Raw genomic sequence first — 288,358 nt, 5'->3', positions numbered from 1 at the left:
GACTGTGAATGGCTATCCAACTACAGAAACAGTTTCTCCTCCCTTGGTGTTCACACCTCAACTGCTAGCAGAGCACCTCACCCTCCCTGATTGAACTAACCTCGTTATCTCCACACTGATATATACCTGCCTCTAGAGATTTCCATTACTTGCATCTGAAGAAGTGAGGTTCTTACCCACGAAAGCTTATGCTCCCAATACTTCTGTTAGTCTCAAAGGTGCCACAGGACCCTCTGTTGCTTTTTACAGATTCAGACTAACACGGCTACCCCTCTGATACTTAAAAAAGAGCGGAGAGTCTCTTGGGATCAGATGTTTGGGTCAGATTTTTCAGCCCTATTTCCAAACGCAGGGCTAGCACCTGTTGCTTCATTAGGTAAAATTCCCATTGATGTAGGTGGAAATTTTGCCTGAGTGAGGACTGCAGAATCACAACCCAAAGTATTTCAGACAGATACATATCCCAGCTAATCCTCCAAATCTCTTGAGCTTCAGTTGTCACTACTGGGGAAAATGCCATAGGGCAGTGGTTCTCAACCAGAGGTACGTGTACCCCTGGGGGTACGCAGAGGTCTACCGGGGATACATCAACTCATCTAGATATTTGCCTAGTTTTACAACAGGCTACATAAAAAGCCCTAGCGAAGTCGGTACAAACTAAAATTTCATAAAGACAATGACTTGTTTATACTGCTCGCTATATAATATAATAATAATAATAATAATAATGGAGATATCCCATCTCCTAGAACTGGAAGGGACCTTGAAAGGTCATCGAGTCCAGCCCCCTGCCTTCACTAGCAGGACCAAGTACTGATTTTGCCCCAGATCCCTAAGTGGCCCCCTCAAGGATTGAGCTCACAACCCTGGGTTTAGCAGGCCAATGCTCAAACCACTGAGCTATCCCTCCCCCCTATACTGTACACTGAAATGTAAGGACAAGATTTATATTCCAATTGATTTATTTTATAATGATATGGTAAAAATGAGAAAGTCAGCAATTTTTCAGTACTAGTGTGCTGTGACACGTGTGTATTTTTATGTCTGATTGTGTAAGCAAGTAGCTTTTGAGTGAGGTGAAACTTGGGGGTACGCAAGACAAATCAGACTCCTGAAAGGGGTACAGTAGCCTAGAAAGGTTAAGAGCCACTGCCACAGGGGACAGAGAATGCACCATATTGTGCTATCTTCTCATGGAAGGCATGATATGGCCCACTGAGCCCTCATAAATACAGTTTTAGGCAAATACGTATGCCAGGGCTTAACTTTATTCCCTTTAGGCGTCCCACTGAAATCAATGGGATTACTCCTAGGAATACAGTTAGCACATGTCTGTACTAATGTTTGCAGGACTAGGTTCACAGATCTACAAATGCTTCGTAACATCTTTTTGTGCAGATGGGCTAAGACGATCTTTAGGAGATAAAAGAGAGAAAATAAGGAGGTATATTTAGATCTACATTACAAAAACATGTACGCTATTTTTTCCCCCTGTGGTTCAGTGAGCGAGGAAGTTCATTAACAAAGGCTGGTTCTTTTGTGGTGAAACGGTTAGACAACAAGTGATTACAGACAACAAGAAAATAAAATGTTTTGCTCTCTGACAAACAAAAAAAGAGTGGCAAAAGTAGTGAGTTGACACTGACCACAGGCAGATGCAAATAACCCAGCAACCAGCTCTGAGCTTTTGCAAATGATGCTCACAAACACAGATACCCCGTTCCCTTCAAAAAGACCAACTAAACAAACAAGCAAAGCGAAAAGCCCAGCTAAGTGAAAAAACAAAAACAAAGAACCAGACAAAGAACCCCCCCATCCGCCTCCTGCAAGCCATCAAAACATCACCCTGCAACAAATTAGCCTAACTAAGTAAACAAACCAAAAATAATAAAATATAAAACATTAAAAACAAAATCCCAACCCTAAATTCAGTTTTAGAGCCAGAGACTTCTTAAAGCCCACTAGAGACTTTACTATTGCTATTACTTTTATATGACAGGTACTCAGATACACTAGCTGTGGGTGACATGATAAAACCAGGAGATGGACGACTGATCTATGTTAAAAATACTCAAAGTTCTACACTACAGGGACATGCACTTCAAAGAGAGTCCCAAGTGCAGAAGGGTCGATGGACATGAATAGCCTCATAAATACATTTTTCAAATGTAAAAGAAAAAAGCTGTCGAATGAGCCCTTCTCTTTCCTGGAAGATGGTCTTTGGGAGTGAAAGTATATTTATTAGCTGCGGCAAATACTCTGGGTAACTGAAAACACAACAATGCTTTCTGTTTGGCTGAGATAATCTGAATCATCTTCTAACAAAGGGGTTTTGCATAGTAAATTCCTGTGTATCAACTTGAAGAATGTACTCCTAAAAGTTCAGATATTCCAGACTGTCTTTCTAAAATTGGTTAGAACCGCTTAGACCCTGGCTTAGCGGCTTTTTGTCATAGAAATAAAAATCTAATGCCTACAGTAGCTTTAAACTTTGTCTTAACATTTAACATCTACTGGACTTTATTAATGAAGAACAATTTTATAATGAATGTATATAAAAGAAATGCAACTGGATGAAATACTTTGCATTTCCTTTAATTGAATTAATAGCAGATAACCAGTAGCCATAGAGCACTCTATGGTTTTGTTACAGCTTTTTAAAAGTTGAGGATTTTTATTTTAAATACAAATAAGTAAATTTAGTAGCAGTGAAGGGAAAAAATGAGGAACAGTTAAAGCATAATCAACGGCATTGCAATCTTCTCCCTTACAGCTCTACCAAGATGCCTGAATTGCTTCTCTGTTACAATTATAGCACAGATTATTGGCTTGATTGACAGGAATTTCATATGGGCATGTCAGCATCACATCATTAACATACCTGTATTATAAATACTTATAGTACTATAGAAGTAACAAATAAAATAATAATAGTATAAACGTCATTAGGATAAAGTGTGTCTCAGCATGGTCTAACTTTTGGTGTTTAGGGCATAGTATCTCTGCTGGTTCATATCCCATTGGGATGGAATTCAATGTACAGGTGGTTGGCTAGATGAGAAAAGTTTTGAAATTATTTTTACCAAACATTCAGATTGCTTTAGCCTATTTTTGATGAGGAGATTGGCCAATATGTTAAATTCTCATGATGTTGTGTGTTTTTTTAAGCCATCCACAAACTATCAAATAGCTGTATTAAAAAAAAAAAATTGAAGCCAAGTGATGTATTCCCAATTAGACTGATCACATTTATAAAATGTAAAATGCACCAGGTGTTTTTAAAATTTAAACTTGCCTATTAACCATCCACAGCTACTTCCTATAACATTTTACATTTCTAAGCACCGTGACAAATGCAACAGACAAGCTTCAAGTAGTAGCGGTCTTCTCCTATATTTCATGGGTGTTGAAACAGCCGGAGTCTCATATATGGGACATGGGCTAGTGAGGTCCGAGTAGCTGTTTGTGCCATAGTGTATTAAACTTCCCATGAGATAGACATCAATGAGACACGATTTCCAAATGGTTTTTTAGAATATTCAAATATGTAAGATGACCGTGTTTCCGAATACACATTTACAAGAAAGGAATTGGAATATCTTCGTGGGTATTTCAGTTCTTTTTTCTCTCTAACTCGTTTTGAATATTATTGCAAGGAACATGCATTAGGCACATACCTGTGTGACCCACAATTAGGTTATGTCTCAAAGATCTCAACTGGAATAACCGTATACTTCCATTTTCTAGACCCAGCCATTCCTTTCCCACTGGGTCTCTTCCCAAAACGTTTATTTCATCTGCAATAATAACTAAACAAACAAGCTAATGTATTTTTGTACATTTCCCACACTTCCATAGTGCACGACCAGGCTCTTCAATGATTTCCTCTATCCTTTGATAAAGTATCAGGGTGACTCTTCAGAGCCACGCACCTTATTCTCTTTCTATCGGGGCTAACATCCCCCAAATACGTCTGAATGTCTGAAACCCTGAAGCACAGAAAATAATCCACATAAATTTCAGTCCAAAGAAGGGCTTGTCCCATCCATCCAATTATGAGATGAAAAATTCCTTTTAAAATACACACTCTGCTGTCACACAGTCAGACCCGGAATTTGTTGTGTAATGAATTTTAGAGGCAACTGAATATTATTCCCTAGATTTGCCCTGCTGGCTGTCAGAGTAAGATTTTGAATGGGGTTAGTAATATCTCCTGGCCCTCTCCTTTGTCACACATGTTGCCCCCACAGAACTTTAAGAGGAAATATCACATCTTCCTCTCCACGTGATAAAGTCTTTCATCAAGAGATCCATTAACTAACAGGCATCTACCATTCTCAGAGCATCAACTTTGCATGACTGAAGAAAGCCAGAAAATGTCCTACCAGATCATTTGGATGATTCTATTCTATCTGCAGAGTAAGTATTTTAGCCTGATATTTCATGCTTGTTTTGTACCTTGCTACAAAAAATTACTTTCATGTGCAAAAATCTTCTGAAATACGGGTAACACCAAGAGGAGCTGATGGGGAGAGTTAACAGTCATATGTTTTAGTTCACCAACTGAAATCCTAAGAGAGGTAATGAAATAATATGTTGTGCTCTCCACAACACCTTGAATATAGTTTAACATTTTGGATACTGTAATGGATTGTTGTTCAAAATCCAGTTCTCTTTTATGCTCATGTATTTTATATAGGCTTCCAGGGGCATTAGTCTTTTTTTATAGGTAATCAAAAAGATGATTTTAAGCCTGAATGTCTAAGATAATAAAGCATTCCCTTTCATGTACAATTTTGGTCAAATAACATTAATTTTGTTGTTTTTAACTCTGATTCAAGCTTAATATGAATGGGAGAGTGCAGTCTAGTGGACAGAGCAGAGGACCCAGGAGTCAGAACACTTGGGTTTTATTCAAAATCATGTCATTGATGTGTGGGACCCTCGCCAAATCTCTCCACTTCCCTGTGATAATTTCTCCAGCTGTACAGGGCTAATATTTCATCATCTCACAGGAAAATTGTGAGGCTGAACTCATTAATAGCTGCAAAGCAGTTTGATTATCATGTGACAGGCTCTACGTCCCGAATATTATTAGTCAAGTATCAGCGGGGGAAGCCGTGTTAATCTGGGTCTGTAAAAAGCAACAGAGAGTCCTGTGGCACCTTTAAGACTAACAGATGTATTGGAGCATAAGCTTTCGTGGGTGAATGCCCACTTTGTCAGATGTATTCAACAGGACTCTCTGTTGGATATTATTAGGGTGACCAGATAGCAAGTGTGAAAAATCGGGACACTTTTGGGGGGGGTATAGTTGTGTATATAAGACAAAGCCCCTAATATTGGAACAGTCCCAATAATATCGGGATGTCAGGTCACCCTAAGTATTATTTATTAGTATGATTGTGAGGTTTAATTCATTGTGATAAGTGCTTCAGTGTCTTTGGATGAGAGGTGATGTAGATGTGCAAAGGGATTGATTAGCATCCATGCATGCAGTGATTATTGTTTATGTTACAGCTATGCTACACTTGACAATATGGCAAAAAATACTATACTAGAAAAAAAAATTCAGCAACGTATGTTTAGTTTAAAATACATCAATTTTCCTATAGTGTATATGAATCCTAAGAAAATGCATAAGTACAAAAATAAAGTTAACCCACCCCCAATTTTTAAAACAATGGGCATTTTGCTTGGAGCAGATGCCAGGTTATATTGCATATATTGCAAAGGGTGAGTCTCTTACAAGTGATTCATGTGTTCATGTTTTTATGTTTCTTTTTATAGTGACTGCTTCACAGGAAGGGATATTGATCCAACAGAGCCCGGCACAGATCTTTCTGGCCTCTGGAAAAACTGCAGAGATACACTGTAAGCTTTCAACAAGAACACAGTATATGTACTGGTACAAAGAGCTTCAGAATGGAAGTTTGCACGGGATTTACCAGAGTTATGAGTATGCTGCACTTCCACACGAAAAATACTCGAGTAAAGTGAACATTCCGGAAAACACGTATACGCTGATTATAAGCAACGTACAAAGAAATGACTCCGGGGTGTATTTCTGTGGCCTTGCTGTATATGTACATCCGAACTTCGGGACTGGGACCAGGCTGATTGTCACAGGTGAGTTTCCAGTGGGTTGGGACAATGACATTCCAGCGGTTTGAGGGGTTCTGAGCAGAGCTGTGACTAGGCATTTGAGCACCTGGGGCAAGCCCTACTGGTTTTTGTCTTGCCCTGGTGGCTGGGGGCTGGCTGGGGTTGCTGCAGGGATGGCCCAGCCATTGGCTCCAGAGCCAATCCCTGAGAGCTGCCGCAGCCCTTTGCATGGTAAGCCACAGCAGAGCAGGGTCAGGGCAAGTGGAGGCCAACTGCGTCATGTTTCTCCCGGCCCTTCTACCTCCTACTGGCCCTGAGAATTTCCCAGCCAGGCTCCTGCAGGGATAAAAATGATGGGGGGGTGCTGCGGTGAGCTTCTGAGCCCAGACCCCCGAGCACCAGCCTCTGCCGTGAGCCCAGACCATGAGCCGCGCGTATAAGCCCCCTGCTGCTGCTAGCGGCCTGCACCGCCCAGTGCCAGGCTTCGGGGCTCGCTGTGCTGGGGATCCCCCAGCTTCCAGATCGGGCGGGTGGGGGGCGCTGCACCCGCTGCAGGGGCCGGGGGCGGCTGACTGCATTCCCTGCTTGGGTAGCTCCAGCAGTGGGGCCACCAGGGGTTCTGAGAGCTGGGGGACAGGAGCCTACAGGGGAAAGAGAGGAACAAGGAGAAGGGTGGCTTGGGGCAGGTGCAGGGGAGCTGGTGGGGGCAGTGACTGCGGGAGTTGGGGAGGGGGACATGGGAAGCCAAGAGCTGTGGTTGAAGGGAAGCCTGGGAGGCAGGTATGGAGAGACCTCGAGGGCCCCAGAAGAGCTTGGCAGAACCTTTGGGGCCCTCAGGGGGAGGGAGCTGAAGGGAAAGGAGGGATCCAATCTTTCCTTTCCGCCCCATTTTTCCACCTCTGTAGCTTTGCGCCCTGGGCGGCTGCCCCGCTTGCCCCATCCTGGTTATGGCCCTGGTTCTGAGACAGAATCTTGCAATTGTGATTATCTGACCCCCACCCCCACCCCATTTCGGTTTTAAGTCATCAGCGGTTTATGCCGAGAGGTAGAACAATCCAGGTAGTGGATACTGTATGAGACTGTGAATTAGGAAACCTGGATTGTAATCCTGAACCATTGGCCACCCATCACTCTGCAACTAAAATGGGGTAATGACTCTTACTCGCCTCCATAGAGTGCTTTGATCTCTAACTACTGATGAGAAATGCACCAGTGCTAGCTGTTAGTACTATCCTACCTTCTCATAGGCACGCTCACGGACTGGACCTAGTGAAAGCCACCTGAGCCTGGGATGTGATGCATCTTCCTGCTGGTCTTCTAAAACTTTATTAATCCGGCTCTTCACTAGGCATTCACTAATGTGGTTTGCATGGGGGAGCTTTTTACTCGAGAAACTCAGCAGGAGTTGAACATAAGATTACAGTGTAGTAAAGAGGTGTCTAATTTTTGAATCTCCACCCTCTGCAGATATGCAGAATATTAAGACCATCAAGGAGCCAGGGGAACCGTTTGGGGTGGGACGAAGGAGTGTAATGGGATGAAATTAGCAAGAGAAATCCCCTTTGTGCAAGGGAAGTCCCTCCATTTAAGACACGGAAGACTAGACTAGACAATGCACTAGATACTTAAAATATTCTCCACTGGCAGGGGTAGGAACTGGGTAGGGACTAGCTGAGCTACAGGTAACAGGTCTTTCCGGTCTCTATTTTGGGTGACTCCACTCTCTTTTAGATGCCTCTGAGCCAAGACTTTCCATCCTGGTTCCCTCCACCCCAGAAGATGCTGAGCGTCCCCCCATCATTCCTCTGCTCTGCCTGCTGTCTGATTTCACTCCTCCCTGGAGTGAAGTTTTCTGGGACACTGGTGAGGAGGCATCTGAGGGTCAGATGGATGCTGGAGCCATAGACGGGAACGGGGTCTTTAGTGTTTGGAGCCTAATGACAATCCCTTCTGAGACGTGGAAGCAGAAGATGATCTGCACTTGTACAGCCAAGGAGAGCAGCACGGGGAGAAGCATCAATGCTACAGTCTCCAAGGAAACAGGTCCAGTATCATATCCTATCTAACCTGTTCTGTCTCCCAAGACATTTATATCTGGTGTCTGGTGAAAACTTCACCTCACGTCAGGACAAATACACAGCTCTAAAGGGTTACTGCTGAGCTAAATAACTAAAATGAGGGGGACTAGGTATAAAAACTACCTAGAGGCCTTGAATTGTGGGAGAGACAAGGTGGGTGAGGTAATATCTTTTATTGGACCAACTCTGTTGGTGAAAGAGACAAGTCTGAGCTACTCGGAGCTCTTCTTCGGGCCTGTGTAGCTCGACAGCTTGTTTCTTTCACCCAACGGAAGCGGGTTCAGTAAAGGATATGACCCCACCCCCCTTGCCTCTCTAATATCCTGGGACCAACACAGCCATGGCATCAAATTATGAGAGAACGTTCTGGTAGCTCCCCTGTCACCCGCCTTTCCTCGCTCTCTCTTAAAACCATTTTTCAATGAGCAGTGGTAAGAAGTGGGATCTGTGGCAAAACTGCTCCTAGCTCTTTCTCCTTATGGGCCTGCTTGAAAGCCCATTGAAGTCAGTGGAAAGATTCACATAGACTTCAGTCAGTCTTGGGTCAGACGCTATCTGAGCACTGCTGCTACAAGGGTTTGAGGAGTGTTAATGGCAAAGAGACAGGAGAATGGCTTGGGGCTCTGAGATGGAATAACTAGGACAATGGGAGTGAACTGAGCGAAGGAAAAAGTAGGATGAATACCCAGGATTCCCGATGAGATCTATTGGGTTGTGGGTTTGTCTCTCAAGTGACAAGGATGAAGCCTTATTTAAAGTTGGACTGGATAAAGCACTAGTGAGTCTACTGTAGGGACTAGTCAGGGAGGTGAACTACATGAGACCTACAATCACAGGCCTTTGCTATCTCTAACATTTATGATTCTACGATGCTCCCTAAAAGGGTTTTCATTCTAATTCAGTTTAACTCACTCTAGTCATCAGTGGAACAGTGATTCCCAGACTGGATCAGTGATTCTTAGGCTGAAATAAATCACTTCTTGATAAAATAATGCCCAGTGCAGGCAAGCAGAGTTAATAAATAACAAAACTTAGCTTACCTCGGGCTACCAATGGCCTGAATCCAGCACCAAGTGGTCAACCGGCCCCAATGGCGCCACCTCCAGGTGGGGAGTGTGACAATGACCTGAGACGGTGGATTTTGGAGGGAAGGTCTCACTTCTGTGCCTGGCGTTCCAGGAGACGTGGATGACACAGACCCACTCTTTTTAATGGGATTTTTCCCCTAACAAATCTTTGCTCAGTGCCGAACGTTGTTCTCTTCTCTCTGCAGATGGGGCCAGGAAAGAAAACTGCAGTTATGTGTTATACGCTGGGCTGTCTTGTATTTTCATCCTTGTCGTCATCCAGCTGCTGATCGTGCTCTTCAGAAAGCGTCCCACCAGAGGTAACTGTTTATAATTCTATCTGCTAGGAAGCAGACATTCATCACCTATCCCTGTAACTGTCCTTTTGTTCTTCTCCAGCAGGGAAAGCTGTGCAAACAGGGAATCAAATACCTATGAGGCACCTTCCACAGGTAAAGTGATTTTTTAGCCACTGGCGCGTCAGAAAGATACAGTATATTCATAGGGTGTTAAACTAGCGTCCTGGCCAAATTCCGACACTGGTGGCTACATTCCGACTACTTGATTTCCTCTGACGTTCACGTGAAGAAGCTATTCTTTCATTTCCCTCCTAATGTAGACATCAACTGCTTTGTAGGGTTGCCAGTGCAGAATTGCTATTGTATTACCACATTCCTGCCTGCCCGAGTGGTGGATGAAGTAATGCTTTTTATGCTTCTTTATGAGTTTTACATGGACCAAAAAAGAAAAAAAGTCTGAACAGCTGGTTACATTCATCCAAACGTTGCTCCAAGTTACATGGTCATACATCGAGTTACCCCCTCATTGGCATTAGTGGAATTACTCAAAGCAACATTGGTCTGGCAGAATTTGGCCTAAATATTTTTCACTCTCCCATAATTCAAAAGCAGGCCAACTAATGGCCTGCAAACTTTAAAAAAAAAAAATCACTTCAGGGCCCAGACTAGATGTTAAAACATTTAATCCTTCTAGGAATTTTGAGAAGGCAAGAAGACTGAAAATAGGAATTTAGAATGGAACAGTTCTAACAACAGGGGCGGGGGGTCTAATTCTTGTAGCAGATACACTGATGCAACTCCAATCCCAGCAGTAACGGAGATGAGAATTTAGCTTGTGGTTACTACTGGATCTTTTGGGTCACATTTCTCTGTCATTTGCAACAGCCCATTTATGTGCATTTATGCCAGTGTAGATGAGATCCGAATCTAACCTCTTTTTTGTAAAACGCTTCTACACAATATTCTGCTCTCACTTACATTGACATAAAATTGAATTCCGTTGACTTCAGAGGAGTTACTCTAGTTTTACATCGGTGTGAGTGAGAGTAGAATTTGGTTTCTTGTCTTGTTACCTAATAAGTAGTACTAGTTAAATGTATGAGATTATAGATTTGCATTAAGAATATTAATATCTGGTCTTTCCTTTTTCTGTTCCAGACCGAGTATGCAGCTGTGAGGTACAATAAATGAAAAGTGCCTTTTTAACTGACATGGTCTGACAAAATTATTTATAGGGTTTAAAAAAACTATGCATGAGGGGAAAATGAAAGTGAAAGAATTTCTGAGTCTAATGTCTGCACTTTACTAATTACTAAAATGTGAGGTGGCTGGGCTTAAAATACAACTTGTTATAGACTCATAGACTTTAAGGTCAGAAGGGACCATTATGGTCATCTAGTCTGAGCTCCTGCACAACGCAGGCCACAGAATCTCACCCACCCACTCCTGTAATAAACCCCTGACCTATGTCTGAGCTATTGAAGTCCTCAACTTGTGGTTTAAAGACTTCAAGGTGCAGAGAATCCTGCAGCAAGTGACCCGTGCCCCACGCTGCAGAGGAAGGCGAAACCCCACCAGGGAAATGTTATAATGTACCAGTCTCCAAACCATTTTTGACACCACATATTTAAATAAATTGTTTTCTTTTTGGTTATTGTGGAGAATTACTTGCTCTGTATCCCCACATCATTGTCAGTGGGAGAATTGCCATTGACTTCTATGAGCATAGGATCAAGCCTTTAAACAGGATTGTTTTACATATTTACACAAGGGATTTGATCCTATATTCCTTGTGCCCCCCCAAAGTCCCACTGAGGTAAATGGGAGCTTGGGGTACACCGGAAAGCAGAATGGGGCTTTAAGACTTATGAGATGTTTCATTATCTTTCCCTAATCTCCAATTATTATCATTTTTAAAAAAATAAGATGTTACATATTTTACATTTGTATTTTTTTAAATTACTCTTAAATCATAGTTCCGTTGCTATGATGGTGACATGGCTGGTATTGTTCGGTGATGTGACTGTACAGCAGCCCACTCAAACTTGTGAAACATTTGATCACTTTTGTCAGTGTTTTAGCAAATGAAAATACAGAGAGAGAGAGAGAGAGAGGAGAGAAGTTGGTTCTTTGTTTGGACAGTTACTGAATGTGCAGAACCAGGGTACAGATTGTTTATAGTGGGGGAGAGAGTTAGCTCTGTCTCCCCCCCATCTCTACCCCGTACACATTACAAATACATTTTGGAACATTCCTACCCCCCAATGTATGGCCAAAATCTGGCCAATTTCCATTTTCCATGTAGCACAAGATTTTTAGATCTAATTTTTGCTAAGTGGCTGCCCTCAACGTACAGTAGGACTGAAGCCCTGCATGTCCATCCTTTCTAGCTGACTGTATGTGGTTTGGCTGGATGAAGGTACGCATCATGGCAAATCATAGGCCAAGTGAAAGAATAACTAGATACTAGCACACAAATTTAGTTTCAAAAGCCATGGGGATGTGTGTTGCTGCACTGCCACCTAGTGGTGAAGAGGCAGATGGTCTTTTCCCCAGTTATACTGAGACCATTTTATACTGCAAAAAGAACAGGAATACTTGTGGCACTTTAGAGACTAACAAATTTATTAGAGCATAAGCTTTCGTGGACTACAGCCCACTTCTTCGGATGCATATGCTGTAGTCCACGAAAGCTTATGCTCCTGTTCTTTTTCCGGATACAGACTAACACGGCTGCTACTCTGAAACCTGTCATTTTATACTGCTCTCCATAAGGCCCTTTCACATTGAAACAGGGCTGTACAGGGCCCTTGATGTGCATGAGAATCAGGACCAGAGTTTTCTCTTTAGAACTGGCCTCAGTTTGAAAAAAAGGAAAAGCCCATAATGCGTCCTTCTAGGATTTTAGCGCCCTGCTGGTTTGACAGCTCTGGAGCCTGAAGCATTGTATTTATCAAAGAGGTATGTTGTAATGAAAAGCAGGGAGGGGTTTCATGGGCGCAATGGGGAATGGAACAAACAATTAATTGTGGTCCACACTTTTGTGACAAAATATCGCTGGTGACTCCCATTATAATAAACAGTATTTGTGTTGGTTAACACAGAGAACACAATTAAAGCATTTGAAGCTCAAATAGTTAAGTAAAAACCTATTTTAACCATTTTTCTTACTCCTTTTCCTGTTATACAGAGTGTTTCCTAGGAGAAAATATCTTGTTTAGTAGGTTTTTTATAGTATTAAATGTGGTAGCAACTGTTCTTGAGAAAAAGTCAATAGGGGTTCTCACACCAAATTTTTTGGTAGCCTCAGAGTGCAGCCACCAACTCTTGCTGGTGACACTTTTTCCTAAAATACTTAATTAACTTTAGGAAAAACAAATAAATATGCACATATACAAATCCAAATCATTGTAATTTATTTATGTAAGGTGACTTTTTTGCGGACTCAGTAATGCTGTGAACAGTGATATTTGTATGTTTGTTAATATCACTTTTCACAGCACACTTAATAGGCGCCTCCTCCTGGCTGCCTAGGGGATTAGCTCCTTCCAGGTCCAATGCCCTTTTCCTCACAGCATGGTCCTCTCTCTCTCTCTCTCTAGAACTTCAGGTACTCCTTCATGACTCAGCCCTCCAGCCAGGTCACTATTGTCCTCCCCTTCTGGGGTATCAAAGTCCCACTGGATGATCTGTCTCAAGCAGTCTTCTGGTCCACTGCCCAGACTGTGCCACTTCCCCAGTGGCTGGTAGGGGAGCCCAGGCCCACCTCCCCATTACTCCAGGTTCAAATCCAGGGACCCTATAACTGCTTGCACCCTGACTCCTTTGCTGTTTCCCTTGGACTCCACCCTACTTCTTTGTTCTTATCTTCTGGCCTCTCCATCTCTCTGAGTTTACCAGCCCAAACTCCCTTCTTCCAGGGAGTTACTGCAGACTACCTCCATTGCCGCCTTTTTCTTTTTCTCTTTTTTATGGCGAAGCAGACTTGACTAATAATCAAGCCACCTCCAGCTATAATTCCTCCATACTTAGTGGTTTATATCCTCTCGCTCTGCCCTGTGTCTTTCAGGTAACGTATCAGCACCTTTTTAGTAATACTCCATTTCCTGATATTTTTACTAAAAAACATAATGTTTTTTTTTTTTATCTTAAGACTTTTGAATTCCTCAACAAGCTTTTCCCCTTCTGTATGAAAGCCCTGACACACCCATAAAAGGTGATCAATTGATTCTTCCACTGTACAGAGTGAAGTTAGTTCATCTTTGTGTCATTTATTTGAGTAAGATTTTTGTTTAAGGGACAATGGCCAGTTAATACTCAAAACGAAAGCACTTCAGGCCCTGAAGTATGTCATAATCCTTAACTCTAGGTCACAAGTAAAAAAAAAAAAAAAAAAATCCATCTTCCTTTTTCATTAATCCAATTTTTTTGCCATTCCTCTTTTAAATTTGTCTGTATTCAGCTTTTGAATTCCTGTTTACTCAAGAATATTGCTACTATGTCAATCCTTCCATTTCTTACAGCATTTTTCACTGCTTTGACCGCCATTTTGTTCCCCTTTATCCCAATATGCACTATGATCCAAACTAATGCTACATGTATCCCCATCTGCACTAATTCTGTTATTAGAAATATAATTTCATTGATTAAATCACTTCTACCTTCCAAGACACCCTTTTTTTATCACCGTTAAGACCAGAGATTGAATTTTTTTAAATGACCGCAGCTGCTGGGCGTACATCTCAGATTCAGTTTAACACTAACATTGTTGCTACTAGTTTGGCTGTCATGACAGCTACATAATGAGGTACTAATTCCCAATTTTGGTGTACAATATGCCGTCCTTACTCTTCCTCCCTTTTTTTTCCCAACCCATCTGTATACATTTGACAAAACCAACGCCACTTTTCATTTATATATTGGTACACTTCATTTTTAATACCTACTCTCTTTTTTATACCCTTAAGTTTATAAAGTACATCTAAATCCATGTTTGGTCATGCAACCTGCCATCCGTAACTAATTTTCCCATGTCTAAAAGTTATGACTTTGTTCAGTTTTTCCTGGTCTTTCAACTCCTGCATCCACATTTACTCGAACGGCATGTGGAGTTCTCACATCACGTGCTATAGTTTGCCTATCAAATTCTCAACAGTCCTCGTATATTTGTTTGGTGTTTTCATCACTGTGGTTCCTAGTAACTTTAGCTCAGAAAGTAAGTCCCAGTAGTTTTATTCATAGTGTAACTGGCATTTTACTAGAAACGATCTGTAGTGAGCATATAGGTGTTGTAATAAATGCACTGCGTGCAATTTGTAGTGCCTGGGCTTACATTAAATCTAATTACTTAAGTTCTGATTTTTTATGCTGACCCGAAGGCTTAGCAGCCATGGTCAATAATTGGTCTGATTATGGCTCCGTATACCATCAGCTCTGCTTTCTTATCTGCCTCCCAATTAGTCCCAACAAGACTTTTAAGCAGGTTAATCCTTCCTGTACATTTATCTTTAACATTGTTTATATGGTCTTTCCGACGTAACTTAGTATCAAATATTACCCCTAAGAATTTGATTGATTATCTGTTTGTTCTCCATTCACACACAGTTTACGTTCCTTTGTAACTTTCCTCTTCGTAAAGATCAGTCCTCTGGTTTTAGCAAAGGAGAACTTGAAACCCCATGCATTTCCTCAGTCTCTCGTGATGCTTCGCTGATTCTCTTTTCTGCCACCTCAAAATTTCTGCTCCTCACACACAGAGCACAATCATCTGGAAACAAAGTGACACCTACCTCGCATTTCTTTATTTTTGGGAGATCATTTATCATAATATTGGTCTGACGACACTTCCCTGTGGTACACCATTTTTAAAATTGTACGTTTTCAACATAACTTTCCCAACTCTGACCTGCACACTCCTTTTACTCAAAAATTCTCTAATCCACCCCTACCTTATTTCTGTCATCCCGACTGCACCTACTTTGTACAATAAGCTTTCCCTCCATAGCAGGTCATAGGCCTTTTCAGTATGTAGAAAGGCAGCTATCGCCTCAGACTTTTTTCCATTTCAGTTTATAATTTAGCAGTGTAATCAATGGTGCACACCAAGGAGGGAATAACAGTAGGGAATTCAGGTTCACATCCCAGGTGTTCAGGAATTAGTCAAAGCAAATGGAGGTGGTGATTGTAACAGGGTGGTATCATCTGGTTCCCTCTCTCTGACTCGGTCTGATCAGGACAACTTTTGGGATCAGCATAATGAAGGCCCAAGGGTGTGATCATGGATTCCAGGGCCTCGGCAGATGGTAGGGGCAGTGGAAAACAAAACAGGGAGCTATCCAGCTGGCTATGACCCCCAGATAAGCATCAACCAGAGGAATCTGTCAACCTCATCCCATCAAAATTAGTCAATGAAAACACATTTCTGGCGAGTTTGAGTATAAATATTTCCTCCCATTTCTGCTCACTGTTATGTCAACATGTAACCTTACCAGTAATCTTGCTGTCTCCCCTTCAAGTTTGCTTCTCATCTACGCTAAGGTCCCTTTGCTCCCTGCTGGCAGCATAAAGAGGCCTTAAAGGGGATGTAAATGCATTTTATGCCTGAATAGTATAAAGGAGACTGGGTGGAAATGAGACTCAGGCCCATCCTTTTTACACCAGTCTCTCTGTCTCCAGCTTTAATCTTACTTTTAATCAACAACTTTATATTACAGGCCAAGCTGGTCTTCTGTTATCCTTTATCCGCTTTGGCCAAGTGACAATGGTCACTTACCCGCAGCCTGGCAGAGTTCCCACCGGCTGGACGCTCGCCAGGCTGTTGTGTTTGGGACCCATCTCAATGGGCCACACATGCTCTTTAAGTCTCCTGAGTCTGAACGAAGTCCAGGCACACACCGGGAGCACAGACAGTGTCTAGCACCCCCTTCTGATGGCTGAGACCTGGCGGTCTAACTGTCTACCCCTGGGACCAATGCACACCTCTTCCCAGAATTCCACCTTGTGGGTACTCTGGACTTATTTCTGGGGCATGCAACAGTGAAAGCAAACAGACACACAGACTTTGCACAGGATTCTAAACACAATTGCTCTTTACTTAGCAAAAGAGAGACACAGATCTAGACAAAATAATAAACACACATATATGCATTTCCCTGCCTGTTTCCTCACCACTCTGGAGAGTTCTTTGGGCTTGGGCAGAATCCTCTGGGGTGTCCAGGATCCTTCTCGTGCAGCTCATGGCTTCTCTTCAGAAACTTGGACCCTCTTCCCCTTTCTAGGTCCACAAGCTTTCTCTAACCTTGGCTAGTCCTGCATTTAACAGACACCCCTGCTATAAAACCATGCTCCTGTCCAAAGCATCTTTATTCCGCTGGTCGGAGCTTTCCATTCCTTCACCCTGCAGAGATGTTGGAGGAACTAGCTTCTCCCAACTTCAGCCAACCCATTGTCCAAAGATATCCTGAACAGGTGACCATTAAGGGTTAACAATCATCTATTGTCCCTGGTCTGGCAGATACGTGCTACATCCCGTCAGTAAATGGTGAATTCCTCATACAGACAGTCCCTGATAAACAATTCCACAATAACTTCATAACACCAATCAGAATCCATAAGCTATACCCATCATCACAAGTATCAGGGGGTAGCCGTGTTAGTCTGTATCTACAAAAACAACAAGGAGTCTGGTGGCACCTTAAAGACTAACAGATTTATTTGGGCATAAGCTTTCATGGGTAAAAACCTCACTTCTTCAGATGCATAGAGTGAAAGTTACAGATGCAGGCATTATATACTGACACATGGAGAGAAGGGAGTTACTTCGCAAGTGGAGAACCAGTGTTGACAGGGCCAATTCAATCAGGGTGGATGTAGTCCACTCCCAATAATAGATGAGGAGGTGTCAATTCCAGGAGAGGAAAAGCTGCTTCTGTAATGAGCCAGCCACTCCCAGTCCCTATTCAAGCCCAGATTAATGGTGTTAAATTTGCAAATTAATTATAGTTCTGCTGTTTCTCTTTGAAGTTTGTTTCTGAAGGTTTTTTTGTTCAATAATAGTGACTTTTAAATCTGTAATAGAATGACCAGGGAGATTGAAGTGTTCACTTACTGGCTTTTGTATGTTACCATTCCTGATGTCCGATTTTTGTCCATTTATTCTTTTGCGGAGGGACTGTCCGGTTTGGCCAATGTACATGGCAGAGGGGCATTGCTGGTACATGATGGCATATATAACATTAGTAGATGTGCAGGTGAATGAGTGTGGCTGATGTGGTTGGGTGTGGCTGATGTGGTTGGGTCCTCTGATGGTGTCGCCAGAGTAGATATGGGGACAGAGTAGGCAACGAGGTTTGCTACAGGGATTGTTTCCTGGGTTGGTGTTTCTGTGGTGTGGTGTGTAGTTGCTGGTGAATATTTGCTTCAGGCTGGGGGGTTGTCTATAAGCGAGGACTGGCCTGCCTCCCAAGGTCTGTGAGAGTGAGGGATCATTTTCCAGGATAGGTTGTAGATCGTGGATAATGCGCTGGAGAGGTTTTAGCTGGGGGCTGTATGTGATGGCCAGTGGTGTTCTGTTATTGTCCTTGTTGGGCCTGCCCTGTAGTAGGTGATTTCTGGGTACCCATCTTGCTCTGTCAATCTGTTTCCTCACTTCCCCAGGTGGGTATTGTAGTTTTAAGAATGCTTGATAGAGATCTTGTAGGTGTTTGTCTCTGTCTGAGGGGTTGGAGCAAATTCGGTTGTATCTTAGGGCTTGGCTGTAGACAATGGATCGCGTGATGTGTCTTGAATGGAAGCTGGAGGCATGTAGGTACGTATAGCGGTCAGTAGGTTTATGATATAGGGTGGTGTTTATGTGACCATCACTTATTTGCACTGTAGTGTCCAGGAAGTGGATCTCTTGTGTGGACTGGTCCAGGCTGAGGTTGATGGTGGGGTGGAAATTGTTGAAGTCCAGGTGGAATTCTTCAAGGGCCTCCTTTCCATGGGTCCATATGATGAAGATGTCATCAATGTAGCGCAAGTAGAGGAGGGGCACTAGGGAACAAGAGCTGAGGAAGCGTTGTTCTAAGTCAGCCATAAAAATGTTGGCATACTGTGGGGCCATGCGGGTACCCATAGCACCAGGATACTCACCTCCACGCAACAGGCAGTTGAATAGAGCTGGTGGACTAACGAAAGGTCTCTGTACTTGCACAGTAGATGCGACACTGTTCCTGCAGTAAATTGTGGGGAGTGAAAGAAAATTTCTGGCATCCATTTATGCTGGAATTTCTGTGTGTTCCCTAGAACTGTTGATGTGGGGCAAAGTTTGTTTTGTGGAACCCCAGGGTCTAGTCCTATAGAACAGCTAGCGATTCTCTTTTGCCCTGGTAACATTTCCTTCTTTGGTAAACAGCAATTTATTTGGCTCAGCTTCTCTAGGGAAAACCCAGAATGCGCCTTTAACCTAGTGCCTGAAAGCTAAGGTCACCAATTTTTGCTGAAAGAGGACAAAAATAGAGAACACTAGCAAAATAATCAACTACGTGGGGTAGCTGGTTCCAGTAAACTCTGAAACTCATCGGTCAGCCCAATATCCACCTCCACCCCGCTGCCACTGGGGAGAAAATCTGTAATTTGTTTACGTGCCCTGTTACGAAGGAGGATCCAAACCCACACAAGAGAGTGGGAATGCTGGATAACTGAATGGGACAAAGTGGGGGGGGAGGAGAAGGAGTGAGAGAAGAGGTCTGAAGATACAGTTTTTAAATACTCTCCTGGACATGGATGTGACAAATAGCAGTGTCAAACCTGTCTTGGTGATTTGGCCATGAATCCTCTCATTTTGGCTGTATCGGAACATTGTGGTAGTTGCCTCCTAAGTGAGAGTGGCTCAGCATTACAGACAGAAGAAAAAATCACTGCCATGGGGAAGAGAAGCACACCCCTCCTATGGCCGGAGAGCAATCTATCCTCCAACTGTTCCAAACGGGTCTGGAAATGACACTAGTCCGGCCACTTGGTCAGGCCCATATGAAGGAGAGGTTGAGTTACGTGCGCAGTAAGGAAGTTGCAGTATCCATTCGCTAGTGGGCTCCAAAATGGCATTGGGACAGGAAGCTGCCAGCAGCGACGCACAGGGAGAGCTGGTGGAAAAATGCAGAAAAAATTGGAAAAGCCGAACAAAGCTCTTGAAATTGTGGGCCCAAGGTAAACAGCATGTTGTAGTCCTAGTTTGAAAATGACAATGGCAGCCATACATATATAGGTGAGAGAATAGAAAATGACATTCCTGACTTGGAAAGTTATTTTTATAATTAGTAAAAAATAGCACCTTGCCTCCCAAAGAATCTAATCATTTCTTGCAGATTTGCACACATAGCACCACTGAAATACAGCCTCATCTGGGGTGGAGGACACAGCATCCAAGCAAGTACTTGTTACAAAAGAGTTAAGGAAAGCAAAACTTTAATCAGACACTGTGGTAAACCCCTATTCTTATGGAAAGTACCACGATTTCCCTCAGAATGATGGAAAGCATACAGGATCTTGGTTTTTAAAGACGCCTCTGGAAAGATCATCAAACTGCATTTCAATGATCTGCCTCACCCTTAGGAAACGATAAACACAACAGTTTTGAGAGACGCAAACTAAGGAGAAGCGGAAGTCTAGTTTCAGAAACAGAGAAAGATAGTTCAGATGGGGGGGAAATTCTTCAGGCTTCCTTCCTACACATAACGTTATACTGTGGTAACTAACAAAGCCCACCTCTTGTCCCCTGTTATCTAAACCACCAAACAATGTCTTTCCTCAGCTACTTCCTCAGGAATGTTGTAATGTAATCCACTTGGGCTTGATTCATTGTTAATTTAGAATAGTTTCATTTACTCATCCATCCAATCTTTAATTTCCCTTTAAGTTTTGTTTTCCTCTGTTAAAGCTGGGATATGACGTTCAGCTTCCTAAAGCAAAGGGTGCTCGACAACATCATCTACACAGCCATCTCCTCACATTAGATGTCTTGCATCTGAAGAAGTGAGGTTCTTACCCACGAAAGCTTATGCTCCCAATACTTCTGTTAGTCTCAGGCCTAGTCTTCACTTACCGGCTGGTCCGGCGGCATGCCATCGATGTTCTGGGATCGATTTATCGCGTCTGGTTAAGACGCGATAAATCGATCCCGGAAGTGCTCACAGTCGGCGCCGGTACTCCAGCTCGCCGAGAGGAGTACGCGGCGTCGACGGGGGGAGACTTCCGGCCGCGTCTGGACCGCGGTAAGTTCGGACTAAGGTACTTTGAATTCAGCTACGTTATTAACGTAGCTGAATTTGCGTACCTTAGTCCGAAGTCCGGACTAAGTGGGGACCAGCCCTCAAAGGTGCCACAGGACCCTCTGTTGCTCCTCACATTAGGGTGACCAGATGTCCCGATTTTATAGGGACAGTCCTGATTTTTGGGTCTTTTTCTTATATAGGCTCCTATTACCCCCCCACCCCCATCCCGATTTTTCACACTTGCTGTCTGGTTCACCCTACCTCACATCCTCAGCCTAAAATTAAACCTACCACCACTGGCAAATCAAGCACTCACTAATCATGGTTCTTTAGCTACTCTGCCTACCTCCTTTGTTCTCAAGAGCAGTGATAGCTTCTTATCTAATAAGCCAAAGGGTCCTCAACATATCTTTGATGCCCATACCATGGTCTCTCCATTGAAACTTTGTGTAGGAAGAACAACATGTGGTTGAGTGCATCAGACGTCACATAAAATTTCCATATACTTTAAAAATGGCATTTGGGTCTCATGAACAAAATCTTTGCGGTTTCATCGGGTTGTGCTTTATAATTAAGGCAAGACAGGTCCTAGAGAGGTTCACAAAATGAAGCCCTGCTTGTTCTTGGCATCGGTGTAACTTGTAAAACCATGAAATACTAACAGGACATGCTGTAGTAAGAGTAGTGGGTGTGACCCGAGGTGCCTGGGGCAGCCCTCACTGGAAATGCCAAGGTCAGGGCAAGCTGCAAAAGGGAGAATAGATACTCCCAAGACTGGTGGGTAACACTGAAGTTAAACTCCCCAACCAGTCAAACTGTGCCTCTGATCCCCCACACTGGTTATCAAACAAAAAAAGAAATCAGCCAGCCCCCTTTATTGCATTCCAGTCTCTGGCTCCCAATCAGCATCTACGTCCTGTACAGTGAGAAGTTATTTTAAACCCTGATCACATACACAAAATGTTCTTCTGACCCCAAAGGGTCAGCCACATCACCAGATCAGCATAGGTTTGGATTTTACCCAAAATACCACGTTGCCAGACAATCCTTTAATGTCTAAAAAAGACGGTTACTCACCGTTGTAACTGTTGTTCTTCGAGATGTGTTGCTCATATCCATTCCATTAGGTGTGTGCGCGCCGCGTGCACGATCGTCGGAAGATTTTCTACCCTAGCAACACCGGCGGGTCGGCTGTGGAGCCCCCTAGAGTGGCGCCTTCATGGCGCTGAATATATACCCCAGCCGACCCGGCGCCCCCTCAGTTCCTTCTTGCCGGCTACTCCGACAGTGGGGACGGGGGGCGGGTTTGGAATGGATATGAGCAACACATCTCGAAGAACAACAGTTACAACGGTGAGTAACCGTCTTTTCTTCTTCGAGTGCTTGCTCATATCCATTCCATTAGGTGACTCCCAAGCCCAACTTAGGTGGTGGGGTCGGAGTGAGACATTGCCGTGTGCAAAACCGCTGATCCGAAGGCAGCATCGTCCCTGGACTGCTGCACTAGTGCATAGTGAGCTGTAAACGTGTGGACTGATGACCAAACCGCCGCTCTACAAATGTCCTGTATCGGAACATGTGCCAGGAAAGCAGTCGAGGAGGCTTGGGCCCTCGTGGAGTGAGCGGTGAGGTGCGGTGCTGAGACACCTGCCAGGTCATAGCAAGTCCGGATGCAAGACGTAATCCAGGAGGATAGGCGCTGTGAGGAGACCGGTGAGCCTTTCATTCGGTCGGCCACTGCAACGAAGAGCTGCGTCGTCTTTCTAAAGTGCTTTGTGCGGTCAATATAGAAGGCCAGGGCCCTTCGTACGTCCAGGGAATGCAAACGTTGATCCTGGCGAGTGGCATGTGGTTTGGGATGAAAGACCGGGAGAAAGATGTCCTGGTTGATGTGAAAAGGAGAAACCACCTTAGGGAGAAAGGCAGGATGTGGACGAAGCTGCACTTTATCCTTATGGAAAACTGTATAAGGGGGCTCGGATGTCAGCGCCCTGAGTTCAGAAACGCGCCTTGCTGAGGTGATGGCTACGAGGAAGGCTGTCTTCCAGGATAGGTACAGAAGTGAACAGGTGGCCAGTGGCTCGAATGGAGGACCTGTGAGCTTGGAGAGAACCAGGTTGAGGTCCCACGTCGGGACGGGCTGACGTTGTTGTGGGTACATCCGGTCTAAGCCCTTGAGGAATCTAACGACCATCGGGTTAGAGAATACCGAGGACGCGAGTTCCCCTGGGTGAAAGGCCGATATAGCGGCCAGGTGAACCCTAATTGAAGATATCGCCAACCCCTGATGTTTTAGGGAGAGGAGATACTCCAAAATGAGAGGAATGGGTGCCTGCAACGGGGACGTGGCTCGTTGTTCGCACCAACAGGAGAACCGCTTCCACTTGGCCAGGTACGTGGTGCGTGTTGAGGGCTTCCTACTGCTCAGCAGAATCTGTTGGACAGAGTGCGAGCATTGCTGCTCTGCCTGGGTGAACCATGGAGCAGCCACGCCGTGAGGTGGAGTGATTGCAGGTCGGGGTGACGCAGCCGGCCGTGGTCCTGCGTGATGAGATCCGGATACAACGGAAGCGGGATCGGTGTCTGAACCGAGAGTTCCAACAGTGTGGTGTACCAATGTTGTCTCGGCCACGCTGGAGCGACCAGAATTACCTGTGCCTGGTCTCTGCGCAATTTGAGCAGTACCTTGTGGACCAGAGGAAACGGAGGGAAGGCGTAAAACAGGTGGTCTTTCCAGGGAAGGAGAAACGCATCCGAGAGGGAGCCCGGAGCTCGACCTTGTAGGGAGCAGAACACGTGGCACTTCCTGTTGTCTCGGGATGCAAACAGGTCTATCTGGGGAAACCCCCACCTCTGGAAGATGGAATGTATGATGTCCGGACGGATAGACCACTCGTGCGTCTGGAAGGACCTGCTGAGTCGGTCCGCTAGAGTGTTCTGGACTCCAGGGAGGAACGATGCCGTGAGGTGGATTGAGTGGGCGATGCAGAAGTCCCACAGGCGAATGGCCTCTTGGCATAGGATTGAGAAACGTGCTCCTCCTTGCTTGTTGATGTAAAACATGGCCGTGGTGTTGTCGATGAGAACTAACACACATCGGCCACGTAGGAGGTTGAGAAATGCCTGGCACGCCAGGCGCACCGCCATCAGTTCCCGAACATTGATGTGCAGGGCTAGCTGGGATGCAGTCCACAGGCCCTGGGTATGGTGTTCGTTGAGATGGGCGCCCCAACCCAGAGATGAAGCGTCTGTGACCAGGTGCAGAGAGGGTTGTGGGGCGTGAAATGGCATCCCCTCGCAGACCACATTGTGATCTAGCCACCAGGTGAGGGAGGTCAGGACCGAGATCGGGACCGTGACCACCATGTTCAGGCTGTCCCGATGTGGACGGTATATTGATGACACCCAGGTTTGAAGTGGGCGAAGCCGAAGTCTGGCATGCCTGGTTACGTACGTGCAGGAAGCCATGTGGCCCAGCAGGGTAAGGCACGACCTCACCGTGGTAGTTGGGAACGCCTGGAGCCCTTGAATGAGGCTCATGATGGTGCCAAATCGGTTGTCTGGCAGGATGGCTTGTGCACGTCTGGAGTCTAGAACTGCGCCTATGAATTCTATTCTCTGGGTAGGTTCTAGAGTGGATTTGTCCTTGTTGAGTAGGATGCCCAACTCGTTGAATGTGTGCACTATTATGTGGACGTGAGCTTGAACTTGCTCCTTGGTGCGACTGCGTACCAGCCAGTCGTCTAGGTACGGGAACACCTGTATCCCTTGCCGACGAAGGTATGCTGCCACGACAGCCATACATTTCGTGAACACTCTTGGGGCCGAGGATAGGCCGAAGGGAAGGACTGCAAATTGGTAGTGCACCGCGTTCACCACGAATCGCAGGAAGCGTCTGTGAGGTGGGTAAATTGAGATGTGAAAGTATGCGTCTTTCATGTCGAGGGCGGCGAACCAGTCTCCAGGATCGAGGGAAGGGATAATGGCCCCCAAAGAGACCATGCGGAACTTCAACTTTACTACGAATTTGTTGAGTCCGCGCAAGTCCAAGATGGGCCGCAGACCTCCCTTGGACTTGGGGATCAGGAAATAACGGGAATAAAATCCCCTGCCCCTTAACTCTATCGGAACCTCCTCTATGGCCCCCATGGCCAGGAGCGTAGAAACCTCCTGAATAAGAAGTTGCTCGTGAGAAGGGTCCCTGAAGAGGGACGGGGAAGGGGGGTGGGAGGGGGGGATAGAAGAAAATTGGATAGCGTATCCCCTCTCCACCGTGCGGAGGACCCAACGGTCCGAAGTTATAAGGGACCAAGCACGGTGGAAGTGGGAGAGGCGATCCCGAAAGGAGGGGGTTGGATCCTGGGGGATGACTGGGGCGCCGTCCTCGACCGCACCTTCAAAAGTTCTGCCTGGGGCCTGAAGGTGGTCTAGGTGGCCCCTGGTTCTGGCCGGGTTGAGGGCCGGTCCACCTTCTTCTACCACCTCGCCCTCGCCTCCTGGCCGAGTCCTGTCTCTGACGAGGTGGGGGGGGGTAGAAGCGCTGAGGCTGCGGCCTAAATGGCCTGCGCTGAGGGCCCACAACATGCATCCCCAGGGAGCGCATGATTGTTCTCGAGTCCTTTAGGCTCTGCAGGCGAGAGTCCGTTTTGTCTGAGAACAATCCGTGTCCCTCAAAGGGGAGATCCTGTAGGGTTTGCTGCAGCTCCGGAGGCAAACCCGAGACCTGAAGCCAGGAGATCCTACGCATAGCGATACCCGAAGCCAGGGTCCTCGCAGCTGAGTCTGCTATGTCCAAGGAGGCCTGCAAGGAGGTCCGAGCCACCTTCTTGCCCTCCTCTACCATGGCTCCAAACTCTTCCCTGGACTCTTGGGGAATCAGCTCCTTAAACTTCCCCATAGAGTTCCAGGAGTTGAAACTGTAGCGGCTCAGCAGCGCCTGTTGGTTCGCTGCTCTAAGTTGTAGCCCTCCGGCTGAGTAAACCTTACGGCCAAACAAATCGAGCCGCTTAGCCTCTTTTGATTTAGGCGCTGCAGCCTGCTGGCCGTGGCGCTCTCGTGCGTTCACTGATTCCACCACCAGTGAACACGGTTGGGGGTGGGTATACAAGTACCCATAGTCCTTAGACGGGACAAAGTATTTCCTTTCCACCCCTCTCGCTGTGGGTGGGATAGAGGCAGGAGTCTGCCATATCGTATCCGCATTCATTTGAATCGTGCGGATCAGGGGTAACGCTACCCTCGATGGGGCATCCGCTCCAAGGATATTCACGATCGGGTCGTGAACCTCCACTATCTCCTCCGCCTGCAGGTCCATATTACGGGCCATCCTGCGCAGAAGATCCTGGTGAGCCCGAAGATCTATTGGAGGCGGGCCTGTGCACGATGTGCCCGCCACTGCCTCATCGGGAGAAGAAGAGGAAGATGCCTCCGGTGGAACAGGATCCAAGGGCTGGTCCTGGTCTCCCTGTTCCTGGGCTGGAGCATCACCTGTGCCTGGGTCCAGGGTGTCAGGTGGTGCGGACCCAGAGGCCTCCATGCCCCCTGGCGGAGGCCGAGAGATGGTGGACTCCGGGGCCCCTCTGACGGAGTGACCGGAGCGAGAGGTCGACGCAATTGGAGCCCCTTGCGCCTGATGGTACGCCCACGGGGTCCAGAACGACCAGTGAGATGGGCCATGAGCAGGGTCCTCTGCTACCTCCTGCCAATGGCCTATGTCCTGCTCCTCGGCTTGACCCTGAGGGGGGTATGCCGATCTCGATACTTCCTCAGAGGAGCGGGACACCGATCTCGATGGCCATGGCGGTGCCGAGTGCGTCGAGACGAATCCCGTGGGATGCGGTGCCGCACGGTGCCGGTCCGGGGATGTTCTATCTCCACGCGGTGCCGGCGATCGGTGCCGGGACCGCGACCGGTGCCGATGACCTCGTCGGTGCCGGGAGTCGGATCTGGACCTCGACGAGGACCTGGAGTATGCCCGGTGCCGGGAGCGGCCTCTCGACGTCGAGCGTCGACCGTAGCGGTGCCGAGAGCTACGTCTCGACGTTGATCGGTGCCGACGATCATATCGGTGCCGAGACGTAGAGCGGTGCCGCGAAGAAGATCTTGGCCGCGAGTACGACCGGTGCCGAGATGATATTCGGTGCCGGGACTGCGAGCGGCGTGGGGACCTGCTTCGGGACCTGGAGCGGTGCCGAGGTTCCAGTCCTTGTGGAGGGCGCATCAAGGCAGGTTTCCCCCTCGACTGGACCGGGCGAGTCAGCGGTGCAGTCGGTGCCGGTGGTTGAGGCGGTGCCGGCTCCGTGAGAGCTATTAAGTCTCTCGCCGCCGCGAAGGTCTCTGGAGTCGACGGTAGGCACTGTATCACCGCCGGCCTCGGTGGAGACGCTATCTGCACCGGACTCAACGGCTTCGGTGCCGGAGTCGACGGTGCTGGAGGCACCTGTTTCCTTTGCTCCACCGGCGGACGCGGCTCTACCCCCGGCACTGGGGGAGCTGGCGTCTTCGGCACGGACGTCCCCGTTTTATGGGCTTTTTTATGCCCCGGGGATAATGATCGGCGCCGAGGCACTGCTTGCGGTGCCGACGAGGTCCGGTGCCGGGGAGGCTTGTCTGACGCCACTCGCGTGGTCGTCAAAGCCGGTGCTGCCGGTGCACTGCGCACCGAGGTGCTAGGCGCCGGGGTCTGGCCCGTAGAGGGAGTGTCCGGGCTAAGTGCCGCCTCCATCAGGAGTTGCCTGAGCCGAAAGTCCCGCTCCTTCTTGGTCCTTGGTCTGAAGGCCTTACAGATCTTGCACTTATCTGTTTGGTGGGACTCTCCCAGGCACTTCAGACAGGAGTCGTGCGGGTCGCTCGTGGGCATAGGCTTCGCGCAGGAGGCGCACTGCTTGAAGCCGGGAGCGTTGGGCATGAGCCCGGCCCCGCGGCCGGGGAAGAAAGGGGGAGACGACCCCCTTAATCCCCTGAGCTACTTAGAACAACTATAACAACTTTTTTAAAACTATTTAACTATTTAACTATAAACACTATAACTATAACTGCTAATAACCAACAAAGCTAGGGAGAGTGGAGAACAGCTAAGCAGCGCTCCACAGTTCCAACGACCGTCAGGGGCGGTAAGAAGGAACTGAGGGGGCGCCGGGTCGGCTGGGGTATATATTCAGCGCCATGAAGGCGCCACTCTAGGGGGCTCCACAGCCGACCCGCCGGTGTTGCTAGGGTAGAAAATCTTCCGACGATCGTGCACGCAGCGCGCACACACCTAATGGAATGGATATGAGCAAGCACTCGAAGAAGAACTAAAGGTTTATTATAAAGAAAAAAGAAACAACAAGAAGAGAGATGCTAAATGGTAAAACAGTCATATACATACAAAGACTTCAAAGTCCATATATCAGGTTCCTAGCAGTATTGGTGAGGTTGCTGGCTTGAAATAGGGTTACCATATTTAAACATTTAAAAAAAAAAAAAAAAAAAAAAAAAAAGAGGACACTCCATGGGGCCCTGTCCCCGCCCCCAGCCACGCCCAACTCCACCCTTCCTCAACTCCGCCCCCTCCCTGAGCACCCTGCCCCAACTCCGCCCCCTTCCCTGAGCACCCCACAGTCCCCCCCTCCCTCCCAGCCACATGAAACAGCTGCCCGAGCGCTACCGGCTTCACGGTTTGCCGGGCAGCCCCCAGACCTCCAGACCCTGCGCCCCCGGCCGGGCGCTTCCCCAGCGCAGCCGGAGCCCAGGAGGGGAAGCGCCTGGCCGGGGGCGCAGGGTCTGGAGGTCTGGGGGCTGCCCGGCAAACCGTGAAGCCGGTAGCGCTCGGGCAGCTCAGCTCTTCAGCTACACAAAGCTGAGGTGTCTGGGGGGAGCAGCAGCAGCCGCCGCCTCCGCGGGGGAATCCGCCTGCAGCTCACAGCCTGCCAGAGCCGCTCTAAGGTAAGCAGGGGACTGGGGCAGGGATGCTGGCAAAACAAAGCTGGGAGTATTTTCCCGGACATGTTCGGCTTTTTGGCAATTCCCCCCGGACGGGGATTTGAGGACCAAAAAGCCGGACATGTCCGGGAAAATCCGGACATATGGTAACCCTACTTGAAAATCCCTCTGGAATACATCCACAGCTTGGATGGGTCATTCAGTCCTTTCAGAGCTTCAGTTTGTAGCAAAGTTCCTCCAGAGGTAAGAAGCAGGAACAAAGACAAAATGGTGAAGATGCAGCTGCCTTTTATAGTTTTTTGCCTTGCGGCTTGTGCTTCCTTTGTTTCAAACACAAGCTGCCCACCACATGGCTTGGAAGCCCTTTCTGTCCATAAGCATGCTTATGCATGCCTTGCTGAGTCATGAGGTGTATACCTTGCCTTCTCTCAATGGGTCAATTGTATAGCTGATGGTCCTTAATGGGACATCAAGCAGGCTAGGCAGTGCTGATACCAAACTGTCTGGGGGTGTCACCCAGAAGCATAGCACAAGTTTTGTAATACAGACATACCTAATACAAAGGTGATATGAACATATAAACAGGATTATCATATTTGGCAAATTATAACATTTTCACAGATATCTTACACAACGTATCTGGCATAACTCATTGCAGTTTTACAATATTCATAATATCCTAAAGTGTTCCCCAGATTCCATACAGTGTCACAGTGGGTATGAAGCATAAACACACCAGGTAAATTGATAATTATGAATAAAATATTAGAAGGATACGTTTGAACATCTTTTCCCATGTGTCTCACCCATCTGGATGAATTGGCGCTTCTAGCACCTTTGAATTGGAAATCTTAAAGGTCTTTTGAGGTTTTATCTTTCATATCAATAAAGACCCTGTGAATTGAGGTATTAGTATCTCCATCTCACTAACAGGTAAAATTAGGCAATGAGAGTTGGTGATTTTCCTAAGGTCCTACAGTCAGTCAAGGCAACAGGGATGAGGATATAAGCTAAGATTCCTGATGCATGTTCTAAGTACTGGACCACTGGCTCACATGAAGATATGCCAGGGATATCTGGAAGGTGGAGAGTGAAAACATTTTGGTTGGTCCATTTGCGTAAGAGATTCATTTTACCTGCCGTTCTGAGTCATTTTCTCCAGCTTGAACTGTGAAACAACATTAAAGACTGAGTAAAGAAAAAAAAACAACAACAAACCTTCAAGAACACTATGATTTTATGGAAAATTACAAAATGCAAAGAGTGGACCTGATTTTCAATTACTCTGTTTCTGCATTTGGAGTAGGCACGGTGGGGAAGCAAAAGTGGCCCCTGTACTCTGGGGCTGTGCAAGCAACTGTCCAACCCCTTGTATGAGTTAGAGCAGTCCTGTGGCTGCTCCAACTTCCCATGGTCTCCTATGGGCCCTGGGTAGGAGAGAATACCTATCATGCAGTATGCTCTAGACACACCCCTGATCTGGCTCCCTATGCCAGGGTCTGGGAGCTGTATCAGTGCAGAACTATTACAACAGCTCAACACCAGCCAGGGAAGCCACCAGTGGAGTAGGAATTGCCAGCCTGTGTTGTCTCCACCAACTTTAAGGCCGAAGTGATATAAAGAGCCTTGTAGACACTCACTACAGTGATAGGAAGGGTTCTCCCCTCACTGTAGTTAATCCATCGCCATGAGAGGCGGTAGTTAGGTCGACGGAAAAGCTCTTCCGTCTACTTAGCACTGTACAAACCAAGGGTCTGCTCGGCTTAACTACATTGCTCAGCAGTGTGTATTTTTTACACCTCTGAGCGACATAGTTGGGTCAACCTAACTTTTTAGCATAGACCTGGCCTTAGAGTAACTTAGCATCAGGCCTAATGAATTTGTCTGACTGGGATGAAAATGGTATAAACTTAATTCTTGGATTGAGTGAATTTTTTGGCTTGCTTCTATTCCTGGAAAAGACTATTTCCCCATTCAGCAGGTGTTTTCTGCTCTAGCTAAAATACTGAGACAAAACATGCAACTTCCTCATTACACAATGAAGCCTAGTACAGTCAGTTCCCAACAGAAGGTCTCTTTACTGTTTCTCTCTCTGGCACGTAGCTCAAGAAACACTCACAAAATAAAATCTACAGTGAAAACCATTGATGGAGAAAATCCAGGGCAGATTCTGAAAAGGAATTGCAGGGATCAGAGATGGAGAAGACCTTGGTCCTTTAGTCTATCATCCTGCTTGTTCCCTATAGTATGTTTTCTAGTTCTTTGTGCATTGTGATTGTAAAGGGGAATAAAACCTAAAACTAAGGTGTGATCTACACTTAAAATTTTGATCAACCTAGCTACATCACATCTGACCCCTGGTGTAGATGCAGCTAAGCTGACAGAAGAATCTGTCAACCTAGTTACCGCTGCTTGAGGAAGCACACTATCTACAGCAACGGAAACCCCCCTTCTGTTGCTGTAGAAAGTTTCTACACTACAGCTTGTGACGCTCTGTACCTCAGGGGAACACCAAGCACCCCCATGTTCATCCTTGTAAAATGATTGTGTGGTATCCAATGCAAAGTTTGTCATGTCAGGTGTCTTCGGGAGGCTCATGATGCACTGAGCATTGTTGTTATAGTAATCCTTGTTACAATAATGTTATAGTAATGTTATAGGCTGTAATTTCATGTATATAGTTATGAGGCTGAAAATGTGTCCTCATAGCTTAAAGCAAGCCCAGGGAAAAAAAAAAAAAAACTCTCCAAGAACAGAGAGGCAGTTCACACCTCATGAGGGCACGAATGGGACAGACCCAGCCCAGCCTCACAGGAACAGAGGACACTGGCCTAGACAGCAACAAAGGATCTGTTGGAGTCTTGAGTGAGTCACCCCCTGTTCTTTGGTCAGTTTGGAACTGTGATGAGGTAATGCTCACCTGACTCTGAAGGGGTGTGTGTGTGCAAAGCCAAGAGGGAAGAAAGAACATGATAAAAGGGAGAGACGTTTGCCATGCTCTTCCTCTCTTCCACCTCCATCTACAGACATCACCACCAAGTGACGGAGGCGCTGATCAAAGATGAGAGCCTGGCTGAAGGGCAACCAGGCCAGCCTGTGGTGAGAAGCATCTAAGTTTGTAAGGTTTCAGAGTAGCAGCCGTGTTAGTCTGTATCCGCAAAAAGAACAAAGAACAGGAGTACTTGTGGCACCTTAGAGACTAACAAATTTATTAGAGCATAAGCTTTCGTGGATATGCATCCGAAGAAGTGGATTGTAGCCCACGAAAGCTTATGCTCTAATAAATTTGTTAGTCTCTAAGGTGCCACAAGTACTCCTGTTCTTTGTTAAGTTTGTAAGGGCACTGAAAGTGTTAAGATCAGCTTAGAATGCGTTTTGCTTTTATTTCATTTGACCGAATCTGACTTTTTGCCTATTAATTATAATCACTTAAAATCTCTCTTTGTAGTTAATAAATCTGTTTGTTTATTCTACCTGAAGCAGTGTGTTTGCTTTGAAGCATATCCAACTCCCCTTGGCATAACAAGGCTGTACATATCAATTTCTTTGTTAAATTGACAAACTCATATAAGCTTGCAGCGTCCAGCGGGCATAACCGGACACTGCAAGATGGAGATTCCTAGGGTTGCGTCTGGGACGGGAGATATTGGCTAGTGACATTCGGTTACACGATCCGAGGAGCAGCTTACATGCCAGAGGCTGTGCGTGAACAGCCCAGGAGTGGGGGTTCTCACAGCAGAGCAGGGTAAGGCTGGCTCCCAGAGTCAAGGATTGGAGTGACCTAGCAGATCACCAGTCCGGATAACACCAGGGGAACGTCACACAGCTCTAGAGTGGTATAGCTACACCGCTGTGGAGCTGGGCTATTATAGCACCCATAGTTTTAGACAAGCCCTACAAAGCCAAGAAACTAAACCCAAGGAAACAGAAGCGGGTTTGAATTCCAGACGTCTTTTAAAAATGAAACCAGACGTAACATATTAAATCTGCAGCCACATGCTGTAATTGTCTCAGAGGTCACAAGCAAAGCAGGGTACCTGAATGGAGGACCTCCAAGGAGAAAACAGGTTGATGGAAGAAGTGACACTCTTCCCTGATTCAGTACTTAATTAACGCCCCAGCACCGTGTAAGGAGGCACTGTCTTTTAGACATGTAAAACTAAGGTCCCGAAACCTTTGTGGTCCTTAATGATACCATAGAATTCTTTGCAAAACATGGTGTGTTAACCACAAGGAAACATTGAGTTCTGCCTACCTAGATCATCCCTCCCTTTACAGTTCAACCGCATTTAGCAGTATTCCATTCTATCTATCTATATCAGGTTTTTAAACTGCCACTGATCACTGTACCACCTAAGCATCTGCCATATAAAAATCAATAGCAATAGCAAATTCCCAAGTGGACCTCCCAGAGTTTCTGGTACTTCTCCCTTTACAGGGTCAAAACCCTGCTAGGGGGAAGGTTCTTTTGTTTCTGATTTTTTTTTTTTAATTTATTTATGGTTCAGTGAGTATTCACGTCCCCTCCTTAAACAGAGGTTTCATGTTGTGGCAGACTGTTAATCCACCATTAGGGTAGAACGACAGCAGTTTAAGTTATCCCTGTGTGAACTGGGTCTGAGCTGAAGTTTGTAGAATGCTTTGGGAGCCATTTGAATTGCGCAAGGTTCTATGCATATGGTAATTATGAGTTTAAAAGGCTAGCTTTTCTAGCCCCAGTGTTTACCTGGTGGCAAGAGCAAAAGGAGAAAGAAAAAAAAAACAAAACGAAACACATCATGCAGCACCCTTCTGACATTTCTGACCTCATTTCTCTTTGCATTCCTCATTCTACACCCACACACCCACTTAAGTTCCCTCTAAGCTGCGTGGCCGCATAGCTGCCTATTAAACCACGTGCAGGGGCTCAGGGCTGTGGCGGGGAGAGATGCCTCTCCCCCAGCACGGACCTGCCATGGCACACATCACCTCCATATTGGTGCACATAACAAAATTAGAGGAAATACTGACACCTGCCCTCTTACTCCACCAGCCTCAATACCCATTTTGGCCTCTCTTATGCACATCTCAGAGCCTTCTTCCCTGCAGCTCCTTGTGGATAGAATGACCTCTGCACAGCTGTTTCTCATATCTCCTTCACCTTGTTCAGACCACTGTTCAGAATTCATTTCCATTTTTCAGCTATGAGAAATGAGGGGACAGGGAATGTGAGAAACCAAAAACAAAACCCAGAAGTTGGAACACAGCCGTGGAGACAGGTCCACACATGATCGACTTCGTCAATCTCATGAACTCATCCTCAACTCCCTGATCCTCTCTCTCCTTCCACCCCGCTTTTTTGTCTGTTCATGCCTCTGACTTGTTACATGGCATTACATTTATACTCTTTGTGGCAGGGACTGCATTCATAATTGTTTCTACAGGGTGTACTTAAAAATGTATTTGATGGAAAAAGTCAAGGTCACTAGTGAGGATCAAAAAATGTAAACATTGGAGAATCTGTTGTAGGACTGCTTACTAAACGGTAAGTTACCTAGTGACACTGACTTTGTCTTATTAGGAATAAGTGGTTCCCAGAGTTGTAGAAGGGATATTTTCTCCAGTTTCTTTCCTCTGTGGTTGCCTTCTCTCAATGTTCTGAAAGTAAAACGTTTCCTAAAGAAGACTTTTCACACCTTCTTTCTTGTTTAAAATTGTTCTTTTCATAACTTCTGGGCTGTCCCTAGCTATTTTGGTGCCTGACGCAGCCCCCCCATGAGGGGGCTGTGTGGGGCCCCAGGCCTCCGTGGGGGAAGCAGGGGGGGGCTGACCACTTCCTGTGGGAAATGGAGTTACTTGGCCCCAGCCAGCTTTGCTCCCCGGCTTGGGGGGAGGCCCCGGCAGCGCGGGTTGGAGGCAGGAGACCAGAGCGGGCTGGGGCCGGGTCGCTCTACTTACCGGTGAGTGCAGGCCCGACCGCTTCTAGAGTCCTCAGGGGAGTGGGGACGGGGCAGGAAGAGGTGGGGGTCCTGGGGAAGAGCTGGAGCAGGGGCTGGAGCAGCTCGCAGCTGCGCAGGGCACCAGGAAATTTGGTGCCCCAAGTTTCCTGGTGCCCTACGCAGCTGGGTACGGGTAAAGATGGCCCTGCAGAACTTTTTCACTTTTGCTAGCTGACTTCCTGACCTCTAACAATTTGTCTCTTGGCAAACAAAGCTGGCACTGTTGTTAAAGGCCATGAAGCTGGCAGTCAATGCCTGTCTTCATTTGGAAACCTTCTTCCTAAAGTTAAAAGCTTCCAGCAGTGCCCTTCCTGGCACTGTTCACTGGATTTTCCCTCTGTTTCCACTTGTAGTTAACGCATTTTAACAGGAAGAGCTGCAGCTCAGTTTGCAGAACAGTGTATGGCTGTAGGCAATCTTCTGGGGGGGCGGAAAAACTTGGGCAAAACTGTCCTGCCTTTTCTCATAATACACTATTCCAACCCTTAGAGCATGTCATTTCCTGTTACACACCAAGCAACTGCATTGGTTCCTTAAAAGGATAAGGATAAGAAGCAGACAGTGGACTGAACCAGCTGGGACAGAATGGCCTTTTTACTAACAGCAGCCATGGTTTTCCAGACTTTACTGGGTAAATATTTTACTTTTACTCTTCTGTGGATTGCAGTTAATTAAGTGATGCCGTTAACTGTACTGATCAAGAAATCGTACCTACCAGGTGCTTCTAAAAGAATGTTGCTTCTTCAGCATCAGAGGGGTCACCGTGTTAGTCTGAATCTGTAAAAAGCAACAGAGGGTCCTGTGGCACCTTTGAGACTAACAGAAGTACTGGGAGCATAAGCTTTCGTGGGTAAGAACCTCACTTCTTCAGATGCAAGTAATGGAAATCTCCAGAGGCAGGTATAAATCCGTATGGAGATAACGAGGTTAGTTCAATCAGGGAGGGTGAGGCGCTCTGCTAGCAGTTGAGGTGTGAACACCAAGGGAGGAGAAACTGCTTCTGTAGTTGGATAGCCATTCACAGTCTTTGTTTAATCGTGATCTGATGGTGTCAAATTTGCAAATGAACTGGAGCTCAGCAGTCTCTCTTTGGAGTCTGGAATAAATAAGTGAAAGACAGGGATCAAAAACCACCTGAGTAAAGTGCACTGGATGTAAGCTTACAGGGTACAGTTTTACATTATACTATCCTTTCCATGTAAAATTGTATCCTAAAATACTTTACAGAATAGCTGCATATAATATAGTTAAATAATAGTGGAGACAGAGACATGAAGAGGCACAGGAAAGGCAGATGAGAGGTTTTCAGTGGGTATCTGAAGCAAGCTGTAGGGTGGTTGAGGAAGAGATGCAGAAAGCCTTATGATCCAGAGAAGGCAGCTCTTGTACCACCGTGAGGAAAGGTAATAAGGAGACCATTGTTAGATGAGCAAGGAGGACAACGGGGAGCAACGAGGTATATAAGAGAGACTGGAATGATTTGTATAGAGTATTTTAAAAGCAAGGGGGGCAATTTGGATCTTAAAACCAGAGTAGGGTTAGTACAGGCGTGATGCATGTAGTCTTACTAGGTGCCCCAAAAGACACATGCAGTGTCTTCAGAAGGGTGCTCTGAAACACAGGAGGAGGGGAAGACTGACCAGCCAATGGTTTGCTTCTGAAGGATGAAGCACAATAGATGCTGCTTGGGAAGCACTACTCTCCTCTATTACCTGAATGTGAAATGGAACAAAACCTTTCAAAACTAAAAGGAAATTTAGAAAGTGGAAAAATCTACCCCAGCAGTCAAACTGCCACGTGCTAGGATCCCTTAGATTGCTCATTTTAAGCAGGGTCAGGCTGGCTGGTGCAATTGTTGATGGGAGTCCTTCAAGCTAAAGTGTCAGAAGCAGTTTCAGAAAGTAAGTAGGCATCAGGTCCTCTTGTAGATCAGCACAGCACCAAAGCCCTATGTTGGCGATAGATGGCATTGTGCTGCAGGGCCTGCCACCTTTCAAATGAGATGCAAAGCCAATGTCCTGTAAACTTGATTCACTAAAGATCTTGTGAAACCTTTTTGTAAGAGTGGGATTGTTGTTAACCCAGGGGTTCTGGCCAAACTCCACCTTAGATAATTACATTCTGTCTTCCTAAATTCCTCTAGCAGTTTCTAATAGGAAAAGCATTCTTTTCTTCCTAGTCTGTTTGATGGCAGTGCTGTTAAACACCTGCCACATTTCAACCCAGAGGTTTTTGCTTTTCAGTGATGGGCACAACTATTAATAGATTTGAATAAAAGTCTGTTGGTGAACTCCATTAGGCATTTTATGATCCTTTGTTATAGAAACACCTTTATCATTTTCAGTATTTTTTTCCCTACAACACAAAATATTAAACTAACTTTGCTTCACCTATACAATTCAGTCACTTTTGGTATGTTTTTAATTGTATTTGATACACACACACACACACACACAAAAGAAAAAGGTCTTAAATGTAATTTTCATTTTTCTTTTAGCTTTACAATTGTTTTAATTGCATACTTTCAACTTCCTGTTTTTAAATTTATTTACTTTTGACTCTGCTGAAAAAAAAATGCCAAATAAACTGTTATAAGCACTGATGTCAGATCCTCACTTGCTGGGGATTTCCAGATGCAAATTACAAGTTCTTTTCTCATTTCCTTACCCTTCGTCAGTCAATTAATAAATAACAAATACACTTATTTGTGCCACAATTACAAGGCGATATCCATAGTTCCAATATAATATTTTTAAAGGGATTGGATTGGAACAATGCTTTTGAAGAGAGGCTGCTAAAGCAAGGTTAAGACATGGAAGAATTTGTAACTAGGGGCAGAGGTTAAAGTTTATACTATAAAAGCAAAAAAGGACAGCACATTTTTAAAGACTGAACAATTATTTAGGGCTTTATTTACATTTGAATTGGAGATGGGTGCAAGCTACACAATTCAGATGCAGGTTCAGTTCTGGGGATTCCAAGTTTCCTCCCAAGTTCTGGGATGCTTTGGAAACACAGGGTTACAAGTTGGCTCACAGAGAAATCTAGATCTGAGTTTGGGTCCAATTTTCAAGCATCTTTACAGACTAGGTTTATTTAGATTTGGGCTTCTAGGTCAGCTGCTATATAGACTCTGATTGAAAAAATTCAAGCACGGATTTCAAACCCCTCTAAAGTGAGAGGGTGTCAAAATGTGGGATGCCAGTCCACCTCTCATCAGAATCACATAATAAATATGTAAGCAATTAATAATCTTATCCCAAATAGTGTAATAAAGGTAAAGTCAATATGGGCATCAAACTCAAGGTGATGTTCTTCTATTTCCTGTCTTGATAGCATGTGCATTTGCCTAATGAGTAACAGAACACTAGACCTAAACCCCAATGAAATGAAATAGCAGGACTATCATGACAGATACAAGAGGCATGGCTAAACACCAATAACTCTCATGCCAAAGGTCTTTACAAACATGCAGAAATCAATGTATCTGGTAGGTAAATTGATAGCTCCCTCACAGAACAATGAACAACCATTGGGGGGACGAAGAGAAAAAATACTGACCCAAGACACTGAACCACACCCCAACCCTGATCATTAAAAGGCCGGGTTGGGATCTACACATGGGAGCATGCCTATGCATGGCAGTAACTGTTTGCACAAATGGGCCTTTCCCCAAAATCCAACCGCCTTGCAATATTACCACCTGAAAAAGAGTTTAACTAACTTTTCAAAAGTCTGAGTTTGACTGATATTTAGCCATTTCCCTTTTCTTGAGTCTTTAAAACTGTACAATTTCAGTAAGGCTAGGCATTTAGAAAGCTTATTCCAATCAGAAGCGTAATCTCATTTTAAGAAGCTTGAGATAAAGGAAGTGGAGAGAGCTTGATCTTTAAGAGAAAGCAGTAATATTATTCAAAATCCAGTTTATGGTGTCTAGATACTAAGGTAATGGGAGAATTTTTTTAAACTCATAGACGGATCAGAGAAATTGATATCCATGTTAAACATACTGACTGTAGCGACGTGGGACTCACCCCTGCAGCGCCTCCTGCTGGTGTCTTGGGAATTAGCTCATTTCCAGCGTTGGAGCACCCTCTGCAGGGCGGTGTCCCACTGCCGCTAGGCCCCACGTCCCTGGACTCCGATGCTCTGTTATCTGGGGTGCTGCCCCCGGCAGTAACCCCTCACTCTCAGGGTCTCCACTCCCCAGGGAACCCCCACTCCCCTATACCCACCTTGCCTCAATCAGGTTACTGCCAGTCACCAACTAGCCCCCGTTCCCTGGGGCATACGGCAATATAAGCCACTCATCACAAGCAAGGTTGGGTTTTTCTGCCTCCACCTAGCCTTGGGCGGTCCCCTGCAACCTCAGTACCTGTTTGGCCTTCTACTAGGCCACAGCCTGGGGGGGTTTCCAGGCTTGAGCTCCCCAGCTCCCTTGGCCTTCCCCCAGCCCTGCTCCACTCCAGGTACCTTCTCTAGCTCCCTGCAGCCAGGCCTATCTCCCTCTACAGCTAGAGAAGACTGTATGTCTGGCCCTGGCTTCCCTATCTTTTATGGGGCCAGCTGAGTCTGTTTGGGGCATGGCCACAGCTGAGGTTGCCTCCCAATCAGCCCAGCCTAAGGCTCCCAGCCCCAGCCCTCTCCAAGGCCAGGAGCGGGTGACCACCCCGCTACACTGACCCATAGAAGAGTACAAAAAACTTTAGCATTGGATATGTGATCATTGCCCAGCATGGTTCAATAGCTCCAAATACACACCTTTAGAGGAAAATAGCAGTTCTCACACACAATTCTAAATCGTTTTGTAATATGATGCCTTTCATCCAAGGTTCTCAAAGCTAATTATGGGCCATTCTGTGACCTCCTTACTCCCACTAGGGAGCAATTTCCGGCACAAGAAATCCCAATAAATCAATGTCAATATTCATGAGAGTAGCTGTTCACCAGTGGGAGTGAGGCGTTCACAATCTGACCCTATGAGAATCTCAGTTCTCAGGATGTATGAAGACAGGTTTGTATTGCTTTTTGCACTAATGTACTGTTTCCCCCTCTCCTCCCCCCTGCCTGGAAACGTATTGCACTTGTATTTGTATTGCACTAATGTATTGCTTTCCCCATGTCCCGCCAGGAAATGCTGCTGGAGAAGGATGGGAATCATATAACAATTTTTCCATTTGGAACTACACATTTTATTTATACGGTGAGAGAATATATGGCACATTGATCAAGTTGTATAAAATATGTAAACAGATCATAAACGTTTCAAGACGATCTACCCTGAATTTAAGCTTTTTCTTGCATCTCTTTTAGGAATATATTTGTTTTTCGGTGTTTTCAAATTTCTTTTGACATGTATTGTTCACAGCTTCAAACAACAGGCACAGATTTTACTGTATGACTGAAAGGGAGTGTAAGTGGCTATGTTCATAGACGCCGACTTCTGCATCGATGGGTGCTCAACCTCCCCTCTGCCCCTAGCCCTGCCCCTCCCACCCCGCCCCCATTCCAACCCCTTCCCCAAATCCCCACCCCAGCCCCACCTCCTCCCCTGAGCGCGCCACGTTCCCACTCCTCCCCCTCCCAGAGCTTGTTACGCCCCGAAACAGCTGTTTTGCGGTGGCAAGCGCTGGGAGGTAGGCGGAGACATGCTCAGGGGAAGAGGCGGAGGTGAGGTGGGGAGGGGAGTTTGGCTGCCAGTGGGTGCAGAGCACCCACCAATTTTTCCCTGTGGGTGCTCCAGCCCCAGAGCACCCATGGAGTCAGCGCCTATGGCTACGTTCACTGCCATTGAATCCCTAGCGCCAAGTCACGGTATTACAGTTGTCTTAGCCTCTAGCGACCCCTATTTATCACTTCTTGGGCCCTGTGATGGCCTGTTTGTGGCTATGTCTTCTATGGTCTAGCCCTCCAGCCAAGTCACCTCTTTCCAGTTCTGTCTCCTTCTGGGGTAACAAAAGTACAATGAAAGAATCCACACCAACATCCTAACAAAAGGTCCTTCTGCCCCTCTTGGACTATGCTACTTCTTCCAGGGACTGCCGAATTTCTGCTCTGCTGCTCCTTTGGCAGTGCTCTGTCTCCCAGGGCTTTTCCCTGCAGACATCCTAGCCAGTTTTTTTCCTAGCAGGTTTGCCCACTGCTTTGCCTCCCCTCCCTTCCCCAGGGACTCTGGCAACTTCTCGTAGAGACCAGCCTACTTCTTACAGGCCCTATCGCCAGGTCTCCCACAGAAGCCTAACCTACCTTCTGTAGTTCTCTGCAGCCTGCCTTCACCGGGCCCTTCCCAGAGAGAGGGAACTCCCCTCACCCTTCTCGCCTCGGTCTCCTTCCTCAATGAGTTCTCTTCCTTCTCTATGTAGTCCTCCCTGACCCATAGTGCAGTCAAGGGTAAATGGAATTTACCCACTTCTCATCTGGGGAATGTGGAGTTTAGTTTAGGTTAGTTTATGCATTTATTTTACCACTACACCACTGTCCCATACCCTCCCTCCCTGCCCATCACCTCCAGGGGCCTCTCCAGATGCCCTGATATGCCACAGGAGCCAGCAGCATTATATGAAGCCAGTCTGCCTCCAAACTGCACCCAGAGAACCTCTGTACGTGCTCATGCTTCATACCATCCACTTCCTCACTCTTGTGTCCTGCCCTGACGCTGAGTGGTGGGACCTGCAGTCACCTGAGGAGGGCGAGGAACCCAGGTGGGTCAGTCTGTACTCCACTCTGGTTCCACGGCCCACCAGAAATATTAGTTGGAGGCTCCCCCACGGAGCCATAAGCACAGGCACGTACCTGGCGTGGTTCACAAACTCCCACAACCCCTGTCCCTTTTGTGGCGAGAGAGAGCCTGGCACACATCTATGTAGGGTGCATCAGGCTGCAGCCCCTCTTCTGGCTCCTCTACTCATCAGTGTCTCTGCCACTGTTTGTCTCGGCTGCTGTTTCCTGCCACAGTCATCACCTCCGCCTCTCACTGCGATGCTGTTCTGAGATTCCACCACTTAGCCCAGTTCTCCATGATTTCACTGGGTAGTGGGGAACCTCTCTGCTGATTGCCTCTTCTGCACAATGCTGTCTCCATACTAGGGCTAAGGTTCATCCCCCTCAGATCAATTAACGTGGTCACTCAGGAAAAATGAATCTAGTTGGCTCTTAACACTGGGGTGGGGTGGGGGCGAAAATCAAACCAGGCTTCTAGGACCCTTTAAACAGGTCCACACCACCAGGTAAGAACTCTTACTTGGATTTCGCATCACTACGCCCTTCTTACTGAATGAAGTTAAATGGAGGGTGACCCCCTCAATCAGGGCATGCTAAGTACAGACCTGCTGCCATTTACTCATACAATAAGGATAACAACATTTCATTTCAGGTTTCAGAGTAGCAGCCGTGTTAGTCTGTATCCGCAAAAAGAAGAACAGGAGTACTTGTGGCACCTTAGAGACTAACAAATTTATTAGAGCATAAGCTTTCGTGGACTACAGCCCACTTCTTCGGATGCATTTAATTATTCCTGTATTCAATACTAAAGTGAATTTTAACCCAAAATAGATCACTTTGGCAATGTGGGTCTTTCTCCTGATCCTCTCTAGGCAGAGGTGCGTCTGCTAAGTCTTTTTCCTCAGATCTTTCCCCTAGTTCATCACTAGATGTCAGGGGAGAGCTCATTCAGAGCCTATTTACACAGAAATGTACCTTCTGAATGTGAAAATGTGTACCACATGTGCAACAGGTGCAGATGGTGTCCCTTTGATGGGAAACATTAAAGTTTGGCTGTTAAAACATATACCCTTGAATTACTTAATTATTTTACTTTGTTTTCTCTAGATCCCCATCCTAATACACACTCCAACCCCAGGAATGCTGTGGTTGCATGCAAGTTTCAAAATATCCCAGGAGAAAAACCCTCTGTTGTGTAACAGTTACAATTGCTCAAGTACTCCAAAAAGCAACCCAAACATTAAGGACACGAGGAAATTTGGTTATGAGGACACACTGCCCAGAGAGCAATCAGCAGCTTGTATGAAGCGCAGTCACCACCCAGCCCCATTCAACACATGCATATCACACTTACGGGAAGGTCTGTTGGTATCTCCCTGGGTGTTCTGAAGTATTACCCTGTGTAATTATGAATATAAATATTGGTGCAGACATCAAGTTAAACATGAACATTGTACCTTGATTTGGAAAATAAAATATTTAAACTTTATATTTAAATTGTTCCTGAAAGAGCTAACAAACAGCTAAGTACCAATATTTACATGTAGCAAAAAATATCAGTTTTGAATTTTCTGATCAACTTTGAGAGTCTAAAGTGTTAATAGAAAACGTCACAGCGTCTAAGACCAAGACTGTCTCTATACTCTTCTGTCTTACTGTATGTGCTCATATCCTTAACTCCAGCTTAACAAAGATAATTTTGTTTGGGGGCTTCTTCTGTTTTCCAACGTTCAAAATGTTTGACATGCATAGAGCACAAAGTAGGCTGGGAGAGGTGTTCATCTGTTCTGATGTGTGATTTTAAATAGAACATAGATACTCTGGGTATGTGAGAAGCACCTTCAATAACTCTAAATATATTTGTACAAGATGCAAATAGACTCATCCAAAACCATTTTGTCATTTAGACAATTACACAGATGATTATCCTCCAGAAAACTCCACAGATTATTATCCAGAATACCCCACAGATTATTATAGTGAATTCGAAACTTCACTTGGAAAGGTAGGTTAAATAGTTTCTTTCCTATTCCTCAAAACACAAAGATGCAATTATTTGCTGTAAAGGTTGTTGCAATGAGGTGGATAAATTATCTGACCATTTTTAGAAATCTATTTGAAAAATATGCTAAGAAAATCAAATTATTCAAGGAGAGGGATATTCACCTGTATGCAGAGGGCCAGCATAAAGACTATGCATCACTTAAGTCCCACCTTGAAGATCACCCTAATATTTATATATTTAACTCAGATCTATACACAGGGGGTGCAATAGAGAAGCTGGCCCCTGAGAGCAATCAGGCCTTCAGCCTACCTGCAACAGGCTCTGCTAAAGAGAACAAACCAAGCCCAATCCATCTTGGGATAACTGATTGCCTAAGTTGCTGGCCAGCAGCTAATTAGTTAAGGAACACCTTCTGAGAAGAGGAACAGTCCAGAAGGCAGAAAGAGAATGCTCCAATGTGGAGGCCTTCTCAGAGGGAGCTAGTGAGGGAGCTCACTGGGAAAGGAAACCAAGGAAGAATGCTCGTAGGTGGGAGAGGTTGGAGGGAGCTATAAATGCCAAGTCCCCGCAAAAACTGGCCCCAATGGACAGACTTCATCAGACAGCAGCAGGAGCACCAGGAAATTACATGCTGCTCCGAGGAAGGGTTGTCATGGTATGACCTCTGTGGGGACCTTGACTCAAGAGGAGAGACCCTTCCCCACTGGATGACAAGAGACCCTGACTCCAGAAGAGAGGTTTGGGTCAATAGGGCCTCACTGGTCAATGACCTGGACATAAATGGGGTAGATGGATGAAGATTAATTCAGCCTCTTCCCCCTCCAGCTAGGATGCTGGGGTGGGGCCCTATTTGTGTAAATGTTTCACCCTTGGGTTAAATAAACCCAACCCCTGAAGGGGCACTGTTCAATATACATAAGCCTCATTGGACTTATTGAAAGCCCAATGCGGGAAACTGAGGCAGAGACGTAATTGCAGCACTGCACTGTGCCACCAGTAGATGCATCTGGTGGTTTATTTACAAAAACATTTACCAAATTCTTGATTCAAAAATGTTAAATTAAATAAATCTGGTCACAAAATATTCATCAAATTTTCAAACTGAAACCCATAACAATCATGCTGTAGATCTGGTTATTTTTGCAGTTAATGCAGAAAAAGCAAATGTCAGGAAAAATATTTACTGCAATAATTTCTAGTTCAGCTGTATAATGGAAGAGTATCAAACTCACCCAAAATCATGGACACTCCTGCATATCTAGCATAGAATGGATTCAGTTTTATCTTGTCATAACATGGATTTAGCCTCTGTTTGCCAGAAGCTGGGAATGGGTGACAGGGGATGGATCACTTGATGATTACCTGTTCTGTTCATTCCCTCTGGTGAAAATGGCCTTGGCCACTGTCAGAAGACAGGATATTGGGCTTGATGGACCTTTGGTCTGACCCAGTATGGCCGTTCTTATGTTCTGCAGTAGGACCACGTGACAGGCTGATGGTTAAGGTGTCGTTAGTCAAACCAAGTGCATTAAAGAGACAAGGTAGATGAGTAATACCTTTTTTTTTTTTTTGGACCATCTTACAGAAGTTGGTCCAATAAAGGGTATTACCTCACCCACCTTATCTCTCTAATATTCTGGGACCAATATGGCTACTACTACACTGCATAAACCAAGTGCATGATTATTGAAGGGCTCTAGAGGAGGGGGATAGGAAAAAGATATGTCACCTCTCCAAATATCTAATAATCTGTTGATATCCCCTCTCAATGCTGTTGCAAGACTCAGCAGCCTTGCTACTCTTAAAGACAGTGAACAAATCTGCTAATGAGTCTCCGAAGTAGCTGAACCACTCTCCCCAGTTATGTCCTACAGACACGACAAGGGGCAATGAACCTTAACTCTAGCTTTGATGCGACAGTATTCAGAATGACTGATTTTGTTAACTTTACAGGATTTGACAAAGTCTGCAGGATCATCACTCCAGGGCCATCTTCCCTTCTTATTTGTCCTTCTCCATCTTCTATGTTTTTTGCTACAACAATTCACACTTCTTTTGTAGAAGGTACTGAGGTTCTGTATTGTTACTTGGGTATTTGCGTGTCATCATTGTTGATTCCTGATCCAGCAAACAGTTCACTAGTTTCCAAGGCAGCAGCAGGCTGTGTGCTATAACTCCAAGTGGAAATTACAACTCATTCTGAGCACCCAAATATGTGCTAGGAATTTCAAAGCTGAAAGAAAGGATCCTGTCCCTGCTACATAAAGCTTGCAATGTAAAAACCAGATAGGACACTAGTGAGAGCCAAAGTCAGACAAAAAAGGGGAAAGAAAGAAGGGAAAGGAGTACAAAAATTAGATTATGCAGTAACTTAGTAAGACATGGAAACACCTTGGTGTATCCATTAATTTCAGTTATGGGGGTAATTGGCTATGCTTTCGCAAGTGACATGGCAGAGGCGAGTTCTAAGAAAGGATCCAAATGAGGTTGGAGTGAAGGCTTGGCAAATGAAGCTACAAAAGCTGGGAATGGGAGAAAGAAATGAAGGGGGAAATCAAGGCTGATATCAATGGCAGAATGGAAAAAACTGGGGGAATGCAAAGGGAGACAAGGTTGGAGATGAAAGCAAGGGTAAGGACCTTGAAATTGATATGTAGTGCAAAGTAGAGCTGGTGGATGGATATGAATTAGGGGATGAGATGATCAAAATGACAGGTGGGAAAGATGATTTGGTGGCAGAGTTTTGGATGGACTGAGGAGAGACATGGTAAGCACCTCGAAGACCAGAGAAGAGTCCACAATAGTCAATGTCACAGTTTAGTAGGATACCGACAAGTCATTTAAGATAAAATTTTCAAAATCGCCTAAGTGATTTATGAGCCTAATTCCCATTGACTTTTGGGACAAAACTTTTGTCATAGCTCCATCAAGTTCAATGGACAATTTACACCAGGTGAGGATTTGCCTCTGAGATTTCAGTAGTCATGATTCAAGGCTCTTCCAAACACACAGTGACTATATGTAAATCTCATCCTCAAAAAAAAAAAATCCATCTTCATTAGATCCTAGCAAATGGTCTCATATATAAAATGTTGACTTCTCTTTATCGGAACAGTTTTATTGTCCTTTGCATTCTTTGAGCTGTGCTCAGTTCCACTAAATCTGATTTGATGTTTGCTCCTAGAATTTACTAAGTTTGGGGTACAGCTATGCAAACTGTTCATAATAAAATCCAAGCTCCATTGACTTCAATGGACAACATGGAAAGTCACCATTATAACTTGTTTATTTTTTTTCCCTTTATTTCAGATGTGAACAGCTTTGCTTTGAATTAGAACATTCCTCAAGGAGGAAAACAAAGAACTCTGCCACACTTGTAAATTACTTCCCCTACAGCAGGGGTCGGCAACGTTTGGCACGCGGCTTGCCAGGGTAAGCACCCTAGCGGGCCGGGCCAGTTTATTTACCTGCTGATGTGGCAGGTTCGGCCGATCGCGGCCCCTACTGGCCGCGGTTCGCCATCCCGGACTAACGGGGGCGGTGGAAAGCTGCGGCCAGCACATCCCTCGCCCGCGCCGCTTCTCGCCGCCCCCATTGGCCTGGGACGGCGAACTGCGGCCAGTGGGGGCCGCGATCGGCCGAACCTGCCGCGTCAGCAGGTAAATAAACTGGCCCGGCCTGCTAGGGTGTTTACCCTGGCGAGCCGCGTGCCAAACATTGCCGACCCCTGCCCTACAGTGAATCAGTCATCTTTTTTTTTAGTGGTTTATGTATTTATGTAGAAACACAAAAATATAAAATAAATGTAACAGCTATGTTTCCTCACAATTAGTATAAATTGCATAAATGTTGACTAGCTCTTCGTATCTTCTGTATTTCTTCCTCTCACATTTCCTCACTATCATTCACTGGGTTCTATTGTAAATATGAAATATGTGCCAATAAAATGAAGCACTAGCTGATCACTCCAGATCTTTTAGTGCTATCTGATGTTCTGACATCACTGGACCAGCTGATGATATCTCCCTGGAATGCAAAGGGAACTATACTAGCCCTTGGATCCACTCTTGAATAGTTTCAGCTGCATCCAGAAAAGGTCTGCCTTATAGACAGTTGAAACAAACAAGATCAAGGGGACTATGGAGTAAGCGTACTTACCGGTTCACTTCCCCTAAAACAATCACCTCCATCCCATTACATTTAAAATGGATGTTGCTGGCTAGCCATGTTTATGTCTGTGTTCCTGTTCACTCTAGACAGAGTTTCAGGTCTCTGGCTTCCTATTGACCATAGATCCTGCAAACTCTCTCACATGAGTAGTCCTGTAAGTAGATATGTCAGAAAGAGAGGGGGCTCAGACACAGATGACAAATGATTAGATATTTCTATATGAGGAGAGACTGAAAAAAACGGGACTGCTTTGGAGAGGAGAAAAATAAGAAAGGACATGATTGAGACATACAAAATAAAAAATGGTGGAGAATCTAATTCAGGCACTCCCATATACCCTCTCACATAGTATAAGATCAAGAGAACATTCAAGTGAAACGGAAATGCAACAAATATGTAACTGACAAAAGACAATGCCTTCTTACACAAGGCCTAATTAACATGTGGAACTCAGTGCTGCAAGATCTCTCAAGAGATTCTCTCCTGTGTTGATTGGCTGTCTGCTCCAACCCTTCCCACGCCCCTCCCTCAGTCTCTCCACAGCTGCCTCACTCAACAACTGCCCCTCATTGCCTCCTTCTGACTCTCTTCTCATCTGCTCTGTTCCCATCACTCCTCTCTCTTTCCTTGTCTTTCCATTTAGCTAATCGCTGCTAATTGAACACCCCCACTCTAAAACAACATTAACGTAATGTTTCCCACAATCACATTGTTCATACTGCTTCCAAGTTATATCCTTTCCTCCAGTTCTTAAAGTGTAATGAAAGAGGTGTCAGGGCTCAAGCAATATTTTTACTTTCATAACTGATGTGGCAAGCCCAGAGGTGCCGGAGCTATGAACTGCCAAGCCCAGAGGTGCCAGCGGGCTCAGCCCTGGCAAGCCTTGGCACAAATTAAGCATTGCTTTCCCCTATCCCATGTCTGTCTTGTCTATTTAGTTTGTGAGCTCTTCAGGGCAGGGACTATCTATTATTTTGTGTTTGTACACAATGGGTAGGGTTACCATACGTCCTCTTTTTCCCCGGACATGTCCGGCTTTTCGGCAGTCAAACCCCCATCCGGGGGGAATTGCCAAAAAGCCGAACATGTCCGGGAAAATGGCGGCTCTGCTCCTCCCCGACTCTTCGGCTCTGTTTAAGAGCCGGGCTGCCCGAGCGCTACTGGCTTCGGGCAGCCCCCGTGCCTCTGGACCCTGCGCCGCCGGAGCCCGGGAGGGGAAGTGCCCGGCTGGGGGCGCAGGGTCCGGAGGCATAGGGGCTGCCCAAAGCCCCAGTGCTACCGGCTTCAGGGTTTGCCGGGCAGCCTCCAGACCCTGCGCCCCCGGCTGGGCGCTTCCCCTCCCGGGCTCCAGCTGTGCTGGGGAGTGGAAGGGAGGAGGGGGCGGAGTTAGGTGGGGAAGGGGTGGAGTTGGGGCGGGGCCAGGGGTGGGGAAATGGGCGGGGCCAGGGCCCGTGGAGGGTGCGCCTCCTGCTGGTTGTCCAGGGAATTAGCTCTTTTCCAGCTCCAGAGCGCACACTGCCAGCTGATGTCTTGCCTGGTGCTGGCCCTGTGTCCTTCGCTCAGGGGTTCTGCCCACCACAGTACCCCTCACTCTGGGTCTCCCTGTTGTACTCAAAGTACTATACAGGATCTTTTCAGGGGGATTAAGGCAAAACGCCACATTTATTAGTAATACAGGTATCAATTAATACTCTATGATATGCATATGAGATATATATATATCACAGTCATGCATTCACACACACACACAGATACAAACACACTCCATCTTGCTGTTGTTACCAACTAGTTGCTCCCTTAACTGCACTGGCCAGGTGAGTTAGATGGGGGAGAGGTGGAGCCGGGCTTCTGCCGATCCGGATCGATGCTCCGATGGTGACAAGACGAGACCCGGGGTCCTTCTGCAAGACACCTCACTTTTATAGCAGCTTCCCTCTTATGCAAATCTAGACCAGATTCAAAATCTGGTTCTGTGTCCGTTGGTCTTTGTGCTGCTTTTCTCTAGATGTTGTCGCAATGCTGCTCAAAGAGGGTGTTTTCTAAAGAAGGTGCTTGCTTCTAATCCCTGAGGCCGTCAATATGTCTGCTCTTCTTTATTGGGCCCACTTGACAACTTGTATTGTCCTTTGCTCTGGCTCCCATTCCCTCTCCAACTGTTGTAGCTGTCTGGAGGTGGGTGTCTTCAAAGCCTCACTCATTCACACCTCATTCAGTCAATAGGGCAATTGATTACAGAGTGGGGGGGGGGGGGAGATCTTATTCTACTTCTAGCAAAAAGGCACATGTTTCTTTTACTTTAACTATACTATCCTTAGGGGCTATAACATTTGATACAAAGTTTTCTACCAATTTTCTATATAGGGATCTAATACAAAGTTGTATGAAAATAGAGAGGCACAATGCCAAGTCATATGAAATACAAAATAACGTCATGCAAGATGCAATATCATAAAGATTTATAAGAGATAGTTAAATACAGAGATTTCTCTACATCTCCACCCCAGGGAACCCCCAACCCCTGTCCCCACCTTGCCTCAGTGGCTACTGCCAGACTCCATTTAGCCCCCGCCCACTGGGGCAGATGGCAGTCTGTAAACCCCTCATCATCAGCAAGGGGGGTTAGACCTGCTGCCTCCGCCTATTCCTGGGCTGCCCCTCTGCAGCCCTAGTGCCCTTTTGTGGGCCCTTAACTCGGCCTGCAGCCTGGGGCTTAGCTAGGCGGGAGCTTCCCAGCTCCCTCTGCCCTTCCCCAGCCCTGCTCCACCCTAGGTCCCCTCCTCAGCTTCCCAGGCAGCCAGGTCCTTCTCTCCCTAAAGCTAGAGAGAGTGTGTCTTCCAGCTGCTGGCCCTAAGCCCTCTTATAGGGGCCAGCTGTGGCCTGATTGGGGCATGGCCCCAGCTGTGGCTGCCTCCCCCAATCAGCCTGACTTTTCCCCGCCACAACCCTCTCCAGGGCTGCTTTAACCCCTTCAGGGCCTGAACGGGGTGACTACCCCAGTACAGGGTGGAAATAGAAAGTAAACAAAAGCAGAGTCGTGAGGACTTTCATTTCAGTAGCAATTGTTTTTACAGGAGGGTCAGGAAACTCAGAACTCCATCCTGTTGGGCCTGGACTATTGTAAAGACAGAGCAGCTGGAGAGAGGTCCTGGCACCTGGAGACCTGGAAGTGTGGCAGATCAGCAGAAGAAGTCTCACTAGTAAGAGAGGTGGGTATTGATTAGAATGGAGGAAGGGCAGCAGGAGAAATGGCCTGAGTGAAACAGAACTGTAGCAGAGGAGCTGTTTGTAAATATGGTTCTCACGTCAGACCTTACTTGACCTCAGGCCAGAATCAACACTTTGGGCTCATCAGTCCCTTCAGAGTAGAAGGGGGAATTTTTCAGGAAAATGACATGAATCTGTTCAGTCATTTCCCACACACAATGAAGTCCCAGTTCCTTCAGCATTGGTTTCCAGTAATACAGCTCATGCTGTACTGTATTTCTGTTAGTTACCAGCGCCACCTTCTGGGTTTTTAATGAATTACTATTATGATCTTTTCAAAAAGCTGTTTTCCTTTTAAAATAATTTTGACCTATGCCTATAATGACTAGAAAAAGAAATAAAACACTTCTGAATGTCGCATCAGTTCAACAGTTTTTATCTATCTATCTACCTACCTATCTATCCTATGATACAGGTGCAGTTTTGTGAGTAAAGAATTGTCAGTCGAATATGTGCAAGAAATGCATGTGTTCAAAGCATGCCAGACTTAGCATTTATATTATTATTATTACAGTAGTGCCTAGAGACCAACCAAGAATAACCGTCAGAGGGGTGAAATATTGGAACAGCTTTCCGAGGGAAACGGTGGGGGCGAGGGACCTGTCTTGTTTTAAGATTAAATTAGATAAGTTTATGGAGGGAATGGTTTAATGGTAAAACATATTAGCTGAGGAATACCGAGCAATAGCAGGTAAATAGTATAATGGCTAACAAGGGTCAGGCTGGAGACTCTTGCCTACATGCTCGGGGTCTTACTGATCGCCATATTTGGGGTCGGGAAGGAATTTTCCTCCAGGGTAGATTGGCTGAGGCCCTGGAGGTTTTTCGCCTTCCTCCGCAGCATGGGGCAGGGCTCGCTAGCAAGAGGGTTCTCTGCCGATTGAAGTCACCAAGACACAGGATTTGGGGACTTCATCAGCAGAGTCAAGGGAAGGGTAGGGACGGTTTTGTGGCCTGCAGCATGCAGGGGGTCAGACCAGATGATCATAATGGTCCCTTCTGACCTTAAAGTCTGTGAGTCTATAATAAAGTCCCATTGTGCTAGGCACTGTACAAACACAAAATAATAGACAGTCTTTGTTCCAAAGAACTTACACTCTAAATACACAAGACAGGCACAGGGTGGGGGGAAGTGATATAACAGAGGGCTGGTCCACACTAAGCCCCCAGTTCAACTAAGATACACAACTTCAGCTACGTGAATAACGTAGCTGAAGTCGAAGTATCTTAGTTCGAACTTAAAGGAACTTTCCGCGGGTCCACACACGGCAAGCAGGCTCCCCCGTCGACTCCGCCTACTCCTCTCACAGACTAGGATTACCAGCGTCGACAGCAAGCACTTCCGGGATCGATTTATCACGTCTAGACAAGACGCGATAAATCGATCCCAGAAGATTGATTGCTTGCCACCAAACCAGCGGGTAAGTATAGACGTACCCAGAGATGGCAAAAAGAATAATGTCATAGTTGTAAATGTAATGTTAGAGTTTTAAAATAAATGTAATGTATGTAACCATAAATACATATTTAATCATGGGCAATGAAGTTAATGTTTTATATTATCTGCTTTCTTCAAATGAAAACTAAAGATGTATGGAAATAAGGTGATTACAGAAATGATAAATGTCTTTAAATAAGGGGACTGGCTGGCTCAGGGATATTGAGTCTCTTTATTTTTAGATCATGAGTTCAAATTCAGCTTGTAACAGTAGCAATCAAAAGTCATTACTGTTTAGTTATGTGAAATGAGTTGATGAGTCAGTCTCTGGCCAATTCCTAGTAGACAAGTCACAAAAAATGCCTCCACATTCGGCACTAATTGGCTTCCTTATTGGCAATCACATCAGAGAATTCAAGGATTGACTGGACCCTGGAGAGTGAATTCTCCTCTCTCTCATGCATGTGATCCCTCTGGTTAAGGCACAGTGGGGGAGCAACCACAGAGGATGTTATTGCAGCCTATCTGTTCTGTTGATTAATAATCCTGCATTTCTATAGAGCCTTATATTTTAACTAATATATCCAGTCCTATTCCTGGTGGTGGCTAAGTATTATCTCCATTTTACAGGCAAGAGACTCAGTCATAGACAGATAAATTGATTTTCCCAAATAATGTCAAACTCAGGATTAGAAGTTAGGAGCTCTTGTCTCCATGATCACCAAACCACACTGCCCCTCTAAACAGCAGGCATCAGTCTCTGTCCACATGACATCTTTCACCAGCATTAAACATTTATGGACCCAAACAGGCATGAGATGACAGTGTTGTCTCAACCTTTGCCGCCCCACCTCTGAGGAATCAACTGAACATCAGACTGTAATCAAAGATTCTCCCAATCAGATGACTGAGTTAACTGACAGCAAAAGAACATCACTGATAATTTGATTAGCTAAAACAGTAACTCCTCACTCAATGTTGTAGTTATGTTCCTGAAAAATGCTACTTTAAGCGAAACAATGTTAAGCAAATCCAATTTCCCCACAAGAATTAATGTAAATAGGCAGGGTTAGGGGCCAGGGAAATTTTTTTCACCAGACAAAAGACATATATATATATACACATGCATACACACACACACACACACACATATATACACACAGTATACGTTTTAAACAAACAATTTAATACTGTACACAGCAATGATGATTGTGAAGCTTGGTTGAGGTGGTGGAGTCAGAGGGTGGGATATTTCCCAGGGAGCCTTACTGCTAAATGATGAACTAGCACTCGGCTGAGCCCTCAAGGGTTAACACATTGTTGTTAATGTAGTCTCACACTCTACAAGGCAGCACAAATGGAGGGAGGAGACAGAGCATGGCAGAGAGACAGAGACACACACCGTGTGTGTGTCTCACACACATACACACATCGTGTGTGTGAGAGACAGACATGCATTGCCCCTTTAAGTACGCTGGCCCCACTCTAAGTTTTAAGTAGATCGGCAAATTGATGCAGCAGTTGCTGTGAGCAAGCTCCCTCAGTCCTGTCGTGTTCCGCTCTCCCCTCCCCCCGCTCTATGGAGATGGGGTACAGGAGCAGGGGGAGGGAGACACGCTGACATTAGCACCTCTTATTCCCCTCCACACACACACCCCGCCCAGCAAGCAGGAAGCTCCCATGAGCAGCTCCAAGGCAGAGGGCAAGAGCATAGGCGCCGACTCCATGGGTGTTCCGGGGCTGGAGCACCCACAGGGAAAAATTAGTAGGTGCTCTGCACCCACCGGCAGCCAAGATCCCAGCCCCACCACCTCACCTCCTCCTCTGCCTCCACCTCCTCCTCTGAGCATGCAGCATCTCCGCTCCTCCCTCCGCTCAGGGGAGGAGGCGGGGCCAGGGCGGGGATTTGGGGAAGGAATCGAATAGGGGCAGGGAGGGGGCGGAGTTGGGGCGGGGACTTTGGGGAAAAGGTTGGAATGGGGGCGGGAGGGGGCAGAGCAGGGGTGGAGTCGGGGTGGGGCCGGGGGCAGAGGGGGGGGGTCGAGCACCCACCAGCGCCAGAAGAAGTCGGGGAGGGACAGGGAACTTAGGGGAGGAGATACGGGGGCTTCTGGTCAACCCTGATGTGACAACCCCATAAGGCTTTATGGGGGGGTGCTTATAAATGTATGTATGACATAACTGGAATATGTTTTGTGCTGCCTGTGCCATGTAACATATCTCCGTAAAGGTTATGGTCTACTATATCTATTCATCCTATTTGTACACATACATCATTTTCTACTTGAGGTTAAGAATACGGGCTGTATACTTGCTTGGTTTCTAAGTAAGCTTTGTGAGGCATTTGGTCAGTTTCTTTAGGAAGGAATTCGCAAGGTTAAGTACCTAATCAGGAAGCACTTGGGGAACAATGCATCTTGGAATGCTCCAATCCACATAAGAAGTCTTCCTGGAGACATACAAGATACCATGTGGGCAATGGCTTCGGCCTGTAAAGACTGAGTCATGCAGGGACATGTGACTTGCCCAGGTGACTCCAGAACTCCATCTTGGAGCTGGACTTTGCATTGGAGTGAGGAGGGGGGTCTCCACCCACAAGAGAAAGTTTATTTCAACCCGTGGGAGACCGCTCCATTTTGTCTTCAGCTGGCTAAAGGAGCTTCTCCACCCCCCAGAATACTGGAAGGAAACTGGAACAAAGGACAGTAACTACAGGGGGTGTGAGTGATTGCTGGACCCAGGCTAAAAGGAGATTAGCCTGTAAAAGGGAGCATTCTGGAACTGGTGAGGATCTTATCTGTATTCAGTGTTTGATTAGACATAGATTTGCGCATTTTATTTTATTTTGCTTGGTGACTTACTTTGTTCTGTCTGTTACTACATGGAACCACTTAAATCCTACTTTCTGTATTTAATAAAATCACTTTTTTCCTTATTAATTAACTCAGAGTATGTATTAATACCTGGGGGAGCAAACAACTGTGCATATCTCTCTATCAGTGTTATAGAGGGCAAACAATTTATGAGTTTACCCTGTATAGGCTTTATACAGGGTAAAATGGATTTATTTGGGTTTAGACCCCATTAGGAGTTGGGCATCTGAGTGCTAAAGACAAGCACACTTCTGTGAGCTGTTTTCAGGTAAACCTGCAGCTTTGGGGCAAGTAATTCACACCCTGGGTCTGTGTTGGGGCAGACGGGAGTGTCTGGCTTAGCAAGACAGGGTGCTGGAGTCCTGAGCTGGCAGGGAAAATAGGAGCAGGGGTAGTCTTGGCACATCAGTTGGCAGCTCCCAGGGGGGGTTCTGTGATCCAACCCATCACACCTGGTTCCAAGCCCCCACCAGCTAGCTCCAACAGGCTGATCTTTCTGCAAGCAGTGGCCAAAGCAGGCGGCTGCCAAACGACATTATAAGGGAGCATTGCACAACTTTAAATGAGCATGTTCTCCTATTGATCAGCAACGTAACAACAAAACAATGTTAACCAGGACAATGTTAAGTGAGGAGTTACTGTACTATGCAGATGGGGTTCATTGATAACTGCATTGGTCGAGGCAGAGCACAAACTTCTGGTCTGACAGTACTGTCCACCCTGAAGTAAATTGTTGGTTAGCTACTTAGCAGCAGCTTCTTCCAAATTTTTGATTTGCACTGCCATGGCCATGAGACCAGCATAAACGAATCTGGGGCTGTCCTTTGGGTGAGATATGATATTGAGACAATAACTAAAGTCAGGGACTGCACAGAATCCTGTCCTACATCATTCAGGGAGGGAAGTTTTGATTGTCCATGCAGACAAGGAAGCTGAACAGCATGTCTGCAACAAACTTACAAGATTCTAACATAGTTATTTCAAATAAAAACCAAAGCAAACTAATGTTTGATGTTAATATAAAGACATATATCCCAGCGGATGGGCATTTGTGTGGCAGATTCGAGCAACACATGTTCCCTACACCAGGGTTCTATGATTTTCTATGGCCTAATGTAATCTACCACTTGCAAAGATAGCCTGTAAGTTACCTGTGATGACATAAGTATATATGTTTCTCCTTACACAAATACCCTCTATGTTCCATTACTCTAATACTAGCTTTCGCTCTGTCTCTTCATACAATCTCAAAGCTCTTGGTGTAGGATTCTTCGCATCCACATTCTCCTGTTATATCTTTGTGTCCTCACTTTGCCACTTCATTTAAGATCTTATCTGACATCATCTCTTTTTTCTCTTGCCTCCTTTTCCCTCATGTCTCATCTGTTGCCCAGTTCTTTTGGAAAAGATACGAATATGCCTACACAAGGTGGAGAGGAACATCCTAAAATACATGATTTCTCTATACATATCCCCACTACTGTTGACTTTTTCTATGGTTTTGCTCCCCTCCACACCACACAGCGTGCGGAGGAACACAGGTCTTTAAACTGTATTATATTGCTGCTAGATGCTTGGTTATGTACATATCTGTATTAATTTCACAAAGACTCAGAAGTGTAATTTGTTGTGTTCAAATAACTGGCACACAGTGTAATGTTAACAAGTTTTACTTTTGAAAATTACCTCACAGGGTCTTAGCTGTCTATGTATCAGCAAAAAAAAGAAGAAACATATGTTGATAAGAAAACTTATTATCACCACACTATTAGTAAATAAAAGTTTGAATGATCTAACACATCTATTTACAAGGTTACCCAATCAAAAACTATTCAACGATTTATGCTGCTAATACAGTACCTTCGGACTAGCATAAAAGATCCTGTAGTTTTCTAAAAGTACAGCCAGGTTTAAAGCTTTTCTTGGATCCTGCAACACACACACACACACACAACTACACTGCACAACAACTCTCTTGCACCACCTCCTGCCGGCTGCCACCATCAGAGACAGGCACCAATGCCTGCAGTTGGACAGTTAACAAGATCTGCTAATGCTTAGGCCAGATGGCCTCTTGCGTTGCATCCTGTCTGTGATACTTTATCCTCAGCCAGTACTTAATACTACGAGTCCAATCCATAAAACTTCTATTAGGGGGAAAAAAAGAACAAACTTTTCTGCTGTGGGATCTTTGGTCTAATGCATTACATTGACAATTTACTAAATGTACTGAATTCAACAGAGGTGATTTTTTGATGTTTTAAAACCTTAGACCATTGCTTTGAAAAGACTAACTTTTTTTAATGTGGAATTGTATGGCTGCACATTCCTGGAATGAGGGGGGAAAAAAAAGTTGTTTGGACTCCTTTCTCAAAGAACATTGTCTAAAAATTCTTCTTTGTTCAGTGCTGTATCAGAAGCCAGTTGGTGAAGCCAGCGTCTGCATTGAATCTGGCTATCATTCCATGTTTAACAATTCTGGTTCCTAGCAGGGTTGTTTATACATGTTTACACCTTTTTGTTGCTCAGTTTATGCAATAAAGAATACCAAACATACCCTATTTTACTGTTCCCCACACTGTTAACTATCTAGCTACTGCAACTTGGTTGTAAAACCAGGACTGACAAAACCTTCAATTTATAATCAGCTTTTACTTCTAAAGAGAATTTTCCTATTTCTGTGTTTGAAAACTTTCATAACTGTTTTCATGAAAGAAGGAAGCTTTTACCAAAGGCCTAAACTCAAATTTTTCTAAACTCAAGCCATATCTACACTACTGCTGCTACAGTGGCACGGCTATTGCTGCAGCACCATAGTGTAGATCAGGGGTAGGCAACCTATGGCACGTGTGCTAAAGGCGGCACACAAGCTGATTTTCCCGGGTCCTGGCCGGGGGGGGGGGGGGGCTCTGCATTTTAATTTAATTTTAAATTAAGCTTCTTAAACATTTTAAAAACCTTATTTACTTTACATGCAACCATAGTTTAGTTATATATTATAGACTTATAGAAAGAGGCCTTCTAAAAATGTTAAAATGTATTACTGGCACGCGAAACCTTACATTAGAGTGAATAAATGAAGACTTGGCACACCACTTCTGAAAGGTTGCTGACCCCTGGTGTAGATGTTTCTGGCACTGATGGAAGGAGTTTTTTCATCAGTGTAGTTGTTGGGGTACTTAGGTTGACTGAAGAATCCTTACATCAACCTAGCTACAGTGCTTACGACGTGAATTTTTCAATATAAAATAGGTCTATGCTCTCAGTTTCTCAGTGAATAAGGGGCAATGTTTTTAAAAGTACATAAGTGATTTAGGCTATGTACACACTACATCTTAAATCGGCATAAATTATATCACTCGGGGTGTGAATAAGCCACCCACCTGAGTGATGTAAGTCACACCGACCTAAGCAATGGTGTGGACAGTGCTATGTTGTCAGGAACTCTCCTGCTGACACAGCTACCACCACTCGCGGGAGCTGGAGGAATTAAGTCGATGGGAGATCTCTCTCCCATTTGTTTAGACTCTAAACTTTAGAGAGTCTGTACTAGCAATGCTACAGCGGGGCAGCTGCATGGGTGCAGCTGTGCTCTTGTAAGATCTGTAGTGTAGGCTTTAGGAGTCTAGGTTCCTTTTTCAGAAGTGAGCACTTAGGAGCCTACTATGTCCCATTGAAACTCAGAGTGGGTGGGAGCATTAGACTTTGGTCTCTACTTCAAAGGCTAGTATAAAGAGAAGTGGCTCTGCATAATCTGCTGCAGCATGGGATTGCAGAGGTGTGAATTGGCAACAGGATGTTCCCATATAAATCAGAAAACCCCGTGGAGATGCATACAACCTGCCACAATAGCTCTTAGAGATGTGAACTGACCTATTCATTCCAATGGGTGATTTCCTCTCCTCTTACTCAAAATCTACCCCAGCCCCTGTGGTGGAATACTAAATTAAGGCCTTGGCTTCATTGGCGTTATACAGCGCTGCAACTTGCTGCGCTCAGGGGTGTGAAAACGCCTCCTCCCCCGAGCGCAGCGAGTGCAGCGCTGTAAAGCGCCAGTGAAATCAGCGCCTGCAGCGCTGCACGCTCGCTCGCAGCACTGCAAGCTATTCCCTTCGGAGAGGTGGAGTACTTGCAGCGCTGCGAGAGAGCTCTCGCAGCGCTGGCAGCACGACTACACTGTGAATTCTCAAGTGTAGCCAAGGCCTAAGGAACCTCTTGACCAAACTACTGCAGATTCCCACCAAGAGGTATACCTACTCTCGCTCCTTTTGGGACATAACAGTTTTTAAGATAACCTCCGTTTGATTATTAAAATAATCTGATATTATAACTGATACCTGACGAACCCCTTTACCAAGTGCTTCAATTTGCACCCCTCTCTCTACTCCTGGACATAAAGCAGTACAATACTTCTATGGTGGGGTGGTAGTGCCACAGTTACGGTTGCACCCAGATTTCCATTTGAAACGAGGTGAAAAAAAGATCTACAAATATTTTGTCTTTTGGTTTAGTGTTTCATTTTTAGATTTTATTGTCACTTATGTATTACTTATTTTTCTACAGCAGTTTGTGGAAGAAAAATACAACTTGATGTTTACTATGAGTGTTTTAAAAAGGGCCATGAGACTAAAATGTTCTAAAATCTGACAATACATTCGGGGTCCTTTTTCACAGAAACTACTGCTCTCACAGTTGAAATTGATAGGTATGCACCTTTGGTTTATATTGATTGGATGAATTGTTGTACAAAGTTGAAATTTGTTTTCTTTTTATTTTTCATGTTATTGTTTTGACTGACACAACCGTATCCTGGTACCATATTAGTCAATGTTGACTTTATGGTAGACCTTAAAACAGAGCTCTCTATTTGGGTGCATTTTCTGATGCTCAGCAACCTCTTTGATCATGCTGGCACCAATGAGAATCACAGCGACTTGATTTTCTTTTATAAAGGCAGTCCCATTGTTCAGGAAATGGGTGAGGAGAATGATTCTGCTGCTTACTAGAGTCTTTCATTTTCCTTCTATGGAATTAAATTTATTTTCTTTTACAATTCTTCTGAAGTAAAGTCTGAATACGCATGTGGATTTTAGAGAAATTTACAATACTGGCTCTTCAACCAGAAGCTTTGCTTGCAAGGCAAAACCTCAAGAAGGAACCTCTTCAAAAGGCAGACAGAGAGCAACAAATATGCATTCTCAGAAAGCTGCCACAGATAGGACTTGAACCTACAGTATAAGGATGTTGGGCAAATCGAATGGTCACAGCACAGCACCTCAAGCCACCAACATCTTGTCATTTAAGGCTGCCTGCAAACATTGTGGTTTGCCAGAGCCTCAAGCCTGCTGCATGAGAACAAATGAGAGACTTGAGAGGGGTTATAAAATGAAGTGAGAAATTACACAGGAAGTTGTATTATAAATTGTTGTAATAAACCAAAAAACAGCGTCTCTGTTACATCCATGGTTGTTAGTGTCCAGCAGTTAAGTTCCCAAGCTCATATTTTGAAGTTGTTATTCAGGTTTCCTCTGAGGATTGAGAGGTCACACGTGGAATGATCGCTTTGTGACCACAGATGATAAGGTGTTTTTGTCTTTTATAATTTTTCTGCATGAGGTCATTTGAGAGCACAGTGATTGTCTGGTTTCACCTGCACAGTTGTTGTTGGGGCATTTGATGCACTGTTGTGATAAGTATGTATGGAACCCCTGGGTCTTGAAAAGTGTGTTGTGGGGAATATTGATCATCATAGCATTTGTTGCTTCTGCCAGGGTCTAGTGTCATTTTGAGTTGGTGAGTCCTGGTCTTTGGGGAGTTTGCTTGGCAAGGCTGGGGGGTTGTTTGAAGGCCAGATTTCTTTCAAGAAAGATTTTGTTCAGGATGTGGTCCCCATCAAGTACGGGTTGTAATTGTTTTATGATACTCTGTATGGGTTCCAGTTCTCAGATTTGTTACCTTGGGTAGAGCCACATTGTAGATCCAATATTACCTTGAATATTAAAAATACTGTTTCCCAAAGGAGCAGAGGAATGCAGACTATAGCTGAAATCAATCCTGAGTGGATGATATCAGTTTATGGAGGATCACAGCCAGTTTCAGTTCCACAGGTGTGCAAAAAAATCGTATTTGTAAGATGTAAAATATTGATGTCATGTAACTTTTGGTAGAGTCTTTATCTCGGGAATCCCTTGCTCAAACTCCCTCAAATTCGGTTCACTAACCCTACCTCAGATCTCCATAAGGTACAGCAATTTTCAAGACATCCAAGTAAGCATGTGGATTTTAGAGGATTTAAAAATAATGACTGTTAAACAGTAAGCTAGTCTCAACATTAACTAAAGTTATGCTACCTCCCCACTACACTATAGAAAACAAGAAATATCTTCAGTTTGCTCCTAAAACAAAAATGAGACACCACTATTTTTGTTGCATTAGCAAGTGAATTTTTATTCTCTTGAGAGTGATAAAAGAGAGCGCCTTCTAATCCAAATGTGTTGCGGAGTGACAGAATAATCAGTATTTTTTGCCATAGCACTTCTTAACCCCTGCCAGATGCACCCTTCTGTAGTTTCATATTAAAAGCACATTGTATATGAAACAGGAAATATTTTCCCATCGACTTTCTACAAGGTCTGACGTAACTGCTGACATTTCCATTTTTTTGTACTGACATAGAATTCTTGAAATGCCCCAGTCTATTCATGTCTAAATCATTACTTGTAAGGCTACTGAAATCAATAAAGAAATATTTACATTCTCTGTTAGGGCTAAATCCTGCAACACGCTGTGCACTTTTAGCATGTGCTTAAAGTTAAATATGCAAGTAATCCCACTGAAGTCAATGATTTGTGGGCATAGTTATTCGCATGTTTCAGTGTTCCACTGGATTGTACTAGAGAGCTCAGCAATTTACAGGATTGAAGCCTTAAAAAAAGAGGACTAGAAAATTTCAATGTTTAAAATGGTAGAAAAAGTTAGCCACATTCAAAGTTTCATGTATATTTTTACCTTAAAAAGGAAAGAATCATCCTCATTTAAGTACTTTAGCAAAAGCAGCTGAATATAAGGCTTGTTTATACATCTATTTTCCCCATGCCACATCCTGCATAGTTTTAGTCACCTACACATGATTGTGTTCTAAGGTGGTGTACTGTGTAGTAGTTAGAGCAGGGAGGCTAGCCATTAAGGCTCATGGATTCTGTTCCCAGTCCTACCACTGACTTACATGGGCTTGGAGAAGTTGATGTATTTATCCCTTTGGGTACATCTACACTACCCGCCGGGTAGCGATCGATCTAGCGGGGATCGATTTATCGCGTGTAGTGAAGGCGCGATAAATCGATCCCCGATCGCTCTCCCATCAACTGCTGAACTCCAGCTCGGTGAGAGGCGGAAGCAAAGTTGACGGGGGAGCCGAGGCCGTCGATCCTGCACCGCGAGGACGCGAAGTAAGTAGTTTTAAGTCGATCTAAGATTAGTGTAGCTGAAGTCGACTTTTCTCGTTGCGTATCTTAGATCTTAGATCGATTTCCCCCCCCCCCAGTGTAGACCAGGCCTTTATTTACCCATCTGTAAAAGGTGTCTAATAATACCTTTCTTGTAGATACATTAATCTTTTTAAAAGATGCTTTAAGGTCCTTATGTTGCCCGTGTGCAAGGCAGTCGCAAATATCAGGACATTGCAGGTCCGCTGTCCATAGGAGAAATCAGTGATATGGATTCTGGGTATATTCTTAATGCAAATTGTTTATTTTACACTATATACATCCTTGAACAGAGATGATCACAAACAGCATATAGGCAATCCCGTTTCAGGAATTTCAGCCCAAACACTAATACCCATTTCCTAGAAAGCAATTCTGACTCAAGAATTAACTCTAGTTAGAGAGATTAAGGCAGAGAGCAAACTCTCTTGTTGCTTGCCACAGCTCTCCCAAAGGAACATCATCACAAAATGTTGGCCCCTTCCAGGAGCGGCGTGGGGCCGGGGTAGGCAGGGAGCCTGCCTTAAAGGTAAGTGCCCCCCAGCAGGAGGCCGTATCCCAACCCCCAGCCCCCTCCCAGAGCCAGCACACCAAACCAGCCCTAAGCCCTCTCCCAGAGCCAGCACACCCATCTTCTCCTGCACCCCAACACTCTGCCCCAGCCCTGACCCTAGATTTGTAGAACACAAAATAAGTGCTAAATGGTCTCAATTTAGCCAATGAAGTTTGTGCACTGGGGCCAGAAACCAGTTTGTATCCGAGCCTGGGAGGGCACAGATATTTATGTAATGCAGGTTTGCCTTGCAAGTTTCGCGCATACCTGTATCACGGCCATACACAAGGCACCCCTTACGTCAGCTGTCTGCACACGCGTGCACTAGGCAGGACCCTACCCCTGCGGTAGAGACCACATGGGCTAGCCGCGCGCCAAGCCCACAAAGACAGGAAAAGCGCCGCGCCGCGCGGGGCTCGAAAGAGGCGCACTTTGACGGGCGTCCGGAGGAGCCAATCCCCTCGCCCCGAAGTGAAGCCCTTCTGGGCCAATGGGTGGCGGGGCGGCAACGCTTCCGCGAAGGCGGGGCGTCCGGGAGGGGGCCCCGTGCGCCGTGTCATGGAGGCTCAGTGCGCGAGCGGCCATTGAGGAGGCAGGAGCTGCGTGTTTGTACCAGGGGAGGGGGTGGGGCGGCTGCTGGAGGAGTTCGAGCCCCAACTCTTGCCTCCATTTGCAACAGCGGCGTCGGCCCGGCGGCGCGTCCCTCCCTCGCGGCGCGGGGGCCTCAGGGAGGGGGGGAGATGGAGATGAAGAAGCGCATCACGCTGGAATTGAGGAATCGGGCCCCGGAGAAGGTGAGGGGACGTGACGCCCCCCGGCTCCCCATTGCTGAACAGCTGATACATCGCCCGGGGGGCAGCCGCCACGTGGGGCCGGGCGCCTCCGCGCTGCGAGGCCGCCGCGTCCCCCCCCCCCCCCGGTCCCTTCCCTCCGCCTCGAAAGGTTCCTGGGGAGGCGGCTTGTGCACCCGCGTAACCCCTGGCTGTTCTGCAGACCGCCGCGGTGTCTCCGCAGCCCTCTCCGCCTGCCCCCCACTCCCACCCCGTGGCCGGGCGTCCAGTCCCGGCAAAGCGAGCGCGGCGCTGGACAAGTGGGGCAGCCCGTGCCTGGGATGGGCCCCCTGCCCCGGGCGATTGGCACGGTTTAAGAGGGTCCTCGGGGTGATCCGAGAGCAGAAATTAACACCCTCCCCCGGCAGCCCCTTCTCGGAGCTGCGGATCGGGGTCGCCCACGTTTGGGGGACTCCCTTCTTAGCTTTTTGCAGGCTAGTTCTCGATTGAAATTAAGGGTGTTTCCCCGTTTGGTGTCAATGCTGCATTTAGAGTGAGAACTTCTTTCTCCTTTCCCCGCCTTCTCTGCTAACTTAACTCTTGTGCACGGGAAAATGTGGGTCACCCACCATGCTTCAGTATCTGTAGGTTTTGGGGAGGTTTTTTACGACCCTTCAAGCTAGAGCTGCCTTTTGGGGCTGATGAACACGTTGGAATCCGTAACTTTTATGATCCCTCTTCTGGTTGCCATCGCTGCCGTGATTTGCCTTATTTATTTTTAACTTCTACTACGTGGATATTGTAAACAGGTCAGAGTTGCACCGAATCCATTTTAGAACTGTCTGGGTACATGACTGATTTCCTGCAGTCCTTTTCCAGTAATCTGCAAGAGGCAGGCAATTTTTGTAAAACCTCTTTGTAAAATGCTTTCCCTCCCTTCTTTCTCTTCTGACATTTGGAGCCGTTTATTTTGAATTACATCGTTTTTATTCTCTTCTTTCTCCTTCCCACCCCCTTCCTTCCCTGAGTTTTCAGCTCTGCCCAGTGAGCGCATGATGGGGTAATGGCACCCTCCTCTCTTTTCCTTGAAATCATACTGCTTATAACCGGCCTTCCTAATGGCTAAAGGCAGATAAGGCGATTGCTGTTAGGTCCTGCTCAGTCATCAGAGACAAGATAGGCTTCGCGTTTGTACCTCCACCCACCAAGCAATAAGGTTCGGTTTTGCGAGGTCACGTACAACAGGGTTCGCGTCTCTATGCCCGCCATGCAGCTAGAGTCAGGTAGTTCCTCTAAGTAACTCTGTGATGGGAGTGGACTGGAGGTGTAGAGTGCTGAGAGAAGGCCAGCCCCTGCCGCTCTAACTGAACTTCAAAACAAAAGTCCAGTGGAAATGGAACCTGCTTATAGTGAAACTTTTTTTGTTTCTTGTATAGCGAAGTAGGATGAAAGTCCTGAAGTGCATTGCAATGTGCAGCTTGCATGTCAAATATTTTTCTTAACGTTTTATTTCCTCTTCAGGCAGATAAAAGCAATTCTAATCATAATGAACCTCTTCTTAAATGGGGGAGTCCAGGGTGTGTGCTTACATTGTAAGATTCAATTGTATATAGATAAGTGTGTTCCTATAGATTGTCTGGAACTTCAAACAAAAGTATTTAACAGAAGTTTAATGCAGTCATTTTCAGGTGATCATACTCATTTATATATATTGTGTTCTGCATTGGGAAGGATTTTGGTGCACTCTACTTTTTTAGGGGGGGGTGAGGTACAGTTAATCTCCTATGGTAATTTCATTGACTGCTATGTGATCAACTTGCAGTCTTCGCTTCCCTGCTGTTGAACTCAGCCAACAAATGATTTGTGGCTCCAGCAGATGTTTTTGCATTTAGGTCAGTAAGAATGCTATTGACCAGTATGTCTAGGTGCCCCAAGAGTAAAGTCCAGATAGGTTGATATCCAAAAGTGTTGTTACTTAGTGCCAGGCTGAGAGATTGACCTGATTTACTGTGAATGTATAAGTGCATAAAAAACATTAGTTGAATAAACAATACATATTTTGATGATTTCTGGACCAGATGTTTCTAAAAGCCTAAATATGCATTTAGATTAGCATAAACATTTAACTGAAGAGACTGGAGTAGCCCCAACAGAATAGTTCCAATGTTTTATAAAAGATTTGTTTGTTTTTGTTTTTACAGAAAAAACCTCTACACATTTTATTTAAAACAATGTTGAGGCTTTAGCTCAAACTGACAAAAGTAAGACCAAAGCCAAGATGCCACTTGTACTTTCCCCTCTCTGTAGTGATGTGAAATAAGGCTCTACATTTTGTACCTCTTATTTGTCTGTTATCCACCAAAATGACCAATAAGTTGTCTGTCAACAAGTGTGATGTTCTTCAGAGCCACCCTTATTTCAAAGCTGAACTTTACATACTAACTAATATTGGACTGGATCCTCCCCCCCCCCCCCCCCCCCCCCAGGTAGGACATTTAAAATGTCAGAGTTTTGTGGGGAAATGTAGTGCCCATGCCTGTTATAACCCACAAGAGGGGTATACAAAACAGTAAATGGTATAAAGAAGGTTAATTAGGCAGTCTTATTATGAGAAAGGGTAAATATAAGACATTCTGTGAAATACAGTAACACATTTAAAACACATAGAAGGAAATACTTTAATGCATAATTAACCTGTGGAACTCACTGCCACAAGATATTGAGGCAAAGAGCTTTAGTAGGATTTGGGAAAGGATTAGGTTCTTTTATGGGTAATGAGAATATCCAGTTAAATTAGTAGAATTAACAAAATTTGGGGATATTAAACGTTCATGCTTCTGGATATAAGCTAACCACTTAAGTAATGGTATTTCCTTTAATGGCATATTATTCCTTAATTGTCCAGTGTGCATGGGGTTCCTTGCACCTTCCTCTGATGCATCTAGTACTGTCCTTTATCTGAAACAGGATACTTTATTTGATGGACCATTGATCTGATCTGGTTTGGCAACTCCTATGTTTCTATCCATATAAAGGCCCACGTGCATCATTTTGGTTGTGTTGTCTGAAGCCATATATTTCTGACCATTTACATGCTAAAGTTTGCCTCTTACATATATTCCTTTTTATATGACCATGCTTCAAACTCGACTGCTGCAAGTTTACACTATGTACTTTTTTAGTAGGTTGGCAGTGTTAATTGTGGTGACTGTAGGCCTCTGATAACTTCAGTTTTTGCCTAAGTGAAAAATAAAACATGTTGTCTTAATTGGTTAACTCTTCAAGCTGTTGGTTTAGATAAAGTTCAGCATGCTTAATGGTCTTCTTTAACCCTAAGAATGACTTTATATTCTGTTTGAAGGTGACAGAGTTGGTGCTTGATAACTGTCGATCCAGCAATGGTGAAATTGAAGGCCTGAATGAGTCATTTAAAGAGCTAGAGTTTCTCAGTATGGCCAATGTAGAACTGACATCACTGGCCAGACTCCCCACCTTAAGTAAACTCCGAAAGGTATGTATCTTTAGACTTTAAAGGCTGTTAGTCTTTAAGGTGCCACCGGACTTCTCGTTTTTGTGGATACAGACTAACACAGCTACCCATCTGATACTTGGTATCTCTAGACTAAAAGTCAGTTCTCTTTTGCCAGATGTATACACCTCTTTATGTAAAAATCTTTGGTTAACACAGCTTCTTGTACCCTTTCAGTATTCACAATCACATTTGCGTCATATTTAAATATCTTACTAAAATGTGTTTGCAGGGCTGTGAAATTATACCGGTTTAAACTTTTCAAGATTTAAAATTGGTGTGGGTATTTTTAAATTATGTTCAAATTATTCTTGTCCAAGAACTCTTGGAACAATAAGTGGCTTATCTATTCAACACTAGAAATTAGTTTCTGATATATCCTTCTCATGATAGTAGCATTTCCATTGATGCTGTGGCTTTTAATTATTTATTTTATTAATAAAATACACCGATAATATTCATACAAGGTCATTAATGTGTGTACTCTGTCATGTGCATAACTAATTTAAAAATGAGATCTGAGATCCTGAACCTAATTGCTTCAAATTAGAAATTATCCTTTGTAATTTCTGTAAACTTCAAAGTAGTCTTTCAAACAGAGATTGACAATTAACACATGTAACTTGCACCGATTAATGTCTGAGGCAGTGATCAAAAGTACAATATTACAATTTATGATTAGGTTAAAGATATTTCATGTAGTTGAATAGAAAGAGAGAGGGAGGGGCTGGAGATGAAATATATTAGGTGAAAACCCATCCAGAGGATGAAACATCAGTTCTATTGGAGTAACTGAGAGTTTCACCCATGAGTAATGGAACCAGGATTTTGCCCATTATGTCTAAATAAAACCTGTACAATGATCTAATGTCAGGTTTCACTTTCTGCTAAAAAGTAAGGTCCCAATCCTGAAAAAATTTAAGCATATGATAAACTAACTGCTAAGTGTGAATAGTCCAGTTGTAGTCAATGGGACCACACAGACTTAAAGTGAAGGATGGGGACCCAAGTATGAAACTTAAATGAATTATCTGGACCAGGCACATAGAAAAGTGCTGTGGAAATAAGTAAAATGTTAGGCTTTGGAAATATGTACACATAACAATATAGGTTCTTTTGTTTTTAAGCAAACTTTATTTTATGTAAGTTGTCTGAGGGTTTTATAGGAAGTCAAGTGGTCTTGTGATGCATTTATTGTTCCTAGAATATCAGGGTTGGAAGGGACCTCAGGAGGTCATCTAGTCCAACCCCCTGCTCAAAGCAGGACCAATCCCCAGACAGATTTTTGCCCCAGATTCCTAAATGGCCCCCTCAAGGATTGAACTCGCAACCCTGGGTTTAGCAGCCCAATACTCAAACCACTGGGGTATCCCTCCCCTCAATATTGTTATAATAAAATCGAAGCTCTTAATTTCGACAGCAGTGAAACCAGCCATCTAATTATCCAATTTTTGTGTATAATAGTTGGAATTGAGTGACAACATCATTTCAGGAGGCCTGGAAGTCCTGGCAGAAAAATGTCCGAATCTCACATACCTAAATCTAAGTGGCAACAAAATCAAAGATCTTAGCACTGTGGAAGCCCTTGTAAGTATAAAGTAGTTTTTTTGGTTTTGTTTTGGTTCTTAAAGAATTGTAAGGCACTGTTAAATCTCTAAATTAAAAAAAAAAAAGTATCAAATGTTTAAAAAAAATAGGAGATCATAATATTGAACACAATAGTATTGGTTGTAAGTGGCTGACAATAGGAATGCCTTAAAAGTACAATGAATAAATGCAATAAATGGGGTTTAAGCTAGTGTTACATAGGAGATCAGTAAAATACAAAACAATAATGAACTGGGTGGTTTAGCTGCCTGTGTATAGATTCAACAAAACTGAAAGGGGGTATCCAGAGAGCAAAATATTGTTTACTTTTTCCATACTTCAGGTTTTTTTGCCAGTTCAAGTAACGCTTGGGTGTTTTCTTTCTAAATTTGTCAGTATCCCAATCAGTCCTGTATTGAATAACTCTGCTGTAATAAATTCATCTCCCATAGTTCAATCAAGATAGCATTTGAAAATTTACTATCGGAAGCTATCCTGTGTTAGCCGGGGCATAGACCAGATCAGAGGTTGTCAAACTGTGGTCTATAGTCCGTGTAGTGCTGGCTATCTATATATTGCTGATCCTCCTTGGCTTTCAGTTGCTAAAATACACCAAAATAAACTAAAAATACAATAATTACTTGCCTAGTAACTTTTCTATGTAAGCAATTATAGTTGCTACAAGAATGTTAAGTGACTGAGAGTTTCATGGACACCTCCCACTATCTTTTTGAAGAGATGTTCTGCAGTATGGGAAAAGTTTGGGAGTCACTTGTACTAGAACTCTTTTTAAGGTTATCTGCAAGCTCTGTTAGGTGTACCCCAGCTTGCTGCACGCCAGCTGGTGTTATAGACTCTTCCATGGAGCACTACAAGTTCTGTAGTGTGTTTTGATGTAATGACCCCTTTAATTGCAGGATCGGAGCCACTCTTGGGTATCTAAAAAAACGGGGAGGGGGGAACCCACCTTTATTTCTTCCACATTTATAGGAGAAATAGGTTGATTAGCTCCTAGGAATTGGCTTGTGTGCGTGAGTAGTTTTGTATTTGTGTAGAAATGAGGGGTAAGTTCCACAGAGTAGGTCCAGTGTCTGTCTTAAGTTCTCTCTTCTGCCTTTGCAAGCCACCTCCTGAATAGTTTCACTCTTCTCGTGGAAGATAGCTGTTAAGAAAGCTCATGGATGCAGAGGGACAAGTGATATCTTAGTGACCTTATGGGGGGCTTTTTTAATTATCAGAGCAGAGACTTTATACTGAACTCTCTGTGTGTGTGTGTGTGTGTGTGTATATATATGTATATAATATAAAAAAAGGGGAGTCATTGCAGAGAATGGAGGACCAAGATGGTGACTACAAAGTAAATTGTGTAGCTGAGTACACAGCCTATTATGTTTAGGCTAAGACTTGCAACTTCACAAAGGTTCAAGGTACCAAGTAGTTACTGTGTGTTAACTGGAAGAAAAAGATGAGTACTCTTAATTCTTCATTTTCAGCAAAATCTTAAAAACTTGAAGAGTCTCGACTTGTTCAATTGTGAGATCACAAACCTGGAGGATTACAGAGAAAGCGTTTTTGAGCTGCTTCACCAAATCACATACCTAGATGGATTTGATCAGGAAGATAACGAGGCACCTGACTCAGAAGAGGAGGAAGATGAGGGTAATTTTTCTAAATGTGCTATAGCTAATAACTAAAAATATACTTTACATTATCAATATCTAAAGTTGAGACTAGAGTGACTGACTTCAGTAGCACAATAACATAAGCTACATTTTTGCAGTATAGATCTGTAGCATTCACTCATTCAAATGATGCTTATGCTGAGTTATAATAGGAAGAACTGCACTCAGAACATAGTAAAGAATGTTTTGCAATTCTTGTTAGATGAGAGAGGCTTGTACTTGAGCAAAGATATGATTACATTAAAAGTAATAAGTAAGCGAGCTAGTGGTAATCCATTTTGTTAAAGCTGTTTTGAGGAGGGTTTTCTCACTTCGTATCTGATCTATGTGGAAATTATATTTCAGTAAGCATACTTGTATCACAAGAGTGGGAGTCAATGAACAGGAGGCCTGTGGCAGAGCTAGTATTGGAATCCCCTTGTGACCTCAAGCATCGGTTTTCCTTATTGCTAAAATAGGGATACCACTTTCTTTGTTGCTATTGAGGGCTAATTCATTCACGTTTGTTTATAAATGGTTCTGAAATTAGATGGAAGGCTCTGTAGAAGTGCAAAGTTATTACAATTTCTGCATTGATTTCAATGCAAGCCTTTCTTTAAATACTGTTAGCTTTAGTGATCATGATCCAAAGAGTTATGAAAGACATCTGAAATGTTTGTTTCACATAGAGCTGTCCATGAGTGTCTCCATGCTGCTATTCTGGTGGATTGTACTTCGCTTTAAATTAGATCTGCCCTCATACTTAAATCTGAGTTGTGTGCTTTAAGAGAATGTCACCAAAGAGAAGCTAAATGTGTCAAATGCTCTATTTTGAAAGTGTAAACAAAAGATAAGTAAACCTAATAGTATCTGAAAATCTCTTAATAGACATCAACCAGAAATTTAGTAAATTTAAAAAAAAGTTTAAAAAATAGTTTGATACTAAACCTGTCCCTAAATTCCACCTGCCAGCCTTTGTGGTTCACACTTGCATTTAAAATGTCTTTCCTGTAGCTGCATAAAATACCCTATGCAAAACTGCCTATTTGAGAGAAACTGTCAGAGTGGCTATGTGCTGCTGCAAATGTACAAAATAAAAATTAGATCTCTTCTCTAAACTGTAGGTGTTTCCTGGAACTAATAGGAAATAAAATTCAGTCAAGAGTATTGTGTTAAGCTGGCTGTCCTTTTAAATTTTAGACCTTGATCTACAAGTGACTCTGTGCAGCAGACACCCCTCCTCCCCCTTTTCCTCTGACTTCTCTGAGGATCGCTGCAGGCTTAGGGATCTGCAGAAGAGTCACTTGTAGGATCAGGGACCTTGTCCTATCACCCTTGGTATCTAAATGCTTGTTAAGTTATGTTTTATACATTTATAGTCTTCATATATTTTAAATAGTCTCTCTTTTCTCCAGGATGCTGTCCATTTTTTAAAATTTCCAGAGAAGACCTCTTAACTGAGTTGTCTTAGGTTTTTGGGAAGCATGTAAGATGAGTTTATGAACAAATCATCAAGTTTTAAGCAAGGATATATAGAACTATTTCCTTTCTTTCAGAAGGAGATGAGGATGATGATGAAGATGAGGATGAAGCTGGTCCACCAGGAGAGTATGAAGAGGATGATGATGAAGATGATGGAGGTTCAGATTTGGGGGAGGGTGAAGAAGAGGAGGAGGAAGTGGGCCTTTCATATCTGATGAAAGAGGAGATTCAGGTAAATTTATACTTTTTCAGCTATTCAGTCCAAGAAGTTTTAATTTCACAAACTCTGTTTCTGGGATTTAGGATTTTCATGAGGCTATATGGCTAAACACAAGTTCGTTTTGTAGAAACTGATTCTTATACAATGCTAGATTTATGTAAAGCAAATGACCACTTTAGATTTTGCTGATAAAGTTCTTTCTCTGAAGTACACTGGACCCTCGCTAGAACACGGGATTTGGGATCCATGCGTGGTACCGCGTTAAAATGAATTGCAATTAAAGTAATTAAATTTGGGATCCATGGCCGCGACCGCGTTATATGCGAATTCGCGCTATATAGACACACGTTCTAGCGAGGGTCCGGTGTACTTAGTTGAGCATGAATGTTGCCTATCAACTAAATATCTCTGCATGTCTCTTAAGAATATGGCTTTGATTTTTCTAAACTTCCATCCCACCACCTAAAATGAAAAATGTCTGCAATTTCTGTAAGCTAGAAAAATCAAGACCCTCTCTCCCCTCCCCCATGTTGAATTGTACACTACTACCAACTAAACTGTCAGATTAGAATATTTTTTGGAGTAAAGTAGGTAACTTTTTTTTTTTATAGACAAAGTGAAGAAGATATCCTTGTTTTTGACTAGGTAATCTACAGTAGCAACAATAATAGTCAATGCTTCTTTATCTGAGTAACATTAAAATTAAACATGGGGGCGGAATCAAGCTTTTTGTAACTAATCCTATTTTACATGGGGTGGAATTTTTATCCCCTTGGTTCATCTGTAACTCCTCTCAGCACTTCTGCAAAGCTAGTATCAAAATTACCACCTTAATTCAAGGATCGCAGAGACCTTTACAAACATTCACTAACACAAGCTTATTGAGAGAGGCTGGTAAGTTTAGATGTGTGAACTAAGCGCAGGAAGAAGTGAGGTGACCTAATCATGGCTACATGAATCAGTGGCAGTTAGCAATAAAACACAGGAATCCTGTCTCTGACAGCTAGACACTTAACCTGTTTTTTTTGTATGGAGGAAGTGTATTTATTTTTGTTTCTGTATAGCAGCAGTTCTCACACTCTTGAGACCTTCTGTACCACATTTAGAACCAAAAGTATTTGGAATACCACCTTCATAATTTTTCAGTGTAGTTATAACAGATTCTTATTTTAATACAGGTTGAATCTTTCTAGTTCGGCACGCTCGGTCCGGCATGATTTTATTTTGTATTTTTTATGCTGTATCTATTTATTTCCTTGTACCAATACAGTAAAACTGTGTAACAATACTAACACTTTGTTATGAAGAGAGCTGGTAAGCCTTGGCTAGGCAGCATCACAAGTGTTGTTCCGTTTATTCGCCTCGTTGCGATAAAAATAAAGAGACTCGTTTGCTACAATATTGACCTCCCGTCGTTCGGCAAATTCTCTGATTAGGTACTGGTCAGGTCCCAAGGGTGCCGGACTAGAGAGGTTCAACCTATATTATTCTTCAAACCAACCTGCATTCCACATGACTGTTGTGCATGTACCACCAGTGATACATACACCACAGTTTGAGAACCCCTGTTCTTTGGTGGTCTTCATTTTATTAATCATAATGAAGTGTTTATAGAACTTTCAGGGCTTTGTATAGTCTTGCAGAATTCTGTAATCTCAATGCTCTGATAAAAGGTTTTGAGGAGGTGATCGCTGAAAGTCACTACCAGAAGGTAGAACTACATTTGATTTGAGGAGTTGAGTAAGAACCTTTTGGAAATTCCTCTGGAGAATGGACAAACAAGGGTTTGGAATGAGAACAGAAATTCTTCAATGTTAAAATCTTCAATGAGTCAGTAGCTTCTCTATACAGTTGCTTTTGGGCGACAAGGAATTACAGCATGCATTAAAAAGGGCTTTAGAGGAGTTGGAAACCATGGTAGCACAACAGAGCTAGATAGTGAGGATGCTTTTTATTTGCTACTGATAGTGGCCTATATTGAGCATGCAGTTCGGGAAGTCCAAGCTGGTCAGATTTTTATCATATTTTGGAAAGCATAAATGAGGGCTAGAATCAGCCAAATTATATGCCATTTAAACCAGACCTTGAAATAAGCAGTCTAATTCAAAGCTTCCCTTATAAATTCAGCAAGAACCTGTCTTAAATTTGTTTTGTGTTTAAAGACAAAATTATAGATACAATTTTAACTGTAATGCCTTCAAATTTTTACCAGATGGTGTAATGTAATTAATGTGTATAACATTAGCAGTTACTGCTTTAGTAAATAAGGTTCAGTTTTTCATCGAATCTTGCTGTACTGCAGAGATCTCACAACGTTGTGTGATCTTGTCTGGGGTTTGCAGTAACAAGTTGGTCCAATTTAAGCCAGTTTGCCAACTGCAAATCTGAAAGAGCAACTTGCTTCTCATTGTTTATAAACAACTCTGACATTTACTGTATTTTTTTTATTGACATTAGTAGCAAAAAATTAGATCTGTTCCTAGTTCATCTTTTCTTGCTGCCGTAATTTCTCCATATATTTTCACAATCCTCTATTTCTGTAACATTTTGATAAAAGCTCATTCGTTGTACTGTCTTACAAAATGACATATTAAGGAAGTTCCTGGTGGCATCACAAAGGACTGATAAGTGGGAAGTAATGAAAAAACTCAGACTACAGGCCAAATTCTGATTTTATATATCTGTGCAACCCAGTTAAGTGCAATATAGAGAAGAATTTGGCCTCCTGTCTTCATACAGCTGTATAGTAATAAACTGAAAGAAAGTAAATACAGAATGTGATCACTAAACAGAATAAGTTCTTTGTTCAGTTTTCTCTAAAGTATAGGCTGCTTAAACTAACCCTAGGTATACTGCAATTTTTAAAAATCTGATTAAATATTTCATATTGTGAAGGATGAAGAAGATGACGATGACTATGTTGAAGAAAGAGGTGATGAGGAAGAAGGTAAGTTTCACTGTGAAAGTAGCATGTTTCAGAACCTTTCTGAATTGATTCTTTCAACTTCTGTAATTTAGGAGGTTGAGACTAGCAGTCCATTTAGTATAAATTATGTCTGTCTAGCTGGTCTGTTTGAAGGTATGTAAACACAGGGAAAGAAGGTATCCTGATATGGGGTTATGAAAGATTTCAAAAGTTAGGCATTTAGCATATGAAGCAATGCACGGCTGCTCAGCTATCTCTTCTCCCTTAACCAGTATATCTTAACACTTAACTTTTGAGTGAAAGTGAACAAAAACAATTTTCTAAGCATTTTTATAGAAATATTTTAGTGTCCTGAAGCGTATAAGGGGAAAGTTGCCAAGGGAGCTACAGAAATCTAACTTCCTAAGGTGGGGATGTTGCATGAACTTTGTAAACTTCATTTATCGCAGGTTTAAAAGAGGTTCATTAATAATGCATCAGAAGTGTCTGAATTCCCTGGTTAGGGCTTAAAAGCAGCACTTTTGGGATCCCTTGCAAAGCCCTCCAACCCCTCCCACCCCCATGGCATCTCCATAAAATATTTTAAGAAGGTGTCATTTAAGAAAAAACAAAAAACAATGTCCTGTTTAAGGGCTGCATTCCCATTAGATGGGGGGAAAAATCCAACTAGTCTCTTTCAGTAGCTTCTTAAAGAGTTTAAGTGAAATTCCATACATTACTGTCTTATGTAGTTCCTATAAATATAGACAAAGGCTTGGAAATAGATGTCTGAGGGAAAAGAGTTCTGTTTGACTTAATCTCGAGACCTAAGAACGTTGAGAATATAAACAAGCAAAGTGACGAGCTGCTTGGTAACTAACAAAAATAAAGGAAATTCATCCTACTTGGAGAATATATTGGTACGAAGTGTATTGCTAGTATCAAGGAATAGTGGCATGTCCTATTGTTAGAGGGAATGATCTTAAACTCTATCTGAGAATATTGAGTTCTCTTTGCATGGTACCAATGGGATACTTCTGTATATTCATGCATACAATAAGTATGAAAAGAATCAACGAGAAATTGGGTAAGCCTTACACTTAATAGGCAAAGGCTACAAACAAACTGCCAATCAAATGGCAAATATACAAAAGTGGTGGCAAAAAAAAAAAACGTGCAAAAAAGGAAAACTTTGGATTATACCCTTCCCTCCCTTTAGAGTGTCTGTTTATATGTTTATAAAATGCCCAGCATGTTTTTGAATACTAGATTAATAATAATTGTTCTGTTAGTGGCAGTAGTGTAATCCTGCTACTGTGTAGTAAACATCTACATACTGTGATGGGTTGGGTGAGTTACTTATGTGGTTCTGCTCATTTTCAGTAAGGACTGGCCAGATTTAGAGAGATTTACAGGGTGAAAAGAGTTTTTGTGTAGCCCTTTGAAGCCAATTTCTATATTAAATGTAGACTAGTAGACACATGCTTGATTGCATTAGTAGACTTTTGTTCTACACGCTTGGTTTAACTGAATACCTCTTTGGAGATTTGTAATCTGGATTTTAAAATCACCGATATTGAACTATGCAGTGTCGTAGCCATGTTGGTCCCAGGATATTAGAGAAAGGTGGGTGAGGTAATATCTTGTATTGGATCAACTTCTGTTGGTGAGAGAGATGAGTTTTCAAGCTTACCCAGAGCTCTTCAGGTCTGGAAAACATACTCAGGTCTGGAAAACATACTCAGAGTGTCACAGCTAAATACAAGATGGAACAGATTGTTTAGTATAAGTACTTAATGTACATTTCAAGGGACATTCAAGACACATTCAAGGTGTTAACAATCCACTTCGTCTTATTCACCGTGACAGTAAAGCAGTCAGTGAGGATGTTTAAATGGCCAGAAAATGATTGCCTGAGAATGTCAAATCTTAATTTTTTTAAATTGCATTTCATATTTTGGCCACAAGAGTGCATAATAGGCCACTTGGATTAATTATTGCCACATTTCCTACATGAAACTGTTGAAAATTAAGAAAAGTAGGTTAGTAAAAGCAAAATCAGGTTAAACGTGTCTTCTCTCCATTTTAAATCTCTATATAATCTGGTTTACTGAATATATTATACCGTATATTCTCGTTCATTAGCCCGTTTGTTTATAAGTGGACCCCCCAAGATGGATAGGTAAAAATAGCAAAAACCCTTTCATAAGCCGACCCTGTATTTCAGGGGTTGGCAAACTGTGGCTCCTTGCCCATTTGGGTAAGCCGCTAGCGGGCCTGGACATTTTGTTTACCTGGAGTGTTCACAGGCACGGAGCCCCTTAGCTCCCAGTGGCCACGGTTTGCTGTTCCCAGCCAATGGGAGTTGTGGGAAGTGGCGCCCATTGGCTGGGAACAGCAAACCCTGGCCCCAGGAAGCTGAGGGGCTCCATAACTGCAGATGCTCCAGGCAAACAAAACAACAATGTATTAGATATTCAATTAAATGATTCCATAGAGTTTAAAATCATCAAATTTTGGTGTAGATCCATTTATACGCCGACCCCGGCTCTTTAATGCATCACTTTTTTACCAAAAATATTCAGCTTATGAACGAGTATATGCGGTAACTTACAGTCTAGACATGAAAGGATTCAGATGTACATTATATTGAAGAATATCCTGTTTCCAGTATGAAATGTATGTACAGTTTGAGTGTTCAGCTTAATGTCTCGCTTGAGTTACTCAGAATAAATAAGAAACTGGTTGTTTCAAAAAATCCATCAGTAGCATAAAGATGTATAGTAATGAGTGCATATAAGAAGAAAAAAGATAATTTGAAGTAGTCTGCTAGTTTTTATAGCTAAGAGCACAACACATGTTAATTTCTTGATGTTTAAATTGAGTGTAATCAAATATATACAAACTTCTTTTTCTCAGCAGAGGGTGTCCAAGGGGAGAAGAGGAAACGAGATCCTGAAGATGAGGGCGAGGAAGAGGATGATTAAGTCACTATAGAAATAAATAGGACCAGACTCTTTAAGTTACAGAATACGCAATAGTGATCATGCAGATCTGTATGTCTCCATGTACCATAGATGTCCTTACAGAAGATAACATGTTAACTTTTTATAGGAAAGGTGTGGTTTTACTATTTTTGCCCTTTTTATCATTCCAAATAAGATGTAGTAGCCTGGTAGTGAACATATGTAGAAAACAACTTTCAATCTTATAATCACTGAACCCATTGTCAAGTTTTCCCCTAGAATTTTATTTGGACTTCTTTTGTTTTATACAAGCTTGCAGTGTTTGTCATTATTAGTCCACAATTAAAAAAGACAGACTTTTACATGGGTTTAGTATGGTGAATTTCATTTAAGATTTTAAAGTTATATATAAACTGAAATCAAAGATGCTGTAATGTGATAAAGTCAACAGTCTATTTCAAATGAAAAGTTGGTTATATCCAATTGAGCTGACCACAGGTCCTACTTGGAATCAACTTGATTATTTTAACTTTTAAAAAAAAAAAAAAAAGTGACCTGTGAATTATTTCTTTGGGGGGAGGGAAGGAAGCTTATGCCCTCTTTTACTATGTTATTACTTGTGAGGAAGGCCTAAACATGTTTAAGGCCTAGTTTTCCCTGTTTATTCTGAATTTCAACTGTGCTTGGAGGACTTGTTGGATATGTTTGAGGATGTATATTAGCTCTCATGCTTTAATTGAAGTGGTGGAGATGTGGCATCCTTAACAAAGGCTTTCTTCAAAATGTTTAGTCATTGAAGTTAAATAGGTATTTCAAACAAACTAAAAAACAATCCAAAGTTTTTAACAGTCTAACCAAAACTCCTTTTCCCTGCTACTTGCTTAACTTTCATTCACTTGGCTCGTTATGTTGTCATTTCATTAGTTCCCCAATTATCAGTCTTTGAGGTGAGACAGGACCTCAATTTCTAATGTAAAAACAAGCAGGTATCCCCGTCAAACACTCTTCTAAACTTAAAAAAAAAATAAAAAAATTTAAAGCCTTTATAAAGCATAAAAAGGCAAAAAATGAGTGTGAGCTCAATTCTCTCATCTTTGCAGGTCACTTTTTAAATTTTTGTATCTGATTGCAGCTAAATCATTAAAGGCCCTATTTCAACAGTAAATAGTTCTTAGTTTTCTATCTTGGAAAGCTATAGGAACTTGTTCTACTTCACGTAGTCAGTTGCAAGTGCAGAAGATGTGCAGGCCAGGCTTTTCTCTGGCAGACTGTTAATTGTGATTGGCAGATCTTAATAAATTCTGCCCCAATGGCCTCTCTCACTTCCTATTTGAGCCAATGCGAAATAGAAGTTCAGAGACACAGCACTCCTCTTTTGCAGTTGTAATTTGGATTTCAAACAAGGCATCTCAATGCAACACTAACTTGCATTGTTTCAAATAGATACTCAACCAAATATCACACACAGCTTTATTCAAGAGACTCTATTTTTTTATTATATATCTTTCTTGGCTGACAGTAACTGCGATTTAAACTGTGGAAAGATACCAGGGGTATTTCCTGGACCTGTATAGTGGAGTCACCCATATAGCACAGTTACCTGTAAATATTTAATAAGGCATTTCACACACTGGCAGACTTTAAGGCTACATCTACAACATGAGTTAAGGGTGTGGTTTCCAGCTTGCATACACGTACTTGTGCTAGCTCTCATTGAGCTAGCATGAATATAAATCGTATTTAGCATGGCAGCATGACTTAGCTGTGCTGAGTATGTACCCATAGGGTTCAGGTGGGTTTGTACTCAGCACTGCTAAACCATACTGTTACTGCCTATGCTATTGTCGTGCCGTGGCTGAACTACTGAGAATCACACTCTTAGCTTGTATAGACACAGCCTATATGTGATACATGATTCCTGAATCAAGTTCAGACAAACCGCATGAGCAAAGAAGTCCACAAAGCCCAATTTCTTGTTGGTTTTCTTCCTTAATAGAGCCTTAAATCATAGTTCATGTGGTTGTAAAGCATAGCCAACTTTTAAAGGCATTTGAATGGAATGTATGAGGCAGTTGGCAAAAGATTTGGAAATATATTGATTAAATGGGTTAAAATTTTAAATGGATATCTGTAAAGACACTAGAAAAGTACTTGGTGAAACAACATTTGCAACCACAATCTAAGTTCCCATGTTTGTTGTATGAATATTAAATGAATTAAAAAACTTAAGTGCACACCCCTTGTTTTGTCATGGAGGCTCTGTGTTCAATGCAGTTGCTTTGTATTCATCTTTACTATCTCAAAGTTTTCCCCCTATATGTTTCTTTGAATGTTAACTTTTTTAGTCTCAGCAAATGATAAAACCTTCCTATTTACAAATATGTACTTAAAAATCTCTCAATATAAAGGTTATACTAGACTGTCTTGTACTGAGGCATACATAAATTGTACTTAAATACAGAGTTAAACTGAAATTAAGAGATTTTTGATGGAAATTACTAAAATTATCAGCAGTCTTGTTTCAGTCAACAAGTCTGCCTTAAATCATCCAATGTTATAAAGATTAAACTATTTAATTATCTTTGGAGGGTTTAGTAGATCCTTCCATAAAACATGCAGGCTTACATTTTTTAAAACAGTTCACAATGTGGTGCATCAGCTGCTGGTGACAAAAGTCTGAGCCTCACATGCAATTGTGACTTTCTAAGTAACATAGTCTTTTCCACGGTGTTACCATTTTAAATATAGTTCCCACATTTTCCAGTCAGCTTGACACGTAACCAAGATAGTACAGCTTTTTTTTAAGGTTACACATAGAGCCTCCAGATAACTTTTAAAATTTTTTTGCTTGGTGGGTGGTCTTTTCATGCAAATATGTAAGGGTGGGTTTTATATTTTGTAGAGGTTTTTGTCCTATTTTAATGCTCTTTGTATGGCAGTATGTATATAGTGTGTTCAGTTCCTTATCAACCCTTTCCTTAAAAACTTTGAAGTAATTGATTTTGTGCAACTGTGTTTTGAATAAAGCCATGACAGTGTTAAATAAAACAAAACAAAAAAAACCCTGCAGCACTCTTCTGATGACTTTTAGTTGTAACAAAATGTTTCTTTCCCGGTGTGCTGTAAATTTTAAATTAAAGATTTTCAAACTGAATTATTTCAAATAAATTGAAAATGTATTGTTGTATTGGATTAATTTTCTAGCATATAGCTTTCATGCAATAGTTGCATTTTTTGTTTGTATCAAAGGAATAAGCAGTATTTGCTATTTCCTAGTATTGTTCTCAGTTAATGGAAACTTACACTGTACTTTTTTGTAACCGCAACTACCTGTCCTTGTAACTTTATCATTGAAGTAATAGCACTTCCCTCAAGTTTTAAAATACATTAAGTGTTGTTCATATGTCAGTCGGGTTGTCGTTGGGGGGCGGGAGGGAATCAATTCTGCCTTGTATAATACAGTAATACCTAGCTCTTATATATCACTTTTCACAATAGCATTTTTAATTCCATATTTCAGAGAAACAAGTAACTACAATTGTGAAATGATGATTCCAAGAAGATAGACTGACATGCTGTTGTTTTTTTAAAGTGAACTTGTTAACAGGTTTTGATATTTATTTACATTGCAGTAGCTCCTACAGACCAAGGTCCTATTTGCTACATGCCATACCGTCACTGTCCCAAAGACCTTACACTCTAAGTAACCGACCCCCCAGATTCATATTGGCTTCCTGAAATAAACTTCTAATTAAATAACTTTCTGTAGAATTGTATTTTCCTAAGCTTAGCCCTCATTTTACCAAGAAATTTAGTTCTTGAATTTTGTTGCTGTGAGTTCCCTGCACTGAGATATTTTTGACACCTGTATATAAACCTAAAATGATGTCAAGAGAATTGAAATGCTTTCCCCCATAAACTCAATGCAGAAATGAGTGTGCAAGTGCTAGCACTACCTGCCTTCTCCATAAACTGATGCAATTCAATGACAGTAAATAGACAAATCTGGTTTAATTTTGTGAAGTAAAATCGATAGTGGGAGAACAGTCAAGAGCTTGGACCTTGCTTTTTTTTTTTTAAAGTGTTTAGCTAGATATCTCTTGGAACTAAATTTCTGGCTCAGTCTCTTATGCTCTGATGTAGAAACATTGAGGTCTCCTTCAGGTAAGACTTTAAAAAGCTACTCCCTCTACTTTCCAAGGAGCTAGAGATCCTATTGCTTTGATTTTGAGATTGGTCCAGGATCCTTGACAAAAGTCCCCTGGATACACTTGAGCAAGCTAGTTACCTCCCTTGTTTCTGGCCTAGACAACTGCTTACTCCCTTAATATATTTCTGAAGCACTGAAGGCATTAAATTAGCTTCACAAAATCCTATGTGCCTATTTCCCCAGTGGATTTGCTTTTTGGGGGGGAGAGGGTCGATGGATGGGACTGAGTAAAATATGAGGCTTTTATAATGGCAAAGGGTAGGTGAGTATATCTCGGGTGTGAATTGGTACAGTTTCATAGCCTTGTAAGTCTGCAAAAAAGTAAAAACATTATATTGTGATATGCCAGTATATAGAGGGGAAAACTTAACTGTAGTGCACAGTACTTTCCCTTTAGATACAAAAATAATGTGAAGACTTGAGCCATTCATGGGGATAGGTGTTCTGAAAATGAGTGCCATGTTTACAGGCTCTGTGTTGTCCTGACCTGTACTAGCGTGCCTTTCTCTCTACAGTCTAGTAAACCTTTAAAAAAAAAACACTAAAAACAGCTTTTGTCTGCCCTGTTAATTATGCTACAGTTACTGCTTGGATACATTTATGGAAAGTGGAAGGGTTCCTGGGGTAGGGCAGTTATGTCAGTATCAACGGTGCTTTCTCTTAAAGAACAGTTGATTACTGTTTGTACTGTTGCTTATGTCATCCATTTTGTCACAACCTGCACAAGAGTCCCATGCATATTTTTTCCTCATACTTTCTCTATTTATCTCTTTCCCCCACTTCCTGCCCCTTCCTCTTTAGTCCTATTCCCTCCCTTCTCTTATGTGACTCGCTTTATGCCCCATATTTTGCTCTCTCGTGGTCCTCCCCTCCCCCCCTGCTATGCTTGTGTCTCTGCTGTCCTGCATCTCCTCATTGTGTTTCTGTTCCCCACCGGGTCAGTGCACACTGACAAGTGGGACACAGCAGCCTCTTTTCAGAGAAGCCTGTGGTGATTAAAATGGGGCGCCCTGCCCCATCCCCTTCACCCAGCCAAGCGCAGGCTGCCTGAGGCAAGAGCTGATTGGCCCCTGAGCGCGGGAAAGCCGTTATCCACGGGTTTTCCCCAATGGCGCTGCAGGGGCTAGGCAGCGACCCGCAGCTGACTGGCTGAAATTTGCCGCAGTTTTCCCCCTCCCCCTCTCCTTCCCCTCCAGCCTCGTGCGCAGCCGGCGCGCGGGGATTAAGCTTTGAAGTGGCACGAGCGCTTCCCCCTCGGCTCCAACGGTCGCTCCCCAGCCCCTCCGCTTCCCGCCCCCGCCCTTTTGCCCCACTGTGGCTCAATGATTTATTCTTGTAGGGGAAGAGGGAGGAGGGGTGAAACTCCCGCCCAGTGCCATAAATTCCACCTTTGAACCACCATTTGCTACATAATGTCCAAAAAATAAATTAATTCCTGTCAGCTGGTTAATATTTTTCCTCCCTCCCCCCCCCCCCCCGCCGAAGAGAAACACCCACCCCCAAACCCTGAACTTTCTCCTCAAATCTAGACTGAAAATGTGATTTTTGTAGTGGGCGAGAGAGCTCAAGGAGTGTTTTAAATAATCATTTCCCTCATAGATGTAAAAGTTAAGTTTAATTTGTCAGTTGCTGCCTGGTTTAACCAAATATATATATAAAAAAGGCAAATTCTGTCAAGTAGGTACACAGTTTACAAAATATCCTCACCACTCCAGATCCACTCCTTACATGTGCGAATCTGCTGGGAGATTCTGAGGCCAATCAGGCCATTGCTCCACCTTTCCTCTCAATAAGTACTGGCAAGATGTCATAACTCCCTCATAGGCACATTTGGGCACTATGGCTTTTATCCCCCGTGGGACACACACCCAATTCTGGTTTATTTTACTTGCTAGCTGTTTTAATCTCACCCCAGGTAATATTTCACCCATCGGGGTATATTTTAATTTTGATATAAAAAACTGCTGAACCAGTCACTGTTCCCAATCCCATACACTCAAAAATTATGAGATTGTCTTGAAAATCATGATTTTTAAATATATATATATATATATATATATATATATATATATATATATATATATATATATATTTGTCTTCTGGTGCTGGAGCCTTTACGGGTAATGTTTTAAATCTTCTCTGCAACTGTGAGAGGTAGAAACATACTTTTTTAAAGACAAGCTGAGATTCTCATCTAATCACATGAATTCAGGAGCTGGGGCTAAACCCTTTAAGAAAAGCATCAAATATTGTGAGATTTGTGATAAAGTTGTGAGAACTGACAACCCTAAAAGCCCCCATGTCCTTACGAGCAAGATAGGTAGCACATTTTGAGCTTGGCAGCAATCCGTTTGGGGGAGAGATGGTTAAAAGAAAATGGGATATATACCTGGTGTTGCTAAACACAAGGGTTAAAAAAATCATGAGACAGGCCACAAAATAATAATGAAATTGGTTTAAAAATAGATTAAAACTAAAACAATGTTGGTTCCTTTTATTTGCCTTCTGGTTTCTGAGAGTTTGGGATGCATTTGGTTCATATTTTCAATTTTTTCTCTAGCTATAAGGGCTAGAAACTTTAAATGAAGGTCAAAATTCTTCACTAATCACATGCCTCAAGGAAATGGGGCTTTAAACAAATATTATGAGAGTTGGCAGCGCTATAAACCCATCTATGAAAGGGGGACCCTGGGCAAAAGCAGGATCATAAGCAGAGGGCAATCCCATTCTGTTATTGGAGCCTAATCTGACTTCCTTTAATGATAGACTCTCATTGATTTAAATGAGTTTAATTGGGCCCTTGGAGATGGGGTAGCTCAGCAAAGAATTGCCTTCCATTTGGTCCTGCTGTTGGAGGTGGTTAGTGTTGCTACCCTGATACTTCAGCGGAACATGAGGGATGGGGGAATTGAATGAGGACTTGCCTCTTGTGCTGGTCTCAGGATAGATGGTTGTTGTCTACTCCAGGCCTGCTGCCAATAGGAGAGGTGGGGAGTAAGTGAGTTCTGCTGCTGAAAGAAGAGATTGGGCAAGTCTGTGACTTAGAAATCCTGGCAGGGCTCCTAGCAATTGCTTGGAATTAAGTTCCTGCGTCAAGAGCAAAACATCTATCAAATTACATGTATCGTGTGATTGCAAATTGTCATATGGTTAACACAATTCAGTGTTCCATTTATATTAAAATACACAAAAATGTACGTACATTCATGAGAATGAGAATGGGAATGGCTCCAGTTCGCTAGTAGGTCAGACTAAAGTGGCTGGGGAGGGAGTTGTGAGAGTGCTGCAGTTCACATGGATCCAGTACCCTACTTAATCACAAGAATGAAGCAATCTGGCACAGTAGAGAGAGATGACACCATGTTGCATACATAGGTTCATGATCTGCATTTGTTGCTCAGTGGCCAGTCACCTAAAAAACTGGGATTTTATTGTGTTGTAGCCTTAATTAGCTAGGGCTGATGATTTTGCCTGGACAGTTTTGGACTTTCCACCTTGACCATGTCCCTTTTTAAAAAATAACTGAGATGAGGAAACCCTATCCTCATGCCTCTTAACTCGCCTGCCAAAAATGAGGGAAGATCCAAAAATAAACTTAATGGACATCAGGACAAATCAAAGGAAAACCACATATTACATAAAAGCTGGCAGCTTCTGGCATTGGGGAATGAGAGCCTATCCCTGAAAATGAAATGGATTCAAGTTACATATTTATTTTTGTGTTGGAGAGAAGAGTTACTTTTGCCATTTTTATGTGGTGCTTTAAAACAATATACATGATGTGTTCTAGCATTTACTAGTTCTTCTTTCAACAGTAAAGATAAAGTCAGATTAAAAATTTGCAGGTGGGTAGCAAAATGAAAGTTACTTGAATCCTACTCTCTGAAGCACTGTCTGACAGCTCACTTGCAGAATAGAAGGGTAAGTGGGAGAGGGCCTGTCTCCTGCCATTTAGAGATTAGGATTCTAATTTTTCTGCAGCACACAGATCATTCGAGAGTGGAATGTGGGCGGGAAAGATAGGAGGCAGAGAATATTTTGAATGAGATGGGAGTAAAAGTATTTAGAAACAGATCGGGAAAGGAAAGGAATGGTAAGGTAGTGCATTTGAACACAATAATAAAAAATGAACCGGATTGGAAGCAAAATCAAGAGAGTGGTAGAAATGGAACAGATCTAGTGGATAAGGGGGAGACAATCTGAGTGAGGGGTGAGAATTTAACACAGAAAGCAAGAACTGAGTAGGGAAAGAAGGAAACAAATGAGAAGGTCAGGAGAACAGTAGACAATGTCAATGCATAGAGTAACCAAAAAGAAGGCATGAGAAAGTGACAATACAAACTGGATGGAAAGAAAGAAATGAAGAAGGGTAACACAAAATTGGGGAGGATCAGAGGGGAGAGGTAGGGAAGGAATAAATAAAACTGTACTGAGCACTCCATTAAAAATAATTTATTTGAATTTAGAGTAACTGTTGTGAATACTTAGGCACAGTTCTGACCTCAGTTACCCAAGTACATCTCCCATTACATGCATTCTCTTCCATCTTCCCGGTATGTCTGCTACATTCTTGCACGGAGGAAAGACTTCTGCTCTTTGATGCAAAGAAACACTAACTAAATAAACAAGTAAAAAAATATAATATATGGAGATATACCTACTCATAGAACTGGAAGGGACCCTAAAAGGTCATCAAGTCCAGCCCCCTGCCTTCACAAGCAGGACCAAGTACTGATTTTGCCCCAGATCCCTAAGCGGCCTATCTCAAGAGTTGAACTCGCAACCCTGGGTTTAACAGGCTAGTGTGCAAACCACTGAGCTATCCCTCCCACCCAAAAAGAAGATATCCACCTTTGGAAAATGGTGTTTTCTTTTAGATAAAAGGAGCAAAATAAATTTTGAACATTTTCTGCTAAAAGGACAGGATTAAATAGGGTTGCCAATTTTCCGATTGCAGAAAACCAAACACTCCTGCCCCACCCTCTACCCCACCCCTTCTCCGAGGCCCCACCTCTGCTCATTCCATCCCCCCTCCTTCCATTGCTTGCTCTCCTCCACCCTTGCTCATTTTCACTGGGCTGGACAGAGGGTTGGGGTATGGGAGGGGGTGGGGACTCTGGGGCGGGGCAGAAATGAGGGGTTTGGAGTGTGGGAGGGGCTCCGGGCTGGGGCAGGGGGATAGGGTTTGGGATGGAGTACGGGCTCTGGGCTGGGGGTGTGAGCTCTGGTGTGGGGTTGGGGCTGAAGGGTTCAGAGTGCAGGAGAGGGTGCGGACTTTGGGAGGGAGTTTGGGTGCAGGAGGGGGCTCTGGGCTGGGGCCGAGGGGTTCAGAGTGTGGGAGGGGGTTGAGGGCTGAGGTAGGGGTTCATGAGGGGGTGCAGGGTGCAGGCTCTCGGAGGGAGTTTGGGTGTGGGAAGGGACTCAGGGCTGGGGCAGGGGGTTAGGGTGCAGGAGGGGATTTGGGGTGCGGGCTCCAGGCAGCGTTTACCTCACGCAGCTCCCAGGAGCAGCCGGCATTTCCCTCTGGCTCCTAGGCAGAGGCACAGCCATGGTTCCTGGCCAATGGGAGCTGCGGAGCAGGCCCTTGGGGCAGGGACAGCACACGGAGCTCCCGTTGCCGCGCCTCTGCCTTGGAGACAGAGGGAAATGCCACTTGCTTCTGTGAGCTGCACAGAGCCAGGGTAGGCAGGGAGCCTGCCTTAGCCCCACTGTGCTGCCAGCCGGACTTTTAATGGCTCGGTCAGCGGTGCTGACCGGAGCCGCCAGGATCCTTTTTCAACCATGCGTTCCCCAACCCGAGGATTAAAACATCAAAGACACATGAAAGTATTTAAGACCACCTAAATGACAGTAAACTATGCAATTAGAAAATTGGTAAAATTAAAGGAAAGATTCCATGTTTTTGAAAATTAATTTTATAACATTGATTATACAATTCAATATATATAATAAAAATGGAGACTGGATTCAGAATCTACAACTGCTGAGTGATTGTATGTTCTAATTAACAAAGGATGGAAAATGTTTAAGTATCAAAAGAAAGTATTTGGAAAGAGTGTCAAGTAAGATGTCTTACAAATATCCTTCTAAACTATGCAACTTTCCCTTTTCTCTCAGGTCGCAAGAATGCATACCAGGTAAAATCTTTTTTATTATTTATTAGGAAGGCTATATTAAAACATAGTTGTAATAAGAGAAGTGACTATCAAAAACCAGCACCGTCTTACTCTACATTTCTGCTTCTTGTGCACCTACAATTTCTATCTGTTTACTTAATGGACACTAACGAATTTTAAATACTGTTAGCACTGGAGAGCCAATACAGTTTTATTTGAAAGATCTGTATGCATTGTCAACAGAATCATCAGTTAAATTCTGAGTTTAGGATCTTTTGTACTAGTTAGTGATGATGTAAGGAGGCAGTAATAATGCAGTTGGATTTTCAGGTCACAGTGCGGGTTATAGAAAAATCATTTTGATATATGTATTGAGCACTCTGGAGCTGGTCATACTTGAGGGAGAGTTACATATGGGACACCACAATGTGATTTTTAGAGTCAATTTTTTGACTAAGCAGCATTTTTAAGGTATATTCTCCCTATGTAATGAAAGCGATTAAGCAAATCATTAACCAAATGTCATGCTTCAGATGAACTTTGTTTTGCTGAAAGTGTCTTTTTTATTATCGTACATTTTAAAAAGTTAAGTTTAAAAACAAAAGTTTGTTCCTGGATAGAGACCCAGTGTTTCCAGCTGTTGTAAACTTTTAAACAACTGTAAGTCCTGCTATATATAACTACTTGATAACACAGCTGAGTGTTGTCTAGTCTTTTGGAAAGAAACTCAAAGGTTTAGGTAAGCTTGTGTGTAGACTGAGTTCTGTGATGCACTTTGTGAGCAAGAATGATGGAACACTTTCCCCATTTTTCAAACTCCACTGAAACTGATGGGGTTTCATGATGGATGAATTTAACCTAGCATCTAGATAGTACACTGAAGCACTTTAAACTTTTATTATAGCACTTCATTTAAGTTAACCAACAGGTTCACACACATTTAATAATAATGACTTTATGTTTACATTATAACTCTTATGTATTTTGATTTTAAAATACTTATAAAATTCACAATATCACAGGTAAGTCAGTGACAGCTTCTTTCATCAGAAAGAACCCAAGATACTTTAAAAATGGAGCTGGCACAAATTGTATTCAGGAATTACTTCATCTACTGTTGAAATTCAGCCAGTGTTTAGCAGCATGCAACAATAATACTTAAACTTAGTAAAGGAAGTGGAAAATACCTTCTAAAAATGAAACTGGAAAGGAGAGTTTAGGTAGGCAGAATAGGAGTATCCACATTAGAATTTATTCAGGACATCAGGGTTAACATACTTTAGCATAATTATCATGGGATCTTTAACAACAGTAAATTGCTAAGAACTTATTTTATACCTTCTGCATATTTTGCAGTACAGTGCTCTACAACAGAGCATTTGATTAAGCACTGACTCTAAAGAAAGAATACCAGATATTTAAAGACCAATACTACTTCCAGAAGGTTCCTTAGGTTTCTCACATCCAAATTCTGGCTCAGTCCATCCCAGTTTTTACTATGATTCTGTCAGATCTCACAATTACTATTGAATTTAGACTTTTGATAGCATAGGTGCTGGAACTAGGGGTGCTGTGGGTGCTGCAGCACCCCTTGGCATGAGTGGTTTCCATTATATGTAGGGTTTACAGTTTGGTTCAATGGCACTCAGCACCCCCACTATAAAAATTGTTCCAGCACCCCTGTTTGATAGTTGTATTTACATTTTCTTTTGAGTGAAACAAACACATTCACTACTGCCTTTAGAAGTGTAAACACAGTATTTCCTGAATCACTTATGTTTTTTAAAGGTCAGATTAACACAGATTGACAGCTTTAAAACTGATTCAATGAAGTCAAGAAGATCTAAACCTGATATTATCATAATGCCAAAGGAATCAGGTAAAAGTAGATCATATTGTTCTTGTCTGAGACTATCATTTAAATATTTAACGCACCGAAGACTAAAATTGGTAGGAGTGTCTAAATCTGTTTTGTATATGTTTTATCTGCATAAGCACTCTTATTAAGGATAATTCTGTATTGTGTTAGCTTTTTTGTTTTGTTTATTCTATTAACGATTGCTTGGAACTTTGATGCTCTTAATTAAAGGGAGGTAAATAGCACAGACTAACTCCAAACATAGTACTATTCAAGTTTGGGGCTTCTCTTGTTCTGAGTAGCGACTATTTGTTCTGTGGTGATTCTGAGATGTGGCTAAGGATCAGTTTAGACTTCTTAATTATATTAAATTACAAAACTGTGTTTTGGTGAATTGATTCAGGACTCCTGAAACCTAGATACAGATTGGCACAATAGTTATGAATTTAAAATGCTTTGAATATTAACCTTATAACCTTCTTGATGTCTTGAGATATTTTGGGCTCTGTGGGAGCCAAGCACAAATTAGACCAGTCTCATTTATGCTAGAGATATAGCCTGGCACAGAGCAGCTCCACTGTATATATAGGGCAGTACTGTTCAGAAATGGAACTCTAGTTTAGAAACATTATTACATACACTTGTTAATAGAGTAATCTCAATATGAATATAAGCACTGTTACTCAAGAAGTGAAAGGTTGCAAAGACAAATTGTCCCCTGCTGATACTGAGCAAATTGTACCTACTTATGATAGAGCTCTTAGTGTTCTGTCTCTCTTACACTGTGGCAATACTTGTATAACTCATCAGGCCAATAAAGTATTACTGAATTGAAATAAAATTAATTGAATTGATTTTGGTTGCCTGTCTGTGTGATTGGGGCATTACAAATACTGATGGAGGGGAAGTGCAAAAATAAGGGTGAGGTAAGCCTTCTGACAGGAGAAGATGGAACAGCTGGGGAAGATACCAAGGACAGCCATGGGGTATGAAGGCAGGGGTTCTGGAGGCCCTGCTGTGACGTCTTAATCTAAGGGCTTGTCTTCACTACCTGCCTGGATCAGCGGGTAGAAATCGATCTCTCGGGGATCGAATTATCGCGTCTTGTCGGGACGCAACAATCGATCCCCGAATCGACGCACGTACTCCACCAGCCCAGGTAGGAGTAAGCACCGTCGACGGGGGAGCCGCGGCGGTCGATTTGCCGCTGTCCTCACAGCGGGGTAGGAGTAAGCGCCTACGGCTAGTTCTACACTGGGGTGGGGGGGGATAGATTTAAGATACGCAAATTCAGCCGAATTCGACGTATCCGATCCGACTTACCCAGCTGAGAGGTAACTTACCCTGCTGGGCTGGTGGAGTACGCATGTCGATTCGGGGATCGATTGTCGCGTCCCGACGAGACGTGATAATTCGATCCCCGAGAGATCGATTTCTACCCGCCAATCCAGGCGGGTAGTGAAGATAAGCCCTTAGTCTGTAAATCCGGACTGCAGCTTTTATCTAATACAGTCTAAGGGTATGTCTACACTATGAAATTAGGTCAAATTTATAGAAGCCAGTTTTATAGAAATCATTTTTATACAGTCGATTGTGTGTCCCCCCACATAAAATGCTCTAAGTGCATTAAGTCGGCGGACCGCGTCTACAGTACAGAGGCTAGCGTCGACTTCCGGAGCGTTGCACTGTGGGTAGCTATCCCACAGTTCCCGCAGTCTCCGCCGCCCATTGGAATTCTGGGTTGAGATCTCAATGCCTGATGAGGCAAAAACAGTGTCGCAGGGGATTCTGGGTACATGTCGTCAGGCCCGCCCACCCCCCCACCCCCCCCGTGAGAGCAACGGCAGACAATCGTTTCGCGCCTTTTTTCCTGGGTTACCTGTGCAGACGACATACCACGGCAAGCATGGAGCCCACTCAGCTCAGCTCACCATCACCATATGTCATCTGGGTGCCGGCAGACGCGGTACTGCATTGCTACACAGCAGCAGCTAATTGCCTTTTGGCAGTAGACGGTGCAGTATGACTGGTAGCAGTCATCGGCTATCTGGGTGCTGGCAGATGTGGGACTGCATTGCTATACAGCAGCAGTTCCTTGCCTTTTGGCAGTAGATGGTGTATTATGATTGGTATCCATCATCGTTGTACTCCTCAGTGAGTTCGGTCAGAGGCGCCTGGGCAGACATGTTTTGTCTCCTGGAGACTCAGTCCTGCCGGCAGTCCTATTGCACTGTCTTGACGATGATGGCAAGCAATCGTAATGCAGCATCTTCTGCCAAGCACCCAGAAGATGCCGATGGCTATCAGTCATGCTGCACCATCTGCTGCCAACCTTAAGATGTAAAAGATAGATGGACCAGTTTTGTTCTGTATTCATTTGCTTCCCCCTCCCACCGTGAAATCAACAGCCTGCTAAACCCAGGGTTTTGAGTTCAATCTTTGGGGGGGGCATTCTGTGTGACAGTTGTTTGTGTTTCTCCCTGATGCATAGCCACCTTTGTTGATTTTAATTCCCTGTAAGCCATGTCGTCACTCGCCCCTCCCTCCCTCCGTCAGACAATAGTTTTGCGCCTTTTTTCAGCCCAGACACCATAGCACTGGGATCATGGAGCCCGCTCAGATCACCGCGGCAATTATGAGCACTATGAACACCACGCGCATTGTCCTGGAGTATATGCAGAGCCAGAACATGCCAAAGCAAAACCAGGCGAGGAGGCGATTGCAGCGTGGCAACGAGAGTGATGAAGAAATTGACATGGACATAGACCTCTCACAAAGTACGGGCCCCAGCAATGTGCAAATCATGGTGTTACTGGGGCAGGTTCATGCTGTGGAACGCCGATTCTGGGCCCGGGAAACAAGCACAGATTGGTGGGACCACATCATGTTGCAGGTGTGGGATGATTCCCAGTGGCTGCAAAACTTTCGCATGTGTAAGGGCACTTTCATAGAACTTTGTGACTTGCTTTCCCCTGCCCTGAAGCGCCAGAATACCAGGATGAGAGCAGCCCTCGCAGTTGAGAAGCGAGTGGCGATAGCCCTGTGGAAGCTTGCAACACCAGACAGCTACCGGTCAGTCAGGAATCAATTTGGAGTGGGCAAATCTACTGTGGGGGCTGCTGTGATCCAAGTAATCAACGCAATCAAAGACCTGCTGATATCTAGGGTAGTGACTCTGGGAAACGTGCAGGTCATAGTGGATGGCTTTGCTGCATTGGGATTCCCTAACTGTGTTGGGGCGATAGACGGAACCCATATCCCTATCTTGTCACCGGAGCACCAAGCCACCGAGTACATAAACCGAAAAGGGTACTTTTCAATGCTGCTGCAAGCTCTGGTGGATCGCAAGGGACGTTTCACTAACATCAACGTGGGATGGCCGTGAAAGGTACATGATGCTTGCGTCTTCAGGAACTCTGGTCTGTTTCAAAAGCTGGAGGAAGGGACTTTCTTCCCGTACCAGAAAATAACCATTGGGGATGTTGAAATGCCTATAGTTATCCTTGGGGACCCAGCCTACCCCTTAATGCCATGGCTCATTAAGCCGTACACAGGCAGCCTGGACAGTAGTCAGGACCTGTTCAACTATAGGCTGAGCAAGTGCAGAATGGTGGTAGAATGTGCATTTGGACATTTAAAAGCGCGCTGGCACAGTTTACTGACTTGGATAGACCTCAGCGAAACCAATATCCCCATTGTTATTGCTGCTTGCTGTGCGCTCCACAATGTCTGCGAGAGTAAGGGGGAGACATTTATGGCGGGGTTGGAGGTTGAGGCAAATCGCCTGGCCGCTGATTATGCGCAGCCAGACACCAGGACGGTTAGAAGAGTACAGCAGGGTGGGGTGCGCATCAGAGAAGCTTTGAAAACCAGTTTTGTGACTGGCCAGGCTATGGTGTGAAACTTCTGTTTGTTTCTCCTTGATGAACCCCCCCCAGTTCACTCTACTTCCCTGTAAGCTAACCACCCTCCCCTCCCCCCTTCGAGCACCGCTTGCAGAGGCAATAAAGTCATTGTTACTTCACATTCATGCATTCTTTATTAATTCATCACACAACTAGGGGGATAACTGCCAAGGTAGCTCGGGAGGGGTGGGGGAGGAGTGAAGGACAAGGACACACTGCAGTTTAAAACTTTAAAATTTTAACTCTTATTGAAGGCCAGCCTTCTGATGCTTTGGCAATCATCTGGGGTGGAGTGGCTGGGTGGCCGGAGGCCCCCCCACCGTGTTCTTGGGCATCTGGGTGAGGAGGCTATGGAACTTGGGGAGGAGGGCTGTTGGTTACACAGGGGCTGTAGCGGTGCTCTCTGCTCCTGCTGCCTTTCCTGCAGCTCAAACATACACTGGAGCATATCAGTTTGATGCTCCAGCAGCCGGAGCATCGACTCTTGCCTTCTGTCAGCAAGCTGACGCCACCTATCCTTTTCAGCCCGCCACTTGCTCTCTTCAGCCCGCGATTCAGCCCACCACCTCTCCTCTCGTTCATATTGTGCTTTTCTGCACTCTGACATTGACTGCCTCCACGCATTCTGCTGTGCTCTGTCAGCGTGGGAGGACATCTGGAGCTCCGAGAATATATCATCCCGAGTCTGCCGTTTTCTCCTTCTAATCTTCACTAGCCTCTGCGAAGGAGAAACATTTGCAGCTGGTGGAGAAGAAGGGAGACACATTTTAGAGAACAATGGGTACACTCTTTCACGTTAAATTTTGCTGTTCACATTACACAGCACATGTGCTTTCGTTACAAGGCCACATTTTTCCTCCTATATTGAGGGCCTGCCGGTTTGGTGTGAGAGATCACTCACGCAGTGCCAGGCAACAGAATTCGGCTTGCAGGCAGCCATGGTAAGCCACCGTCTTTTGGCTTTTTTAACCTTCATAACATGTGGGAATGGTTTCAAACAGCAGCGCCCTCATTTCCCATACCAAGCACCCGTTGGGTTGGCCATTTAAAGTGGGTTTGCAATGTAAAAGGAGGGGCTGCAGTTTCTGGGTTAACATGCCGCACAAACCCAACTAATCCCCCCCCACCCCCCGCTACACCCAATTCTCTGGGATGATCACTTCACCCCTCCCCCCCCACCGCGTGGCTAACAGCGGGGAATATTTCTGTTCAGCTGAGCAGGAACGGGCACCTCTGAATGTCCCCTTAATAAAATCACCCCATTTCAACCAGGTGATCATGAATGATATCACTCTCCTGAGGATAACAAAGAGAGATAAGGAATGGATGTTGTCTGCATGCCAGCAAACACCGGGACCATACGCTGCCATGCTTTGTTATGCAATGATTCCAGACTATGTGCTACTGGCCTGGCATGGTAAAGTGTCCTACCGTGGCGGACGGTATAAGACAGCCCTCCCCAGAAACCTTTTGCAAAGGCTTTGGGAGTACATCAAGGAGAGCTTTCTGGAGATGTCCCTGGAGGATTTCCGCTCCATCCCCATACACGTTAACAGACTTTTCCAGTAGCTGTACTGGCCGCGATTGCCAGGGCAAATTAATCATTAAACACGCTTGCTTTTAAATCATATGTAATATTTACAAAGGTACACTCACCAGAGGTCCCCGGTGTGCCCTCAGGGTCTGGGAGCATGCCTTGGGTGAGTTCAGGGGTTACTGGTTCCAGGTCCAGGGTGATAAACATATCCTGGCTGTTGGGGAAACCGGTTTCTCCGCTTCCTTGCTGTGAGCTATCTTCATTGTCTTCATCATCATCTTCCTCATACCGCGAACCCGCTTCCCTGTTGCATGCTTCTCCATTGATGGAGTCAAAGCACACGGTTGGGATAGTGGTGACTGCACCCCCTAGCATGGCATGCAGCTCTGCGTAGAAGTGGCATGTCTGCGGCTCTGCCCTGGACCTTCTGTTTGCTTCTCTGGCTTTGTGGTAGGGTTACCTTAGCTCCTTAATTTTCACGCAGCACTGCTGTGCGTCCCTGTTATGGCCTCTGTCCTTCATGGCCTTTGAGACTTGTTCTAATATTTTGCCATTTCGTTTACTGCTACGGAGTTCAGCTAGCACTGATTCGTCTCCCCATATGGCGAGCAGATCCCATACCTCCCGTTCGGTCCATGCTGGAGCTCTTTTGCGATCCTAGGACTCCATGGTTACCTGTGCTGATGAGCTCTGTGTGGTCACCTGTGCTCTCCATGCTGGGCAAACAGGAAATGAAATTCAAAAGTTCGCGGGGCTTTTCCTGTCTACCTGGTCAGTGCATCTGAGTTGAGAGTGCTGTCCAGAGTGGTCACAATGAAGCACTCTGGGATAGCTCCCGGAGGCCAATAACGTCGAATTCCGTCCACACTACCCCAAATCCGACCTGGAAAGGCCGATTTCAGCGCTAATCCCCTCGTCGGAGGTGGAGTAAAGAAACCAGTTTAAAGGGCCCTTTAAGTCGAAAAAAAGGGCTTAGTCATGTGGACATGTCCAGGCTTAATTTGATTTAACGCTGCTAAATTCGACCTAAACTCGTAGTGTAGACCAGGCCTAAGTTGGCTTCATTGCAGCAAAATGCCTTCTATATCTGTAGTAAATAAAATGCCTTCCTTACATTATCATAAAATGCATTCATCATCAAATGTATTCGTTGTCAATACCATGGCATAAATGGAAGGAGTTATGGAATAAGCTGAACTTTATTGTGTAAATGTTAAATTAAACACATATCCTATGCTAATTAGTTTTACGTTTCTAATTTCTAGCAATATTAAACCAGAGGGGCACAAAGAAATGTTATAAAATCAGTGTACATGAAAAACAATATATATTTTTAAATGCTTCTAATTTTATTAAATCTATTCAATGGAATCACTTAAAGCTTTCACAAAAAGTAAAATATTTGATCCCATTAAAAAGCACTGTGAGTTTGGGAAGTAATATTTTTTTTCCCTACAGAACTGATTAAATAAATTCACACTTTAACTATATTTTTCAAGATTTCCTTTACTATGGAGTCATGACTAGCATCTTCATAATATATATAAAATGAGGTTAAGGTATCTAATTGACTCTGCATGGTTCTGAACCCCTTTGTAATGTCCTCCTTTTATCCAGCCCATTTTAAAAATATAAAATGTTCAGCTGTATTCTAAACAAATATACTTTATCAAATAATTTCCAAAAATGAATGTACACTCAAGCTATTGTTTGTTTGATATATTTAGTGCATCCCTATGACAGGTTTTTTTATGATGACTTATTTCAACAGAGGAGGAATTATTGACATCACATATGCACCAGAGCAATGAAGAAGTTAATGAAATAATGTCAAAGATTCTGGGAGATTTGGAACCAACAGAAGTAATACCTAGGAAACAGTTACCTTTGAAGGTAAGAATGGAAAGTTAGATACAATTACCAAATACAATATAAAGACTGATCATTCTATTACTTGCACCAAGCATAGAGGACACATTGTGGCTGATTTCCCCCATGTTGTGCAGATGAGGGTTAAGGGTGTGTGAGTAGGGAGGCATAGACCATGGGCGGTGGATATAACAGGCCAGGGAGCCACTGCTTTGGAACACTGGAGTGGGGCTCCTCGGGCCAGCCCGGGGCTGTGGCTGCTTGGTCTGGCCTGGGGCTCCTCCGGTGGTGGGGATAGGGAAGGATGGCTCGGGGTTCCAGACAGCCCAGGGCTTCTCTGGCCGTGAGGGGTGGGGGTGGGCAGGGGGCTCAGGGCTCCTGCTGCAGAGAGTGGGGTCTCATGCGGAAAGGGCAGGGCTGCAGGGATAGCCTCCCCATGCCTGGAAACATGCCTTTAATAGAAGATTTGGGGCCAACCACCATTGTTTTTTATTTAGAATTTGTGTTTCTAAAAAATAAACCAGTAAATTTTCTTAAATCCATTCTTCCGCTGGTATCTCTGTTTAGAGGATTTGCACACAGAGCACTATTAGAAGATCTGCACATAAATCCAAAGCTTCAGATACAATAGAGACTCCTATGTTTGGAACTTAAGTGGCTATTCAACTTTTGTGCTGCTCTATTTTGTGTTGCAAATTTGTAAAAACAATGCAAGTATTACTTAAACCTAGTAACATAAAAAAGGCAACTAAGCCCCATAAATTTGTGACAAATGAATTACATCATCTATAAGTGATGAATATTGTACATATATTATTGGTTGCACAATAAATCTCTCTATATAAATAATAAATATACAATAATACTTCTGTAAACAACTTATTCTTAATTAAATTATTTTAATTTACTTTAGTACAATAGCAGCCCCACCCTCCAAATGTGGTATGAAAAAATGTCTATTAAAGAGTTACTTGTTCTAATGATATAAGATGGTGAGTCTCTGGGTGGGGTTCTGTGACCTGCAACGTGCAGTAGGTCAGACATGATCACAATGGTCCATTTAACATTCCTGTGGTGGGAAGAAAACCTCAACAGCCCAACACTGTGGTAATTAATTTCAGAAAGGGGAACTATGCAAAAATTAGGAGGTTAGTTAAACAGAAATTAAAAGGTACAGTGACTAGAGGGAAATCCCTGCAAGCTGCATGGACACTTTTCAAAGACACCATAATAGAGGCCCAATTTAAATGTATACCTCAAATTAAAAAACACAGTAAAAGAACTAAAAAAGAATCACCGTGGCTTAACAGCCATGTAAAAGAAGCAGTGAGAGATAAAAAGGCATCTTTTAAAAAGTGGAAGTCAAATCCTAGTGAGGTGAATAAAAAGGAGCATAAACACTGCCAAATTAAGTGTAAAAATGTAATAAGAAAAGCCAAAAAGGAGTTTGAAGAACAGACGATCGAGATAAAAAAGGAGCACTTAAAGACGATAAAATAATTGTGGAGAAACTAAATGAATTCTTTGCTTCAGTCTTCACGGCTGAGGATGTTAGGGAGACTCCCAGACCTGAGCCGTCCTTTGTAGGTGACAAATCTGAGGAATTGTCACAGATTGAAGTGTCACTAGAAGAGGTTTTGGAATTAATTGATAAACTTAACAGTAACAAGTCAGTGGGACCAGATGACATCTACCCAAGAGTTCTGAAAGAACTCAAATGGAAATTGTGGAACTATTAACTATTATGGTTTGTAACCTGTCCTTTAAATCGGCTTCTGTACCCAATGACTGGAAGATAGCTAATGTAACGCCAATATTTAAAAAGGGGTCTAGAGGTGATCCTGGCAATTATGGACCAGTAAGTCTAACGTCAGTACCGGGCAAATTAGTTGAAACAATAGTAAAGAATAAAATTGTCAGACACATAGAAGAACATAAATTGTTGGGCAAAAGTCAACATGGTTTCTGTAAAGGGAAATCGTGTCTTACTAATCTATTAGAGTTCTTTGAAGGGGTCAACAAACATGTGGACAAGGGGGATCCAGTGGACATAGTGTACTTAGATTTCCAGAAAGCCTTTGACAAGGTCCCTCACCAAAGGCTCTTATGTAAATTAAGTTGTCATGGGATAAGAGGGAAGATCCTTTCATGGATTGAGAACTGGTTAAAAGACAGGGAACAAAGGGTAGGAATAAATGGTAAATTTTCAGAATGGAGAGAGGTAACTAGTGGTGTTCCCCAAGGGTCAGTCCTAGGACCAATCCTATTCAACTTATTCATAAATGATCTGGAGAAAGGGGTAAACAGTGAGGTGGCAAAGTTTGCAGATGATACTAAACTGCTCAAGATAATTAAAACCAAAGCAGACTGTGAAGAACTTCAAAAAGATCTCAAAAAACTAAGTGATTGGGCAACAAAATGGTAAATTAAATTTAATGTGGATAAATGTAAAGTAATGCACATTGGAAAAAATAACCCCAACTATACATACAATATGATGGAGGCTAATTTAGCTACAACTAATCAGGAAAGAAATCTTGGAGTCATCGTGGATAGTTCTCTGAAGACGTCCACGCAGTGTGCAGCGGCAGTCAAAAAAGCAAACAGGATGTTAGGAATAATTAAAAAAGGGATAGAGAATAAGATGGAGAATATCATATTGCCCTTATATAAATCCATGGTATGCCCACATCTTGAATACTACGTACAGATGTGATCTCCTCATCTCAAAAAAGATATACTGGCATTAGAAAAGGTTCAGAGAAGGGCTACTAAAATTATTAGGGGTTTGGAACGGTCCCATATGAGGAGAGATTAAAGAGGCTAGGACTTTTCAGCTTGGAATGGAGAGATCTTAACTCCTAGACCTGGAAGGGACCTTGAAAGGTCATTGAGTCCAGCCCCCTACCTTCACTAGCAGGACCAAGTACTGATTTTTGCTCCAGATCCCTAAGTGGCCCTCTCAAGGATTGAGCTCACAACGCTGGGTTTAGCAGCCCAATGCTCAAACCACTGAGCTATCCCTCCCCCCAAGGGGAAAAGAGGAGACTAAAGGGGGATATGATAGAGGTATATAAAATCATGAGTGGATTGGAGAAAGTGAATAAGGAAAAGTTATTTACTTGTTCCCATAATATAAGAACTAGGGGCCACCAAATGAAAGCAGGTTTAAAACAAATAAAAGGAAGTTCTTCTTCACACAACAAAGAGTCCTGTGGCACCTTAAAGACGAACAGATGTATTGGAGCATAAGCTTTCGTGGGTGATGAAGTGGGTATTCACCCACAAAAGCTTATGCTCCAATACATCTGTTAATCTTTAAGGTGCCACAGGACTCTTTGTTGCTTTTTACAGATCCAGACTAACACGGCTACCCCTCTGATACTTCTTCACACAGCACACAGTCAACCTGTGGAACTCTTTGCCTGAGGAGGTTGTGAAGGCTAGGACTATAACAGGGTTTAAAAGAGAACTAGATAAATTCATGGCGGTTAAGTCCATTAATGGCTATTAGCCAGGATGGGCAAGCAATGGTGTCCCTAGCCTCTGTTTGTCAGAGGGTGGAGATGGATGCCAGGAGAGAGATCACTTGATTATTACCTGTTAGGTTCACTCCCTCTGGGGTGTCTGGCATTGGCCACTGTTGGTAGAGAGGATACTGGGCTGGATGGAGCTTTGGTCTGACCCAGTATGGCCATTCTTATGTTCTTATGTAATGTTCTTCTGACCTTAAAGTCTATGAGTCTATAACTATGGACTTAAGGGCCTGAGGACCTTACTTGCCTTGTTGAAATCAGAGCAAATTCCTAATCAATGACCATCTATTATAGCTGAACTAATGTAAACCTCAAATGTAGATAAGGAAAACTCCTATGTGTACTAGGGGAACTTCCCTTCAGTTTCAGGTAGGAGTATGCGCCATTGGTGCAAATCATAGCTTTCCTTGTCTAGAGTCAGGGTTTGCAACAGTGCAGCTGTACTGATAGCTAACTAATGATTGCTGCAAGCAGGATAAATTATCAATGTAGACAAGGTCTGATTCTCCACTTCCTTGTATCTTGTGTAGTCATTTACAATGTGCAAACTGAATGAAAGTAAGGTGTAAAATGCTGCCACTCTGATTTTGGTGATATTTTATACTCAATTTGCACATGTATAAATGACTACACAACCATCAATGTGAAGAATTAATATGTATATATTAAATTTAGTCTGTAGCTTGCAGACTGCTTATACGATTAAGATATTTTTAAATCAACATTATGTGTTTTCTTAAAGCATTTGAACAAAAAAAACCCCAAACACTTCAGAAACCAGGCAATAGTGTGTTTGTATGGGAAAACAAAACAAAAAAGCATAATTAACCTGTGGTACTCATTACTACAAGCTCTCATTGTGGCTAGGAGTATAGCAGGATTCAAAAATGGAATAGGGACATTTACATGAATAATGAGAACATCTACAGTTACATAAGTTAAGGTTTTTTTTGTACCATTATAAACCTTCATGCTTCAGCTTATAAACCGACCACTAATTTATGGATGTCGGGAAGCAGCTTCTCCTGTTATTCCTAACCTTCTGCAGTTGTTCCAAACTTTTCATTGTGGGATTTCTTGTTCATTTCTCTGGTAACAGCCACTGTCAAAGACAGGATACTGGTCTAGGTGGAAAAGTCCAGTATGACAATTTCTAGGTACCTTACAGATGTAAATAGGTAGTCTCTGACTTGCAGCAGATAGCAGATCTATCTATCTATCTAAATTACACACACACATGCACTATGGAGCATACTAAAATTTATTATATTATTTTTTCTTTTTTAGAATCTTCAGGAGATCATTACTCAGAAAAAGCGAAATACTTATATAGATTCTGATGTTTCACAGAAGATTAGGTGGGCTTCTGAAAAAAGGAGAAGAATATCTTTGGAAAAAAGGAGGAAAAGATTTATTTTAGCAAAGTCAATACTAAGAGCCACAAGAAATGACAGCTGGATTTCCAGAAAATACAATAAAACACAAATATTTATGATAGAAAACAAACAGACCAGTAAAGGCAAAATGCAGGAACAGGATAGGAATATAAAGTTTAGAAATCAGAAACAAACTCCTAAATGTGTCAGAGGATTATATCCCGGTGCTGGAAAAGCCAAAAAACAACAAACATTAAAATATACTAAATATATTAAGAACAGAAAAGCTAACTGGAGAAAAAAGAACTCAACAAGTAATGCCAAGAAGGAGCAAATGTTAGTACTGAAGGAAAGAAGAAAAAGAGAAATATACATACAGAAAAGAGTAAAGGTTTTTAAAAATCCAGTAGTTCACAATAACTCATCCAAGTATTTGACAGTTTATGTTATGCCAGTTACTGTTCAGAGTAAATTATCAAAAAGACTAAGGAGAAACCTAATTGGTTTTAGAAGAAATACAAGAGAAAGATCTTTGAATAATTTCTTGCAGAAATTTGGTGATTTTCTTAAATACCTTGCAAGACACAGAACAGTTGGTAATGAAAAAGTTACAGGAATTGATATTAGTCTTAAAATAAAAAAATCCCCAAATAAGTCTCATGTTCCCATAGGAACACAAAAACCAAACTTGAAAATTCTAATATTATCAAAAAGTACTGCTCAGCCTCCAGGAATACTGTCCTTCCCAAAACATATGGGAAGAGCAGAAAAGAAAAGAAAGATGTCACACATGAACTCTTGGAAAACTCCTCTTTCTGTTTCTTTAAAAAAAACAACAACATAATTCTTAGCATAAATTCATACTCAATACATTTAGAGCAAATGAACAGAATAGTGTCTTAAAAACCAAAGGGAACAAAGAAACAGTAAAGCAGATGAAGAAAATAGAAAAGGGAATGGCAGAAAGACCTAGAGGCACAAAATTATAGCTTTTATTCGAAGGTTTAAAAGATAAACAGATGAAAAAATCAGTTTATAAAATTCACCACAAAATAGTAAATGTAGGATTGATTACTAGAAAATCCCCATTCACTGCAAATTTGGAAGTACCATAATGATATCAACTCATTTTAAGAGACATAAGACAAGTAATTGGCACAGAAAGGAAGCAAACACTGCTAGCCTAGTTACTCATTTGAAGCTGTCAGAAACAGTAAAACACATACCAAACAATCCTAACAGCAGATCAAAACAAATGCAACTTGGCCACATGCATGAACTGCTAAGAGAATTAAAGATATTCATTAGGATTTTACTACAGCAGATGCTGAAGCAGGCACAGGAAAATGTTAAACATTTGACCAAAACTTCTGCCAAAACCCCCTCAGAAACTCCTTAACATGCCTCAATTTAAAAAATTCCTGTGAAACACTGACTAAAATCTAAAAGTGTTAAGGTGAAATAAATTCTCATATTGCAAATTGGGAGGAAAAAAGCAAAGTTAAGCTCCATAAAAATATCTTCATCTCAATTTCAGTCTCTAGGGGAGAAGGAAAAGAAACTGAAAAAGAAGTGGATTTGAACTTTTTCTTTTCCTAGAAAAAAATCATTAATTTGTTTAATAAAAATTCTTCAAGCTAATGTTATTCAGCCAAAGTGAATTCAAGTATTTTACCACCAAAATAAAATATTAGAAGTTTGTTAGTATTTAATGGTACTTTATTGAAATATGACTTGGTTTAGCTAGACTTTTAAGTTCATATTCAAATATATTGATTCTCTATGTTCATTCACATGAGTGTGTTATATCAAGCATATACAGTAGCTGAAGTTACTTTGGATAAACAGTAAGCAAGTCCATTAAAATAACATCGCATAAGTGCAGACTCTAAAAGGGTTGATTGCCCTTTGGGCTCTATTCCAATATTTTCACTTGCATATCCTTGACTTTCTTTTTGTCTGTAACTTCTACACAGGTCAGTGGGCCAAATTCTGGCACTGCAAAATAGCTAGCCTCCAGAAAATCCACAGCCAGCAATAGGAGCACAGGGCAGAAGTTTGCTGTACTTAGTCTAGTCTCTTACAGTCACAATCAGAAAGTGGTTTCCCCACAGACTTTCCATGACTAGAGCTGCAGAAGGGGCTTTATATATGGTGTGATCTAATAGTCAGGGGATATGATTGAGATGTCTATCCATGTATGCTCACTGATGTTGTCATGCCTTCCACTCATAGCCCCTCTGCAAATTATTCCCATCTTGTCTAGAAATAGACTGTCAGAAGGAACTGTATCTGGGGTTGATTTTGGCTGGAATACATTAATGTTAAACTTTACATTAATGTTAAACTTCAAGGGGCAATAAGTGAAATAATTACTCTTAATATTAACATAGTGAAATAATTAATACTATATTAAGTCAAAGTACACAATCACATGCACAATGTTAATTCTTGAAATCAAGAGGGTCAATTAGTCCTCAGCGGATGGGCCACTTTAAAAAATGATGGGTCATATGCTGAATATTCATTCAAATTTTCTTCCAAAGATAGTGTTGAATGGAATTCAGCTTTAACGAATCATCTTACCAACATGCTGAGAACTTGCTATCATGGAGCAGCTACTGGTCTTTGTTGAAAACACTATCAAATGTAATATAGTCTTTTAACACTAACCTATCAGGCCAGTCTGAGTTGTAAAGATCTGTGCTGGAATTCCTTTCTCTGGGTTTTCCCCCATTTTTTTTTCTTCCTTTTTTAAAATTCTGCTTTAGAGGATAAAACTATAGCATATATAAAAAGAGATGTATTGTAACTAACCTTAGACTAGTTTCAGACTTGGAGCTTTCATAGTTAGCTAATTAGAATTAATTGCATCTTTTAGTGCATATGTCATACACTCTACGGGACACTCTATACTACTGATATAAACTGTGTTGAAGGTCAGGGTCGAACCATGATGTGACTCTGAGGCAGTAATCTCCATGAAGATCCCCTTGTAGGATATCACCACTATCTGTGTGGAGGGGCTGGGGAGACTATGGACTCAGTGCACAAATCTAGTGGTTCCCAGAGAATCCGTGATAGGCCCTGATCATCCGTTCAAAGGCCCAATGCCTATGAGCCTGTACTCTCAGCAGCTCCCCTCATAGTATGGCTTTATTGGGGCCTCTACTACAGACCCACACTGGCCACAGTTTCCTCTTGAAATTCCATTGGAGCTTCACTGGGTGCAGAATATTTGTGGGTAAAATATTTGTGTCCTGCTTCTGGCTTGTCTACCCTGCCCTGTATTTTCTTTAGCAGTGTTAAAATAGATATTCTTTATTTTGTACAAACTTTTATATTTCCCTTGTGTATTTCAGTGTACCTTTTATTTTGTGCGTTCCTTGTAAAAGAATTGTTTATATCTTATATTGTATTTTCTACTGTACATTTATATAAAAATGTCTTTCATTTTCCTTTAGAAAATATTTTTGTTGTATTGGTTGCAAAAGCCAACCATCTGCTATTTATAAAACAGTCATTTGTAAAGTTTCTCTGTTTTAGTACAGTTAACAAGAAAATAGAGTGGGCATAGGAAAAAAATGTAACTATGGGGAATATCTTGCCATTGATTTTTATGCAAAACCCATCACTATGTTGAAGAAAAGTTCTGCATGCAAGATGGTGGGCAGGATGGTATAATAATAAATATTTGTCTTGTTCAGAATGCTTTATAAACATCAATCCTCATAATATGTAGGTCAATAAACGTTGCAAACATCATTTTACAGAAGGGAAATATTAAGTAGACTTGCCCAAGTGGATAAGAAGATTTACAGAAAGCCACAGTAGAAGTAATTGTCAAGGCAGGGATTGGAAATCAGAAAGTCCTGGCCCCAGGCCTCTGTTCCCATAATTAAACCATACCTCTTTGACAGCTGATATTATTAAATATGTTGCTTAATAATGTAAATTGTTATTAAAGGCCCAATCCTGAATTTTTCACACAGGGAAAAGTCTCATTGAAGTCAAATTCAGCTTTCCTGCTGTAAGGAGTGCAGGATTGGACTGTAATACTGTTACTGTGATCACATTACACCGTGTTAACCAGAAGTCAAATGCCAACAAAATTTATTGTTTTTTTCTAAAGGAGTTTAAGTGCTGTGAAATCAATTCCTAATATCAAGACTCCAGTTACATGATAGTAATTTCCAGTTTAGTACTTTCAATTATTTTTAATTGCATATTACAAAGAGCCATATTCTGTATAACAAGGTGTTTGGCAGGATGTCTACCCCCTTTCCCTTGTGCCTTAAAATACAGCAATAGCTTGTGAAAGTCCTAGCTATTTGCTATCTGATTGGTGAGTAAGAGATTTAGTTATTTAAAATATGCACAAAAATACAGAATAAAGGGGAGATTTTCAAAGTCATATACGGCACATAGGCACCAACTTCCACTGAAAGTAAATAGAAGTTGGGCACCTAACTCCCGTTTGTGCCTTTGAAAATCTCCCCCTAAATGTTAAAATATCTTATCTTTATAATATTATAAACTTCTAATCAAACCTTAGGCCAGATTTCCCCAGTGTAGAAAACCTGTGGGAGGGGGCCAAGAAAGAAGGAACATGAATGGTTTCTTGCCTTACTGGAACTTCCTGTCCATGGGTGTGAAGCTTCTTCTTCGAGTACTGTTCATATGGGTGCTCTGCTGTAGGTGTGGTAGAGTCCCTGTGCCTGGAATTGGAGCTCTTTGGTTGCAGTGCCCGTTGTGCCATACATGCGCTCCTCCTCATCTTGTGACATGAGCGGCATCTATTTAGCGCTGTGCGGTCCAAACACCCTCAGTTCCTTCTCAACCACCTTGGTCTGGGACAGAATCCTTAGCAGAGCACTGCGTACGTCTTTACTTCCCTTAATAATACTAGTACTTTCATTACTATTTCCTAGTTAGCAGCTGTTTCCTTTAATTTTTTTCTTCCCTTTACCCCCTCATAAAACATTTTTTTCCCCTTGGCTCTTTCCTCCCTGTTACTTTTAGATTAGTGTAGGTTTCCTTTTCTACACCCTTCCCTACCAGGAAGTTCTCCTTACCAGCACTATGCCCGGATTCCCCAGGTTTAAGGTGTCTCTGCTGTTCTGAGGACATCTCAGTGAGCGATGGCCACTCACAGTGCATATGCTGTTTGGGTGAGGGGCACATATCACAAAAGTGTACCCACTGCCTCAAATTGAAGGCTCAGTCCAGAGAGGACTGTGAATTGAAGCTAAAACTTTTACTAATGCAACAGGCACCATTGGTCTCCAGATAAACATACAAAAATCAATACTGTTGCCAGTACACCATCTTGAATTTATTGGGGACCTACTGGATACTATAAAGGCCAAAGCCTTTCTCACAGCTCATGGATTTTCCACAATAACCAGTCTCATTTCCACCATGAGAACTAGTCCATCAATCTCTACCAGGACTTGTCTACAGCTGCTCGGTCATATAGCAGTGGCCACGTTCATGGTTAAACATGCCAGATTGCACATTTGCTGCCTTCAGGGATGGCTACACACAGTGTATGTATCCCACAGACACAGGCTAAACAAACTGCTCTCAATACTGATCAAGATCAAGGACTCATTAGACTGTTGGACACAACCCTGAAATATCTGTATGGGGGTCCCCATCCTCCAACCAGCACCATCCTTGATACTGATGACCGACGTCTCGTTACTTGGTTGGAGAGAGCACATCTACAGATTCACACTGTACAGGGCAAGTGGTCCCCCTCAGAATCTGTATTGCACATCAACCTCCTAGAATTATGAGCAGTCCACAATGCATGCCGACACTTTCTACCAGTAATCAGAGAAAGGACCATAACAGTAATGATAGACAACCTCGCCTGCATGTTCTGTATCAACAAACAGGGGAGAGTGAGGTCCCAATCCCTATGTACAGAAGCTCTGAAATTGTGGAACTGGTGTATCCAACAATGCATCAATATCTCTGCCACTTACCTATCTGAACACCTGAACACCACAGCAGACTCAGTGAGCAGGAGGTTCTCACAAGAACACGAGTAGGAGATGAACACAAAACTCCTACAACACATATTCAATCGCTGGGGATTCCCAAACATAGATCTGTTTGCCACTCCCCAAAAGACCAAATGCCCACAATTTTGCTCAAGAGCAGGTCTAGGTCACCAATCTCTGATGGACACCTTCTTCATTACGTGGGATTCACCCCTCCCTATATGCTTTCCCACCCTTTCCCCTACTATTTAGAGTGCCCCACAAGATACAAGTGGAACAAGCCAGGGTCATCCTCATAGCCCCAACATGGCCACAACATATATGATATCCTTACCTCTTGCGCATGGCGATCTGTCCACCGATCATCCCGCTGTCTACTCTACACCTCCTCTCCCAGGAGAGAGGCCAGATTCTCCATCCTAGGACTTAGAACTTCTCCATCTGAAGGCTTGGCTCCCTCATGGTTTCAGGATCCGGAGTTGACCTGTTCAGAAGGAGTAAAGGAGATTCTTTTAAATAGCAGATGTTCGACAACTTGCTATACTTACCTACAAAAATGGAAAAGGTTTCGGGACTTGGTGCGACACTAAACATATTCCATTAATTACCATTCCTTTACCATTCATTCAGGATTACATTCTTAGAACTCAAGAGATTGGGGCTACCCAAAAGTTCTGTTTGCATACATTTGGCTGCCATTACTGTATTCCACTCCAAAATAGAAAGTCAGTCGGTATTTACCCACCCAATGACAAAAAGATTCCTTAAAGGTCTCCAAAACCTTTACCCTGAAGTACGAGACTCCACTCCAACTTGGAATCTCAGCCTGTTTCTATGCTGTCTCACCAGCCCCCCATTTGAACCAATAGTGACCTGCTCCTACATGCACATATCCATGAAAACTGCATTTCTCGTGGTGATTACATCCACCCGACGGGTATGAGAAATAGGTGCCCTCAAGGCATACTCTCCGTACACAATCTTTTATAAAGATAAAGTCACATTATGACGTCATCCAAAGTTCTTACCCGAGGTACCATCCTCTTTCCATCTAAACCAACCTATCCACCTTCCCTCCTTTTTTCCTAACCCACAAGGCAACCAGCACAAGGCCATGCTACACACCTTAGATGTCAGATGGGCACTAGCCTTCTACCTTGACAGAATGAAATCGTTCAAACAGTTGGCACGTTTATTCCTCTTTATCGCTGAAAAATCAAAGGGTTCGGCCGTATCCAAACAACACCTTTCAAAACGGATCTTGGTGTGCATCCACCTTTGCTACCAACACCACAGACTTCGGCCCCCCATCTGGCACTTGCATGCACTCCACTCACTCGTTCTCCACATTGATAGCTTTTCTCAATAACGAGCTGATTAGGGACATTTGTAAGGCAGCCACCTGGGCATTCACAGACACCTTCAGTCATCATTATGCAATCACCCACGATGCAGCATCAGACACCCTACTAGGACCCACAGTTCTATCCTCCTCAGTAGAGATCACTCCAAAGCCCCAGCCTTCGACTTGGGGCACTGCTCTATAGTCACCTACAGTGGAGCACCCATAGGGACACTACTCGAAGAAGAGAGGGTTACTTACCCTATGCAGTATGTGAGGTTCTACGAAATGTGTGTCCCTATGGTGCTCCACTACCCACCCTCTTCCCCTCTGCTTCAGAGTTCAGACATTGACTCTGCATTAGAGAAGGAACTGAGGGTGGTTAGACCATACAGCGCTATATAGATGCCGCTCATGGCACGAGAAGGGGAGGAGCACATGTGCGGCCCAACAGGCACTGCTACCGAAGATCTCTGATCCCAGGTGCAGGGATGTGACCGCACCTACAGTGGAGAACCTCAAAGAACCTCAGTTACTGCACAGGGTGAGTAACCCCCTCTTCTGTAAGAGTCATGCTGCCATTGTGTGGGCCCCATGCATTTGATCATTAGTAGTTACTGAGTTGACCTTCTAGTTCATTTCCCAACTGTACTACCTCCCACCTAGATTTCCTCACAAAAATCCTGGTGCAGAGGAGAGGATACTGGGATGGTGCTGTGGAGAGCAGTGTCTACCTGCTCTACCATCCTCGGGACCATCAAGAGCTGCATAGGTACATTTATACATGGGAAGGGCATGCTGCAGAAGAGGAAACCATCCTCTTTTTGCATAATAAAGGGGGGGGGCGGGATCCACACACAGGAGGTCCTCTTCCTGTGCTGATCCATCTAGGGTGATCCAAACCTTAATTTTTTTCATATGCAGTCAAGCTATGATGATTTTTTATTTTAATTCCTAACTCAAGATGTGATTTTGCATCCCTGGCACACCCAGTGCTCCTATTGAAGTCAATGTAGGATTGGAGCCTTAGATCATCTGTCCTGAAACATTTCAAGTTTTTGGTGTTAAAGATAAATTCATGTGTTTGTGCTTTCTTTCTTTGAAGCATGTGCTCCTTAAGATTAACAAAGTTTTATCTTATCATATAATGAGGATATTTCCATCTCTGTTGATGTATTTTGCCAGAGGTAATAAGGTTTGTTGTTACTGAAATCTCCAATATTAACATGTTACATCAATTAATACATCAATTAATAATGGAGGTTTTCCCTGAAAGAGAGAGCCTCCCTATTATTTACAGACCTCTAGAGTACTCCTCATTTGAGTCACAGGTCTGAACAGACTGGTTGTAGCTACTTGAACAGGACTGGAAAGGGAAAAACATGAATACATCTGTGCTCTAAATTTCTGCACAGCTTTAGGCTTAAATTTCTGCATAATTTCTATATTAGAGCAGAACATTTTCTGTACAAAGAAAATTCCAGGAATATTCTATTATTGAAAGACAGAAACATTTCCTGGAACAGTGTGAGGTAGCGTGAAGAGGATAGTAATGTAGAGAAATTCACTCAGTAGCTAGGCGTTATGTGCAGAAAATCTCACAGATCAACGTGCAAATATATTCCACAATTACTGTGCTTACCATTTTAGATACAAGATACACAGTGATGTTGTGTATTCAGAAGGCAGGACTGAAACCTTATTTCTGCCTGAATGCTTAGTTGCACAAATAAGGTTCCTACCGAGAACTGATATCCAGACATTCAAATCCCTTTCCAAGAGATTGTATTCTCACCAGAGTCTGAGTGCTGTGGAGGGATCTTTTTTATCTTGATCTTGAGTGACCTCATCTGGCAGATGTGTCAAATGGCATTGACAGGCAGATTACAAGAAAGACCCACATTTGCACTTCAGCCAGAAGGAAGGGTCACTGCAACGGGGAGCTTTTGATGATACTTGGCTTTTTGCGACAAGGCCTGTCCTTTTTGGTGTGTGTGTGCAGTGCCTAGCACAATACACCCCCCCCCCCCCCGAAACACTACTGAGGCCTCTAGATGCTACCATAATACAAATATTATATTTTAAAAAATAAGTAAATGGAGGGATCCTTGAGTTTACAATCCCAATGAAAGCCCCCCAAAAATGTATATATTTCCTTAATCATGATAATTTATGGATTGTGTTTTTTAAACTACAAAGGTCTGATTCTCATTTACACTAAGGCAGTTTAAAGGGGCCTTAATGTAAATAAGAATCAGACCCTTTGTGTCAAAAGAACAAGCACTAGAGGGCACCATCCGCACAAAAGTGTAACCAATAAGTAGCTTTGATCTCTTTCACAGAAGAAATCACAGATTTACCATACTTTAGCTATCTTCTTTTTGTAAGGAATCCAAAACGATAGATTAAAATGACTTCTTTGGGAAGGCTCTGCAATCTTTAGCCCAATTCATTTAATTAATCTCAGCATTCGTAGGATAATAAAGCAGTAAGGCAAATAGCATCTGCTTCTGTCTGTAATGATATTTGAAGAACTCAAGTCCGGAGAAGGAGTGATCGGTTTTCACATGGCGAAATGCACATCATTGCTACAGTACTAACATTTCCATTTGCAAGTGAACTAAGCCTGCAATATGCAGTTTAGTTGTAGCCGTGTGGATCCCAAGATATTAGAGGGACAAAGTGGGTGAGGTAATATCTTTTATTGGACCAACTTCTGTTGGTGTTATTCCTAGAAAACTCTATCTTTACAAAGCTCAGTATTTATAAACATACAAATTTCTCTTTAGTGAACCAGTGCATAGGAAAAGGATACATTCTGCAAATATTCTATCTTACCCTTTCACTTGAGGATTATTTGATGTAGGGAGGGGAGATGTAGATGACTTCTTTCTTCCTATGTTAAGATTTTAGAATGTACAAGCTAGTTCTGATAGATTCCCAATGCTCAGACCAAATTTTTGTTAGAGCTGGTTCCTAAGGAGTGCAAATTATTCTCAAACAGCTGACATCTGAGGTCATCAAGCTCTGATTTCTTTAGTTTAAAAGAATATCATGTCTTTTCCTATATTGTTACATGCAATAAAAAGTACATAATTGAAAATACAGAAAGGAACATCTGTAAGGGATAGTTTATATATATATATAGTTGACAGACAAATGGCACTTGGTCCAGCTTCCTCTGTTCTCGCCAGCTGAGAAGTTAGCTACCAGAAAGGACTACTTTTGGGGAACAAGTGGAGCAGTGTGCAATGCCTGAAAGACTTCATTCACATAACAGCCTGGAGGCTCTTGTACTACATTGTCTGGTATGCAATGGCTTTGTGACACCAGTACTCCAAATTTATTAAAAAACAAAAAAAAAAGTTTGTTTCTCTTCTTAAATTTACTCTCCAATTGAGGCACAAGATGTCCAGAAGATTTTATTCTCATTCTTTTATGTTTGTGTCTGACATATGATAAAGGCCACTGGTGCTATATTTTGCAAATATATTCTTGGGAGTCTAGTAAATCCACAGGATTATACTAGAATTTGCCCCCCTGGGCTGAAGATTAGGTGCCATACCCACAGCAATAGGAAAGGGGGAGGGAATAATCTACAGTAAACAGTATTGACCTTTTCATTTTTCCAAGTATGCTTGAAATATAGTGGGCTGACCCTGTTAGATATGATTTAGCCTCAAGTCTTCAGAGGTTAAATATAAAAAAAAAATACAATACACTGTATTTGTCACATTTCTTATCCAATTTAACTCAGCCTTGAGAAGGGGTGGACTATAAGGTGGATAGAAAGCTGGCTAGATCGTCGGGCTCAATGGGTAGTGATCAATGGCTCCATGTCTAGTTGGCAGCCGTTATCAAGTGGAGTGCCCTAAGGGTTGGTCCTCGGGCCAGTTTTGTTCAATGTCTTCATTAATGATCTGGAGGATGGCGTGGACTGCTCCCTCAGCAAGTTTGCCGATGACAATAAACTGGGAGGAGTGGTGGATGCGCTGGAGGGTGGGGATGGGATACAGAGGGACCTGGACAGATTAGAGGATTGGGCCAAAAGAAATCTGATGAGGTTCAACAAGGACAAGTGCAGAGTCTTGCACATAGGACGGAAGAATCCCATGCACTGCTACAGACTAGGGACCAAATGGCTAGGCAACAGTTCTACAGAAAAGGACCTAGGGGTTACAGTGGATGCGAAGCTGGATATGAGATGACAGTGTGCCCTTGTTGCCAAGAAGGCTAATGGCATTTTGGGCTGTATAAGTAGGGGCATTGCCAGCAGATCGAGAGACGTGATCATTCCCCTCTATTCAACATTGGTGAGGCCTCATCTGGAGTACTGTGTCCAGTTTTGGGCCCCACACTACAAGAAGGATGTGGAAAAATTGGAAAGGGTCCAGCGGAGGGCAACAAAAATGATTAGGGGGCACATGACTTATGAGGAGAGGCTGAGGGAACTGGGATTGTTTAGTCTGCAGAAGAGAAGAATGAGGGAGGATTTGATAGCTGCTTTCAACTACCTGAAAGGGGGTTCCAAAGAGGATGGATCTAGACTGTTCTCAGTGGTACCAGATGACAGAACAAGGAGTAATGGTCTCAAGTTGCAGTGGGGGAGGTTTAGGTTGGATATTAAGAAAAACTTTTTCACTAGGAGGGTGGTGAAACACTGGAATGGGTTCCCTAGGGAGGTGGTGGAATCTCTTTCCTTAGAGATTTTTAAGGTCAGGCTTGACAAAGCCCTGACTGGGATGATTTAGTTGGGGATTGGTCCTGCTTTGAGCAGGGAGTTGGACTAGATGACCTCCTGAGGTCCCTTCCAACCCTGATATTCTGTGATTCTATGAAAGCATGTGTTGCCACTGCAAAGATAATTCTCCATGTTCTGTTTGTTTCATGGCACCTTATTTGCAGCACTATTCCATTTGCATATACCGTGTTAGCTGGACAGGTACTGTTCTCATCGGCTGTATTAAAGATATGCACCATAGAGCCACCATGCATGCTTTGCGTTTAATGTAAAGAATAAGCTAGGATAATGCAGTGGCTTCCATCATCTGAGAAGTGCACTAATGGCCCAAGTAGTGTGTGTGTTACAATATCCAATCTCTGTCATAATGAAAAAAGCTTTGGCCATCAGACAGATGTAGCAGAAGCACTGAAAAAAGCCTGTGCCACTGTAACCCACTGGTCAATATGTGTTATATGTTCTCCTCAGTGCTCCATTCACAGAGGATATAAGCTTATTACAGTTTCCTGCTACAGAATCTGGCTCTTTCAGCTCTGGCGGTCCCCAGTTTAATCCCTAGAGTGTCACCCAGTAGTCATGATACCACCTGCAATCTGTACCGATGCCTATCTTTGCTGATCAAAACCAGCAGAGAGTGCCTTGGCTGGCACAAATACTTAACTCCTTAGAGAGGGCACTCAGCCTACTACCCTAAAACACACAATAGTCTGACTTGTTCGATAATAAACCCAGCAACACTGGATGCTAAATACCATCTAGTTTTGAACCTTTCTGCTGGTCAAGATCCTTGAGAAGTTGGTAGTGAACCAATTCCAGCAACTCTCGGCATCTGCTGTTCTTTCTAGACCCCTCCTGGTCTGGGTTTAGGCTGAGTCACGGCCTAGAAACAGCACAAGTTGCTCTGGAGGGTGACCTTATCGTGGCAATAAAAGGAAGCAGAACAATGCCCATACTTCTGGATCTGTCATTGTGTGAGATTATTCTTGATGCATGATTTGTCTATTTTTCTGTTATTGACTTGATATCCAGCAAGGGAACTACTGAAAAGCTAAATACAGCAACACCAAAAGGCTGTAAATGATCTATTTATAAAATAAGGCACATTTTTGACACAATGCAAAGGGAAATGGAACTGTACTTTCCCTTATGGTTAGAGAGACTGGAATGCCCTGAGCAGGATAATGTATTTCTCAGTCTAATGAGCCATTTTCTTATAGTGGTTACCAACTCCTTCTATTTTTTCTAGTATAGGTACTTTCTGCTTTTGTGATTGGGATGCTAGGCTGCTCCTTCCCCATTTTAATGAAGTAGTTCTGTGATGAGCTGCTACAGTCTGCATCCAGTTCAGTTTGTTCACGCTGCAGCTTACAACGGAGCTATTTCAAACCCTAGTCTAATGTAAGCTGGATTTGGAGAGCCCAAACTGTGTTTTTTACAGAATCCACAATTGAATGGAATGCGTTGACAGTACTGCTACAGTCATGATCTTAGTCTGGTGAATTGATACAATTCCCCCCAAAAGGCTTAGGATACTAGGATTATAGCAGAATGGCAGTCTGCTATTGTTATGGGTGAGCGTCACTTTCTGTTGAAAGGTTGACTATTCTAAGTGCTCTAAAATCCATATGCTTATTCAGATTGTCTTGAAATGGGGGGTGTCAGGTAGGGTTAGTGGTCAAAATGTTGGTTCATTTGAACATGTGTTTCCCCAGATGCAGTCCCCTCCTTTCTCCCTTTCAAAAAAAAGCTGTTTACAAAATCACCTGGTTGTTCTTTTTATTTTTTATTTTTATTATTATTATTTTTTTTTGGCACAACTGGGGCTCAGAATGTGGCTCTAACCTTCCCCAAACTGATCTCAGACACTCAGTTTTATCTCAGCTAATCCATGGCACCTACTACCCCTTTGGGGAAGCAATATTTTAAAAAGTTATTAAGAATAAAGTTAGGAATTCCAGGTCAGAGAGTGCCAAACTGATGCACCTAAAAAAGCAAAATACACTTGTGCAACAAGACTAATACTCCGTTTGAAACCAGAAGGTGTAGAGCATTTCCTTCTCCCCATAGGCTCGTAAGGTAGGGCACCCTAACTTTTCCCAGATGAGGGATGCATTGAAAATGGAGCAGACTGCAGGTGCCCTTATCTTTAATATGGAAGCATAATCCATAGACACTACAGGTCCCCTCATGAATTGCTCCAGCTCTATCTGACCAGCCAGGCTCAATCTAGCCTGTGAGATGCCAACTCTGTAAGGAGTCCCCAAAAGCATAGGAATCAAACAGGCACTAGTGTTGCTTGTACTTAAGGCCGTCTCTGCCAGATTCTAGTACATCTTGACCCATGTCCTTGGCTATGGGCAAGGGGTGTATAACACAGATCAAATGAGGGAGTGCAAAAGTGGCTTTAGGCCATCTTTGCACTCTACAAATCTTGGGCTGCCTGTACCCATTCCAGTTCCTTGGCATAAGTTAGAGCAGCCCAATGGCTGATCTAATTTGTGCTAGCTGTCAACAGTCTCAAGAAGCTGATACAATAGCTGATGATTGCTGGGATGTGGGGAGGCCCTAGACATGGCCTCTTTCCCTCAGTCACACTCTCTGTAGCAGTAGGTATAAGGGACACTTTGTGTGCATTATGAGGCATGACCCCATGCTGTTGTTGTTATTTATTTCTAAAAAAAACCCGTTACATTTTAAAATGAAACGTCTATTACTAATTTCGATTTTAAAACCTGGCATTATTTAGTTAGTTAGTTATGTCTGTTGTATTGCCGTAGAACCTCGGCATCTCAGTCATGGACCAGGACCCCCTTGTGCTAAGTATTATACAAACACAGGACAAAAGATGGTCCCTCCCCCAAAGAGTTTACAATACAAGTAAAAGATGTAAGTCAAACAACTTTCCATTTATTTATTTATTTATTTAAGTTAAGTGACCCTTATTGGATAACAGACCCACCTTTGCTTTCCACTCTCTTAGCGTTGTGAGAGCATCTGTACGTGTTGGCTAGTGTTAAAAGTAGATGCTGAGTTGATACCTGCCTGTTAATAGTTTGAGTGTACAGTATGTACTGCGTGTCTGAGAATTTTAAGTTGTATGGTATGCAGAAAAAGAGACAGCTGAGGAAGATCAACCCTAATCCACACTGATCCACCCAGCCCTGATTATCTAACTGACCTTCACAAGAAACAGTTTCTCTGTACAAACCAATGTATCATGCACTGGTGGATCTTAACTCTTACATTTCAAATATGTATACTCTAATTTCACCTGGAAAGGTCTGCTTACTTCAACAGGGTGATTTTATACCAGAACATCCCTCTTTATCATTTCTTAAAGTACTGGAAACATCAGTGAACTCCGTTAGGTTCACACTGTCAAACAAAACAAAACAGAACATTTTACATATAGTAGCAAAGAATTCAAGGTGCAAAGGGGTTAAGTTTTCCTTTCATTCAGACAATGTGAGGAAAAAGCAGGATCTGCAAAGTTAGATTGCAAACAATGTCTCACGCTGGTATGAAAAGACTGTAACTTTTTGTTCAGCTAATTGCCTGAAAACTAGATTGGTCTCCAGCTCTGAACGCTAGCATTTCTACAGAATGTGGCTTCCTATTACAATATCATTTTGTTTTGTTTAAATTGTCGTTTCTGGGAATGTGAATGTTAATTACATTATTTTTGTTTACCAAAGAAAGCAATGACGCATATAACATCATTTCCTTTGATATTCTACATATCTTGTTGTGACAAGCTGAGAGCAGGTGGCTTGCTTTACTTAAGAGCTTTTCAAATATATTGTTATGAGCAGAAAGAACATTTTGATGGGTTTATAATGGAGTTTTATTTTAAAATCAGACAGTTTGAATATTTTCAACTGGTAACCAAAAAAACCCAACAACCTCTCCCTAAGACCCTGTACCAAAATATTTTAATTTTTAAATTATTCTTTTATGCACTTTTTAATGTATGATTCCTAAGGAAAACCAAGGACTTAGATAAACATTAGCAGGTTGAGATACTCGGTGACATATGCCATTGTGGGTCTGAATTAAAGGAGAGTTGCCCTAATTTTCCTTTGCCTTGCACCTTGTGCAGTCAATTGCACCTTTGCAAAGTAGGTATAAACACTACCAGATCTGAATGGTAGCATGTCAGTCCACTTTGAACAGTATGAATGTCTACTCAAGGTGCAAAGCCCTGGAAAACAAGGCCTTGATTTTTTATTTAGAGACAAATATCACTGTAGTATCTGAGCACTTAGTATTCATACAGTGCTTTACATGTTCAAAGGAATGATCAGCTGTTTACTAGCTAATTCTCACATCACACCTGTATTTTAGGTATGATGTTTAATATCTGTGTTTTACAGATGGGGAAATTGAATCAGAAAGCTGAAGTTTGCCCAAAGCAAGTCAGTAGCAGAGCTGGGATAGAACTTAACAGTTCCTGATGCCTAACCATGTGTTCTTACCAACACTCTATGGTGCCTGTGGTCATATAGTTATCCTGCAGATATCCTGCAGTAGGAAATCATCAGCTCAAATACTGCTGTGTTTTTTTCTAAAAGACTGGATTTACATTTACAGTTATAGGGCAGATCCTCCAGTGCACCAAGACTCCAGTAGCACAAAGCAGCCTTAACCCCAGCAGATCCAGTCAATGGAGGATTCTCCCTGTCTAGGGGGTCTTTTCAGGTGGTGTACAGCAACCATAGCAGCTCTTCTGTCAACCCCTTTCCTAGACCTCTAGTGCAGGGAAGGATAGTTGGAGAAATGGAGCTGTAGCCAGGCCAGGCCTTTGCCCTGGCAATCCCTGGTTTCTGCCACAGCCTTTAGGGGCCATGGGCAGACTGTGCAAATTAGAGCAGCCCTTGAGGCACAACACAGCTGTAGCTGTAGCTACAGGCCATAACAGGCATGCTAAGATAAGGTAATCAAATCTCACACTTCAGGGCACAAAATGATCTATGCAGGTTTCTGGAAGGGATTTCCCTCCATGCACAGTATTGCACAACTGACTGGGTGCATGATTTTTCTTCTTAGTCTGGGGCATTAGGCAATAGAGACAGGATGCTAAACTAGATTGCCCAATGATCCGAGATGGTATTGTACATCTGATGTTCCAAGGAAATGAAGTATAGCTCTGGGGAAAGCAGACCTCTGTGCTCACAGAATTACTCATCATTACAGCTTCACAGCAACTCTTTTAATAGATTTTTTTTTTAAAGTCAAGGCTCAGTCACATTAGAGGTTAAAATAGAGGAGGGGAAGTTTACGGAAGACCTACTCCAAAGCCAAAGTGCTCATCACATTCATCTCCCGTTCAAGCCCCGGTATGCAACATTCAGCATTTTTCTACATGCACCAAATGGGTATAAATGAAGGTGGAATTGAGCCATGTGACATTTTCCAATGAGTAGGGAATAAAATGGGCAAAGGGAAATGAGAAAAGACTTGGTTGGTGCAAAGCAAAGCTTTACACAAATACAGTTGGGCAGTGATTTGGTTGTGAAATTTTTACAGGGTAAAATGAGTCACACGAACATCACACAGTTGTGGAGTAAATAGCATGTCATAAATCTATTTAGCAAATGAGGATAACAACCCACAGATCAATATATCAAAGAAAGGAGAATACATTCCCTGGCTGAGTAATTGTTGGCTATTTATAGCCAGGGAACCTCTAGTTCAGGGTGGGGATTTCCTTAGCTTCCTCATTTCCACCACTAGCTTCGGGGGCATAATGCTGGTACAGGTTGAAAAGATGTCAGATCCTCTTCTTTTTAAAAAACGGGGAAGAAGAATACTCTGAAAAAACTGTAAGAAAAAGCCTCCTCCACTTGCTTAGAATCATAGAATCATAGAATATCAGGGCTGGAAGGGACCTCAGGAGGTCTAGTCCAACCCCCTGCTCAAAGCAGGACCAATTCCCAACTAAATCCCCAACTTGTAGTAGCTATGTGAAGAGAAATGTCATCACTGACTGTGCAGAGAGAACCTATGGAACATGTTTTGCATTTTAAAACTTTGGACACAATGAACTAATGTGAGGAGAAATTCATGTAAAGGATATGCCTACTGATAACACAGATACATTGCCCTTGAATCTGGACTGTCTCAAAGGAAAAGTAGATTGGTACAGAATCTTCACTATCTTTACCTTACTAAATATAGCCGACTTTGAATTTGTTTAGAGCACAAGTATTACCTACCTCAAAACCAGACACTCACAGAAGATGGAAAATAATCAAGAAATAAACCAAGGCTAAACACAACCAAAGGATATTTGTTCCAGCCACCTACAAATGAATGATATTTATGTCTTTTGGGTAGGCTTGGCAGAATTCAATTTAAAAAAAAATCATTTTGATGGATAATATCAATTTTTATTTTTAAGTATTTTTATCTATTTAAATGTTCACAGTTGTGTAACATTGTGGGGTTTAAGCTTTTTAAAATTTTGAATGATATACATTTTTACAGTTGCAGGAAATTATGGAGAAGGGTCAGACAATAATCGTTTAATGACAGTAGACACTGAGATTCAAAGAGCTAAAGTAAACTCTTAAAACACAAATTGTCAATATCACAAGTCAAAATATACCAAGTAAATACCTTTAGATCAAACTCTAATAAGTTCTCAAACAGCATTTTTCTGACTTGGCCTATCTGTAAATTTCAGTTATTATCAATGGAAATATTTTTGTCGGTCTGTGTGTGGATGGTGAAATCGATATTGACTGATATTTACTAATAAAATCATAGGCTTCCAAGTCTAATTTTGGGGTGTTTGCACAGCAAGTGAAGGTGTGTACTTTTTCCACAAAACGCACAATTAACCTGTGGAACTCATTGCCAGGGGATGTTGTGATGGCTAAAAGTATAACGAGGTTCAAAAAAGAACTAGATAAATTCATGGAAGATAGATCCATCAATGGCTATTAGCCAAGAGGGTCAGGGATTCAACCCTATGCTCAAAGCAACCCTAAACCTCTGACTGCTAGACGCCGGGAGGAGAAGACAGGTATGGATCACTCCAACTCCCCTGTTCTGTACATTTCTCCCAAACCTCTGGTACTAGCCACTGTCAGAGATAGGATACTGGACCATTGGTTTAACCCAGTATGACAGTTCTTATGTCCGATTGTAGTACACCCATGCTAGCTTTAATAGCACAGGTAGCAATAATAGTGTAAACATGGTAGCACACCCTTCAACATGGGCTAGCAACTTGAACACATACACAGATTCCCTTGTGAGCTTGTACTGAGGCAGCTAGACTGTGCTGAAGCTCATATCACCACAACTACACTATTATTGTTATCTGTACTAGGTTAGATTACAGCTAGCATGGATATGGATACCTGTGCTACACTCACACGTTCATTTTCAGTGTAGACATATCCTTGTTCTATGTTTGTACAGCTCCTAACACAATGAGACCTTTGTCTAGGACTGAGGCTTTTAGGCACCACTGCAATAAAATAATAATTCTACCATCTTTCATCCATAATGTTGCCTGAGAAAGGACTGAGTAACAACTCAGTAAGACCTTCTGGATTTAGCCTTCTACTTGGAATCACTTTGTGAATCACTGTGTATCCATCTCTGTTGTGAGACAGCAGATGGTTAACAATGCACAGCAACCTACATAACAGTTTGGGGCAGGAAATGAAAAAGAGTGCTATATTCAACTGAAACCATGGGGGATATTTCTGTAAGTAGAATATAATCATCCAAGTTGGAATTTGGCCAGGTTACTGGGGTTCAAAAAAAGTGCTACAGGATTTGTTAATGACCACAAGAAGCCAGGAAGTTAGTTTTATGACTATCAAAAAGACAGCACCGTCAACAGCAGTGCCCCCTAGTTCTACAATGGAATTTTGGCTCATTATTGGCTCCTGTGGAAAAGTGGTATTTACTAAATTATCAATCAGTCTACTGAGGTAGTTGTGGTCTTTGAGCACCAACACGACTTCCTACAGCATGCAGGAGTTCTTTGGCAGTTTTCCATCCCAATACTAAGCTGGACCAACCGTGCTTAGCTCATAAAGTCTAATGAGCTCACAAATTGAGATGATATTGCTACAGGCCATGGGTATTTTGTCCTCTTTTCTCATGTTATCACCACTAAATTTACCTGGTTCTGAGACAATCCTTAACCCCAACACTGTGGCAAGTGTTTGCTTTGTAATATACAAGTATATGCACCTTTGATCCCAAAGTACTTTACAGGCATAGGGCCTGATTCTCTGTTGCCCCTCTCCTTGTGCTTTTACATTACTGATTACACCACTGAATCAGACTGGCAACATTTTATACCCAATTTGTACTGGTGTGAATGACTGCACAAGGTGCTGGATGATGGAGAAGCAGGCCCATAACGAAATATTACACAAGCTACAATATATAGGGTCAGTTCATCCATTTCCAAAATGCTTCTATCTCTGGAGTGAGCTATGGTTTTAATAGTGAACATCACATTTTCATCAAACACTACATGTGTTTGTTGGAGTTTGCAAACTAAATCCTGCCAACTGAGGATCCTGTCAAAAAGGAAGCAGGTTCACTTAAATTGGATGAAGTCCCGCACCGCAAGTCCCTTTCTACCCCTTCTGCCAACCATTTCCTCTCCTTAACTAGTCTTGTGTAGTGTCTCTTACGTTAGTTGGGGCGGTGAGGGAGGTTGGCTGGGGGGAAGGAGATTTATCAGCGTCATGGATATGTCAACAACCACAGCCCATAATTCCCAAACTTTTGTGAGCACAACTAAAGGTTCACAAACAAATTGCACCTTGAATCCCAGGCTCTGTTCACGCATGGTGGGTTTGAGGTTTGATGCAAATATTTTGCCCAACGGCACTGACTCTCCATAATAATCCAAACTATTCCTTGCCCTTCGTCAACCTTTTTTAAAATGCAGGCGCCGGAGCTCAACAAATCCTCTTCAATCCAACCTATCTATTGGAGCTGCAGTGTGTTAGCTACATGACAAAGGATACGTCTGCACTGCAAATTAAGATATAATTGTAGTGCAGGTAGGCATCCCCACCCTAGTTTTAATCTAGGTAGTGTGGGTAACATTAGCAGTGAAGACATGGCAGCATGGACCCCAGTGCAGGCCAGCAACCCAAGTACATAGCCAGAGTTCCTGGAAGGGTTGGTCTGGAGCAACTAATCCATGCTGAAGGCCAGGCTGTGATGTCTTCACTCCTATTGTTCCCTGCGCTAGCTAGATTAAAGCTAGTGTGGGTATGTCTACCCACACCACAAATACACCTTAAATTGCTCCATAGACGTACCCAAAGATGTGTTAAGAATTTCATGCATATGTGTTTGTACACACGTGCTTTCCTTTTCACCAAAGAGAATAAAATATAGTCAAATGCTGTTAATCTGAAGCAATGAATGAAGTCCCTTTTCAAATCAGATTAAAATCTGAAATTGGTTCCCACTTTTGGGTACTACTCAGACATATGGATGAATTAAGCTCAGATTAACAAGGCCCAACTGTATCCATGTAGTAGTTCCGGGGTGGGGCTCGTCCCTTCCTGGGGGCGCCTGAAAGTCAGGCCGCCCCGCTACAAAGCGAATAACAGTTAGGGCCCCGACCTTTGGGTAGGGGCTGAGCACACAATCAACAGTTCTGAGCTCAGGCCCCGATGCAGGGGCTGAGCACACAATTAACAGCTCCGGCCCTGGGTCAGGGCGGGGCAGCACACCAATAGTCAGTCGGTGGCCCAGGCCTTGTAGCAGGGGCTGGGTCAGTTTGGGTTAGCCCAGGCCCTAGGTCAGGGCGGGGCAGCAAATCAATAGTCAGTCAGGGGCCCAGGCCCCTTGGACAAGGAGGAGGAGAGACTGCCACCCGGCGCGGGGTGGCAGGGGGGAACACAGGCCCACCCACTCCACTGTGTTCCAGCCCGGGGCCCTATCCGCAGCAGTCCGTCTGCCGCGCAGTCAGTGGGGATCCTGACCGCAACACACTGACATGGGTTCGGGGTCTGCTATCCCTGGGCCACTTCCCATCTCCTCCTCCATGGGTACCTGCTCCTCCTGAGTTCCGTCTGCTGGGTCGCAGATCATGGGCTCCTGCGGGCCCCGAGCAGCAGGTAGGTCTGTCACTCCCTCTGGGCCCTTGGCGGGGGGAAGCTCAGACCGTTCCTCAGGATACCGGGCTCTCGGCAGGCTCGGCCAGTCCTCCTCAGGGTACCGGGCTCTCGGCAGGCTCGGCCAGTCCTCCTCAGGGTATCGGGCTCTCGGCAGGCTCGGCCAGTCCTCCTCGGGATACCGGGCTCTCGGCAGGCTCAGGTCCGCAGGAGCTCGGGCACCAGCGTCCGTCCTCTCCCGCTGCCGGCCAGCTACTGAGCGCTGGGGCCTGGCCTTTATACTTCCTGTCCCGCCCCTTGACTTCCGGGGGGCGGGGACAGGCCGCGGTGGCTCCGCCCACTCTGGCGGCTTTTCTGGCTCATCGCTTCCTGGGGCGCCTGGAAGCCAGGCCGCCCCGCTACAATCCACTTAAACGATTTATAGTCCCTTTGGTCAATGAGCCACCAGATTTCAAATGAAAGACACTCTGCCTTGTGTGCCATTTCTGCAAAGCAATTTAATTTTGCTATGTTTTACATCTGCAAACGTATGCATTCTTTCTACGGTGGAGCCCTCTTCTGCAGGATTTAAGCATGGTTCCTTAATATGGTGATGCTCCAACCATATTAGAACATGAATTAATTTCACCTATGTAAATGGGACCGAACTGTGTTATAATTATGGTCTAGACAAACCTAGAACGTAGTTCCATAACTATTCCCTTTAGGGAGATAAGCAAAGTTATAATATCTTTATATTAGAAAAAAAATCCTTAAGCACATAGCTCAGGGAAAACCCACAGAAATCAAGGACTGGAGAGACCTTGATAGGTCATAAAGTCCAGTCCCCTGCACTGAGACAGGACTAAATATCATCTAGATCATCCCTGACAGGTGTTTGTCTAACCTCCAATGACAGATTCCACAGCCTCCCTAGGTAATTTGTTCTAGTGCTTACTTACTCTTACAGCTGAGCAGTTTTCCCTAATGTCTAACCTAAATCTCCTCTGCTGCAATTTAAGCTGGTTACTTCTTGTCCTGTCCTCAGTGGTTAAGGAGAACAATTTATCACCCTCCTCTTTATAACAACCTTTTATATACTTAAAGACTGTTAGCATGTCCCCCATCCTCCTGCTCCAGACTGAACAAATCCAATATTTTTCAATTTTTCCTCACAGGTCATATTTTGTAGACCTTTAATCATTTTGGTTACTCTCTTCTGGACTTTTTCCAATTTGTCCACATCTTTCCCAAAGTGTGGTGCCTAGGACTGCTTGCAGTACTCCAGTTGAGGCCTCATCCCAGTTGATTGGGAAATTACTTCTTGTGTCTTTCTTACAATACTCCTACTAATACATCCCAGAATGATGTTCGCTTTTTTTGCAGTGATACTACATAGTTGGCTCATATTTAGTTTGTGATCCACAATAACCCCCAGACCCTTTTCTGCAGTATTCCTTCCTAGGCAGTCATTCCCATTTTATATTTGTGCAGTTGATTATTCCTTCCTAAGTAGAATACTTTGCATTTGTCCTTATTGGATTTCATCCTGTTTATTTCAGACCATTTCTCCAGTTTGTCATGATCATTTTGAATCCTAACCCTGCTCTATCCATAGATAGATGTAAGCTATTGGTGAGTGTAGGTTATAGATCCCCTGCTATGCCTCATATACAGAGGTGATGATTGTTGCATCGGAAGCTTGGCTGTTTTGCTCAAGCTGTGATAGATCATGCTTTTTTTTTTTACTCTGGAGGTCACTGGTTCAATACCTGGTGTGTTAGCCAAGGTGCTGACTATCACATCAATGTTGTTAGCATAATTCCAACTGTAGAGCATTCAGGGCCAGGTTATGGTCATACGCTCTGTGATATGGACACTTGACCATTATGAACTGGGGTGAAACCCAGCAGCTTAATTTCACATAGGCTATTGAACAGCCAAGAGAAAGGTAACAGTTTGGCCTTGGGATGGATTTGGTTCATCAGCTTAATTGTGAAAGGCTCTATATCCCATTACCAGTCCCAGGACTTCCAAGCAATGGGAATGTAGCAATAACCATAACTTTTATAGGTGTCCTCTGTCCAAACTGTGATATGCATTTACAGCACGATATGTGATTTGTGTATCAACATAACAGAATTTCTTTAGTATAAAGGTTATATTCTTAGTTAAGATATTACACATCAAGTTGTAGTGTTCTGGAAAAGAAATTGAAACAATTATATCATTTCTCCTGGGCTTAGGCCAAAAGTAAAACTCAATACAACTTCTTTTTCCTGTATCACTTTGAGAAAACATGAGTGGAATTAACGCTTCACAAATACACAGACTGTCTCTGAACTTTTAGGTCATTGGGATTCTCTAATGTTGCACCACGAGACTTATTTTCAACATGATGACTCATCTCAAAGGGCATTGAAATTCACAGCTGTGAGAAGTGAAATCTGGGCACAAGTAATGTAGAATAGCAAATCCTTACATCTGTGAGCCAGAATGAAAAAAAGAAAGGGAAGTGGAGGTCGGGGGTGGGTAGAAATGATCCACGTCCGATGTAAGATAATATCACTTTCCTTTAAGCATCCAGGATGGTTATTCCTTCCGAGGCAATCTAATCAATCTCTTCAGAAACTATTATCCAGGACTGTCTGTACTCAAGCTATTTTGTCCTTTCCATTCCTAGAACTAAGTTTTCGATTTTCTTTCAAAATCTAATGTGCTCTATCAGGCTTCAGGCTGCTAAGTGTTCTTGTAATCTGTAGGAGTAAACAAACACATTACCTTTGGCTGTGCCTGTTCCGGACAGCAAACATACTCATAAGATTCTCAGTAGCTTGTGTGACCCATGCTCCCGCAGGCACTGTGTGTGGCAAACAGGAAGGAGCATTTTCCATGAAGTGTCCTTCAATCTGGCATTTGCTTTTCTGCTTAATACACCAGAGCCTAGATTTAATTAACCTTGCAGGCATGTTGCAATCTCCATCTGTTTTCGCAGACTTCGGGCAGACATATATATTTATATTAGTGTTGCCAGTTCTCACATTTCTATCAAGAGTATTGGGATAATTGGTATTTTTCCTAACCCCCAACACCTGGAGTCATGTGACTACATGAGACTCTTAGTTTTCATTTTTAAAAATGTAAGTATGCAGCCCTCATGGTTGTGCAGAAAAAGCATGAACATGTGACCCTAATGCATCCTAAAGGCTAAAAAACCAGAAGGCTAAAAGAACACAAAATGCATAATTATTTTAAAATAATCTCATGATTTCTAAGCCAATCTCATGATTGTTGGAGCCTGACTCATGATTTTTGAACATTTGAGGTTGGCAGTCCTGTTAGAGGCACTAAGGCAGACAGGGAATATAACTGAAGCGTTGGACTGGACTTTGCTTTGTATTATTAATAGTGTAACCCCAGGAAAAGGGTGTTTTGACCTGACACAGACTGTGTTGTAGTGCAGGAGTGCAAGTCACCCGTTCACAATACTGAAAACTGTTGTCTTTGCAGGTTACTGTATGTTTCCATGATTTTACATACCTTAGATATTAATTTCCCCTGAGAGCTTCATAAAAATTGGGGTTCACACTACCCCACAAGAAAAGCCTTTCATAGGCTACCTCAGTGCTGCCAGTCGCATCTGGACCCTGGAAATGCAGAAGACAAAAATGAAAAATAAGGAAAAAACACAATTGTGCAAACTTCAACTCCCATAGAAGGTGTGGGGAATGGTGGGCAAAGGTCTGTGGGTGTTTTAACTCACTTAAACTTGTTTGTGCCATCAGTTCTAACCAATGGATATTCTGGATGCATTTAAAATCAGTGCCAACACTACATAACATTGCTCCAGGAGTATTTCAGAACACTTGAAGAGGGTACTTACTACAAGAAGAAAAGTGGAAGTCTGGAGTGTGAGTCAGTGTGCCTTAAAATAGCAACTGATTATTAGGCAGAATTAAACAGGAAAATGAAAGGTTAAAAAAAAAAGTGAGTGGAAACTAGTGTGAGCATTTCTGAAGCGACAGTGTTACAACACAAGCATTGCAACTCAGACATGCTCTTCAGTGTCCATTTGGTGCAAGTTGACTAGACTTTCCATATGAGTAAATGCAGTCAGGTGTTCTCACAGTAAGATTCCAGGCCTGAAGTCATGCTGTAACCACTTCCTTTGGCCACGGATACTTCGCACAATAGATTGGCCACATGTATTCTTTTCTGGGCAAGGACATTCAAAAATAAAGCCATCTCAGAGTTGTAGCACTGCGCTGTAATATCATCACTGTTCTCCACAATCTCTGCAGTAAAAAACAATAAAAGGAGAAAATGCAGTTAAAGGGATGCAGCTAAAAAAAATCATATATCTATGTAAAATCCCTTCCCTGTGTTATTGATAATGTCTTGGACTATTAAGTGTGAAAGAATTTTTGTAAAAATAGAAAGTCTATTTTACTCTTCATCACTTTTGAGGAAGGATGGTCCTGTGGTTAGGACACTGGATGGGAATGAAGAGACCTGGAGACCAAAACCTGTGAAGGCTGGCAGATGTAGGAGAAGGCGAAATGCTACCTGGTGCATCACATCCTCTGCTGATGTAATACTGCAGAGGGTGCATGGCTGGGGGTACACTCTCAAGTGTGCATTACAGAGTTCAAGAGCAGCATACACTTCCCCCCTCCCCATTGCTGCTGGCAGAAGCATATGTGCTATCCATCTTGAGTGCTGGACATACCCCCAATAACTTCTGACATGCCCCCCCCCCCGTACTACCATATAACAGTACAAATGCATATCACTCATCTCTACATAAACATGTCTCCTAAAACCAGCTGACGAAGTACAGCCAGGGATATGAGGCCATCTTTGGACAGAAGGCAGAGCAAGACAAGATTTTGTTCACTCTCCAGTAAACTTAATTCAGAAAGGCTAAAGAGCGGCTGCGGATGGGCGACCCATTTCAGCACTCAGATACATGCGTCCAACTCTCACTGAAGTCAAAGGATGGAATTTGCCCCTTAGTAAGTCTTTAGCATGAAATGACTTTCCCTACTTCTCTTTTACAAGCAGGGCTGGACTGCTAAAAACAATCCTTGACACTCAGTCAGCGTCTTCCATCCAAAGACCTCAAAGTGCTTTAGACAGGTGAGGAAGCATCAGCAGGGGAGATTAGCCTAAATGAAAGAGGCCTAGCGACTGAATTCCAGTGCTGCTCTTTAAAGCATCTGTTGCTGCGTCTTGGGAGGGTGAACAGTGAAACAGAAAACTTGGCTGTGTCCCAGCCCCGAGGCTGCATAATTGTAATTGCTTGTGCTGCAGTACCTGCAGCAGAGAGCCCAGGCATGCTAATAAGGCCAATGCCATGCCTTGAGGAGCTTCTGCACTGATAGGAACGCTGCCTCCTGGCAACAATGCGTGCTGGAGATGAGAATGAGGTCCAGTCACTTTCAGCCTTACTTTATTTTATGGTGAACTCTTCCAGCAGCGTTATCAGTCCCTGTCTGGCGCCACAAGCAATGGTATGCATGCTGCTTCTAAAAGTGCTTTCCTTATCCTAAGTCACCCCTCCTTTGCTCACCTCTGTGCATTTACTCTGCAGGCATGGTTTGCTGTTCCTTGAAAAAAGACCTGCAAGCTATGCTCTGACCGGAAGAAGGCTAGTCCAGTTTTTAGGGCAATGGCCTCCAGTTTAGGAGATCTGGATTTCAAGTCAAGAGATCACGGGCATAAGAATGGCTCTATAGCTGGCTGGTTAGAACAGCCCCCTGGGAGGTGGGAGACCCAGGATCCAATTCCACTACTCCATTAACTCTTTAATTATTTATCCAGAGTTACAACAGCTTCAACAGGAGAGACCGAGGGAGCCCCCCATGAGACTATCTCATAGCCTGATAGCACACTTGCCTAAAAGGTGGGGGTGAGGGCTCCGGCTGGAGGTGCGGGCTCTGCTGTGGGGCTGGGGATGAGGGATTTGGCGTGCACGAGGGGGCTCCGGGCTGGGATCGAGGGGATCAGAGAGCAGGAGGGGGATTGGGGCTAGGGCTGTGGGAGGGGATCAGGGGTGCAGGCTCCAGGCGGCACTTACCTCAAGCAGCTCCCGAAAACAGCGACATGTCCCCTATCCAGCTCCTAAACGGAGGCGCGGCCAGGCGGCTCTGCGCACTGCCCTATCTGCAGGTGCCTCCCCTGCAGCTCCCATTGGCCGTGGTTGCCGGCCAATGGGAGCTGCGGGGGCGGCGCTTGGGGCAGGGGCAGTGTGCGGAGCCCCCTGGCTGCCCCTATGCGTAGGAGCTGGCGGGGGGACATGCTGGCTGCTTCCTGGGAGCTGTGCAGTGCGGAGGCTAGCAGGGACCCTGCCAGCCCCGCTGCGCAGCTCCGCCAACCGGACAGTCAACAGCCCAGTCGGCGGTGCTGACCGGAGCCACGAGGATCCCTTGTCGACCCCATGTTCCAGTCGAAAACCGGACACCTGGTCACCCTGGAATCCACTTTCACTTTAATGCTATCAACAATATGCATTTTGGTGGGGAGAGATTGGCTCTGTGGCAAGAGAGAGCACTGTGCACTATTACGGGGGCTTATTTTCCAGTACTGCTCCCACAAGAAGATATGTATAATTACTAAGGTAGGAATTGCCATATCAAATCAGACAGTCGTTCTGTTAAGTAAATTATCCTGCTTCTTGCCACTCCAGATCAAATCATTGCTCCATCTAAGCATCCCGTCTCTGCTGGAAGAGCATTGTGTGACAGAGATGGCAATTTCCTGCAATATCCTGGACAAACCTTATGAAATTAAGTTAAGCCTTATTGAATTAAGTTTAAGTATCATTATGGGCAAGGGATTGTATGTAATTCCATGGGGGAAGGAGACCATGGCCCTCCAGGAATTAAGAGCAGAAGGGGTGATTAGGCAAATTCACTCAGGTTGTAACACTTGCAATGAGCTACCACCACCTGGAGAGAGGCTCACATGTACTGGATCAAACTAGATTCTCCGGGGAGCAGCAGACAAAGAAAAGATTTTTGGATAAATAGCCTGAGTTTAAACTGACTCAGGGCCTTCTGTCTGATCCAACAAACAGACAGGACTGCTGGTCCAATGGGGGCCCAATCCTTAGGGAAGGGTGGAAAGACTTGGGCCTACTGAAGCCCCATTATACTGTGTGTGCTTGATCTGAGCAGAAGCTGTGATGAACTTGTGACCACAGGAAAACCCATCGGTGGAGTCTGAAGGACGTTTATTGGCCAGAGCCCTTGTTTCAGTCAGGCGTCGTTGCCCTGAATTGTGACACACACACAATGCATTTCACACCCCCATGATTTTTTTCATTTAAATCATACAATTATAACAATAACAGTTTGGTTCTTTTTATTTGCCTTCCGATTATTGAAACTTTAGGATGTACTCTGGTCACATTTTCAAGTTTGCTCTGCAACCACGAGGACTGGAAACTTACTTGTCCTTTTAAATTGAAAGTTGAGATTCTCATGAAACAACATGACTCTGGGAGCTGGGGTTTTAAGATATCACAAGACTGAAGATACAGTTTGCAAGAATTAACATGTTAGTGGCAGTACTGGGATAAGAGCCAGTATCTCCTGACTCCCGACGTAGTGCTCTAGTCACAGAACACACTCCCTTACAGATGCACCAGTTCTCTTTCCTGTTGTCTCTTTGGTACAAGCGTGAAAGGAAAGCTCAAAAGGAATAGCCTCTAAATCTCCTTCTGGACTCATTTTCATACTTCCCCAGTTACATAAATAATCTTGTAAGTGATATCAAACATTTCCAAAAAACATACGTCAAAAGCATGCAGCACTTGAGAGCCTCTGCCCAAACAGACTCTCTCCCTCTCCCCATTTCAGTGAATGCTCAGGCAGCCTCGTCATTTGGATAATTAGAGGTGCCAGATGGCCGTAAATATGCTCACAATCCTTCTTATCCAGCTCCCTTCTATCTGGTACCCACATCGCTTTACCCTGTAGCAAGCACCTGGCCTGTTCCAATTCTGCCAACCTCTTCCCCTCTCCTCTTTTGATCTAAATTGCTTCCTCTGGTTTTTATTTTCAATGCAGATGTAAAGGGAAGCTCTCCAGGGCTGTGCTTTATGCAGGATAGTATTCAATAAGAATCCTCATCATTATCAATTAATGAATAATATGTTGCCCTCTCTTGAGGCAAAGATCTCAGGGCTCTGGACAAAGGAGGGTAAATGTCATTATCCCCATTGTGCAAGGGAAGATGCAGAGGTACAGAGGGTGAAATCCAACCCTGTGCAGAGAATCAGGAGAATGCTATGCATCACGTGAATCCTATTTTGAGGACTTAGGTCTCATGCTGTCCTTTCGCATAGGGGTCAATTTCACCCAGAATAAACATGTGACTCATTCAAGATCACACCAAGGGAGTTACAACAGGCCTGTACTCTAACCACAAGACCATTTTGCTTCATCTATCAGTGCACACTATTTTTGTCCTGTAGGTTAATTATAGTCACTGTATTCCAACCCTTCCACCGTTAGTCTTAGCTCTCCTGGGTAAACATCACTACTACTGGGATGTTTATTGGTCAATCTATCGCTTTCAGGACCTGTCAGGTATATTTACGCAGCAACTAGACACTCAGGACTGGCCCATGCTAGCTGACTTGGGGCTTGTGGGGCCTGGGCCGCGAGGTTCTTTCATTGCTGTGTAGACTTCCAGGCTTGGGATGGAGGCTGGGCTCTAGGACCCTGCAGGGTGGGAGGGTTAGTGATCAAACTCCAGTAAGTGGCAGCCCTAATATAATAATAGAAATGTAGGGCTGGAAGGGACCTCAAGAGGTCATCTAGTCCATCCCTTCAAGCTGAGGCAGGACCGAGTATACCTAGACCATCCCTGAAAGGTGTTTGTCTAACCTGGTCCTTAAAACCTCCAGTGACATGGATTCCACAACCTCCCTATATAACCTGTTCCAGTGTTTAACTATCTTTACAGATGGAAAGTTGTTCTTAATATCTAACTTAAAACTACCTTGCTACAAATTAAGCTGATTACTTCTTGTCCTCTCCTTGGCAGTCACGGAGAACCAATTATAACAACCTTTTACACAGCTGCAGACTGTTATCAAGTTCTCCCCTCAAATGTCTCTTCTCTAGCCTAAACATGCCCTGTTCTTTCAATCTTTCCTCACAGGTCATATTTTCTAACCCTCTTATCAGGGCCGGCTCCAGGCACCAGCCCACCAAGCTTGTGCTTGGGGCGGCACCTGGAGGGGGGCGGTGCGGCGCTTCGGCCACCGGGGAGAGCGGAGCCGCAGTGGGCTCGCCGCCGGGGAGAGCAGGGCCGCGACTGAGCTCGCTGCCCTCCCTGCGGCGGTCCAGGCTGCCAGGGAGAGCGGAGCCGCGGCGGGCTCACCACCCTCCCCCTGGCGCTCTGGCCGCCGGGGAGAGCGGAGCCCCAGCTGGGCTCTCCGCCCTCCTCCCGGCACTCTGGCCGCCGGAGAGAGCGGAGCCCCGGCCAGGCTCTCTGCCCTCCTCCCGGCGCTCTGGACGCCGGGGAGAGCGGAGCCCCAGCCAGGCTCTCTGCCCTCCGCTCCGGGGACCAGCGGAGCAGCGGCGGGCTCGCCGCCCTCCCCCTGGCGCTCTGGCCGGTCGGGGAGAGCGGCTCGGCGCCCTCCCCTGACGCACTAGGGAGGTGGGGGGGGGGGGACAGCAGGAGGCTTTTTTGCCAGAGCTGGCCCTGCCTCTTATTACTTTTTTTGCTTTCCACTGGACTCTCTCTCATTTATCTCACATTTCTCAAAGTGTAGTACCCAAAACTGTACATAATACTCCAAAAATCTTGCAGCTCCTCTAATGCTTAACTGAATTTATACGAACCTTTGTGCTGGAACCGTGCTGGAAATTTCACAAGAGTGGATTTCCAAGTTTCTCTGAATTCAGGAGCCTTTTATTTTTAGGATTACAATATTTGTGCTTTAATTTAGACAACTCTGTTACTAGTGGAAACATTTCAAGCTTGCTAAGCAAATCAGAAGAGAAAGTAGGACTGGTGAGAGGGGGTTTAAGCTGTTTGTCACGGAGTATTGGGGGACTCAGGGCCCTGCACCCCCGGCTTCCTGCGATTCACCATGACTCTCAGCCAGCCAGTAAAGCAGAAGGTTTATTTGGATGACAGGAATACAGTCCAAGACAGGTCTTGCAGGCACAGACAACAGGGACCCCCTCAGTTAGGTCCATCTTGGGGTCCCCGGGCATCCCAGCCCAGCCCCCCTTGGGAGGTCAGAGCCATCTCTGCCCCCCAGCCCTCTCTCCCTGCCTGCTTCCAGCACTCTGCCTTCAGCGACCCCTCCCACAGCCTTTGTTCAGTTTCCCGGGCTAAGGAGTCGCCTCCCCTTCAACCCCTTCCTGGGTTCTCATGTTACACACTCAGGTATGCGCCCTCGGGCGCCCTCGGGCAGATCCCATCCTGCAATGCAGACTATCCCAGAACACTCCCCTGTCAGCATTCACAGACCACCGTGAGAACAGGCCCAGTTCGTCACATCTCTCCCCCCTTCGAGACCGAACTGAGCAGGGTCACTTTAGCCAGTGACCCGGGGAAGTTCGAACCTACCCCCGTTCCCATGGATGCCCCCGCATCCCTCCCATTCCTTGGTGAGAATTACACCAGGCCCCTCCAGTTTCACGCCCCCCCTTAGGTCGGGGGTGCTTGATGGCACTCGCAGTTCGCATGTGGGAAGGTTTATGCGGCCTGCGCCCTTTTCCCACCCCCATACCTCTGGGGTTCCAACTGGGCTGTGGTCTTCTCCCAGCGCTCCAGTCTGGAGGTCTGTGCTTTGGGCTCTCTTGGTTCAGAGCCGCCCTTTTAACCTTGGCCACCCTCTGGAAAGGATCCTTTATGCTGGGCAAGGGTCCTAAAGCTGTTTTCCCCTTGTCCCAGGCCTTCCTCCCCCTCTGACAGGGGTCACAGGATCCGCAGTACTGTCGGACAGTAACAAAGACCCCAGGCCAGTAAAAGCTCCGTAGCAGCCTCTGCTGGGTACGCCAGGTTCCCTGGTGCCCTGCGAGGGGAATGTCATGGGCCCGGCACAGCAGCTGGCGGCGATACTTCTGGGGTACCACCAGCTGCCTCCTGATCCCCCCTGACTCCATTTTCCCTGGGGGAGCCCATTCTCGGTACAGGAACCCCTTCTCCCACAGGAACCTTTTCCGGCCACCTCGTCCCATGGTCTGTACCGCATTGAGGTCGGCTAGGTCCCTTATCTTCCGCAAGGAGGGATCTCTCTGTAACTCGGCCTGGAACTCAGCAGCTGGGACAGGGATGGCCACCTGCTCTTTCTCACCCGCTGGGTCCGAAGCTGCAGCCTCCCTGAGCCGCGTCCCTGGGCGTTCCCTCCCCACCAGCTTAGGGTCCCGCGCCTCAGGCAAAGCACCCCCCCCAAGGCCAGGGGGCAGTGCCCCTTGCCGGCTCTGACCGCGGGTCACAACTAAGGCGGTCTGGGGGCTGCTTGGCCAGTCCTCTAGGTCCCACCCCATCAACACCTCGGTGGGCAAATGGTGGTGCACTCCCACGTCCTTGGGGCCCTCCTTGGCCCCCCATTTCAGGTGTACCCTCGCTACGGGAACCTTGAATGGGGTCCCGCCCACCCCGGTCAGGGTCAGGAAGGTGTTGGGCACCACCCGATCTGGGGCCACCACCTCGGGCCGGGCCAGTGTCACCTCTGCGCCCGTGTCCCAGTAACCATAAACTTTCTTCCCCTCCACCTCCAGGGGAACAAGGCACTCGCTCCGCAGGGACAGCCCCGCGCCAACCCTGTAAACGGAGAACTTTGAATCCGGAGCATCTGGCCCCCCAGAGAAGCTAGCCTGGGGCTCTCCTCCCTCCTTAGCAGGTGGTACTCTGCCAGCCCCCCTTCCCTGGGAATGCTGCCTCTCGCCGGGCTGGGTCTCTACCCAGTCAACCCTCTGTGGGTTCGGCCTGCTCAGTCTGTCCCTGAGCCTGGGGCACTGGGCCCGTATGTGGCCCTTTTGGCCACAGTGGTAGCAGCCCATGTCCCGTGGGTCCCCTTGAGTGGGTCGGATGGTCCTGATGCCGGATGTTCCCCTCTGATGGGGTTTTTCTGTATTTTCCCATGGGGAGGTCCCATGGTGACTCTCTCTCTGCGTTGTGGTGGGATTGCTCCTTTGGGACTCCTCCCTTTTATCTCCTGACCGGCTCTTTACGAACTCATCGGCCAGCCGGCCTGCCTGTCGCGGGTTCTCTGGCTTTCTGTCCACCAACCACAGCCTCAGGTCGGATGGGCACCGCTCATACAGTTGCTCCAGTACCAGCAGTTTGACCAGGTCCTCCTTCGTCTGGGCCCCATCAGCCCACTTGCTGGCGTATCCTTCCATGCGGGCGGCTAGTTGCAGATATGAGATCTCAGGGGTTTTATCCTGATTCCGGAACCTTTCCCGGTACATCTCAGGAGTCAGCCCAAACTCCTGTAGCAGGGCCTTTTTGAATAGCTCGTAGTCCCCTTTCTCTGCCTCTTCCAGTTGGCGGTACAATGCCATGGCTTTGGGGTCCAGTAAGGGGGTAAGGACCCGGAGTCTGTCCGCGGGATCAACCTGGTGCAGCTCGCAGGCCGTCTCAAAGGCCTCCAGGAAGTCATCCATGTCCTCCCCCTCCTTGTATGGGGCCATGATGCACTTATCAAAGCTCCATGCAGTCCTGGGTCCCCCCTCACTCACCACAGCCGGGGGTTCGCTGCCCCTCAGTCTCGCCAGTTCCAGTTCACGCTGATGCTGTCTCTCATTCTCCTGTCTCTGTCTCTCTTTCTCCTCCCGTTCATGCTGTCTCTGTCTCTCTTCACGCTGATGCTGTCTCTCTTTCTCCTCCCGTTCACGCTGATGCTGTCTCTCTTTCTCCTCCCGTTCATGCTGACGCTGTCTCTCTTCATGCTGTCTCTGTTGTTCACGATCCTCCAGCTCCCTCAGTTTTAGCTCTTTCTCCCATTCCAGCCAATTCCGCTCCCCGGATGCCGAACGCCGCCGGGAGGATCCTCTGCTGGCCGGCGAGCTTCGCCGGGGGGACCCCCTGCTGGCCGGGGGGGTCACGGCGCCCTCGGTATTTGCTGGGCTCCTCCCCACCCTTCCCCTAGGCATAGGAAGGAGGGGTCTCGGGAAGCCCTCAGCAGCCGGCTGACCACTCCCAGCTGGGACAGACACTGGTGCCTGCGCTGCATTTGCCAGGCTGCTTCCCTGAGACACAGGGATCAGTTCATTCGCGCGATCTTCCGCCTCCAGCTGGGCAATGAGCTGTTCTTTGGTGAGCCTCCCAATGCGCAGCCGCCTCTGCTTGCACAGCTCCACCAGGTCGCTCTTAAGCCGCTTGGCATACATCTTCCTGCTGGCCACTCACCGGCCTGTGTGCTCACAGCTCCCCACAGTTCCCAGGGGGCCCCCTAGTGTGCCAGCCCTTCTCGAGGTCACCGCCTCTCTGCCAGGGTCGAGCTGCAGACTCCTCCGCCCCTGGGACCACTCGCTGCGATCCCCCCGGGGGACCCTGTTACTGCAAAAGTCCTTCTCGCTGGTCACACACTCCCAGGGGTAATAACCGTCTCTCTCTCACTCTTCAGCACGCCTGGTCCCCGTCAATCCCCCTTCGTTTTACTGCTCCCCAGTCACTTACTGCAGGAAGCACCGTCCACGGGGTGCAGTAGATCCCACCGCTGCCACCAGTTGTCACGGAGTATTGGGGGACTCAGGGCCCTGCACCCCCGGCTTCCTGCGATTCACCATGACTCTCAGCCAGCCAGTAAAGCAGAAGGTTTATTTGGATGACAGGAATACAGTCCAAGACAGGTCTTGCAGGCACAGACAACAGGGACCCCCTCAGTTAGGTCCATCTTGGGGTCCCCGGGCATCCCAGCCCAGCCCCCCTTGGGAGGTCAGAGCCATCTCTGCCCCCCAGCCCTCTCTCCCTGCCTGCTTCCAGCACTCTGCCTTCAGCGACCCCTCCCACAGCCTTTGTTCAGTTTCCCGGGCTAAGGAGTCGCCTCCCCTTCAACCCCTTCCTGGGTTCTCATGTTACACACTCAGGTATGCGCCCTCGGGCGCCCTCGGGCAGATCCCATCCTGCAATGCAGACTATCCCAGAACACTCCCCTGTCAGCATTCACAGACCACCGTGAGAACAGGCCCAGTTCGTCACACTGTTTAAAAAGTTGTTTTCAAGAAATCTTAAAAGATACACAATTAGTTTATAAAAAAAAGAAACCGAGAGGAATAAAAGAAGGTCGCAAGCTGTTTTCGGTGATTCATTTACGCTAAGGAAAGCCATACAGTCATTCAGAGTGAAAATTCATCCCAGTGCTGAGAAGCAGCATAAAGCCAATGTACCACTTAAATCCTCACCAAGGACTATATGGACCATTGGTCAGATCTGGTAAGGCAGATCCTGTTTCTAATAAGCATGGACTTAAGTTAGAAATATGTGCAGAGAATGCGATTCAACTATGAAAAATGCAAACGCTCAGATGTCCACTAATGGAAGCCATTTAGAAAGAAAGATGGGTCAACGGATCGGGAAAACCCTAGAGATGCTCAAGAGAAAGAAGAAACCCGAAAAGCATAGATAATGAAAAAGACCTGAGTGATAGCTGACCTGTTCGCCTAAACTCCCCTTCCAGTTTCAATTGGTTGTGGGGTTTTCCTTTAATTCCCACCCAATGTTATAAAATATTGTTATGCACTGTTAAACAGCTGCCATGTCCCACCCCAGATGTGGCTGCAGTCCATTCATAAGTGAATAAGTAGGGCATAGATCAGGTGAAGGACCTCTGCTCAGGGTTACAAAAGAGGTGAAGGGTGACCGACATGCTGGAACAGACAGCCATCACCCCGAGAACATGTAATCTTTTGCTTCTTGTTGCCTAGCTGGTAGCTTAACTCTTCATTGCAAACTGTAGAGAAAGCAGAGGGTAGAAGGGGAATTTGCTTCATGTACTTGTGCCCAATGAGACGGATAAATTGATTTCCCTAGGAAATCACTAGGAATACAGATTTAAAAAGTTGTTTTGATGGACCTAGAAAATAAACACACAGCTCCTTTAGTTTGGGGAACATTATCAATCTATTTATGCATATGAGTTCATAAACTCCTGTGTTTAAAAGTCACTATAAACCTCAAAGCAACACCTCTATCCCCCTAACTAGGAAATTCTCGTCCCCAAGCATCTTAGATGTCATGGATTACAAGACTCCCCTCAACTCTGCTCTAATCAAAGGGAGACATCTCACAGATATCCTCCCTCAGGGCTTGTCTACACCTCGCAGCTTTTAGCGACAAGGCTGGGTTGACACAGCCTTGTCGCTAAAAGTCAGCGTGTGTAAACGGTCTTTGTCGGTACTTTGCCCGCACTTTTGCGGAGAAAATACTTCCCCACGAGCGGTGTTAGCTTTGTCGACAGGAAAGCGCTCCTGCCGACAAAGCGGCATTCACACTGCCACTTGCGTCAGCAAAACTTTTGTCTTTCGCGGGAGGGGGGGCTTTTTTAAGTACCCCATGAAAGACAAAAGTTTTGCTGACAACTTCGCAGTATAGACAAGCCCTAAGAAACCCTTTTGTATATGAGTAAATTCACTAGCTAAATACTATTGCTAATCTGGCCAGAAGAGCAGGGAAAGAGGCTCCAACTTGGCCTAATAGGGGTGCTCGACTAAAAAGCTGTTGGGAGCTGGGAGAGGAACAGGACTAGATTTCAGGAAATATGAGCTCAGTTCCGGGCTCTGCTATCGACTCTCTGTGCAACCTTGGACAAGTCACTTATCTTCTGTGTCTCAGATCCTCTTCTGTAAAAATGGCGATAACAACCCATCTTCTGTCTTGTCTGTTTAGACTGTAAACTTTTGGGGGCGGTGACTGTTGCTCAGTCTTTGTTTGTACAGCTCCTAGCACAAGAGGGCACCGCTCTTGGATTCATAGAGCTTAAGGCCAGAAGGGACCATTAGATCATCTAGTCTGACTTCCTGTATATCACAGGCCAGAGAATTTCCTCGAGTTACCCCTATATTGAGCCCAATAAGTTGTTTGACTAAAACACATCTTCCAGAGAGGCACTTTGAAGACATCAAGAGATGGAGAATCCACCAGAGGTTAGGGAACTTCCTTTCCTCATACTCCTATTTATTTCCATGAAATATTCAATAGGGAACAGAATGTTTTATTATTTGTACAGAACTTCAAATATGCACCGAGCTTTACAGATCATTTACTAGGACCATCGCCCTGCCTGAAGATTTTATCCTATAATCACACAGCTCATCTCCCATTGAAATCAATGGAAAAACTTCCATCAACTTCAGAAGGAGTTTGATCACGCCCTATCTGAGAGGAATATGTCACATAGGGCAACAGCTGAGAAGGTGCAGAGACCTTGTCAGAAATAAGATGATAGTGTTGCCAACTCTTGTAGTTTTAACATGAGTTGTGCAATATTTGGTGGTTTTCTTAAAGCTCCAGCTTCTGGAGTCCTGTGAATATGTGAGATTCTCAGCTTTCATTTTAAAGAAAGTAAATTTCTAGCCTTCCTGATTGTGGAGAAAAGCTTGAAAGTGTGACCCCTAATGGATCAGGAACCAGCAGGCAAATAAAAGAAATCAGAATGTATTTTATTTTTTTTTAAACACAAGACCTTGTGATGTTTAATGCAACCTGATGATTTCTGGGAGCCTGACTCATGATTTTTGACCACAGAGGGTTGGCAATGCTGACCTTATATAGGACCAAGTGGGTGTGAAGGAGGAAGGTGAGGGCACTTGGTTCACAGGAAGTGGGAGGGCGTTTCAGAGAAATTAAGTGACTTTCCCATCTTGCACACCCAGTCAATACAGAAACCAGTTCTGACTCCCAGTTGTTAGCTCTAACCACTAGACCAGCAGGTCTCAATCAGGGGTCCAAGGCCCCCTGTGGGGCTGCGAGCAGATTTCAGCAGGGCCAGCATTAGGCTCACTGGAATCCAGGGCAGAAAGCCGAAGCCTCACCGCCCCAAACGCCGCCAACCTGGGGCTGAAGCTGAAGTCTGAGCAACTTAGCTCCACTGGGCCCTGTGTGGAGTGGGGCCCCAGGCAATTGTCCTGCTTGCTACCCCCTAATGCTGGCCCTGGCTTTTATATGCAGAAAAACAGTTGTTGTAGCACAGGTGGGCCACTAAAAAGAAAGAAAAAGTTTGAGAACCCCTGCACTAGAACATACTGGTTCCCTCTCCTCTATTATCTAGTGGTTGTAGACAGTTTAGACCATTGGCCTATTATGATATGTTATTGATTTCTCTTGGGAGGACCTCAGATATTATGGTAATTGGCACCACTAAATTAACTTAGATGATATCTTGATAGAGAGGAAGGATGGTCGGTCTAGTGGTTGGGGGAGGGGGAGGACTAGCTGGGTTTTGAGACACTCAGGCACAATTCCCAGCTCTGACACCAACTTCCTGAGTGAGCTTGGGCAAGCCCTGTAGCCTCTTAGTGCCTCAGTTCCCCACATGTGCAGTGCGGAGAATAGCAGTGCCCTGATGAAAGATTGTGAGGTGCTCAGACGGTCCACTAATGGGGGTTCTACAAGTAGATTGCACCAGAATCGTGCACAGACAATGAGGAGCTTAACCCAGAAAGAAGATGTTCTCGGTCATCAAATCATCCTTTTCCTATAGCCAGTCATAGAACCCAAACTGGTGTGTAAACACATTAGAATTCACAACTTGGTTCCCGTTCATCAGTTCAGCGATACCTGGAAGGGATCTAGCTGATCCATCTGCTCTGGGAATTGGATTTCCATTTCCTGATGGGGAGAAGCTAAAGTACCATCTTGTCCTGAAGCACCTTTCAGCTGAGAGATCAGCTAAATCGCGTGACTGATTGAGCCTCCTGTAGTCAAAATGTCTGGTGTGACAGCTGTTGGGTATCTGTGGTCCTGACCTAGTATGGGTATGGCAAGAACAGGAGGAGAAAGCCCGTCTCCTTCCCAGCACCAGAGATATCCAAGCCTCAAATTCACAGGCTTTTTAATTGTATTATCTATCTATTTTAGATACTCATATAGAACCCTCATTACCATATTTGAGAACTTCACAATCTTACCTTGCTTCTAAGGATCTCAAAGCACATAATTAAGCCATATAATAGCATGGGTAGTAAATAAGGGATATGTGGAGATCAACTTCACCCACTGTTAAAATGCATCCACCTCTGAGGTACAACACAGCAGCTGGTGAACAGCAAAGAGCAACACAACTGGTGTTTGCATCTCTTTGCTTACAAAAAGAGCCAAGGGACCTCCAATGACCGCAAGTGGTCAGCATCTTTGTTTTATATCTCAGCCATAGCATGACACCTCCAATAGCACAGCACCTGTCATCACCACAATAGGGTGGCGAATCAATACTGACCAAGACCACTAGGGGCGGCAACTTGGGTTTTCCTTGGCGGTCTCGTATTCAAGTAGGCTCCTGGCCTGACCCTATGTAGCTTGTGAGATCCAATGTGCTCATAGTACAAGGTGATAAGGTTTAAAAAGATATTTACGTGACTTTTAATATCATCCTTGGGAGGAAGAACTATGCCCATCCTCTAAAATGCAGAAGCTGGCCACTTCCCTGAGCATAATCATTCACTTCCAATGTATTAGCATTTTCTCCTTTAAACAGCTATGATAAACATTTGCTGCCACTGGGCCCATCTGTTGAAACCCAGTCCCTTAAAGTACAATATCCACCATCTCCCCCCGGCAGTTCCAGTCAATGCCAGCACTTGTGCACTGTTCAAGATCATATTGTCAGTCACTAATTATTGCAGCTCCGAATAATCACCCTCTGTCTGTGTGTGACGCTCGTATGAATCCTTTATTCTGACCACAGAGCCATAGAACGTCTCCTTCTCTTTATCAGCCTGAAGGGAAGAGTTTCCAGAAATATACAGCTCTTTTGGGAACAGGCAAAAGTCATTTATATGCATAACTCCCGGGCCACTAGCGTCATAAGGGTCGACCACCGGCATTTAGAACTCTGACTTGTCCGACCCCTCCCATGCACTCAGGAAATTCAGGAAGGGCAAAGAAATTTCATTCGGTTTCCTCTGAGTCGGGAGATTTGGAAAGAGGCAAAACACAGCATTGTTTGGCTTTCATGTCATCAAAAATTAATTGAGTGGAAGACTCTGTATAGGTTTTTGAGTTAAATAGTTTGTAGAAGCGCTCAAGAGACTCTACATGCCCAAAAGTATAGCAGAGGATTTCCTGTGCTGAGCCCTGTTGGTATAAATATTTTCAAAGAGAATAACCAACAGCAGTAGTTCTCAACCTTTTCTATACCAGAACACCACGTTACAACAGAAGTTTCAGAATTCCCCCATCTAGCCATAAAGCAAGAGAGAATGGTCATGATGCCTTGAGACCTGTTAATGACTACCAGGAACAAGCTGTAGCCTTGAAAAACAACATTAGCATCTTCAAAGTGCTTCTTAAATGGATCATTCCCCCTAGGATCCCTGCAAGGTGGGTAAAGGATCATCCTAACTTTATAGACGCGGAAACTGAGGCACTGAGGTCAAAATCTCTTGTCCAAAGTTACAGAGGGAGTCAGACATGGTTAGAATTTAAGAGCTCCTGGCTAGAGCTGTGAAAATAATGGATTTTTCAGTTCACTGGCAGTTCCAAAAAATCAGAAAGAAACAAAACATTTTTTTCAGCTCAACCCTATAGTGAAATGTTTCTGAATTTTTGGCAAATTTAAAATTTTAAAAACTTTCATTTTGGGTCAAATGAAGCATTTCATTTTGATTTCCGTTTTTTTCCCCCTTTTAAATTTTTTAAGACTGAAAATAAAGGTACTATTGAAACAAAAAGTCATTTAGGATTGAAAAACCAAAACATTTTATTGCAAAAACTTTTTTGGCTTTTTCGATCAAAACAATTTGCCAAAATCAGCACAAATTCACAAAATGTTTCAATCAACCTGATTCTGCATTTTTTTCCACAAAAAAGTTTTGGTAGAAAAATTGCAGCCAGCTCCTGGTTCTATGTGGTGTTGTAGGACCACTGCCACCAAAGCCTACGAAGCATTTTGAATGCTAACTATGAACATCGGACTGTGGAACTCATTGCCACATGAATCTGTTGTGGCCAAGAATGTTGTCAAATTTCAAAAAAGAATTGAACATACAGAGAATATCTGGAGTTATCATAATTAATTTTAACAGTTCTGGAAGGGATATTAAACTCATGCTTCAGGGTTTAAGCCAACCTCTGACTATAAAGAGACAAGGATGAGCCCTAATATGGGAGACAGATTATTTCCTATCTACCTATTGATGAGTTCTTACACCTTCCTCTGAATTATCCTCTGGTCAATGTTTGATATAGGATATTACAAGGGACTTGGGCCTGATCCACTCTGGCAATTCCTATGTTCCGATTAATTATCTTTTAAATTGTTCTCAAATTAGAGGAGCTGCTGTCTTAGGGCAATTGAGGTTGTAAAGAGACTTTTATCCAAAGGTTGCTGGTTTGAATTCAGTCCAGGTTCATAATGACTGAAAGGCAGAGGCTGTCTGATGGCCATTTGGTGGCCTATGTGAAATGTGTCCTTCTCAGGCCAGTTTGCAGTAGGAAGGCATCCACATCACAAAAGACACTGCTACTAATTGGCAGCCTCAACAAAGAGCCCAAGGATCTGAATGGGTGACAAAGACTGTCTAGACATGTCTAGAGGTGCTCCTTGCAGAACAATGAGGGGAAGACGTGGGTGGGGCCGGCTGTGGAGGAAGCATATATTGTACTTCTTTTATTAGTAAGGGACTTCAAGATGGGCCAGTGGTTAGGGCCCTAGCCTGGGCTTTAGCAGACTAAACTTCACTTCCTTTCTCTGCTACGGACTCCCAGGTTATATATACGCTACAGCAGCACACATGTAGCACTGCAGCTGGGCCACTGTAGTGTAGATACTTCCTACATCGACAGAAGGAGTTTTTCCGTCAATGCAGGTGATCTATCTCTCCAAGAGGTAGTAGCTAGGTTGATGGAAGAATCCTTCCATTGACCAAGCTGCGTCTACACCAGGGGTTAGATCAGGGGTTCTCAAACTGGGGGTCGGGACCCTTCAGGGGGTCGAGAGGGGTTGCGAGCTGTCAGCTTCCACCCTAAACCCTGCTTTTCCTCCAGCATTTATAATGGTGTTAAATATATTAAAAAGTGTTTTTAATGTATAAGGAGGGGTCACACTCAGAAGCTTGCTATGTGAAAGGGGTTACCAGTACAAAAATTTGAGAACCACTGTGTTAGATCAACCTAACAACAGTGCTTAGAACACAACATTTTTCACAGCCCTGAGCAATGTAGCTAGGTCAACCTAATTTTTAGGAGTAGACAGGCCCCCAGTATCATGTTGACCAACTTGCTTAGGACCGAATGCTCAAAAGAAGTTAGGAACCCAGTTCCTCATCTCTACCATGGAGATAGTAGCACTTCCCTATCTCAAAGGGGTGTATGAGGATAAACACATTACAGAGTGTGAGATGCTCACACACTACAGCAATGATGGCTGGATAAGTACCCAAAGCCTTTCCCAGATGCTACATTCATTCCACCAATTATTAGACCAGGGTCAAATCAAAACAGTGATTCTCCTAACTTTTGTTTCACTCCTTTCCCAGACACACCTCAACTATGTAAGCGCTCTGTATAATAGCCAGTCTGTATGGACACACACGATTACGTATCACTGTCTGTCTAAGTTGTGATCTGGTGCATTCAGTTAGGTTGGTGCTCTCTCTCTCTCTTTTTTTTGTATGACACACACTATATATACAAAAATAAATAAGGCCGAACTATGCTTTTCTTCACCAGAGAAATTACCCTGCCTGTGTTTGTCCACAGAAGTATCAGCAAAAATTTGGATCCTAACCAGATCACTGCCAGCTTCAATTACCTGTGGTGTAATGAGAGACCCAAGCACACTGTTAAAACTGAGTCCAATAATGGGGAATTATAACAAAAGATGAATCAGTGCCTTTTTGCTTATGATGCTGTTTCCTTTCCTATAGCCCTGATTCAGGAAAGCACTTAATCACATGATGACAATTAAGCACTTGCCTAAGGCTATCCTAAATATGGATGCTTTTCTGAATTAGGGTCTATATGTAGAAACCCCTGATATAAAATCTCTTATTCTGGTGTAAGGCTAGACTAGGGATAAAAATACCCACTCAAATGGAATGGAAGCTCTCCACACATTGATTTACTGCATTTATTATTAATTAATTATTAAGTATTATTATTATTATTTAGATTCCAGTAGGCACCTGGAGGCCACCAATAAAAGACCAGGGCCTGCTTGTGCGAGGTGCGGTACAAACATACAAAAAAGTTCCTGCCTAAAAAAGTTTACAAACTAATACACACACATATATCTATGCACATAGTCTGTATGCACACATATTCACACATCTACTATACACAAGTACACACACACGGACATTTGACATCTAATAATATTGTCATATTTGAGATTTTTTCTTTTTTAAGGAAAGGGAAGCTGTTTTCAAGGGAAGCTGAATCATCCACATTAATTCAGGAAACTAGTTAGCTCTTGTTAAGTCAATAATTAGCACTTGTGAATATAGGTCAAAGGATCTCAGGAATATTCTCTCTCTTTCTCTTCCTCCAGACGGAGAAGAGACTTTCATTAGCCATTAGTCTATGGCATTAGTCTATGAGGTTACATAAGGATTCTCTACAGACAGAGCTGCTATCCTTTCCCAGAGTAGGGTGACCAAATAGCGAGTGTGAAAAATCGGGATGGGGGTGGAGGGTAATAGGAGCCTATATAAGAAAAAGACCCCAAAATCGGGACTGTCCCTATAAAATCGGGACATCTGGTCACCCTATCCCTGAGAGGCGGCCTCTCCCCTATCAATCAGATATCTGAAAGATCCCAGGAGTTCAGCTAAATACCGTGAAACCCTTTTATAATTATGTACTTTTTCCATAGACCAGTTTCTTTCTCAGCGTGATATTTACTGCATATCTGCACATTGCAGGCTGTTGAAACAAGCTGGGATTTTCATAAAATATACTAAAATATGAGTTCCAGGACATCTGAGTTCAAATATAAGTGGATTTCATTGTACTGAGTGCCTTTCTCCATAGCAGGTAGGTGCTAATTTACTTATATTTAACAAGACACAAGATGCAAGAAGCCACCCACAATGGGTAAAATCCACTGTCCTTTTATCAGGAATCTATCAGCATATATTCCCAGCTACCTAGGTTTGACTATCACTGCAGTGTCTACATTCACAGATCTAACGCAGCGATTAAGAGGGGTAACCAGCTATAGAGGCCCGGTTCCAGAGTTGGGCGAGCAGCTCGCTGGCAAGGGGCACTGTGGCACTTGCTTTTTGTTTTTGCTCCACTCTGATTGGCCAGCTGTGAGGTTTGCTTGTTTGTTTTGTTTTCCCACCTGCTCACACGGAGGGGGTAGGAGGTGAGGTGCTGAAATCATTCCCCAACATGGCCAGATGTCAGGAACGAGGGCCCTGCAGCTGCACCTGCCCAGTTGTCAGGCAGCCAAAGGGCACTGCTGGGCCCCAGCAGAAACACCTGATCGGCTAAGGCAATCAGTTGGCTTGTTCTTAAGCTCCACAGTTGCACAGGATCGGCAGCTGTTCAAGGTACTCAGCCCGTGCACTCTCTGCCTCCTTGTGCTCATCTCAACTGACTTCGGGGCTGACTCCCTGCTCCAACCACTAGGCATGACTGCCTACAACCCGCTGTCCTGGCTAGGGCCACTCCTGGGGTTCTATGCTTTACTCCTTCCTAAGTTATATTGTACATCATCATGGATGGTGGTTGTAATCCATGAGAATAAGAAAAAAAGGGGTTATTAGGACCATTTTCCAGTGTCCCTCATGAAGGGAAGGCAAAGAGATGACCTTTGCACTTTGGTCTGAAGGTGGTGGGTGGGACATGGACTCTACCTGAGCTCCAGAGGGAGGGGAATTACGTAGAAGTACGAGGGTAGAGAGGGACTACAAACAAATAGAAAGTGAAAATCAGATATATATTATACCTAATAGGAGGAATGTCTTGCAGTGCCCACTGTCGTTAGAGAGGCAGTGTAGCCAAGTGGCTAGAGCATTAGAGGGTGACACAGGCAGCCTGTATTCTAATCCCGGCTTTTCTGTATGATCTTGGGTAAGTCATGTCCCTTCTCTGTGCCTCAGTTTCCCCATTTGTAAAAAAGGGATAATGATACTGCCCTCCTTTGTGAAATGCTTGGGCATCTACTGAGAGCTAGCTATTATTATTTTCATTAAACTTGAGCTCTTCTAGTGGGCCATCAGGAGTGGATTACATTTGAAGGAGCCCTGCTGCCAGCTGCCTATTATCAGGGAGAGGTGGCCTTTCAAATTATTTTGGCTGAACCAGCTCCACCCAGTGGATCAAATTTCGCTCTCAGCTACACCATGTAAATGCAGAGTAATCCCAGTGAAATCAGTTGGGATAATTTAGATATATCCATCATAAGTGATAGCACCACGCATGTTGCTAACCCAAAGCCTTCAAACATCCTGTGTCAGGCCTCCACAAAATCATAATTCAAAAAATAAATTTGTGGTGCTTTTTATTTGCCTTCTGGTTTTTGAGCCTTTAGAGGTCACATTTTTTTCAGCTTTTCTCTGCAGAGCTAGAAACGTATTTATTTTTCTCTTAACGAAAGCTGAGATTCTCACATAGTCACCAGAATCCAGGAGCAGGGGCTTGAAAAACAACAACACATATTGTGAGACTTGTGATTAAGTCGTGAGCTTTGGCAACATTGTGAATGAGGCCAGGTCCCTTGATTGGAGCCTCTGGGAATAGTGATGATAATAATAATAATAATAATTAATAATGATGTGGATGGCAGAATTCAAATCCTGCTGAATGTATTTGGCATAAATTATTCCACTGTATTCTGATGTCAATGTTTGGAATAAATAGGCTCAGAGCTCTTGCCTGGCTCCAGAAATAAACCACATCTCTCCATCTTTTCAGCATACCCTGCCTTGGCAGGCAGTATAGCCAAGTAGATAGAGCACTGGGGTGGGAACTCAGGAGCTCTTAGGACTAGTCCCAGCTCTACCACTGACTTGCTAGGTAACCTTGGCCAAGTCACTTCCCCTCTCTGTGGCCCATTTTTCTCATCTGTAAAATGGAGGTGATACGTCAAATGCTTTGAAATCTAGTGATGAAAAGTACCATATAAAAGCTAGAGATTATTATTGTACCAAAAAAAAAAAAAAATCCCTTCTGGTGCTCTGTGCTCCTCGCCAGCGCACAGCAAGTACTCACAGTCAGATCAGAAACCTGCATTTATCCACCCACCACGCTAGCTTCAGAAGCCTGACGGCGTGACTCACGATTGTTGATGCTGGGTGGTGGTTGGGTTTTTGTGTGTGTGTGTGTTGTTTGCTACTGCAATGGAAGCCTCACAAACTGAACACTTCTGGAGGAATATGAAATTACCCACCCAAGTTTTATTATCATACACCATATTTTTGTAAGATGGAAGTGCAGGATGCGAAGTGTTTCTATTTACACCACTCTAGCAGCGTAATGGGACTTCCAGGTGGGTAAAAAGAAGAACAGGAGTACTTGTGGCACCTTAGAGACTAACAAATTTATTAGAGCATAAGCTTTCGTGGACTACAGCCCACTTCTTCGGATGCATAGGTGGGTGTAACTTCTAGTCACATCCCCCTAAAAGCCTCTTAATGCTACTGGCACAGTGTAAAGGGGCCCTAGGGTACAAAAGAATTAGGCTCCTACTTACAGAGTACATGGAAGCATGACAGACGTTTGCCTCAGTCTGTCTGTCTTGCTGTTGTATTCACCTCATCTCTTGAGTTGCTCTTTGTGGTAGTACGGACCGCCAGTCTCTGCTGTGTTGGTACAGGGCCTAGTGCAATGGGGCCCTGATTGCTGCGGCGTGCTTACTACCTAGTCCAAAATATACTGCAGCACAATTACTCTGCCTTTTTTATGTGTGCGATGGGATACGTATCTGTCACAGGCCCCGAGGGACCAATTAGGCACCTGGAGGGAGAGTCAGGCCTAACTGAACAAGAAGCCTAGGCTGGATTTTAAAGCCAGGAAGTTTTCAGCAGAAGGGGACTCTAGGGAGGGTGTCTGCAGTCCCTCTCTGGGGGCAGAGAGGAGGGGCAGGAGAAAACCCAAGAGGGAGAATAAACCCTGGGGTTGTAGCCCTGGAAGAAGAGTCAACCCCAGAGGAGTTGAGGGGAAAGAAAGCTTGAGAGGGCTAGGTAGGAAGAAGCCCTGGGAAACAGCAGCCAAGGGGAAGGACTGTGGAGACCATGGCTGCGTGTGGCCCTGGGCTGGAATCCAGCATAGAGGGCAGGCGTGGGTTCCCCTACCACCCACTGGCAAGTGACACAGGAACTCCGGAGGTGTCAACCGGACAGCTGGTCTGGAGAGACTTTGTTACCCCGGATCCGGGAGACTACACAGTGACCTGGCCGGAGGGCCAAGTCACGAAGAGGGAGCACCCCGAGTCTGAAGAGAGCGAGGGGCAGCGGTCACTGCTTGAGTAACTGACGGAAGAGGACACCAGGCTGGGTGAGAGCTGACCCCCCAGAGCAACCACAAGGAGGCGTCACCCACAGTGAGTGACCCCCTTCACGAGGTGACACATTTTTTCAGCTGTGAAATGTCTGTTTAACTGGGGTGTCATGTAGCCAGTTTGAATGTGTTGATTATGAAGTGCAACCCGTTGGTGAGCATATGTTATATGGCCCCTATGTGCCAGAGCCACAGAGAATATCAGTCTCTTAGGATATGGGTTGCCTGTGAGTAGTTTTAGCTCAAGCTGCAGCAGTTTATCTTTTAGCTCTAGAGGTTCCCTGGTTCAGTCTCCGGGGTGTTAGCCAAAGATGGTGGCCGTCACCTTAGCATCCCCAAAATCTGAGTCAGAGATCCTGGAACTTTTCCAGCATGGACCCCGTTTTAACACAAAGATGGTCACATTTGCCACTTCCCTTCCGAATTACAGCCACACAACGTTGCTGGGCAGTGACAGCAATGGCTCACGTGGAAAAGGAACATTAGGGGAGTATTTAATGCGTGTGTAGGTTCTCTGAATGGAATTTAGGAGCAGGGAGTCAGAAAGAGTTGCTAGTACCGTGTGGCCTGCCAGCTCTCTGCAAAGAACCCAGTCCCCTTGTGATCCACTAGTGAGTGTGTGGTACAGGTCTCTCTCTGCAGGGGTGCCCCCAGAAATTTTTCACATGATACACCCCAGGGCTCCCTTCCACCTCTTTCCAGGCTGGCTCCCTGATTGGGTCCTCACCACTAGTTCTGTGGGCAGACCAGAGGGGACATGGGCTCCTGGAAGCAGGGCGAGGCCGGACAGGGGGTAGCCCTGGTGCAGGGGCTGTTCCCACAGCACCAATGAGGAGAAGCAGCGCTGGCCCCACCACTGCCTGCTCAGGTTTGGTCCTGTGGCCCCTCTGTCATGATGGAGTTGTGGGGCCAAACCTGAGCATTGCTGCTATCCCCATGCATACCACTATGGGTGCCAGTGTTTCTCTGGGCCTGATCCGTAGAGGATATGAGTTTATTGCAGCTATGTTTTAAGGAGTTTTTGCTCAAGCGGTAACAGCACATTCTTTTAGCTCTGGAGGACCTCCATTCAAACCCTGGTACATCAGCCAAAGTAGCAACTGGCGCTCTTAAGGGCCACATTTTGGGAACTTCTCTGCCATCTCATTTATTCTATAGTTTTGCAACTGAACATTTATTCTTTTTAATGAGAATTTAGTGCTTGTGAATTAACGACCCTGGAGACTGAAATCCAGTGGCGGAACAACACAGTCAACAATACACAATCTAACAATCTTCCTCCGGCTGCTCCCCATGCACCAATATGTCTCAGCCTGGTCAGGGAGCTACCAATGAAGGGACCGAGAGGAGAATCTTAGCCTGTGTGGTCTAGTCAACCTTGGCTAACTGGCCAAACAGGACCAAAGATGATGGTGCTTATTGAGCTCTGGACACCTCTCCATTGGGAACTGAACTGAGACCCATTAATGCAGTTCATATAGGTCAGGGGTTCTCAGTGCATGGGTCACAACCTCCCTGTGCTAGGGGGTCTGTCTTTCTCAAGTTGCAAAACAGAAGGGGAATCCCAGCGTGGTGAGAGGGGAAGTCCCTGGATGGAAAAAGGCTGGGAATAGGGCTCATAAAAATGTTCCCATTGAGACTGTTTGTTGATGAAAAATTGGGTTTGTGGGAAAGGCGTCTGCTTTCCATGATGCAGCACAGCCATGTGACTGCTCTGGTACACTCACAAGAGGGGAGACCGCGGTGCACCATGGGAGATGTAATCTAACCAGGGACCCTGGCCTCTGGAGGGGAATGGGAAGATGAAGCACCCCAAACTACAAATCCCAAGAAGCACCACGGCAGCATTTTGGAATTTAAATATTTCAAGGTTTTTTTTGTTTGTTTGCTTGTTTTTGTTTTTGAAAAACTTGAAATCTTCTGTGGAAAATTTTGCTTAGAAGAAATTTTTTTTTCATCAAAATCTTCTGTGGGAAAATACCCCCATTTTCTAACCAATGCTAGCTGAGAGCCATGGATGTAGGTCACTGAACAGCCAGCAGATGGTAACAATTTCCATTCACTTCTGATCCAGGCTAGGGTGACCAGATGTCCCGATTTTATAGGGACAGTCCTGATTTTTGGGTCTTTTTCTTATATAGGCTCCTATTGCCCCCCACCCCCATCCCGATTTTTCACACTTGGTCACCCTAATCCAGGCTGAGGTCACACTGCTGTTGGGCGAGCCCAGTTTCTGATTCCCCTGTGCCACCCCAACCTGTGCCCCAGAATGCTTTTCGAAAGGTACTATAATTTAATGTTGCTCTGACACCCATGTTTCTGCTACACGGCTCATTTCCAGTGGTCCTGACCTGTTGTAATTAGTAAAGTAGATTGGTACTGTTAAAACTGCTGAATACCTCTGATCTTAAAAGCAACAGAGTTCTTGGGTGCAGCAAAAGCCACTCTAGTTCTTTGCATGAAAATAACAAAATATGTGTAAGAAAGTTTGCAGATGTTAACAAAGGGTTTCACATGTAAAGTTTTGCTTCCCTCCAATCTGGACTGGGCAGAATTTAAGGAATATGCAATGATGATTCCCCCTTACCCCCCACCTCCTGCACATGGATACCACTGTTGTCTCCATGGTGCTGATTCCACAAGACAAGATGCCGTTTGCAGGAGCGTTCAGTGCAATGCTGACATAAGCTTTTTGCTGTGACAGGAGGTTGTTGCCTCCGTTAGTAGGTGTACGACTGATGGGACACATGGTAATGAAAGGTGACATTTGGATCAGTTCAGCAATCCAGTGATGGGTGGCTTTTATTATTACTTGTGAAATTGAGACATGTGATCTGGGGTTGCTCCTCTTTGTATTTTTCAACCCCTCAGCCCCAAATTGTTGCTCACAAATAAACCAGACAGTTTCCAGCAATACTGATCGGGGGGAACTACAATGAGGCAGTGTGTCCAATGGAGGGCGGGTTACAAAAAGTTCTGCTTCAGTTTGCCTGTTGTGAGTGTCCCTTTTGCTGGTCAGGTGACTGAGTTCTGTGTGTGTGTGTGTGTGTGTGTGTGTGTACATGCGTGCTCAGGATTTCCTCAGCGTTACTTCTCCTTATATGGTGCGGAGCTTGAGTAAGTCAGCGATTGGCTGGCTGGGCAGACAGACCAGAGGTAGTAAGACAGCAAAAGAAAGAAAAGAGAAGAAGAAGAGGGGGGAATGAGACTTAAGGGAAGTGATCTCGCTGGCCACAGAGTGGCAGCTGACAAGCAAAGCAAAACGACCCACACACTCAGAATTTGTCAAGCAAATCCAAGCTATTTTAAAACCATGCACGTAGCCAGCACATTTCAGCTGATATCCCATGGCCTGATCTGATGTCACCGATGTTTGGAAAGAAATGACCCTCCTCCCACTCTACCCCTCGTGTGTGGTTTTAAAACACAATCATAATCATGTTCATAATTTGTTGGCATGTGGAGATCTACCCAGACTGGCCCATTCTGTGCTATGGTGCCAGGCCGCTCTTCGTTGTTGTTGTTCTAAAACAAATGTCTGTCTCTGGAGCTGAAGTAATAGACAGAGCTGGACAATACAGCCAGCCCCCTGTGGGAACAGCAGCCTCTCCTTGCTTCTTTTTGGGCCAAGTGTTGCCTTTGTGTGACTTTTATCCCCACATGGGTAGAGTCGAGAAAATGTCGGTGCATGATGTTTAAAAAAAAAAAGAAGTCTGTGCTATTTTTGTTTGCTTTTTTGTTGAGGCTGCATGATGGTTCACCACAAGACGTGAAGTTCTTCAGAAATGTCTTGTGTCGACGCAAAGGCTGGGGATGGCATAAAGGGGCAGCGTTGCTGAAAGCTCAGAACCAGGCGGAAACAAAATGGGGTGGGGTGGTTAAGAAGACAGCTTGGGATGGAATAACAAGAGGCTGCAATGGAGCTGCAGAGAGGTCTTGAAAGCGGAAACCCTGGAAGGAGAAGCCAGTTCAGTGATTCAAAGGATGGGGACAATGTGGTCAGCATGGTTAGGAAGGGGATTTAGGCTTGCGTGGGTTGGAGGCAGGAGAGGTCCCAGTCGTACTTAGTGTCGCCAACTGGCACAATATTTCATGCTTTTTTCTTAAAGACCCAGGCTCCTGGAGTCAGGTGATGTTGGGAGAATCTCAGCTTTCACTTGAAAAACACCCGTAAGTTCTGGCCCTTACAGTTGCAGAGAAAAGATAGAGAATGGGACCCCTAAAGGCTCTGACACCAGGAGACAAATATAAAGAATTCAGAAGTTGTTGTTTTTTAAAAAAATGGCTTAAAATCATATCTCATGATTTTTGGGGGCCTGGCTCATGATTTTTGAATGCTAGTGCTGCAGCAATCAAAGCAGCAGAGATGACTTTCGGTTATTTTTCATTTTAGTGCTCCTGCGTTCTATGCGGGATCCAAAGCACTGAAATGCCATGGGGACCGAATTCATTCCTCAAGTATCTCCAGATCATCTTGATGCAGGAAGAATGGGGAAACCTGAGAAGCCTGTTGCGCAGACTCCCAGATTTCTGAGTGCTTATCCATATCAGACCTGACCTCTGAATCTTTTGAGGTTCTCCCACCACTAGGAATCCCCTTTCATGCAATGAATTGCAGTTAGGTGGCGACAGACCTGCTGCAGTCACATGTGCCCTGTGGTCAGTTTTTGCTCACTGTGCTGTTTAGTAGCTCACCATCTTGAAGGAACTACAGGGAAGCTGATTGTTTTACCCCCAAAATGAAGAAGTGCAAAAGCTCCATGAAATCCAGTAGGGACATTGCAATTGTTGTCCGTTCCATGTGCCAAGGCACTCAGCTTCTACGGTGATGAGCATCAGCATAAAACTAACTAGCTAGCGGGATGTGTATGGGGCTGGATGGATAGCTAGATAAGGTGGTTTAAAGCCACTTTCTCCCCTTGTCGCCAAGGTATGCGTCTTAAAAGACAGCTCAGAACTGGGGCATCTGAGAGAAAAATATGAGAACGGGGTTTATAAACTAGGTTATTTATTGCAACATGGCTTTGCATCCTAAGTGTAAAGCGTGGATTTGCAAATCAGGACTTTTCATTTAGGGTAGATTGGTGTGATTTGTAAATCTCTAATAGGATTTGTAAATCTGCAGCAGGATTAATAAAACTAGACTCAGATTTGTAACCGGAGGGTGGTGGGGGGGTGTGTGTAAATCCTACATCCTGGCTCCTACATCTGGTGAATGTTTTTAGCTAAATCTGATGGTTGAGAAAATGTTGTTGTTTTTTTATGTCTCTAAGAGCAAGCATAGAAATCTACCTAGCAATTCATAGGTAAAACATGTTTCTGTCTACGCAATATCCGTTATTACCATAGGTTCTTCATATCTCAGTTTGTGTAAATGCTACCTGTAAAAACAGCCTATGCAGCTTCTTTATGAAAACTGCCACTTACTGCTAAAGCGGTTACGATGGACCAAATCTCGCTCCTGGTCACACAGGTGTAACCTTAGAGTAACTCCACTGAGTCCAATGAAGTGAAAGGCCCATTCATGGAGTTTGGAACCTGGACTTTGTATCTGGGTCTCAACTACAAGTTATTAAGCTTGAGGTAGGACTCATTGGATGAAACTCACTGGCCTGCGTTATGAACCAGACTAGATGATTGTAATGGAACTGTTTGGCTGTCATATGTATATAAGGAAAGATTCCAATTGACTTCAATGGACTTGGAATGAAGCCCTTACTCTGGGGTAGCTGAGAACAGACCCTCTCTTTGTAATGGCGGGGACTTACCTCTGGAGCACCCCCTGTCTGTCTGGTGTGGAACTGCAGTTATGTCTTTGCCTCTGTTTCCCCTAGTGGGCTTTCATTAAGTTCAGTGAGGCTTGTAGAAAGTGAATAATGCGCCTTCTCCTTCCGCTATAAGACCCACGCTTCTCCAGGGCCTGGAGTTCTGCAGTCTCTTTCCTGCAGACTCAGGGTATGTCTCAGGCCTCCCTGCCTGGACAGCTTTGTAGTCTCTCCCCTCTGGAACTCTTTCCCTTTGTGCTCTGTGGGCTGTTCATCTCTCTGGGAGCCTTTGCTCTTTAGGGAGACATCGTGGGAAATAGCTTCTTACCCAGCTCCCCTGAGGAGTGCTCGTCTCAGGATTTTCTCTCTGTGTTTTAACATTTTTATCAGTGACCCGGAGAAAGACATAAAATCATCACTGGTAAAGCTTGCAGAGGACAGAAAAATTGGGAGAGTGGTAAATAATGAAGAGGGCACGTCACTGGTACAGAGCGATGCGGATTGCTTGGTAAACTGGGCGCGAGCAAACAATATGCATTTTAATATGGCTCAATGTAAATGTATACATCTCAGAGCAAAGAATGCAGGCCATACTTACAGGATGGGGGACCCTGTCTGTCATGGGAAGCAGTGACTCTGAAAAAGATTTGGGATCGTGGTGGATGATCAGCTGATGTGAGCTCACAGGGGTAATGCAATCCTTGGATGCCTAAATAGGGGAATCTCGAGTAGGAGTAGAGAGATTATTTTACTCTGTATTTGGCCTGTCACAGGGAGCCTGGATGCATGATCTCTCCAAGGGCCAGTTCCCATGACAGTCCTGTGAAGTGCTACAGACTATTATATGAGTGATTCAGAAATATTCTGCGTACTTTATCAGGAACACCAAGATCTATGGTATTATTATTATGGAGTGGTCTCCCAAAAGAAGAAGTGAAAACTCCATGGCTTGAGTCATCTAACAGGAGTGGACAAGGCACTGGAGAGTAGACTGCCAGGATTAATTACCCCTGGAAGATGGAAAAGATGAGCTAATACTGGTATCTGTTCTGTTCAGGTTCTTATACTGTGGCCTTCATCATCATGGTATCTGAGTGTCTGCCGGATAGGTCTTTTCCAGCTTGAATGTCTGTGATATCATGGAGCAGGTCCTCAAGGAATCAATTATGAAACACTTAGAGGAGAGGAAAGTGATCAGGAACAGTCAGCATGGATTCACCAAGGGGAAGTCGTGCCTGACTAACCTAATTGCCTTCTATGATGAGATAACTGGCTCTGTGGATGAGGGGAAAGCAGTGGATGTGTTATTCCTTGACTTTAGTAAAGCTTTTGATACGGTCTCCCACAGTATTCTTGCCGCCAAGTTAAAGAAGTATGGGCTGGATGAATGGACTGTAAGGTGGATAGAAAGCTGGCTAGATCGTCGGGCTCAACGGGTAGTGATCAATGGCTCCATGTCTAGTTGGCAGCCGGTTTCAAGCGGAGTGCCCCAAGGGTCGGTCCTGGGGCCGGTTTTGTTTAATATCTTTATTAATGATCTGGAGGATGGTGTGGACTGCACTCTCAGCAAGTTTGCAGATGACACTAAACTAGGAGGCGCGGTAGATACACTAGAGGGTAGGGATCGGATACAGAGGGACCTAGACAAATTAGAGGATTGGGCCAAAAAAAACCTGATGAGGTTCAACAAGGACAAGTGCAGAGTCCTGCACTTAGGACGGAAGAATCCCATGCACTGCTACAGACTAGGGACCGAATGGCTAGGTAGCAGTTCTGCAGACAAGGACCTAGGGGTCACAGTGGACGAGAAGTCAACAGTGTGCTCTTGTTGCCAAGAAGGCTAACGGCATTTTGGGCTGTATAAGTAGGGGCATTGCCAGCAGATCGAGGAACGTGATCGTTCCCCTTTATTCGACATTGGTGAGGCCTCATCTGGAATACTGTGTCCAGTTTTGGGCCCCACACTACAAGAAGGATGTGGAAAAATTTGAAAGAGTCCAGCAGAGGGCAACAAAAATGATTAGGGGTCTGGAGCACATGACTTACGAAGAGAGGCTGAGGGAACTGGGATTGTTTAGTCTCCAGAAGAGAAGAATGAGGGGGGATTTGGTAGCAGCCTTCAGCTACCTGAAGGGGGGTTCCAAAGAGGTTGGAGCTCGGCTGTTCTCAGTGGTGGCAGATGACAGAACAAGGAGTAATGGTCTCAAGTTGCAGTGGGGGAGGTCCAGGTTGGATATTAGGAAACACTATTTCACTAGGAGGGTGGTGAAGCACTGGAATGGGTTCCCTAGGGAGGTGGTGGAGTCTCCTTCCTTGGAGGTTTTTAAGGCCCGGCTTGACAAAGCCCTGGCTGGGATGATTTAGCTGGGAATTGGTCCTGCTTTGAGCAGGGGGTTGGACTAGGTGACCTCTTGAGGTCCCTTCCAGCCCTGAGATTCTATGACTCTATGATAGTTGTATGGCGTAATGCCAACATCACAATTTAACTTATGACAGTGCTTTGAGGCCCCACCTGCGATCAAGATCCCATTGTGTCAGGCGCTGTACGGACACCGAGTGAGAGACAGGCCTGTCCTTGAACTTGCAATTTAAAAAGTAAAAGCCAGTAGGTAATGAAAAATGCTGTCGTCTGATGGCTGCTTGGTGGCTTATGTGAAATAAGTTGTTGGTTCTCAGGCAGGTTTCTATCACTAAATCACAATTGGTATTAGCTTGTCTCCTGGCTGGAGGCATTATCAGAGAGGCCAAGGCCTGGAGAGAGACTGGGCTGGATAGAGATGGAGCCTTCTTAAAAGCAGAGGTGATTAGTGGGAGCCAGGCCCGTGGCCCATCGGTAAGGGGCAGCATATGAGTTTGTGCTGCGGCCTGAAGGCTACTTATTGCGCGGGTGGGCAGAGAAGGTCTGCCCCCAGAGCTGTCAATCCCGCGCTTTTGACAAGTACTAAACCCGCCCAAAGCAAAGAAGTCCCGGCTTCCTTGCTGGTGATTCCAGCAGGACTAGTCAAAGGGGGCTTTGTTCGTAAAACAGAAGAAAATGGAGTATTGCTCCCTGTGGGTATCGCTCCCTGCAACGGTTCTGTGCTGTGCTTCCAATCGAAACCCCGAGTGAGATTAGCTGCAAAGGATGGAAATAGACACTATAAGTCCTAACTGAGCTCCCAGCTACTGTCTGCCCTCTAGTAACCTCCCCCCCTCTTAGCCCCCCCCCCCTCACTCCCTACACACAATCCCTTCCTCTGTGGAGTTAATGAATCCTGTCTGAAAGGCTGGTCAATGGTGCTCTCAGGCTCACCAGGTATAGAAGCATTACCAGACGCCGCCGATGACCTTCCATGCAGCAATGAGCGAGCAACTAGCCTACCAACCTGCTGCTTTGCAAATCTCCAGCGTGAAACGGAGCTGGTTTTTAAAAGCTTCCAGTCATAGCAGCACTGTCACGGGCTTTTATTTTTTAGTGATGGATTTTCTTTTTTTTTGCTGCTCTCGCTGTTGCTGCCGTGCTGGATTTCCCCCAGTAAGTATAAACGCACGCAGAGCTTGGACAGCACGGCCGAGTGGAGGGAAATTATTGCTCTGTCCCTGAAGAGCGACGGGGTGTATTTTGAGGGTTTCCATGCCTCAAAGGGGCCTGCTCCATTCAAATTCTGTGTTCCTTTCTGCACCCCTTCCGGGCCTCCGGCCAAAAACCCAGCAGACTTCCCAATGGAGAAGCCATTAGCGAATCAGCTCTGTCTTTGAAATACGAACACTCCCTGAACCCACGAATTTGATGCCAGTCGTTGAGCCAGCATTTGGATATCATGCATTTGGTTGGGTGAGGGTCCCCAAACCCAGCATCTTCTAGGTACTCTCTGTGGCTGTTAAAGATCCCAAATTCTTTTTCTTAATTGTGTTCCTGCCTCGTTTGAAAGCAGCAGCCGCGGCGGTGGTGGGTGAGATGTAGTGAAAGCTACGAGAGGGAAACAACCACTCCAGGCAGCAAAGGCTCTGCCACCTACTGAGCAGAGATGGGCTCAAGCCACCAGAGTTGGATCCGGATTTCAAGCAGTCCAATGGTGCCCGGTTTGGGTGAAGCCCATTGCAAAGAGATGACCATTTTGCACAATTCCAATCATGGCTCAGGTTTCCCAGAGTTTGGAAGTGCTCAGTCTTGGATTTTGGTCCACGGGATGTGGTGTATAAACCCCACACTGGCTAAGCATGGGTTAACTGGAGCCAATTAGCCCACCGCGTGGCACCTGTGGAGGGGTGTGAGACATAATTGGCAATCAAACCCAGCTCAGGAGGAGTTGGGGCTTCATAAAGGAAGAAGTGGGGGAGGTCTAGGTTATCAGGGAACACTGTTTCACTAGGAGGGTGGTGAAGCAGTGGAATGGGTTACCTAGGGAGGTGGTGGAATCTCCTTCCTTAGAGGTTTTTAAGGCCCGGCTTGACAAAGCCCTGGCTGGGATGATTTAGTTGGTGTTGGTCCAGGGTAGGGTTACCATATTTTGTGCCTCCTAATGGAGGACACTCCCGGGGGGGCCGGCCCTGCCCCCAGCCCCGCCCACGCCCACGCCCCAACTCCGCCCCCTCCCAAAGTCTCCGCCCCCTCCCCTGCTTGAAGCCTGAAGCAGGTAAGGTAAGGTAAGGTAAGGGGCGGGGGAGGGAGAAGGAGGCGCGGCGCGGCCCAGGCTGGCCCCCGGCGGCTCCAGCCTGGGTCGGCTCGGGCCCTGGCCGACCACCCCCGGCGCACCCCCCGGCTCCCAGCCCCGCGGCCCGGCTCCCGGCTCCCGACCCCGGCCCGGCTCCCAGCCCCGCGGCCCGGCTCCCCGACCCCGGCCCGGCTCCCGGCTCCCCGACCCCGGCCCGGCTCCCGGCTCCCAGCCCCGCGGCCCGGCTCCCGGCTCCCAGCCCCGCGGCCCGGCTCCCGGCTCCCCGACCCGGCTCCCGGCTCCCGGCTCCCCGACCCGGCTCCCGGCTCCCGGCTCCCAGCCCCGCGGCCCGGCTCCCCGACCCCGGCCCGGCTCCCAGCCCCGCGGCCCGGCTCCCCGACCCCGGCCCGGCTCCCAGCCCCGCGGCCCGGCTCCCCGACCCCGGCCCGGCTCCCGGCTCCCGGCCCGGCTCCCGGCTCCCCGACCCCGGCCCGGCTCCCAGCCCCGCGGCCCGGCTCCCGGCTCCCCGACCCCGGCCCGGCTCCCAGCCCCGCGGCCCGGCTCCCCGACCCCGGCCCGGCTCCCGGCTCCCCGACCCCGGCCCGGCTCCCGGCTCCCCGACCCCGGCCCGGCTCCCGGCTCCCAGCCCCGCGGGCCCGGCTCCCGGCTCCCAGCCCCGCGGGCCCGGCCCCGTGGGCCCGGACCGGCCCGGCCCCGTGGGCCCGGACCGGCCCGGCCCCGTGGGCCCGGACCGGCCCGGCACTGCGACCCTGGCCCGGCCTGGCCCCCGGCCCGGCTCCCGGCCGGGCACCATGCCCCCGGCCCCGCACAAAGAGGCCCCGGCCGAGCCTCCCGATTTTCCCGGACATGCCCGGCTTTGGGGGATTTCCCCCCGGACGGGGATTTGAGCCCCCAAAAGCCGGACATGTCCGGGAAAATCCGGACGTATGGTAACCCTAGTCCAGGGGATTGGACTAGATGACCTCTCCTGAGGTCTCTTCCAACTCTAGTATTCTATGATTCGATGAAAGGCCAGGTGAGAATTAGCTGGGAGTTTCCTCTCTTGGTCTAAAGGCTGAGAGAGGCCTGAAGCTGGGAGCCACAGCTAGGAGGAACCCCTTGCTCTGAAATAAGAACAAGAACAAACTTTGCAGGCATTAGGCTGAGCTCCAACAAGAAGGCCTGAGGAAGGAGTGGGGAAGAGGGAGGGGAAGACCTGGAAAGGAAGCCTGGGAAGGCCACTGGAGGGAGAGAAAACCCTGGGCAGTTAAAAGGCAAAGGTTGCAGAAAATGGTGATCGCTGCGGGCCCAAACTGTGACCTGCTGAGTTGCAAGATGAGGAGGACCACCACAGGCCCATCACGACCATCACCAGGAGTGCTGGAGGAGTCTGCTATCCTGCAGCTAGCCACAAGGTCATGTGCCAGTGGTGAGTTGACCCCTCTATAGTCCACGAGTATGTACTCGTCCTGCAGTAGCACCCAGCAGCCCTCGCCCTGGACCAAACACAAGGTGCTGTACAAACACAACAGACAGGAACAGCAAACAATCTAAGTGTTTGGTCCAAGCCCAAATCTGGCTGCTGTACAATGCCATGCTGGAACCTCTAAAAGGCAAGTGGTATCAAAGCAGATTCACAGCAGGCTTCAGAAGGAGGCTCAGATATCGTCAGCTCCCTCTATTGTATGGGTACTGCTTGACTCAGTCTGCCCCCCCTGCCAGTGAAAAGAACTCTCTTCTGGTCTCTCTCAGAGGTCTTTGGGGATTCGGTAAGTTATGGGTTCACAAACAATGGACCTGGAGTCCTTTAAGAGCGCAGGGCAGGCTGCAGTGCTCAGCAAACCGCTTGTTAGATGAAAACCAGTCTCCATGTTTATTATTACCAATTGGTCAGCAGGGGCTGGGGAATTCACCTAGTGCGCTTCTGAATAAGGCCTTATTGCCAAGCCGTTCTTCTCCTCGCTCTGCTCAGTCATTGGATATCTTTCCATCTACATGGTACAACTACAAGGAGAGTTAAGCACTGGAATACATTACCGAGGGAGGTGGCGGCATCCCCGTCATTGGAGGTTTTTAAGAACAGGTGGGACAAACACCTGCCAGGGATGGTCTAGGTTTACTTGATCCTCCCTCAGCGCGGGGGGGTGGAGTGAAGGGGGTAGACTAGTGGATTTCTTGAGGTCCCTTCCAGCCCAACAATGCTATGATTCTATGACTGCAGAAATCAAATTTGTTTCACATGCTCTACGTTATTGGCATGCAAACGTGCCTCAAAAGGAGCTTCTGGAGGGGCACCCAAACACCGACATCTCGTTGGAGACGTTCTGGGTTGCAAAGGGCTGCACCTGATTTTTTTGGTCTGACACCACAAATAAACACCTCATTACTTGCATCGGCACAGATGGGTGACTAGAACTGGCTTATTGCTTGCGTTCACCATTAGTCGAGATCTGCAGCGCGTCACAGCCTCTGACTTCAGGCTGAGAAGGGAGTTACCACAGGGCTCCATTTGGCCTAATTTTTTTGAAAAGCTGGATTCTGAAAGGTTAACCTCCATGATATGGGGCGTGTGGCTGTACAGAGGTAGATTCCAGATCATTGCCCATGTCTCCCTTTGTAAGCAATACTGTGCATTCTGCTTTGTTATAATGCCCTCTGTCTAATTACCTGTTCCAAAACAAAGTGCTATAACTGAGAAATGCTCCTGGGAAAGAATTCGATCCATCCATATGGAAAGATGCTACAGATGCTCAAAGTATTATTCTACCTGGAAAGAAGCATCTGTACTAGTGAAGTAAAACTCATAAAAAAAGACTCTTCTCGGTTTTTTTGTTTTTAAATTTTCATTTTATTTTATTTTTTTTGTCACAGCCTTAAAATCAATCAAAGTAAACAGAGCTGCAACAGATTGGAGCAATGTCCCAGAGTCTGTACACGTGGGAGGTTTATTTTACATAAAAATCAGTGCAGATTGTTTTCCGAAAGGAACACAAAAAAAGCGGAGAGGAAGAAGGAGAACTTTAAACACAAAATACAGATGGGGAGAAAAGAAAAGAATTGACCAATCAAGCAACAATATAATCCTGTTAGAGAGACACAACTTGGATGAGGTACTATCTGTTACCGACCCTACTTCTGTTGGTGAAAGCGACAAACTTTTGAGCTTCAGACCTGAAGAAGAGCTCTGTGTAAGCTCAAAAGCTTGTCTCTCTCACCAATAGAAGTTGGTCCGATAACAGAGAGCACCTTACTCAACTTGTCTCTCTCATACCCTGGGACCTACACAGCAACAGCAACACTGCAAATAGAATCGTATCACATTTGTAAATACTTCATTGAGTGGCTGTAGCAAAAGGTTGTAGCACCTTTAAGGCCCCTGGATACAATGCACTCTTAAGATGCGGTTTTCCAAGACAACTAAGGGAGTAAGTGGTGAAATTTTCCTAAGTGCCTAAGGCCCAGACCCTTTATAGTATTTAGGCACCTAACTTCCACTGAAATCAATGAGTTAGGTACCTAGATACCTTTTGAGGAGCTGGGCCTCAATGACTTGATTTTCAATAGGATTTGTGCTCCTAAATCACTTAGACAGTTTGGAAAATCCCTCCTTAATTTCCCGTTTGCCTCCTTTGAAAATCCCACTCTTCTCTCTGAGCCAGGACTTGCTACTTGAGTTGGGGGCAGAACCATGAGGTTCTTTAGGCACAAGGTATCGTAATCGTGAGGGACTGATTTTCATTCACCGTCTCAGTTCTCACGCACGTGAGTGTAGGGCAGCAGATGAGAGATGGGAAATACATCGGGGAAGGAAGTCAGCAGAATTTTAATTACAATAGCAGGGATCAAGATGAGATGTGGAAAGTGGTATCTGATTCCTTCAAGTATTGGATATACAAAAATACACTTGTCTGTTAACAGTAGAGTGAAAAAGGAAAAAGCTTCTTTATAATACAGAACACTCTAAAAATGGAAGTTATTCCCAGGAAAGAGAGATCAGGTGGTACTTTTATTAGAGATGGGTCTGAATCAAATCCCAATATCCAAGTTTTCTTGCACTGTGAAGAAGTTCCAATGGGATCTAAGCTTTGTAACTGGTCTCTGCTTCTATAATGTGCTGAGCCTAAGTCCTGGAACTGAAACCCAGTTATATCCCCCCCAAACTTAGTTTAGATCAGAATTTTCTCTGTGTGGCCTATGATGAGTGGGACTGGAGATAGAGGGTCCAGTTCCAGGAGGGACCCTATTTGGTGGTTCAAACAGGTGGCCAGAGTACGACTGGACAAACACTGGCCTTTATGCATGTAACATTGGCCTTGTGGTATGCTCAACAAAGATCTTACCTACAATTCCGCCTGCCTACTGCATCCCTCACAGCTAATGAAACACTGTGTGCTGCGGGTCCGTCTCTAACCTCAGTTTAGGTGGCAGTACTAGGGGAATGTTTGCAGGGAGGGGTCTGTTCCTCTCCCCCCACACACTCAGAATGCTAATAGTTTTCTATCTGGATGCACCACTCTTAAAACAATCTGGGGCCAGATTCCCCAGCTGATATAAAGTGGCATGGCTGCATGGAAGCCCGCGGTGCACCAGCTGAGAATCCAGCCCATTGCTTTTAGAGCAGTTGCTACATCGTAACTAAAAGAATCGGTCTCTTTATTTACCAGGTGAAGCCAGATCATGAGTTTGCAACCCGTAAGAGGGGCTGCTGGAAGTTTGCAGTGCCCGGGGCTGTGGTGGCAATTCTCATGACCTCAATCTGCCTCTGTTTTGGTAACAAATAAATAAAACTCACATGGCCCTGAGCACCATTCGCACTTGACGGATGAACAGAAACGGCTCATTGGAGGAGTTCAGCAGGAATAAGAACCTGTGACGAAGTGGGAACGTTCTTAATGTTTTCTCTGAATACTGTGTGGGTGCCTCAGTTTCTCCTCTGCATTTCTTAAGTATCTAGGTGGTGGGATAAGGGTGTGTGATTGTTGCAGAGCCCTAAAGGGCAGGGGTGTGCAGGAGTCTGCACAAAGAATGGTCGACACCCTGTCTCCTGCAAATGATGGCCTGGGCCCCTCCCCTGCAAAGATGCCAACTGAAGATGTTGGAGAACAAAGAGATCAGGTGGCCTCCTGGCCCGGGTAAGAGAAAAAGGCCAGAGGAGGGGCTGGAGAGTGTCAGTTTGGAGCTGGCTGGGGAAACGGAGCCCCAGGGCTGGGGTCTAAGCTCCCTGCCGCCCAAGATGGACCTGACCGAGGGGGGTCCTGTTGCCTGTACCTACAAGCTCTGTTTTGGACGGTGTTCCTGTCATCTAATAAACCTTCTGTTTTACTGGCTGGCTGAGAGTCACGGTGAATCGGAGGAAGTGGGGAGTGCAGGGCCCTGATGCCCCCACACTCTGTGACAGAACTACTGGCCATTCACCATTGTACTGGCTTTCCTGGGATCCGACAGGGGCAGCTACAGGCTCCATTTGAGGGGCCTGGTTCAGTAAAACACTTAAGCAGGTGATTAAGCGCATCCCTGTCCAGCAAAGCACCTGAGAGTGAATTGCTGACGAGGGGTGGACTGCTGAAATGGGACCAAACTTAGCCCTTGGGCCCTGCCCTAATAGATCTGCGGGCAGGTGTCTCAACTGCTTGGAATATACTCTTAGCCCAGCACTGGCTTTGCCCACTGCACTCAGTTTCCCTCCGTTTCTCTAACCACGACAGCGATGACGGAAATGGTCTATGACACCTTCGCTTTCTCTTCCCTTCTCAACCCAGCTTGGGAGAGATCCATGTGCCTCCTGGCAAGAGATTATCCCGCTTCTCCTCTGGCGCTGGTGCTTATTTGTATTCTCGTTTTGTTGCTTTTAAAGAGTCCTATTGCCTTCTCCAAAAGCTCTTCTCTCTCACCCCCCCAGTGGCTCCCCCACCCCATTTGTATCATAATCATCCTCGTCCCTGTGTTCTGTTCCTCCAGCAGCCTTTTGTTCCACTGTGGTTTCTTACAGCTCAGCTACAAACCATCTCCCAGTCCTCTGGAGAGCCAGTCAGTGTTTATTGGGAGGGGGAATGGGACCATCGCTTATTTCCCAGCTTGCAAATTTAAATTCAGTGTCAGTTTAGCAGAGGAGGAGGCGCATATGAGCAGAAAGCTAAACTAATCACTTAGGGGTTTGGCGCCTGCCTGGACTGGCAGTGTCCAACCTACTATTGAGAGAATTAAACAAAAATAAATAAATAATCCTCCACCAAGGTTGCTAGGAATAGGAGCCTGCAAGAATCAGAGGGGCCCAGTCTGCTGGCAGAGGAAGGAGAAAAGTTGGCATCTTGTTTACTGGCTGTGGGGTATTTGGGTTTGTTCATTCCCACTAGACAGAGACATTTGGAGAGGCCAAAATAGGGATGTATCTGTACTCCACTGGGTTTAATAGGGATTTTTTTGGAGGGATGTGAGTGTTTAGGAGTGTGGGGGGGGGAGGGGAGAGAAATATTTTCCTGAAAAAGAAATACAGGGAGCGATTCTCTGAAATAAAAGGATAGACTGCACAGAGGAGGAGATTTAGGCAAACTGGAACCATTCCTAGGGAACTGGTTTAAGGACAGGCAGTTCTCTGAGGGCACCACAGGCATGGCTGGGTGAGGACATCCCAGATTCTGGGTTTTGTTACGAGCCCTGAACTTGCGTCAGGTTTGTTGAAGTTAAAACCTTCTGAACAAGCCCAGGGCTGGGTTTCAGGCAAGATCGGGGCAGAGTATCAAGCCAGCCTGGGGGACAAGTTTTAGACAAGGTCTGGCTTATTGCTAAACTCAGTGAAACCCACTAGATACAAAACCACAACAGAGCCTCGTCTACACTAGCCTTTTAAAAATCTCCCACTGTTGCTCTAGCATTGGTGGTGCCAGCACTAATGTACTGGTGTTTTCACCTCCATGCCATCTAGACCTCAACTGAACAGAGGTGGTATAAACTCCTCTTTGTGCCTCAGTTTCCCCATCCCACCCCTTGTCTGTTCACACGGGGGGTTCTTTGGAGCAGGAACTACCTGGGTCTGAGCAGCACCAGGCACAATGGGGGCCTGATCTGGGGTGGGCCCTCTAGGCTCTCGGTCGTATACATCAGTAATCCCTAGCTCTTCACAGCAGTTCTCAACACGCTTTACCAAGGAGAGTCAGGTTTACAATGATCTTTTTGCACAGGGTGGGGGAGAGGAACGGAGGCACAGCAGTGACGTGACTGGCCCAAGGTCACGCAGCAGCAGAGCCCGGAATAGAACTAAGGTTTCAGACTCCTAGTCCAGCCCACTAGCTACTAAGCCAATTCCCTTAGACAGTAGCAACAAGATGCATGCAACAGTCCCAGCGTTTAAGACTGCCTTGCCCACTTAATGCCTTCCCTCATGACCCGACAAACACGCTGGTGGAATGGAGGCTAGGGGGTAAGATTTCGAAGTGAGAACAGAGCTTGAGAGTCACTGCTCTGCCATAACACTCTTCCCAGCTGCGCTGCACAGGAAAGCCCCGTGGTCTGGTGATTTTCATTGCTGAGGAGTACTGTGGTCTCTGGTGGTTTGTTTTTTAAAGCTTTGAGCAGAGAACGAGAGTAGCTGGGGAGCGGGTGGTTTGGTGACTAGTAGCTGCCGCACTGCAAAGGGGAACTGTGAGATAGAGTTCTGCAGAGAGCTGGGGAGATGTAAACAGAGGAACAGCCAGATGGCCTATTCCTTGTCGTGAGAGGTGGGCAGACAAATTCTGATAGAACCCTATTCCACTGGAATAGGAGGTTCCCGCAAAATGGAATTGATTTTTCTGGAATTTCGTTTTGGGGGGAAAAAACGGGGTGGGAAAAAGTTCTGACAATAGCAAAACATCCTGATTTGACATGTTTGGAATGAAAAATTTCAATATTTCAGACTGAAACAACTTTTTGTTTATATATAATATAATACAACTCCGCCAGTGCCGGTCCCAAGCCCAGATCAAAAAGGAGGAGGTTCCGAAACCTGGATCAAAAAGGAGGAGAGTTGGTTGATGGGGCGGCTTCCCGTCACCGTAAAAAAAAAAGTTCTAGCTACAGAAACTACTCACATAAACCACATAAACCAAAAATCACGGCCTGAGGAGGATGGAAAGTGTTATGACAGTGGATGCTCAAATCCATCGGGAAGTCACCCACTTGATGGTCCAAATTCTGATGGCCAAAAAGAGTACATCCATAGCTACTTGGAATGTACGAACTCTGAATAGTGCAGGAAAATTAGCACAGGTCATCAAAGAAATGGATAGATATAAAATTGACATCCTAGGACTTTGTGAAGTTAGATGGAAAGAGCAAGGTATGATAACATCTGGAGAAAAAACAGTGTTATATTCAGGTGGAACCAAACATGAGAGAGGTGTAGGAATCATCAGGAATAGCGCTGCAAAGAAATCACTTATGAATTGGCAGCCAATATCAGATAAGCTACTGGCAGCTAGATTCCACTCTCGGCACATTAAGTGCACCATAGTCCAGGCATAGGCTCCAACAAACGATGCAGATGAAGAGGACAAAGAGCGGTTCTATGCAGCATTGAACGATGTAATGAAAGAAATATCAAACCACGATCTTGTCCTGGTTATGGGAGATTTTAATGCCCAGATCAGAAGTGAAAGAAGAGGTTGGGAAAGTATCAGAGGGGTAGCCATGTTAGTCTGAATCTGTAAAAAGCAACAGAGGGTCCTGTGGCACCTTTGAGACTAACAGAAGTATTGGGAGCATAAGCTTTCGTGGGTAAGAACCTCACTTCTTCAGATGAGGTTGGGAAAGTCATCGGGCCACATAAAACTGGACCAATGACAGACAGTGGCACAAGACGTCTTGAATTTTGTGCCAAAAACAATCTTAGCGTCTGCGATTCTTTCTTAAAACATACGCAAAAAGACATGGATTTCACCAGATGGCAGAATTCTTCTGTCGACCCAACTGCTTACACTGGGGGTGAGGTTGACCTAAGTGCAGTGCTCAGGGTGTGAAATTTTTCAGGGGCTGTATTTTCCCCAGTTCCAAACCAACCCTCCAGATGCCTCCACTCCCTGGCGAGACAACCAAAGGGCCCATGCTGTCGCGGCACTGCTGTGCTCATGGGAGCCATAGGCATCTGCTGTGGTTTGGTGGTGCTCCTGTCAAGTGCTCTCCTTCTTGGGCTATGCCATTTTAGCCAGCTCAGGCTTGGCATGAAGGGCTCTATGCAAAGTGGATCTCGTTTTTTAAATCCAACTTAATAAAAACATTGATTACCCATTTCTTTTTAACCCTTTGACTATACCTAGCCATCTTGCTCTTTTCAGGGAGAACCCACCCGCTGTGCTGAATGCCCAGGTACATGCAGGTGGAACACGACTGCTGAGCTCCTGAATGTACCATTCGAGGTGTCCTCCACCTGCCGAGACCAGGAGGCGCAGCAGTGCCTGCCATCTATAGCGATGATTTCATTGCAGTGTGACTGGGTTTTGGCAGGTGCAGTGAGAATCAAGGAGCCAGCAGCAAGATTTAAGTAAGAGGCATGCAAAAAAACAAAAAGTGATTGGCTTCTGGGCATATTCTCCCCTTGATTTGATCTTAGTGGGTGGGGAGCAAGGCTATAAAAGACCCCTTCATGGAGCGTTTTCCATGCTGCCATTCTTCATGACCCCTTTTTTTCGGTCTTAATGACAATTTGCTGGCAATTGGAGCCAGGGATATGTGGTTGCCCGGTGCCGGGGGCGATTCCGGACCCATTTTTGAAACTAAGTGAATTCATGAAATAAAGCCACAGAGGAATTTTAAAGCTAAGCCTTCTGCTCTGTCTTTTTAGCTCAAGCTAAACACGAGCTCGTCTCAGCTGGCTGAGTGCAGAGCTGACAGATGGGCGTACCGCGCTGAGTGAAAAACGAGCTTTGAAGCCCCCAAGCTTGATTCCCCCCCCCCATCATCCTGCACCCCATTTAGACCAGTGTAAAGTGGGTGCAAACGCTGTTGTTCTGATTCGGTAGCATTGTATGCCCACTTGGCACAGGGGTGAATCACACACGGTGCAGGCAATGGAGAATCAGGGCACCGCGGCCACCGCGTTATTCACCGAACATTTTGGGTCATGGGAGTCAAGCCGTATTTCCTCACCCTGCTGTTTCACAGGCTCCTTGAGTTTAAGGCCAGAAGGGACCATCAGATAGATCATCTGGTCTGACCTCCTGTATATCACATTTCACCCAGTTACCCCTGTGCTGCTCCCAAAGATTTTAGTTAGACCAAAACATTCCAGTCTGCAGGAAACAAAACTGCACCACAGGCAGAGAATGACTGGGGCCAAGGTGCCCCCAGTACCCCAAGCTCTTGTAATGGCAGGGAATTGATTAGCTGAGATGTATGGATGATCCCTGCAGGCGAACCATGCTACAGAGGAAGGTGGGGGGGGGGAACTATAAGGTCCCCTATTCTCCCAACATACCCCCAGAATAGTTTGCACTGATTTCAGTGGCAGTTCAGTGAGAACAGGAGACTGATTCCCTTCCCTGGATGATTGTTGGGTTTGTCTTTTGGGAGTTACAATCCTTCAGTTGCAAACCCATTCACTACAGCCATGCTCTGTGTAGCCCTTGGTTCCTCAATTTGCCCATGGCATTGATGTGGCATGAAGCGCAGGACTGGAATTTGACCTCAAGAGCATGGGATACAGTATAACAGAGACATGAGCATGCAGGCTTGCTCTGAGGGCCATCAGAGCTGCCACTGGCAACCTTGGTCAGACAGTCCCTTAGCTATACAATGAAAACAATGTCCATGCAATCACTCCAGAACCAGAAAACCTAATACCAATACAAACGGTCCACAGTAGTGTGCAATGCCTTATAAACCAGAGAGTAGCTAGTCATAGTATCATAATATCTAGCTCTTATGGAGCACTTTTCATCAGTAGATCTCCAAGTGGTTTACGGAGAAGATCAGTATCTTTTTCCCCATTTCACAGCTGGGGAAACTGAGGCAGAGAGTGACTTGCCCAAGCTCACCCAGCAGTAGAGCTGGGAGTAGGATGCAGATCTCCTGAGTCCCAGTCCAGTGCTCTATCCACTAGGCCACGCTGCTTCCCAACATGCACAGCTGGATTGAAAAGATCCGACTATGGAGCATCAGTGAAACTAGCTCAATTTTTTGTTTCTTGATGCACAGAAGGTTTAAAACCAAAAATTGCAACTTGGTGTGAAAGATCAGATGAATCAAAGACACACAGGATGTGGGGCCGGGTTCTCTGTTTGCCCTGCCCCTTGTTCAGTCAATTGTATCAGTGCATAATGGGTGTAAAATGCACCCACTTTGCACTGACACAAATGACTGCACAAAGTGCAACGGAATGGAAAATCACACCCCTTGGTCTCTTTACCCCACCTCCTCCCTACGCAGACCCCCAGTCATCACGAACATTCCTCCCACACATTATCTCCCTTCCCCACCTCAACTCCTCATGCTGTTTTTAACTCGGGAAGATGTGCTCGGGAAGGAACGTAACAGCAGTGCTAAACTGATTGGCATGTTTTCCCCACACATGCCACTCTCTCTTGTATTTGGCTTTTCTGTAATCCCACAAAAGGGATTGACAAATGGGGAACATTTGGTGAAATTTAAAATAAAATAAAAGAGATTAAAAGTGAATGGAGGGGGAATTATATCCCATGTTGGGGGCAAGGTCTGTCTCTCTGTTCTGTGTTTGTACAGCACCTAGCACCATGGGACTTGATCCATGACTGGGACTCTTAGGCGCTACTGTAATAGACCTACCAGCAATAAAAATGTACCGCATCTTGCACAGTGAGTCCTGATACCTGACTAGAGCTGCGTGGGAACTGGAATTTCTGTTTTGCAGGAAATTCGGTGATCTCTAAATTTGCGTAGTTACCAACTAGAACAAAACCAAAGAATTTCAAAATTTTCCAGAAAATGACATTGCTGAAAAAGTTTTGGTTTGGGGCCAATTGAAATGTTTTAGAGCTCTGTGTAAGCGTGAAAGCTTCTCTCTCTCACCAGCAGAAGTTGGACCAATACAAGATACAACCTCACCCACCTTGTCTCTCTTGTTTCAGTGTTGGCGTTTTAAAATGTGTTTACATTTTTATAATATAAATTTCAAAACTAAATACTGACGTGTTCCATTCTGAAAATGTCAAAACAGAATGTTTTGAACTCATCAAAACTCTTGTTTTCCCCCTCACTTTTTCCCCCCTGAAACAAAATTTTATCAAAATAGACATGTTCCCATGGGAAGTTTTGGTTTCCAAAGGAAAAACATTCCATTGAAAAATTTCCAGCTTGCTCTACAAATAATAAATGATAATGCAAACGTGCTGCCTTACCAAATTCTCTGGCAACGCTGCTGGGTGGAGAAAAGGCCAAAGGAGTGGGACAGGCCTGCCCAGCTTTGGGGCCTCTCTTTGTGCCACAGCATGGGATTGTAAAAGCCAAGTGCTCTCTAGGCTCATCGACCAGGGAGGGAGAAGGAGAGATGGAGTTGGGAGATAGAAGGGGAATAAGCACCTCAAAAATAACCCCTTTGTTGGGACCCTCAAAATCGTAAAGTTAGCTCTGCTTCAAGTCAGAAGGTGGAATCCTGGCTTCACTGATGTCAGTGGGGCCAGAATGTCACTCAGAAGCAGCTGCCATAGGCATTTTGGGGGAGCCCAAGGCGCGGAAGAGTCATGAAAACCATGGCGATGTTCATGACCCAGGTGCAGAAGCAAGGAGTGGGAGATGGCCCTCCATACCTCTTCCTCCCCACCCCCAACATCCCCTCTGAGGTCATGGGCAGGGGAGACTTTAGGAATTTGATTGGATGGGGAAGATTCCAATTCCTTCGAGTCGCCACTCATCCCAGTTTTTGATTGGGTAATTTTTGTATCCCTACCTTTTGGGATGCTCCGGGGTAAGAGCAATGTCACTATGGCATGATGAGGAGAGCGTGATCTCACAGCATCACATCATGACTCTGTGCTGATGTAGAATCATGATGTCCAGACATAAATGCAGTGGCTAGAGCGGTATGAAACTTGCCTGGTTTGGTTTTCATGGGCACTAGTGTGATGGTTTCTTTTTTGAATTCACTTCACTGGGTTTGTATCACGGGAGTTTTGGGTTGAACCAAACCCACAACTGCCCAATTTGGGGGTCAAAACCAGGCAAATCCATACGGAATGGTTCCGTCCACAAACCATAACTCTGCCCGCCCCCGTTTGCCCAGAAGTCCACCGTAGGTTAGCAGGAAGGTTGGTGAAGCTCGGCAAAACCTGGTCCCAAGCTTAGAACCTTTTGCAAAATTTTGCCCAGCTCTAACAACTATGTGACATGTGAGTTTTCATTGTAGGACACACCTGCTTCCAAACTGACAGGTGGTCTCCTGCCAAGGTGCTGGAACTCCTTAGCTCCGTAAATACACAGAGTATGTCTACACTGCGGCCACAGGGTGTAACCACCATTCTTGTAGATATGTCCAAGCTAGCTTCAAGGTAGCAGAACTACTGTACAAACCTGCCTGGAACCCTGGGTAATTACTCCCATAGAGTGAAACTTGCACCAAGCCCCACTTCCAATGGGCAACTCCACCCCTGTCTTAGATGACTATTCAAGACACCTGCAAAGTCTCTAGGACTGTTTTGTTTTTCCTATAGTCAGATAACCACCCCTGTTAACCAAGCAGTTTTTGTCACTATCTTGGCAGGTTGCACAAGACAGATTTTGAAGGAACAAGGTTCTACATAACTGTGGGATTCTCGAGTGTGTTCAGTGACCCCCCATATGCACCTGAGACTTTGGGCATCTTGCTAGAACTATATAACCCAATCAAGTGTTTTGATATTATTCCAGTGCCTAGAATCTCAACCCCACTCATGACACATGTCCAGGCTAATCCAGTGTAATTAGAACCTCTGATTTTAAAACAGCTTTTCTATTTTGAGAACCGGGTTATTTTTAATGCTTAACATTATATCTGAAAACTATTTGAAGTTTTTTTTTCTTGTTTCCTTCTGGATCAAAGAGAGATGACATAGAAGGGCACTGTCAGAATGGCTTACATGTCAGGTTTTTGTTTTTTTTAAATCTCTCCTTTTTTTTTTTTTAAGAGATGAAATCTGATTCCACTGACTGTAAAAATTCACCCGTTGAATGGTCCAACATGTTTAAAAAAAAAATCAAGAAAAGGATACTTCTTGTAAATTCTGTAAAAGCCAAATCTCCCCATTTCTATCACGACAGCATGACTGTGTGGCTTTGTGATAAGAACTGAAATGAGCCCGAGATTCTTCTGCCGTTTGAAGGATCGGTTTTGAAAAGAGTCATGAATAACTTAAAGGGACATTGTCAGGTGAAATTGGGCCCCAAATTTAAGCTTTGCCAACCACCAGCTGTTAAAGAAGCTCAGGCCAATAGAAATATTTCCACCAATGTTATTTAATTTCAACTGGTGGGAGTTTTTAAAAAACACAGATCAACATTTCCTTGCAGCATTTGCAACCCAAACATCACAGCCTTAGCCGGCAATATGAGTGAAACTGACCAGACACAGACGTCAACATAACTCCTCTCATTTCAAATATGTGAGAGGTACAAAATGTAAACAGTGAAAAGGAAATTAGTCATTTAAAACTCAGTTGTTTTTAATATTCTCAGGGGTTCTTTGCAACTTAGGCAAGGAAATTAGATTTCTTGGAAAAAACAACTGATGTTAATTTGCCAGTGTACTTTAAGCCCTGAGAGAAATCTTCGCATATTTCCCTCTTGTCCTGCTGCTTAAGTACATGAAAGCTGAGCCACCTATTTAGAAAAGTGCTAGACATCAGCCAGGCGAGGATATCTGAGCTCTAATTTGGGATCCGTTTGAGTTTCAGTGGGCCTGATACTGACCTCACATCGGTGTCAGCTAAGAGACAATGGTGTGAGGATCGATTGTGTAAACGGAGTGTGAGCGAGAGCAGAATCAGGCCCATTAAACCAACTGCAATTCTCAGCTTTTCTGTTGCCCTCTGTGCCAAACCCTGACTTTCCATTTCACTCCAGCCTAAATGAAGGAAAGAACAATGAAAAACAAATAATGACTGCCCGTTGGACTCCAGGCTTTGATCATCTGCACAAGAAGGAAGACATTGTGGTTGCTAAATCTCATTGCACTGGGCCAGGGGGTGTCTCCGAAGCATCAGCTGTCAGCCTACAGACAGGGTTAGTTTTAACACAGATTGCATACCTGTTGCCTCCGTAGGGAGGGCTGTATTTGTACCACATGTATTAACAGCTGCCTGCCACAGGAGTTTGCAAAAGAGGGTTTGGGATCAGTGCAGGAACGCCAGGGAAGAGCCCTGTTAACTGCAGTCCAGGAAGGAGCGCCCGATGCCTCTCATGACACGTCAGACTGCATTCCAGGCCGTGAATCTCCTCGTTCTGACAGCGGAATTCCAACCCTGGCTTGGATGTCACTGGCAAGCATCTTCCAAACAGTTTTTGGATAACGGGGACCTCCACGTGCTGACTCTTTTTTAAAGAGGAGGAAAAACATAAACTAAGTTGCCAACGCTCTTGATCAAGGAGCTGTAACGCTGGACACAGAACCGCAGCTCTGGGTTCAGAGCAGCAAACCCAGGGCTTCTATAGAGGGAGAATATCTACCCCGGCTGCTGTGCGTATGTCTCCACAAGTATGCCGGGAGCTTTCCAGGTCTTGGTGATCTTCCATCCTGCAAGCATGACACGAGCAGCCCAAGAACGCAGAGAAAGGATACTTTGAAAAAAAATAGGAATCCAAACTGATTTATTGGAACACCTTTTGTTTCATCTGGGGACAGGGGAAGACCTGGGGAGGGGAAGGGGTCAAGCGTGAGGAGCAAGTTTTGATGAGAACAGGCACGTTGTACTGTTTCGAACACTGTAAATAATAATAAAAAGAAATCACCACCGCCCCACCCTGAAGCGTGCCTTCACATCATGCTCTTCCTGTACTGAGACTGTGAGATCTGTTTGGGTTTAGGGTCCGACGGCTGCAGTTCTAACTGTTTGTACAGGTCCCTTAGCTCTTTAATCTCCTGTAACACCTTCTTGGCCTGGCTCCAGGTGGAGGAGGCCTCGCCCAGCAACCTCTGCGTCTCCTGCAAGATGCTTTCAGAGTCCGACTTGGAAGAGGAAGAGGTGGTGGTGGCAGCAGCGGCGAAATCTTTTGTCTTTCGCTTCCCTTCCCCATAGCCCTTCACCTCCGCCAGCAGTTCCTGAGTTTTTTCCAGTTTCAGTGCAACCAGTTCCTGTATCCGGGCCAGCTGCTCGGGCTCCCCCGAAGCAAACTGAGCCTCCAGCCCCTTCCTCAGCACTGCCCGGTGCGCAGAAGAGTCCCGGCGAGACAAAATCTCCTCCATGGAGGCACATTTGTTCTTTTCCGAGTGCGAGAGCTTTTTGGGGACCTGCGGGGTGTACATGGTCCCTTTCTCAAAGGCATCATTGCGTTTCCCAGTTTTGTCCCACGAGATCGCCTCCCGTCTCGGCAGGCTCACTGACCGGCCTTTCTCCGAGGACTTGATGTTCTCCGAATCTGACCGGCGCCGTCCGGCAGCGAGGTGCGCCACGGACTTATCCAGATCTACCCGGAAACTCTCTTCACAGGTCCCGTGGTCCTCGGGAGAGGCGTCTTCCTCTTGGATGAGGTCCAGTGTCAGCATGCCATCCGATGTTGAGGTAGATGCCTGCAGAGCATGGAGAGAAAGGCGGGAACTGTGAGCAGATGGATGCAGAGGCCGCCCACCCATTACTTTGAGCGTCACAGCAACAATGGCACTAATCAACCTCTCTGTGCATTTCTAATGAGCCCATCTAGCCCATCCCTGCCAGCGTGGAAACAGGCACCAGGAGGAATGGTGTTGGGGGCGGGGGTAGACTAGTGGCTGAGGCTCAGGACACCTGGGTCCAGTTCCCAGCTCAGACACATCCTCCTCCTGTGACCTTGGGCAAGTCTTTTAATCCACCCCATGCCTCAGTTTCCCACCTGTAAGGCACTTCTGTACTAGGAACTAGAATAAGACATGCCTTTTCAGTTCACACAGGCCAGGAAACAGCCATCAGTCCTCACCAACCCGGGTTGCATTTCAACCCAGAGATAAAAGACTCTGTATCTTCTTCCATCCATTTCAAAATAAATAAATATATAAGGGATTGCTAACGTCGTAGATGATCTATCTGAACTTGTGCCCGGGGTTTAGCCTACGTACCACAGCCATCAAGTGTCCCCGTGTCGGAGGCCGTCTGGAGTGCTGGATTTTCGCTCTGTCGCGGGTCGGATGGGCGAGGTAGCTGTCCTCCTCAACAGTCACCTGCAAGGACAATAAAGGTCATCAAGCATCCCAGTGCCTGAGAAATGCAAACCACAAGCCATCACTCCCTGCCTCTGTAACAGGAGCCGGGTCGATAATTCCTGGTGCATAATTTATTTAACCAGTTTTGTCTTTCCATCTGCGATCTGTCCACGCGCTGATGGCAACATTTTCCAATGTACAGAAAAATGTGCTCATTTCTTCAGGGAGGAACTCTCGGCCGGCAGATTGTTTGAATTGCAAACTGCAAATCCGACAGTCAAACATACAGTTTGCAGGTCAGCCCTGGCAAATATGCCAGCTAATAAAAAAAACAGCTTTGCATTATGAAATGCACCAGCGAAACCCAAGAGCTCTAATGTTCGCCGAACACCATTTGAATCAAAACTTGCTTTGAAGTGGAATCAATTATTTGGGACGGGCAAAAGAATTCCACTGGCGGTAACTCATCTGAACCTTCCAGACACTGGCAAAGATTCATGTGATGTGCTGTCTGCTCTTGAAAGGCGTTTGCAGACCGCTAACTGGTAGAGCTTTTGGTGGAGCCAAAGGCAAGAGAATTATGAGACTCTAACCACTTATCTGAGGTTTTTATACTGCTACCCATCACCGTATTATCTGACCAGCTTCAGTGTAAAACAATTCACAATAGGGAAGTCCCTAGACTTGAATTACGGGTGAATGTGGGCTGGATTGATCACAGGGCATCACACCTAGGTGAGGGACAGGCAAGGGTAAAACCACCTGCTAGGCTATTAAACCATTTCGAGGCCCTCCTTTGAATTGCAGACCCCATATCTGCCATGGCAAGCCATATGCAAGAGCATTGCTTTCCCAGACTGAGAGCTGCTTGTACCAGTTTAGATAAAGGTACAATTTTATGCCGATGTAGTTAAACAGATGCCACTTTGCGTGTGGACACTCCTATCAATTTAAACCTGGTTTGCATCAGTTTTGCTTGTGCTGGTAAATGTAGGCCTTATTTGCATGGGGAAGTTGGACCAATACATCTTTGCTTTTTCCAGCAGAAACTCCCTCGCATCCTCACACAAACAACCTTGTTTGGGTTCATCCCGCACTTTAGTTCACAATAATTCAGCCACTTTGGAAGTGACCGTATTCTAACAGGAGTGAGATCATATCCCCATGCTGGCCTATGCCCCTACAGTTCGTCCTCCTGCTGCTATCACACAGCGCGTTGGTGAACAGCTGGATTGGCCTGTCCGGTTACCTGTGCGCACACCACGCCTACAAGCGCAAGCTGAACGGAGACAGCCAGATTTAAAATGATACAAGTGCACTGTGAGGTGATGAGTCACCCCTGAACTCCACAAGGGGATGAGTCATTCCTGTGTTAGACTGCAGCCAATCCCCAAGCTGGGAGCTGGTCAGGTGACTCTCAAGGCGGGTATATAAGCCTCATGGGAGAAAGAGCAGCTCAGTATGCCCAATGTAGCTTCGTGGCTTGGAATCGTCCCGTGCCGGAGAGAAGTGACAGACTTCATGGGCCTTAGCCTGCTCCAGCCCAGCTCCCAGCCCTACTCTTACCTTGTTCTCATCCTGCTCTTGACTCCTGATTCCAGCTCTGACCCCCGGGCCTGACTGCCACCGCTCCAACCTCTAGGCCTGACCCATCCTCGCCTCAGTCTCTGACATGCATCCACATAGGGCTTTTCACTGGCTTAAAAACCAGCCTGAGTTAACCTGGTGCAACTTCTGGGTACAGGCAAGGCCTTGCTCAGGGCCTCATTCTCATCTTCACCCCATTGCATCACACTTGCCATGGGAAGGAACCTTAAATGGGGAGGTGGGAGGGATGGGGCGGGGGACGCTACTCTCCGGGTAGTTAAAAATACAAGGCCCAAATTCCTCCTTGGCTATTAGCTAGGGCCTGCGCAGACACTTATCTAGAGCCAGTCCCTGCCCCGAGGAGCTCACAGTCTAAACAGACAAGACAGACAATAGGGTGGATTCCTGTGCACTTTAGTGAGGGCAAGATGGGCCTCGCATCTCGTCTGTTGTCCAGGTGACCCCCTGGGTGCTTTATGGGGCTACGTCTCAGAAGGCTGTTCTCCCGGGATAGCCAGCCCCTAGGAGTTGCCCGCGGCATATGGAAGTCAGGCAGCACGGCATGTAATCACTGCTGGCTTATTACGCGCTAGATGGTCACAGAGTGTCCGCCAGAGCCAGCGTGGCAATCGCCGATCCCCCCACGCGCCGATTGCCATTAGCCAAACCCCAGCGGCTTTGCACCATTGGGTCTGAGGCTGAGAAAGAGGGATGTGCTTGCGCTGGGGTCGGAAGCGCGGGGGGCCTTTCCCACCACAGGTTCGTCTACACAGCCAACGGCAGCTCGCAGCAGCCAGCCTCCCGGGCTGACAGAGTCAGGATCACAGCAGAGCTCATGCTACTGTGTTAAAAACGGTTGTGCAGACTGTGCTGGTAAGTCGTGGCTCGTGCTCTGAAGCCCACCCCAGGCTTCACAGCCCGAGCCACAACCTCTACACAGCTATTTTTAGCGGTCTGCTGGCCCAGGCTGGGAGACTGGCTGCTGTGCAGACGTACCTTAGGCAGGAGAGCTGAAGCCAAAGGCTTCACTGAAGATTAAGGCTGAGACAACGGAGCTGGGGCCCAGCCCCGAGAGAACTTCTCACCTCATCTAAGATGCGGTTTTTGGCTCGGGTGATGGCGGAGTTGAGGGCGTTGATCCAGGACTCTTTCTCCTCCGGACTGACGGCCAGGAAGATCAGATTTGGTGCCTAGGAGAGAGGGAATTCATGTCAGCCCTGTGTGCAGCGCCTGAGTGTTGGCTTGGTCCCCGGCCACAGTGAAGCCACCAAGAAAAGGGTGTGGGAATATGCACAAAGCCCGGATTCTCCGCTAACGCAAACCAGCGCAGCTCCACCCAGGACATGATTTAGGGTAGCAGAGAACCAGACTGGGGGGTCTGTTTTATTTCTCAGGAAGACGCACACCCAACCAGCCAACCCACGACTGCCACTAACAGCTGAAATGTTTCCACTCTCGCTAAATGGTTCAGTTATTGGTGAAGGGTCTGGTCCACGTTGAGACAATCCCAAATGCTTTGCCTGTCCCTTCTTTAGACTACATAAGAACGGCCATACTGGGTCAGACCAAAGGTCCATCTAGGCCAGTATCCTGCCTTCTGACAGTGACCAATGCCAGGTGCCCCAGAGGGAATGAACAGAACAGGGAATCATCAAGTGATCCATCCCCTGTTGCCCATTCCCAGCTTCTGGCAAACAGAGGCTACGGACACCATCCCTGCTCATCCTGGCTGGACCTAACCTCCATGTATTTATCCAGTTCTTTTTTGAACCCTGTTGTAGTCTTGGCCTTCACAACCTCTCACTCCAAGGATCTGGAGTTAAATGATTGGCTTATTTAATTATAGAGGCCAGAGGCCTGGTTCTGCTGCCATTACAAGTCAATGGCAAAAACTCCCTGGCCATCACTCATCACTGCAGGGTCTACTGCCTCCAACAGATGGAGGTTCATAGGTCTTAAAGCCAGAAGGGACCATTGTGATGATCTAGGCTGACCCTCTGGCCAGAGAATTCCTCTCAGGGATCCCTGTGCCCAGTCCAATAATTTAGGGATTGGGGGCGGGGGAGACACTAGATCTTGGAGAAGGCAAAGGAGGGGATTGGGCTGTTGACTCATGCTGCCATAGTCAATACAGCCTGATCTCTTGGTGAAGGTGAGCACCAGCTGCGTAGGAAGTTGTACCGTGTTTCCAGGCTGTTTGGAGTGTGCTAGCGTGAATTTGCTGTGGTTCTTTTTGCTTCTGCTTTTGGACTTCCTGAGCTCTTCGCATTTCTCATAATCACTCAGGTCAAACACTTCCTGGATGTTTTTTTCATCTTTGACCTACGAAGCAAAAAGTAGCAACTGTCAGTGGCGGGCCACAGCCGACAAAGGTCTTCCGCTCCAGACTGGCTACCGGTAGGATGGCTTTGCTAGAACCACTCAGGGTTTATACATTTATAGCATGTGTGGTGTAACTCTCTGTGTGTGCTTAGAATTGTTTTCTGTTGTTGGAGCTGCATTGCATATCTACAGAGCCCCATGCCCGATGCTAGAGCACTGTCTGTAATCCACCCAGTACTGATGTCAGAGTAGTATACTCATTTATTTTTGAGGGCACCTTCCAGTGGCACACTTTGGAGTTAGGTGTCCACCTACCCTTTGAGAGGAAGGATGTGGTTAGAACACTAGCCTGGCAGTTAAGAGACTTGGGTTCAAATCCGTGATTTGCTGCTGGCTTCCTGTGTAACCCTGGGCAAGTCACTTTGTCTGCCTCAGTTTCTCCTCTGTATAATAGCACTCTATCTCGGGGAGTTGGGGGGTTGTGAGGATCACTATATTAAAGATTGTGAGGGCTGCTCAGGTCCTACAGTGATGCGGGGTCATATAACTATCTCAGGGACCTGATTCCCATCGAAGGTCAAATTCTATCTAACCGTCCTTTGCAACTTTGAAAACCTGCTCCTTTGAAAACCTGCTCCTTTGATTTCTACCCTAGTCTGGGATTTTCAAAGTCAATCTGCCTTGTGCGCCTCTATTTAGACCCTTATGAAAATCTCCTCCTTAATTCCTGGGGGATTTCAATGGGGGGGGGGGCAGAGCCCCCAACTTCCTTAGCCCCCTGGAAATCACAGCCTGAGCGCTAGGCACTGTTACAATTTTTAAAAGTTGTACACACAATGAAATTGCAACATGTGCTGTAAGGAAGCTGTTAATGACCCCTCCATGGGCTTAGTGCTCCCTAATATAGTGATGGGTATGAGATTCCTCAGTGTTTCATAGAATATCAAGGTTGGAAGGGACCTCAGAAGATCATCTAGTCCAACCCCCTGCTCAAAGCAGGCCTAATCCCCAGACAGATTTTTGCCCCAGATCCTTAAATCACCCCCTCAAGGATTGAACTCACAATGCTGGGTTTAGCAGGCCAATGCTCAAACCACTGAGCTATCCCTCCCCCCCTACAACTTCTTCTGGCAGTGGTGGGATCCCCACGTGAGCCAGCTTGGGCAGGGCTTCCACAACACCAATGGAAATCACCAGCAGAGGTAGCCGCTCAGCTCTGAAAATCGAGCTCCTCGGGAGTCTTAAACTGGGCCTCCAAAATCAGGGCCCCCTCCCGGACCATAAGTCCCAAGAACCCCCTTCCCTGTCCAAGAGAACCAAACCTTTCGCCCCGTCTTGCGAGACGAATAAGATCTCACTGCTTGGCTTGCGGGGTGGGTTTGCAGAGAGCTCTGTGCCACACAGCGGGTTACACACACCCCACGGTGGCCATTATCTGCAGACAAACGTGTCAGAAAAAGCCACAGTTCTCCCTTGGACTCTCACAACTGTTCACATCCCCTCCCTGGCTAACACCCCTCCCCACCACTTGTGCACTGGACCAGACAGTGGGCATAGGCTGGAGGAAAGAATATATCTAGTTCTGTGTTGAAAAACGTGGCTTTGGTCTTGTTTCCCTGCCTCGAAAATCAACTCCAAGTGGTGCCAAAACACTGCACACGATCTGCTGAGCTAAAATTCAGGCACACTCCACCTTCCGTATCGTTTTTACACCAGTGTCCCCCTGTTGACCCCGCCTAGCTCGACTGGTCCACACCAGCATCAGCAAGGGGCGCTCCATCTTTGTGCACGCGCTTGTGTCCCTTTGTGTGTGCGCGTGCGGGCGTGCGCCGGAGCGTCTGGAAGCGAGTGGGCGTGTGTCTCTAGATTAGCAGATGCAATCGCATTAGCTCTCAGTGCCTTTTGGAAGATGGCACAACAAAAGTTCTGGAGGATAAAGATTAGCACTTTCTATTTTTAACCTGGCTGTATTATGACAGCATGCACCGCCAGCTGATTCAGGAGCCAGTCCCAGGTTTCTGATACGGCAAAGAAGCCACATCCCCTGTTGCTGAGCCTCACCCATCGTGAAGAGGTGATCAGGAAAACACCATCAAAGCACAAAACTTCAGGGCACAGGCTACAGCAGCCTGGAACCCAGACAATTACTGGTGGACATGGACTGCTAGCCTAGCTCATCGGCCGCTTCAACCCACAGTATGTTTATGCAACCCCTTCAGAAGAGAAGGCATTTTCAGGGCCTGATTCTCATTTATACTACGGCCCCTTTATGCAGCCTCCACCTGACCTATGCACCTATATGACCCCCATTATCACAGACTCTAATGTATTTATCTCCACAGCCCTCCGGGGGGGCAGGGTGGTGCTATTATCCCCATGGTACAGAGGGGGACACTGAGGCACAGAGCGAGGGAGTGACTTGCCCAAGGTCACAGAGGACGTAGTTGCTAGAGTAGGGCCTAGGCTAGTTCCGTAACGACTGGGCCACCCTTCCAGTGCAAAGGGCCCTTAATGTGGGTATAACTGTAATTTACATCCACTGTAAGGCCTTTATGGAAGAGAGGACACCTGGAGTGGAGCAGGGGCTGTGAATCAGCCTGTGCATTCCTCCCCAGGGGGATTCCCGACTACCCAGGTGGATACATTGGGTTGGGGGCTGGGGAAAGGGTTTGGCCTCTTGCATACAACAGGGCCTGAGTCCTGGGCCTCCAGGCTTCATCTAGTCTGAGCCTGTCCCCATTATAGGATGGGATTTTCAAAGGAGCCTATTTGAGTTAGGCGCCCAGCTCCCACTGATTGTCAGCAGGAGCAGAATTGGGCCCTACAAGCAATCATGGGGCTTTGTAATGGAGTTTGAGCAAAGATTGTCATGGAAACCATGTAACTATCTATCTATCCATACATGAACAAGGCAGTATATAAATAAAAACCAACTGTGGGCTAGATCCCATAGTCTGTGCACCATAGAGGTTTTATGTACTGCCAGTATCTTCCGAAACGCCGTCTCTTTTGAGGGATCCAGTTGATCGCTGCCCTGTTCACTTGCGATGGGCATAGAGACCTTCCCTGCTGTCACAGTCCAGCCAACAAATTACTCCTAATTCCAGATGTCAGCTCATTTAGGACCATGGGACTTCACTGACCCATAATTCCTTTATGGATGCAAGAGCTCGCCCCATCGCTGCCAAGTTTGCCACCTGTCATGGGTGATCGAGAAAGCACATCTCAAATGGCTTGCTTCTGGCACGGATTAACGCCTACAAAGTTCTAGAGAACTCAAGTGCACAACAGGCCCAAACCAAGACCCTGGATTCAGCCACCCTTCTGGGGAGGTTAAAAGTCAAACATGGGACTGGATTCACGGTTTGCAAATGGCCCCTGTCTTGCTGATGAGTTGAACAAACACCTCAATATCAGGGCACCCCTGAAGCTTAGCGCATTGAAATCCAGATTCAGCCAATCTTTACAGAGAATGCCTCACAGTGTATCACTAGGGTAGACAGTGGCATGAATAACTGTAATATACAGCAGAAACTGTCAAACTGTGGTGGTTGGCTTAATCCGGCTCCCGTTTACAGGGCCGGTGCACCTTGTGCCCCCGCCCCCAGCCCTGCGGCAGCACCCAGCCCTGAGGCCCACCCTGCCGCGGCAACTTCCCCCTCCTCTGCCCTGAGCCCCCCTCCCCCACCCCGCGGCAGCTTCCCTCCCACGGGGAGCCGTGCGGCAGCTCCCCACCCCAGCTCACCTCTGCTCCGCCTCCTCCCCGAGCACGCCGCCCCCGCTCTAATTCTCCTCCCCGCCCAGGCTTGCGGCGCCAAACAGCTGATTGGCGATGCAAGCCTAGGAGGCGGGAGAAGTGGAGCGGCGACCGCGCGCTCGGGGAGGGGGCGTAGGAACGATGTAAAAAAAAAATTGGGGGCACCGCTTTTTGGCGCCCCCAAATCTTGGCGCCCTAGGCAACCGCCTAGTTTGCCTAAATGGTAGCACCAGCCCTGCCCTTTTATAATACAGCCCACAATGACATGATCACTGTCTTCAGTTCCGTGATCACTGACTGGTTTTCCCTCAGGACCCCGGCCTCAGTCAGCGCACAGAATGGAGGAGGCTCACTTAATGAGCAGCAAGTCAATAGTTTGTTTTCTGCTGGTTACTTGCGCCCGTTGCTCCAGCTCGATGCCCAGGGCTTGGTTCTCATTTATACAAGGCTCTGGCAGTGGAAAGGGGACGTAAGCTGAGTGGAGCTGTGATTTATGTCCATGTGAAGGTGGCTTTGTGCTGCCAGAGTGGTGTGAAGGGGATGTGGTGGCACTGAGAAATCCGGTCCCTTCGCAGTGACACACTTTTCACACCTGTGACATTGTTTTCACAAGCCGCCAAAGGTGCCCAAAACCTCGGATCACAACAGGACTTAACAGCTGATCCCTCCCACCTCCCTGCTGCCTCGAGATGGAGGGAGAGAAATAAGCAGAGAAGCAAAATGACCTGGATGTGGATTCAGTGAGCAAACTGCAAGGCCAAAGAGAGACGCTGTCAGGGAACCATCCACTTAGGTATTTCAAAGGTACCAGCCGGCCACCTCTGCCCCACGTGGGAAAGTCAGACTGACACAAAAAAGGGGGCAAGTGGGTGGAAATGTATCACGCCCATGAGTCCTCAGCCGCATTTCAGAGCAGAGAACACTGACAAATACACCCTCCTCTGAAATGAATCACCTGAAACAATCACCCTCAGCAAAGCCCGAGTTATTAAATCCCAGTGAACTGAGTGTCCCAGTTGCCTGCAGTTTGGTTCTGTCCCTTAGAGCTGCCACCGCCTTTGCCTGAGAACCTCCCCGTCTGCAGCCAGCACAATCGCTTGAATGCCAAATAGTTCACAAGGCTGGCTAGCTATCGCCTTAAAGACGGGGCTCCAGGCATATAGCCTCTTCTGAGCCAGTGTGTCTCTCTCCACTTTGCACCATTCCATTCAGTACGGTGTTTCTGGTGTGATCAGCTCGCCCCACCATTCAGGCCGACCCTCGGTTTCTCCAGATTCCCAGTGCTCCCTGAGACGTCCAGATGAAGAGGGTTATATGGGATATGCCCAATTCTCTTCTTGTGTAAACTGGAGCAGTTCCACTGATTTGGATGGACCGCCAATGACCCCAGCAGAGAACCTGACCCTGTGTCTTTTCAGATAGTCAAACAACATACATTTATTTGGAAGAACATTTCAGGCTGCCTAGAGGACCTAGGAAGGATGCCGCCGAAGAGGCTTAATGAAATACCGCGGCTATGGTTGTGGAATCTCCATCTCTGGAGATATTTAAGAGTAGGTTAGATAAATGTCTATCAGGGATGGTCTAGACAGTATTTGGTCCTGCCATGCGGGCAGAGGACTGGACTCGATGACCTCTCGAGGTCCCTTCCACTCCTAGAATCTATGAATCTATTCCTACCAGGGAATGAAGTGCAATTTCTCCCTCAGCTCGAGTGATCTGTAAGGAGAACAGCGAGGAGTGGAATAATGCTCTTGGGGATGACCCAACCCAGCTAATCTCTCCGGAGTAAACCCCAAACTCAGAATGTGCATTAGGATTGTTCGATTTTTTTTTCCCCTCAGTTGAAAGAGTTTGAGGCTCAGATTTTCAAAAGTGAGTAGTGATTTTGGGGACCTCTTTTCTGGGGGGCCCTAACCTGAAACCCCCTTAAAGGGGCCTGATTTGCAGAGTGCTGAGTCCCCGTGCAGGGGGCAGATCGTCAGCTGCTGGAAACTGTCATAATTGCTAATGGAGTTAAAATGTCTCAAGTTGGGCACCCGAAGTCACTAGCCACTTAATTCTTTTGCGAGAAACAAAATAGAAGGTAAAAAATCATGGTGATTTATGATTAGCATAATTCTAATCTATATTCTTTGTACTACTCTAATCGTGTACCCAGATAAACACCCATGATCTAATCTCTCTATCTAATCTGAACTGCTTCCTTGAAAGGCTGTAAAACAAGGAAAGCTGTCCCTGGGGATTGGGAATGGGAGATGCAGCCTTTCTTCTTTAGCATTTTGTCTTCGAATTTTGCCCCATTCAGTTGCTGTGTATTGGCTTATGTGAAATGAGTTTGGTTGGGTCTCAGCCCAGGTCCTAGGGGGTAATGCCACCATGAGAATCAGCCTGACTCTCTCCAGGCAAGGATGCAAATGGAGATCGAGCTTCCCCCTCCCTCTCCCGGGCAGGGGTGAGACACGTAGCCAAGGCAGGTTGGGGAGGACGCTTGCCCTGCTGCTATATTTGGTCTGTTGAGGCCTTAGGTCCCCAGTGCTATCGATCCGGCATGTTTCATCGCACTCAGATCCACTGCCATCCATGCCACTTCACTGAAGCCAATGGATTTGCACAGGTTTCCCTTCAACTGGTAGCTCTTTGGGGCAGGGATGGTCTTTGTGCTCTGGGTTTGTTCAGCACCGAGCCCAGCGGTGTCCTGGCTATTGACTGGGTCTCCTAGCCACGACCACAACACATGCATCCAAAGAATTGGGTATTCACCCACGAAAGCTCATGCTCATATATGTCTGTTAGTCTATAAGGTGCCACAGGACTCTTTGCTGCTTTTAGCGACATCAGGGGGCAGTAACTTGTTGTGTCAAAGGGGCAGTATTAACTTGTTTGTATTGGGGTATAAAGATGTATCTCAGAGGGAGTATCTTTGTCTGGCTTAAGAAAGGAATGGAAAGTCCTGCCGTTCACTGAGCTCGTCCATTGTTACAGGCATACACATAGTAATGGTCCAGTTGAGTCTATGGGATACTAGTACCGTGCTTTGTCGATAATAAACCTGGCTGGGTGCCTTCGTCCCTTAACGGATCTTGTGGTCATTGGATGGTTCGCTCAAGGTCTGCCATGCCAGTTGTCTGCGCAGGGCTGGGGCAGCACACAGAGGGAACACACGCACGCAGCCAAACATCTATCAACATCTTACCACACCCCTCACAGGTCTGACATCTGGGCTGTAAATGCTCTGTCACCTCATGCAAGTCACTTCACCTTTCTGTGTGTCAGTTTCCCCATCTGTCTCATGGGAAGAATAATACTAGCTCTCCTTTGTAAAGTGCTGTGAGATCTGCTGATGGAAAGTGTTCGATGAGATGTCGGGATTCTTATTAGAGTGGGCCTGGTCCTTGATTGGAGTCCCTGGTTCTTAAAGCTAAAACTCAATGCATTGAGATGATGGTGATTTTATTATAATAGCCACTGGGAGTCCAAGCCATAGGCCAGGACCCCGGTACTGGGACCTGCACAAACACAGAACAAAAAGACAGCCCCTGCCACACAGAGATGAGAATAGAATTCACTGGTACCAAGGCGAGAGGCTTCCCCGCTTCTCCTTTTAGCTTCGGAAAACCGCTTAAGTAGCTAAGGATTTTCTTTTCCTTTGCCAAGCAGATCCAATTAGGTGGACAGAGAGGTAGCCAGTGTAGACAATGCGGTGATGAAATGACCTAATGAAGAGCGATGTTATCCTTACAGCAGCTGGGCCATTAATCCAAGTTTGCAGTACCTGTAAGTTTGATCCTCAGTTGTCTGACGTGCGAATGCACTATGCATCTATAGGGCCCTATCAAATTCACAATCGTGAAAAACTTGTCATGAACCGTGAAATCTGGTTTTTGTGTACTTTTACCCTATATTATACCGATTTCACAGGGGAGACCAGCGTTTTTCAAATTGGGGGTCCAAAAAGAGGGTTGCAGGAGGGGGGTGTCACAGGGTTATTGTAGTGGGGTCGCAGTATTACCACCCTTACTTCTGCACTGCCTTCAGAGCTGGGAAGCCGGAGAGCGGCGGCTGCTGGCCAGGCATCCAGCTCTGAAGGCAGCACCCCCCCAGCAGCTGTGCAGAAGTAAGGGTGGCAGTACCATACCATGCCATCCTTACTGCTGCCTTCAGAGCTGGATCAGGACCCCTAGAGTTACAACACCGTGACATTTCAGATTTGAAATAATGAAATTTATGATTTTTAAAATCCTATGACCACGAAATTGACCAAAATGGACAGTGAATTTGGTAGGACCCTATGCATTTAGCTACCCGCCTACCTGCTAGCAGAGGATAACCAGAAAAAATTACATGAATAATTATAGTCCATAGCTCTCATCTGGCACTTTCCGTTAGTAGATCTCAAAGTGCCTGAACAAGGAGGTTGATATAAAAGATCTGCTCTAGGAATTATTTTGGGGAAGTTCTATGGCATGTGTTATACATGAGATCAGATGAGATTATCACAATGGCCTTGGAATCTGTGATAGCATCAGATAGGGAAACTGAGGCACAGAGACCTGCCCAAAGTCACCCAGCAGTCCAGTGGCAGAGCCAGGAATAGAACCCAGGAGCTCTGAGTCCCAGTTTAGTGCCCTGTCCCATAGGGCAAACTGCCTCCCTGAATGATTTAAGTTACCCTATACACATAGCGAGACTACAGGATATCTTTAGAACAGAAAACTAAGTTTCATATTTATCTGGTGCTTTGGGTCCCAGATGTTCCCCCGGCACTGAAATGTAGGCCCCTCTCAGTGGAATATGTGAGCTGTTTAATACCATGCAACAGTTTGGGGCAGGAAGTGAAATGAATACTGTCACCATTCGAAACTCCAGGGGGAATATAGGAAGGCAGAATGTAAACCCTTTGAATTACAGTTTGGCTAGGACACACCAGCTCTGGTGAAAAATGCCCTACTAACTACAGTGACCCCAGGGATCTAGGATGCCACATGCCCAGGGTTTTTCACATCCTTTCCAAAAGACAGCAGGTCTGAAAGAAGCCCAGTGCCTCTTTAGATTTACATATCCCTGATAAAGACCTACAGAACAACAAGTGGGACAGAGAAAGTAGATCACATGCTTCAATTGACCCTTTCTGATAAGACCAAGGAGCTGCTCAGTGCAACCAAAAGGCAACCCTGCTGGAAACTGATCAAAGGAATTTTTTTTAACAAAATCCAAAATTTTCCTTTGGAACCCTCAGCCACATGATATAAGTGAGTTCAAGAGCTTAGTAGTCCTCTAAAAAGTCTCTTTGCTAATGAGAAATCCAGAGTTCCATTAGCTCAGGAATTCCTGGGTACATGGTGCCACAGTGACCCTAGGCATGTCATTTAATTTCTTCATGCCTCAGTTCCCCCATCTGTACAATGGGGAGAATGACACTGCCCTACCTCTCAGGGGGCTGTGTAAGAGAATGCTGCATCCAGTGGAAACTCCACAGGGGATTCAGGAAGGCAGGATACAGCCCCTTGAAAGACAGTTTGCCTCAGATCACCACATCGGATCCATTCCCGCTTGGGAGTGCTCAAGTGCTCCTGTCCCTACGAAAAACCCTCTTACTTCAGAGCACGATCCAGCCACTCCTTTAAGGGGGGCAGGAAGAAACTTCCCAGAGCAGAAGGGCCATTATTCCATAACTGCCCACTGCAGGTGGCATAGGCCCCTTCCTCTGAAGCAGCTGGTGCTGGCCACTGTTGGAGACATAGTACAGGGTGGCTGGTCCTTCACTGCAGGGCCCAGCCTCACCTGTGACTGATCTGTTACCTCCCAGCGGAGACAGATCACGCTGCTCAGATGAGGAGAGTCACAAGAAGTAAGGGGGTTCTGAGGACAGCCTGCTGTGCTCTGCTTGGGGAGGAATACCTTTGTTTTGTTGTTACTTTGTGAGTTTTCCCTTTGGAAAATCAAACTGCGCCCTGAGGGAAGGGTCTGAACATCTTAATTTGTAATGAAAGAGGTGCCCGGGCTATGAACTGCCAAGCCTAGAGGTGCCTGCCCTGGCAAGCCCCGGCACAAATTAAACACTGAAACCAGCCCTTACAGGCCAGCATCTGCGCTAGGCTAAACAGCTGGGAGCTCTTTGCTGACAGAGCAGTCCCTAGGTGCATGTTTTAGGGCTGTGAAGTGCGAGCATCATGCAGTTGGAGGCTCTGAATATCTTGCGTCCTTCCCTGTCCCCTCCTCTCCCAGTCCCGCTTGTCCCTTGGCTTGGCTATTTTTCTTTCTTGCACATTCCTTGTCAGCAAAGGTCATTTCCAAGATCAAACTCAGCCCAGCAGGGCATTTGCAAAGACCCATGTCAGCAGCAGGGAGAGAGGAATTTTTTCAGACCCACCTATGCTAGGGTTCCCCGTGGCATCCCACACTGTAGCAGCCCAGAAAGTGAATGGCTCAGGGAACTGGGAATGGGATTTTGGTTGGGGTCATTGGTTCCCATCTGGTCCTGGTTGGGAGGGGCTGGCAATCACTCCTATCTAATAGCTGTTGGGTGAAATGAGTTAGTGGGTCTCGGCTTAGTGCACAGGTCACACAGGGTATGTCTATGCCTCGAGCTGGGGGTGTGATTCTCATCTCAAGCAGGCCTACTCACACCAGAAACAGAGTGGTGGAGAAGGGACAGGACGGGCTAAGTGCCTAGCGTCTGGGATGGGGACCGATTCAGGGTGGCTACCTCTTCCCACCGCCGCAGCTAGCCCGGGGGTGTCTCCTCCAGCAGGAAATCACACCTTCAGCTCGAAGCGCAGACGTGCCCAAATGCATCGCTGTCAAGGCCCCCTCCCTCCCCCCCGTGCGGGCCGTCCCCGCAGAAAGGCCAAGGAGCAAATGGGGAAGCTTGCGCCCTTCCTCTGTGCATACAAAGGGATTCCTTCTCCAAGGGATCAAGCTCGCACCTTTCATAAGCCCTGAAATAACAAATAAGAGCAAGGGCTGGGGGTGGGGGAGTGTTCCATGAATGGAACATCCACTAACGACACTTATGATGATGAGGATGAGGATTTATATTACAGGAGCTTCTAGAGAGCCCCGCCGAGGCGCCAATGTGCTGGGGGCTGCACAGAGACATAGGACCCGATCCTTAAAGGGATTTAGGCACCTAAAGATGGAGCCAGGTGCCTAAATCCCTTTAAAAATCTGGTCTGGGAGATTTTACAATCTAAGTAGACAAGACTGACAAAGGGGAAAGTGAGGCACAGACATAACTTGCCCAAGGTCAGGAAGGGAGCTGAGAATAGAACCCAGAGCTTCTGAGTCCTCCTATAGTGATGGCGTCCCTATGCACTAGGCAGCGTTGCCACCCGAGTTGTGATAGATGGGATACTGCACATACCATCCTGCCCTAAACTGGCATCTGGTGGAGAGCGTCCCCCCCTCATCCCCTAACGGCAAATCCGCATCTCCTTGGTGCAGCTACCACACAGGGCGAGATTCTGTGCCCTCCCTCTACTGGAGCACGGCACAGCACTCACACTCCAGGGGAAGGCGAGGGCTTCAAGCCGCCTTTGCTGGCCCCTGACCCTGGGCTGCTCTGGGGATCGGAGAGTCCCCCCCACTCCCTGGGAACCTGCCTGAGTTACAGCAGGCTCTGCCATACGAGCCGCGGTGCTGCATCCCCCCCCCCCCACCCCCGTGCCAGGGTGTGTGATGGAGTCCTGTGCCGGGCCTGCCCTGGTGGAATCCTCGCCCGGTCAGATCGGGGGCGGTTAGGGTATTGAAGTCCAGATCAGGCCCTTGTCAGCAGAGCAGTGAGTCCACACGTGCTAATTCGGTTTGCCGCTAGCAGGTGGTATTTTGCTGAAATCATCACTCATGCGTTATTAAAACTCCGGCAGCGGGTCAGATCCTCCCCATTCCTCACACACACACATCCCGCATTCCACACCCTTCTCATTTCCTCCCACTGCGCCCTGAGCACTGCAGCGTCAGCCCTATTGCGCAGCGGGAGATAATATCCCCAGCTGGGCACAGGGGGACAGGGATCTAACTACCTGGCCCAGGCCTTGTTGGGCAGAAACTTGGGACAAGGAAGCAAAAAACCTGTTCTCAAAGGCTGCTGGGGGGAACTATTCTGATTCTCATCAAGCGAACTAAATCTAGAGGGCCTAGCAGTCATCTACACGAAGGCCCAAATGCAGCTTACACTTGAGACAGACATGAGAGAAACTGAGGCACAGAGCAGGGACGTGGTTTGCTTAAGATCACCCAGCAGGTCAGCAGCAGAGGCTGGAAGGGAACCCAGGTCTCCAGAGGCCCTGCCCTTATCAATGAGGCCGCACTGACTCCTAGCTTAGAGCTCCCCTCTTGTAGGAGGAGGAGTCGTGGAGGGCAGAGCAGCCTTCGGGCCGGTCCCTTTCGCCAGCAAATGAAAGATATTTGTGCAGACTCGTGCTCCCGTGATTGCTGCTCCATGCAACCTACGTGAGCGGGGACGCCAGCTGCCGCTTCCACCAGGATGATGCCATGCTGTCTGCAGTCCTGCCCCGAATAGGACATGGTGCCCCCTCCCCGAGATTCTACGCCAGCCCTCGCTCCCAGATCTGCCACTCAGGTCTCCTGCATCCTCCCCACCAATGCTGGGGCCTGGGACCACCATGACACAGCATCTACTAATGCAAAGTGACTTATCAGACTCTAAAGTGACCCATCAGGCGTCCCTTAGGGCATGAACAAGGCTCTGCCATGCACTTCTACCCTGGGCCGCTCTCGGCATGTCCCCTCTGTGGGGAAGTCCCATACATTTTCCCGCTCTGAGGACTTTTTGAGCAGCAGCATTAGGGCAGAGACAGGACTTCAGTGTAGCAAACCCAAAGGAAACTCTTTGCTGAGCAGGTTAGGTACATAGGCTGAGATCTCAGTGCTGCTCCTGGGTTCTCCAGCCCTGTCCCTAGAGAGGAAACGGGAGGGTGGGCGGTGTAGACAGGATAGAGTGTGGGATCTGCTGCAGAGGGCACAGCAGAGGGGCTGATGGAGGGGAAGGGACTAGACTCTGAGAATGGAGAGGTGGCGGGGAGGGAGTTGGATAAGGAATAGTCCAGGAGGGGGGAACAGTTCCCAGCCCCTGTGCTAACTACCCATCAGGGCTGTTCTCAGCCACGCCGGTCCAGAGGACTTGGTGGGGGAGTGGAAGGTGGGCCATTCAGAACTGTCACACCCGTACACACTCACACGACAGCGCCACCTCTAACACCTTCCAACGCACAACGTGCACGGACACGTCTGCCATGCACGTGCCAACACCCGTGAGCACGCACGCACGCTACAAGGCACACTCACGCCACGCTCGAGGAGACACGCCACCACTCCCACAACGGGCACATTCTGCCAAACACATGCAACAAGCCCACTCCTCACAAGCAGCAAGCGCCACCACGCACACACAGTGCACAGAGTCAACACACGCTACCCCACAGGGGCTGCGGAGTGCCAGTTAAAGAGCACAGCTGCAACCCCACGTGCCAGGTCACACCACCACTCACTCAGGTTTGGCCCGGCCAGCCCACTGTCCTGAGTGGGCCGGGCCAAACCTGAGCAGCGTTGCAACCTAGTGCTTCAAAGTGGGTCGGGCTCTGGCCCGGATGGGCTCCCCAGCTCCGTGGCCTGTGCTGTTCCAAACACACACACAAGCAGCACCACCACGTACACAAACAACACAACACACACCTCCCAGGCAGCACACGCAGCTCACCAGCGTTCAGACACACACCTCCCAGGCAGCACACGCAGCTCACCAGCGTTCAGACACACACCTCCCAGGCAGCACACGCAGCTCACCAGCGTTCAGACCTGCTGCAGTAAACACTAGCCAAGAGCACAGCCAACTTTTCGAGGGCTCTTGTGCTCACTGAGGCGAAGCTTTCATTAGCGGCTTCAGGAAGCCCACCAGAAAAGCACTTCCTCATTAACATCTTGTTAGCACAGAGTCCATTCTTGACGGCCGTGGGCTTCCTGGCAGGAAGTGGTAGGAGCCCAGCTGTGTGCTGTGTTAGTCTGACTGTTATTCCCGAGTGTAAATCAATAACAAAGCAGTGCTAGAAAGAAGAGAACAATGACCAGAAATGTGGGTTTGGGGAGGGGGATAGGGGAAAGGAATGCAAAATGCCTTGCTGCTTACCAGAAATCAACTCCGACCAGCCTGTGTTTTGTTATTGGGAACTTTCTGGCCACCGATCAAATGCAAAATAACAAAGGTTTTGCATAGTTTATGGGACCAATATGGCTATGGCTAAAGATTTGTGTGTTAGGTCGAGGCAGTCGGATACACAAAGCCTTCGGCCCCTGCTAGCGTTTGGTGCGCCGATGAACCAGCAAAAGGCGCGTGGCTTTATTAACGGGGGCACTAGAGGCAGAGCAGGCCAGAGAAGTCTTGCACAGATTCCAAACAAGAGTGGGGATCAAACTTACATTAAGGCTGTTCACATTTCTTATTGACAGAACTCAATACACTAGGACCAGGGGTTTCAACCCACAATGGGGGCCGGATTTCAGAAGAGCCCAGCTCCGATGTGGGCCCCTAAATAATAATCCCTTGTCCTTACCCAGCACTTTTCCTCAGGAGATGTCACAGCCCTTTACAAAGAAGGTGAGTGTCATTCTCCCCATTTTACAGAAATTGACAGGCAACATCAAGGTTAATTTCCTAGTTAATATGAGATTTAAGAGCAAGAGGCCCAGGTCCTCGGCTGGTGCAAATCCACATAGCTGCCTTTGATGGAGCGATGCCAATTTACACCGGCTGAGGAGCTGTTACTGTAACAGACCCTGGAGTCTAGTCTCCCATCAGCATATGCTGTCTCTCTACTACCCAGGGATGTGAGACTGAGATTTTACCCCAATGTCTAGGCAACCTCCCCAAACTATCCCTGTTCACATCTCCTTGAGGGGCCTGCTCTTCCAATCCCTCCTCAGCTGCATCGTCCCCCTTCCCCTCACCAGGAGTGTTGTCAGTGGAAAGCTATCTCAACTCAGCAGGAAAACACAGCAGTGGCTCCATTTCCTCCATTGGGCGTAATCTGGTGTGTGAAAAAAACAGAAGAGGCTGCGTTCTGTTCTGCTCGACCAACGCAGATTTATTAACCTATTTGTAGGTGCTGCAGAAAGCGAGCGTGCACAGGATGGCCAGGGAGGAGATGAATGGGGAACTGGCTACGGGCCTGCTGCTTGGAGCGGGAGGAAATGCTAGCTATCAACGTCCTCCCATCCGTTCTTGTGAGTTCGCATTTGTGCTCATGAATGTCCAGAGATCCAAAGGCCAACCGCGGCCAAAAGAGAGCAAACAGCGGGGTCAGATCCTAAACGGCACAAGATCTGGTTTAAAAAGAGTGTTATACCTAGAAGTGCAGAGAGAAACCATTTTACGCACATGCAACGCACCACCCACAACGCACCACATGCACACAGGCAGAACACACAGATGTTGCTTGTTTGTCCGCAGAATGTCACATGAGGGAGAACTGCTCCACCCCACACATGTTCATTCATATGTTGAGACTCACAGAGACATCCCATCTGCACATGTGCCCATTCTTCATTCATGCAAACACACACACACGTTCACAGAGACAAATTATTCATTTTGATGCTGACATACACAGCAGATGTTACCCCTTTAAGACACATATATCCACAAACACGTTATTCTTCCAGGTAGACACATACGTGTTCTCTAATGTGCATTATTCATACCCAAATGCACACAGTCTTCCATGCACATGTTCGTTCACACACATTGCTTCTTGTGACACACGCCTTGTTGTTCCCTACCATTGGATACATGCCTGGTCACCGACACGGATACACATTACTCATTTAGAAACTGGCACTCACATGACTGTTCACATGCAGACATATTGCTCATTTAAACACCTGCTCAGGACACACCAATACTATGGTGATGGGTGATGAATAGATGTTTTACTTCTCCTTGAAACATGTTCGCTGACACGGACACACATGCTATTCACCGAGACATTGACACAAACATGTGAGTTCTCAGACAGACGCGCAAGTTACTCCGCTATGCTCAGGGACTTTGCATGGCCCCCCGTGGCAGAGTCTTGCGCCTGTCTACCACACAAAGACACGGACGGGAGCCGCCTGCCAACAGCTCCTCATCCCCTTCTTAGAGCCTGCCCCTTAGCTCCTCAAAGAAGCGGAAAGTAGCTCCGAGTGTCAGTCATTCTAAACCCAACTCCATCCAGTGCTACTATTCCTGGGCCCGGGCTACTCAGATGTCGATGCCAGAGGCCGGGCAGGGCCTTTACATTAATCCTTGACCAATCCGGCAGTAGGTCGCTAACCAGAAGGTCCGTCTGTTTGCCCCCAGTGCTCAGGGGCATGCACGGGATGGGGGAAGTTGGAAGCGGGGAACGCTGCCTGCCCTGGAAGATCTAGACACAGGGTAAAACCCAGAGCCCATTGCAATCAATGGGCGTGGGGAAGGGGGATCCCTCTCCCACACAGTGGGCTCACAGACAGGACAGCTGCCACAAACCTCACAAGAACAAGGCTGTGCACTGGGGCCTCTCAGCTCCTGGCTATTTCAGTCTCCCACTGCAGACTCAGGAAGGTTATGCAATATGGGTTACATTCAGGTCACCCCTGGGGAGGCTTCTTCCTCCCACACTAGGGCTAGCATGCTAGCGTGAAACTCTGGCCCCAGGGAAGGCCACGGGGGGCTTGCCATTAGTTTAGAAAGAGCCAGGATTTCACCAGACATTTCTGATCCCGCACAACCCGATGGGCAAGCCCTCCCCAGCTCCCCGTCCTCGCCCCTGAATCATGGCTTTCTGCCCTCTTGCCTGGAAATGCACAAACTCAGCTCCACCACAGACGGCTACAAATGAGGATCTTCATGGGCAGGCCCAGTGATGTTACCGCAGCTGCTCGGAGAATCATAAAGCGTCCTGCCAGCGCCATTAAACATCTGCCTGGGTGTTTCCGCATAATCCCTGCAGCTCGCTGTAAATTTACCATTATTATTGTCTGCCTATAATACAAGCTATTCCCAACCCCTGCCTACCTGCACCGATGGGATGGCTCACGGTATTCGGGTGGAGCAAACAGCGCCCCTTGGCCTATGGGCAGCAAAGTGAATTTCTCGTCTAGGCCCTGATTCAGGAAAACACGGAAGCACGTGCTGAAATTCCATCCAAGTCAACTGGAGTTGAAGAAGTTGATAAAAGTTAAGCGTGTGGTTACGTGCTTTCCTGAACCAGGGCCCCCGTGCAGAAGAGCAGTTAACATGCAATGGTAGGATACTGGGCAGTGAATAAGGAAACATTCTCCCAACCATTTAATGCAATGATCTATCTACGTCTCCATATCTGCATATCTATCTGTCTGTCTGTACAGCATATGATCAGTATCAGTCTTTCCATCTACAGTATCTTGCTACAGTAGCTAATCTACCTCTCTGTTTATTTTCTCAGTGTCTATGCATTTCTAATGTGCTGATCCCCTAGTTCCCAGGCATAATTTAGTTTCCAAGGAATAAGCCCCAGCCATGCCCTGTTTCTGTGGCCATTGAGAGCACATTTGGAGTGAGTTGTGAAAAGCTGATAGTTGGGAAGCCCAGACCAGGCTCCCCCCAGTTTGTTCTCCAATCATCTCTCCATTGCAATAAACTCGGATCCATACATGCTCTGCCATGCTCAATGATGTCATTAGCTTCTTTGCCAAAGGATCCTTCTCCCTCTGGGCCCCGTTGTTTCTCTTGCTCTTTATTCGATAACCTGTGTGATGTTACCCGACATGCAGGCAGCGGGACCTTCCCTTGGCCGTACCCGCATGAGTAAGGGCTGCTGGTGTGAGCCGTGCTGCGGGATGGGGCCGAGGGCATAGGGACTGGAACTAGGGGTGCAGGAGATGCTTTTCCACCCCTGGCTTGAAGTGGATTTCATCCTATACAGGGTTTACAGTTTTGTTCAATAGCTCTCAGCACCCCCACTATACAAATTGTTCCAGCTCCCCTAGCCGAGGGATTTGGTTGTTTATGTACATCCTGGCCTATCTCTCCATCCTCATTCACACCTGTAACCCCAGTCTGGACACCGACACCCTCCTCGCTTCTTGTACACGGTGCACCAAGATTTTGTTGTGAAAGATCCATCTGCTTTAAAACAAACAAACAAAAACCCCAGTTGGGTGGATTTACCGATCCCAACATCTGTGAAACAGGGAAGGGACGAGCCACCCCCTGCTAGACCAGGACAGTCACAGACTGCCTGTGCTCAGAAAGCCACATCCAATTCAATCCAATACATTAAACCCCAAACCCTCAGACTCTTTCAACTGAGATAGGGGCGCTTTGTCCACCCTCTGCGCTAACAGGATGTCAAAGCAGTGGTTAAACTTTCCTTCTGCCCCTTGCTTTGGAAAAACAACTGAGCGATAAGGGACTGGGCTTGGAACCTAAAACCCCAACTTGTAAATCGGTTGGTCTGGCATCCTAGCCCCGCTGTTTTTTCCATTTGGAAAACGATCAGGGCGTGAGGCTGCAAACCAGGCCATTGTGGAACTCGATAACGGAGGGCAGACATAAGGAAATACGTGACTATGGGGAAAGGAGAGATGAACAGCTTAACATTTGCCAAGCAAATCGTTTCATGTATCGGCGCTGGAAAAATGTCTCCCCGCCAGTCCTCTGTGGGAGACTCCGGGGCACCGTTGTGGGGGTTGTTGTTGTTAGAATCAACACACAAACCCAGCCCAGGTCTCGTTTGAACTGACAATGCAGAGCCAGACAGTGAAAAGAGAATTCCCCATAGAAACTTTCCAGCTAGCAAATTACAAGATGGTTAATAAACACCATGGATGGAGACTCCCGGGTTTCGAAGGGGTGTTGGATAAACACTTTGGCTGCTCAATTTCCTTTTGAAAGGCAAAGGGAGGATGGGGGGGTGGGGGAGGAGAGGCAAATTAAACAAATCCTACCTCTTTCTCTGAGATATAAAGCTGATCTCCCTTCAAAACCACATAACGGTTTTTCCAGATTTCCCTAAAAATGCCTTTCCCGCAAAATTTCCGAACCCAGCCGACCTTCTCTGGCTGCATGGATTGCTGGTTTCCATCCTGTGGCCCCTGACACAAAGGGAGGGGAAGGAAGAGAGAGAAAAGGGATTATTAGAGGGTTTATTCCCCTATCCTTCACCCTGCCTTTTTCTCCAAGTTTGTCCCCCCTCGCCCCCACCTTGCCCACTCTCCACCAATGCTGAGACTTAGGTACTTTGCCAGTTTCACTCTGCAGAGATTCCCCCACTGCAGACACGAAGCAAAATTAATAATACTACCCAAGGCATGGAGCGAAAATCACAAGCTCTATCTCATTCTGTGCATGAGACAAGAACGGCTGTGATGTTGCATCCATCTCAACCAACATGCATTTGCTCCCGGGGAGGGAGGAATTCCAACTAATTGATTTTTTACTGCAGTGCAAATTGCATATTTGAGCCTTTGATTAAGAATTTATTCCTGGGGGCGAAATGCAAGTGCAGGTTTTTATTTGTCATCTCTGGAAAGGCACTCAGATAAATCCATAGGTACACTACACAGAGACTCTCCATATAGGGGACACAGGGAGATACACAATATCTGTTATGTGTGTTTCATGCCTTCCTTGCAATCAAAATGAAAACCGCATGATCCTACATCCTTTTTTACACTACACAACAGGACTGGATTTCCTGGCAAATTCAAGTCGAGGAAGAGACTGAGAAACTGGAGAGAGAGAAAGAAAGAAGGGGTGGGTCGGGGTTTTTGTTGTTATTGTTTAGTTTCCTTTTTTCTTTTTGCAAAGAGGGGTGGGAGGAAGTCTCAACCGAACAATAAAGAAACACCCCCTCCCCAATACCCCACAACCCCTCACCCCGAAGAAGAAGCCGTTTCAACTCACCCTTTTTGCAGAATTATTTTTTTTCATCATTCCTTAGTGTGATCAGGCTGGAGGGGAGAGGGGGAGGGGTTTGGGGTGGGGGGGATCAGAGAGCAGCTCCTGACAGCAATGAGGCTGGATTGGATGTGTCTGTTCTTGGGTGGTGGGGGGAGGGTATATGGGAGATGCACAGGGTCCCTCCTCCCTCTCTCTCTCTCTCTCTCCTCGCCCTTTGTAGCGCACAGAAGCTCTCCAGTTACACTCCAGAGCAGCACACACACACCTCCCTGGCCAGGCACATGGGTTTGCACTAAAGGGCTGATTCGGACCCCACAGCTCCATCTATAGCCAGGCGAGTGTGACGTCCCCGAGTTCAGAATAAAGGGCGAATCACAGCCCACAAAGGGGTTTCTTCTTTGTTTCTGACTCACTGCTGGCTTGGAGGGGGGGCGGGGGGAGCTTTGGGCAGGGCTGGGAATTGTCAGATGTCCCAGGCGAGCGAGACACAGGGCACCGCTCAGCGTGGGAGCCGGGAGCACCCCACGCCGGCTCGGGGACTGGCGCCCGGGGGTCTGCTGCAGCCAGGGGGGCAAGACCCTCCCTCCTGTTGGTTTTAAGGGTGGGTGGGTGCGAGGGATACCTCGGAGACGGGAGGGGGCATTTTCGCCAGGGCTCACACGGCCACAATTCAGAGGTCAGTTGTCAAACTCGCAGAAAAGGGGGGTTGGCTTGGGGGGGTGTTGCCTGGGATTGGTGGTTTGCTCATTTTGGGGGTCCTACATCGGGTTCTATAATACCCGAACCATCACAGTGCAGGACTGGTGTCATGGTATCTTTGGGGCTCACATGCCTTGCTGATAGATAGATAGATAGATAGATAGATAGATAGATAGATAGATAGATAGAGGGGGGTGTATGGAGACAGATAGATAGGTAGATAGATAGATAGATAGATAGATAGATAGAGGGGGGTGTATGGAGACAGATAGATAGATAGATAGATAGATAGATAGATAGATAGATAGATAGAGGGGGGTGTATGGAGACAGATAGATAGATAGATAGATAGATAGCCTTACAGTGGAAATGTTCAACCTGATTCTTTAGTCTGGCACACACCCACCCTTTGCTGATAGCCGACTATATTTGAACACAAGTACTTTGGAAGTAATGCCATGAGAATACTGATGATGTACTTGTGTTGTGCTGTTAGCATCCTCTTAATACATTATGTGCTGGAAGCAAAAATTGACGTTGAGCACTTAGAATATAAAGTATTTCAAGGCCATTTGCGGAGGGAGCGATGGGTCTTTCGTCCCCTTTTCAGTGGCTAGTATGTCTGTGAGACCCTCGGGGCTGGGGTGTGCACCCCATGTCAGCCCTGGTGGGATTAAGGAGGGCCAGAGAGGCCAGTTAGGTTACTGGGCATTGCCTGGGAGAGGGTGGACCAGGGTTAATTGAAAGTGAAGCCCAGCTGGGGAAGGGCTGGGACAGCACTTGAAAGACAGGAAGCTGCAGGCGGACGTCAGAGGAGAAGTTGTGGGCATGCTCTGGGAGGCTGGGCTCATTAGGGAGCAAGGGGAAATCTAGGGGAGAGTCACCCCTGAGAGCCTGTCCTGGACTAGGGAGTCTGGTAAGGAGCTGGAAGTGTAGCCACAGGGAGCAGAGTACATGCCCACGGTAAACCCAGAACCAGGCACGAGAAGATGGAGAGGCTTGGTCGAAGGAGTGACAGCGATGGGCACTGAGCAGAGCTGGCTGCTGGTTATAAGATCCCTGGGCTGGACCCTGCTGTAGGGGTGAGGCTGGCTTCCCCTGATAGCCAGCAGTATAGTGGCAGAGAGCCCCGCGCTGGGGCTGACAACCATCCAGAGAGGGCATTTAGACAGTGGTCCTGCTGGACTTCGTAACCCTGGACCGGGGGGGCTGAATGGCCAAGTTACCGAAGGGAGGCTTGCAAAGCAAACCAAGGCAGAGGGCGGCACGCAGTACAGTGACACTTTCCCAGACTTTAGGGTTGGTCTACACTTACAGCGCTTCTCCCGTCGGTGTGGGGACACCACCTCCCCGAGAAGCGGTAGCTATGGCCACAGGAGAAGCTCTCCTGCCGACATAGTTCTGTCTGCGCCGCGGGTGAGGTTGGTATAACTGCATTGGATTTTCCACACTCCTGACTGACGGAGTTACACCGCCATAGACCACTACCCCCATCTCATGTGCTGTAGACCACTGCCCCCGTCTCATGTGCTGTGGGATACACAGACTATGTGCAAGAACATCACGGACTGCTAACTAAGACAGAGCCCTATGCAGATTGTCAGCTCCCTCTTTGGGGCAGGGACCGTCCATTCATACTGCGTTTGTACAGCTCCTAGCACCCGGGGGTCCTGGACCATGACTGGGGCTCCTTGGTGCTACTGCAACGCCAATCACTAAAAATAATAACATAGAACAATACAATATAGAACAATGCATATACAAAAAGAACAGGAGTACTTGTGGCACCTTAGAGACTAACAAATTTATTAGAGCATAAGCTTTCGTGGACTACAGCCCACTTCTTCGGATGCATCCGAAGAAGTGGGCTGTAGTCCATGAAAGCTTATGCTCTAATAAATTTGTTAGTCTCTAAGGTGCCACAAATACTCCTGTTCTTTTTGCGGATACAGACTAACACGGCGGCTACTCTGAAACAATGCATATACAGTAACCACAATCTACAATACAGTGAGACAAAACAAATAATAACAATAATGCTCTACTTAAGGCCCTACTTGAATCACGGGATGATTGTCAAATAATTGCAGTTGAGTTGTGAACAAGATATGGACAATCACAGAAAAGTAATAATGGACCTTTATTCATTGTGGTAATTTGGAAAAGCCGGAGAAGACCTGTTTGTTTGGAACAATATAAACACTCCAGTATTAAGTTATGCCTGCTAATTTTTTTGATAACCAGACATTTTGCTGCGATTATATTTCAGTCATGGATGTGTGAGGCTGACAGGCCAAGCCCCAGCTGCTGTCAGCTCAGATAAATGGGGAACTACTGTACCAATGGGGTAAAAGGTGTGTGTTGTGAACCTCAAAATGTGTGCAAAATTGTGGACTGTGCAAAGTAAACTAATTAAAATAAACAATGTGGTGGAAGCCTAATATTGCAGGATTTGCAATTTCTGCAAATTAAGTAGGGCCTTGGATATACTTTCAATCGGCATTCACAGAGCATCATAGCATGAGTTACCAGTGGCTAGGCCCCTAGACTAGGACTCAGGAGACCTGGGTTCTTCTCCCACGCCACTGGGCTGACCTGTGACCTTGGGCAAGTCAGTGGCCCTCTCCGTGCCTCAGTTTCCGCATCTGTAAAATAGGGATAATAATGCTGTGATGTTTAGTGTTACGCTCTACAGTTGAAAATTGCTCTGAATAGCTGTTACTGTGTATTTATTATTCTGATTACCTTTACTTTCCAAAGTGAATCCAGTGCTGATGGAAGGAGCTGGTCTATTTGACTCCTGCTGGAGTGGGTTTCTGAGGGGCTCAGCACAGACCTACCAGTGGCTTCCCCATTATGAAGAGGGAAGTAGCTAAATACAGAAGCCAAATGAAAGGTGCCGGGATGAAAGTGAGGTAAAAGAGACAATAATCATAATCTCTAGCTCTCAAAGCGGTGAGTGTTATTATCCCCATTTCACAGATGGGGAAACTGAGACACAGAGCGGGGAAGTGACTTGTCAGAGGTCACCCAGCAGGCCAGCGGTAGAGCTGAGAATAAAACCCAGGTCTTCTCCGTCCCAGTCTAGTGCACTAGCCACATCGCCTCCCTTTCGACAGCAAGACAACAGAGAATCCTGGGCAGCACCCGCTGTTCTAAAGGCCAAGATGGGCAGCCCCCGAGGCTGATAGCCTCCATCCATGGAACGGGGACATCCCTGAGCAGCAAATGTGCCAGCTTTCCCTCCCCCTGCCATAACTCTGGTCTCAGAGGACCATTCTCAAAGGACAAGGGAGAGACTATGATGTAGGCCAGCCCCACGCCCAGAAAAATAAAATCACGAGTCAGCCCCCCCCCCCCCCCCCCAAAATCAGGAGATGGTCTTAAAAATCACGACATTGAAGAAAAAAACCCACATTTGCCCAGCACCAAAACTTCAGCCATCCAGGGTCCCGGTGAGACGCTTATTTTGTGTCCTACAACTTATAAGCTAACCAACAGGGCACGGTTGGGTTTTCTTTGTGAGTAGCTGGAGCCTCGTGCCGAATAAAGGAGATGGTGGGGTTTTATCCGACAGAGCCCTTCGATCTTAGACTATGTGCTCAGATCCTATGAGGATTGGGGACCCAGTATGTATCTTACTGTGATGGAGTAGGTTCACCCCTCCTCCCCACGTGGTAATGAACGAGTTAACTGGAGACTGGGCAATGAACGCACCTGGAGGGTGGGCCCGGCCCAGCTGAAGATGAAGCCCAGCTGAGGAGGGGGCTGTAGGGAGAGTGGGGGACGGACTCTGCACTCCTGCCCTGGGTGCTAGGGTGTGGAAGAAAGGCCTAGAGAAAGGCAGGTGAACGGGAAGCCCAAGAGGGACTCGGGGAAAGGGCCAAGGTAGGAAGGAGCCCAGGGAGGCAGTGAGGGGCTCACGGCCTGCGGCAGAGTCCATCTCCTGGCAACCCAACCAGCGCAGCTGGCCTGCAGCAGGCTCCCTGATTGACTGAATGGTCAGGAAGGGCAGCTGGCTGGCTTTTAGCCCAGCAGCCGCTCTCTGGCTGCTTACTGTGTTGCTGCCTGCAGCTGCCATCCTCCCTGGGCCGGCTGCTGCTCCAGCCCTATTCCCGCCCTGCTCCAGCCTTGTTTCCCCCGCCTGGCTCCTGCTCTGTCCGTGCCACCCTCAGCTTGTTCCTGGGGCCGGCTTCCTGGGGTCGGACTCTGGTTCTGACCCTCAGCGTGGCTCTGACTCCTGGGCTGACTAAAGCTTCCTTGCCCTGGCCCTGGGATTGGATTCGCTCCCCAGCTCCTGCTCTGATCACTAGGCCTGACTGCCCATGGCCCACTTGCTAATGGGAGACCTTCGCTGCTCACCACAGGGTCCCCGTCCGGGCTCCCCTCCCAGCCACCGGGAAAGGTGGTGCAGAAACCCCCTGACACACGGCGAAGAGGGATTGTTGAGTTTGGAGCTGGGCCTCCAGGGAAAAAGCCCTGGGACGGGAGGATGACCCTGCAGAGCCCAGGAAGGGGTGAAGAATCCATGGAGGAGTGAGCCCGGGTCTGGCGGGAAGAGTTACATTTGTTTGCGGTTCGTTTATTGGCTTCTCTGTTCCCCTGGAAGGGCGAGACTGAATGTGACCTGGCCTGGGGCCGAGTCACAAGACGAGGCAGACCGCCGCGGGCCCAGAGCAGGTGGCGCCAAATGAGGAGAGCCTGCTACACCAGGCCTGCACAAGGGGTAAGTCTACTCCGTTATAATTAGATGAATGCATATGGGGATTGGTAGATTCAGAGACGCAATTGTAATGGGAGTCGTGTGTCTAAAACCCCCTTGTTGTTTTTGAAAAGCTCATCCCTTTTCTTCAAATCCTGTGGTGGCACTGGTGCTTCTCCATCTTTCAAAGGAGACATAAAATTCAGGTCCTCAGTACTTGTGGTTATTAAAGATCCCCTGGCCTCATCACATGAGACGGGGAGTTAATCACCCAATTCCAACAGGGCTAACAACATTTTACTTCCCTACAATTCCTCAGTTGGAAAAACTGTTTTTCACCTGTTCTAAGCTGCTGAACACCCTGGCGGTGGCTGCATATCAGTGCCAGTTGGAGGGATCCCCGCAGAGCAGTATAGGTTTGTAATGCACCTTGAATCACACAACTAGGGGCCAAATTCTGCTCTCAAAGACAATTGCCTAAATACTGAGTCAATTTGAAGTCGATGCAGTTATTCAGCAACTTGACTGGTCTGAGAGCAATACTTGGCTCTGTGTATTTTGTCTTGGGCAACGTTCTCCTAAGTGTCTCAGGCACTTGGGGCCAGATTTGTAAAGTTATTTAAGCACCTCCAGGGGCAAATAGATGCCAAGTGAGGTTTTCAAATGGGAGGTAGGTGCCCAGCACTTTTGAAGATCTCTCAAGGCACCTCTCTGCGCATGAAGGCACCTAAATACCAGTGAAGATCCAGCTTCTAGGAGCCTACGTGTCACTGGATTTCCACTCCATATGGCTAAATTTAGTGCCTTGCATGGTGTCAAGTATCAGGGGGTAGCCGTGTTAGTTTGTATCTACAAAAACAACTCCTTGTTGTTTTTGTAGATACAGACTAACATGGCTACCCCCTGATACGTGTCACTGAAAATCAATGGGACTAGATCATGGGGCTAGATCACCAAAGGTATTTAGGTGCCTCAGTCACTTAGGCTCTTTTTAAAAGTCACACAGCTGCTTTAACCCCTTGCCCTTAAATATGCAAACAGACAGGAGATCTCTAGGCGTGAAGGGGCCTTAATAAAAGACCCATGTTGTGCTTTTCTTAAGTGCCTGAAAATCCCATGTCTGTGGCGTGTAGTGTTGCTATGAGGCTGACATCACTGACATGAAACAGGTTTTGTAGATTTAAGTCAGCGGCACTTCTAAATAGAAGACCTGGGGCAGCGTCATTTTCCCTGGCTGGGTGCCGGGACAGACAGACAGTAGCCACTCTTGAGTTTTTTAGTGATGGAGACAGAAATTGGTTGCAATTGATAGCTGAGGGGCTAGGAGAGGGCCCCCTGTTGGTTGCATTTAAAATTGGACTGATACTCCCATCATGCTTTGTGTTATCACTTTGGCTCCAGCTTTGCTGCTCCCTGCTCATCTAGCAGAGATCAAAGAAAAGGTCAGTAGGTCGCTCCCAAAGGCTTCTTCTGATCTTCTTCTGAATAAACTTTATTCAATGGCTGGTTCCCAATGAGCACCCCCCCAATTGGCAGGTAATCAATTTCTCCAGACAATGTGCAATGAAAGGAGCTAAAAAAGAAGCGGCCCTCGCTTTGGGAAAGCTTCAGCCTCGTCTCTGCAGTGCAATTAAGTCTGTTCTATTTGGGTTCTCGTACAATGCTTTACTGCTTTAACGCCCAATCCACTTCCAACGTAAAATGCAGCGACAATGAAACTGAACGGCAAACCCAGGGGGTTAGGCACGGGACTGCCAAAGAAAGGACGAGTGTTCCAAAAACAACCGCGTGAATTCTCACTGGTGCCAAGGACCCTTCGCACCACCTGCCTTAAAGTGGGTGCAAATGTTCGCTCACCCTGAAAAACTTCCTGACGATTCTACTGAGCGATAACATCCCCCCCCCCCCCGCAGCCCCCCCGGGAGTCTCTCTATAACTGGCTTAGATAAATCTAGGGTGGCCACTGCCGCCTCCCCAGAATACCTGACTTTCTGGTACTTCTGGGCATGGTGTGACCCCGCACGCACAGTGCAGGTGCGGTCATGCTGGTGGGGGCGAAGTGGGGCACTCTTCGGAATGGCCTCCCCCAGTCCCTCCAGGATACCAGACAAAACCACGTCCGGCTTGGTCTCAGTACCAGACAGGACAAAACCATAGAAAAAAAGGAGGGTGCAGCTCAAAACCGGGTGAATGGTCAGCATACCTATGGGGTGCTTTAGGAAAGCCATGCGGCTGGGCTAGGAGCTCTGCTTGAATACACTCCCACTGGGCTCACTGCGAGAAAATGTTGGCTCTGATCCTTGGTGGGGTTATACGGGCTTAGCTCTAATGAAGCCAGTGGGGCTATAGAGATTTAGGGGCTTAAATTCGGGTCTTCAGGGGTCAATGTGCAGGGGGAGGGGAACCAGAGGAAATGCAACTTCATTCCACACTGTCTGTTCCCGTGCTCTAAGTGATCAGTAACCTACCAGCTAGTGCCGTGGCTCTCAACCATTCCAGACGACTGTCCCCCTTTCAGGAGTCTGTTTTGTCTTGCGTACCCCCAAGTGTCACCTCACTTAAAAACTGCTTGCTTCCAAAATCAGACCTAAAAATGCAAAAGCGTCACAGCGCACTAGTACTGCAAAATTGCTGACGTTCTCATTTTTACCATATCATTATAGAATAAATCGATTGAAATGTAAATCTTGTAATTACATTTCAGTGTATAGTCTATAGAGCAGTATAAACAAGTCATTGTTGGTATGCAATTTTATTTGTACCAGCTTCACTAGTGCTTTTTATGTAGCCTGTTGTAAAACGAGGCAAATAGCTAGATGAGTTGATGTACCGCCTGGAAGACCTCTGCACGCCCCCAGGGATACGCGTACCCCAGGTTGAGAACCACTGAGCTAGTGGCCTTATCCCTTACTCCATTGCATTAGCCTTTACCCTGATAAATATGCTTGTCCCGTGGACGCACAGAAACCACTTTCACGGAAATCACTGGACATCGCATGACTCTATATCTAATGGGAGAATTTAGCCCCATTGTAGCTACTAATTACCTTGATCCGTAGCATCGTGTCTTTTGTGTAGATTGTGTTCTCAGGTTATTTATATTTCCAGTCTCCCTTTATTGCGGTTGCAGGAAAGATAAAAAGTAATAATTGTGGTGTAATGAGGACTGTGTTGCAATTGCAACACAATCGCTTTGAGTGGGGCGGGGGGGTTCCTGGTCCTGCTTGCAGGCTAAAAGGCTCTGTAGGGACATGTGCAATCTGGGCCTCACAGCACTCAGTGTGCAGATGGACTATAGTAAGGTGGGGTGAGCTGGTCTACTGTGTGTTGGGGAGCAGCCTGTTTTGTCTCTTTTTTGGTTATTGTTCCGAAGGCAAAGCAATAAAGTCATGTTACGTTGCAACCTTCCACCAAAAGTATCTGTTATCTAACTTCTGTTTGTATGCTGCGAAATATAACCAGAAATCACATTTAAATTAATATTGACATAAGACACAGAGGCCTGAACAAAGGCATGTGCATTAGCCAGGCAGAGGGAGGCACAAATATTGAAACTATAGGAATCCAAAACTATTATTATTTATTATTATTGAGTTCTGAAGGAACTCAAATATGAAATTGCAGAACTACTAACTGTAGTCTTCAACCTATCATTTAAATCAGCTTCTGTACCAGATGACTGGAGGTTAGCTAATGTGATGCCAATTTTTAAAACGGGCTCCAGAGGTGATCCTGGCAATTACAGGCCTGTAAGCCTGACTTCAGTACCGGGCAAATTGGTTGAAACTATAATAAAGAACAATATTGTCAGACACACAGATGAACATAATTTGTTGAGGAAGAGTCAACATGGCTTTAGTAAAGGGAAATATGCCTCACCAATCTCCTAGAATTCTTTGAGGGGGTCAACAAGCATGTGGACCAAGGGGATCCAGTGGATATAGTGTACTTAGATTTTCAGAAAGTCTTTGACAAGGTCCCTCACCAAAGGCTCTTATGCAAAGTAAGCTGCCATGGGATGAGAGGGAAGGTGTTCTCATCGATTGGTAACTGGTTAAAAGATAGGAAACAAAGGGTAGGTATAAATGGTCAGTTTTCAGAAAGTCTAGAGGTAAATACTGGTGTCCTCTAGGAGTCTGTACTGGGACCAGTCCTATTCAACAAATTCATAAATGATCTGGAAAAAGGGGTAAACAGTGAGGTGGCAAAATTTGCAGATGATACAAAATTACTAAAGATAGTTAAGATCCAAGAAGACCGCGAAGAGCAACAAAAGGATCTCTCAAAACTGGGTGACTGGGCAACAAAATGGCAGATGAAATTGAATGTTGATAAATGCAAAGTAATGCACATTGGAAAGCATAATCCCAACTATACATATAAAATGATGGGGTCTAAATTAGCTAAATTACCACTCAAGAAAGATCTTGGAGTCATTGTGGATAGTTCTCTGAAAACATCCACTGAATGTGCAGCGGCAGTCCAAAAAGTGAACAGAATGCTGGGAATAATTAAGAAAGGGATAGATAATAGGACAGAAAATATCATGTATCAGGGAGTAGCCGTGTTAGTCTGTATCCACAAAAACAACAAGGAGTCCGGCGGCACCTTAAAGTCTAACAGATTTATTTGGGCATAAGCTTTCATGGGTAAAAAACCTCACTTCTTCAGATGCATGGTGTGAAAGTTACAGATGCAGGCATTATATAATGACATATGAAGAGGTACTCCCTTCTCTTCATTTGTCATATAATGCCTGCATCTGTAACTTTCGCACCATGCATCTGAAGAAGTGAGGTTTTTTACCCACGAAAGCTTATGCCCAAATAAATCTGTTAGTCTTTAAGGTGCCGCCGGACTCCTTGTTCTTTTAGAAAATATCATGTTGCCTCTATGTAAATCCATGGTAAGCCCACATCTTGAATGTGTGCAGATGTGGTCGCCCCATCTCAAAAAAGATATATTGGAATTGGAAAAGTTTCGGAAAAGAGCAACAAAAATGATTAGGGGCATGGAAAGGCTTTTGTATGAGGAGAAATTAATAAGACTGGGACTTTTCAGCTTGGAAAAGAGGCAGCTAAGGGGAGATATGATTGAGGTCTATAAAATCATGACTGGTGTAGAGAAAGTAGATAAGGAAGTGTTGTTTACGACTTCTCATAACACTAGAACTAGGGGTCACCAAATGAAATGAATAGGCAGCAGGTTTAAAACAAACAAAAGGAAGTATTTCTTCACACGACACACAGTCAACCTGTGGAACTCTTTGCCAGAGGGTGTTGTGAAGGCCAAGACCATAGCAGGGTTCAAAAAAGAGCTAGATAAATTCGTGGAGGATAGGTCCATCAATGGCTATTAGCCAGGATGGGCAGGGATGGTGTCCCTAGCCTCTGTTTGCCAGAAGCTGGGAATGGGCGACAGGGGATGGATCACTTGATGATCACTTGTTCTGTTCATTCCCTCTGGGGCACCTGGCACTGGCCACTGTCGGAAGACAGGATAATCGGCTTGATGGACCTTTGGCTGACCCAATAGGGCCAGTCTTATGTTCTTATTACCTGTACGTGGGAGGGCCTAGGAGCTCCAATCCTGGACACTGGCCTCACTGTGCTAGGTACTGTACAGACTATACAAAGAGCTGAGCTGAAACGCAAAGTTTCTCTAGCTGTGACACAGCCTGGCCCAGCGGGGAGCGCACTGACCTAGGACACCTGGGTTCTATTCCTCACTCTGCTGTGTGACACACTAATTTCCCTTGTTGGTGCCTATGTTTTATCTTCGTGCCCTTTGTCTTGTCTATGTCGATGGTAAGCTCTTTGGGGCAGGGACTGCCTTCACCAGCACCTCGCACAACCCGGTCTCAGGTAGGTTTTGCTGGGGAGGGTTAGCTCAGTGGTTTTGCAGGCTTTGTGGAGGGAGGGATAGCTCAGCGGTTTGAGCATTGGCCTCCTAAACCCAGGGTTATGAGCTCAGTCCTTGAGGGGGGCCATTTAGGGATCTGGGGCAAAATTAGTACTTGGTCCTGCTAGCAAAGGCTGGGCTGGGCTTGATGACCTTTCAGGGTCCCTTCCAGCTCTATGAGATAGGTATATCTCCATATAAATATATAAGCAATCTATAATCCATTCCCCAAGACAGGGGGGCAGCATGAGGCCTAGACACCATTTTAAGTCACATGCTAAGGGTCCTGAGTGGAATTTAGCGGTGCCTCGTCCTTGCCTATTTGTGCAGGCCGCAGTCTGACTCCTGCTCCTGATGTGGCCAAGCATAACGACCCCCAGTGGACGCCTCAGGCTCTCCTAATGGGAGATGACAAGATTAGAGGCTGGGACTTGCCCCATTCCCACGCTAGGGCCTGATTCTCCACCGCGTTGCCCCTCGTGCAGTCGCTTGCCCCAGCGCAAAGTCAAATGCAACTGTCGCCCTGAGGTCCGAATTCTCGCTCTCACTAAGGCCGTGTCCACGCTACGGAGACTCCATCGGTATAGCTACGGTGCCGTCGCCGTGCTGGCATAACCCCGCAGTGTCGACGCGACGTACGCTAATGGAAGGGGTTTTTCCATCGGTAGAAAATTGCTGTGTAGATGCTCTGGCTCTGAAGCCCAGAGATGGAGGCTGTCTACAGAGTCCAAGCCGCAACGTCTACACAGCTGTTTGTAGCACCAGCCCGAGTTGGTGACCCAGGCATGGAGGCGTGCTGCTGCGGCCTGTGTGGACATGCCCATTAAGGCCGCTCCACATCACCGGAGCAGCACAAAAGGCCCTGAGTGGAACCAAGAACTCAGGCTGGGGTGGTCACTCACCTTGCATTGACAGCACAAGATCAAGCGGGTGGGGTGGCTGTGTTCTTACCGCTCAGGGCCGGCTCCAGGCACCAGCATAGCAAGCAGGTGCCTGGGGCGGCCAATGAAGAGGAGGGCGGCAGCAATTCGGTGGCAGGGCCTTCACTCCCTCTGGGAGCAAAGGACCTCCCGCCGAATTGCCACCGTAGCATGAAGCGGCGCTAGAGCTGTCGCCAAATTGCTGCCGATCGCGGCTTTTTTTTTTCCCTCCCTGCTTGGGGCGGCAAAAATGCTAGAGCCAGCCCTGGTACAGCTCCGAGCACTAGGATGACCAGACATCCTAATAGTATCAGGACCGGCCCGATATTAGGGGCTTTGTCTAATATACACAACTATACCCTCACCCCATGAAAAAAAGGGTCCCACTTTTTTACACTTGCTATCTGCTCACCCTACCTAGCACCCGGGGAGCCTGACCCATGACCGGGGGTCCTGCAGTTTTAATAATACCAGGGTGATAGGCTCTTTGGATTTTTACCAAGGAGCAACCTTGGAGAGAGGAATGAAAAGGGAAAAGGAACGTGTGGCTTCCGAGCTGGAGTGGAGTTCCCAGGCCACGTTTAGCAGCACAATTGGATTTTATTTTTAAGGGATAGTGGATTAGCAGGAAGTCACTGGTAATCATGCGTTTTGTTACATGAGGCACAAAACTGGCATTGTTTAGAAGGGAGGCGGGGGGGAAGACCTTGAAAACATCAGGCAGAATGAAAGGAGGTCTTCTTCCTAAAGAAATTATCTCTTGGCTTACTGTCCTCGAACCTCCTATTCATTCACTCGGGCTCGGATGTTGCAATTTCATTCCCCATGATGCGCTGATTCATAATAAACAGTTACCAAAATATCTTCTCGCAGCAAAATCAGAAGAACAAACGCTCTGGGTTGTTTGTTTTTTTTCTTCTCCCCCTCTTCCTTTTTGCATAATTTCGCCTCAGGACAGCGAGCGTGTAACTGCACGGGCTTCTGCTTACAACATGAAATGAGTTTAATTAGGGCATAAGGATTTTCTTGCTTCTGAAGATAATCGCTGCATGACAGGGAGCACAGGGAAAGGGGAAAATATACTCCTGGGCAAGGCAACTGTGCCACTGAAATCCCATCTAAGGGGTGAAATTCACACACACACACACACCCATCTGCACAGGGTAAATTTCACCCAAAGTCTTTTTGGGCCTGGCTACTCTGGTGACATGGTTATCTACTTTCCAGTACTACCTAGAGTCCTTACCCAAGACCAGGAGCCCCTTGTGGTAGGCATTGCATGTACACATCATAAAACGGGCCTTGACCCGAAGAGTTTACAATCTAAATCACCCGGGCAGACAAAGGAGGAATTATTAATCCCATTGTACAGATGGGGAAACAGAGGCATAGAGAGGGACAGTGACTTTCCCGGGGTCCCCCAGCAGGCCGGTGGCAGAGCCAGGAACCAAACCCAGGTCTGCTGAGTTCTAGTCCAGTGCTCTCTCCTCTGGGAATACTAGGGACGGGGCACAACCTATTCTGGCACTTATCAGGCTCCCGCATAACTGCGTCCACATGAGGGGTTGTACTGGCAAAACCAAACCTGTTAAAAATAATCACACCTCTAAGACACAGGGTGTGTGCACACTACAAGCTGGCAATCGCAGCCCCAGCTCGAGGTGCAGACATCTCTCTCCTTATTCTGGCACAAACACTGTGTCTAGAGCAGCCTGGGGGTCTGATTCTCATTGCTTCCCGGGCCCTTTTACCCTGGCATGCCAGAGGGGCCGTAAACTGCATCTAAATGACACACTCTGCCTAGGTGCCACTGCCTTAACCAACTATCCAGGTTGCCAACCCTCCAGGATGGTCCCGGAGTCTCCAGGAATGAAAGATGACTCTTTAATTATAGATTGTGAAACCTCCGGGAATACGTCCTGACCCGAAACTGGTCTGAAGGGGCCGTGCTGTAAATGAGAATCAGGCCCGTGTTTCTCGGCAATTGACTGTAATTTAGAGACTAGTTTTGGAGGGTTTGTTTTCTGCTTCTTCCATCTGTTAAAGGTCCCTGCTGCAATACCTCTTCCTCCCCCTCCCGCAGGTCCAGCGTGAGTGGAGAGGTCGAATGTAACGAGCTGAAAGGGGGAGTCAGCCAGCCTGCTAATGAAAGGGGTAGAGACGTACTGAACTGGGAGGTGCTGCAAACTCGGCTCAGGACGGGGAGATGATGTGAAGGGGGCCGGGGGTGGCGGTGAAGGGGCCACAGGAAGGATGCCCTTGGGCCTACGGCCCGGCCTCCTGGTTGGCTTTGCTGGGAAGCTGTGTGCCAGGGCCCAGCAGCCATGGTGCAGATGAAAACGCAGCTGTGTGCCCTGCTTGCCCAGCAGGGTGAACGGGGTCTCTCTGCTGACTACGTTGCTGTTCCGGGGTCAGGCAAAGGGCCAGCGAGGATGCACTTTCAGCGGGTAACGCCCTGGGCAGATGTCAGTGCTGGCCAGATTCTACGTAGCAGCTGAAGCTTGGCTCGGTTCCTCTTTCCAGGGCACGAGGCTGGGTGCATCTGCCTGGTGGATTGCAGGGATGGGGCCTCTGCAGGGTGGCAATGCTGCCCGCAACTCACCAGGGGCTCTGGCTGCCCTGCTGGGGTCGGGGTTGAGTTGGGGGCTCTGGAAAGTGTTGCTCTGTGGGTATCCCACGCCCGTCCCCTACGGCATCCCCTGGGGCCACGCCCAGGTGTTTAACTCAGATCTGTTGCCTATTGCAGCACGGCATCAGCGCAGGTGCCGGGCGGGTGCTTGGCTTCAGCGTGGAATTCAAATCACTTTTTGGGAGGGGTCCATTTGACAGCCCTCCCAGCACCTGCTGTTGCAGGAGTTTATCCACTATCTGCCCAGCCTCACGCAGACCCTCTCACCCCTGTGCATAGTCACATGCAGGAGCTGGCCAAACTGCACGAAAACGGCTTGAATCTGAACTTCAAGGCAACAAAAGCCAAGAAACTTTGGAAGCTCAGATGGCAAAAGGAAAACTCTGGTGGTTCAAAGCCTCCTGTCGTGCCAGGGAGCCGCGGGGCTGGCGCAGCCGCTGCCTTGCTGTCCTCTGGCCCCCGTTCTGCTTCCCGTGCACAGAATTTCTGGGTGACGCCGAGATAATGAGCAGGGACCGAGTTCGTTCACCTGATCTGACTCGTTACTTCCCAGCTGTATCGCCGATCCGAGGCCGCACCGTCTTTGCTAATAATGCCACAGTTTGACAGCGCCTTATAAGCATCCAGATGCAGGCCTGGGTCTAGTAACCGCCCCGGGATGACAATTAGCGAGGGCTGGTTGGGCCTTTGAAGGCAGCAGCTGTGGTTCGAGTTGCTGAGAGGGCACGGGCGGGTTGTAGTGTTATGGGCATGTCACGGGGCGGGGCACGGACTCTAGTGGATAAAGCAGGGGCTGGAGAGTCAGGATTCCCGGGTTCTAGGCCCAGTTCTGCCGCTGATTTGCTGCCTCTTTCGCGCTTTAAAGCAGGTGGATCGGTGGACGGGGCCATTGCACAGGGCTTCGCTCCCTAACAAACCACACTACAGCGAAGGGCCCTATGGAAACCTTCCTGTCGGAATAACGCACCGCCCCAGCTTCACCCAGTAACTCCACTGAAATCGCTGCCCTGGGCGGGGGGCTGCAATATGGGCGTCTTCCTTGGCATCTGTAACTCAGTGGCCTGAGACCGGGGGAAAAGGAGGCGAGGAAAGTGGTGGTGATGCAGGCACCGGAGGGCCGACTGCAGAGCGGGGGGATGGGGGGCGAATTCATGCCAATGAATTGGGGGAAGGGAGGTTGCAACTCATCTCACGTGCACACCCCAGCAGTGAGGAGATGGCCCAGTGACAGTTGCTGGAGAGGCCATAAATCACGCCACACACACCCCTGGCTGATGCCTTATTAAGGAAACAAGTAACCCAGAGACACCTCCCGCCAGGCTTCCTCTCCCCGCCCCTACCCCGCTGGACGGCAGCGTTTCCGAGAGCTGGGAACTCACAGCATCTTTGTCGCAAGTCTGTGAGTGGCCCAGCCGGCCCCCAGCTGCTGTTCATTAGAAGGGGACGCGGCGTCTGGCTGCAGCTGCTGGAGAATCCAGGGTTTGCAGCTGACGCCGGTTGCTTTACCCCACGGGCCGATCGCAGCTTGGCACGGAGCTGCTCTGTGGCGGAGGGGGGAATAGGGGACCATTTGAAGAGATATTAAGGAGGAGGATCAGGGATTCAGCAGAGGCTGTGTTAGGGGAGCCCGTTCCCAACTCCTCTCTGCGAATGCGGCTGTTTTGTATCGTACCCGCTGGTAGCTAGAGCTGAACAAACCCCCCGGAGCCGTGTCCATCTCCTGGGATTGCTCCTCCCTGCATGGCTTCGCCTGGCCTAGTCTGGAAAGTCCCCTCTGGCTTCCTGGTTTCTCTCATTGGCTCCGCTGGCTCTCCCTGCGCGGGGTTGGGAAAGATTTTGCGAGAGAATCTGGCACTTAGGAAAGTGATTTAACAGCCCTAGTGCCAGACCCTGGGCAAGCTTGTTCCTTCAGGCGCTGAAAACATCTGTGCTGACCCACAGCCTGCCGACTAGCCCAGCCCTGGGCTCCCACCCAGCTCTGCTGGTGCCCCTCAATACCGATCTGCAGCCCTGGGCTCCTCCCCTAGTTGTGTCTTGACTCACAGCCCCCCCCCCCACCACCACCCCATCCCATCCCTGGGCTCTCCCCTTCCCACCCCAGTGCACTTCAATCCTGAGCTGCAGCCCCACCTGCTAGTCCAGCCTGGGCCACTCAGGGCCTGGGCCAGTCTCAAGCCTCAGTCCTCAAAACTAGGCTCATAAGTGGTGTATTGGCCTCATGCTGCTGCTCCCTGCACGGCAGAATCTTGTCCGTTCTCCATCAGTGCATCCCCCCAGCATCGTCTACGCTATATATATATATATATATATACTTCACTTCCTGCCCACAAGTGCTGCTGTGTCAAACAGCTGCCACATTCCACCCCAGAGGTGGCTGCATCCTGTCAGTGGAAGTGTCCGCCGTGCGCATCTGGCGGTTGGGGATGAAAGGCTCTCGAGAGCTTATTCAGCCCGCAGTCCCTGTGGATCACAACTATAGCCTGGAAGGATGAATTACAAGGCCCTTCCTGTTGGGCAGCGAACGCCTGCGATGAACCAATAAATCCAGATCTGTTGCAGGATTAATCACGCATGCCAGGGAAAGGAGTGAGAGTCTGAATGGCGGCGACTCCGCTCCCGTGCTGCCTTTCTGAGCACAGAACAATGCCGGCCGAGCCATGGATCCAAGGATTGACAAAGGGAACCAGCCTAACGGGCGTTCTTCCCCCCTCTCAGCACCAGCCCTACTGGTTCCTCTCCAGCCTGGAGCTTTCCCTTGAGAAACTACCCTGGGAAGCAGGTGCTTCAGTGCAGGTGATTCAGTTCAGGATGCCCTACACCAGTCAGTCACCCGCTCCTCCGGCCGGCAGGGAGAACAAAATTCTCCTAAAAGTGGTCCCAACAGGGCCCTCCCGCACTTTGTTCTCCTCTGCCTTCCCCTGTAAGCCGGGAGGCTTGTAGGTGGCTGTGCCGCAGGCTGAAACCGACTGGATCCCGTCTGTAGGTACCTTCCTGGGAGGACGTTTAGAGCGGAGGGCTCTGCAATCCAGCAGACAAAGGGAGAGTGAGATCCGGTGTCTGGCAATTGAAACTAGACAAATTCAGGCTGGACATGCAGGACAAACCTTTTAGGGGTGAGGGGGATTAATGATCGGAACAACTCACCCAGGGAGATGGGGGATTCTCCGTTGCATAGAGTCTGTCGCTCAAGGCTTGGTGTCTCTTTCTAAAAGATACACGCTGGCTCAAGCAGAAGTGAGGGCCTTGATGCAGGAATCACTGAGCGTGATGCTCTGGCCTGGGCTAGGTAGGAGGTCAGACTGGAGGATCACGCTGGTCCTTTCAGCCTTTAAAAATCAGATGGTGACATTTCTGGCCTCTTTGAAATCAATGGCAAAACCCCCATTGACTGCCAGGGGTCGAGGAGGTCGTCCTATGGCGTCCTTGCATTTAGCTGTGCTGGAGGGGGTTGGTTTATTTATTTCACACCGGGTGTGTGATCCTGGACGGCCCGAGCCTTTGCCTGGCCTGCCCGTTGTGCACGTCTTACACCAATGCGAGTGCAGAACTGCAACCCGCCGCGCTGTACGCCCGCCTGCCCCCTGCTGCGAACGCCTGCCCCGTGGAGAACTGCGCCCGTTCATGTTGGCGGGCTGCAAAAAGCGCTCAGCGCTGGAGCAAACGGCATCGACTCCGGAGCAGCGAGGGGGTTTGCATGGTGCAAATAGCCCCCAGCAAGCGCAGCCCTGCACCTAGCAGCCTGGGAATTGTTCATGAGGAAAGCCCAACAGAGGCAGAAGCAGGTGGCGTGTATTGTTTTGTTTTCTATAGAAGGGGGGGGGGGTCCCTCTGCGACTTCGGTACTAGTGCTGCAACCTAGTTTGATTTTTTTTTCCCCCCAATTCCCATCAGCTTAATCCTGGCACAAGAGGGGGACTGGGACTGGGACATACGTCTTTCTGCTCCAGCGAACGGCTTGTAGACTAGCCCAGGTTGGAACAGGCCAAAGGTGCCTTTTAGGAGCCTGGCTTTGATGGGTGATTGTCTGCTGGGAGATGGACTGAGACCCAACAGCCCTAGGAGGGAATGGGGACTGAACTGCTCGCTTCCTCCTATAGCTGGCCCACACAGAGTAACCCACTGGTGTGTATGGGGGAGCCCCCCCCCCCTTCCTGGGAGATGAACCTGTTCTGGTGCCAGCCAGGCAGGCTTCACTCTTCAGCTCACGCGGGAGCAGCTGATGCTTTTAGCGGTGGAGGTCCCCAGTTCAGTCCTCGGTCTGTTGGCCAAACCAAAAGAGGACTCGCTCCATCATGAAGTCAGTCTAGCTGCTGGCCACCTTTCTAGGCTGTCCCCGTTTCCGTAACAGGAACAACAGCGAGCGAGCTCAGGGGGAGAGGAAGAGGGCGGGAAGGATTCGATCACAGCTCGCCGCCTGGAGACAAACGCAAAGTATCCTGTCCTTAGAAAGAGAAATTACGCTCCCAGCTGTGCAGGGGCCTCCGCTGGCGCCGGCCCAGCCCAAGCCCAGTCTCTGTTGTTTCTGTTCACCTGGTTTTGAACAGCGATTTGTTTTTCCCACAGGGGAGGGCTCTGCCACGGCGCGCCGGGCTGACTGTCTGAGGCCTAGGGGAAGGGTCTGGATTCCCTGGGGCCGGGGGGGAAGGGTTTCCAGGTGAGAGAGCCAGAGAGCCAAGGCTTGAATGGCCCACGTCTGCTTTGGATTAAACTGAGCTGTTGTTTACCATGACACTTCAATCAGAAAGGAGGCCACCTTACGTGTTTTACTCTAATCTCAGCTTGTGGGAGGGGGGCGTTCTGATCCCACGGGCTGTTATTACTCTTCAGCGGGGGAAGGCGGGAGAACCTGGATCAAATATATGTGTGGGGGATGGGTCTGGCAGATTTCCCACCAGGCTTGTTTAACCCCCAAAAGCCTGCAGTTGCCAACCCCTGGGAAGGAGATTGCATACCCAAATGCAGGGGAAGGAAGATGCCTAGAGCTGGTTGCAGCTACAGAAGGGTCAATACACCATTGCAAGCAACCCCAGTGAATCCCCCGCACCAAATCCTCTGCGGTCGCTTCAGGCAATGCAGCTCTTTGCTATGGAGTGGAGCTGCCCACTCCCGGCGTGGCCTCCTGGCTGAATAATCCAGCCAGGACATCTGGCTTCATTACGTCTGTCTGTCTCGCTCCTGGCTCCAACAACACTGGTAGCCCCTGCCTTTGAGCTCCATGGGCTGATAACACCGGGTGTTCTTGCTGTATGGAGTGGCTTAGTAAGCAGACTAGACTTCCTAGTTGCAATCCCCTCAACAAGGCCGGGAGATAAAAATCGTGCCAGTTCCCCGTTGCCACTAAAACCGTGATATGGGAGAAAGGCGGCGATCGTAACCCAGAAGTTGAACAGGGAGGATATCCTCAGCCGGGTGACGTTGTGGGAGCTCAAACCTCTTCCAGTGCCGCTGCTCTCACGTGTGTCCTGGAGCCGGTTCACAACATACGTACGTCCGCCCAATAGATTCTTAGGCGGGTGGAGAAAGTCCGGGATCCGAATGTCCTTGCTTTGGGGAATTAAACCAGACAGTTATGAATTCAAACGCCATAAGAATGGCCACAGCGGGTCAGACCAGTGGCCCAACCAGCCCTATATCCTCGCTTCTGAGGATAGCCTGAGCTAGACGCTTCAGAGGGAATGAACAGAACAGGGCAATTATCAAGTGACCCAACCCTTGTCATCCAGTCCCAGCTTTTGGAAGTTGGAGGTTGCATCCCTGACCATCTTGGCTAATAGCCATTGATGGATCTGCCCTCCAGGAACTTACCTATTTATTTTTTTTAATCCAGTTATACTTTAGGCCTTCACAACATTCCCAGGGCAAGGAGTTCCACAGGTTGATTGTGCATTGTGTAAAGAAATACTTCCTTAGGTTTATTTTTAAATCTGATGCCTATTCATTTCATTGGATGACCCCTGGTTCTTGTGTTATGTGAAGGATAAATAACACTTTTTCTTCACCCTATTTGATTTTATAGACCTGTCATATCCTCTCTTATCTCATTTCTAAGCTGAACAGTCTGTCTTTTTCCATCTCTCCTCAGATGGAAGCTGTCCCATACCCCTAGTCATTTTGTTTCCCTTCTCTGAACCTTTTCCAATTCGAATATAGATTTTTTTTTTTTTAGATGGGACGACCAGAAAGCCCGCAGTATTCAAGGTGTGAGTGTACAGTGGACTTATATAGTGGCATGAGGATATTTTTCTGCCTTATTATCTATCCCTTTCCTAATGGTCCCTAACAGTGTTCGCTTTTTCCCCTCCCGCTGCACATTGCATGGATGTTTTCAGAGAAGTATCCATAATGACTCCACCGTCTCCCTCTTGAGCAGTAACTGCTCATTTAGATCCCATCACTTTGTATGTAGAGCTGGGATTATGTTTTCCGAATGTGCGTTACTTTGTACTTAGCAATGCTAAATTTTATCTGCCAATTGTTGCCCAGTCCCCCAGTTTAGTGGGATCCCTTTGTAACACTCTGCAGTCCGCTTTTGACTTATCTTGAGTCATTTTGTATCATCTGCAAATTTTGCCACTTCCCTGTTAACCCTCTTAACACCCTCAATGTGCCATGATAAGAAGTTAATAACTCCTCAGGGTACGTCTATACTACCCCTCGGATCCGCGGGTACTGATCCATCTATCGGGGATCGATTTATTGCGTCTAGTGTAGACGCGATAAAATCGATTCCCGATCGCTCTGCCGTTGACTCCGAAACTCCACCGTGCCGAGAGGCAGAAGCGGAGTCGACGGGGGAGTGGCAGTGGTTGACTCGCCGCCATCCTCACGGCCAGGTAAATCGACCTAAGATAAGCCGACTTCAGTTGCGTATCTTAGGTTGACCCCCCCCCAGTGTAGACCAGGCCTCAGACACTCTGTGCAGTAGCTAAGAGACGTTCTCTCTGTTTTACAAGGTGGGGACAGTGAGCTACAGAAAGACATGCTTGAGGTCACGCAGCAGCTTGATAACAGAGCTGGGAATAGAGCCCAGGTTCCCACTTCCGGTCCCTAACCCACGCCCCTCCCACAGCTGGGAACAGAACCCGGGAGCCTGGACTCCTGCTTCCCTGGTCTAACTGCTAGACCATTCCCCAGCTCCCAGGAGTCCAGCTTCCCAGTTCTAGCCTCTAGCTCATTCCCCTCCTAGAGCTGGGAACAGAACCCAGGAGTCCTGAACTCCAGTCCCCTCTTCCAAGCCCTAGATCACACTGCTCTGCACAGAGATTTCCGGCAGCTTCCCCAGGATTCCCCTGTGGACAGGGGCAGATCCAAGCTTGCATCAGCTGGACTCTACCTTCCACTGGCTGCAGAGGAGAAATCGGACCAGCCAAGGGAAGCTGTTGGAAAACAGATACCGCGGCTGGATTACAGCGGACAACCTCTGCTAGGCCAGGGCCATGGATGGTCTGGCAGCTCCTGAACTGACGGCAGACGGAAGAGCAAGGGACATCGTCATGGGATCTCCTTTGGCACTATCTGACGGTGGGCTCCTTTCTAGTTCCAACACGGTGCATTAGCTTCTCCCCAGAATGCAACATGCTTGAGCTGGCATCTCAACCTCACAGCTGGAGCTGCCTTTAGGAACCACGTACCGGAACCAGAGCAGGGGCCTGCATGGCTCCCAAGGCCTGAAGTTAGCACGTTCTAACCCTCCCCGCTACCCCCTCAAGACCAAGAGATCTAAAGAGGTCACAGCCCGAGGGGACAAGGGAGGGTAGGTTTTTGCTGGGCAAGATGGTCATAACAAAGCAGCTATGTTTCCTGTGCGGACGTTCCCTTACCGTGGGCTTCACACAGTGGCTGAGTCACTGGAAAGTCTCAGTTTAACTTAGAAGGATCTCAGAGGCACGCTCCTATGAAAGGAGACTGCTGTGATCCACTGGCCAGAATGGAGTCATCACACACTTCTACAAATAGGGAAACTGAGGCACAGAAGCAACTCCTCATTTGGGGTCACAGAGCCAGGGTCGGGACCACAGTTAGCACTCGCTATAGCCTGTCTGCCAGCCCTATGATCAGGACTCTGGCATGTTCCTCTCCCCCCTCTGCCCTGGGGTTAGAATTCAGGCTACGCTTCCCAAACCATCACAAAACCAAAACCGTCGTTTTTGCCAGAAAACTGAATTTTATTTTTATTAGTGTCACACAAACTTTTCCCGATCACAACACGGGAACAGAAAGGGGGAAGGAGTACAGGGGCCCGTGCTGCTCTCTCCCCCCTTGATGCAGGGGCTCAAGAACGGGGTCAGTCAGGAAAGTAGCTAGTTTCGTGGACATTATAAAAAGGGGAGGGGGACGGACAAATATCTGGAATCATTTAAAATATAAGAGCTGGTCAGAGTGGGATGTTTAATGAACTTCCAAACATACAGGCCCAGGCCCTGAAAGTTATCGGTGAGGAGCTGGGCTGCAGACAAACAGAGCCAGGGGCTGCGAGAGCCCATCCAACCTTTACTTTGGAGGGACCAACACACACAGGAAACTGGAGATTCTGGGCAGGCCAGTTGTGGTTATGAAGAGACACAGAAGTAGCTGGGTGTTCAAAGGCGCTGGGCACCCACAGGTAACGTTTTCCCGGGATCTACGATTCCGCCACCTCCCTGCGGTTCTTCCATCATGCCCCATTAGAGAGCCGAGCAGGAAGGTAACGCCGAGGATGCTGGGATTCTGGGCATGGCCCGGCGCGGCAGAGGCCATCTTGCGTGTCGTCCAGCAGCAGGACGGACCGCAGGAGCACCCAGCGCTGCTCCGCCGCCACCTGGTCAGTCTGTGGGAGCTCCAGATGGGAAGCGGCGGCGGCCCCCCGCGTTCACCGCCTGCTGCTCGCTCTCGCTGTAACTTGAGAGCTCTCGGTGCCCCGGCCGCGGAACCCAGAGGCTGAAATTTCCTCCAGGAAGCTGCCAAGCAGAGAGTCAAAGTTAGTGGAACCCAGAGCCAGTGTTTCATTCTCCAGGCAGATAGTGCCTGGTTTTGAGCCTTCCCTGAAAGCAACGAGCGCCCTGCAAGCTCCGAGTCTACTCTCAGTACCCCGGGATGTCCCCACCTTGCATGTGGAGAAACTGAGGCACAGCGAGGGGCCGGAACCTGCCCAAGGGAGTCTGCAGCAGAACAAGGGAAGAAGCCAGGAGTCCCAGGCTCCTACGGTCATGCTCAGTCCCCCAGACAATGCCCCACCTCACTAGCAGGTTTCCGCCAGACGTGCTGCTTCCTCTCCAAGGGGGAGGCCTAGAAGAGCCGGGTCAGTGGGCAGAAGGGGGAGAACAGGTGGGCATTGGCAGTTGCTCAAGGTTTGTCTTCACTACGGAGTGCACCCAGGTCTGGGCTTGGCAAGCCAGCCTGTGAGTGCCTCCGCTACTCGTGCATCCCTGGGGCCGGCAGGGACACAGGTTTGGCTCTAGGATTTCTGGGGGTGTCAGAGAGGAGTTATGCAGGGGGAGATCATAGCAGCTTTCTTCCCTCTCCTATAATGGGCCTTGGGGATTTAACCCTGGGCACACTGAAGTGCAGAGTGGGGGTGAGGGTGCACGCACTGCCCACCTGCTTGCATACTCCAAGTACCATGCCAGGCCTGGGGACTGACTGCCCTGACGACCAGCCCGCGGAGCAAAACCCACTGATGCTTTCACTCAGCCCAGCCGTTCAGAATTAAAACAGCAGGGCCCTCCTCCTCCCAGAGGAGGGCTCAGGTCTCTCTCCTCCCCCAGGCAATGAACCACAACACTGCCTGATCAGGGCAGCATTTACTCATCTCCCCGGCTCTGCCCCTGCTCTCCCTTGCCAGGATCCACTCGCTCAAAAAGCCAGGAAGCCACTTGCTCTGGTTTTTCCCGAGCAGCTGCTGGAGCAGAAAGAGGCGAGGGTTGTAACCTCCGGCTAATGCTTCCTTGACATTTCACGCTAGGGGTTGGCGGGGTTCCTGCAAGGCGGGCCCTCTGGCTTCTCACTGCTTCTCAGCTCCCTTGCCAGCCACTCGGCCGGACTCGGACACAATGCAAGGGTCTCTTTACTTCCCGGCATTCACAAGTCTATGCGTTCAATTGAGAGATCATTGGTTTAGATTTAAATCGTGTCCAGACTCCTTGGGAGCCCTGACAATTAATTCAACTGCAAGTCCCATTAGACAGAAGGCCCCAATTTGGCAAAGGGTTTAAGCACGTGCTTAAATTTATCCCTAGTGGGTACGGAGGGGATTGGCAGGGGAGCTTAAGGGAGTTTAGATTCCAAGGGCAGCTGAGTGCCTAAATCTCTTAGGCAATGTTAAAAAGCCCCAGACTTAAGTACACACTTAACTTTAAACATGTGCTGAAAAGTGCCAGTGAAGCCAGTGAGACATCAGCAGGCACCCGAGTGCCTCCAGAGTCCAGGACCATTAAGCCAGGCTCATTACGTGATCACATGCAGATGAGTAATTAACAAACCTGGCCATAAATCAAAACTCTTTCCACTCCCCGACCCCAACACAGCCTTCAGCCTTTCCCCAAACCCTGCCAAACAAAAAGTGTAGGGAGCGCACCCTCATTACTGCATGCCCAGATATCACGATGACGGTATAAGAATTTACACGGAGCAGAGTCTGCAAATCAGTGACCCGCTCCTTGGAGAACCTACCCGCCAGAGGCCAGCTCCTGTGAAACGCACGTGGTTGCCCCCCACAAGCAATCTCTGTGAAAGGAGCTTGCGATGAGAAGGCTAGGGTGGCGTGTTAGTATAATAATCTTCTGGGGAGACGGCGGCTCCCCCTGAGCGCGTGAGTTCAGGACTCCTGGGTTCTACTCAGGGCCGGCTCCAGGCACCAGCTTGTCAAGCAGGTGCTTGGGGCGGCCGCTCCGGAGGGGGGCGGCACGTCCAGGTATTCGGAGGCAATTTGGCGGATGGTCCCTCACTCCGCCTTGGAGCGAAGGACCTCCCGCCGAATTGCCGCCACAGATCGCAATCGCGGGTTTTTTGGTTTTGTTTTTGGCTGCTTGGGGCGGCCAAAACCCTGGAGCCGGCCCTGGTTCTACTCCTGCCCCTGACTAGCACACGCCCTTGGCCCATGACTTCCTCCCTCTGTCTCTCAACCTGCCCAACTGCACAGCAGGGGATAAAAGCTGCCCCTCTCGCAGGTTGCAGAGAGTTGGATTTTCTGAAGTGCTTGGTAATGGCCCGACTCAGGGTAAAACTCCCGTCGGTTTGGACAGGAGCAGAGTTGGGGCAAGGCGGAACACTTTTAAAAGTCCCGCTCTTACTGCCTGCAAAGCGCTGGGAGAGCTGGTTGTGGGCAGGGAATTCACGGTTATCAAGCACATCGAGGCGTTACCGTTGAGCAGTGTTTGCTGTAGTGCCTCGTGCTCCCGGCTGAGATCAGGCCCCACTGGGCCGGGTGCTGCTTCGAGGAGTTGGCAGTTTCACCCCTTCTGTGATCAGACGGTCCGAAGAGGCTGGGATTATCCAAACCCCGAAACGCGCCCCTGCGGCCAGTGTAAAGGTTTGCTCCTGTTGGGAGCATGGAGTCACTTAGCAGCTGGGAGAAGGCGTAGTTGGAAGAGGAGGTTGCAGGGGGTGTGTTAGCAGGAGAAGCAGGGATGTGTGAATGTGGGTGCTTGTTAGAGCCAAACGGAGATTGTCTGCATTAAGGACCCAGTCAGGCAGCTTGACCCATCACAAATCACAGGGAAACTTAATCCGGACGAGCGCACGTGAGCGAGAGGCTAAACCTTAGGAACACATTGGTTTAAATACGTCTCAAAGTGGTTTACGGGTTGAGGCTTTAATTCAATCCCTTCAAGAAAAACAAACCCCCAAAGGATAACGGGCTAAAGCCACTTGCATTGTTTTTGATTCATTGTCGGCTTTTTTCTGGCTCCTGTGGTATCTAGAGGCAGTGTGGTCCAGTGGGGGAGAGCACTGGACCAGGCCTCAGGACACCTGCATTCTGCTTCCAATTAACCCAGCCCATCATAATTAAAGAAGCAGGCATCCCCACCCCAACAGGCCTGGGTTCTGTTCCCAGCTCTGCCACTGAGCTGCTGGATGACCTTTGGCAAGTCACGTCCCTGCTCCGTGCCTCAGTTTCCCCACCCATCTTTTATTACCATCCCTTCGAGGCAGGGCCTGTGTCTGTGCAGCACCTGGCCGATGTGGCCCTGGTCTCAGTAGGGGTGTCTCACACTACACCAATAACTATAGCACCGCGTTGCATCTGGATTGAGGACTATCCTCCCAGCCCCCATATGAGGCAGGGAAGGAGCGTCCTCCCCATTGTACAGACGGGGAACAGAGGCACAGAGAGGGGAAGTGACTTGGCCAAGGTCACAGGGAGTCTGTGGCAGAGCCCGGAACTGAAGCCAGATCTCCTGAGGCCTAGTCTAGTGCCAAGAGCCCCCTTTTACACTCTCTGGAACCCCCCCCCCCACACACACACTTTACAGGTGTGAACTACAGGGCAGACATGGTATGACTCTTATGCAAAAGCACTCTGCTGCTGGTGGGATCCCATCTCCTACTGGTCATGGAATGGCAAAGGAAAGAGAATACCCACCAGCCGCTAACACCGCGGCAAGCAAGCAACTTAATTTTGTTCACACAGCACCTTCCAGCCAAGCATCTCAAAGCCCTTTACAGACAATTCATTCAGACTCACCACCTCACTGTCAGTTGGCTTTCATTGCCCGGAGAAACCTGAGCTACTCCAAGAAGTAACTTGCCCAAGGTCACATGGCAGGCAGTAGCAGAGGTGTGATTAGAACCCAGGAGTCCGGCCGACCAAGTCCCTTGCTCTGATCTTGAGACAACACTGCCCCCAGCGTAGGTAAGGCAGGAGAAGAATCGCATGACTGGGTTGAAGTGCTGAGCGGGGAACACACCCCTTTAGCCCTGTATGTCCGCACGAGCACAGATGCGGCCAGAGGCCGAGCCGATGTAGATCAGTGTTGCCCCGCTCAAGCCAATGGACTGACACCAGCTGGAGATCTGGCCCCACCGACTCCAATGGAGTGATGCCCATTTACACCGGCTGGGGATCTGGCCCGGCACAGCCTTTGTGAAGCAGCTCGAGTTTTGAAAACAAAAGGGACGCCCCCCTGTAAGATCTAATCAGGACCTGGGCTGCATGGAGGATGGTTACGCACGCAATGTTCTACACCGTTACCAGGCTCTGGGTTGATTCATTCCCTCAATGCGCTGATCAAGTTACTTTCAGTGTTAAAGTCCCTTTAAAAAAAATAATAATCAGGTGACACTGCAAAACAAAATTCCTGTGAAATGTTATTTCCCCCAAAATAGATCGTCAGAATCCGGGGCTGCCTGCCAAGGTGGTGAATCATGAGGCTTTGAAATCAAGCACCGAACCAGATGCAAATGCCTGCACCATTTGAAGCCCTGCATTCTGCAGCGGGTAACGTCCCGACTGACGGCGAGGAGAGCCGGGCCCGCGCACGCGGTGGCCGCTCAGTTCTTTGAATGCAGCTGTAAAGTTCCGCCTCCCCGTTTTATTTTTAGGTATTAAAGGCAGCAGATGGAATCCATAACAAAACCACAGGGAATGACTTGCTTTTCAGTTTAAAGGGGACTCTTGCTCGTTAGCTTTATCCCCAGGAGCTGGATTGACAGCCTTAACTCGCCTTCATGCCAAAAGGGGCCAGAACTGGCCCCTTGGGAATCTCCCCATGGAGTGACCCTCCCCAATTAGAGTGGAGCTGATGAGGGTCCTGCTCCCAGCCCCCGCAACAGAGGGTGGATCAGGGGCACAGCTACCGTGCAGTGTGCTGTAGCTATCCTCCACTTCCCTGGGGAATCCGAGAGCAACTCGGAGCAGCCTTGAGGTTGCTCTAACTCATACTCCAATTTATACGGGAGGCCAGGTGGGCCTCTGCCCAGACCAAGAATACAAGGAGCACAAAGGAGTCGTGAAGCCCCAGCTACAGGAACAAAGTGACTGAGAAGCAGGCGCCTGTATCTATAAAGATCAGAAGCCCAGTAAAGATCAGGAAGCCGAGAGCTGGGCAAAGCTCTGCCCAGTTCACGTACCCCTAGCCACACGTTTACTCCTACATCCATGTAGCTAGCACGGGTAACCAGCCGCCAGCTGCATGTTTAAAACCACATTAAGCACCAGATACTTCTTGTATCCACGCAGCTCGAGCTATGGGAGCTCTGCTGAGTAGGGACACCCTGGCTGGGGAATGGCACATGGAAAACAACAGGGCTATTCCTGTAACTGGGTAACTGGGTCACCCTGTACATTCCCTGGGATTAGCCGCAGCAGGATTGTGCTTAACCTGCGCCCTGGACCCGTTGGCTCCAAAGCCGGATGTTCCTACCACTCCTCTCTCTCTCTCCTCTTTTTAACCAAATATCTGTTCTTTCCCCGCCACCTCCGGCAGCCCTGAAACTCTACCAGTCCAAAGCACACAACTCTCCAGTGCTGGAAAACAGCCTTACGGCTCCCTAGCAAAGGGTCACCCCTCCCTGTGAATTTCGTTAAGGGGGGGGGGGAAATGGCTCTCTCCACCCGCAGCCCAAGGAAAGGGAGGGGGAAGGAACGGTGATGGCAGACCAGGGTTTTAACTGCCCTGGTGCAGTTTCCTCTTCCTGAGGTGCTAGGCAAGGTCTGAGAGCTGCAGGGTGTGGGCAGGTTTGCACAGAACAAGCCAGCAGAGAAATTGGTCAGGTGGGCGTGGCGGAATTGAACAGGTGACTCAGTAGGGGGCGCTCTTCCGTCCCAGTCAGAACTGACCCCAGTGGCCCAGCATGGGATTAGGGGGTGCTGTGCTGTGCTGCAGGACAGGGCGTGGGGGAGTCACTCGTGGGGGGCTCTCTTTGGAGTCAGTGCGGACTCCAACGCTTGAGCATAGAGGTACGATGGAGCTGGAGATGCAGATTTTTGGAAATGAGGGAAAGCCATTAGCACATAGATGGGAACAATTCTAGGGAATTTCAGTATGAGACAGGACATTAGACTCCAGCATCCTGGCCAAATTCCATGTCAGGGAACTCCATTCTAGTGGACTTCTCCCCCATTTCAATAGTGTACCACATTTCACTGCACACTCAACACTGTTGAACAGCATTGCAGGTGGCTGTTAAACAGCTGCCACGTTCCACCCCAGAGGTGGCTGCCTTTCAGTGACGAGCGAAGGACTCTTGTGTACATGATAGAGATACAGTTTTAGAATCCTTCAGGATGGGAAGCAGTAGATAAAGACCAAGACATTTTCCTGACAGCTCTGGACTTATTCTGTTGAACGGATTCGCCCCGAATCATGCAGGCAACTGCAAAGATTGTTAAGATCGAAATTCAGGACTGGAACCATGCCAGGCAGGGACATTTGCCTGCACAGTAAATAAAATTAAATTAAAAAAAAAGACTAAATTATGTATATATATAAAAAGAGGATCTGCCATTAATACCCCAAGCTTTTCAGCCCTTCCATTACTGTTCATTATGCTAAAGAAAGAAGCAGATGGGAGCTCGAGTCAGAGGTTTATATTTAGCAAGTGGTTCCACCAACGGGTAGATACAGCGAAATTGCCTTGAACCTAATCTTCAATGTAGGCCTGCTATAAAAGAATTTCATTAAGTGGACAGATGTGGCAGGTCGTCCCTCATACACCAGGTCTATCTTTACGGTGAGTCACTGCCTGGTGTTCTTCACGCCCAGAACATGGCCACAAAGGCCCTTTTACCTTTTTGATAAGTCATAAGGGTATTTTTAAGCAGATCTGCCAGCTGTAATTTAAAAACAAGGGAGGTAGCCCGTCTGATTTTATTATGAAGACATGGAAAATTCCTTAACAGGTATTTATACCCTGCTAGTGTTTTCCATCAGAGGCTCTGAAAGCATTTTACAGTCATGAATTTTCAGCTTTGTGGGGAGATGAGTGAATATGATCCTCTGTTTACAGGCAGGTTAACTGAGCCACAGAGAGGATAAAGACCTGGTTTGCACTAGACTCACAGAACTGGAAGGGACCGCGAGAGGTCATCTAGTCCAGTCCCCTGCACTCGTGGCAGGACTGAGTATTATCTAGACCATCCCTGACAGGTGTTTGTCTAACCTGCTCTTAAAAACCTCCAATGATGGAGATTCCACAACCTCCCTAGGCAATTTATTCCAGTGCTTAACGGCCCTGACAGTTAGGAAGTTTTTCCTAATGTCCAACCTAAACCTCCCTTATTGCAATTTAAGCCCATTGCTTCTTGTCCTATCCTCAGAGGTTAAGAAAAAATACATTTTCTTTCTCCTCCTTGTACAACCTTTTACAGTCTTGAAAACTGTTACCATGTCCCCTCTCAGTCTTCTCTTTTCCAGACTAAACAAACCCAATTTTTCCAATCTTCCCTCCTAGGTCATGTTTTCTAGACCTTTAATCATTTTTGTTGCTCTTCTCTGGACTCTCTCCAGTTTGTCCACATCCTTTCTGAAATGTGTCCAGTTCTGGGTGCCACAATACTCCAGTTGAGGTCTAATCAGCACGGAGCAGAGCGGAAGAATTACTTCTCTTGTCTTGCTTGCAACAGTCCTCCTAATACATCCCAGAACGATGTTTGCTTTTTTTGCAACAGCCTTGCACTGGGGACTCATTTAGCTTGTGATCCCCAATGACCCCCATATCCCTGCTGCAGTTCTCCTTCCCAGGCAGTCATTTCCCATTTTGTATGTGTGCAACTGATTGGTCCTTCTACATGGAAGGAAACTGGGCATGCATGACTCCAGCTGAAGTCAAGGGGATCTGTAGCAGGGCAGTGCTACTACCCCGCATTGTACAGGTGGGGAAACTGAGGCACAGAGAGACAACAGCGACTCCTTCAAGGTCGCATGGGAAGTCTGTGACAGAGCAGGGACTGGAACATGCATCTCCTAGCTTGGGAGTTGGAGCGCCAACCACTGCACCATCTGCCCTAGTTCTGCACTGATACTCAGTCTGAAGGTCACACATCGGGCTGAATTCTCCTTTCCACCAGAGCGATATAACCAGGCCTTAGTGCAATCAAGAATCAGTCCCCCTCCTTTTAGACTTGTGCTGATGACTTGCCAAGGTGGTGAGCACGGACACGAGCCAGGTCACAAAATAAGGCAGCAACACAACCCTCAAGATACTACAGCGAGGAGTACGCTGCAAGTACCCGAACAGAGCCGAGCCCCTAAGCTTCCAGACCTCTGCTCTAAACACTAGACCACAAAGAACGAGTCCTCTACAAAACTCACACCCCTAGGTGTGGCTATGTCCCTGCCCAGCTGATCTATGCGCACAGCCCCTGATTCAACATACAGCAGAGCTCTCGTGTGACCCAGCCATTGGCATCTCTGCAGGCCAAGACATCTTCTAGTGTCGCCTCCCTGCGATGGCTTTCTGGCCATGCGTAGCTGCACAGGCCAAGCCAGGAGTTACCCCTTGGAGTTTAGTGCTATGGTTACGCTCATAAACTGGGCATGTGTCCACATCTCTCGGACACTATGGTAAGTTCTGCATATCTCAAAGACGCTGATCAGATGCGACGCGATGCCCCTCCCATGGGAATATGGGGCACTTCTTCATTAAGGCAATTCCAAAATAATAATAATAAAAAACAAAAATGAGCTGTTATTATTTTGCGGCATCCCAGGATAAAAAAAAAAAAAAAAAAAAAAAAAAAAAACCACACAGGCCTGCCAGCACTCAGAACCCCCGCCAAGCGACACACCCTGTGATACGTACAGAGCGCTCCCGATCTATCATTCAGGAGAGGAACACGTGAAGCAGCGAGGCGGGCAGAGGAAGGGATGGAGACAAACCCACCGGGTTGGAAGAAGCTGCAGTCTGACTCTGCGCTACTAGATATCAGCGGAAACTTTAACGCTGCTGAATGCTTCTCGCCCTGGAGAAACGCTACTGGCACCTGCTGCTGGAGTCAGAACCGCTCCGGGCAAACCACCCAAAGAGAAAAGCGGCTTTCTTTGAACTTCGTCGATAAGGCCTTGACCAGTGACTAAGGCGCTGGGATGCAGGGGGATTCTGTCAAGCCCAAGCTTGAATTTCAAATCCATTGCAGGCAGGGTGTTGAATTCCACACAAAAGGAGTAGGACGCTGATCATTTACCAATGGAAGGAGCCTGGGCCAAGCCCATGTGCTGTCCCAGTGGAGGAAGGTCACATGGAGGAACAGATGTCCTGAAAGGTCCCAATTAAATTTTAAATGGGAAACGCACCCTATTCAGAGCTAAGTTACCGCTCTCTCTGTGTGCGCTCAGGCCTAATCCAAGCGGACGCTTTAATGTTTAAATAGCTCCAGGCTCTACAGAGGAGCTGTTGCTACAACACTAATGCGGCTAACGTTGCAAATGTTTTAAAAGAAAGGGCAGGGTGCTGGAGAAACCCGACCCAGCGCTTTGCCAGCAAGGGCGAGCGCAGGGATGGCAGAGCACATCTTAAAACTGCTGCAAAATGACATTTGCTGCGAACGGACTGTGCAGGAGACAGGGATACTCGGGACTCAATTCTGTGCAGCAGGCGGCTCCTTCAATGCCTGTTAACACTCAGCCTCTCTTAGGAACACTAAGTACTTCACAGGATCAGGCCCCGTGGCCCCTGGATTCCAACCCTGCTGAAGCGGAGAGGGGTCCTATTGATTTCAGCAGGCTTTGCATCAGGCCTTAAGGGATAGATTTCTAGGAGCCTAGCTCCCACTAAAGTTAGAAGATTTTATCTGCCGTTTTAGTAGCATTAAGGCCCGAGGGCCTCCAGGTTGGTAATATTCTAGCAAACAACCCCCCTGTTCCTTGTCGAATCACGGGCATTTCATTCATTTGCAAGGATGGACTCGATTAGTGGAACTTGTCACATTTTTGAAGTGTAATTTACTGACATGGAATTCCTTGGAATGCATGCTGCAGTGCCACACACACACACACACACTTCGCTCACTGTGCATGTATGGATATATACACAAAGTGAGCAAAGTATAGTGTGTGTGTGTGTGTGTGTGTGTGTGTGTGTGTGTGTGTGTATATATACACACACTCCCCTCCCCTCCCCGCTCCGCCCAGCCAGATGCTCATTCACACTACGATTCCTTTACGTTACACACAGATTTTTGCCCGCTTTAAGGTCCCTTTACACTGCCAAAGTGGAGCAAAGGGGCCTTAATGCCAAGGAGAATAAAGGCTCCCACGCTGCAAAGCCGCCATTCCCCATACCTTCGGCTTACGCCTATACATCGTACAACGCACGGGGTATTTTAAACAAACATCACAAAGATACGCACCACAACACCACAACCAGCTCCAAAAGCGCATTTGTCTCCTGCTTAGTTAAAAACAACCAAGAAAGCAGAATGGCTCCCCCTGCCCCGTAGACACAGCTGTTGATCAGGGAGTGTAAGTTGGACAGTAAGGACAATGAAAGCGGAGAATTAACATGCTCACGCTGGCTGCTCAGAGTATTAATATAAAAATCTCTTTGTTTATTGTGAGCGATCAGCCCTAATCCAGGAGGAATAACAGATAGTTCATTACAGGGAGGCCGGTGGATTACCAGAGGAGTCAGAATGTGATGGAAATACAATAAAACCCTGGGAAGGCTTCCTTGTATTAAACAGCTCGGTCACAGCCTTCGATCCCACTGCACTTTGTTAAAAGCCTCCTCTTCATGTGCAGTCAGTGAGATGGGGGTGAAGTGGAATTGTCTAGGTCAGGGGTTCTCAGCCTTTTTCTTTCTGAGCCGCCCCCGCCACCCCCCAACCTGCTGTAAAAACTCCAAGGCCCACCTGTGTCACAACAACTGCTTTTCTGCATATAAAAGCCAGGGCAATACCAGCCCCCCTGAAACCTGCTCACGGCCCCACAGGGGGCCCCGGACCCGTGGTTGAGAACCACCGCTCTAGTGCACAGATATCACAAAGAAACCCCAGGGGATAGATATGTGTCTGATTCCCTCAATAATTAATAATGAGGAATCTGCCTTGTTTGAAGTTTGGGCTCAGGACAGTAACTGGAGGAAAGTCTCTGGCCTGGGTTACGCAGGAGGTCAGACAAGAAGATTAGAGGTTCTCTTCTGGCCATAAAAATAAACCAATCTACAAACCTCACATCCTGGGATTTCTAAGGTTTTTCCTGGGACTGGGAATGGCTGAGCCATTACAAACATTGACTCTATCTCCCCTTGTAAGTACTCTCACACTTATTATCAAACTGTCTGTACTCGGCTAGCTTGATTATCACTTCAAAAGTTTTTTTTCTCTTAATTAATTGGCCTCTCAGAGTTGGTAAGACAACTCCCACCTGTTTATGCTCTCTGTATGTGTGTATATATATCTCCTCAATAGATGTTCCATTCTATATGCATCCGAAGAAGTGGGCTGTAGTCCACGAAAGCTTATGCTCTAATAAATTTGTTAGTCTCTAAGGTGCCACAAGTACTCCTGTTCTTCTTTTTTTGGGATTTCTAAGTAAGTTGCAAATATTTACACAAAAAAAGCGATGAATCCAAAAGGATCTGAAATTAGAACCGTTTGCCCTTTTCTCCGGAACAGATCATTAACAAATCCCCCAGACTCTTTAGAATGGAGCCGCTGTGGTGCCATAGGACGACATGGCTTTAGGGTTCTGTTCTTGCAGGGTCAATAATGCTCAGGAAATTTACCAGGTCTCGCCAGATTTAATATATAAAGTCCATTAGTAAATAATCTTACATTGCCGTGGTGCTTTTTGTCTGAAAGGCTCCTGAAGTTTGTAAGGCACTAAAGGAATTACGGAGTCTATTGTCCAAAGGCAAATCACCTCTGGGGTGGAACGCAGCAGTGGCTTTCAATGGACGGCAAATGCTTTGCAACAAGAAAAATGACGTATCCAATAGAGATGGCAGGAGGAATTTCAGGTGGGAATTTCAGCGTTAGCCAAATTTAGCTGCAACACTGGGATTCGCTGAATTGTCTCAAGGGGTCAGACCCTCTATTTAATCTCTCACCTCCAGCAATACAGCTTCTCCTAGCACCATGGGGGGGAACATCGGTTCAGCACGAACCTGGGGAAGAATACCTCCTGCTGTGCTACCTGACCCTCTCCCTGGAGCGTGTCGGATTTTCCCCTCAGAGCTCTCCCATCCAAGTACTGGCCCACGCCCAGCCCGGAATGGTTTATAAGACCAGAGATCACGGCCAAATGCAAAACGACGGGATACCCTGTCAGCCAGCTCCTTTCAATGCATTGCTCACGTTGTTACAGACGTTCTCCCTGTGGCCTCATCCTGTATCACGACGCTTGCAGACATGCTGTAACTACCCAGAAATTCATAGACTGTAAGGTCTAAAGGGACCGTTGCATCATCTCGTCTGACCTTCTGTATAAACCCAGACCAGAGAATGCTTCCCACTTACCCCTGGACTGAGCCCAGTAACTTGTTTGCTGGCAGCTGCTTTAAGCCAACACACCCAGTCTTGATTTGAAGACATCAAGAGCTGGAGACGCCACCACTTTCTTTGGCAGTTTGTTCCAACAGGGACTCTCCCTTGCTGATAACGATTTGTGCCTTATTTCTAATTTGAATGTGTCTGGTGTCAGCTCCAGCCCAGGGGTCTTGCTCTGCCTTTCTCCGCTGGATTAAAGAGCCCGTTAGTACCTGGTACTTTCTCCCTGTGAAGGTCCTCATATTCTAAAGGAGTCACTGCTCAATCTTTTCGATACTCTATCTGGCAGGCATTGTTCCATCACTCAGCCATGGCCTCATCTTCTGAGAACGCCCAGAGGGAGCCAGTTGGTGCCAGCTCTGAAGCGGCTGGCTTTTTGGGAGAGGAAAGCCTGGCCCCTGGGAACTGGTCTGAGACACCAACTCCTTTTGTTTATGTGACACCAAAGAACCATCAGAGAGAGAACTTTCAATCCCTACCAATCCGGGCTGGATCTGAACCGGCGACCTGCAGAGGAACAGGGGCGTGGGAAAGATGTCTGAGCTGCCTACGGCACTCAAGTTCCTACACTATGGGTTGGACCCTTCTGTGCCTTGCACCTTGTGTCAGAATTTACACGAACGAAGAGTGAGTGCAGAGGGGGTGTAGGATGCTGCTACTCTGATCTGGTTTCATTTTACCCCCACCATGCACCGGTGTGAATGACTCTGTAGGGCACAAGAGAAGTGGAAAACCAGACCTTTGTGTATTTGATGGTCATGTTGCCACAGCCACTTCCCTTTACTTTTACATCTAAGCCTCAGATTTTAATTAAAACTATATTTTCTTCATCACGTCACGGCTCCAGTGCACAGCTGGTCATCCACCTCATTCTCTGCAGAACAGGAGTTGTAAAACGTCCGCTCTCCTTTGGAGACTGGTCCAGCTGACGGTATTTCCAACGTAACTGGCTTTTTTCCTCTTCCTAGTTTGCCTGCGATCTTGCCGGATCGTAGGAGTGCCGGAAGTGAGTCGCTTTGCTATCGGCAAGCTACGCATCCACAGAGAGACATTATTCTCTTACCCAGGGTCTCGAGTAATTGTGCTTGGAGTCTTATCCGTGTCCTTGGTAAGCCTCCAGCTCTCCCATCCATGCAGGACAGTTGACCACATGCCGCACGTCAGCAATCTCGTGCAGATTTTTAATAAGAAAAGTCCTGACATTTTGCCCAGACACGACTGTACCCCAGTGCTCTGCAGGTCAGAATCACAGGCCTTTTCAACTCCCTGGACAAAGCCTGCAGCAGCAAAGGCACGGTCCCGAGGCTACACTGCTAGACTAGGAATCGGGAGACCTGGGCTCGGCTCAGGTCACTTTGCCCCTCAATATATCCTTCAGCTTCTGATACTTGACCTTCCTTTGGAAAATGCTTTGAGATCTACGGATGGAGAGCACGGATTTCATCAGCATTACACGGATGCTTGCCTCACCCAGTGGGTGAAAAAGTGCAAAATAAAATAATCGAATTCATGTCCTTTTCAGACGAGGATCCCTGCTAATCCCCATCCAGAGATGTGTGGGCAGGAGCCTGCGAGAACACGACATCCATCTTTTTTCTCTCCTCCTTTGAAATGCAAATGGTGTTACTGCATCCTACCTTTTCTGTAAATAATTCAGAGACGGCGCCAAGTGGCGGTCAGGCGAGAAGGCCTGACATTACTCGGTACAGCAGGAATCTAAGCACTGTAAGGGTGGCTCCAGCACTCGGCTTCTGGGATCCCGTACCAAAAAGACAACGTGCCAGCTGATTTACAAAAACTAGCAGCACTTTGCCTGGAGCTACAAGAACAGTCAGCATTCTGGCATCCTCTCGGGTGATCAGAGCAAAGAACCACTGTCTATATCCTGGTGTAGCATTTTCACTGACAAATTCCTTCTTCTTGACCCTTCAGCGAAGGCCAAATGCTAGATCAGTTTAATATCTGGCGTGCACCCTGGGGACACCCAGGTAGAGAGAGTGCTTAGATACTATAGTGATGGGCAGTGGTATAAATGTCTAAGAGAAGCTTTTCCATCTCTGTGGTTTACCTTCCTCGCAGGGCCCTGGTAATTCTAACACCGTCACTACGGCTAATATAGGTCATCTCTTAGCAAGACTGCTCCATGATTAACTGAATCACGCTAGTCCCTAGAAGTCCCAGCCAGAATCAGGACCCCACTGAGCAAGGCCCAGACACAGAATCAGAGAGGGTCCTGATCTAAGGGTGTGTCTGCACTGCAATCTGAAGTGTGACTGCAGCACAGCTGAAAAAAAAGCAGTTTAGATGCAGTGGAACAGCTGAAGCATGGGCTAGCAATGCAAGTACAAACTCCGGGTTCTGGGCAGCTTGTATGGTGTAGACATACCCTAAACAGACCAAGGGTGGGAAAAGAAACTGAGGCACAGACAGGGCAAATGGCTTGCCCAAGGTCACACAACAGATTAGTGGCAGAGGTGGGAATGGAACCCATATCTCCTGATTCCCAGTCCAGTGCCTTATCCATTGGACCATGTGACCTCTTCTGCCCTCCTCTCGCCTAATCAATACACTGCTGCCAAAGTCCTCTCTAGCCCAACCACGTCACCCCACTCCTCCAAGCCCTTGGCTGACTTTGATCTGTATCAAACAGAAGCTCCTTATCCTCACAACCAGGGACCCTGCCTATGTGTGTGTGCCATCGTGACACATACACACACCCACACACTCTCTCTCTCTCCCCGCCTGCTCCCCAACCCCCAGATGCAGAATCATGCAGCGAGTACTAAAAATGAAGGGGTGACATTTTCAAAAACAAGTAGGTCAGCGGTTCTCAACTTGGGGTTATGGGCTTTGGTGGGGTAGGGTCCGGGGTCACAGCCACCTAAATTGCTAGAAGGGAGACAGTAAAGAGCCTCTGGAGGAAACATCTGGAGAAGTTCCCTCGCTGAGCCAGTGAAACTTTAAGTCTACCATCAAACAGACAGGAAAACCTGGTTAAAGAGCCCTGCCTCCCCTCTGCTCTAGGGACACAGCTAGGAGATGCGGAGCTGTTCAGCAGAGCGTGTTAATGGTATTGCAACGACTTTGCAGAGCCTTTCCAATCCGCGTTGTCTCCAAGTGTTACAATGTACATGTAGTTTAGTTCACTGGTGAATCAGTTACACAGATCCTCTTTCAAGGCAGGGCTCAGCCTTCAATACTGGGTGAAAGTTATACCCGTCAGGAGAGCTCGGCTATCGGTTACGCTCTGCCATTGCTCCGTATTTCATTACGGCGCAAAGGCGGTCAAGCCATCAAGATTTGCAATGGGGCTTCTGTGATAAGGCTAATTTTGCCATTCACCAAAACATCTGATCAGTCTCAGAATGGGGAGACTGGACCTGAGGCAGAAGCTTTTCCCAAAATTTCAAGTGACACAAATTGGGGGTTCTGGGATTATGGCGCCCTTAGAGCTGTTCAACACTTGAGCCTGGTCTCTACTGGCAAAATTACCTCTTGCTGACAACAGGTGTCAGCGACGGGTGCATCGAGACCTGGATTAGCTGCAAATGTAACACAAGATTTTCAGGACCGTTTCGGAAACAGCAATTAAGAGCTGGTACGGGATTCAAACGGAAGTGGGGACAGGACCTCGAGGCAGGTCCTACAAAAACAAATAGCTGCCGTGTGCTTCGAGCACGCTGGCTGAATGGCACCATGCAAGAGCAAAGTGATAGTGGTACAAGAACGAAGAATCGAACATTCAAGAGTGACGAGTCCAAAACATAGTCCCTTGTTCTAAAGTGCACCGTGGATTGTAGCCGAGTTGCTGGGGGGGAAAAAGAGGGGGGTGGGAACTCTGTCATCCTCAGGAGCAAGGCCTGGGATCATATTTTGGACCCATCACCTGCAAGTGGAGTCATGACAGGAAGGATGGTCCAGTGGTAAGGGGGGGAATTCTGCTCAATTCCTAGCTCTGCCACAGACTTCCTGGGTGACCTTGGGCAAGCCTCTTAAACCTCTCCGTGCCTCAGTTTCCCATCTGTACAACAGGGATAACAGCACTGTCCTGCCTCACACGGGTGCGCAGGATAAATACATGAAAGATGGGGAGGCGCTCAGCTACAACGGTGACAGGGCCAGACAAGGACCTTAGCTAGACAATGTCCTTTTAACGGTGCTGTGCGATTGTCCAGGTTATGCAGGTTCTCCAAGCTGGGGAGCACCCTCCAGCCTCCTCCAGCCCTTCTCACGGCTTCTGTTTCAGGGTCATTAAAAAGGAGGGATTCAATTGTAGGCAGCGCATGGCCAAGTACGCCAGTAGCGAGGGGAAGATGTGCAGTGAGGGATCTGCCAGGACTAACTCACTAGCTGGAAAGGCTAAAGTTTCACGTCTCTGAAATAGAAGCCGCCGCCCCCCCTGCCCAGTCTTCTCTGGTAACTGTCTCTGCCCTGCCCCCCCCCCCCTTTTTCCCCATGCACCCTGGGAAGAGCTTATATCAACAGCAACGATGGCACTTGGCAGGCCAGCCCTCTGGGCCTCTGCAAAATGCGGATTCTGGATTGTCATCGTAGTGCTCCCAAGGCGTTACAGGACAGCCTGGGGTATGTGTACACTGCAGACAGGGCATAATTCCAGCTTGGGCAGAAGTCCGTGTGCTAGCTCTGCTCGAGCGAGGGCGGTACAAAGAGTGGCACGACAGCCCTGGGAGCAGCTTGGACTAGCCGCCCGAGTACGTACCCAGGCTCTTAGATGGCGCCGTACTCTGGCAGCTAGTCTAGGCTGCAGCGTGGACACCGCCATAGATGTAGGCGATTAAGCTCAGGCCACGGCCAACCTCCTAGAGCGAGGAGCTTAGCCACAGGCCTCCAAGAGTCATAGACCAGGAGTTCTGTTCCTGGTTTTAATACTGACTTGCCATTAGCCTAGGGCAACACCTCCCCCCCACCCCCTTCTCATCTGTAAGGCAGGGATAGTTACTACTTACTTCAGAGAGTCCCCCCCTGGGTAAGGAAAGGCTCCCTGTTCAGCACCACGCTAAGTAGATGCTTAACTCCGACAAAGCCAATGGGAATTCAGCACACGTTTAAAGTTAAGCATGTGACTAAGTGCTTGGCTGAGCAGGAATGAACTTAAGCAGATGCTTAAATGCTTTCCCGAACCAAGGCTGCTGGGAGAGGCAGTATGATTTAATTAGCCTGGCATTTTCCAAGGGGAGTTAAGTGCCTACCTCCTTTAAGCTCTTGGGGGAGAATCACAGCCTCCAGGTGTGTAAAGCGCTCTGAAATGATCTGACGGACGATGTTATAGAAGCAGTAGTATTAGGTTAGCTTCAATATTAAACAAGCCACTGCTGAGAACATTTTCCGGGTTCAGGCTCTTTTTTCCAAACTAGAGATCTATAGGGTGTGGGTTTTACTTTGTTTCTCTGATTTGGGGGCCCAGGCTGCTTATGGCATCTATCGCCTCTAAACATTCCTGGTGAATAGCCACCAGGTGGGAGGGCTTTGACCCAGTTTCCAATCCTGCAGGAAGCTGTCTTTCAGCTTGGAAATGGATCTAAACAACCACAGGTGCATTGCCGGCCTCTGCGCCACACCCTGGGGTTTCTTGGCTTGCACAAGCTCTTGCATTTGGGAGGGAATGTGCGTTCGGCTGCTTGCTGGGAGTTAGAGGAAATGGAACACCAGGAAACTGGTTTTCAAAGTGATTCAGGGGCAATGGAGCCAGTTTACAGGCCGGGTGCATCTTTCCAATTTTAGCAATTCCCTTTTTCCTGAGGGCCTATTGGACAAGGAGCAGTGAGCAGGACTGCAAAGTACTTTATCTTTCAGTTTCTAGCAATGCCGTTTAGCCCAAAGGCTAATCCTGGAGAGGGGGGAGGGATGAGACTGGAAAGCTAGCTAGTTTGGGTAGGGTTTGGTCACAACGTGGGCTAATACACACTCGCCTTTGTAGCCCAGTTCATAAGAGCCACTTGCATCTGGACTGGTGTCCAATTTGAGGGCTTTATTAACTGAAGGAAAAACTAACCGATTTCAGAGCGGACACTGCTGCACATATGTGAAAAAATATGTTTGGTGGGAGTGGGGGTGAAAGCCACTGGATCGTGCAATACGATACAAATTATTGCCGTGCAACCTGAATATATCTCGCGGGAGACGGAATTAGGATGAAGGTGCAGAAATGAGGCATTTAAAAGTCCAGCATAATAGGTATGGTAGCAAATATGCGTCTATATGGCCTAAAAACCAAGCCACTTTATTATCTCTGCCTATACATACACTCTACATTTGAACTCCGGCCTTAGAGGCACAGATCCTGAGGCCATGGTGGCCATCTAGTCTGGGCTCCTGTATAGCACAGGCCAGAGAACTTCCCCAAATTAATCCCTAGAGCAGAACTTTTAGAAAAACATCCAATTTTGATTTGAAAATGGGCAGCGATGGAGAATCCCCACGACCCCTCGGGAAAATGTTCCAGTGGTTCATTAGTCTCACCATTAAAAGCGTGCACCACATTGCCAGTCTGAATTTGTTTAGCCTCAACATCCAGCCATTGGTTTGTCAGACCTTTCTGATTGAAGAGCCCCCATTATTAAATATTTGTTCCCCCTGTTGAAACTTAGAGACTCTGATCAAGTCCCCCCTTCGCCTTCTCTTTGTCAAGCTAAATAGATTGAGATCCTTGAGTTTATCACGATCAGGCTTAGTAACAGAGGTACTGGGAGCATAAGCTTTCGTGGGTAAGAACCTCACTTCTTCAGATGCAAGTCTTGCATCTGAAGAAGTGAGGTTCTTACCCACGAAAGCTTATGCTCCCAGTACTTCTGTTAGTCTCAAAGGTGCCACAGGACCCTCTGTTGCTTTTTACAGATTCAGACTAACACGGCTACCCCTCTGATACTCAGTAACAGAAAGATCAAAAAAGTGTTCAGGAGTCTAACTTTTTATAACATACTCCATTAAGTGGATGTACACACACCCACCCATTAGGCTCTCTTATAAAGCTGTGTGAAACTTACGTAAGGAAATCCAAGTGAAGCCAATTACACATTCAAAAACTTGAATCGAGGCCATGAACCTCTGCCATGGTGCCTATATGAAAATGGTCCACTTAATAGCTTGAGGGTCAGATGGGGTAGTTGGCATTTAGTTTAAATATTTATTGGGCTAATATTGCAAGTGAGAGAGAGAGAGAGAGAGTGAGAGTGAGTGTGTGTGAGTGTGATAAATTGAATGTACCCAAATGGATCCCTCCACAGGCTTTGATGTCGTTTAGACTGCAAGCTCTTCTGGAGGGGGACTGTTTCATCCTGTGTGTTTGCACAGAGGATAGCACAATGGAATCCTGATCTAGGCACTACCAGAACAGAACTAACAGTGATAGAGGCTCACAAACTTTTCGGAAAACTTGGTCCAGCTGGTGAACAAACCTGGGACAGATTTATGGCTTCAGCAGTCCGTCCAACCTTGTGGGTTGGATGGCTGGACCCAAGAGCAGACGTGGGTCCTTGGGGCATGGGGGCGTGCACTGCAGGCCAGTTAGAGTGTCTATGAGAACGTTAACACTCAGGAATTGCAGAATGTGAGGCAGAGATTTTCAAAGCTGTCTAGGGGATTTGGACGCTCCACTCCCGTTCATTCTAAACAAGTCCCATTTGCCCAAAGCCCTTAGTCAGCTTTGAATATTGCAGCCTGAATGTTTAAATGTAACATCGCCTTAATGATACGGTTTGCATTTACGTTTAATGAGGTCTAAGCCTCCCCTCCATCCATCCCTACAGAGCAGAGTGGGCCTGTTAAGTTCAGAGCAGCTGTTGGACAACTCCAGGGACTGCCCCAGCTCTTAGATTTCACCACATTTTCTGATAGAGCACATGGGATGGATTCAGGTCACCTGTCACATTCCTTCTAACTTTACCCTCCTGTTCCCAATCAACTGATTGGCTACTGGCCAAGGAGACTTAATTATGAAAGGGGAGAGAATGGGATATTTGGAGGGATGTGGAGGAAGAATTGAAAGAATTCTTGGTTCTCTGCTTAGCTTGCAGCTGGCATGGGAGAGAAGGAAGTACTCCCGTCTGTTCCCCCGCCCCCTGGCAGGAGGTGGTACAGATGTATGGTCTAATTTCCCCCTTATTAGGATAACTGAATCCTGACTTGGATGCTTTGATCAGCACATAGGCCTGTGAAATGGTGCCCATGTTTGGAAACTGGGCTCGTAAGTTTCGTCAGCTGAACACATCACACAAGTCCCAGTTGTTTTCTGGAGAACGCAAGATGGTAGTCGTAGGAACTAACAGGGAATTTTAGGATTGATCACCAGCTTCCATTGCTGTGGAAATGCTATGCCATCGGCACTGCCCAGCACAAACCCACTAAGAAATTAGTTGCTTGGAATGTTTCAGGGGCGGCACCGGCAACATAGAAGCAAAGAGAATTAAGGGTGATCAGCACACCCAAGAGTCTTGCAGGATCAAGCCTGCACAAATGACTCATCTCCTAAGGGAGGAGATTGAGGTGCATGGTGGGTTGGGAATGAAAGCTCCTTTCGTAAGAGAGGAATGCGAAGAGCAGTCGGTACTGCGCGGATCTGCAGAGATTGCAAGCACAGAGCTGCTTCCGATCTCACTTACACCAGTGGAACCCAACTGACCTCAGCAGATTCACTGCTGATTTATGCCGGAGCGACTGAGAGCAGAATCAGGCGTGTGGTCTGGATTTCCGGGCATTCCCTTACCTTCCCATTCATACTACAGTGGGCAGCAAATTCAAAGCAGGAGAAACTATGCACATACGCCTCTCTGTACCCAGAACTTTTATCTTTGACTTTCCAGTTCCTTATACCTTCAGCCTGACAATCTCTCCCAGAGCCAACAAGGCATTGGGGCGACACCTAGCAGGCAGGGTGGTTAGACCAGAGATCTGACTATTCAGCGGTGCCCTGGGGCGCTGAAATTCTCCTCTGTGTCACAGATCTAGACTCAGATCAACCATTTTCAAACCCATGGGACAGGGCTCCGGGCGTCGTTACCTTTTCGTGTTGTGGATGGTGGTCCCGCCCAATACGATCCGGACCCCAGGGGTGCTGCGGTTAAGGTTATACACAGTTAACGCTTCTTCATAGGTTGCTCCTCCAATGATAAACACAATAATATCTTGAGGCCTGCAATGAAAAGGGAGCGCTCTTGAAACGGAGCAGGACAAAGCATTAGACAACACAGCCTAGGGCTAAATACTGCCCTGGCCAAGGACACGGATTGAGCAAGCCAGTGGATATTCCCTATAATGGAAGGTCCGTGACGTACAGGGCCCTGGAGGGGGCAATGATGCAGTAGCACATAATGTGGCATTTAAACAAACACGTACACAATGTGCTAACGGTTCTGAAAAAGCAGTAGCACCTCGAGCGACGCCCAGGCAGGATCTGTATTCCGCCCGGGCTCCGCCGTGACACATCCACCAATGTTTAATGCATGAGCATGACCCTGCTGGGGCTGTTAAATTAAAATCAATTTAGGAGTCAAATGAGGGCAGCGACCCGTCTTGGTTTTGGCTCGAATCAGCTGCAGTCTTTCTGGCTCATTACGGAATCGGTGGGATTAGGCCTAGTTCACCTCGGAGATTATAATCCCTAAGGAGCCTAGGAACACAGGATTTTGCAGGGAAGTCGCAGGGCTGGGCTGCCTTCACCTGGGTACATGCAGAGACAGACACATGGCCCTGAATATTTTGACTTCCCCAAGAAAGCCAGCACCTCGATCTCTTCCTCCTCACCCCCCCTACCCCATTTCTCACCCCCCCCACCAAGTCACCCAGTTGGCTCAGAGGTACAAGAAGTTGGCCCTGGCTCGTGAGCCACCTTTGCTGTCGTATAAAAGATCTGTGAACCCTGGAGTGCACTGCGTGGGTTCTACAGGATACGGTGCTGTGCATCCTCTCGGGCGACTCCAATAATGTCCCTTGCGGAGTCCGAAAGCATCTCTTGACAGGGCAGCTAAGTCTTGACACAACCTCCTGGTTCCCTTGCTGCTGTGCTCTCTAACCCCTCAAGCTGGTTCTCTGTTCTGCAGCCAGGTATTCTCTTAGACCAGAGCGGCTTGCTTCAACAGTCGGAATCGCAGCAATTCGTCTGCATGGGCCACGCTAGCTCCTGGTCAGAAGCAAGGCCCAAACTGTCAGAAAGTAGTTTTGAGTATAAGGTGCCCAGAATCTGGCAACTCAAGCCAGATTTTAGAAGTTCTTGGAAGCTGCGGGTAGTTGGCCCATCTGAAAATCAGATCCTGGATGCCAAAACTTTAGGTGCCTAATATTACAGGGCACTTGGGAAAACATGGTTCTCCGAGTTACGTTAAACAGAGAAATTGCTTCCTGAGGCATTCAACAGACTTCAACACAAGTTTCATCTGCAGTCAGTGTATAATCTTAGCTTCAGCTGTGTAGCTCTCTCAAAAGGACAGGGTTTTTAATCAGAGAGGAGTCCCTTGTAGAAAAGGCCTGAAAAGGTACATGAACACGCCAGCCTGGCTGTTCCACACTTGAGCTCTGCAGACGCAACGGTGCGATTTATCATGCAGATGTTTTGGGCCGTCAGTCGGGAGCAGTTATACGGTGGGAGAACTCTTGGGATTTCAGCCGCACAGCGTACGGAGCATTCACAACATTCCCAGCGAGCCAGGATTCTGTGCAGCGATCGCTCCCCCAAGAGTCACAGAGTCCCTTGAACAAAAGCAAGCTGTGAAATCTTCTGCACTGCAGCCGGAAGATAAGCAGGTTATATACAGCGACTGCATGTTCAGACTGTGCAGGTTCAAATGTTTCACTACAGCAGATGACAAAATTTCTACGCACGAGCAAGGATGCGAGTCACTGAGCCAGCCCTGGAGGATGGAGACTGCTGGGCCGTGGCTTTTAGCTGGGTTCAGACATGCCTCTTTGGAAACTGCATGCAAATTTGCCCAGCTCTTTTGGGGATGGAGGAGGGGGAAATCGAATAAACCATAGTTTGCTGTATTGGGGAGTAATTCTGAATCCCTCTTCAAGACCCAGTTCTGCTGTGATGCCTAGGAGAGATCAGCCAAATCACTGATGGCTAGAAAGAGGGGCCAGTGGCACCAGTTGACAATGTACTTTATAATAATTGAAAGAGGGTGTGTGTGGGGGGGTGTGTGTGCGTGGGACTGCAAGGTTAATAGATAAAATCCCTACTTTATTAGAGAGTTGGAAGTGTGGTTGCAGGATACAGCACACTGGGAATCAGGACTTCGGGCTCTATTCCCAGGTCTGCTAGCGACCTGCTGTGTTACTCCCGGGCTCTTTTGGGAAGTAGGTATAACACCGATCTGCTATGGGGGTCACAGTGGTGATGTCTCACAAATCCCAACCAGCCAATTACATCTGTTAAATTGAACTAGTGACTGTAACTGGATCAGTAAAGCAACAGGCAAACAAAAGAAGCCATTTAGCAGAGGGAGACAGTCCCTTCGTTACAAGCGCCACCCACCCCCACTTCATCCACGGGGTCGGGCTCCAAGCAGCTCCAGCTCACAAGGCCTAAGGCAGGGGTCGGCAACCTTTCAGAAGTGGGGTGCCGCGTCTTCATTTATTCACTCTGATTTAAGGTTTCGCGGGCCAGTCGTACATTTTAACGTTTTTAAAGGTCTCTTTCTAGAAGTCTATAATATATAACTAAACGATAGTTGTAGGTAAAGTAAATAAGGTTTTTAAAATGTTTAAGAAGCTTCATTTAAAATTAAATTAAAATGCAGAGCCCCCTGGACCGGTGGTCAGGATCCGGGCAGTGCGAGTGCCACTGAAAATCAGCTCGCGTGCCGCCTTTGGCGCACGTGCCATAGGTTGCCGACCCCTGGCCTAAGGGATTTACGTCCCCAAATCCCCAACTACCTCCCTTTGGCTCCTTCAGAACGCCCAGCCTGAAACTCGGCATCCCAGCATGCTCCAGGTTTGCTTAGTCACCGCACAGTCACCCTTGTTTCCAAGGCTCCACGCACCACCACCATACAGTGCTTTGAGATCCGCAGATCCCGGGAGGTACAGTAGCCCCAGGCAGGCAGCGAGCCTGCCCTAGCAGTCAGGGCTACGTTACTGTGCAGGAAGTCGATCCCAATGCACGAGGCCGAGAACACACACTATCAGCCTAGCAGCTCCGGCACGGCAGCGCACTGCATTCACTGGAGGGAGCAGCGGGGGCTTACTGCCCAGATGAAGCCCCAGACAGAGGGGTCCGGCATTGGCTGTTCTTGTCCCTGGGTCCAGAGACAATCAGATCTTGGCTGCTTCCAAACAGATTTTTTTTAAAAAATCACCCCAGCAAAGGAGGTACCCAGAATGCATATGAACGTATCAACGCAGCTCATCCTGACATTACTCCTCCGCCCACGCTACCCGTGCAGTAGCTGCAGTGACAGCACTAGCGGTCTTACAAATACATCGGGGAGGTCTAGTCATACTTAACATCATGGCCCAGAAGAGGCAGATCAGAGTCAGGCTGTTTAGCTCTGCAGTTGATACTAACTTGGGAGGAGAGGTGAGGACTGAATTACTTTGATGGTGTCAACCCCTCTACTGCTCCCCCTTCTCTATCGCAACGAACCTAAGCTGATTGAATACCTGGCCCAACCCCCACCTACCTATCATCTCTCATTTGCTATGGTGCCGGCCTCCACTGCCCTTGTTAAATTTTCACACAAGCGAGGAGGGTGCTCCCCCTAAACATCTGCCTTCAAATCCCTCCTCCTCCAACCTCTCTGCCTTGGGGCCTGCTAAAACCTTCACAACAGTTCGGCTGCTGGTGTGCTGAGACCGCTTCCTATTGTCACAGACTAAGATTGTCTCATTGGTTAGTTGTACTCCCCGGTCTGTGGGTCTCCACCCATTTGTGGAGAAGAAAGGACCTTACCCATTCTATGGAATCCTGGTCAGACCAGGTTTCCAAACATGGGGATATTCTTATTCTGAACAGGGCAAATCCTCATTTGAGTGGAGTCCAGGTCACAGAAGCCACCGCAACTGGCACTCCATAGCCCCGCTCTAGCTAACACAGTAAGCTGAACAGCTGCACAGCAAAGCCATTGTCAGACAAAAGTGTGGCAGAATCGAGCCTGACAAGCATTTTAAGAGGAAAGATGGTCTTGTGGGTAAGCTGCTGGGCTGGGACATGTGGGATCGCAGCCCTGCTACAGATGCTCTCTGACCTTGGGCAAGTCACGTCATCTCTCTCGGACTCAGCTCCCCACCTGTAAAACAGGGATAATCATCCTTCCTTTCTCCCACCCTGTGTGTCTTGTCTATTTAGACTGAGAGCCCTTTGGGGAACAGACCGTCTCGGACTACATGCACGTACAGAGTTTAACACAATGGGGCCCTGATCTCAGCTGAAGCGTCTATGAGCTACTGTAATACAAACAATGAGCTTTTGGAGAGCTGTAGCTAGCATGACTCAAGCAGTAGTGTCGATGGGCCTGCATTTGTATGGCAAATAGGAGGAGAATGACATTTAAACAGCAGGAGGAGGAGAGCTGGAAGCGAAAGATTAAGTGGAATCGCTTGGAACCCTGCTCGATGCTTTACAGAGATTCCCCTCCCCCCCTTTGCTGCTAATTTGGACCAGAAGCTTCTCCTCCCCCACAAGAGCATAATATTTATTACGGAAAGACTCGTCCACTCACACGGAGAGGCCTTTAGAAATTCTTCGCCGTTCAAGCGGTTGCCTCCCTTTGATGGTGAAATCCAAAGCGTTTCATCCTGCCCTTTAGCTGAACTCGCGTCAATCACTGTAACGCCGTCCGCTGAAACCACAAGCGGCAACACAGTCTAGTCCTGTTTGCGCTGGGCTGGGTTTCACGGGATTCCCTGACATGTATGATCAATGTTGTCAAGTTTATAATAAGTTTAAGGTGGCTCCTCTCTCAGTTCCTTTGGAACGTTTCAGGATAGATTTTAAGGCCTGATTAATTTTCCATCAGTCTATCTAAGGTACGTCTGTGGCCCCCATGATCCTGGAACCTAAGTACCTCACGATCTAAGATATTTATCCTCTATGGGAGAGCTGGACTGCGATCCCCGTGGTACAGACAGAGTGAGCTGTGTTTATAATTCCTGCACTAGCTCTGATTGAGTGCATGGGCCGCCGGGGCTCGCCACTCAAGCACATCGCTAGGTTCTCGGATGAGACTGGACTTGGGGTGGCTAGCTTGTCCCGCCACCCCACCGACACGTCTATTTTCAGTGCGCTAACTTGATCAGAGCTAGCATGCTTATGTCTCCTTGGGCCGGGAATCATCCCCAGCTTGAAGTGTAGACGTACCCTAAGCGACTTGCCCCAGGTCAGACAGGAGCAGAGAACTGAATGCAGGTCTCCTGAGTCCCAGGCTAGTAGCATAACCACCGGGCCATCTGTACAGTGAGCCCTGGATTTCCAGTGCCCCAGCACCTTAAACTCACTGGGGTACGTTCTCCCCCATCAGTGCCTGCAGCCAGACCATCTAGTGCTCTGAGCCAGCCTCATGAGGCAAGGTGGGCCTGGAACCGGAGATCGGTGCATGAATCTCCAGGGGGCGCTCTGCCCCGAGCCAGGGCTGCTGAACCTCATGCCACAGTGGCACTGGGGGAAAAATACACTGCCACCCTCTGACCTCATCTTGCATTTCTGCTGCCTTCATCCCCATCCTGGGACAATCAGATGCCTTTCCCTTTCCAGCAGCCCCTCCCACAAGCCCCAAAATCCACTGCTGGATTTTTCAAGGAGCATCTGGCATGAGGCAGAGATTTCCTGGCACGTAGACAAACAATTCATCTCTGGTGCCCATAATTCTTTTCTCACTCAGAAATAAAGTGGTTAATGGCCCTGGTTGTCAGGCTGGAATCTGGACGCCTTTCCGGTCTGAAATATGTTTTCACTTGTATCAGCTGGATCGCGACGCCCTGTGGTGGGGCTAAGGAAGGAAGCGAAAGCCGTGCAGGGTGTACCTCCTAGAGCCAGAGAAATTCATGAGCACGTCCTTCCCTCCCACTGAACCTTGGTCCCGAAGTCTGCGTCCCTTCTGTTCTAAAGCAATGTGCAGTTTTAATTTAACCCAGCCTGCCCTGCAACAGCCACCCAATTTGTTGAAAAAGTTTTAGCTCGCAAAATGTGGCAGCTGCTGATAAAAGCTGGCAGGATCCAGCGTGTGAGGGGAGTGATGATCGTTGCAACGCTCTGCCCAGAGGGCAGCTGAGCGCTTCACTGTGCCAACCCACCGGAGCTCATCACCGGGGAGCGAACCTGGGGTATTCAGCATCAGAGGCACAGGTGTCTACTATTGGAGCCAAAGGAATAACTCTAAGCTTGCAGCAATGGTAGGCTCGTATCCTCTAAGCAGATCGTTCATTAGAAGTGGCTTGAACACCCTGAACCAGTATATTATAGAAGCAGAAACTCTGATTTACAGATAACCCCTCCATGCCTTAGTTTCCCTACGTAACTGGTCCAAGAGCTGGGAATAGAAACCAGGTCTCCAGCCTCCCAATCCTGTGCCTTAAACCACAAGGCCATGACTCCCTCTCAGATGTCATTAAATCATTGGAACCTATACCTGCCTTTAATGGCCATATTGACAATGGACCAGCTCAACCCTAAAAGGCCAGACGCATTCTTTTTCAGTTAGGACTACTAGCCAGCTTACTAGCCACACTGGGCAAGGTCAGATTCTCACCAGAAATAACAACCACCAGCTCAGGAGGGCGTTAGCCATTGGGCTCTTTTTGGTTCTCTCCAAATAAGGCCCCGGTGCCTTGGAATGGGGTTAGAGCGCACGGTGACTTCAGCAGATGAACACCCTGGAGGCGTGGGGCAGTGGTCTACGCATCTCATCCAGGCTCTCTAGAAGCACCTGAGTGCAGTACAGCCTAGGCACGTGGCCTAGCAAATACCAGGCTGACAAAGAACAGAGCAGGTCATTTCAAGCCTTCACCCTGCTCAGCCACTCCAGCAGGTTAGAGAGAAGCTGTGTGATCAAGAGCGCGCTCGAGACATTTCCCCGGCAGTTCCAAGGACTCTTGTTCTCTTCGTGCCAAGGCAGAGGAGGGCAGCCGGAGAGGGAGGGAGTGCAGCCGGGTTTGTCCGTCCATCTGTGTGTGTCACCAGTCTGTCCCCATGCCCCTTCATGACTGCACCATCCTGGGAAGAGCGGTACTAAATTCTAACTCTTCTAGCAAGCCTTGACTCCACTGGCCAGAGATCTGATCCATCAGTAGCCGCACAGAAAGCTGGAATAATCACACTTTACACTTGCAATGCTAGCGGCTCTCAAGGGAGGCTCTCGAATATTGCAATGAAGCCTCACCACCACCTTGTGAGCTACGCCAGGCATTCTCCCCAATCTACAGGCAGGGAAATCATAGACGATCAGGGTTGGAAGGGACCTCAGGACGTCATCTAGTCCAATCCCCTGCTCAAAGCAGGACCAACCCCAATGAAATCATCCCAGCCAAGGCTTTGTCAAGCCGGGCCTTAAAAACCTCTAAGGATGGAGATTCCACCACCTCCCTAGGTAACCCATTCCAGTGCTTCACCACCCTCCTAGTGAAAAAGTTTTTCCTAATATCCAACCTAAACCTCCCCCACTGCAACTTGAGACCATTACTCCTTGTTCTGTCATCTGCCACCACTGAGAACAGCCGAGCTCCATCCTCTTTGGAACCCCGCTTTGGGTAACTGAAGGCTGCTATCAAATCCCCTCCCCCCCAACTCTTCTCTTCTGCAGACCAAATAAGCCCAGTTCCCTCAGCCTCTCCTCATAAGCCACGTGCCCCAGCCCCCTAATTATTTTCATTGCCCTCCGCTGGACTCTCTCCAATTTGTCCACATCCCTTCTGTAGTGGGGGGCCCAAAACTGGACACAATACTCCAGGTGTGGCCTCACCAGTGCCGAATAGAGGGGAATAATCACTTCCCTCGATCTGCTGGCAATGCTCCTACAATACAGCCCAAAATGCCATTAGCCTTCTTGGCAACGAGGGCCCACTGCTGACTCATATCCAGCTTCTCGTCCACTGTAATCCCCAGGTCCTTTTCTGCAGAACTGCCACTTAGCCAGTCGGTCCCAGCCTGCAGCAGTGCATGGGATTCTTCCGTCCTAAGTGCAGGACTCTCCACTTGTCCTTGGTGAACCTCATCAGATTTCTTTTAGCCCAATCCTCCCATTTGTCTAGGTCACTCTGGACCCTATCCCTACCCTCCAGCCCCCAGCTTAGTGTCATCCGCGAACCTGCTGAGGATGCAATCCATCCCATCATCCAGATCATTAATGAAGATGTTGAACAAAACCAGCCCCAGAACCGACCCCTGGGGCACTCCGCTTGATACGGCTGCCAACTAGACATTGAACCGTTGATCACTACCCGTTGAGCCCGACGATCTAACCAGCTTTCTATCCACCTTATAGTCCATTCATCCACCCCATACTTCTTTAACTTGCTGGCAAGAATATTCTGGGAGACCGTATCAAAAGCTTTGCTAAAGTCAAGATATATCACGTCCACCGCTTTCCCCATATCCAGTTATCTCGTCATAGAAGGCAATCAGAGTGGTCAGGCATGACTTGCCCTTGGTCAGACACCGAGATGTTAAGCGACTTGCCTATGATCAAACAGCAAGCCAGTGGCAGAGCTGGGAAATAGAGACCAAGTTTCAGTTCCCTGCTTTGCCTCTAGAGAGCGCTGCTCTCTCAAGGCAACTGGAAGGAATCAAACTGACAAACAGGCGAATACTCTTAAAGCAGAGCTACAGGGCAATTCCATGCATGCGGCTGTCTGAAGGCAAAGGGAAAAATATGGGGGGAAGATTTCCAGAAACGCTCAGCAATGGACTAACTCTGCTGTTATTACTTTTACCGTCGATAGGCCAAGACCAAGTGCTATGGAGTCCCCTCCACATCATATAGCGGTCATTAAACAAAACATCACGATGTTTCCTGAGCGTATGGACACGGGTATTAACGATCCCTTGTTTACCCCAAGGGGTTCTCCTGTCCCCAGCCCGCCCCCTCCGTACCTGTCCCGGAGCGTGCTGGGACCCAGGTAGGGGTACTGGCCATCCTTAAGTTTTCCTTTGATGAGCTGATCTAGAGTCTCGTGCAGGAAGGGCTGATGCTGAGTATACACGTTCTCAACGCCCTGCGATACAGAGGGAAAGTGCTTTGAATTCAGATGCCACAAGGCAGGAAGCGGAGAGAGTGGGCCAGCGAAACCACGATCCAGAACCAACAGCAGCCAACAGACGCAGCGATTGTTGGCCCAGACCAACTGCCTCGTGCCCTCGCAGTGCGCTGAGCGCACAAATACTTCAACCTCTGGAAGCCAGGAAAGCCCACCTCGCAACCTTAGCTCCATGCCCAGAGCTGGCAAGAGCCAGTGGAGATTGCTTATTAAAGGGCAGCCCTGGCTGAAATATACACAAGCCGACTAACGGTGCCACTGCCCCCTGGCATTGCCCTCTCATCGACCTGCATGCACTCCATCCGCCCTGCGCTGCGTTAGGGACAGCTCTCGAGTGGTGCTGGCTCTCATGCGACGGCCACACAGCAATGCTACGCGGAGCCCCTGGGGTCCCCTGCATGCTCCCTGTCCTTGTCTGGGCTTTGCCAGGGACCACGTGGCAGAGCTCTTAATACCTTCAGTCCTTTGAGGAACTGCTTGGTGATGGCAACAGCATCCTTGGGGCTGAAGAGATCGCTGCCCCGGACCCGCTTCCCACCGTATTCCACAACCGCTGACACCAGCTGTCCAGAGAGAGAGTGGAGACCGGCGACCAATTAACACGGGGAACTAGCTTCAGGAAGGCTTATGGGGATTGAACATTGATGAAGGTGCTGAAGCGATGCCCAAGGAGCTAAAAGGGACTCCAGCTAGCTCCCACCCGACACACACCATGGAGAGGTGCAGGGAAGTGTCCCCCATATACTCCCAGCAAAGTACCCCTGGCCCTACCTTTGTGGGGTGCCTTCAAAGGGTTAAGAAGAGAGTTTAATCTCCATTGTCTATTCAAGCCACAACTTCTCTGCCAAATGGGGAGCCACCCCCAACCAAGCCTCTCTTGGTGTTGGGTCGGAGACCAGTAGAAATTACAAGCAGAACACCGCAGCAGAGAACCAAATAGGCCCTGGGGCCAGAACTCCTAAGTGGGTTAGCAAATCCAGCCTACACCTGTGAGAGTTCGTACAGCGCCTCGCACAACGGAGCCCAGGCATGGATCAGGGCCCCAGGCACTACTGTAATAAATACGAACAGCAGGGATAGGGATTTTGAGTTGGGTTTGAATTGTTCGAAATGAGTGGTTTACTTGGGAGGTGGGAGTGGAGAGAGGACCTGGGACATGGACTTAGGAGGATGCCGCCAGTCTATAGCTCCATTCTCACAGCGGCTCTCAAAGCGCTTTGCAGACGTCAACCAAGGCCGTTGGGGGCATTTCAAAAGGCAATACCAGGATTGTCCTTCAGAAATTTCCATCTAATTATAAGGCTCTCGTCACCCCAGCATCTGATCACCCATCTGAGCCAGGGGAAGAGTCACCTCGGACGGGGAGAAGTCAGCAGTATCCAGAGAGACGGGGACAAACTCCAGAAGCAGAGACGTTCTCCCAGGTCATTAACTGTATATTTTATAGTAATGTCCAGACCAGGGCCCCGTTGTGCTAGGTGCTGTACAATGTGCGAGGCGGATACGGTGCCCGCCCCAGGAAAGCTCACAATGAAGCTATGACAATTTATACTAGCTGAGGATATACCCCGCCCCCCCCCCGGTGTTTTCCTATCTGCTGCCTATTGTCCCAGTTCTGGAAGAATGGGTTAAACAGCTGCAGCTACCTTCCGATACTTCTCGGAAACCCCTTTGTTCTTGAGGTCCATCATCAGGCCGGGCAGACTGTTGCTGCTGTGTCGCTCATAGTGCAGGGCGTAGAGCATCACCAGCCGCGTGGCATCGAACTCGGTCACCTTGGGATTCTGCAGGAGCCGCCGCACGTTCTGCAATGATAGAAGGGGGTGCCCCGAACGCAGCATTCGAGGGCTGGGTTGTTTTTTGGCCCTGCGCATTAGACCTGCATTTCTAGAGCAATTGGGTAAATCCCGTCTCAAACCTGCTGCGTAAGGACAACAAAGCCGCGTGTGTAGAAGGCAAAGTCTCGGGCAATCTTTGGGCAGGAGGAAGCATGCAGAGGGGAGAGGAGGAGAAAGTGAGAGGGCATCAGAAGTACGTGATAGGAAGAGAAGAGAGGGAGGAAATGAAGCACTAAAGGAAAGATGGTTTTTGCACCAGAGGCAACAAAAACGTACTGCCATCCCGTTTCCAACATTATGTTCCCAGGCAATCCATCGCTTTAGCTGCTACAGGGACATGAAATTGCAAACAGAACGGGAGGTGTCCACTAGGGAGTCTGCCTATTAAGGGCTTGTCTACACTACAAAATGAAGTCAACCTAACTTACGTCAGCAGATGGTCGTGGCAGTAATGACATTGCCTGTGCGTGTGTGTGCGCACACTTTGCTCCTTGTGCCGGTGTTGCGCGGCCCCACCAGGAGCGCTAGTATCGATTGTACTGTCAGCGTGGGGCACTGTGGGAAGGCTCCTGAAAGCCAGTAACAGTTGACGTAGGCAACACAGCAACTGCACTGACACTGCACTGTCCTGAGTGCATCGACTGTGACTCCACGTCGCTTGTGGAGGTGGGATTATTAAATCACTGTCACTGGGCAGTCACGTTGGCGGGAGTGAAATTGAAGTGCAGACACTTCCATAGTTAGGTTGATGTAAGATGCCTTGCGCCATCCTAACTCTGTAGCGTAGGCCAGGCTAAAGATGTGGTCCACGTTATAAAAAGTTTCAGTACCCCTGCTGTATCCCACTAGCTCAGTGGCCCCCAAACTGTGGGGCATTCCCCCCTACGGGGACACAGCAGGGCCTGGGCCAGCCCCCATGGGAGGGTGAGGCATGCCACCCAGCCCCGCTCTGCCCCCAGCTCTGCTCCGGCCCCACCCCTGGCCCTGCCCCAGCTCCAGCCTCAGGCCCCACTCCCGGCCATGACTGCGGCTCTGCTCCCAGCTGTGGTCCTGCTCCCAGATCCCAACCGTGGCTCCTCGGGGGCCCAGACAGATTCCATTATGGGTAAAAGGGGGGGGGGACCATTGCATTAGCTGCCTAGGGGGTTGAGATGGGCAATTATATTCTGTGCAAATTGGCCTTTGACCAGGATCTACCAGCCCAATGTTATTCCTTCCCATTACAAGAAACAGCACCATTACTTCTCTCCTCCCCCCCCCCCCCAATCAGTGTGCACTTGCTGTCGGACTCTGCAAAGTTGTACAGTCGAGATAACGGTGCAAACAGCGCAGCCAAGTTGGCAGAAGCTTAAGGGAGCATGGGGACGAATAAACCTCTTAACTCTCTCCTTTGTGCTGGATGCCAGAGAACAGGCGTCAAGGACTGAACGAGCCTGCAGTCCTCCTGTTAGGGGCTGATAGCTTCTGGAGGATCCTCCAGACACTACAAATCTGCCACAGATTCAAAAGAAAAGCCAGCCTGTGTCAGCTCAAAGGCACAGAAACGAAGGAGGCTCCGTCTTTGTGATGAACTAGAGAACGTGGTCTCACCTCCTAAAGGGAAAGGCCAGACCTCCGAGTGTTCTAGCCCTTGCTAAGGCGCTATGGGATATCCCCCAGAATGCACTAGCGCAGACACAGTCAGGCAAAGCGGAAGCACAAATCTGGTTGAGTCGAATTGCAAACGGGTTCCCGTCTTCGGACACAAGTTGCTGTAACTGGATTAGGTGGCAGCCATGAAAACGTAGGAGGAAATCCTGGATCCACTGAAGTCAACAGCAAAACTGCGGTTCATGTCAATGGGCTTTCGCCCGCAGCATGGATCCTGCAGGGATGTTTGCTTGTGGATTTTGGATCCCTGGCTGGGTGCGTAGTGACAACGTCCATGTAAGAAAGTGGGCAGCAGATGAAACAGAAAAGCAATTGTCCACTCAGGAGAAAATGGGATTCAAAAGCTTCCAGGCAGTCGTCTCTTCAAAAGACTCATGTACAATGTCACACTTACTAAGAGACCAGGACAGGAATAACCGAAACGTACTGTACTCCAGGGGCCTAGGGCGCAAGTGAAATTAGCCATTGCTGAAGTGACATTAGAGGGAGAACAATTCCTTCTTTCTTTGGTGCACTGGGTTATTCTTCATCGTTTCTGTGGCCTTTCCCCTACGCTACCAGTAGGAGACTGTGACAGAGAACAGCCTGGGGCAACGCAGCTAAAGATATACCGATCACAGGCATTTCCATGTTAAAAAAAAAAAGTCAACTGAATGGTTTGCACGTATTTATTTTCTGGCAGCTCCACAAAGGTCCAGTCAGGCACTGGCTGTACCATAATCTCCTTTAGCCAAGTGGCCGCAGCACACTCCAGGAGAGCTTGTGCAGTGGAAGTTGGAGCAATACTCTGAAAGGTTTCTCAGGTGTGCAGTTCATAATGCAGCTGCCCCATTGCTCGTAAAGGTGCATCTCGGTCCTGCCAGGATTAGGGCCAAGGGGGGATTCCATTAATGGTAGAACATTAAGAGGTGAGACCTATATTTTCACGAGTGGGCCTTGATTCCAAGTGCCACCTAGGCATAGATTTTTCAAAGGCGCCAAGAGCCTGCAGCTCCGGTTGGCTTCCATTGGAACTGCTCAGCCCTGGGATACAAATGGCTCTATCCGTCTGAAGATGGGCACCCAAACACTGAAGCATCCTTGATTAGAGGCCACTTTACAAAAAAAAAAAAAAAAAAAAAAAAAATCACAGCAGATCTTCCAAAGAGTGCATCTGTTGTCAGAAAACACGGCATGTTCTTTGTGTGCGCTCAGGCCCTAAGTTCTCAGTTACAATAAACCCCGTTTACACCACTCTGAGTGCATCAAGGGTTCTTAGGGTGGGTGCACCTCACCCTTTGCACTCACCTTGAATCCCTTTCATACTATGGAAGTAAAACCCATTTATTCATGTTGGGATATTGGTGACATCATAGCAGAATTTTCAGAAGCTTTCTCAACCTGATGGTGACTTCAAAACCCTTCCAGCGTGATCTGCCCGCACACCACCTATCCACCTCCTCGCTGGTCGTCCCACCACCATTCCTTCCATGCTAACTTTCTCAAGGTTATTTCCATTTCTAGGCCCCATGTGACCAAAGTACACTAGTTTGCGCCTCTTCATTTCCAACAGCAGGATCAGCTTCTCTCCAATAATGCTTCTAACAAGCTTTCATCTTGTTCTGAGTCCAGAAGATATGCACAAGATACCACATCTCAAAGGTTTACATTTCTTCTTGCCAGCAGCATTAATTCCCTCATAATCCCTTCACACTGCCATGGCGGTATAAATGGATTTTAGTGCAAGTCCTTGTCTACACACAAAACATTATGCCATCTTAACTGTAGCAGTATAGTTAAAACAGTATATTCCCCTAGCGGGGCCCAGTTACACCAATATAAATGTGCTTATACCAGTACAGCTTATTCTCACATGGGAATGAAAACCAGTTATCCTGCTATAAGGCATTTTTATTGTGGAGCTCTTTGCCAGAGGATGTTGTGAAGGCCAAGACACTAACAGGGTTCAAAAAAGAACTCGATACATTCATGGAGGATAGGTCCATCAATGGCTATTAGCCAGGATGGGCAGGGATGGTGTCCCTAGCCTCTGTTTGCCAGAATGGGCGACAGGGGATGGATCACTTGATGATCACCTGTTCTGTTCATTCCCTCTGGGGCACCTGGCATTGGCCACTGTGGGAAGACAGGATATTGGGCTAGATGGACCTTTAGTCTGATCCAGTGTGGTTGCTATTATGTTCTTATACCGGTGTACCTGCATCCACAGTAAGGGCTGTGGCAGTATAACTCTCTTGGCGGGAGGAGGGGAAACAACTGTACACACACTTCTAACCAACGTAGTTACGCTGATACAAAAACTGTGTGTAGACAAGACAGAGGCGAGAACTGGGCTCTTAGCATCTGTGTTTTCCAGCCCCATCATTGCTACCTAACAAGTTCTTACTCCCATTTCCCCTGCAAGGGCTGATATGGCTACAAGAGAGGAAGATGGAGTCTCTTCTGCCTCCTCCATCACGGAGCGCATCACCAGTTAACAGGATTTATTTTGCATTTTTTGTTAGCACTACGTGCTAGGCACTTTGCAGAATCTCTGTTACTACTGATGTGAGAGGCTGAAAGATGGCAGCAGGTGCATGTGGTGCTGGCAATAAGAATTTAAACACTGATTTATAAACAGCTTCTAGATCACGTTTGCTCCATGAGACAGCATAAGCCAAGGACTCCAAGGGGGTGTTTTAGCAAGTCCCTTTTATGGCTAAGACGCCACATTAGTACATCCTTATCAGAACACAGCAAATGAACACAAATCAACCAGATTCACAGCTGGCATAAATCTGCATTGACTTCAACCGCATGATGCTGATTTACGCCAGCAACACGGCTATGCTGGGCTCTGTACGTGCACATCCGAGGCTCTGGCCTACAGATTAGACTATCTGGACAGCTAATATCACATAGCCACCCTCTTGGAGCACTGACCACCACAGATTAGAAAGAAATGCCTTTCAAATTCTTTGCAAATGCTGATCGCTAACGTAATACTTTCCTACTGTGGGACAGCATTCATCACACTATAGAGCTTTCCTTTTACTGAAATCTCTTTTTGAAAGTCACATTTTCAGTACATAGATCGGCAGCGTTTTAAAAACGATAAATACGGAGTCTGTGGCTGCATTCTGTGTGTGTCATAACACAGTCACCCTCAGGAAAAAAACAAACCAGCAGCATTGTTTAGTCAACAGCCTCAACAGATCATTATTGACGTACTGTCAGATTCTGGGGCAGGTCATGGAATTATATGAGCCATCAAGGGGTCAGAGCATCAGTCTACACACTCAGCTGTCAAACAGAAGTCCCTTTTCAAGGCTTTCTGAGCCTTTTGCCAAAGAAATCCTTTATTTAAGCAGCTCCATCCTGTGTAAAAAACACCCAAACCCAAAATAAGGGCAGGACTGACAGGCAAGGGCTTTTCCCAAACACAATCTGATCACAATTGGATTTCATGTTTTAGATGGTTGATTCTTTTCAGTTTCAAAGCTGTAAGGCCGGTTCATTCTTTCAGTGACATAGTCATAAATTACGAAGTTTGTTAATGCGATTTTACCAGTACTGTGTGTACAGGGAAGAGTGGCAGAGACACACTAGCCCTATAGTTTTGCTCCATTTAGGCTGGTTTCAAATATAAAGAAGAGGAATTGGGATTTTACAACATCGAACAGGAATAAAAATGCTTGGGATTTTTTTGGTGAATGTTAATCATAGTAATGTAGAGCTGGAAGGAACCTCGAGAGGTCATCTAGTCCAGCTCCATGTGCTGAGGCAGGACCAAGTAAACCTAGACCGTCCCTGCAGGGGTTTGTCGAACCTGTTCTTTAAAACCTCCAGGGATGGGGATTCCACAACCTCCCTTGGACGTCTGTTCCACAGCTGAACTAGCCTGGGAGTTTTTTTCCTAATATAATCTAAATTCCTAACTTAAATCTCCCTTGCTGCAGATTAAGCCCACTACTTCTGGTCTTCTCCTCAGGAGACATGGAGAACAATTGATCACTGTCTTCTTGAGAAGTCTTCAAATATGTTAAGGACTGTTATCAGGTCTCCCTCAGTCTTCTCTTCTCAAGACTAAACATGTCTAGTTTTCTTTAATCTTTCTTCAGAGATCAAGTTTTCTAAACCTTTTCTCATTTCTGTGGCTCTCCTCTGGACTCTCTCCAGTTTGTCCACATCCCTCTTACAGAGCGGCGCCCAGAACTGGACACAGTACTCCAGCTGAGACTTCACCAGTGCCGAGCAGAGTGGGACAATGACCTCCCGCAGCTTACATACAACACTCCCACTAATACACCCCAGAATATTAGCCTTTTCCACAACAGCATCACATTTTTGACTTGTATTCAATTTGTGATGCACTATAATCCCCAGGTCCTTTTCAGTGGTACTTCCAACTAGCCAATTATTCCCTATTTGTAGCTGTGCATTTCATTTTTTTTTCTCTCTAAGTGTAGTATTTTGCACTTATCTGTACTGAATTTCAGACCAATTCTCCAATTTGTTAATGAAAAATCTCTTGATTTTGTCTTAAGTCATTTCCTTGTGGCTTTGGAAACCCAAACACAGAAGCATGGTGCTAGTCCAGGGGAATCAATGCAACTGACTAAGGTCCCAATTCTGTAGCTGGACCCCATAGACCACGTGCAGCCTCATGGACACCACTGGCGCTTTTCATGGACAGAGGGTTCCACCCAAATGGGAGTTCATTGTGTCATAGAGGCCTGCGAATCCTACTGTGAAACTGACTAATCTAGTCACCTGCAAAATGTGTGCGCGCGCAGGTGTTCACTCGCGCAGAGCTCATTGCATGATCCCGGCCTGCAAACCACAACGTGAAACCAACCAGTCTAGTTAGGTCAAAGTACCACGCATACCTACAGTGCTATAGAAGCAATCTCGGTTTCACATGTGAAGGCGAGTGAAGTGCAAAATGCGAGCAAACAGCCCAAATGAGGAAAAGAAAACGGTCAGAATCCTTTCTATTCTAATCATCCTCATCCTCTGGAGTATTAGTAACCCAGGGAAGGACTGCTACTGACAGCGTCCCTTTTTAATCAACTGTATGCACGGGGCATTCATCAGTTGACTAATTTTAAGTCAAGGCAACTGACACTTCTCTCACCACCTGCTTTACGTGAACATAGCAAATCAGACATGCCCTTGCTCACCACTTAGCAACTGTCTCAAAAGGAGCTCAGAAGCGACCCCCAGGGATTGAGAAATAACATTCTTGCCTCTAGCCTAGTAAATCTGACGTGGGACTCGCACTCCAAAAATATACATGCCCAATAAGGACGCTTGGGCATAGCTGTCACAGAGTGAACACCAATAGGAATAGTTGGAGCGCTAGCAAAATCAACCCAAGTCCCCCAGCAAAGCACCCCTACTAGCGTCTGTAAGCACCAAAGGTCCCACCATAGAGGGATGCTCAAATTTCATCCGACCGATGGCTGCACTGGCAACTTGCCATGAGACGGGGACCGCGCATGATGAACAGACAGGCTAAGGATAGTTGTATTCCAGGGTCCTACTCTTCAGGCATGATTCAGACGCTCCCCAAATATAGCAGAGCATGTTCGGCTGATTGGGGCTTGCAAACTGTGACAACCATTTGTGTTAGTTATCATTACTCAGGATTCATTCCCGTCTGAATTATATGGATGGTCGTGGAGAAGCTAGTTCTACCATCCGAGGTCCCAGCCCCGTAGGCTCCACGTGCACAACTCCCACTGACGTTAGCACTAGTTCCACAAGCAGAAGGGCTGCAGGATCCACCCTGCTGGAAACAGATAAAGGAGGTTTGGTTTCTGGGCTTTGGGTTACCTGGTGAGCACTGGAGTGGTCATTCTGGCAGGCCAGTTCCTGCTCGACCTCCGACACCTCCAGCAGGTTCCGCTCGCTGGCCAGCCGGGAGAGCTCCCCCACCACAGTCACATGCTTCGATACCGTGCCCGACATCTTCTTGAACTGCGGGTAGTTCTCCACGAACGCCTGCAACGGGGAAGTTGAAACTCAAACCTCTTGAAAACGGCGAGCAGAATATAGTAACCAAGACTTGCACCGGGTTTACATCAGTGCATTTCCACTGGCTTCAGTGGAACTTACCTCCTGATGTACACCGGCCTGATGAGATCAGTGCTGCAGGGCGGGTACTCCCGGTCTCCCCAGAGAACCTCTGCATGGTGTGCCCTGCAGGGGGAGCTCTGCAGCTGGAAGGAATCTTTACAGGGAGCAGCTGCTCTCAGCAGCTCACTCTCTTGGCGTCCGGAGGGTTTCCTAGTGGAAATCCACCCAGGTGTTGCTGCTACTTCAAATCCTGAACCCTGGCAGACTGGGGGCTGGAGAAGCCCCCATTGCATGGTTCATTGGAGGTGGGTGGCTGTGCTGAAGAGGATCTTATTAAGCAGGGAGGAGGGTGCAGGCGCAGAGTACTGGGATAAAAACAAGGAGTCTGGTGGCACCTTAGACTACAGATTTATTTGGGCATAAGCTTTCGTGGGTAAAAACCTCACTTCTTCGGATGCATAGTACTGGGAGTTATTTGTGTTGCAGTAGCACCTAGAAACCCTAGTCCTTGACCAGGGCCCCGTTGTGCAAGGGCTGTACAAACCAACACAGCCCAGAGAGACGGCTTCCACCCCCAGGAGCCTACATGCCACAGAAGACTGAGTCACCAGTATCAGGGCACGAAGCAGGGATGTGGTAAATGCTGGTGATTTGCAATGTCCTGCAGTGAATTGTTTCTAAGATGCCTGCTCAATCTCATACATCCTCTTTACCTTCATGTCCGCTATGGACTCCAGCTTCTGCTGCTCCTTCGGTTTCCTCCGCTGGAAATCCTCCATTAGGTTCTTGATATTGCTCCCGATCTCTGCAAAGTTCAGGTACATGTTCTGTGGACGACAGACAGGGGGATGGTAGGGAAGGCGGCTCCCAGGAGAGCGGGTCTCTTTGGAAATCACCGCCCCCAGCTCCCAAAGCTCTAAGAGGGTCTATTGCATACTCCCATGCTGCGCTCTGAGGGCGAGCGACGAGCTCTGGGATACAAAATGGTTTCATTTAGGCAATATGAATGGGCACTAAAGCCCGCCTGGGACACTGCTTGCTTATAATTATGAATTTACCTGGGACGTCGGTCATCATCATCATCATCTACAAATGGGGAAACTGAGGCACAGAGCAGGGACAGATCCTGCCCAAGGTCACATAGCGACTCAGTGGCAGAATCAGGACTAGAACCCCCAATTTAGACCGCCTGAGAGCTCTCCCTCCCATCACAGCACCCAGCTACCTACGTTGGCGTAAAACTCGTCGTTCTCAGCAGACAGAACCACCTCCCTGAGATCCTTGCTGATGCCGGGTACTCGAGAGAGGTCGATTCGGTTGTTGTTAATCCCCAGCAGCTCATGGACCATGGCCTGGTACGTCCACTAAGAAGGGTTGGAGGGTGGGGGGGAAGGAGAGACAAACATTTGACTTAATTCACAACCAATTTAAATCAAGACTAAAATATAATGGACCTAATTTGTATTTACAGTAAGGCCCCTTTATACCACTCTGACATATAAGGGCCCACCTCCATGGCAGCTGGGAGCGGGCTGTTAGCTCGTGTAGACGTACCTGTTCTAGCTGCGCTCTAGCCAGCTTGCTAAAAATTGCAGTGAGGACGCTGCGACGTGGGAGGCAGGGTGCTGCAGCCCGCGCTGAGGCCTGTCCCATGGCACTCGCTCACTGCTATTTTTAGCGAGCTAGCAAGAGTAGAGCTAGCATGGAACGTCTACACGAGCAGCCATGCGCAAGTAATCGGACCCCAAGGGGACCCTTAAAGTGAATTATGGTTGTACCTACTTTAAAGCACCTCTGCACTGCCAGAGACGTAGCGTAAATGAGAATCAAGACCAACGTTTTTTAAAACAAAACTGACAACATTCCCGATGCCTTACACCTTGTAAACTGGAAACTCCCCAGGCCGACTGCCAGCATCTTGTAACAGATATCACATTTATTATTGCTGGTAAGTTAGCACCTTGGGCCCCCGATCCAGGATCAGGGCCCCATTGTACTGACACCCAGGAACACAGTCACGGCTCCAGATAGCTTGTTGTATTTGTATTCAAAAGCAACCCATGTACAGCAAAGTAAAGACACCAAGACGTGACAATGGGGGATTAATATTCCTGTTGGAACCCATTTGCTTACTACTGTCATCTCTGCCCGTGAACAGGAGTGTATTTTTGGCTGCAGAGCCACTGCTGTTACAAGCTGTACCGTCTCCCGCTTGTTCTTCTGCAGGATGAGGAGGAGGAGGAGGAGGAATGTGTGGTTTTGGAGATCAGTGCGTTATATATTTAGCCCGAGAAGCCTAATGTTATCGGAAGGGAAGTTTGCGAGCTGATCAAAGCGTTGACACGTTTGCCACCCCGTTTACTCTCATCTGAATCTCTGCACTGGGTCTGAAGAAGTCTCTGTACCACAGGTAACGTTCTCCTGGGACCTCTCCTGCCTGCAGTCCTTAGCCCTACAAACCAGGACTCCACTGGGCTTCTGACACTGCCAGATCACTCTGGTCGATGAGCCAGAAGGGCCCGGGGCAGTAGAGAAATTCTTCCCTACCTTTTGATCTGAGTAGCAGATGAAGTCACCCTACAGGCACATTTAGCATCTAGTGGGAGGGGGGGCGGGAAGCTGTCTCCGTGCTGAACAAGCACAGGAATGTGTCTAGGGAGACCTTTAGAATCCAGCTACGCTAAACACAACTGCATCAGGGACCAGGTTACTCCCACATTCCATAACTAGTACATGTCCCCGGCTTTAGGTGACAGAATCCCATCTACGCTACAAACTGGAACAGCAGGAGTGGGCCAAGGAGTAGCCGTGCTGTAACCAGGTCTCCCGACACAGTTGTGTTTGTAGCATAGATGGGGCCTTACCGGTAAAAGGGGAGGTCAGTCTCCATGGCCCGCTCAGTCCTTGGCCTCCCTGCTGAAGTTCAGTGCCAGCGGTGATGGTGGCTTTTGTGGCTGGGGCATTGGCCCGTTGAACTGGACTGAGACTCAATGAACTCATTTTACACAGGCCGAAGAGGTTAAGAGTTTACCACCCCCACTGACCTGTGCTGGATTTAAATCAGTGCCCATGCAGGGAACAGAGGCTCCCTTCCCAAAGCACTGAACCATCCAGTCACCTGAGAAAATTCTCCCGGACAGAAGGAGAAAAAGTACTGGATGAAAACTGAAGAGATGTTTCAGCTCCCAGCGTGTGTCCCACCATCAATCCAGATGCCCTGGCTGCCCTGTGAGAAAGCATTGCTGCAGAGACAGCTATTACCCACCCATCAGGTCGACTGGCGCCTGAACACATCCCGATGAAATCAAAGGAGACAAATAATGGGCTGTTCAATGCCAAAGTCTGCAGCACAGCCACGGTACTGCTGAAAAAAAAAAAACCCACCACCCGCCACACAATCCATGCTAGTGCTCATCCATAACGCAGCAGGGAGAACACGCTGATGCAAGGTCATTTGATAGATGTGCTGCCAAGGAGGCGCTGCAAATAATCCGTTAAGAGGGGCACGGCTAAAACGTTTAGGCCCTGCATTTAAAGCGTGTTTTACGATACACAAATGGCTGGAGTTTCCGGAGGCCACCTGGATCTGGCGATGCTGAAAACTAGGCCAGAGACTGTGAGAATTTTTTTAAGGAGGGAACCGTGCTTTACTTTAAATCTTTCCCTTGAGTGCTGTGAACCAAACCCCAGGACCCTGAGCAAGTGCCAGAGCGCCATGGGCACTTCAGCATCGCACGTTCCCATCCTCCCCATCACTTCCAGCCGAGCAAGAGCTACTTTCACCTGGTTCAGAAGTGGGGTGATGGCATCATCAGACCGGTCCAGAATAAGCAGTAACGGAGGAACTTCGGTGCGCCGGAAATCAAACAGCTCGTATTCTTTAGTAATCACTTGCTGGAGGAGCAGAAAGGCAGATAAGTCAGTCAGTCAGTCCTAACAGCAGAGGGGAAGAATTCCCTACAGACTGGGTGCTAGGCAGTGAGAAGCAAACAGAGAGCGCAAGAGAGAGTGTGCTGTTATAAGTAAGCACTGCTAATGGAATACCTTGCATTTTGCCAGGGTTCTCAAAACGCTGGACAAGAATCTATTTGTTAATCTCCACAACACCCCTAAGAGTTGGGGAACAAGCATTTTGCCTGTTCCACAGATGGGGAAACCGAGGCACAGAAAAGGGAAGCGACCTGCCCAAGGTCATGCAGCAGATCAGTGACACAGCCAGGAACCTCAAAGAACAGCCCCCCAAAGAATATTTTTCTCCTCTTAAACGCCGCAGATTTGTGACAGGAAGTACAAGTAGATTGCCAGGATCAGTGCAGGGCAATTCCATACCTTGACGCATTCAGCAAGCCTCTTTGCAGGATCAGAGGAGAGCTGGTAACGAATCATGGGGCACTTCTTCAGAGACAGGAGCAAAGCAGTCAGCCCTTGGGCTGTTCTGGACAGCTGGGCCAGGTCCCAGCTGCGACCCTGAAAATGAAGAATACTTTTGATTCCTGGCAACTGCGTGAGGAAAGAGGGAACGCAGCCACCATTTGCTGAAGCAGCTGCTAATTTGGGGTGTCATGGTTTTTGGGGTGCTCAACCTGAGGCCAGATTTTCAGAGGTCCTGAGCAATCCAAACTGAAGTCAAAGGAAGCCGAAGGTGCTGATACCTCGGAGTTCAGGATGAAGGGGGTCTCAAATGTGATACACAACACAAATTAATGGATGCTTTTCAAAGCGATCTAGTCATATATACAGTTCCCAGAGCCTATATTCAAAGGCAGAGCAGCAGCACTATTAGATATTTACTGGACACAGCAAAAAAAAAAAAAAAAAAAGTATTTAGGATTAATTAATTTGGATCTTCTGAAGAATTTTATTTCAAAGGTGTCACACAGGCCTCAACCCTGCTGTTTTTGCTCATGTATCATCGCTGTCGATTTCAATGGGAGTTCTTCCTGAGTGAGGACTGCTGGAAGAACATAGGAATTGCCAGACTGAAGGTCTGTCTAGCCCAGTGTCCTGTCTCAGACAGTGGCCAGCACCAGCTGATTTAGAGGAAGGCACAAGAAACCCACATTAGGAATCATCCTGACCTCTACTGGCTTATACCCTGAAGCATGAGGTTTTAGAAGCATGAGGACCTTAGAATTTTCTTAATTGACTTCTCTCTCTTTCAGGTTCCTTGCCTCCTCCAGGAAACGATCTAGGAGGTTTCCAAATAGCCCTATGTGCATCTTCACTCATTCTTTCTGCTTGGTCTTTGCCTTATGGAATGGCTTTGAACGGTTTCTTATTGAAACCATCCAGGCGGATGCACCGAAGACAAGCTCCGTGACACTTGAGAGATTAAGGTGTTGGCTTGACAGCTGTGGGGTTTGAAGTCCACAGAGCAGGTGCAACATGGGCAGCAATTCAGGCTCAAAGTAACCCATCCCTGCCCCTCAGGGAGTCCATTTAACACTAAGGGGGAGGACGATCTACATAGCACCTCCAATCCATCGCCTTTCATTTATTGACAAAGTGATCAGCTCCACAGTAAGGGCTGCTAGCTAGAACATCCTAGCTTCCCAGGGTGTCCAGTTAGTTGTGACCATGTTCTGGTGTCCTTTAATCCCAGCTATCAACCAAAATGAGACCCTAGAGGAGCATTAGCCTTTTCCATACCTGGCAGCAGCCCAGGAGGTTGAGGGAAAACACGTGTGGATTCACAGCAATGTAATCTCCGTAGAACTCCTGCCAAGAAACACAAGTAAATACAGTTAGCGTCCCACCAACACTTACACCTCCTATGCGAGCAAATGTTTCAACACCAGCAATTCAGCCCGAACACCTGAACAGAGGGACACGTCCTTAAAGTCGTAAGTGATTCACAGCCCCACTGACTCCCAGCGTCCTCACTCCTCCCCCCACAACTCTCAGAGTTCCTATCTCTGCTGGCATTTCCACTCTGTTCCCGATATATGGCTTTTACTCCACCTTTTGCGTGTATGCCTGTCAGTCACCGCTATGGGAGACACGTACCAACCCTGCTATGGCAGAGGAGCTTAGACAGTGTATACATTCTTCTAGTCCTAAATTGCTGCATAGTGTTGTTGTTGTGCGTGTATTGTTCAACGGCTGCTGAGGTTATTCCCCAGAGGTGGCTGCAAGTGACAAGTATATGTAGCCTGTTGATCAGTTCTGAAAGTACTTTGGGATGGGGAGAGTCATGTAAAATATTAAACAATATTACACACACCTGAATTTCCGCCACAACTTCCTGCTCGTCAGCCTCAGCCAGTGACTTTACATCACTCTTACTGATCACGTTACTGAAATCTGAAAGGAGACACGCGAGACACAGCAGGTCAATAATGGCGGTGATAATTATTGTAACCCGATTTCCCCCACGTGAACATCACGTGATGATTCAGGGTGCTGGGTTGATGGCCATGGAGACTGAAGCTTTCCTGTGTTTAGACACAGAGCGGGTACAGCATGGATAGTGGCACAGGGTGTTTCCTCTTTATGTTGCTCCCAATCTAACGTGTGTCCAGCCAGGGCACTTTGAACTACAGCAGCAGCACCAAGCCCATGATATACTCAGTAAAATCAATAACAGCATCTCTTGCAATGTGTTTGTACAGCACCCAGCACAATGTGGCCTCGATCTCAGCTGGGGCATCTAGGCACCACCGTGTTCATTTATTTCTAATCTGTATTGAGCCACCATCACTTTTTACTGCATTTTTTTCAGTCTAGACAAGTGTTTCTTCTCCGGCTTCATTGTGTTCATACAGATCAACAATGACATCTAGTGGCTGGTTGAGCCCACTCCCATGAATCTCACAAGGCAGAAAGAAAAAGGGTTGGGAACCTGTTTTTTCAAGAGAATTTAAACCCAATACTAAGTGTGACTAGAAGTTCTAGAATTACACAGCATGAACACAATACTTGAGAAACACCAGGCTGGGCAAGTAGTCAGTGAAAGGTTCCGTCTAGTTGTTCTAGGCACCCATGGACCAATACATTCCACTAAATTCTAACCTTGGCTCTGGTTCAAATCCAAAGTGAAATAATGTCACTCTCTCAGCCTACCTACCTCAGTTTCCCCATCTGTAATAGAGGGATGGGAATGGCCTACTTTACCCCCAGTGGAAGGTTAAATTCACGCCTGTAAAGTGTTGTGAAGATGTAAAGCCCTAGAAGTGTGAAGTGTTATTGCTGGTTGTGGAATATACTGCCAACTGGGGTCAGCGTTCATGTTGTCAGCCCACTCCCTCAATCCTAGGGCAGCCGGTTTGGTCGTGTCAGAGAAGAGAAAATGCCGAGGAAGAGGACAAGAATCTCTCATAATTTTACAAGAGACTGCTCTGCACAGCTTATGAGCATTGCTGATGTGGGCAGCTGAGAACGAGATCTGGTTGTAAGATTGTGGTACTAGGAATCACAACCCCTGGACGCTGTTTCTGAACATGACACGTGCTTCTTGTGTGACCTTCCAGTAAGCGGATTCACCTTTCTGTGCCTCAGTTCTCCCACTGGAGAATAAGAGCGACCCACTGCCCAATTGCTTTGAGATCCTTGGATGAAAGAACTTTGAAGGACAATGCATTTTTCAGTGCCCGAAGTAAAGCCTGGAAGGACGAGCAGCTCGGTATGAGGTTACTTGGAGGGGGGAGAGGAGGGACATATTGCAAAAAACTCAAGACTAGTGGCACGTAGGAGGGGAAGTAACATCCAAGGACCTGTGTCTATGTAATGCTTTAACTATATGGTTTCAAACCAGTCTAATTGAAGTGGTACAACCCCCTAGTGTGGGCACAGTTATACTGGTGCTTAAACTAGTATAGCTTATTCCCATCAATTTGGGGGAGGGGAGGGAAAATGCTAACCCTGTATAAAGTTCATTTATGGTATAGCTGTATCTATACTTAGGGTTGTACAGATCTGACTCTCTTGATAAAATGGAAACAAAAACAACCCACACCAAAAGAGTTAAATTGGTACAAAAATCTCTATGTAGATCAGGCCTTCCCGAGGTGAGACTGAGCATCTGGTGGCTACTGAATGAGTACAGAAACAAGGACTTTAAGAATGCTTCACATTTAGAAGAAAATATTTGCATTATATCAGAGTCTGCCTAGAGGGTCTGAAATACTTGGTGAACCAGGACATACGTACAAATATAATAGATGCTGTACTTGGGCCTCCGTAGCTCCTGAATGAGGTATTCCACGTTCTCCTGGATAAAAGGAAAACCCAGACGGAGAAAAATCAGAAAATGTCCCAATAATTATGCAATAGGTGATTAGACTAATTAATGCTTCTAAGCTGTCAGAACTCTGGACCTGATTCTGCAAATCACTATGCTCTTGCTAAAAATCACTGGAGGCCGGGGTTTTGCAGCACCACCATTCTGGGCACACTCAATATCGGAGCCGGGTGGAAATCGGTTTGCCTGTCCTTTGAATATTTTCAAGATACTGAGAATTTTTCCCCTCCCGAATCAGGACAAAAACCAAAATTCTGAGAATCTTCCCAAACTGAAATTCCAGGGGGAAAAAAAAAAAATTCAGTTTGGGGCAATTGAAATGGACTTTCAAACTATAATTAGCTTCAATTTTTTAATGGAGGCATTTCAAACTGGGATTTTTCATTGAAACTAGTCAAAACTAAATGTTTCAACAATTTCTAAACTTATTTTTCAAAAAAATTGCAAGTAAGAGAATTCATCAAAACTGACCCTTCACTGCTAAAGGTTTTGGTTTTGACTAATTGGCATTTTCAGACCAAAAAAGTTTGAAAAAACCAGCTCTTTTCAATATTTAAGGATTTGCTCCGGCAAGAGGCCAGACTGGAATTCTCCTCACTCGTAGAAGAGGGAAAAATCTACAGGAAGGATCTCCCTTGCAAGCAGCCCGGGATGCAGCTGACTTAGGGTACGTCTATACTACCCGCCAGGTAAGTCGAACTAAGATACTTCAACCTCAGCTACACGAATAGCGTAGTCGAAGTTGCGTATCTTAGTTCGACCCCCGCCGCAGCTAGTGTAGCCCAGGCCTTGGCTGCTAGGCCCATGTTCTCCACAGTGGCCACGCATCAGAGCTCGTGGCTCCAATCCTCTGGCCTCCCTCAGGAGGTACAAACCCTCCAGGACCTGCCCTTTGAGGCTTGACTATCGGCCTGATTTTCAAAGGAACTCACGGCCAGATTTCCATGTGCTCAGCGCTACAACTGGAACCAAATTTTCAAGAGGTCCCATTTAGGCACCTAAAGCGGAGCCAGATTCTCCTGAATGCTCAGTAGCTTCCAGGGACACAGTTAAGAGCAGATTTTCAAAAGTTCAGCCCCTGATATGACTGACTGCTGAGCTCATCTGAAAAACTGGCCATGTATTTGCAGCCTGGCTGGGAACTGGGCTCTTTTCAATATTCTGACCTACATTTGTGCTAAGCAGTATTAATAAGAAAGAAAAATTAAGCCATGAGGCAGATGTCTCTCTCCCTCTGGGAATTAGACATGGGAAGAAGCCTACAGGATCATTGAACCCATCCTGCAAGTTCAGCAGACAGACCCCCAGCTACTACAGTGAGTATTATAGACACGTATTATAGACTAAATAAATGTGCCATTTTGCATGGTGGGTCGTGACCCACAAAATTCTGTTTCATAAGAATACTGCTCCAACATGATGCCACCTCTCACAATTCTGCATTTTTCTTAAAGCCCCAGCTCCTGGAGTCATGTGACTACATGAAAATTCCATTATCAATTAAAAGAAAAGAAGGAAAGAGTAAGGTTCTAACCCCTTGTGGTTGAAGAAAATAGCTTGAAAGCATGAACCTTACAGGATCTAAAATCAGATGTTCAAACATCAATCATGATATTTTTCCATTTTGAGTTAGCAATACTACTCCAAATCCAAATTGGAGCAGGGTTTGTTCCTTCAACTTAGACTAAAGGCTGAGCATTCTCAGTAAGAAGTTACAGGGAATTGTTGGTGGCTTTCATTATCTAATTTATTTCATGAATGAAATAGTTTTTGCAAAGATGAAAACTACCAGGAAATTTACCAGCCCAGGTACAACATCAGCTTGCCCACACTGTATAATGGGGCCATTTAGGGGTTGGGGGGAGAAGGGGAGGGTTAAAGGTTTTTGTTTGTTTGTTTAATTATTCACTCCAGGAAAGTGGACAAGGTAAAGTTTGTACAGCTATCAAACTAAAGCATTGATTGTGAAACACAAACTTGTTCTTAATTTTATACACATTAGATGTCCTGATGAATTCATTGGCACTGCTCAGAAGCATAACTCTAAGCATGTGGGAAAGTATTTGCAGGATCAGAGCCTTAGATACCAGCATTATCTGCTCAACTTGTACATAGGACCGGGGCAGAACAAATGCCAATGCAGACAGCAGTTGCTTTTACAAAAGAAGCTTACCTTTGTCGGTCGCAAAAAACAGATTGCTTTCAAGTGTTTCATAGTCTCTCTGTTCAAAGAATCGATGCGCTCAAAGAGGTAAACTTCCTTCTGAAGGATTTCTGACTGTGTATACACCATGCTCACGATACTGGTCTGCAGGGAGAAAGAAGGAGAAGCCAAGTTATGCTGGTCTTGCTGGGGCAGGCTCATGAGATACTGAGACAAGGGAATGTTGACTAATGGTTAGTGCACAGGATTGGGAGTCAGGCTTCCTGGGTTCATTCCCCCTGGCTCTGCCGCTGATTTGCTGTGTGACCCTGGATAGATCATTTCACCTCTTGTACCTCAGTTTCCCTGGATAGTTCATTGCAATTTTATGTCAATACGCAGGTGTGCGGCAGCCCTCGCTGCACTGGGCTAACACTGCAAAGCATGATCTCCGCAGTGTTCATGGAGCGGGCGCGGCAGAAGATTTATTGGTGTTTGAGAGCAGCCATCTCACACCATTCCTTGATACCCCATTCTCCAACCTGCTCCTCGTCCCACTAAGGATACAGAGCAGAACTACTTGCAGCCTGCTCCCTCGTCCAGCACTGGCAGGATACTCCCCCAGGAGCAAATTGCTTAGGAAAGGACACCAAGTCTGCAAATTATTAGAGCCAAGATGAGGAAAGAAGGAGGGTCTAGGAAGCCATACGCTCCCTCTACTCCCTGGGCAGGGCATGCACTAGAGTGGCAAAGAGATATTTATCTTCCTGTAGATCCACACCATCACAAGAGGAAGATTGCAGCCTGTGGTCGGGGTAAAAGCCAGTGTGACCCCCATAGCTCATGAAAGACAAAATGACAGAGGCAGTAGGAGATGCCATTGTAAATACAGAAGCCATAGCGGCCTAGCTCACCGTTTCTTTATCCATCAGGAGGACCTTCATCCCAGGCCCGCTGTCTTCAATCATCTTGGACACATATTGCTTCACTGCAAAGACCACATTCATTTTTGCAAGCGATTGGCTTTCCCCTCCCCGTCCCTTCTGCAGTGGGTAATGCTAGACTAGGCACGGAGCAACCAACTCCTCCTTTCTCCTGTGCAGCCAGTTGTTTCCTTCCTTGTTTCCTCCTATTGCAGCACTGGGAGTTGTAGTTCACAAGGCGGAGGAATGTACTGCCAGGCAACACCCATCCTCTTTCATAGGAAGGGGTTGCAACTACAACTCCCAGCAGCCTCCGCATAAATGCAGTCAATTTCCTGCAGCGTGGGTGTGTTTTCAATGTACTTTACGCTGTGGAGCTGTCAAGTCTTTCTCTTGTGGAAGGGGGAATACCCCACTGGGGATTCATTTTGGAACAGTGCTTAAAGGAGCACCCTCTTGCAATGAAGCATTTTCCTGCAGGATTCCCTGAGATGCAGCAAATCACCCTCAATGTTGTTATCACCGCTTGACACCTGGGGAGATTTTGTTCCCTTTTGCCCCTGCAGACATCAGGAGCTAAACTTTATTTAGGCTGCAAAGAAAACCTTCCAAACAAACAGCGCGGAGGCTGTTGCAGCCATTGAATGACAAGACAAACAGCTGCACAGAATCCCAAATGACAATTCTCCCACAACCCTTAATTCTATTTATTTTTGGCCTAAATCTCTAGCCTGAACCCTGAGAGCACAATTTTGACACTCAACCTGCGAGAAAACAAGGGCATGCCTAATACCTGGAGAGAGAAAAAAAGAGCTGGGTTATGCTATGGACAGTTGCAGACCTCATTAAAGCTGGTGGGTGGGCTAACCACCCTTCTTTCAGGAGCAATTAAAGGCCCCTTTGGATAGTGATAGCTGGAAATGGTGGGAAGCCACATCCCAAGACAATGGGCTGCATGGCAAGGATGACAGAAGCTTTCCTGGGGAAAGATTGAAAACACTGGGGCTAGGGGTTGCAGTGGGTCTGTGTATGAAAGGCAGAAAGCAAGAGACGCTGTGATGAGCGTGGCCCTGGGACAAAGCCAAGAGACAGAGGTTCTTTTGGACACAGGGAAAGGCAGACCTACATTTCTGAGCAAGGAAACTGCCTGCTAGTGTTTGTTTCTATTGTGTTTAGGGAAACGAGACTTTGTGTACGTTCTTTGTAAATAAACAGGATAGCACCAAAGAAATATCTGACTCCTAATTTCTCCTCTTGACAGAAACAATCTGCCAAAGTCCCAAATATTGACTAGGTGCTTGGGCCAAAGGGGGTTGTGTAAAGGTTGAGCAACAACCTTGAACTTCTGTTGACTCACACTGAGGAGAGTAAAACCCCCCATATGCTGCTCCTGCCCCCCCAGTGTCAAGCCCCCTGACTGCTCCTGCCCCCCCGTGCCAATCCTCCCAGCTGCTTCTGCACCCCCGCAGTGCCAAGCCCCCCTACGCTGCTCCTGCCCCCCCATGCCAACCCCCTCTGATGCTCTTGAGCACACACCCCAGTGCCAAGTTCTATAAGCCAAATTTGGCCTGAAAGCTCAAATTTGGGGCACTTGGGGGTATAACTGAGGGCAGCCTTTGGCTGTATGGATCATCTCTCAGATGGAGAGCACCAGTCAACTGTGCCACATGCTGACAATAACAGTGTGAATTTCTGCCAAGAATAAATGGGCAACCCCCTCTCCGCTAATGAAACCACAAGATCTTAGAGATACAGGACCTCTCCTTAAGGCCCCTCCCCCCAATACACTCAATTTACCCCCCACTGGGGAAAGATGGAGGGGGTGGGGTGTAAGTCTGAGTCATATTTTGCCGTAGAAAGGACTCCCCTGTGAAATACTGGAATTAAAAGTGTCCGTTTCCAAATGCTGTGTCAGTTTGAAGGTGCCATGGCTGAGTTATTTGGTTTCCTTGCTGTTGGCTGCAGCGTCTTCTGCCCAGCTTTGAGCTTCAGAACAATCGTTCCTCTGCTGACCATTTTGTTTGGCTTTGTGCAGGAAACGCTGGTTATTGCCTCGGAGCCTTGGGCAGGGCTGACCTGAAAGGGCTTCACTGCACCTGCAGTGCCAACCTCCCCTCCACCCTGCCCCATTCAGCTACCCAAGTGAGCCAGCTCCCCGTAGAGATGCTCCCTTAGCAGCTCCTGCCCTCAATGTGCCATTTTCTCCCCCAGCTCTTCCTATGCCACCAGTTGCTCGTGCCCCACAGTGTGCCATTCCCCTTCATGCTTGCTCCTGTGTTCCCAGGGTCATGCCCTCTCCAGGCTGCACCTGCGCCCCCAGTGCCAATCCCCCCAAGTGTTCTTATCCTCCCCCTAATACCCAGTCTCTCCCCCGTTTCAGTCCCTCCCAGTTGTTCCTGTCCTCCCCTCAGTGCTAATCCCCCACCCCCCAAAGGCTGCTTCTGCCCCTAGAGGCCAATTCGCACGCATGCCACTCCTGCCTGCCCCGCAATGCCAATCCCCCCACAGGCTGCTCCTCCCTGCCCCCTCAATGCCAATCCCCTGCCCTCCCAGGCTTCTCCTGTCCTCTCCTGGCAGTGCCAATCCCCCCTGCTTCTCCTGCCCCCCTGTGCCAATCCCCCGCAGTGCCAAGCCCCCCCAACGCTGCTCTTGCACTTCCCCCCAGTGCCAAGCCCTTCCATAGGCTGCTCCTGCCCCCCAGTGCCAACCCCCGACTGCTCCTGCCCCCCAGTGCCAACCCCCCGACTGCTCCTGCCCCCCAGTGCCAATCCTCCCTGCTGCTCCTGCCCCCCAGTGCCAACCCCCGACTGCTCCTGCCCCCCAGTGCCAATCCCCCGACTGCTCCTGCCCCCCAGTGCCAAACCCCTCAACTGCTCCTGCCCCCCAGTGCCAACCCCCGACTGCTCCTGCCCCCCAGTGCCAATCCTCCCTGCTGCTTCTGCCCCCCCCCAGTGCCAATCCTCCCTGCTGCTCCTGCCCCCCAGTGCCAAGCCCCCCATAGGCTGTTCCTGCCCCCCAGTGCCAACCCCCGACTGCTCCTGCCCCCCAGTGCCAAGACCCCCCATAGGCTGTTCCTGCCCCCCAGTGCCAAACCCCCCGACTGCTCCTGCCCCCCAGTGCCAATCCCCCCCATAGGCTGTTCCTGCCCCCCAGTGCCAACCCCCCGACTGCTCCTGACCCCCCATAGGCTGCTCCTGCCCCCCAGTGCTAAGCCCTCCCCCCGCCCCAGCTACAGCCCCCTCCCCGCAGCGGCCTCGCGCTCCCCCCGTTCCAGCCCGGGCCGTTGGAACGCGCGGCTCGAGCGCGGAGCGGCCGTTGCAGACCGGGAAGCCGCCGCCGGGGCCGGGTGGGTGCGGGGCGCAGGGCGGGGAGAGACAGGCCCGGGGGGTGGATATGGGGATTTTCACTGTGCACCCCAAATCCCTGGGTGCATGGGGGTGTCTGGGGAGCCCCCCAAGTCCCTGGGGTGCATGGGGGTGTCTGGGGAGCCCCCCAAGTCCCTGGGGTGCATGGGGGTGTCTGGGGAGCCCCCCAAGTCCCTGGGGTGCATGAGGGTGTCTGGGGAGCCCCCCAAGTCCCTGGGGTGCATGGGGGTGTCTGGGGAGCCCCCCAAGTCCCTGGGGTGCATGGAGTGTCTGGGGAGCCCCCACATTCCTGGGGTGCCTGGTGGCTGTGGGGGTTTCACTATAGCCCCCAATTTCATGGGTGAATGGGGGAGCTGTTTGTGCCTCCCAAATTCATAGGGGTGAATGGGGGGATATGGGGAGCCCCTGAAATTCCTGGGGTGAGTGGGGCAGTGTGGGGGTTTCATTATAGCCCCCGGGAGATAACTAAAGTGGGGGTTGTGAGGGAGCCTTACTATAGCCCCTCAAATTCTTGGGGTGCAGTGGGGTTTTCCTTAAGCCACTCCCCAGATTCCTGGTTATGAAGGGGGGGGGGGCTGTGAAGGTTTTGCTATGCCCCTCCCAAATCTCTGAGTGTGATTAAGGGGGAGATTGGGGATGTTTCATCCCCACCCATTACATGGGAGGAATTCGTGTGAGAGCCTGCCATTGCCACCCCACAAATTACAGGGAGGTAAAGAAGGATGGGGTGGACTTTCTCTTACAGCGTCCTCCACCCCAAATTCCAGGATGAAGAGCAAGGGGGGGAATTGGGGTTCTCCCTTTAGCACCCCCTCCCCAAATTTGTGGGGAATTTCTGGTCATCTAGCTCATCTAGTTAGCTCAGCTCCTGGAAAGTGAAGCTATGGGTTACCCCCACAAGTACTTATCCAAGAGTCCAGGAGGGTTTGTACATCCTGCACCAAAGCTGATCTGTGGATTTTGTTTTACTTAGCTCTTAGAAACAGACCTGATAGGGTATGAAGGTTAAAAATTGTAGCATCCCTACAAGGAAGGAATAACTGTAGATTGTAGCCTAAACTCATCTCTGTTTCTGATTTCAGGTTCCACTCTCAAAATGCCATTACTTGAAAAACACGGTAAGTTCTAATCCTTGGATCTATTTATGTGAGGTGTCTCACACGGTAAGGTATGAGGCCAAAATGATAGTTGTTAAAATCACTCTTAAAATCTAAGGTCCAATTCTGTTGAGCATCCTCAACTCCCACTGAAGGCAGTCTCAGAAGAGGTATTCAACATCTCAAAGGATCAGGCCCTTAAGAAGCCTTAGACCTGATTCTCCATTCACTCACGTTGTTGTAAATCAGGAATGATTGCATTTAAATCATTGGGGTTACATCAGTGTGAGTGAAATCCGAACTCAGGCCCTTGGCTACATAAGTCTCCAGGTCAGTCGAAAGACAAGTTTAAAACAAGCAGTTCATTATACTGCTAGGATTTAACATTGTCTTACTGCAAACTGTGGCCCTGCTCCTGTAAATTGAGCCACATGGGCAGATCTCTGTTCCCACATGACCCCCCACTGAAGTGAATGTGAGGGTGCAGGGGTCCGCCTGCATTGAAAAACTTGCAGGATTGAGCCCTATATAGTTTTTGCTTTAAAGCCCTGGGTCTGTGTGACACTTACTCTGCTACTATTGTTATTCCTGATTATGACATTTTTGGAAGAGGGCTATTATGTTAATTCAAGTGTAATAATATAATGCATGCATGTTTCATACAGAAAATGGTGAGCAGGTGCTGGTGAAAAATGAAACCTATTTGCAAATCTTGTAAGTACCTTTTCTGAGAAGCTGAGCTCTTTCATATGCTGTGCCTTTGTACTTCTAGTTCACTTTTTATTCTGTTTGATTTACACTTAATGTACATCAAAATACATTTAAAAACATGAATATAGTCTAAAATTCCTGTATTTTGTAGGAAAAATAAGGATCAGAGAAAGAGACTTGTCCATGAAATCTGTTCCTTTTTAGACAGCAGTCAGTCTGTAAGTAATACATAACCAAAAAAAAAGATTTCTGAAGACATTTACATATGCGTTATTAATGTTCAGCCTGTGAAAACCGAGGTTCATGTATGCAGCTGACACTCTGTGAGGTCTGGTCCACACACTGTTTTCAGATTGGTATAACTATGTCTATTAGTCGTGTTGAGTTGTTTTTTTACTAATATAGTTATATTGTACAATCACTAGTGTGAATGCTCTTATACTAATGTAAAGGTGCCTTATATTGCTATAACTTATTCCCCTTCCCATATGGAAGGGGAAGGAGCTATACTGGTGTAACTGTTAAAATAATAATAATAATTAATAATAAAGTAGTACAACTTCTGTGTGTAGGCAAGGCCTTCTTTTGCTAAAAATGACTCCTCTGTTCACCAGATAACACAACATAAACCAACAGAACCAGCAAGAAAGTAATTTTCCTACATGTGAAGGGACACAGTGCTCAAGCCAAAAAAGTCTCCTTCCCCATTCTCCTTCTGTAAACATGGCATATTCCACTTAGATGCACAGGGAGCGGATAGGAGAAGGGAATCCAATAGTATCTCCAGAGTGAGACAGACTGTAACAGTCTTAAAATCCCAGTTTATAGTTTGAACAACCAACTGAATCAGACCAGGGCAACTCAGTTGGGAGTCAGGGGGTGCTGAAGTTCCCTGTGTTGGGGTCAAGGGATAGGAGGGGGAGTGAGGGGCGGTATTGAGAGCCAGCTCTTGGCTGGGAAGGTGGGTTCCAGGGATTGCAAACTTCTCCCAAGCCTGTTCCAGCACCTCTGGGTCCCATTCTCCACTCCCTACCTAGCCTGACCCGGGGTCCTGCGGCAACAGCTCCAGCCCCTGTGGATCTAGCTCTCCCCCCGCTGCCCTAGATGCATGCAAGTTTACACAGGGGTGGAGCTCCCACAATATTTCCATTGCAGGGGTGCTAGTCCCCCCTACTTCCCTTTGTTTCACCGCCCCTGACCTCGGTGTCACCTGTTCTCTGCCTGTGGCACACAACTGTTTAGTCTAACTCAAGTTATTGGGCTCAATAGAGGGGTAGCCGGGTGAAACTGAATGGCCCATGGTACACAGGAGGTCGGACAAGATGATCCAATGGTCCCTTTTGGTCATAAACTCTATGAAATCTGGATTTGTTGGTAACATGGCATGACTGTGTTTGTGACATTGAGGAAGGAGTAAACCTCACAACAGTCATTACATTTCTTCGTTGGCTTCATTTTTGTGATCCATTTGGGTAGTAACATTCTGCTAATTACATTATACTTTTAAAACAATGGCCCTGTTCCTGGAATATACTCTCTGTGTAGAATCCTGCTCTTGCATGGAGCACCAATGAAGTCATGTCACAGGATCAGAGCCTGTGTGATTACACTATTTATTAACCCAATGTGATTATCATATTTATTCAGCATCAGTAAACGAATTAACTTTCTTAAAGTTGTTTACAGCATATACCTAACTATAGAATTAAGAACAATATTACAGGTGTTTTAAAATTTGGCAAGTATATTGTAATAAGCCCTGAAAAAGCTGACATTAATTTCAAGAGCTACAAAGGTGACCCAGATGTTAAAATTTTCCCATCACAATTATTGATATATTTATTTTTCTTTCTTAGGTCCAAGAAATTGATGCTTTGAGGACAGAAAATAGGAAGCTAAAAAATGCGGTATATATTTTTACATAATATATTTCAATTTTTAAGTGGTTAAATGAATGACAGCTCTCTGCAGTTGCTCAGGGAATAATTACAGAAATCACTTTAGCTAATTCTGTTTTTTCAATATAGAGAGATTTCAATGTTAATGTTTCTATATTTGTGCCTAATACCATTTTCATTCTGTTTCGTTTTCATTAGAACTCAAGGCTGCGTTATAAAACTAAAGGTACGTAATCTAAAAAGAACCTAGAAGTTTCCCAGCTGGATTAGAAACAGAAATTGAAGATGAAATGTGTGGGTTTGAAAAGGTTTAGATGCAAAATTATGGTAGAAAAATGATGAAAATGAAAAAATTGGATATGTATTTTAAAATTAACCACTGATAAAAATGAATTAGACTTTCAGGTATATACTCTGGCCAAAATGTTTAAACTTAGATGCCTTAAATTTAGCACCTAATATGTGTCCTGAGCTTCAGAGGTGCTGAGCACTCACATTTCACCTTTAAGTCAATAGAACTTTGCCTATAAATCCATGGGTAAGGTATGGCTGTCTTAGACCCCAATCCTGCAACATGTAGCATGTTGACAGAGGACTGCACCTGCATGGAACCACGTAGAAAACAACATGTTGCACACCACATTTTACAGGATCAGGCCTTAAATTGTTTGTGAACAGACTTAGTGAAAGACAAAAACGTCCACACACAAAAAAATTATCTGTGGAAAATTTTGCATAGATCTTTTAATGTTGGAAAATAATGGGGACTTGTACGGAGTTTGATAAACAGAACTTCACCGGTTTTTTTTTGGTGGAAAAATTAATTACTCCTTTTTTCTCCCTTCTCTTCCTAGATTGGGCATTAAAGAAAGAAGAATATGAAAAGTAAGGTTGATGCACTAGCATTTTCTTACACAGGGTTTAAAATGGTCCACAACTGTGCTAAAATGTATTTGTTTTCAATAGCACTTCCAAATTTTGCAAAAGATGGATTCTTTCCTGTCAGAGGTCATTTAGAAAAATCGGCTCACTTTTGTGCCTGTTTTGCATCTGAATTCCCCTTGAACCACAGTTTTTGCTTGTTTTCCTTTTTCCTACATGAGATGAAATTAAACAAATGCAAATTTAGGCTGAATAGCAGGAAAACTTCTCAACAATGTGTTCTGGTATACCATGAAACAACTAAGGCCATTGTTTAAGTCACTGAAAACTTGAAATGAGAAACCACTAGAGAACATAAGCCCATCTGACTTAATTGGGACTTAAGCACATGCTTAAAATTAAGAATGTCGTTAAGTGCTCTGATAAATTAGGGCCATTGGGAACATCTCTACATTGGCTGGGGTGAGACGATAGATTAAATTCCCTCAGTACATATGAGCCAGCTAAAGTTCTAGAGTGCATTTAAGCCCGTAGCATGAAACTTAAATGGACTTGTAATTCCGCTGCCCAGGGGTGAATGAATTTCAGCTAGATAAATAATTTTTTCCAACTTCTAGCTGCTATGATTCGAGGATAAACTGATGTCTTCATCAGTTTTGTAAGTTAAAATAGTTCTGGTGAGTGACACGTCTACTTGCATTTTGCTTTGTTTTCAAAGTGAGATTGAGAGGCTTTCTGGCGAGATATCTAATTACTTAAATGTCACCAATTTCTGGGTGAGTATATCTGTATTACTAACAGTTCTGGGGGAGGTGGTTGATGGGATTACCTCTCTTGAGTATGTTGTTGTGCTATCAGCTAGTGTGATATAAAAATAGTCAGACCCAAGAAAAAAAGCCCAGGGACATTAATTCTACCAATGATTGGCGTTCATTCCATTTGTTTAGCGGGATTAGAAGACTATCAGAGACAGAAAAAGTATGAATCCCAAAATGAAGCAAAGAAAGACCAATTATAAATCTTTGTTTTATCTCCTCTACCTGCATTAGGGAAACAGATGCAAGTGATGCATTTAGGAATGAAGTACTTCTGGTTATGTCCCAAAGTGGATTTTTTCACAAAAATGCCTAACTTTTTCTTACCCATGAAAGCTTATGCTCCCAATACTTCTGTTAGTCTTAAAGGTGCCACAGGACCCTCTGTTGCTTTTTCCAGATTCAGACTAACACGGCTACCCCTCTGATACTTAACTTTTTCTGATTGACTGAAATGAACTGTCTCTCTTCTTTAGTATGAAGAGTCAGAGCTTTTGAATGGCCCAGGTATGTTATTTTTAGAGATCGCGAAGAACATTTAAGATAGTTATAAAAGTACTTTCCTCTGTCTGGCTGTCATGTTTTTTTGTTTGTTACAAGGCTACAAGTGTGTACCTCAGCTGTCTTATACCCTGCCATAATTTTCACTGGTTTGTACTGAAAACATTGATCCAATATTCGAGCATGAACAGCAGCATGCTAATTTAAAATATATCACAAAGCAAATAATGTGAATGTGGTGTTAAGGCTGAGAAATCAAGCCTTAATCAGGAAATTCTAACACTAGAGAGACCATAATACATTTGTACATTTAACAGATAAGAGAGCACCGAGGGAATCAACCAAACATGTGAGGTGAGCAATGGAGCAGTGGCATTTACTAGCTACCATTTGAAAGGAAATGATAACATGAGATAATACCATGATGTCATCACTCTGCATATTGTGGAGTTTGAGCTGAATAACTCTCAGGTGAACTTTCCGAAAATAGATCGTGTCTGATTTGCAGAGGTGCTGAGCACTCACAACTCCCATGGACTTCAATTAAGTGCTGGGTGATGAGCATCACTGTAGGTCAGGTCTATACCGTCTCAGGACCAACACCCCAAATTGGTAGTCACAGTTGAACCTTTTGTCTTTGGCTTTAAAATGTTCAGATGTAAAATGCATTTTGTGTCTTTGAAGTACCTACATTTAGCATTAAATTTGTAGGAGCCGAGGGCAAATAGGAAGTTAAACATAAACAGTCTGGGGGTTTTAATATTATAAATACCCAAAAGCTGCAGTTTAAAGGGCTAATCCTGAATGATCGATGGCTTTTTGAAATGATTGTACTTGCATTTGAACTTCTACAGCACTCAGACAGAGGGCGCCCTTGGATCGGAGAAAAGGTAACAGCTGTTCTTTCTATTAATTCATTAGATAGATATAAACT

The 288,358-nt window shown here is 46.7% G+C and overlaps 4 protein-coding genes and 1 long non-coding RNA gene across 10 annotated transcripts; 3 read left to right on the top strand and 2 right to left on the bottom strand.

Annotated features, from left to right (window-relative positions):
* Positions 1-4,352: 4,352 nt before the first annotated feature.
* On the top strand, positions 4,353-20,543 carry LOC128827310 (immunoglobulin gamma-1 heavy chain-like). Its single transcript, XM_054011170.1, has 7 exons — positions 4,353-4,419; positions 5,791-6,129; positions 7,837-8,148; positions 9,457-9,570; positions 9,650-9,702; positions 10,708-10,727; positions 20,468-20,543. Exons 1-7 carry the CDS (start codon positions 4,356-4,358, stop codon positions 20,541-20,543), a joined length of 978 nt encoding a protein of 325 aa, XP_053867145.1. The 5' UTR covers positions 4,353-4,355.
* Positions 20,544-63,770: 43,227 nt separating this feature from the next.
* On the top strand, positions 63,771-81,521 carry ANP32E (acidic nuclear phosphoprotein 32 family member E). 4 transcript variants are annotated; one of them, XM_054010331.1, is made up of 7 exons: positions 63,771-64,003; positions 67,341-67,490; positions 68,973-69,095; positions 70,589-70,754; positions 72,313-72,470; positions 75,354-75,405; positions 78,283-81,521. In XM_054010331.1, exons 1-7 carry the CDS (start codon positions 63,950-63,952, stop codon positions 78,348-78,350), a joined length of 771 nt encoding a protein of 256 aa, XP_053866306.1. In that variant the 5' UTR covers positions 63,771-63,949; the 3' UTR covers positions 78,351-81,521. The 4 variants fall into 4 exon arrangements, with proteins under 4 accessions (XP_053866306.1, XP_053866303.1, XP_053866304.1 ...); XM_054010328.1 differs by having other exon boundaries at positions 63,865-64,003; positions 72,316-72,470; XM_054010329.1 differs by having other exon boundaries at positions 63,865-64,003; positions 78,286-81,521.
* Positions 81,522-128,990: 47,469 nt separating this feature from the next.
* On the bottom strand, positions 128,991-202,933 carry PLEKHO1 (pleckstrin homology domain containing O1). Of its 3 annotated transcripts, XR_008442946.1 has the most exons (7): positions 202,854-202,933; positions 201,896-202,042; positions 183,031-183,171; positions 181,935-182,039; positions 179,179-179,280; positions 177,178-178,656; positions 128,991-129,213 (listed from the first exon to the last, which is right to left on the bottom strand). XR_008442946.1 is itself a non-coding variant. In XM_054011039.1 (6 exons), exons 1-6 carry the CDS (start codon positions 202,881-202,883, stop codon positions 177,904-177,906), a joined length of 1,278 nt encoding a protein of 425 aa, XP_053867014.1. In that variant the 5' UTR covers positions 202,884-202,933; the 3' UTR covers positions 164,785-177,903. The 3 variants fall into 3 exon arrangements, 2 of the variants coding, with proteins under 2 accessions (XP_053867014.1, XP_053867015.1); XM_054011039.1 differs by lacking the exon at positions 128,991-129,213 and having other exon boundaries at positions 164,785-178,656; XM_054011040.1 differs by lacking the exons at positions 128,991-129,213; positions 202,854-202,933 and adding an exon at positions 202,152-202,201 and having other exon boundaries at positions 164,785-178,656.
* A 532-nt stretch (positions 202,934-203,465) lies between these two features.
* LOC128827203 (uncharacterized) lies at positions 203,466-232,178 on the top strand. Its single transcript, XR_008442944.1, has 3 exons — positions 203,466-203,526; positions 208,159-208,275; positions 231,004-232,178. It is a non-coding gene; the product is annotated as an uncharacterized LOC128827203 (long non-coding RNA).
* VPS45 (vacuolar protein sorting 45 homolog) lies at positions 226,224-278,344 on the bottom strand. The gene is made up of 15 exons (XM_054011012.1): positions 278,147-278,344; positions 277,263-277,397; positions 274,999-275,059; positions 273,074-273,153; positions 272,500-272,568; positions 271,180-271,317; positions 270,634-270,744; positions 268,080-268,214; positions 267,564-267,677; positions 266,608-266,775; positions 258,949-259,107; positions 257,758-257,865; positions 257,139-257,260; positions 248,121-248,252; positions 226,224-226,637 (listed from the first exon to the last, which is right to left on the bottom strand). Exons 1-15 carry the CDS (start codon positions 278,237-278,239, stop codon positions 226,550-226,552), a joined length of 1,713 nt encoding a protein of 570 aa, XP_053866987.1. The 5' UTR covers positions 278,240-278,344; the 3' UTR covers positions 226,224-226,549.
* Positions 278,345-288,358: the final 10,014 nt, after the last annotated feature.

Source organism: Malaclemys terrapin, chromosome 21 (genome assembly GCF_027887155.1).
Source record: "Malaclemys terrapin pileata isolate rMalTer1 chromosome 21, rMalTer1.hap1, whole genome shotgun sequence".
Taxonomy (NCBI): domain Eukaryota; kingdom Metazoa; phylum Chordata; order Testudines; family Emydidae; genus Malaclemys; species Malaclemys terrapin.
The sequence above is the reverse complement of the archived record's forward strand: the minus strand, read 5'-3'. Positions and strand labels throughout refer to the sequence as shown.

What these genes read in the sequence shown, in the direction of transcription:
- LOC128827310 (XM_054011170.1), top strand. Translation starts at nt 4,356, where the DNA reads ATGACTGAAGAAAGCCAGAAAATGTCCTACCAGATCATTTGGATGATT. An exon ending in GACCAGGCTGATTGTCACAG is followed by an intron (nt 6,130 to 7,836) that starts GTGAGTTTCCAG and finishes ACTCTCTTTTAG; the next exon opens with ATGCCTCTGAGCCAAGACTT. An exon ending in ACCGAGTATGCAGCTGTGAG is followed by an intron (nt 10,728 to 20,467) that starts GTACAATAAATG and finishes CCTCTGTTAAAG; the next exon opens with CTGGGATATGACGTTCAGCT.
- ANP32E (XM_054010331.1), top strand. Translation starts at nt 63,950, where the DNA reads ATGGAGATGAAGAAGCGCATCACGCTGGAATTGAGGAATCGGGCCCCG. An exon ending in TGATGAAAGAGGAGATTCAG is followed by an intron (nt 72,471 to 75,353) that starts GTAAATTTATAC and finishes CATATTGTGAAG; the next exon opens with GATGAAGAAGATGACGATGA. An exon ending in AAGAGGTGATGAGGAAGAAG is followed by an intron (nt 75,406 to 78,282) that starts GTAAGTTTCACT and finishes TCTTTTTCTCAG; the next exon opens with CAGAGGGTGTCCAAGGGGAG.
- PLEKHO1 (XM_054011039.1), bottom strand. Translation starts at nt 202,883, where the DNA reads ATGATGAAAAAAAATAATTCTGCAAAAAGG. An exon ending in CCAAACAGCCTGGAAACACG is followed by an intron (nt 182,040 to 183,030) that starts GTACAACTTCCT and finishes CCTCTCTCCTAG; the next exon opens with GCACCAAATCTGATCTTCCT. An exon ending in AAAACCGCATCTTAGATGAG is followed by an intron (nt 179,281 to 181,934) that starts GTGAGAAGTTCT and finishes TTGTCCTTGCAG; the next exon opens with GTGACTGTTGAGGAGGACAG.
- VPS45 (XM_054011012.1), bottom strand. Translation starts at nt 278,239, where the DNA reads ATGAATGTGGTCTTTGCAGTGAAGCAATATGTGTCCAAGATGATTGAA. An exon ending in TCCTGATGGATAAAGAAACG is followed by an intron (nt 277,398 to 278,146) that starts GTGAGCTAGGCC and finishes TTCTCCCTGCAG; the next exon opens with ACCAGTATCGTGAGCATGGT. An exon ending in ACGACGAGTTTTACGCCAAC is followed by an intron (nt 267,678 to 268,079) that starts GTAGGTAGCTGG and finishes TGTCGTCCACAG; the next exon opens with AACATGTACCTGAACTTTGC.